Here is a 221,283-nt window from a genome sequence, read left to right as displayed (position 1 = left end):
GGGCCTATACTCAGTGCAGTGACTGTCGCAATGTTGGAGCTGAAGTTGATGACCAGAGAACACTGGTTTTACCTCTCAGCTTCCGGAGGAGCTGGAGATGCCTGGGAAGCAATCGCTGAAGCCTACTGTAGCTCCCCAGAGCTGGGCTGTCTTCAGGAGACCCATTTTCTGTCTCCCATTTTATATCCCATGAGGCTCCCCGGTTTGGGAGGACAGCATGGAGACAGCACCCCAGGTGGGGTCTGGAGTCCTGCTCCTAGCTCTTCTTCAGACACGCAGCAATCTTGCAGCGCAGCAGGAAGCCAGGAACCTTTGTTCTGCTCTTGAGGCTTCCTACATAGGAATGGGATTGGGGTCTGTCCATCTGCAATTACTCGTCCCTCAGATCCCTTAGGTGGGCCCATCCTGTGGTGTCTGTATTTCCTTAAGCCTCCTGCACAAGCCTTATCTAGAACGATAATCAGGCTGTGGGCTGTATGCCTCACTGTCCCTGTAGGAGTACTGATAGATGAGGTGCAGTCAGTCAGCCCTTCACACACGTGGTGCTTCTGATGGGATCCTCTATGCATCACATACTGTGCAGGTGAACTTCTCGCTCTTCAGAGAGGTCATCAGTAATTTGGTCATCAGTAATTTGAATTGAAATTTGGGCTCTTTCCTGCCTTGTGATGGATTCTGTGGTGAGGGCTAAAGCTGTCACTCTCATTTATGGGCAGCGTTCCTATTGATTAGCGGACCTAAGAGCCAAGTAGGAAAAGACAACATGCTATGCGATACAAGCTGGAGATGCTATAGTGTCACCATCACATGTGTGGCGTCTCGTCAATGCATCTGGCACCAGGCTGGAATTTCCCAAGGCACTGGCCCATAGAGCCACAACTGCTCCTTTTGATTTTAGGTCAGTTGTGCGGGCTATCTTTTGGCTTGCAGACTGGGCTGGTCACTCTTTTGTAAATAAAATTTTGTTGGGACATGGCCACCCTCGATTGTGTATGTATTGTCTCTGGCCACTTTCTAGCAGAATCGAGTATCTGCAACCGAGACCGTATGGCCCACAAAAGTTTGCTGACCCCTGCTTGAGAAAATAATCCTTTTTCAGGAACAAATCTTCCCTGATTCATCTTCTCCTTTCTTCTGTCTCTTCCTCTCTGTGCTCCTCTTTTCTTCTCCTTCTTCCTTATCTTACCTCAGTTTTGTGCTTCCTGTTACATTTCTTTATTTCTGCTTGCTAGAAAAGAGACACATTGGATTGCTCTAGCACATCGAATACCGTCTCCTGAAAGAGGAGCTACCTTAGCCTCACATCCTCCTTCTAGAATCACCCAAGTCATTTGGCTGTGATCAACAGCCAAAATGAGGCCACCTTGGGTACTTTGAGGAGAGTGTCCTTGCTCCTGCTTTTGCCCTAGAATTGAGCCAAAGCTGATCAGTTCCTTCCATTATGTCCTCTCAGTCCGATCTTCCTTTTCCCAGAGCCCACATGGCTTCCGCTCAGTGCTCAGGAAGCATCCTTTGCTCTGTCCTTCAGAGAGGGGCCATTATGCAGTTATGCTCATCTGGTGAGCACAGTGACACACAGGCTTTCTCACCTGCCCGGGACCATTCCACTTAACATAAGGTGCTCAGTAGGCAAGCCACATGGAAGTATAAACTGCCCATTAAAAAATAAAATTGGTGCTCAGAGTTTTATAATGTGCCAGAGGTTGGAGGAATGCATTTTACCTTTTTTTTAAAAGGATTATGTTCATATATATATATATATATATATATATATAAAACAGAAACCATATGTGGCTCACACAGCCTAAAATAAAAAATATTTACTACCTGGCCCTTTACAGAAAAGGTTTATGGACCCTTGCAATATGTCATTCAAGATCAAATTGTATGGACAGTTAGGCACAAACATATTTTTTCAGGTAGTCCAGAATTGCAACATTTCTTTCCTTTTAGATTTTAGGGAATCGTCCCTGTTCGTCTCAGCACACAGCTGCTGTTGCACCTTATTTGTGAGTAATGCTTGTGCATTAAAGAAAAAGAAAATATCCCTCCTTTGTTGATTGAATATTTGTTGAATCATGGACATACAATCTCACATAACTACTTATCCTATTAGGATAAGTAGTTAAAACTAAAAGTAGTAGTCTTCTTCATCTTTATGAATTAGAGTAAACTTGACTCTTGTGGAGAGACGGTCCTCTATGGCAGTGCTCAAGCTAAATGGATGTACTGATGACCCCAGTGCCTCTCCCGGCAAGCACAGGGCGGGTGCTTTTACCCCTTGAGCCCCTTTACGTTTTCAAGTACAGTATATTTGCAAGTTTGTCACTCCCCACGCTTCATTCATTACTTGTGAACGTAAGTGGCTGGTCTTTGCCTGTTTGAACCTCCAAGCCAGACCACCTATTCTCAGCTCTTTTAAAAATACCAGCACGTCGCTGGCACCCCGTCAGCACACCAGCAGCTTTAGACTGAGGAAGTTCAGAGCGCTCTTGCCTGGCCCGGGAAGCTCGGCCCTGGTCAGGCCTCACTGACCTCATTTGGAGGAGCCACCCTTGGCACTTTGCCTCTTCCCGCTTCGGCTTCTGCCACCAGCTCCCTGGCGGCATCCTCTCTGGAAGAGTCCTGCCTCCCAAGTGCTTCACTGAACACACATATGTCAGAAGCATTTCTCTTTTCACCACTCTTTAGTTTTCTTCTAGTATTTAGCCATTGGGTCCAAATGATACTCGATTTATCAACTTTTTCACCCGAATTGCTTTCTGTAATCTGTGCCTCATGTTGTCTTATAGCTGAAGCTGTAGCATTTGGGAGCTAGTTTGTGGAAAAGATGCTATACAAACAAGATTTGCATAATTTTGTATCTTTATACGACAGGTAGGGGTTAGTTTTAGAGCCACTGTAGCTTAAGGTTGTTAGTTTCACTGGTGGTTTCTGCATTCTCTGTCGCTCCAGGGAACTGGTTTCAAATACATATATATAATACATATTTATACACACCACTGTGGAATTTATTTCACTGTGTAAGTAATATTTTCCTCTTCAATTGTTCAAATGCTTCCACAGAAAGTATTTATTTTAACAAAAAAATTAATTGTCAAAGGGCTTTCCAAAAAAGTGTTCTTTCTAGCCACTCTTCTCCTCAACTACCATGCTCAGCCATTGAACCCCCAAACACCACAGTGAAGGCAGAAGGGCGAGGCCTGGAAACCCTCACTGTATTTGGGCAGATGCAATGTGGATTGGGAACCTGAGCACATCCCACCACTGTCACCCCATCCCAGAACAAAGTGGGTCTCCCATAGTCGGTATGGCTGTGCCAGGCATGACATGGGGACCTGCCTCACGCAGCCCGCTTTTTGCATGCACAGTTGGTACATTCAACTGTATACTTCAACAGGCTGTGCAGGGAAATGAGCCTTAGTTGTAACCCCAAGGAAATCCAAACCCATGCCTGTGGGAGATGGAGAAACCGCTGGTTGCCTAAAGAAAGCATTAAGATTATGTTAGTCTTTCTCATGTTTGTGAAAGACACTAGTCTCACTGTCATTAACCATGGGAGATAAGCATGTTTCCTTCTGCACCTTGACCATACTCCTGAGCACCTCAGCTCACCTCCCCCCACCCCGTCTCAGCAAGCATCTGTGCAGGTGGGGGCCAGCCCCCCAACCGAAGGTTACAGAAGGAGACCATCTGTTCTAAGATGTGTGCAGCTTTACTTCTCAGGAGTCCTGGTCGGCAGTTCAGAGCACCCCTAGATGTAACAGAACTGATGCTTTATGGTCATGTTCCTCTTCCCTGTGCCCCATTCCTGGGCACCCCTGTCCAAGTCATGACTCTCATTCTGCCCAGCTGGCTGGACTGAGAACTGCAGCTCCAGGACTGCAGCGAGCTGGCACCCGACACACAGGGATTTTGTCATCCGTTGAACCATAATTTGCATATTTACTTATGGCCTCCCTTTGTCTTTTCTGAACAAGTGAGGAGGACACTTGAACAGTAATGCTGGAGAATGTTTTTTCTAAGATACTATTTGTAAGCAAATCTGATTTTAAGATGAAATGTGAATGGGTAACTAGGTGCCAGGGAATTTAGCACTGAACTAGACAGTCAAAACTTTTTTAACCTTTGCAGGAAGAAATAAATTTTGCTCTCATCTAAGTGTTCACAAGAAGTAATGTTGTAAATAGTTTTTAAAAATATTTATTACATGTGCTGTATACAGATTCATGTTCTGAGTGATGTTGGTTCGCATTGTAGTATTGTAGAGGAATATATTTTGAGCAGTGGACTTCCTTTCATGACACAGTTCACACATGGAGAAAACAAAAACCAGCAGGTTGAGAGCTGTTTGGGGCCTTTGATCTGTAAAGTTACATCAAATCCAAGCTTTAATTGCCCCTCTTCTCATCTGGTTATGTTATATATTATATATATACGTATGTATGATAAACTGGTCAGTGGTCAGTCCCCAGATCTGCAGAGCAGATTTCCAGGTGTTCTCTCTGAAGTGTTGCCCATAAGCAATAAGATCCTAGGTAATAACCTTTATTCCGGGCTCCGTGTTGGCCCTTGTCTCAGAGGATAGGGTGGGGGTAGAGCAGCTCTTGCTAAGACCTCTTGCCTTTGCTGGAGAGGTTGCTGTACTTGAATTTTTGCTTCTGTTTGTCTGCACGCTCTTTCATGTAATCCAACTCTAACAATGGATGAGAAATCTGCCAGCCCCAGACACATCAAAAATTGGGCATAGAGATTGAAAAATTATCAATTTTCTATAGATTTGTAGGGTTTTCAGAATCTAGTTGAGGCAAAGCTCATTTGGCTGTAAAGTAAATGTAAGAAGTTTTTACATTAGAAATTTAAATGGCCAATTAAAAGTCCTTTGACTATATCTGACCTGCATTTGAAAGCTAGCCCATTTCCTGTAATCCGTCTCTGTGCCTGGGTTTGAAATGTCTGAAGCCCCCTTCATGTCTGGGATTAAACCATTGAGGTCAGTGCAAAGAGGGCAGTTGCCCCTCCGAGTCTCCCAGCGTGTCCAGTTCAACAGGTTTCTAAGCTGTTTAGCAGCCTCTCCTTGTGACCGTCCTAAACTTTATGAAAAATACCCCACACCCAAATAACCATGAATAGAATAATGTAGTTTTTTAGACTTTTGGACTATGTCTTCTCTTTTGTATTTATGATGGTGTTTGGAATTTTTCACTAGTGTTTTTTTAGATTGAAGTGGATGCATTAGGATAAAACTTTCCATTGCTGAGCCTGAAAGCAAGCAAGAGGAAAGAAACTAACCTATATTGTGTCATTGGGAAGGTGACTACTTCTTGTGGTGGTGGGAGGGCGGGGAGGGGGCGTCATAGGTTATGTGGGGGTAAAATAGAATTCTGGCCTGAGGCTCCCCAAGTCTTATTACCTTGTAATAAATAATCCCCTTATTAGCCTCACTTAATCTCAATAGAAGCCTGCTGTTTACCCTCAGGGAACAAGTAGTTTTCAAAATTGAGCTCCTCCAAGGTCATTGGCCAGTGCCTGTCTGCAGACATTGGTCATCTTTGTGAACTCATGGCATTATTTTCCCGTATGCATTATGATATTAAGAAATTCAACCCTAACCTGTATGAAAAGCACAGCCCAGGGTCCTACTTCAGGCTAGAGTTAATGCCTTTGAGGGGCCAGGGGGTCGTAGGAGGCCCATGCAATTTAACTGAAGCTCAGGTGCCGTGTTGGATTTTTATTCTTTTTAGGCCACCACCTTTCAGAATGAGTTTAGGGGCTGCTGATCCGGCTGTGGATCCAGGGAGCTCTAAGATGAATCTCTACCGTTCCTTTAAAGGTCTTTCTGGTTCCTCCCAGTGTTGTCCTTGCCGAGGTCAATCTCGTAGTTGTTCAGATGTGCTCCTTTTTACTGTCTTGTGAGTCTTAGCCAGTGATCCAGATGCCCAAGGAGACAGTCTCTGGAGGGCCTAGCCCCTTCCAGGTGCCAAGATGTGCTCCTGGCCTGTGTGAAGGTGGTCTTTCCAAAAGCAGGGAAATGAGAAATTCTGCAAATGGTAATCCAGATGATCAGCGTGTCTCTCTTGGGCCTGGATTTCCACTGTGTTAGTGAGTGTAGGAAAATACTGTGTCTTTAATGGATGAAAATTCAATGTATGCTGTGAATTTGTTGGTTTGAAACATTGAAAGTTTTTCATTAGACAATGTTTACATACCTCACCTGAAGAACCTTTGAGAGTGTATATATGAAATTTAAAAATATATTAAGTTGCTTTAAAACCATATGTATAGCTATAAAAGTTGGAGTTATTTTAACTTTGAATATGTACCAAGTCTCTTAAATATTGAAATCTTGTGGACTTTTTGTGCTCCTGTGTTTTACTTTCCTATTAGGCCATGTAGGAAACTGTGTTCTTGTTCTTGGTGAAGGGGCCCTCGCTGAAATCCAAGCTTGGAAGGATTTCCTCTGCTGTTCTGGATTTTCTTGTTTGGTTTTGAGGGATGGGGGATGGAGCTAGAGGATGTGTGGGAGGGATTTCTCTAACATTGACATCTATTCCATGAGCTTTTTCTAGGCGCTTATTTTATTGCAGCGTATTAAACTTCTTTGATATGAAAGTGTGTTTGTGTAGTTACTGGAGAGGGTACAGAATGCATTGAAGCCCAGCATTCCACTTGTAGCCTATGACAAAGTCGGTAAGTTGCCAGAAGGAACCAAAAAGCAATACTTCTTAATACTTCTGCCTCTGCCACCATGTCAAGACTTAAAGGAACATTGCCTGCTATATCTGTGGCCGTTTTGTGAGATGTGTCTAACTTCAGGGAAAAGAAACAGGATGGATCCTGGGAAAGTCCCATGGCAGAGTTGGAGAGGTGCCCGTGCTTCATCCTGAGGGGCATGGAGCTATTGAATTCATGCTCCTGATCTCAGGTGAGCCACTGTTCAATAAGGGGGCAATGTGCACAGCCACCCGGGAGGGCTGCCCCAGCTCTCTTTGGCCTATGTTGGGGTATGGCAGAAAGTTGGCAGGAAATCCTTCCATTTACTAGCCTCATGACCTGTTTCATTGTATTCTTTCAACTCTGCTTGAGATAGGTCTATTTAAGGATCCAGTGGGCCAGTGATTGCTGTGGAACCAGCCCTGATTTCATTAACAAGTTCATCTGGCAGTGGCCATTGACATGCAGAACTACACCCAGTGACAGGAACCCCTCAGCTGGCAGATGGGCCACCCCTTCTTAATTTGAATTTGGAGAATTATCTTGTTCCAGATTAGGACTTTTCATTGTTAAAACAGACCTCTTTGCCTCTAGTGTTTATTAGACAGTACCTAGAATATGACCTGAGAGGTGCAGACTGACTGGCTTGGGGTGAGGGGACATCTCTGAAGTCAACTCTGAGGCCTCAGGGTGTAGGGATAATAAAGATGCGTTATCCCCAATGTCAAGAAAACACGGCCCCTCTGGTTGGACACCTGGACGATCCTTGCCTTGCCTTGCCTCCACCCCACAGCCAAGCCCTGCTGTGCCCATTCCCTTGGCTGGGGGTTTCCTTTTAACTGTGAAGTTTGCTACTTACTTTACTTTAACTCAGAGTTTGCAAACTGGTGGCTCACAGTTGTGTTGTATTTCGCCTAGTGTTTAAAAAAAATAAGATATTTAAAAACTATGAGTGTTTACATAAAAATTGATTTCTGGCTTCTCTTAAAAAAAAAAGATAATGAAGATCTGACAAAACTAGTACCTGGGAAGAATCAGCTGTTGCTTAGAAGATTGGAAAATGTGTACTTCAGGTCACCACAGTTCCTGTCAGTTCCATTTTTCCCTTTTTCTCTATGGTAGGAAGATAGGTCTCTGTACCTCTGCTTTGTCAGGAGTGGCACTACAGATGATGGGCTGGAAGGGGGCGTGCCCACATGACTTTCCTAGGTAACCTACTGGCCACCCCAGACACTTGAGCTTACAGCCCTATTTTAACCCATTTTCTCTGCTTTACCTGGTTCATTACATTTCCTCCAAAATCCTAATTGCTCTGAAGGCATTGCAGTTACCATCACTGCCCACTTTCAAGGTGACCACGTGCTGTTTGTTAAGATGTGGTTTGTGCGACCATCACTATGACTTCGTCCTCTAGTGGGAAATTAGTCTATGGTGCGGGCATCAGGGGAGGACCAGCCAGATGCCCTTGGTGTTGGGAACCTTGTCCAGCCTGACTGCCAGGGTCTGGCCTCACCTAGTTGCTCAGGTCATGCATCCTACAAAACTCCTGAGTGCAGTTTTATAGTCTGAAATCATAGTAGAACCAACGTAGAAGTATGTTTGCCCCCTTTCTCCACTGATCCCTAAGAACCGCTGTTCTGGAAACGGGCAGGTTAACCTTACAGGACAGTTTGAGAAGCCCCACTGCTTTCTAATCTCTTGCCCTGACACTCTGAAACCTTCAGAGCCAGGTTAAATGTGGGTATGGCTCTGTGCACAAGCTTACAAATTATGGGTGTGACAGCAGACACTTGGAGGGAAATGAGGATGAGCAGCCTCCCCAGGTCGTGTGTGCTGTGCTGTGCCAGCCTTTGCCCTCAGACTGACATCCCCAGGGAGCCATGACTGAGCTGTCCCCCAGACCTCCCCTTCCCTCTTCAGGAGGAGCCGACCTCCTTTGCCACTTCAGGAAGACCAGAGAGTACCGAGGGCAGACATCCTACATGTGCTGCACCTAGAGCTGTCCCTGATTGTGGCTGCTGTGTGGGCACCCTGGGAGGATGTGTCAGCAGCCCCAGGCTCATCCTTGATACAGAAAAAGAGATCAACAAGGCAGAACCTGAGTGAATCAATGTCATGTTCACATGGAAGACAACAGACAATATCCAACATGTTCTAAAACAACACTTACAGGAAAAGGGCAGGCGTGGCTCCCTCACGGGCCTGTTCTAAGCAGTCTCTCTAAGAGTGATCCAAACAATACTACAGGAACCCCCAAACAAAGTCTCACAACCACATAATCAAACGAGACATTGGATGTTGACTTTAACATATAAAAATACTATAACAAAATGAAATACAAATATATATTAGAATCTGTTAAGTATTCTGTATAAAGAGATACTTTCGTGGTTAGGCTAACAGCAGGCAAAGAGGAGACGAAGTCCGGCCTTTTCCTTTTCCTGACACCTTCACAGGGTCCCCAGGCCACTCACCAGCCATGCTGCCAAAGCACAGCAACCTGGGGACTTGCCCTGCTTGTGTCTGTTCAGTGCGGAAATGGCCAATGGCGACGTCAAAGCAAACTGAAGGTCTTTACCAAAGGGGTGGCAAGGTGTGGAGATGATTTCTCAGAGAGATGAGGTCGTGGTAGCCGCCTGGGACTCAGCGGGCCCACATGTGAACAAACAAGATGAGCGGTGATCCAATTCCTTAGCAACTTGCAGAGTGGTGGCTAAGTTGGAGGAAAAGTTGATCCTGGGGTACACGGCTCTCTCGGCCCCTTGCTGCCCTCACCCTTGTGGTGGATCCCAGTTTTCCAGCTCGACCGAGGGTGAGTGTGGAGCAGGCAGGGGGCATGGGGCATTGTGGAGGGGCAGGTGGGGGCAGCGACAAGCTCACAGGGTGTTCCCTGTGAACAAACTTCATCCTCTGCCCTCCCAGCCCCATGGCACTGGGAGTGCAGGACTCCTGGCAGCCATTGCATGTCTGCAGGTGCCCTTTCCACTTTCTGCAGAGTGAAGAGGCTCCTGCCAGTCCTTGCCCCTCGAGCCTGGGAGCTGCTTCTCCAGGGCAGTGGGGAATGGTGGTGGCCAGGGGAAGGTACGTGGCTCAGGGTTGGTGGGTCCCAGAACACCTCTCTTCCATGGGAGGGGCAAGCTAGCTGCACTTGAGCTTTCCTGCCTATCCAGCCTGGTGTTAGCTGCTCTCCGGGCTCCCACCGTGGCCCAGAAACTCCAGGTAAAAGAGAGATGCCGTGTACCCCTAGGAGAAGCCCTGCAAGGCCCAGGCTGTGGTCCACAGTGGAGAGAGACCCTGTGGCCTTGCTCAGAGCTACAAGAAAATAGAGTCCGGCCCCTGGTGCAGGGCAGATCCAGCCATGAGGACACCTCCTGAGTTGGGCAGGGCAGGATCCTCTTCCCATTTCAGAGGTCTCAAGACTGAAACTCGCTGGCCTGAGTCCCAGTGTAGTGTGTGCCAGCCTCCCACAGCCACAGGAGGCCCCAGCCCCCTACTATTCAGCATCAGGAGCTCCCCAACGCTGCCCACAGTGGCTGAGGACACAGGCACAACGCCACCTCAACCTCACGGCAACACACTCCCCCAATCTGGCCTTCTGCTTGCAGACAGAAAGAGCCAGGAAAGGGACATGCTCACCACCCCCCCTTGCCCACAACCCCAGGGGTGCACTCTCCTGGGGAGACATCTGGGACAGAAGAGCATGACCTATCTTCCTTCCAGCCAGCTCACTATTTAGGCTCAAAGATAGTCTTTCTACACTTTCATTCTGCATGGAAGAGAAGCATTTGTAGTCGCAGGGTCAGGTATTCAGTGACTTCAAACACTGAGTGCTTCCTTGCAAACACCTCTGGTGAGCAGTTCCAGCCTGAGCCAGGTCTGTTTTTGGGGTGCTCAGCGGCTCAGCTCTCTTCCCAAGGCCTCCTGGTTGCTCCTATGACGCTCTGTGATTAGTTCACATCTGTCCATGAGCACCCACAGTACCCAGCCTGTTAGGCACATAAATACTTGATGATGGGATGAATGAAAATGGATCTTCTAACTCTTCCAGCCTCCCTCCAGGAGCCCTAGTAGGGAGGGTCCACATTGCTCATTCAGTTATCCCACCTTCCCATTTGATAGCTGAGGAAACCGAGGCCCATGGAGAAGTTTGCCCAGAGTGACAGAGCCGGGTTTCCTGCTGCCTGGACCACTGCTCCCTACTGGTCTGCATGTGAGGGGATCTGAACCCAGTCTCCACTGGAGGAGATGCCCCCCCCGCCCCCCCCCCCCACCAGGCCAAGCAGCCGAGCCCAAGCCCCTTACACCCCGTCCTTCTGCCAGTGGCTCGCCAGCAACTGTGGCTGGCTAGTGGCTGAGGAATCCTGGGACCAATGCCCCTTTCGTGGCTAGTGACTGGAGGTGGTGATGTTTATTCAACTGAAACCAAGAATCCCCTGTCCTTTTGATGGGTCCCCACCCCCTGCAGCCCCAGTAGCCGTTTCCCCCACATGAGCCTCCTCCTTGAAGTTACAATGGTCATCCCATAACTTTAGGATTCAGAGGTCTGGTTCTAAGACCCACCTCCACCCCCAGCCGCCTTCCGGAGCGGAGCGAGCAGTGGCTGCAGCGCTGCCAGTCAGCTCAGGGAGCAAGGGTCACTCCCTCCCTGACCAGCAAGAGGGGGCCCTTCCCCCCTCAGCCTGGCCCACTGTCATTAGACGCTGCAGCAGCAGAAGGAGCTGAGAGCCAGGCTGGCTGCCCCAGGGCGGGCTGAGGGTACTTCAAGGTTATCTGCAGGGGGCAAGGGGCTTCTGGGGCCAGCCTAGGCCAGGTGAGAGGGACAGGCTGCTTTGGGAGGAGCCAGTCCCTTCTTCAGACCCAGGTAGCAGGCAAGGACGGGTGTGTCAATATCTGCACTTCTTGGCCTGACCTCACGCACACATTCATTCAACAAATATTTATTAAGCGCCTATTTGTGCAAGGCACTTCCGGAGAGGGCGGTCCTCAGCCCGAGCCACGCCCACCCGCTCCACCCCAACCTACGCGCCTTTTGCTGTAGGAAGGCGGCGTGGCCCGGGTGAGGCCGGCCCCGCCGCCCAGGAGCGTCCTGCTGATGGCCCCACCCAGGCCCAGCGGCTGCTGCTCAGGCTCCGCTGCGGCCGTGCCCCTCGCTCGCCCTCGCCCTCCCCGTCCACGCCAGGCGCTACGCGCAGAGGGCACAGCCACACTTGGTGGGCTTCTCCACCTCCTCAGCAAAAGAGGTCCCGTCGCTGCACTCAAAGGTGAACTTCCTCCGCTTCAGCCGCAGGCCCTGGCAGCAGCCCTGGCCTGGGCAGGAGCCCCGGCACTCCACCCACGACAGCGGGCGCGTGGTCTGGCAGATGGCATAGCCCCTCTGGACCTGGTGAAAGTCCCGGACAGGGTCCCCCCGGCACTCGGACTCTGGATGGGACAGACACCAAGAGAAAGCCTCAGGGCACACCCATGGGCCAGCGCTGCCCCCGGGGGAGGCAGGAGGAGGAGAAGGAGGGCAGCATCCTTGGACGGGTCCTCTAGCTCTCAGACCCGCCTCTGTCCCCGGCATCCTCCCTGCCCGACATGCACATGCACTCGCTTCCTCCTGGGCCCACAGTGGTGGGGTCGGTGGGAAAGAAGAACTTTCTAGCTGCCAGGGCCCTCCAGGACAGATTGGGTGGCCAGGCTAAGGTAAGCTCCCGGTTGCTAGAGAAGTGCAAGAGGTGGCTGGAGGCCTGGGAGGGAACAATGTTAGAGAAGAAATTCGTGCCCAGAGGGTGTGGCCTAGGGGACCCTGAAGGTGGCTGAGGCCTGGATTTCTCAGGGTCCCCCTGCCCTCCTCAGCAGTCTTGATTCCAGCAAAAGCATCTTGGTCACGCGGGCCATGGAGGGCCTGGGAAAATTTCCCCAACCCTCAGACTTCCTGCTGCTCCCCTGGTCCCAAGGTGATGGGGCCAAGATGTAGAGGCTCGGGCAGGAGTTGTTAACCCTGGGTGGTCTCTTCTATAAAGAGAGACCCCAGCCAGAAGGAGCACTTACCCAGGATAAGGGGGCTGCAGGGCAAACAGGGCCAGGGAGAAAGGGGCATCTGTCTGGGGGTGGGGCTCAGAGCCCAGAGGCTGGAGGGCACTAAAGCCCAGTAGCAGCCCACAGTGCAGGAGTGGGGAGGGGCACAGAGGGGTCGCTGGGGTTGGAAGGAAGAAAAGTCAAGTCACTACAGAAAGTTGTGGGGAGGGGCCCTGGAGGGGGCATGTCAGGAGGGGGGCCCCTGACCTTGCTCACACAGCTCGCCCGAAAAGCCAGGGTCACACACACAGTGTGCCCCCTTGGTGGCCGAGGCCTGGCAGTGGCCGTGCAGGCACTGCAGGCCCCCGCAGGAGTCCGCGGGTGCCCCAGCTTGGTTGCACAGGGCCCCTGAGTACCCATCCTGGCACTGGCAGCTGTAAGAAAGAGCATCAAGAGGCACACATTTCCCGTGGACACACCTGGAGGGGACAGAGAAAAGGCACTGTGAGGACAGACTGGAGCCAATCCAAGGCCCACCTAAGGGTGCCCCACACCCCCAGCCTTGGCTTCATGGGATGTTATCCTCTTCTCACGATTAAGGGGAAAGGAGCAAAATGTGAGTCTGTGACTAACCCTAGGGACCTTTTCCTCAATAAAAACTGAAAACCAGAAAAAACTAATAAAACCCTGTGTTAGGCCACATGTTCCAATTTGGGGGCTTATAGTACAGTCTTTCCTCACCAGGGGAAAGTGGCACTTGCAAGGAAGGGAACCTGCAGGTGGGCAGGGGCGAGGGCTCACTTGTGGCCATGACAGGGGCCATCAGCTGGCTGGTCGCAGTGCAGGCCTCCCCAGCCGGCCTCACAGTGGCACACGGGCCCCGGGGTGGCGTTGGGCTGGCAGATGCCATGCAGGCAGTAGAGCTTTCGACAGGGCTCGCAGCCTGGAACCACGCCTGGCTTCATCCGCGTCTTGGTGAAGTCCTGAAGCTCATTGTTGATGTACAAGTTTCGGATGCAACCATGGAAGCTGGTGCCGTTGAGGATCTGCCACAGGCGGAAGGAGGCCGAGTTCACGTCCACGGGCATCCCTGGGATGGGGGAGGGGGGCAGAGCTGAGCTGAGTCAGGCTCAGACCGTGCCTGGCACCCACCTCTGAGGTCTGCTGGCATCTCCACAGTGTTCCCTCTTGCCCTCGGCCTCTGTCCTTCTGTCTCTGCAACCCTGAGCCAAGGTCCTTTGCCACCTTAGAGGGTCCAGACTCCTTTCCCAGAAGAAATGGAAAAGCTGCTTCCTCTGTGATCAGAGCCCAAGGGTGCCAGGCCTGGCAGCAGCCAGCTGATAAGTGAGGCTCTGGGTGCCTGACGTCTGGCTGCCCTCGCCCAGGGCTCCTTCCTTCCCTCTGGGACACCAGCCTTTACCTCCCAGAGACCCCAAAGCAGCAAAGGACCTGGGCCTAGAGCTCATGTGGATGGATGGCACTTTGTCACCCACTTTTATAGTCATCACTTCACAGCAACCCTGTGAGGTAGACATCGCCAAACCCCATTTGACAATTGGTGCTCAGTGACTTGCCCGAAGTTGCACAACTAATAAGCAGCTGGGGTGGAACCCAGGGGTCCAAAGTCTCAGCAAGGCCCTCTGCAGCGCTGAGATGGCCCCACTGCCTCTGGAAACCTGCCTCGTCTGGACCTAGAAATATTCTAGATCGTGGACTGTGTCGTTTAGCCACAAAGCCTGTAAGCTTGCAGCAGCTCCAGGCCTCTAAGGCCCCGAGACTGGGAATGGACCCTGAACAAGTGACAAGCCCCTTCTGGCCTAAAGCCAAGAGGAAAGGTGCCCACAAGGCAGAAGACAGCTGGGAAAGTCCCAGGCCCCCACACCTGCTGTCTTCCAGGCCAGGCCTCAGACCCAACCCAGGCACCCATCCCTCCTGGTCAGTCTGGACTGGGCAGAGAGCAGCATGGGCTCTGGGCAGGGGAGGACAATCCATCAGCAGCTTGGCCATTGACTAGGGCCCTCCCTCACCATCCTGGACTGCCCCCCATAGTCCAGTGCACTGGACACCAGCTCTCTTGGAAAGCCTCAGACCAGAGAGCAACAGAGGCCCCACCTGGAATGACTGTCACATCTCCTGATGGAGAGGCCTAGGGGGGCCAGCTGCAGCTCCACCCAGGCCAGGTCCTCACCTCCCACATAGAGGGGGGCCTCGCTGTTTAGCGTGTAGTGTTTGCCGAAGTTGTCCATGGTCATGGGACTGCCGCCATCAATGGAGAGATTCACCATCTGGTCAAGAGTGACCAGCTCGACTGTGTGGAACTGCCCATCATTAATCGTCTCGGCACTGGAAAAAAACGGGGTGCCCCACCCCAGGGAATGAGCTTCAGTTTGGCCCATCCCTTCCAGGGCACTTCCCCAGAAAGGCCACTGGACCAGCAGCTTCTTCCCAAAGGACCAAATCTCTAAGGGAGGGGACCTGGGGACTCAGTGACCTATGGCCTGGTCCCTGCTGCTTCCCTCTGGGGACTCTCTGGGGAAAGTGAGAAGTTTGGGGCAGGGGTTTCCAAGTTATCAGTCTCCGCTTCCCCACTAAGGAGCCCCCTGAGAGGTGGTGGTGGGATGGGGAAGGGTGGGACCACTGCTCAGGCCCCAGAAAGCCTCAGACCCAAGCAGGGGCTGGACTAAATGGTTTGAATGCCATTTCCGCTCAAGCAGCCCAGGTTTCTGGTGGTGCCAGGAACCACCTGCTCTTGGCCCAGGAGATGCCTGAGGGCTGCTGGTGGGCACGAGGAAGCCCTACCTGTAGATGGCAGAGCTGGGGTAGCTGCCTGGGTCGTAGCTGACACGCACATGGCCCTGGTACAGCTCCACTGCGATGTGGTCGTTGTCCCCGTTGTACAGCAGGATCCCATTGTCCTCTGCCGTGGAGACCTGATGGGCAATGGCACTTTCCTTTTACCCAACCCCACACAGCAGAGACACAGGCTGGTAGGTGGGGCAGTTGGGGGACCCACAATTGGAAGAGAGATGCTGTGTGCAGAACTGTCCTCCCCTGGCTGCCCAGCCAGCCCAGGTGACACATCAAGGGGGTGCTGACAGAGGCTGGCAGCCCCTGGTTCATAGCCCATCCACTGCCAGTCTGGCCAGGGTTGGGACAGGCACAGCAGATGGGCCAGCTGAGGCCCAGAAACTAAGTGCTAGGAGGAGTAGGTAAGAGACCTTGGGACCATCTGCCCAGAGAGGAAAGTTAGACTCGATGTGCCGTAGCTGTTCTGTGGGCCTCAGGGAGCTGCCCTGGGGCCAGAGTGGGACCTGCAGAGGAGATCCAGGAAGACTCTCTAACCACCTGAGCCACCAAACCTGGAAGGAGCCCCTCAGGACAAAGTGCCTGTCACTGTAGCCATGCAAGCAAAAGCTGGAGTAGTGCCTTGGGAGGGAGATCCCTCTAGGATGCTGTAGGAGCCATGATCTTTCTTCCTGTCTTGTCCCCTTTCCCCGCTTTCTCCCTGTAAAGAACTGACTCCCTGGTCTGTAGAGCTGGCACATGGCCCAGGCTGGACCAATCATGGCACCCCATCTCGCTGGACTCAGTGGTTGGTCCAGGGATGGTCATGTGACTGAAGGCAGGCCAATGAGAGGTCTTCCCTGAGGTTGTTGACGGTTGTCCAATGAGAGCTGGCAGGGAAGAGGCAGCCATGGGGCCAGCAGGATAAACTGAGTCTACCTAAGATTGTGCCAGAGGCAACAGCTGCGTAGGGTTTGGGCAAGTTTTACTTTATGGAGCAGTTAGGCTGGCTGTGGTCTTGCTGTGTGGGCAGTGTGAGCGGATAGGATTCTGGGGAGCTGATAAAGGGAAGGAGAGCAGAGTGAGCATGTTTGAGAGGCTGAAGGGTTCTGAGAAAAAAAGAGAGGAGGACAAAAAAAGGAGAGAGGAGAGATGTGGCATTTGGGATAGGGAATGGAATTTTGGGAAAAGAGAGAGATGACTAAAGAGGAGTTTTAAATTTTTTATCATGTGATGTACGATATAATCTACTCTCCTCTCCCTCCCCAAGAAATATTTAGCAAACAATCTGTTGAAGTGGGATTTGCTTTTTTTGAGGGCAACATAGTGATGTTCTGAGGTGGAATTCAAGACAGGAAATGGCAAAATAAGGGACCCCAGGGACATTTGGTTAAAGATATAAACCCAGAGCTAACTCTGGCTGTGTTCGAGCCACGTGGAGAAACGCCATCTGCAACATTAGGAGCTGAAGCTGAGGAGCAGTTGAGACAAGGGAGGGTGGGAGAGGATCCTGGTCAGTTTGGTTTTCTGCATCCAGTCACCCATGAAACCACGTCCACCTCCGCCCTTCTCTGAGGTTGGTTGTGTGACCCCATAACCTCTCCAACTGTGCTTTAACTAGTTCAAGCTCAGATCCTGACACCCACATCCAAAGAGCTTTGACTGATACCTGGGCAGGGATGCATCTTGATGCTCTGACCCGGGGGGGTCCCCTGCTGCCCGGCTCCCCCCTGTGACCAGGCGCCAGGGCACGCACCTGCAGTGTGATGTTGGCCCGCGGCCAGTTCTGCAGGTCGGTGAACTGCAGGTAAGTGTCCCGATCCACGAAGTTGACACTGAGCAACTTCTCACATTCGGGGCCACCAAAGCCTGGGAGACACTGACACACCGGCCGGCTGCCCTGGTCCACACAGTCGGCCCCGTTCTGGCACTCGGTCCCCTCACAGGGGTTCCTGGGGGCAGGCGGGCGGGGAGGGGTCTCACAGAGCTGCCCACTGAGAGGAAAAGGACACAGGTCAGAGGGAGCAAGGCAAAGGAGCAAGCGGGCGTCTTCCTCTCCCACAGTCCTGGAGAGACACTCACTGAACATCTCGGGAAACTGGATCCTTAAAGCAACCGAAGATGCTCCCAATGAACAGTTCTCCTGAGAGAATTACGAGCCAGAAGGATACTAGGAAACCAGATGAGAAACAAGTGTGGTCCCTGAACCAGCAGCAGCTATATCACCTGGGCACTTGTCAGAAATGGAAAACCTCCTGCGTCTGCACTTTAACAAGATTCCAGGTGACTCGTGTGCATATTAAAGTTTAAGAAGCACTCACTCCTCGTGTTGCTAGACTGCTAGCAAGTTTTACTATACCCATTTTACAGAAAAGAAAACTGAGACTAAAGACACAAGCAAAAGAGAAAAGGCTCATATTACTAAAGAAATAAGAGGGGACATTACTACCAACAGGTGGTTCCAGTACAGGCTACAGCACTCTGGCAGCAAGTATTCACAGTAGCCAAAAAGTGGAAACGACCCAAACATCTATCAATGGATGAATGGATAAACAAATGTGGTCTAGTCAAACAATGGACTGTTACTCAGTTGTACAAAGGAACAAAGTTCCAATACATGCTACCACATGGATGAACCTCGAAAACATGATGCTAAGTGAAAGCCAGTCACAAAGGACCACAGATTATATGATCCCATTTATATGAAATATCCAGAATAAGCAAATCTATAGACATAGATGTTAGTAGATTAGTGGTTGCCTAAAGCTGGGAGGGAGCGGGGTTGGGGTGACAGATAAGAGGTGTGGAGTTTCTTTCTGGGGTAATGAAAACATTCTAAGATTGATTGTGGTAATGGATGCACAACTCTGGGAATATACTAAAAACCATTGGGTTGTACACTTTAACTGGGTGAAGTATATGGTATGTGCATCGTATCTCAATAAAACTGTTAAAAAAAAAAAGATCCTGGAAGGTGGGGGGCAGAAGGAGGGCAGGTGCCCTCCCCTCCCAACCTCCCAGAGGAACCAAGATGCAAAGGTAAATGTCCTTAACGGCAGGACATATCATCAGAGGTTCTCTGGGCAGGTAAGTGATGGCGCACTGCCCAGTAATCTGTGCCCACCCGCTCCTCCCTCCACCAAACAGGTTAGGGACCCTCTGCCTATGCTCTGAGCAGCTAAGCAACGCTCCCAAGACCACACAGCTGGTGACTGGCATAGCCATGGTTAAAACCCCAGGACCCAACTCCCAGGCTAGCCATGCCTGGGGGCTCCTGCCAGCCCGGGGCTGATGGCTAGGAGGAGTTGGTTACTCATGGTGCGTCCAGAGGCCACTCACCTGTAGCCCTCAGCACAGACGCAGGAGTAGCTGTTGACTTCGTCCAAGCACTGGGCCCCATTTTGGCAGCCATGATCCCTGCAGTCATCCTGGTTCTCACTGCAGTTGTCACCTGTGTAGCCTGGGGCACACTCACACCTAGGGGGCAGGGGGCAGTGGTGGGCAGTCAGCCCCACACTCAGCCCAGAGCTCAGCCAGGAGCCTGTGGGGCCCAGGGGCTGGGTGTGTGTGTGTGACAGAGAACCTCAAGGCCCTGTAGGTCTATGGGGTCCCCCAGGAGGTGAAACAGAGCCCTAGATATAAAGATGCCCCAGCCCATCCTGGGACCCTTTTCTAGTAAAATGAGAGAGCTTGTGTGGGCTTGGCAGGGGCGAGAGGCCAGGGGGCGGGCTCCGGGCTGGGAGGGTGGACACCAGGGGCTGGAGGAGATGGGACTCTTGTCATGGAGGACCCACCCTCACCAGCAACAGCACACCAAAGCCAAACTCCAGCCCCTTCTCAATCTGCGCGGCTGCTCCCCCTGCGCATGGCCCTGCGTCACACGGGGCCCACCATCCCTTTTCCCTGCCCTCCCCAACTCCAGTGGGCAGGCCTCTTGGCTCTCAGAAGGGCCAGTGCCTGCCTCTCTGTGAGCTCCTGACTCCAGGCCGGCTCCTGCTGGGCCTCACTGCTTGCCTGAGTCTGTCCAGCTCTGCCAACCATCTGCCTATCAAAGAAAGAGCACGTCCCTCCACCCCCTTTTCAGTGACCCTCTTTTATTTTGCCAGATTCTCCCCATCCTGCTCCCCCTACAGCAGGCCCACCCCAGCGGCTCTCTGCCTTCACCCCTGTTGATTCTGGAATACCCTCTTCTCTCTCCCAGCCGCAGTGCAGCCAAGCCAACACCTCACCTCCTCCAGGAAGCCTCTGGTGAACACCCCAGCTGTCACTGAGCAATCCCTTGCCGGAAACCCTTCCAAACTGCAAACTCCAAGGGTCCACCACAGAACCTTGCAGGTACGCGCTCCTGCCTGGACTTTTCACTCATTCCCAGTGTTTTTCAAGCTGTAAGAAATACCTTTCTACCCAGTACACACACACGCACGCACACACCCCCCCCCCATGAACCAGTTTCCTGCCGCCATACTTGTCCTTACTGTATAAAATGGCGTGATGCTCGTTGATATTGTCTGTTTTATTTTTTCACATTCATCTTGACCCACCTGACTGATCACAATCCACTAGTGGGGCCCGGGCTGCAGTCTGAAAAATGTCACAGTAGCTAAGCCACCACCCACTCACTCGTTTACACTCATTCTTTCATTCATTCAGTGAATGTGTGCTGAATACTCGCTGGCTCTCAGGTGCAATGCTAGGCGCAGCTGAGTGTCTGTTAGTTCCATCTTCCCGCCGAGACAGGAAGCTGAGAGAACACGCACTATAATCCACGGTGTGCTCGTCTTCTTGTGGGGCGAGGGCCTATCCCAGTACCTCCAAACTGGACGACGTGCAGTCCTGCTTTATTCCCCTCTGAGGCCCAGCCCCTCTGAAGAGCGGGTATGCCACTTGATGTGCCACTGCCTCTTGGTCTCCCGCACCAAAGCCACCCAGCAGCTCACCCAGAAGTGCAGTGTCTGTCCACCACGTGGACGGAGGCCCCTGTGCAGCCCCTCGACCTCAGATCCGGGCCTCGATAATCCCCCAGCTCTTGCTTCATGCCCCTGGGCCTTGGGCGGCTCCTGTGCACCATGGGCTCCCTGGGGGACTCCACCCCCCGCCCTGGCCAGCTTCCTCAGCCACAGACCCTAAGAAGCCCTGCCCTGACCACCTGTGCTGCCCTGACCAGTGGATGCAACGCTGCAGATGAGAGCAACATTTTTAAAACCCATTTAAAACCAAAAACTTTCAAACAGCCGTCTTCAGGTGACAAAGCACTTCCACATATGCCAGTAATAATAATGGTGACAACAGTCAATGACCCCTTACCCAAACCTGCTGGGGCCAGATAGGTTGGGAAATTCAGAATTTTTTGGATTTTGGAAAGGTAAGAGTTCCTACAACTGTGTACTAGGTACCATGCCAGTGGGATCTGGGGCGGCCCCTTGATCAAACATGGCCACATTTCTGCAGCGAAATCTCTGTACATTCACATACGTGGGATGAATAATGGCTGAGTAATCTCCATCAGTGCAGCTCAGCTTTTATTCCAGATCTGTTCAGTTCAGGTTAGATTTTACTATCAAATGGGGTTTTGGTTTTCAGAGTTTTGTAAACTTTGTAACTGGAGATGAGGAACTGTGGATCTGGAATGATAACAGCTATTTGTGGAGCACTTATCAGATGTCGGACCTGGAGCCAAGTACTCTCCATGCATTTGCTCATGCGATCCTCACAGCCACCCCAGGAGGAAGCTCCTGGTACGCCCAGTTTGCAGATGAGAAAAACGAGGCACAGAGCGATCAAGGCATCCATTCAGGGTCATGCTATAACCCAGGCGTGTCTGGCCGCAAAGCTGTGCCCACCACCACCTCCTGCACTGACTGGCAGGAACCTGCACAGCCGAGACCTCGACAGGTGAGGAGTTAGCATGGGGATGGGGAGGTGGTGGAGGGGAGGGAGCTTGCTGTCCATGACCTTCCCTGGCCCTGGAAACGGGCACCACTGACCTGGGCCCATCTGGGGTGCCCACACACTGGGCCTCATGCTGACACGGGTTCAAATCCGGGGAGCAGAAGTCCACCAGCTGCTCACAGGCCCTTCCTGGGGGAAGAAGGAGGGAGAAGCAGGGGAGAAGCTGTTCTCTGTGCTGTTCCAGGCAGCCGGCCCAGCAGAAACCTCCTGCAGACACTGAGGCAGGTCCCCGGGTGTTCCGCCCACGGGAACGGGGTGTGCGTGGGCCCTGGCCTCCCCGCAGACGCTCAAACCCTGCCAGGCTTACCCGAGTACAGCAGGGGGCACTGGCAGGTGTAGTTGCCCACGCCGTCTACACAGATGCCCCCGTTGGCACATGCGTGCTCCACGCAGTCATCTGTGTTCACCCCGCAGGTCGGTCCTTCAAAGCCGGTAGGACAGGAGCACCTGGGCGGGGCAGGGGAGGAGGGTGAGGTGGGTGGGCCCACACCCAGCTAGGCAGCCTTCCTGAGGCAGTGGTGGAAGCCTGGGGCCACCGGTCAATACGATTATCCCTGAGCTTTGGTCCCTACTCCAGGCCAGGCCCTTGCTAGGTGCTAGGGGTTAGAGGTGAACCAGACTGGCCCTACACTCGTGGGACTCACTCACAGTCTAGGGGGGGAGACAATGAGGAGACAGGTGACCAGAGGAGAGGTGGTGGGTATCAGGATAGTGCAACAGTGAGGCTGGGGAAGGTGGACAAAAGAGCAGAGGACACCTAACTCCTTCTTCAGGGGGAACGGTCAAGGCAGGCTTCCTGGAGGAGCTGATGCATTAGCCAAGGACCCCAACAGGAGAGAGCAGGAAGAGGAGGGAAGGCCTTGGGGGCAGAGGCATATGCAAAAGCCTGGAGGAGAGAGCCTTTCACCGTCCTATTGGAGGGGACCTACTCATCCAAATAGTTCAGGATTTGGGGAGCACACACTTCCGGGATGGGGTGAGAACGGGGCTGCAGAGTGAGCAGGAGTCAGGTGGTGGAGGGCCCTGGAGATCAGTGATCCTCAAACCGGGGTACACTGTCCCCTGGGGCACCCATTCCAAGGGGTATGTGGGTCACAGAGGTCTGAGAAATTAATTTACAGATCTTCAAGTTCTGCACAAACTCCTCCCTAAATCGATCATCCCCAGAGCTCCAGAAAGGCGTGCGTGCCTCTCCCCGCCCGAGTCCAAGGAGGGACAGGCCTGGGGCTAAAATCCTCAGGTGCCAAATAAGGGGACAGCTAGAAATATCGATGTTCCCCAAGTGAATGAACAAATGCTTTTGCAACTCAAAAGGTCTCCAGTTCCGTGCATTAAAAATCACTAAGGAAGACCTCACGGAACTGTCAGCTGATAGAGCATTAAAAATAATTTTTGATGACAGATCACTCTGGGATTTTGGCATATAAACTCGGAAGGATTTCAAAATAATTAAATGACGTGGCTACAATAAAACTTCTGATCCCATTGATTTATATATGTGAACCAACTTTCCCAGCATTTACAGCTATGTATATACATATTAAAAAGGAACTGATTGGCTGCTGAGCCCTCTTTCATTCTGTAATATTCACTCCTGGAAACAGGAACTGATGAGGAGAAAAGAACACCAAAAAGAAGCTCCATCTATCTTAGTAAGAGATACGGTCTAACAAAATTTTACTTTTGGGTGAAATGATTATCAATCAAGTTTTGTAGTACAGTTATGTTGCTTTGATCAAGTGTACAGTAGACTATTGATACAAAAAGGTTTGAAGCCCACTGTTGCAAGGCACGTCCTAAAGCTGAATTTTTTTTCCCCAAGAAGGCTTGGGGGGTTTTAAGCGGGGACTATGGGATCAGCCTTGCATTTCAGAAGGTTCCCCCTGCTGGGGGTTGGGTGCAGGGCAGTGGGCGTGGTGGGCACAGATGGAGAGTAACCCAGGAGGCCCTTGTAAGCCTCAGGGTTCAGGGACAGCTCAAGGGGGCACCCCCTTCTACCTAAAGGGCCCACCCTGACGGCCCCCCACTCTGTAGGGCTGCTAGATGTGAGGGGAGCTTCCACAACCCCCCAGCTGCACCCTCTCTCTGCCCAGCAGGGGGAGTTCATTGGGGGTGTCCTCTCAGGCCCCCACTCTCCATAGACTCCCCCCAGGAATCTAGCGAAGGAGTAGGGGGCTTTGACGGAGCCGCTGTCAAAGCCCAGAGGAGGACCAAGCCTATGGGAAGGACGCTGTTTCCAAGGCGATGACGGGAAGAGAGGCCTTTGAGTGCTTTCTTTTTTACATCTGCTAATATGGGTTTGCAGAGACAGGTTTGGCCATTTCTGCCAGTAGACTCAACCTCATTTTCTGAAGAGCCAATTTGTTCGACTGGCAATTTATTTTCAGCAACTAAATACTATGTATTCCTCCAGAAAGTTCTGGGTCCGGGAGCCTCTGGGAAGGTGGGGGGGCGTGTTGAGGGGTCCAGGGGAAGCAGGGTCTGTGGAGGGGCTTGCATGGCGATAGCAGAGAAGAGTCATGAGGGCCGGCCCCTCACGGAGCGGTGGGAAATGAGCTGCCCATGTGCAACCAGTGTGACTGTGAGTTGTTGGGGGGAGGCCCCACCTCAGGCAGGCTCAGGGTGGTGGCTGGATAGGAAGGAGCTGGCTGGGCACCCCACCTTCAGGCAAATTGGCCCAACAAGTAGACATTTCACTTTGATTGGAGGCCTTATGGGTTAGTGGAGATTATAGGGGTTTCAAACACCCCCAAACTGCTCCTTGGCACTGCCACTGCATATGCCCTTGGCCATGGTTCCCAGTACCATCAAAAGACCCTCCTGGCACCTGGCAAGAGCAGGAAGAGGCCTGGAGCAGAAGTGGGCAGCGCAGCTCCAAGCCCCAGCCTGCTGTGTGCCTGGGGCAGACCCTAATCTCTCTGGGCTTCCACTGCCTCTGGGCAACAGGGTCTTGGCCTGGGTGGGCATGGAGAGACCTCTAGTGAGGGCCTGCTCCCCCTGAGCCTGCCCTCCATCTCCTCCCAGAGCACAGGGGGACCTGGGCCATCCCATTAGGAGGAGGAGGGCACCGAGGCTTAGGTGCTGGACCTCATCAGCACCCTGCGTATCAGGTTCCAGCCCCTCCAGGCAACTCACGTGAAGCCGGCCTCCTCACCCTCTTGTGGGTGGCAGGTCCCACCGTTTCCACAGGGGCCGCTGGAACAGCTGTCCAGGGACACCTCACAGTCTCGACCCTGGGGAGAAAAGTCAGTGATGGGATCCCAGGGAGACCCAGGGGCCAGAGTGAGCCAACAGAGACAGCCACCCCCTCAGCAGCTTGGCCTGCCTGTCCGGGGAGTTACTTGTTCGTTCATTCATTCATTCATATGTGCGGTCATTAATTAAACATCCCCTCAAGCCTGCTCTGGGCCAGGCACTGCTCTGGGCACTGGGGACAGAGTAGCAAACAAGACAGACCCAGCCTTGCCCACCCTGCACACGAGCAGCCCTCCTCCTCCCGGCGCAGCCTCCACTCACCTTATAGCCGCTGGGGCAGGCACACCTGTACACCTCCAGGGGGTCGTCATGGCAGGTGCCCTGGTTCTGGCATGGGCTGGACAAGCAGGGATCACACTTGGCCTGGACAGCCAAGGTGGGGGGACCTGCGGCCAGGGGGAGGGCGTCAGTGCAGGCGGAAGGCAGGGCTGGCATAGAGCCCCTGATGCCGAGCACCCCAGCCCTGCAGGGACCTGCCAGAAGCCCTCTCCCCAAGGAGATTTTTGCCCCTCGCTGTATTTTCTCTGGGTTGTGCTCATACTCTCCTTTCTCAGTCCACCTCCGGGGCCTCTGGACCCGCCTCTGTAAAAGGGGGTTAATAACAGCCCCTGCCTCCGGGGCTGTAAGAACTAAGGAGCCAATCCACAAAAAGTGCTAATGGGCGCTGGACACCTAAGGAGGTCCCCAGCTGACGGGCACGGCAGGGCCATCGGCGTGCGAGTGTCACAGTCACTATTATTGACGTTGGCTCCCCATCCCCTCACACCCCTTCGAGGCAGCCTCCCCAGCCCTGTCACCCGCCGACCAGGATAACGAGGGGTCCTCCTCAGCAGGCTGGAGACGCAGCTTTGCGAGGAGGCCGTGCTTAAGGGGAAAAAGGTCCCTTTGCCTTGAAGTTATTTCTCTCCCAGGCTGATGCGGGAAGGACCTTTCCCATCACCTCTCCAGCTCTGGGCAAGACCTTCTCCGGCCCTTTGAGGACTCCCTGGTCGCTCTTCCCTGAACTTGGAGGTGGATGAGCTGGCAGCCAGGCTGCTTAGGGCATCACCAATAAGGGACATGAAGACCTTACAAGAATACATAGTAAGACCAGCCAGTGAACTCCGGTTTCCACTTAAGACTCCTTCTAGAAGTGGAGAAATCTCGGCTCTGCTGCAAAGGCATGAGTATGAAAAAACAACACTTTTCAGTGACAAGTGAGGGAAGCGTCAGGGGCCTTCTTGGTACAGGCAGGGGCTGGCTCTGTTCCGTGATCCGGGTGCTGGTTACTCCGTGCATTCAGTTTGTGAAAATTCAGAGAGCCATTTACTTAGGATCTGTGTCCTTTTCTGTTATACGTGTTATATTTCAATAAAAAGTTAAAAAAAAAATAACGAAAAACTTCTCACCAGTTCCACCCCACTCCGTTAAATAAATACTGAGCAAATGTTTCAATGTAAATTGGCCTGCTCCCAACAGCCAACAGCCGAGCCACAGATGGAGCCCCTCTGAACTGTGTCGCCTGTGACAGCATCCTGCACACAGGGTGGCCCGGGGCCTCCTCATTAACCTATGGCTGTCAGTTTCATTTCCGATGATGGTCCTCGAGCTCGCAGAGGGCAGAGGCTGTGCCCCATGGCCTCCAGTGCCCTCCCCCAGCTGTCCCCCTGCACACAAAGCTGGGCCTGAGGCAGGCACTTGGCTACCTCCCTCTGCTCAGCAGGGCTCCTGGCACTTGGGCCGTCGGTCCATCAGTCAATCCATCCCTGAAGGGGCATTTACAGAAGCCCAGGGTGAGGTGCCTGCAATCACACTCAGGCCCTGTGTTTCTGCAAATGTCAGGAGAGTGGCAGCTGGGTCCGGTGCTCAGGGCTTTAAGCTAATTGCTGAGCACAATTCCTACCAAAGGGAGGCCTGAGTGCTCGCACTGCTGAGAGGCTTGGGGCTTCCAGAAACACTGCTGCTATTTTTATGTTCCTTACATAACCCCCGGGAGGGATTAAAGCCCTCACAGCCTGAGATTTTCTGCCTGGCTTTTTCGTTCCTTGGACATCAGGACTAGAGGGCAGCCATGCTAACAGGCAGCAGGTGACTCGCTCCTGCCACCTGACCCCACCCAGCTGGTCCCTGCAGAGACATGGGAGTGTCTGGAAGGCCCTGCCAGGGTTGGGCAGGTCCTGGACCCCCAGCAGCAGGAAGGGGGGATGCAACCCACTAGCCACCAACGTTTCTCGCACTCCCGGGCTCACCTTGGCATTCAAACTTCTTGGCAGGCGTGGTGAGGAGCAGCTTGCCCTCCATGTCTGGGGGCCCGGCACAGCGGGCAATGCCCGGCTCCTTGTAGCCTGTCTTCACCCAGCTGGACAGCCAGCGGAGGTGGCAGTCACAGTACAGAGGGTTGGCACCAATGGCCCTGGGTCAGAGAGCAGAGAGAAGCAGGCATTACAGCTTCATGGGGTCCTTCATCCACTGGGCACCTAGGGTGCTGGGCACTATGCCAGTACCCCCACTTCAAATCCAGTAGCCCCACTTCATGAGCATTTACTGTGTAACAAGCTCTGTTCTACGCACTTCATATGTCCTATCTTACTTAGTTCTCACCACAACCTACTATCCCCATTTTACATGTTGAAACCAAGGCTCAAAATAGTGGAGGCACTTGCCTAAGATTTCACAGAGAAAGAGGGGAGGCGGGATTTGAACCTGTGCCATCGAGGCCAGAGCCTACAGATGCTGTGCCTCCAGAGTGACCCAGGGAGAAAGGAACCACCATTTACCACTGCGATGAACCAGCTGCTTTTCCCACGATAGTATATCTAACCTCTCAGCCCCACAGTGTTAGTGTGCTTTTCTCCATCTCAAAGACGTGGGAACTGAGCCTCATGTGGAACAAGTAATTTCCCCGGGGTCACACAACTAGTGAAGGGCAGCCCCTGGACCCAGACCCAGAACTGTCTGACTCTGAAGCCTATACTCTTTTTCTTTTCATTTTTAATTAAATAAGGAGCACATGAATGTGTTGTCACCATAAATCATTTTCAGACATTGCAGACAAAAGTCTTCACCTCACGCAACAACATGAAGGTACAAAGTACCACTGAATCGTATGCATTAAAATGGTTGATTTTATATTACGTGAATTTCACCTTGATTTTTTAAAAAAGTCACATTCCTGGGGCTGGCCCAGTGGCACAGCAGTTAAGTTCACACATTCCACTTTGGTGGCCCAGGATTTGCCAGTTCAGATCCCAGGTGCCAGACCTACGCACCGCTTGGCAAGCCATGCTGTGGCAGGTGTCCCACATAAAATAGAGGAAGATGGGCACAGATGTTAGCTCAGGGCCAGTCTTCCTCAGCAAAAAGAGGAGGATTGGCAGCAGATGTTAGCTCAGAGCTAATCTTCCTCAAAAAAAAAAAAAAGGCACATTCCTGTGTTACTGACAGGAGTGCAAAATGGTACAACTCCTAGGGAGGGGAATTTTGTGCTCTCTATCAAGTCAACAGTGCAGTTGCCTTTGATTCAACAATTCTGTTTCTGGGAGTTTCTCTCACAGCTGTACCTGCACAAGTGTGTAAAGACATGTGTGTGATGGTATTGATTGCAGCATTGTTTGTAATAGAAAGCCTGGAAACCCCCATGTTCATGAATGAGGGAGTGAGTAAATAAACGACAATATACCCATATTACCGAAAAAAAGTCTACACCCACTGTTGCTGCCAACCACAGGACACATGGCCACATGGCCACCATGCTCAGGCATGCAGCCTTCCAGTCCTTTCCCATATTTACACATAAATTAAATCCATCCACCACACATCATTACTGAGCAGCTTGCTTGTTGCTAAACAGCATGTCTTGGAGATTTTTCCAGGCAGCATATCTGGATCCCCCTCATTTTATCATACTGCTTCACAGCATCCTAAATAATGGATATCTCATAGCTTACTGAGGCAGTTCCCTGTTGTCAGACATCTGGTCCACAACGGCAGTGGACACTCTTGTACGTGCCGCTTTGTGATGTTTGAGCATTTCCCTAGAGCAGATGCCTAGAGGTAGGATTCAGCTCACAGAGGAAGTACATGTAAACAAATGTTAACAGCTGCCCTTCAAAAAAGGTTGTATCAGCTTACACTCGCGGGCAGTGTGAGGCCACGCCTGCTTCTTCACATCCTCAACCAACACCGTATACGGCCAGCCTCTTAACGTTTTACCAGTGCGGTGTGCAAGCTCATAATCTTCTCACTAAACCACAGTGAGAGATTTAGAGATGAACAAGGCACGGATTTGGGGGCATGGAGGAGCCAGAGCTCTTAGACCCAGCAAACAGGAAAATCAGAGCATCCTGTCTGAAGCACATTTATATCAACCTTATTTCGAAAATATAAGGCTGTATAATGTTAATGAGAACGGGTAGATTTATTAAGCAACCCAGGGATGCACTGCCATTTTCCACCTGTTTTAACTGGGCAACAGAGAGGAGGTGGTTCCCCCTGAGACGCATGCGGTGTGATGAGAGCAGCATCGACTCTGAGCAGGAATTCCCCGAAATAGCACAGCTGATGACTGTGCGATCTTATAAAGCAGGCTGAACATGACTTGGACTCTGGCCCCGGCGCAGCTGCTCACTGCCCGGGTGACCTTGAGCAGCTCGCTTAACATCTCTGGGGCTCACTTTATGATTCGATAAAGAGCCTGCAATCTGGAGAGGGGAGAAAGAGAAGCACATATAACCTAAAATGAGCGCCAAGGGAATAATACAGCTTGGAAAAGAAAGCCAGTTGAACCTCGACATGTATTTAATTTTTTTCTGTCCTGATTTGCTGCCAGCATCCATCCTGGCTAATGGGACGGGGCAGACACCTCCCTCCTTCCACTAAGCAGGGCCAGCGCTTGTCAGAGGCAGAGGACGCTCAGAGGCTTTGATTTTTTGAAGCTTCAGTGTGTTAACACACAAAGACTTTTTTTTTTTTAAATAACAGGAATACAAAAATGATGGTATATTTAAAATGTTTACATTCACCAGATTAATATTTTTAACATAAAAAGTGCCAGGAAACGTAATTATGTTATTCAAAAGATAAATACAGAATTTATTTTAAAATATTTTTTAGAGTATACTGCAGGAGTGTGGTCTGGCAATAAGCCACAAGTTTAAAGTTTATTATGAATGGCGTCTTCTTTCAGCCCTGTAGCTTTTTCATAGAAAATGACAAAAAGACTAACTTGAGGCCATTATGAATGTGGAGGCCTTTGACATCTCTTAGGACCTCCCCAATTTCAATTCCCCCTTGAATGGTAGCAAAGTTGCACCTCGAATGTAAGTGTCCCTTTCTGACTCTTAATATAAAAATAATAATAAAAAAGAAGAAAAACTACCAAAGTCAATATAAAGCTATTCAAAACTTTAAATTCTGGCTTGACCAATACATGCTTTCCTTGTTTCTGTGCAGTGCAGACTGAGCTGCTCCTGAATTCAACATTTCAAGCTTTACTTTATCCAAAGTCCAGTTTTCTGTGGCTGCTTCAGTAGCACTAGTCATTCACTTTCACCTGGGGACTGTTTTCCCAGCTCCTGTGAACTCAGTGGGGAGTGGAGACGCACAGGCCCAGCTGAGACGCAGGGGTGGGGATGGCAGCCAGGCCACTCATCCGTCCAAAAGGACTGCGGATTCAGGTTCATACTCCAACACAAGTATAAATAGCCCTGCGTTGTTGGTCGTTGGGATAACTTGGAAATAGTTGAAACAGTAGATATTCGGTGTGTTCCTGCCAAGGCCCCACTGGGCTTCTATTAATGTAACCAGGACCAAAATAGCTTTCCTGCAGCTGCTTCACAGAGGCGCCGACTATAGAGTTTAGCAAATACTAAAACTTCAAAATCCCCTTCACCTGATCTCTACCTCCTCTGCCTATCCTCCTCCCAGGGAATTTATGTGTGTGCATCAGTCTCCTTCTACTCGACCAAAGCTTCTTGAGAGCAGGAACCATAAATCCCCCACTGTGCCTGACACCAGCAGGCATCCTGTAAACATTTGATGAATGAACTCCTGCTTAAAAGCATGAGAAATGCACAAGCCTCAGTATGAAAGCAAAGGAAACCCAAAAAAGAAAAGAATCACCTATCATCCCATAAATGTAACTAATTTAACTTTCATGTATTCCCTTCCAGTGCTTATGTTCATACGTGTACATCAATGAAATCAGAGTGTACTATCTTCTTTATTCTGTGTTTTCAACAAGTAATAAATTACCGTGCCATAATTATCATAATTAACTCCTGACTATTCTGTCATATGGGCATACCATGATTTACTTAATCATTCCATCCTCACTTTTCACACTAAATCCTTAATGAATTCGTAAATCTAACCTTCCAGTGTGACAGATTAGAGGCAACAAAATGCTAGATTATAGAAATGAAGGATGACATTGGGGAACCTTGGCACAGGATCTGGCACATAGTAAATATGTGCTGATGGATGGATGGATGGATGGATGAATGGACAGAGAAATGGCAAAAGATGAACTAACAATATAAAAGCAAACAGCAGCAGAGAGATGTGCAGGGTATTGAAGCCCAGGGCAGTGATGAGCACTCACAATTATTATGGCATGTTCGAACCATAGCAGACCTTAGAAATAACCTTTCTACAGGTGAGGAAAGAGGCCTAAAGAGATGAATGAATTGTGTGAGATCCCACTGCAAGTTGACGGCAGAACAAGGACGTAACACCAGTTCAAGGGGTTAAAACATGGCAGACCTCACCCTCCACCACACCCTTGGCTCCCCCACCCACTCTTCTGCACACTGCTGGTGAAGAGGAGAGGCCCAGGCCAGAGTCACAGTAGGAACAGAGGGCACCTCCAGGGGCCAGGAACACTGGGTGCTAATTCTTGGGAAACCCCTGACTTGTTAACGGAGCCATGGGCGCATCCCTCCCTTCAGATTGCATGTGGCCTTTGTGAAGGCCAGAGTGAATGTGGTGAGTGTCTGTCACCCTTTTCTATTCCTTGACTCCCTGTAAGTACTCAAGAAATCCTTATGGAATAGTGGCAGCTCTTCTGTGCAGAGGAGATAATGGATACACGTGTGCACATGCACGTATGTTCCATCAGCATTGCATGTGCACACACCTGAATACATCATATGCACATCTCCCACACTACTGCCTAGTTCCATTTGAAACCCTGGGTATAAAGGGCAGAGTTTATTCACAAGGCTGTTTCATAATAATGGAAGATTTCTTTCACATAGATGCTGTCTTGTAGAGAAATGGGGCTTCAGAAATGCAATTAACAAATACATCTAATCAGTAATACTGATGCCCTCTTCTACAGTTACTGCTTAATTGATCTTTACTTATTGGTTTATTGCTTACAAATTGGATCTGACTTCTGGGCTGATGTCACTGATCTCCCAAAGAAAGTCTGAATTTATAGATAGGCATGGGCTCAAAATTTGTTTTTGCAGCTTTGGTTTTTTGGTTGTATAAAACATATGTTGTTTGTTCATCTCCCATTTGAAACTCAAAACCTTTCAATTTTGAGCTGGAGACAAGGTCAGAATGTATATGGGTATTGTTCAGTTTTCACAGGGAAGGAGGAAAGGTAGCCAACTGTACATTTAAACCCCAAGCATAAGAGATACACAAAGCGGGAATCCTAAGGCAGGAAAGGTGGACCAGATGCTTGCAAAGGCCTTGCCTGCCAGGTAGAGAGCTGAAGCAGATGCTCGGCACAGCCCAGGGTAAGCCAAGGAAGCTGCATGGGCCCAGAGCAGCACCAAACCTGGTGCCCAGCAAAGACGAGTGCAAATACTCTCTGGGGAGAAGTATCTCCAATTTTGGTCCTCAGAATTACCAACGTCAGCAAAAAAATGAGCTCAAAACCAAAAATTATCAAACACAGATGGCAAGAAGCCCCTGGAATGAGTGTCATTAAGAGCAATGAACAACACTGTCCCTGCCTGAGGAACTATCTCCAGCCAGGCTCCCTCCTGCCTCATCCCATCCCATCCAGCCTTCACGTGTCACCATGGCTTTCCACCCGTTTCTACAACTTAATTCTTCCACGATTCCCTTCTGTCTATAGAATAAAGTCCAAACTCCTTAGCATGGCACAAGAGGCCTTCACAATGGAATTCCAATGTCCCTTTCCAGATTCATCTCTTCCCACCTCACACTCCTCACCCAACCAAACCTCCTATATCCTATGCTAGACAACATGGCATCCCTGAATACGTCATTTACTTTCTTGCCTCCACGCCCTTACACATGCTGTTCCTTCTTCCTAGAATGTCTTTCCCTATCTTCTCCAAATGGCAAACACCTAGTGCCTTTCCAATGGCAGCATAAATGGCATCTCCTCTGTGAAGCTCCTCAGACTTCCCCAGAGTTAGTCACTGCTGCCTTTGAATTCATTTTATAATATCTCAGAATATCACAGAGGGCAGAAACCTTGTGTTAGTAAATTCTTCAGCACTTGACTCACTCTGGTTACTCAGGACATATTTATTGAGGCAATAAAGAATAAACAAAGAGCTTTGGAATCAGACACACCTAAGTTGAAATCCTGTCTCTGTCATTTCCTAGCTTTATGACCTAGAGAAGCTGCTTAACTTTTCAGAATCTGGGATTGTAAAACAGAAATAATAAATCTTACCACCTAGGACAGCGCCTCTTACCCAATCCACTCCCCTGGCAGACATCGTTAATCAATCACTGCACTCTTCCCAGCGAGTCCAGACTGGCCCTGGAATCTTCATTGCAGGCTCATGGCAGTCTCTGTCAAGTTCGTGGAGCCAGTGCATAGCACAAAACCTACTTCCCATTTTGGTCATGAAGTAAACATGACACCACAGATAAAGCATTCACACATAGTAACGTATTTGTCCCAAGCAGACCCTCAAGAAGTGGCTCCTATTACTTTTCTATTTCTTCAAGACTAAGATTGTTAGATGTACTACTGATTTAACATGCTTTGGGAAGGATAGAAAGATATTATCATATTAAATATACAGATCATTTGTAAGATACATTCTGATTTTAGAGATTAAAAATGTGGAAAAGGTGAGTCTTAGAACTGAGAAAATTCAGTGAAATTGTTGAGTGAAGGACCTTAAAGTAGAGGTGCTTGGACCCCAAAAGACTCTCTGATCTGGGTGGGCCAGCCCTCTCAGGCCCTGGGCCCTGGGCTGTGGGGCAGAGAGAAGGAGGATGCAGTAATACCCAGAGGCCCAACTGCAGTCCACCAGGCCCGAACACTGCCTGAATGTGTCCTCTGTGTCCGGCCCAACCTCCAGAATTAGGATGGCCCTGCCATGGCCCATTGCTTTTTCATTTTATTGAGGTCATAATAGTTTATAACATTGTGAAATTTCAGTTGTACGTTACTATTTGTCAGTGACCAGATATATGTGCCCCTTTACCCCTTATGCTCACCCCCCAACCCCCTTCCCCTCTGGTAACCACTAATCTGTTGTCTTTGTTCATGTGCTTGTTTATCTTCCACATATGAGTGAAAGTATGCAGTGTTTGTCTTCCTCTGTCTGACTTATTTTGCTCAACATAATACCCTCAAGTTCCATCCATGTTGTTGCAAATGGGACGATTTTGTCTTTCTTATGGCTGAGGAGTATTCCATTGTATATATAGACCATATCTTCTGTATCCCATCATCAGTCGATGGGCACTTGGATTGCTTCCACATCTTGGCTACTGTGAATAATGCTGCAGTGAACATAGGGGTGCATATATCTCTTTGAATTGTTGATTTCAAGTTCTTTGGATAAATACCGAGTAGTGGAATGGCTGGGTCATAAGGTATTTCTATTTTTAACTTTTTGAGGAATCTCCATACTGTTTTCCATAGTGGCTGCACCAGTTTGCATTCCTACCAGCAGTGTATGAGCGTTCCCTTTTCTCCACATCCTCTCCAACATGTTATTTTTTTGTCTTGGTAATTAAAGCCATTCTAATGGCTGTTAAGATGATATCTCATTGTAGTTTTGATTTTCATTTCCCTAAGGATTAGTGATGTTGAACATCTTTTCATGTGCCTGTTGGCCATCTGTATATCTTCTTTGGAAAAAATGTCTGTTCATGTCCTCTGCCCATTTTTTGATCGGGCAGTTTGTTTTTTTGTTGTTGAGTTGTGTGAATTCTTTATATATTTTGTCAGATATATGATTTGCAAATATTTTCTCCCAGTTGGAGGGTTGTCTTTTCATTTTATTCCTGGTTTCCTTTGCCTTGCAGAAGCTCTTTAGTCTGATGAAGTCCCACTTGCTTATTTTTTCTTTTGTTTCCCTTGCCCGAGTAGACATGGTATTCAAAAAGATCCTTCTAAGATCCATGTCAAAGAGTGTACTGTCTATATTTTTCTCTAGGAGTTTAATGGTTTCACATCTTACCTTCAAGTCTTCAATCCATTTTGAGTTCATTTTTGTGTATGGCGAAAGGTAATGGTCTACTTTCATTCTTTTGCATGTGGCTGTCCAGTTCTCCCAAGACTATTTATTGAAGAGACTTTCCTTTCTCCATTCTCTGTTCTCAGCTCCTTTGTTGAAGATTAGCTGTCCATAGATGTGCGGTTTTATTTCTGGGCTTTCAATTCTGTTCCTTTGATCTGTGCACCTGATTTTGTACCAGCACCATGCTGTTTTGATTACTGTAGCTTTGTAGTATATTCTGAAGTCAGGGATTGTGATGCCTCCAGCTTTGTTCTTTTTTCTCAGGATTGCTTTAGCTATTTGCGGTCTTTTGTTGCCCCATATGAATTTTAGGTTCTTTGCTTTATTTCCATGAGAATGTCATTGGGATTCTGATTGGGACTGCACTGAATCTGTAGATTGCTTTAGGTAGTATGGACATTTTTACTATGTTTGTTCTTCCAATCCCTGTGCATGGAATATCTTCCCATTTCTTTATGTCATCATTGATTTCTTACTGTAATGTCTTATACTTTTCATTGTCTAGGTCTTTCACCTCCTTGGTTAAATTTATTCCTAGATATTTAATTCTTTTTGTTGTGATTGTAAATGGGATTGTATTCCTGAGTTCTCTTTCTGTTAGCTCATTATTAGCATATAGAAATGCAATTGATTTTTGTAAGTTGATTTTGTACCCTGCAACTTTGCTGTAGTTGTTGATTATTTCTAACAGTTTTCCAATGGATTCTTTAGTGTTTTCTAGATATAAAATCATGTCATCTGTGAACAGCGAGAATTTCACTTCTTCACTGCCTAATTGGATTCCTTTTATTTCTTTTTCTTGCCTAACTTCTCTGGCCAAAACCTCTAGTACTATGTTGAATATGAGTGGTGAGAGTGGGCACCCTTGTCTTGTTCCTGTTCTCAGATGGATGGCTTTCAGTTTATCCTGGTTGAGTATGATGTTGGCTGTGGGTTTGTCACATATGGCCTTTATCATGTTGAAGTATTTCCTTCTATACCCATTTTATTGACAGTTTTTATCATAAGTGGATGTTGGATCTTGTCAAATGCTTTCTCTGCATCTATAGAGATGATCATGTGGTTTTTATTCCTCATTTTGTTAATGTGGTGTATCACATTGATTGATTTGTGGATGTTGAACCATCCCTGTGTCCCTGGTATAAATCTCACTTAATCGTGGTGTATGATCCTTTTCATGTATTGCTGTATTTGATTTGCCAGTATTTTATTGAGGACTTTTGCGTCTATGTTCATCAGCAATATTGGCCTGTAATTTTCCTTCTTTGTGTTTCCTTTGTCTGGCTTTAGTATCAGGGTGATGTTGACCTCGTAGAATGTCTTAGGAAGTGTTCCAACTTCCTCAATTTTTTGGAATAGTTTGAGAAGGATAGGTATTAAATCTTTGAATGTTTGGTAGAATTCTCCAGAGAAGCCATCTGGTACTGGACTTTTATTTTTTAGGAGATTTTTGATTACTGTTTCAATCTCTTGTGATTGGTCTACTCAGATTCTCTATTTCACCTTGATTCAGTTTTGGGAAGTTGTATGAGTCTAAGAATTTATCCATTTCTTCTAGATTGTCCAATTTGTTGGCATATAATTGTTCATAGTATTCTCTTATAATCCTTTGTATTTCTGTGGTATCCATTATAATTTCTCCTCTTTCATTTCTAATTTTATTTATCTGAGCCTTTGTTTTTTCTTAGTGAATCTGGCTGAGGGCTTGTCAATTTTTTGTATCTTCTCAAAGAACCAACTCTTTCATCGATCCTTTCTACTGTTTTTTTGGGTTTCAGTTTCATTTATTTCTGCCATAATTTTTATTATTTCCCTCCCTTGCTGACTTTGGGCTTTGTTTGTTCTTCTTTTCCTAGTTCTGTTAGGAGTAGTTTGATTGCTGATTTGAGTTTTTTCTTGTTTGTTAAGGTGGGGTTGTATTGCTATGAATTTCCCTGTTAGGACTGCTTTTGCTGCATCCCATATGAGTTGGTATGGTGTATTTTCATTTTCAGTTGTCTCTAGATTTTTTTTATTTCTCCTTTAACTTCTTCAATGATCTATTTGTTGTTCAGTACCCTGTTGTTTAGTCTCCACATGTTTGTCATTTTCCCAGCATTTTCTTTACTTGATTTCTAGTTTCATAGCATTATGGTTGGAAAAGATGCTTGATATGATTTCAGTCTTCTTACATTTCTTGAGGCTTGCCTTGTTTCCCAACATATGGTCTATCTTTGAAACTGTTCCATGTGTGCTTGAGAAGAATGTGTATTCTGCTGACTTCGGGTGGAGTGTTCTATATATATATATATTAAGTCCATCTGGTCTAGTTTTTCATTTAGTTCCACTATTTCCTTGTTGACTTTCAGTCTGGATGATCTATCCATTGATGAAAGTGGGGTGTTAAGGTCCCCTAATATTATTGTGTTGCTGTTAATAACTCCTTTTAGGTCAATTAATAGTTGCTTTATGTACTTTGATGCTCCTGTGTTGGGTGCACGTATATTTATAAGTGTTATGTCCTCTTGGTGGAGTGTCCCTTTTATCATTATATACTGCCCCTCTTTGTCTCTCATTGTCTTTTTTATCTTGAAGTCTACTTTGTCTGATACAAGTATGGCAACACCTGCTTTCTTTTGTTTTCCATTAGCTTGGGGTATCATCCTCTATCTCTTCACTCTAAGCCTGTATTTGTCTTTAGAGCTGAGATGGGTTTCCTGGAGGCAGAATATTGTTGGGTCTTGTTTTTTAATCCAGCCAGCAACTCTGTGTCTTTTGATTGGAGATTCAATCCATTTACATTTAGAGTGACTACTGAGGGCTTAATACTGCCATTTTATCTCTTGTCTTCTGGGTGTTCTATATTTCCATTGTTTCTTTTCTCTTGTATTTCTGACTGATATGTCAATTTGGTGGTTTTCTGTGATGGTTTTCTCAGATTTCTCTTTACTTAAGATTTGTGGCTCTGTTCTGATTTTTTGTTTGGTGGTTACCACAAGGTTTGTTTAAAAGATCTCATAGGGGCTGGCCTGGCTGCATAGTGGTTTAGTTTGCATGCTCTGCTTCAGCAGCCCAAGGTTCTCCAGTTCAGATCCCAGGCATGGACCTACAAACCACTTAGCAAGCCTTACTGTGGCGGGCATCTCACATATAAAGTCAAGAAAGATGGGCATGGATGTTAGTTCAAGGCCAATCTTCCTCAGCAAAAAGAGGAGGATTGGTGGCAGATGTTAGCTCAGGGCTAATCTTCCTCAAAATAAAAAGATCTCATAGATGAGACAGTCCATTTTCTGATAGCCTCTTATTTCCATCAGTGATTACTGATATATGAGGGCTTAATGCTGCCATGTTATCACTTGTTTTCCAGTTGTTCCATATTTCCCTTGTTTCTTGTTCTGTGTATTTCAGACTGACAATTCAGTTTGGTGGCTCTCTATGATGGTTTTCTCATTTTTCTCTTTATTTATCATTTATTTCTCTGTTCTGATTTTTTAATTAGTGGTTACTGTGAGGTTTGTATGAAAGATCTCACGAATGAGATAGTCCATTTCCTGATAGCTCCTTATTCCCTTAGTCTAAGCAGATCCCATCCTTTTCCTCTTCCTCTTCTAAGGTACTATTGTCACAACTTATTCTATTTTGTGTTGTGAGTTTGTGCTTAAAATGAAGTGATTATATTTATTCTTGATGCTTTCCTTCCCTCTGTCTCTAATGTCATAATTGTTTGCTAATCTGTTCTGATAGAGAGTTGTAATTTTCTGATTGTGTCTGCCTATTTATCTCCTTGCTCAAGGCTTTGTAAACCCTTTCTTTTCTTTCAGGTGTGAGGGCTTGCTTGATTATATCTTGCAGGGGGGATCTTGTGGCAAGGAACTCCCTCAGCTTTTGTTTATCTGGGAAAGTTTTTATTTCTCCATCATATCTGAAGGATATTTTTGCTGGATAGAGTATTCTTGGCTGAAAGTTTTTGTCTTTCAGAATTTTGAATATATCATTCCACCCTCTCCCAGCCTGGAAGGTTTCTGCTGAGAAATCCACTGAAAGCCTAATGGGGTGCCTTTGTATTTTCTTCTGCCTTGCTGCCCTTAGTATTTTTCTTTGTCATTTATTTTTGCCAGTTTCACTAATATATGTCTTGGAGAAGGTTTTTTCACATTGATATAATTAAGAGTTCTATTAGCTTCTTTTACTTGTAATTCCAGCTCCTTCCCCATGTTTGGGAAGGTCTCAGCTATTATTTCTTTGAAGAAGCTCTCTCCTCCTTTCTCCCTGTCGTCTCCCTTTGGAATACCTATAATCCTTATGTTGCATTTCTTAATTGAGTCAGATATTTCTTGGAGAATTTATCTCTTTTTAGTCTTAGTTCTCTCTCCTCCTCCATCTAAAGCATTTCTATATTCCTATCCTCTAAATTGCTGATTCTAACCTCCATAATATCAGCTCTGTTATTTAAGGACTCCAAATTTTTCTTTATCTCATTCATTATTTTTTCCACCTCCAACGTTTCTGATTGGTTTTTCTTTATAGTTTTAATCTCTTTTGTGACGAACTCCTTCTGTTCATTAATTTTGATCCTGATTTCATTGAACTGTCTTTCTGACAGTTCTTTCTGACTCTCTTGTAACTCGCTGAGTCTTTTATGACAGCTATTTTGAATTCTCTGTCATTTAGATTACAGATTTCTGTGCCTTCAGGGTTGATTTCTGGGTGCTTGTCATTTTCCTTCTTGTATGGAGATTTAATATTATTTTTTCATACTGTTTGATTGCATGGATTTGTGCCTCTGCATAGTGATAGTATCTGGTTGCAGCTTCCACCTGCTGTCACTGGGTGGGGGTCAAAAGCTGTGTGATCTGAGCCTGCTATGATCCTTGTCAGCTATGCCTGCCCAAGCCTGGGCCACTCCTTGGGACCACAGTGGCCCTGTGGGCAATCCCCTTGGATGAGAAAGCAATCATGCGGAGGCTCAGGGCTGCTGCCACCTGCTCCCACAGTGCTGCCGAGATGTGCTCCCCACTTTGGGGCCACAGCAGTACTAAAGGTGTTCACAGAAGCTGGAAACTTGTTCCCCTGGGCACGCAGATCTGCCACCTCTTTCTAGGTCACACTAGCCGTTGTGTTTGGTGGGCTGGGCCTCCCCACTGGGTCCAAGCCTGGCCCACTCCCTAGAGACTGTGGCAACACTGTGGGCCCTCTCACCAGATGGGAAAGTGATCATGTGGTGTCTCAGGGCTGCCATCAACTGTTCCCACAGTCATGCCGAGGTGCACTCCCACCCTTGGGGTCGCAGCAGCGCTATGAGCACTCCAGCTGGGAGAGCAGTCGCACACATGTACAGGGCTGCCAGGGGGCTGGAGAGTGCTCACCTATCTCCACCACCTCCCTCTGGGTAGTCCATCCCCCTTCATTTTCTTTTCTTTTCTTTTTTTTTTTTTTTTTTGAGGAAGATTAGCCCTGAGCTAACTACCACAAATCCTCCTCTTTTTGCTGAGGAAGACTGGCCCTGAGCTAACATCCATGCCCATCTTCCTCTACTTTATATGCGGGATGCCTACCACAGCATGGCTTGCCATGCGGTGCCATGTCCACACCCAGGATCCAAACTGGCAAACCCTGGGCTGCCAAAGTGGAATGTGCAAACTTAACCACTGCACCACCGGCCTGGCCCCTCCATCCCCCTTCAGATGTATAGCTGCATGGGTCTCTCAGGCGTCCTGATGTGCTGTGTGTGTATCCTCCACTGATCAATGAAGGTCCATTTAGTTTTAGTTGGAAGGGTGAGAGACAAAGGGAACAACTCATTCTGCCATGTTGTTGACATCACTCTTCTCATTGCTTTTTTCTTTTTTTTATTGTAGTAAAAAATGTATAACACAAAGTTTGCCATTTTGACCCTTTTAAGTGTACAATTCAGTGGCCTCAATTATATTCACAGCATTGTGCAACCATTACCACTATCTCTTTCCAAACTCTTTCATGACCCCAAACAGAAACTCTGTATGCATTAAACAAAAATTCTCCACTTTCCCCTGCTCCCAGCCCCTGGAAACCACCATTCTCCTTTCTGTAGCTATGATTTTGACTATTCTGGGTATCTCATATCAGTGGAACCAGACGATATTTGTCCTTTTATGTCTGGATTATTTCACTTAGCATGTTTTCAAGGTTTCTCCATGCTGTAGCACATATCAGAACTGCATTCCTTTTTATGGCTGAATAATATCCCATTGTATGTATACACCTTATTTTGTTTATCCATTCATCGGTCAATGGACACTTGGGTTGTTTCCAGTTTTTGGCTATAGTGTAAATAATGCTATGAACATTGGTATACAAGTTTCTATTTGAGTCCCTGCTTTCAATTATTTTGGGCATATACCTAGGAATGGAAATGCTGGGTCATATGGGAATTCTACTTTTAGCTTTTAGAGGAATTGAGCTTACTATTTTTTAAGAATCCTCATGATGCTGTCAGCTAAATGGTTTTGGAAGCAATTCTATATCCAATTATACCACTTCTTGGGGTCAGGAAATTTCTGGAGCTTATCCCCCACCATGTGATGTCAGAGGCACAATACTGGTGTCATGCTTATGAGCACGGGCTTTTGAGACAGAGACAGAAGACTCCAGCCCTACCAGCTACACAACTTTGGGTGAGCTTCTCACATTTTCTGGTCCTGTGTCCTCACGTGTAAAATGGGAATAGCACTACCTAGGTTGTAGGATTGCTGTGAGGATTAAATTAGGTGATGCAGGTGGAGTGCTTGGCAATCAATAAATGGTCATTACTACTTTTATTACTGCTTGTGAAGAACTGTTCTCAAATTCCGTTGTTGCGACTGATGAAAGACAGAATGTGTAAGAGCCTGAGATGGGGAGCACGTGAAGTTCACAACCTTTATTAGTTTCAGGTAAAAGCAACAAACTCTGACAGTCTCAGGAGGTGAGGTCTTTCCTGGAATCCAAGTTCTGTTTAAATCCAAAGAGGCCCTGAGAATTGGGCCAGAGTTACTTACAGGTGAGACAAGGAGGTCACGTCTGCGAAGATGCCCTCTCGGAGGGTAGAGATGTCATTGCCATGCAGGGATCTGAGGAGAGAAGAGGCCGTCAGTGCCTCACCTAGAGAGAGACACGTGAGCACTGATGGAGGGATGGGCGTGGCCCTCTGCTGAGAGGGACTTGGCGTCTTACCCCTCAGATGTCTCAGTCTATGGGGGAGATGGCCCCCAGCTCAGAGACCCTGTCCTCTTGGCCACCAGCAAGTGAGTGGGAGCCCCTAATAATCCACATAGACCACCCTGCCCCTTGGCCCTTCTGGATGACTCTGTTTTTGCCATCATAAATAACTCAAGCACCATTTCTGTTTATATAACACATGGAACGTGTGCAACCGTGTGCCCTCCCTCACTTGGGCCAGGAACGTGAGGGAGTAGGCATCTTTTTGGTAAGGAAGTTACTCTGGGAAGCCATAGGCTGGGGGTGAAGAATGTCACCTTGCCCCAGGAGGGGCTGCCAGACCACTCTCATGCATAGATACATGAGAGGCCATCACAACAGGCGTGACAGAGGGCTTTGATCACAGGGCAAAAACCTCACAGTGGGAACTCTTAGAAAAGGTTCACGAATCTCTTGCAAACAAGCATTCTCCATCTGAACAGGAGACTCACAAATGAAGGGCTAGATTATCTTGGATGCTGCCCCATAACATCCTCCCCCAACACTCACCCCTAACACGACTTGGGGCCAGACAGCAACCCCCATTTCTCAGATAGTGTCCCATTCATTCCTCAGTCTCTGTCAGAGGCTTGAATAAGAGCGGACTGGCCTCCCACCTTTGGACATAGTTGGCCTCACTGGGGCCCCAGATGTGGGGATCTTACTGCCCACTGGGTGGGTGGCAGGGCCCTCAGTGGGGCAGATTTCCCTGGAGGAATGAAGAGCGGGGAGACTTACAGTAGGCGCAGGGAGCGCAGGCCCTGGAAGGCCAGAGGAGGGATGCACTGGAGGGCGTTGTAGCTGAGGATCCTGTGGAAGGGAGGGAGGGAGAGAGGAGGGAGGGAGGAAAAGGGGAGAGGTGGAGGAAGGGAGAGAGGAGGAAGTGGGGGAGAGGGGAAGAATGAGGCGGGAGGCACCACAGTGCCGCCCAGGCCCCTGCAGGCCCAGGGAAGTGCTCAGGACATAGGGGCAGTTTTGCTCAGCAGCTCTGTGGGGGAGGCCAAGCAGTGGATGAGAGCGTGGGCTGAGGCTCTGGCCTAGTAAACCAGTGATCTCCAGCATGTCCCCTCGCCCCTTTATGCCTTAATCAGCTCCCTCGGCAATAGAATAGGGACAAAAACAATGCCAACTTGATAGGCTCTTCTGCGGGTTAAAGGAGACCCCCCAGGGGAAGCTCCCAGCTCCGTGCCTGGCTCCCAATAACGGCTCAGTAACGGGGAGCCACTATTAGGAGGACTGAGGACATCCCCTCGTGGAGGCTGCACCAGCAAGGGGCACAGGTGCAGGCCCTGTGAAGTTGACCCTGACAAGCACCTGCCCCGGGAGCATACCATCTCAGTGCATCACCTCCAGAGGGGACAGGGGCAGGCTGGGCATGTATCGTAATTTACCATTAGGAAGCTGTGATGATGAGGGAGGGGCCATCACGAGCCCCGTCATACAGACGAGGAAACAGGCTCTGTGAGGTGAAAGAACTTGCCCAGGGCCATGTTATTAAGTTGGTAGACTGGGTTTTCATCAGTTTTTCAGTCTCCAGAGCCCACAGGCTAAACCACTCTCCCCAAATGCTTCCAAATAAATGAACCCATCAAGGGCAGACAGGCAGCCTGACAATAAGGGAAACGATACTTGTAGTAGCCCCAAGTGGAAAGAGCCCAAATGTCCATCAATGGACGAATGGATAAACAAAACTGCGGGGCATCCGTACAATGGAATACCTCTCATGGATGAAAAGGAAGGAACGACCAGAACATGCAACAACCTGGAAGAATGTCAAAATAATTATGCTGGCTGAAAGAAGCCAAACCAAAAAGGGGTGCTATTGTATGATTCCGTTTACGTAAAACTCTAGAAAATGTGAACTCATCTATAGAAAGCAGCTTGGTGTTTGCCTGAGGCTGGGTGCTGGGAGGGGCGGGGTGGGGTTGATTATCAAGGGGCACGAGGAGACTTCCGCCGGGTGATGGAAGTGGTCACTATCTTGATCGCGGTGATGGTTCCATGGGTGTGAACACAAGTCAAAATGTATCAAATTGTGCATGTTAAGTATGTGTAGTTTATCATATGTTAATTACACCTCGGTAAAGCTATTGCTAAAGTAATAAGAGAAAGAAGACGTTCCTGTCACAGGAAAAGGCTCTGTTTCCCTCGCAGCTGCAGGGTCGCTTAGACCAGGATGTCTCAGCCTCAGCACTACTGACAATTCTTTCTTAAGGGGCTGCCTCGTGCCTCGCAGGATGTTGAGCAGCATCCCTGGCCTCTACGCATGAGATGCCAGTAGCTAGCCCCGCCCTCTTCCAGCTGTGACATTGCCAAATGTCCCCTGGAGGGCAGAATGGTCCCTGGTTGAGAACCACTGCCCTAGACCACGGCAGGTTCACACCAGGCTCCTGAAGACTTTGGAACAGGAACCAGCTGACTAGCAGAGCCTGGGGCAGACAAGTGCAGGTGAGAAACTGGAACCCGCACTTCGTGGCCTCGGGCCGGCATGCTGCTCCTGCAGGCCTGGCTGGGTCAGGACCCCGTCCTGGCTCTAGTGTTGGACTACAGCAGAACCTAATGGAAAATTTTAAGTTCTTGGCACATTTTCTGTAAAATGAAGTGTGGAGAAGGTGAATGAGATACACTCTTAAGCTCCAGACATATATAAGCCATGTTTGTTAATACTTTCCAGCCAGTCACTTGGAAAATAATTAAAGCAGTCACTAAAATATCTTAGAATACGGGCATAAAAGTGTTCAGAGGGTCACTGTCCACAATAGTCCAAACTGGAAACAACCCAAATATCCATGGAGAGTAGAACGGATAAGGAAGGTATGGCCTGTTCCTAGAAGGAATAGTATGTGGCAGTGAGTATCAACAGACCACAGCTTCACACAAGACGGGTGGATCTCACACACATAATGGCAAATAAAAGAATATATGCTGTATGATTCAATTTATATAAGGTTCAAAGATGGGCACAATTACACATCATTGTGCAGAAATGCATATGGAGATGGCAACACTACAAACAAGATCTCATCTTACAAGTCAGGGTGGGGACTGCCTCAGGGTGGGGGAGGGAGGAATAATACCGAGGAAGGGATAGGGGGACTTTTGGGGTGCTAGCTGTGTTCTATTTTTTGCCTTAGGTGTTTACACATGTGCTAGCTTTATGATTATTTATTAAACTGGACATTTATATTTTTTGCACTTTTCCGTACATGTGCTGTATTTCACAATAAAAAATGTTTTTACAAGTCTCTTCAGCTGGCAGCCCTGCCACACTCCCTGGAGGGTGAGGGAGTCTGCAGGCTGCGAGCAACCGCCAGGCTTGGGGAAAGTCTCTGTGGCAGCGGCCGCGTGCCTCCCCCACCTCCCCCGCCCTGGGACTCACAGAGTGGTCAGCTGGCTCATGTTCGTGAAGGAGGAATTGCTTAAGGAACTGATCTTGTTGTTACTCAGGTCCCTGGAAAAGACAAAAGCATCATCGTTTAGAAAGAAAGAACTCAACCCTGGCTCTCTTATGGCTCCTTGCCCTCCCCCTCTCTGCCCACGGCCACCCCCCAGCCAGGTGGGCCAGCGGCTCCAGCTGCCACTCCAAGGGTGTGGGGAGGGGTGGAGAGAGGCACGTGATTCACAATTAGCTACAGCCCTCCACCCTGCTCCCTGAACTCGCTAGGTCCCCCAGGCTTCATATCTCCATTTCCTCACCCCCTGCCCCAGGCAAGTATAGCCTGGTTCCCGCCCCCTTCCAACATGGACATGCTCCCACCAAGGGCACGGGCCGCCTCAACTGCCAGATCTAGTGGGTGCTCTCCTTTCTCTCTTGCTAGCACTCTATGCAGGCTGGTTCACTAGACCTCCCTACAATCCTTTGGGATTCTTGAGGGGCTGCCTCGCACCTTGCAGGATGTTTAGCAGCATCCCAGCCCTCTACTCTATCCTGCCCTCTTCTCAAACCTTTCACCTCCCCATCTTTCCTCAGACCCCTGACGTCTTCCCGCTCTCCCCTCCTCCCTAGCTGAGCCTCCTCCGTCTCTGGGCAAGTGCTTCTTTCTCACCCACCCTCAGGCATGGGGATCGCTAAGGCCCTACCTCTCTCTTCCTCTTCCTTTAGTCCACTCTGGGTGCTCTCGGGGATGCTCCTGCTTCCGTCACCATCGTGTGCTGACGGTGCCCTCCTCTGTGGCCCCAGCTGGCCCTCTCTCATGAATTTCCCCCAGGCCTGATGTCCCACAGACACTGAAACTTGCCTCCAGATCTTGTGCTTTCTCCCACCCCCGTGCCCCGTGCTGCACCTCGCATCCTGGTCAACAACTCCGACAACCTAGAAACCCTGCCCTATCCACTCATATCCACCTCCACATACCCTCTCCATCCCTCGTCTTATCCATCACTGGCTTGTACCTCTGTTCATCTGTCACATCTGTCCCCTCCCCCTAAGCTTCTGCTTATGTCAAGCCACTGTCATCTCTGTCCTCACACTGTGCCTCCAACCCTCACCTCATCTCTCACCCACAGCTTGGCCCCATTTCGATCCATCTTCCACAGGGGTGGGCACCTGGGCAATCTCTCTATGACACAGATCTGACCAGGTCACTTCCCCACCAAAAACCCAAAGCACCAACTCCAGACCCTTTAGCCCGGTCACCTGCCAGGGCCTCCAGGGTCTGGCCTCACCTCTCCCTCATTACTCCCCACACATCTTGCATGGATTTGCCCCTGGATATCCTGTTCCCTCCGCCCATGTGGTGAACTCTGGCTCTCCCCGAGCCCCGCACCCTGAGTTCATCACTTGCCCACCTTTGAGCCACAGCCCTGATCTGCATTTTCCTCTGCTGGAGCACTCACACTCCACACGACGTCACATGCTCCCGCTTCTCCCTTCTGCCTGTCCCCCAGACCATGACATTCGGGAGGAGGAACCAGGGCTTATGGGCATTCACATCTGCTCGCTTCATGCAGCTCTTGGCTCAGCAAATGTTCGTAAAAGGAAACCACGTGTCCTGCCTTCATTTTCTCTTAGTAAACCTTCCTCCAACCAGTCTCACTCAGAATCATTCATTGTTCCTAGATACACATGTGAGTGCTTCACGAACAGTCCGTACACTGTGTGGTCCCTCCTCATGATGAGGAGGGGGTGGTATCCTGACCCCTGACAGGCTGTTTCCAGTAAGAACTGGCCCGACATTAGCCCTCTTTCCCTCCTTTCCTCCTCAAGTTTATCCGAGCTGCCTCAGATTAGACCAAAGAAGGGTTGTCTCTCTCTTTGGCACTCGGCCACCAGCCACCAAATCACTACGCAGCCCCTCGCTGGCACAGTCGAAACACATTCGCTAGGTCATCAGCAAAGACAGAAAGCTGGAGCTTCAAAATTCTGTAAGCCAATGCGACTCAAAATATCCAGTCCTTGAACTGGATGTCCGAACAAGGAACCTGAGCCTAAATGCAGTCACCTATGACACGAAACACACAGCTAGCTTAGCTAACGTTTTTGTCACAGCAAGACGTTCTCAATGAAGGAAGCAGTAGGATGATTTACATTCTGGCGCAAGTTCCTTATCTAATTGCCGACCCACTACCGACGGTTCTCGGGCTGCCACTGGTCCACAGACCAAATTGTGAGTAGCACTGCTTCAAGCAAAACTAAGATGGAATGTTCTCGGGACTTCTTTTTGTTAGAATCTGGCCAATGAGCAGATAAAGACAATTGAAGTGAGGTGTTAATTAGGCTGGAAGGCTCAGAGGAGCTGAACTTATTCTCAGGCTTGTCTATTTTCATGGGGTGGAAAGAGTGAAAGGTGGAAATAACAAAAAAGCAGACGTTAGCCTAAAGAAAAACTTAGTTATAGATGTACATTGTAGCTGCCGTATTTCATATTTGGCTTGGGGGCCAAGGGCGGACTGTTTTCCATCACCCTGTACTTCTGCTCTGGCTCCCACCTTTGCAAGGATGACCCACATTAACAATAATCACCAGCCAAGAGGGAGGCTTGGGGAGATGGCTGGGCAGAAGCAGACAGGGTCCAACCCAAGGGAGCCTGGAACAATGCAATTCCCAAGCATGGCCACTAGGTGGCAAAACAGCTCTATGCACGGATGCTCCCAGAGGGAAGGGGTGAGATTAAAAAAACAAAGTCAGCCAGAAGTGGGGTCTGTAGGGACCCTCCACATTTAGATGCTGATGGCCCTCCTGTCCTCGGAGGCAGGTCTGGGATCCTCAAGTGGCCTGGATACTCACACAAGCTGCAGGTACTTGAAGGTGGACAGCTGTCCTGGAACCAGTGTGAACTGATTGCCATCCAGGTAGCTACAGGAGAGAACACAAGCAGTTAGTGCCACCATCTCGGCCTCTGGCAGTGCCTGGCGCTGGGTACATGTAGACCACACAGCCAGCCCGGAATCACTTATGGGAGGAGAAAATACGTAAATTTCTTAGGCTGTTTGGGTAGATGCCATACAAAGAACTTGGTAAAAGCCACTGAGACATGAAGCCTCTCTTGGCTTCCTTCCCGCCCCCCAGTCTCGCCCTCTCGGCCTCCTCTCTGTCTGTGGGCACTACTCAGGGCTCAATCCCGGGCCCCCTGCCCTTCCCCCTCTGCTCTGCACTTCTGGCCAAACAGATCGCTCTGCATGTTCACAGCTCCCAGGCACCCCTGCCAGGCCCCTCACCAGCTACTAGGGCCCCTCTCTACCCGCGGGAAAGGTGCATGAGGCCAGTCCTGTGGAAGCCCCAGATCCAAACATCTCCAAACCTGAGTTTGGTGTTTTCCCACGCAAACCGGCTTCCTCCAACTCTATCAGCATCACAGTCCATGTTCCTAACCACCCAGGCTCAGGACGCTGATGTGATTCTCCACCTCCCTCGGCAGCCAGTCCCACAGCTGCTGGCTTCTCCTGCCCACTGGTCTGTCCCCATTTGCTTCTGTTCTGCTCTCGCATCACCCCTGACTGGGCACCATCACCCGTGCCTGGGCTCCCGCAGCAGCCTCCTTCTCCCCACCTTGGCCTCCCTTCTGAGACCCACTACGTACACTGCCACCCTAGTCATTGTCCTTCAAGCCAAGCCCAGCAAGAATCTCTCCAAAGAGTCTCAAGTTTCCCCATGTCTACAGGGTAGAGCTTGGGCTTCAAGATGCGACCTGCCCGCCCCTCCCCCCACCGCCACCAGCCATCCATCCTTGCTAAGCAGCGACCCAAGCGCCGGGAACTGAAGCCCCTGCTGCGCTCCCTGCACAGGACCCACCGACGGCGGCCTCCCCCTCCCCTCAAGGGTCCAGAGAGCAGCAACCTCAGGCTTGACTCCCCCTGACCATCAACCTATGTCATTCAAAGGGGCTGCCCGCCCTTCGCATTTGATCCTCTCAGTGGCCCTTGTCAATATGCCCAAGTAGCCCCATTTTACAGCCGAGGAAACTGAGGCTCAGAAAAGTCAAGTGGTTTTCCCAGCCTCTGCACTTCAGCCTCTTCAGTCCAAGAAGGCAGGCTGTCCCACCCGTCCCGTGACCCCCAGGGTTGCGAGGAGGCACCAAGGAGGAAACGGGGACACTAACACTGCGACAGAAAACTATGCAAGGGACGGGGAAGGTGAGTCACAGGACAAGGACTGCAGTGGTTGATGTGCTTGTGAAGAAATGGCCAGGCTTGCAGGTAACGAAAGAAACACAAACGAAAACCTCGTGCACTCCTCACAGGGAGAAGAAAGGCTCCAGTACGGAGGCCGGGAGGGACCAATCCAGGGACAGGAGGAAGGACAAGCCTTCCCTCTGAAGGTGTCCGTCAAAGAAGGCCAGCTCTCCACCCGTCTGTCTGCCGAACACGTTGACGTCCAGCCCCCCCCCCCCCCCCCCCCACGAGCTCAGATACCAAAGCCAAATCAACAAAGATTTTAGCTGCACGACGCCCAGTGTTGAAGGGCGGGGGTGGGGGCAAGAAGGCCATCTCACACGCGGCCGTGGGAGCACAAAGGAAAAGCTTTTTTGGAAGTCATCAGGCGAAAGGCCGCAGGAGTCCTAACTACCCCTGCTCTTTGACCAGCGGTGTCACCAGAGGGATGTCCACCTTGATGCTATTTACCATAGTGAAAAATTGGAAACAAGTTAAACAGCCAACAAAGAAGGATTTGTCATACAGATCACAGTCGATTATGTCATGGGATATTATGCAACCAGTAAAAATAGCTTTAGTGAGAGAGTTTTTGACAGAGGGGAATGCCCGTGAGATGATGTGAGGTGGAAAAAGTAATGTTATTTCTTATTTTAAGGGCAGAGCTTAGTTCAAAGGGATAAAGTGCCCGCCATGGGTGACAGTGCCATTGGGTGACCGCAGACGGAGGTCAAGGAGAAGCTCACAGCCTCTCAGACCAGCGTCCCCTGCGAAGCCCCAGCTCCAAGCCCCTAGTCAGCTAATGTCTGCTCTCGGTCACCTCCTCCCGACACCAGGCTGCGGGGTACTCACAGTTCGGTGACATTCTTGGGGATGCCCTTGGGCAGGGCCTGGAGGTGCTTATTGCTGCATCGGACCACGGTGTCCAGGCAGGCACATTCCTGGGGGCACTGTGGGCGGGGCAGGCAGCCCCCCTCCTCTCGGCCTGGGGAGGAAGGAGGAAGCCACGTCCATGAGGGGACATGCCTTCTTAGGGCCTCCTAAGCCAGCGCCCCGCTCTGGGACGCCTTAGAACAGAAGCCCCTCTCTGACCCTACCTCATGCCCCAGTCAGTCTCTTCCTGGCTGCACCCCTCCCCACCAGGGGCAAAGCCCCCTGGACCCATTTTGAGGTTTTCTTCTGCCTCAGATCCAAGGTGGACCCAGGCACAGCAGGGAAGGGGGACGGCAGCCATACCATTTCTTGAGGACCCACTATGTGCCGGACACCGTATCTCCCATAATCTCCCTGACAATGCAGTGAGGGGTGCCACTATCACCCCTAGAATGCAAGCACCACGAGGACAGAGACTTGTGTCTTCCTCTTCTTTGTTCACTCCAGGAGCCCAGCCCCTAGTGCAGGGCCTGGCACGCAGGAGCCCTCAAAATAGATCCCCTGAATGAATGAATGCCTGGATTCCTATTTCACTGAGATCTGGAGAAGTTAATAATTTGCTCAGGTCAGAAGGCTGGTCAGAGGCAACACAGGGTCTACACCCAGGTCTGGCAGAATCTGAGTTCATCTATCACAATATCCTTCATTGATTCACTCATTTATTCAATAAATATTACTGAGCACTGGCTGTGTGCCTTCCTTTCTTCTGAGTGGGTGTAGGAGGGACAATAAGAACATCATGGTCACAGTTGCTGAGAGCCCCAGGAAGCTGGTGACAGTGACTATCGGTTATGGAGGGCAGTCACATGCAGGCCTGCGTGATAAGGATGAACTGAGTCCTCAAAATCTCTCTCTGGGGGACGTGCTATCAGCCCGCTCTAGAGACGAGGAAGCTAAGGGTGGAGTGGTTAAGCAACCTGCCCGAGGTCCCCCAGCTGGAAGAGGTGGCACCAGGACTGGAATCCAAGCCAGCTGCCATGGGCACCTGCCGTCTTGACCACTACACTCTCCTGCCTCTTGGCAGCAACATCTCTAAAACATTCACATCCTTTCACTTCTACGAAGTCATTCTGAGGAGAAAACCACATAGATGCGTGGACAGTTATCTTCCAGGATGTTCCTGATGGCCTGAGTCATGACACCAGAACTTTGGAAGTCCCTAAACGCCAAGCGGGAGACCGCGGGTTGTGTCCGTCGTGGTGTCCTCCAGACAACAGACCATCAGCTTAAAAAGGTTTGCACAGGCGATGCTGCAAGGTCCACGTGTGTCACCCACATGCACAGAGACGCACAGCAAAGATGGGGAAGGTCACACAGCGGAATGTTGACCGGAGTCACCCAGGGTTGGGAAGCGGGAGGGGCTTCACATGGTGACCTTTTTATTCTCCTTCTGGATTGTCTGTTGTGATGGTTGTTTTTAAAGAAATGATGATGCGTCACTTCATAATAAGAAAAATAAAAAGAAACTGTGCCTTGGAAAAAATAATGCTTTAGAAGGATACTTAATGGCATACGACTATGCCCAAAATATATAGTTAGGTTAAAAAAACAGAATTTTTTTAAAAGACTAGCAAGTTACTATTATATAAAATGATATAAAAATATATATGTGAATAGTATGGAGTTTTTCTTTTTCTTTTTTCTTTTTTTTTTAAAGATTGGCACCTGAGCTAATATCTGTTACCAATCTTCTTTTTTCCTTCTTCTTCTTCTTCTTCCCCCCAAATCCCCCCAGTACATAGTTGTATATTCTAGTTGTGAGTGCCTCTGGTTGTAGCATGTGGGACACCACCTCAGCATGGCCTGATGAGCGGTGCCATGTCCGCACCCAGGATCCGAACCGGCGAAACCCTGGGCCGCTGAAGCAGAGTGCGTGAACTTGGCCACGGGGCTGGCCCCATGGAATTTTTCTTTTTAAATTGAAAGCAAAATTGTTCTTAGAAAATCCGTTGATTTTGTTTAGAAAAATACCCTGACAGTCTTATCTGGGGACCTGAAGGTCCCCACCCAGTCCCACCCTCCCCTGGCCTGGATGGGCCAGCCTGAGAGCTGAACTGGCCCTGGAAGCAGACTGGAGAGGGCAGGAGGGGGCCGAGGTAGGAGGAGCCCAGGGAGCAGGGATGGGGGCTGGAAGCCGTAGGCAGTGGGGAGAAATCCCCTGTAGCATGGTTCAGATCAAGGCCGGCTGGGCCGAGATGCAGCTTTGCTCGATCACCTTCAGTAAAAATCTGCTTCAACCGCTGCCTTGTGTGGGTCATGCTCTGAGGGAAAATGAGAGATGGGGCGACCTTCTGCACGTGTAGGGAAAGAAGGGAGTGGCCACAGGAGAGAGATTGAGAATTCAGAGGAAACAGGAACATTGGCACAAGAAGTGACCAAGCTTTCCCCCATGGAGGATGGGGGCCCAAGAGGGTCCCATTACATATGATGCACAGGGTGACTCCAGGAGTCTGGAGCACTTAGGAACAGCCAGGAGGCGGATCTCTGGGTTAAATGTACATATATGAAGAAAACACACTACAACGTGAACTATGATTTTCTCTGAGCGATGGGCTAATAGGTAATGTTTATTTCCTTCTTTTATCCATATTTTCCCTTTTTTTTTCTTAATAACAAGCACAGTATTGCTCTTCTAAAACACAAAGACACCACTATGGAGGGGTAGGCGGAGGACTAAGAGGGGTCTCCCTGCTCCTTGCCCCTCCCCTCTACAGCGCCTCCCCTCCCCACGGGACCCCTCCAAAGGGCAGGTCAAGAGGCGCTGCCCGCCCCCTCCCCACCCCGCGGACCTGGCCCGCCTGCCCTCTCCCCCACCGCCCAGGGGCTCATGAGTTACCTTCCTCACACCTGAAGTCAGGGAAGGCCACGTCCTGCAGGGGAATCTGCCGCAGGAAGTCTGGTTGCTGGCACCGCGGGTTCCCCGTCACGATCTTCCTCTTCCGCAGCCAGTCGCCCAACCAGGCCAGCTGGCAGTTGCAGTTGAAAGGGTTGGCCAGAAGGTTTCTGGAAGAGGCAGGCTGCATGACCACGAATTGTCTGGGTTGTCCCCACAAAGCCCTGTCCCGCCCGCCACGTACTGGCCACACAACCACCCAACACTCTTTCTCAGACACCCAACAGCTACCAAGAGGCAGCATTCTAAGATGGCAGGACCCACGTCTCAGCAAACCATGATGCCCCAGACATCCCCAAGTGAGTCCTTTTAAGTAGCCACTCAACAAGACTGTACCCTTGGGATGGCGAGGGGTGGGGGGGTTCCCAGAGTTCAGATGGCTGATGTCGGGGCCCGGGCCTGCCTGTCCTCCGAGGGCTGGACTTACAGTGTGGAGAGGGCCTGGAGGGTGTCGAAGGCTCCAGGGGAGATGGTGGCGATCTGGTTGTCATAGAGCGAGAGGAGTCGGACGTTGCGCAGGCCCGTGAAGCTGTCGTTGTGGATGCAGCTGATGCGATTGTTCCTCAGCATCCTGGGGAGGGCGGGCAGAGGAGGGGAGAGCCATGCTGTGCCCTGCAGCCATCTGCCCGCGCTGTGCCCGTGGCCTTGAGCCACAGGGAGGGGAGCCACAGCACCAGACTTGTACACACCTGTGCCCCCCTCCAGGCCCTCCTGCCTCTGAGACGCCCTCCTCTCCATTCTGCCTGCCCGGCCCCCACGCCAACCATCACCTTCACTCCTCGGATGCCCAGCGCCTCCCCCATCTCCAGGCCATGCTCCACATCAATGCCCGACAGACTTTCCTAAAACCTAAACCCGGTCATGTCCCTCTCCCATGTAAAGCCCACAGCAGCCTCCACATTGCCCACAGAATCACGTTTAAACTTTTTACTGTGACTTACGGGAGCCAACTCAGCCCCAGCCCAGCACCTGCCCCCTCCCCACAGGGCAACACACCCTCAACATCCCTGTCCTTCAGGCAGGCTGCACAGCCACATCGCCATGGCCTTCCCCACCCATGACTTCCTTCTAGAATGACCTTCTTCCTCTTTTATATCTGCAAAGTCTCTGTTCACCCTCAAAAATCTGGCTCAATTCCCCTCCCCAACCAAAAACAAAAACCAAGCCTGACACAGAATAGGCAGTTTGTGAAAGAAATTAAAGTGGTTTATGAACGTTCATGAAAAATGTGCAAACTTACTAGGAATCAAGGACATTTAAGCAATATTGAATCTTTGCCTGCCAAACAATTAAAAATATAATAATAGGGGCCGGTCTGGTGGCACAGCAGTTAAGTTTGCACGTGCCACTTCGGTGGCCTGAGGTTCACAGTTTCGGATCCCAGGTGCGGACATGGCACCACTTGGCAAGCCATGCTGTGGTGGGCATCCCACATATAAAGTAGAGGAAGATGGGCATGGATGTTAGCTAAGGGCCAGTCTCCCTCAGCAAAAAGAGGAGGATTGGCAGCAGATGTTAGCTCAGGGCTAATCTTCCTCAAAAGATAAATAAAGAAATAAAGAAATAAATATAATAATAACAATAACAATAATAATAATGCCCAAGCTCAGCAAGAGTGGGAGTGAATGGGCACTTCCACATGGGCTGGCAGGAGGACAATTTGGGACCCACCCAGAAGTGTGTTTGGTAACATCCTTTCCAGCACTTTATGCTTCCACCCAGCAAGTCTACTCTTAGGAATTTATCAGAAGGGAACAATCCTGGACAGGCACAGGATTTCACGATAATGATATTAATCACAGTATTGTTTAAAAAATTAGAAATAGCCTAAATTTCCAATAATTATGTAATATATAGTCATTCAAAATGACGTCATCAAAGAAATTTTAATAATACGTAAAAGTGCTCACATTGTGTTAAAAGAAAAAGCAGGTTACTAAATAAAATGTATTACAGGATTCCATTCAAAAATATCTGTATGGATGCAAGCATATGTTATGTGTGTGCCAGTCTCTATATATATATGAGAGACTGGAAGGATAGTTGTTTCGATCAACAATTAACACAGTTGTTTCTGCATGGTGGAAGGGTGACGGGCATTTCTCTTCCTGTGCCTGCACCATCACTCGTGCCCTCTTGCTGGCTCTGACCAGCACCAGCCCCTCCCCTCTCTGCCCCTGTCCAAGTCTTCCTCAGAAAGGACCTAAGTGGATGAATAGCTCACAGTAATCCTAGGCAGGTGTAAAGAAGAAGGAGGCAGCCCTATATGAACAGCCTGGAAAGATGGCCACGCTGTATTCGCAAATGAAAAAAGGCAAGCTGCAAAACACAGCGAATAACAAAATCCCCTTTCCGTAAAACAAACAAAAATCCCCAGGGAATCCCTCCACCCATTCATTGACCTTACACAGATTCCACGATACGTGCTCGGAAGACAAATGTGCAGCCCAGGACAGGGCTGGGATCTAAACCCAAGCAGGTGGCTTCTAGAGCCGTGTTGCCAGCAGAGTAGCCGCTAGCCATGTGTAGCTGTTTAGATTTAAATTAATTAAAATGAATTCTACAATTTAGTGCCTCAGTAGCACTAGCCACAGGTCAAGTACACCATAGCCACGTGAGGCTATCGGATTGGACAGTGCAGATATGGGACATTTCTGTCACCGTGGGAAGTCTGACTGGACAGCACTGGCTCTTGGACACCCTAAGGGTCTACATGCCCATCTGAAGAGCTGGTGCTGCCCGAGCAGAGAGGGGGTTCCCTGCAGCCTTCGCAGGGGTGGGGGTGGGGTGGATGACCCCAGGGTCCTACTGAGTCCCAAAGTCTGGTTAGCTATGGCTGGGCTCTGGGGCATGGGATCCCAGAATCCCAGGGATGGTGGGCTATCCCTGCTCCCCCATCTACACCCACTTGAGTCACCTCTGCAATGTCCCCTCCATGAGGCCATCCAGCCCCTCCTGCCTGCAGCAGTGCTGGCCACTCCTGAACTGAACACACGTGTGGTGCTGCTGCAGCCTGACCCCAGGGCAATGAAAGGGAACCTCCCTCCACCCCTTCACCAGGCGTCAGCCTCACATCCCGGGGACCAAGAAAGCAGGCCTCACCACAGTCACTAACACCTGATACTTGGCCCACTGCAGTTAGGGTCCTCAGCTGTACCCACCCTGCCAGCTGGAACTGGGGGAGGGGGTCTCTCACCCTCTCTCCTCCTTTCCCTTTAATGCGGACACCCACATCTGCCTTGGCTTTTGCCTACCGCAGTCTGGCCGCCCATTCTGCTCCCCGGCCCGTACACTCACAGGGTCCTCAAGCCATCCAGGCCCCGGAACATGCCACTCCGGATGGACTCCAGCTGGTTGGCGGTCAGGTGCAGCTCGCTCACGGACGCCGCCCCCTCAAAGGCCCCGTCTTCGATTTCCGACACCTTGTTGTTGCTCAGATTGCTGGGAGACGAGGCATGGGAGGAGGATGGAACTCAGGAGCCCTCTTCTGCACCCCACCCCATGCACAGGGGCCCTGCCTCCCCAGGCGAGCTCCCCCACATCCGGTAGTTTCTTTCTCCTTCCCGGGCCAGCGTCCTAACTGCAACCTTCCCACCAATGGTAACTCACATTTTCTTCAGATGATTGAGTTTTTTAAACATCCCAGTGGCCTCCAGAATGGAAATCTCATTGTTGTTTAATCGTCTGTAAGAGGCAATGAAGAGAACGTACACAGCCATCAATGACAAACATCAAAGCGTCTTCCAACCTGAGAATATTTGGGACTGAAACAAAGGGTGCTCCCAGAAGAATTTAACTGGAAGGGTAAATTGATCCTACTTCAAAGGAAGGCTAGGGGGTGAGTGGGGATACTTTTAACACTAAAAATGCCATGAAAATTGACATACATAAGTGACAGATATGTGTAGGTATTTACACACGTGCATTTATATGTGCGCAAATTTATATTTTTAGGGAAAGAAAAGTAATAGTTAAAGGATGGCTTAAGCCCCAACTTGATCTAATGGAACCACGTCATCCTGGTGACCTGCCCGGGGGCCAGAGACTGCTCCAAGGGCGTGTAGGGCTGTGAGTCAGAAGCAGAGGGGCTGCAGGGGTGGGGAGCTGCTTCCTGCCAAAGCCAGCAGCTGCCATGCTGGTGTCTCCCATGGTCCCTAAATGGAGCAAGACCAGAGGGAAACCCAGAGAAGGCCCAGGAAGGTTAGTGGGAACTGGGGGCAGGCGAGGGGCATGGAGGGGCAGTGGCCCTCACAGCTCGGCTGTGGACTGGGGGACACGCTCCGGGAGCTTGGTGAGCTTCAGGCTGGAGCACTCCACCATGCTGGCCTCGCAGCGGCACTTGTGGGGACACACCACATCGCTGTTGCATTCGCTGTTCAGCTGGTAATCCTCCGTGCCTGCGGTGGGAGGGAAGGGTGGGGGAGCTGAGGGGTCCTGGGAAGGCTCCAAGCAGCCTTGAGTCTCCCAGGCCCCTGCAGCCCGCCGCCCCAGCCCCCTGCCCACCCACTGCCACCATCCCACTGAGGCTGGCCTTGGTCCCCTCTCCTACCTGGAATGAAGTATTGCTCTTTGGCTGGGGAAAGAAGCAGAAACGCATGATGCCGAGACTGCCCAGGACCTGTGGGAAGAGCCCAGGCCCCCGCCCCACTGCTGGGGTGAAAGCACCTCAGGGACAACGCTGGGGTCCCAGATCAGGGCCCCAGAGCCCATCCACCCAGCCCCTGAGTGGAGAAGGCCTTGCTACAAGCACAGATGTTCCCTGCCTGGGACGATCATCAGTTAAACCTCTCAGGAAGCACAAAACCCTGGGCACTCTCACTTGCAAAGGCACAGGATGCGGACAGGGCAGGGAGGCTGCAGGCTCCTGACCAGGATCCGGGCTCAGAAGCTGACCCACACTGTCCCCATCCAGATGCTGTTTCTGCTGCCCCAGAGCCCAGAGGAGGCTATCTCCCTGAGGAGGGTCCTCAGGCCCCATGAATGTCCTGGAAGGCTTGAAAGCAGCAGCAAGAAAGAGAACTGGCCTGGGCGTAGAGGGACCTGGGTCCCAGTCTAGGACCTCCCTGGGGACCCTCAGCAAGCCCTACTCATCCCTCAGTCTCGGGAAAACGAGATTGGGACAAAACAACTGCTCAGACCCAAGTCTAGAACTGGGGCCGACTCCCTCCAGGTGGGTCCAGAGTGGCCTAAGACACCCTGGTTGGAGTCATCCAGGAAACATCACGGGGTCCCTGAGCAGACTGAAGACAGACAGGCAGGTGGACAGACAGACAGGCGGGGGAGCAGCTACCTGAGCACCGAAACTTCTTGCTCTTGATCTGCCCGATGCGCTTGTTGGCGAGGCGCCGGGGGCTGGCACAGCGGGCCCCGCTCGTCTCGATGGGGTTGGTGCGCAGGAAGTCTGCCAGCCACTTGAGGTTACAGTCGCAGATGAAAGGGTTCTGGGCCAGGTGCCTGTCCAAACAGGGCAGGATGGCGGATCAGAGACAAGGGCTGCAACCCTGCACTGACCTCCACCTGGATGGGGCCTCGCTGCTTGCTCGTGGCCTGAAACCTGCGTTGTCCCTGGGGAGATGTGCACCACCTGGGGGCAGCCACCAACCACACAGGAGTGCTGCCAGAGCATTGCAGCAGGGAGGGTCTGTGCACGGCTCTGGAGCTTCCAGCTGTCCCTGCCACAAGCCCCCTTCAGGCCTCACTGTGTCCCCTGTCCTTCTACTCACCTGTCCCTCCCTCTGCCCTGGGACACTTCACAAGCATGAGTGAATGCAGGGCGATCTGGGGACTGGTCAGAGCACCCTTGTCCTCCCACAGGTGCGGGGACAGAACAGGCACTAGAACCCAGGACCATCAATGCTCAGAGGTCCTTAGACACCACAGCGCCACAAGTCATGGGTTGTCCCCTCCCTGTGGCCTCGAGCAGCAGCAGTCTCTCTCTCACGGCCTCAGTCAGGATGGGGATGGGGCCAGGGGTGGCAAGGCTGGGCCTGCAGCTGGGTGGGAGGGTCTCAAATCTCCTGCTGCAGAACCTCAGCTTTACCTGTAAGCTCCATTCCCATCCCAGCCATAGCGGCTACCTCCCCTTGACCATTTTACAGGCAGTCTCTCTTTTTTGGGTGAGGAAGATTGGCCCTGAGATAACATCTGTTGCCAATCCTCTTCTTTTTGCTTGAGGAACATTGTACCTGAGCCAATCTTCCTCTATTTTGTATGTGGGACTCTGCCACAGCATGGCCTGATAAGCAGGGTGTAGGTCCGTGTCCAGGATCTGAACCTATAAACTCTGGGCCACCAAAGTGAAGCACGTAAACTTAACCACTGCACCACTGGGCTGGCCCCTACAGGCTGTCTCTTGATACACGGGAAACTCAAAAAACATCACTGAGTAGCTACTCATTGGGGAACCACTCATATTCTCTTCCTGGGGTGGCTGTGCTATCAGCAGGAAAAATACAGGGCAGGGGCAGCTGACAGGCGACACCAACTGATGCAACCTGGGTTGCCGTGAGAGACCACATGGGTGGCTTTCCCACTCTTGGGTCCTGACTGCCCCAGCAGGCTCAGACCAGCCACACCTGAACCGCCCCAGCAGCCAGCTTACCCACCTGCGTCTGGGCCACCACAGCACAGGGCATACCCTGTGTTCCAAACCAAGACAGCCAGGGAAGAATATTCCGGCACCTGTCCTGGCTACGTACCTGAGAGCCAATGCTTCAGCACAGAAATACAGGGAGACAGAACAGGGGCCAGCTCAGAGCATTTGCCATGCCTCGGCCATGTTTGCTTTGTCTAATGTCATCAGTTCAGACCATCTACTGGCCTCCGCCCAGCCCCTCTGCTGGGGCTGCAGAGCTCTCCCAGCAGAGGCAAGAAGCCTGCCAGGGTCTGCGCCCAGCTCAGTGCAGACCTTGGCCGCTCTCTCTCCTGTCCATCACCTCCTGGGCTCTGCCCTCTGGCTCCTGATGGGGGTGCTTGCTCAGAACCATTCCTGCCCAGCCGTCTCTGCCACTCCCCTTTGCAGCGCCCCCCGCTTCCCCCTGAGTCTCAGTTCCTCTGAGCCTCACCAGGTAGGCTGGGCACCTCCCACCCCTTCTGCATCCAGTCTGACATTTGTTTGCCAATTTAAACTGTCAATTTGCACAGCGAAAGAACGTGTTTGCTGACTCCCCAGGGCAGAGTTTGTAGCGAATTTAAAATACACTAGGATTCAGGGACTGCTCTGGGATCCTCCCAGCCGCCCATCCACATCTGTCTGTGCCTTAGTGCCTGGCCTCTGCCTGAACTAACTGCTTCCCTTTGTCACAATCTTAGTAGAAAACTCTGTTTAAAATCAATTCAATTATATCGTTTAGAAATGTATTAAAATGTTCAAGGGGTGTGGAGTAGAAAACATCTTTTTTAGGAACAGGCTATTTCTGTCTAAACCAACCTATGAAAACTTGAACCACCCACATAGAGTCAGGTGGCTTCTGTACAAACTTAAGTATTTGATACAAATTAGAATGTTTAACAGTTGCAAAGGGCAAGGAGCTGGGGAGGGAAAATGCTCAGGAGGAAGGAAAAAAAATCTGTTGGGGAAAAGATAATCATGTTAGAGGCACAGCCAGAAACGTGCCACCCATGTGGCCATGCAGTTATCTCCACGAACAGTTCCAGTCGTGGAAGGCAGAAACAAGACTGATCCTCGTGTCTTTCTTGGAATAGACATTAACAAGTCACACAAAAAATCTTTGGGGGCAGATGCTCAACATCATTAGTCAAATTAAACCCACAATGAAGACACCACTTCACCCCTGCTAGGATGGCTATAATCAAAAAGACAAATGACGCCAAGTTTTGGCAAGGAAGTAGAGAAATTGGAACCCTCTTAATACATGGCTGGGAGGAATGCAAAATGGGGCAGTCACTTTGGAAAACAGTGGCAGTTTCTTAAAACGTTAAACATAAATTTCCCATGCTACCCAGAAGTTCCAAGAGAAATGAAAACATTTGTCCACACAAAGATTTGTAAGTGAATATTCATAGCATCATTTATTCATGATGGTCCCAAAGTGAAAATCCAAATGTCCATCAACTAAAACGGATAAACAAAATGTGGTCTATCCATACCATGGAAAATCATTTGGCAATAAAAAGGAATGAAGTACTCTTACATCCTGCAATGTGGATGGACCTCTGAAACATTATGCTAAGTGAAAGAAGTCAGTCACGAAAGATGATATATGGTATGATTCCGTTTTTATGAAATGTCCAGAAGAAGCAAATCTATAGGGACAGAAATTAGATAAGTGGTCGCCTGGGGATGGGCTGGAAACAAGCATTGATTGTAAATGGGCACAAGGGATTTTTGAGGGGTGATGGAAATGTTCCAAAATTGGATTGTGGTGATAGTTGAACAACTATAAATTTACTAGAAATCATTGAATTGTACACTTAGAATAGGTGAATTCCATGGTATGGAAGTTATACCTCATGAAAGCTGTTTTAAAAAAGATTTCTTAATCTCTTGGGCCAAATTAAACTGCAGCAAAATCAATACTATGACCCAGGGCCCTCAGCCACAGATGGTGGAGCTGTAGACAAATCAGACAAGAGCTGGTGAGTTTAAACCTGCTGGGGTCTCACACAGACCCAGTCAAGGGGTTTAACCACCTGAGGCTGGAATAAGAATATCTGACCACACTTTGGATTTGCATTTCTTTTATTCTTGCTCCAACTTGTACTTCAGTTGTTAATATATAATAGTTGTTCGTGAAAGTTCACTTTTGCTTTACAGCCTTAAATAACGAGGTCCATTCTTACGGAAAAAGCACAATTGAGGAGGAAGCTAACTGATTTCTCAGTGATGGTGAAGAGATGCCTGAGACCAGATCCTTGCTCTACTAGATGCTGGGTGACCTTGGGTGAGTGACGTAACTTCCCTCTGCCTCAGCTTCCTTATAAGTAAAGTCAAGGATGATAGGCTCTACCTCCACAAGCCAGTGTAAGTATTAACTAAGATAATACACACAAAGAACAGGGGTGGGCATTCAGGAAGAGCTCGATAGACATGATGGCTGTCACTGTTCTCAGTATTACTACCACGACTATCTCACCTTTCTGTTCTAACATTCTGCTCCACTATCACCCTGGTGGCAGTGGCCAAGATCCCAGGGACAGTACTTGGTGGGCAGAAGCACTGTCTGAAATCACGCCAGGTAAATGGACACAGACAGAGGCCACCCGCAGCGAGCACGATCTGTTTGATTTATTCACTCTCCTTCCACCTCAAGAGGGAGACGGCTCCTTGCATGAGACCCTCAGTCCCATTCCCCATCCCCAAGGCTTTCCCATGTGTGGGTCCCTATGAAATCTCGTTAGTGTGTTTCTCTTGGACGCTCTGCCAGCTGCATAAAATAATCCACCTTGCCAATGTCTTCCTATAATCTCTGCTTTCACATATGTGTTTGGCAAGATGTCCCTGTGGTGCTCCCCTTCCCCGGCTATAAGTAAATTAATTAGCAGGAGTGGGCTGCAGGCAAGTGCGTGGGCCTTAGTGAGTTTCCTGGCTGACGTCCCTGCTGACGTGCAGGTTCCCCAGGGAGCAGGAGCTGTGCCTTCTACTGGACCTTTTTGCACCTGTCCCGGTACTCCCTGAAAATATTATCTGACGGAGAGCACTGCCCAGCAGATACGGTGGCAGGGATGGCAACAACAGCGATGACCACAACAATATTAATAATAAAGGCCCATTAAGCATGCATCACAGGACCCATGGGTCAGTGCATCGAGTCAAACTCCAGGCTCAGAGCTAAAGACGCAGAATGGAGGAGACCACGCAAGTGCCAGAGTTTAACCAAACAGCAGAGGAGAAGTTTCCCTATGCAGAAGCATTCCAGCTACAAGACAAGGACTTTTTTTTGAAAGCATAACCACAACAGCATTATCAAATGAAGAAGGAATGTTGGGATTCAAATATCACCATTTCAGGGTTCCTAATGTATGAATGGGTCCAGGCACTGAAATCAATGGCTGTGTTTATTACAAAAAGAGAGACAACCAGCCATCGTGTGTCTCCTGATGGAAGCACACAATCCTACCCGTGAAGTCATCTTGCCAAAAAAAAGGAAAAAAATCTGATCCTGCCCAAGCTCCTAGATGACATTTCCTGTGCAGGACACAGGACACAGGACGGTGTGGGACTACTCCACGGGGAAGGCAGTCAGCAAAGTCCAGCTGAGGGGATCTCCACAGATCCAGTAATGCAGTGTCCTCAACAGATAAATTGCAAGGAAGACGAGATGGAGAGGACCCCTATGGATTTAAAACAGCTCAAGTGATGCATCAACCCACGGCAGCCAGTAGTATGCACAGGCCTTCTTTAAATCATGACTCAAACAAATTGTTTCAAAAACTGTGTAACACGCATGAGACGCTCGGGAATTTGAACACTAATTAGATACTTGATGATATTAAAGAATTGTTAAGTTTTTAGATGTACTAATAGTGTTGCGGTTGTGTTTTTAAAGAATGCTTGCCTTTTATAAATATGTACGAAGTCCGTGTAGATGATAAGTGATTATCTGGGATTTACTTAAAGTAGTTTGGGAGGCATCGAGGAGGGGAAGACTGGCCAGGAGCTACAGCTGGGGGATGAACCCTGGAAAGTTCACTGTGCGACTTCTCATATGCTTATAATTTTCTATAAGAGATTAAAACAAATTCCTAGAGCTGTTGCTCTCTAATTTTTACTTTATAATCATCATTGCTGTTACTATATTTCATGTGATTTAAGACATTATCAGTTGCAAGATGTACTATTATCTCATGTATTATGAAGAAAGAAAACAATGCTGCCAATTAAATACTTCGTCGATTGTAATATGCAGCCCAATTTCAGAGCTGTTAATGTAAAAATAATGTGTGTTTTAGAATCAATGGGCCATAATAATATTATTATTAACTGTAGCCAGCACTTAAGAAGCAGTTACAATGAGCTAAGCTCTGTGCAAACATCCCCTTTAGTCTCAGAACAACCCTATGAAGATGATACCCTCAATTTATGAATGAGTAAACTGAGGCCCAGAGAAGCGAATTAACTTGCCCAGCGTCACACAGCCAATAAGAGGTGTAGCTGGGATTCGAACCCAGGATTGTCTTACCCAGAGTCTCTGCTCTTTCCTGTAAAAAAGGCCACTCTGGTGAGCAGGTACAGCAAGACAGTTGCCTGTACCTGCAGGCTGTTTCCTCCCCCTGGGTTTGCTGCTGGGGTGGAGGGGAGGAGCACAAGAGGACACTCACAGGGTCTGGATGGCCCGCAGGGAGGTGAAGGTGCCCTTGGCGAGACTCTGGATCTTGTTGTCGTACAGGGAGAGAAGAGAGAGGTTCTGCAAGTCCTGGAAGGCATCGGGCCGGATGCAGTTGATCTTGTTGGCGTTCAAGAGCCTGTGGGCAGAGCCAGGCCAGGCGGGAGGAGAGAGGCACAGAATGGGACTCATCAAGACGCCCGGGGCACCTTCCTCGGCACCAGGCATGCATCATCTCAGGGAGAAGTCCCCGGGAGCGAGCCCAGAGCATCTGGCCCTCTGGATGCCCACTCCATGCAGAGGAGCCGAGAACTCTGACTGCCTCTTCGTGCACAGGGACCATCTTAGTCCACCCAGTCTTCCCTCCTTCCAGGAGCCACTAGAGGTGCCCCAGGATTCTGGGGAAGCAGGGGGCACAGCATAAGGCCGTCTCCCAAAGGCATTCCAGGGCTCTTCTTCCCTCTCGGAGTTCTCCTGGGTCCCCCAGGCAGCCCAGAGGTAGCCTTTGGGTTCTGTGCCTCTTGGATCCCGGGAAAGAACTCTTGCGTGAACTCTCAGGGCTCTAGGAGGCTGAGCTGGGCCTGGTTGTCCCCGTGCAGCAAACAACTCTGTCCCCAGCCAGGCTGAGCTCCTCAGGAATGCAGGCTGCTCTCAGGAGCCTCTCAGCTCAGGCGATCAGCTCTGAGTGTCCCTCTCCCTCCCTCTCTGGCCTCTGCAGGACCCCACAGCCTCTCACAGCCTTGCCAGGTCTGCCTTCCTCCCAGCTCATTGCTTCGAGTAAGTCCCACACCCCAAAGAGACGGAAAAGGCCAGTCTGAGAGGCCAGAGGAAGACTGGCCCCCTCCTTGGGCCCCGCAAAGGACACCCACGGACAGGTCCTTACAGGAGCTGCAGGGTGTACAGGCCTCCAAACACACCCCGGGGGAGGTCTGTGATCTTGTTCCCATAGAGGACTCTGGAGAGAAGCAGAAAGAGAGAGTGAGAGGGCAGCCCTCCGGATGGGGCATCGCTCTGTAACTCCTGCACACACAATGACACCACCTCTAAGCCGCCCATGCCCCACATTGTACCGGTGTAGGTGAGTTGTAACAAGTTGCCAGCAGAGGGCAGTAAAGAGCACTAGGAAAGGGTGGCCTCTTTCCAGCTTGCACAAAGGTACCCAGTGGCTAGTGGCGCCGGGACCCCCACTCCTGCAGGAGCACTCTCCCAACGCTGCCCTCACGCACGGATCCCACAGCAGCTGCAAAGCGGCCCTTCAGGAAACCTCATGGGAAGTTAACCTGGATCCAAAAGGAAACTGTTCAAAGAGGGGAAAATCCCACCAGCAGGGATAATTAACATATTTTCAAAGAATTACAGCAAAACACTTGAAGGCCAGACGGCACGAGCGAGCGGTATGAGCTCCAGCACGCCAAGCAAGTCTTTCTAGAAACACCAGAAGGAAACAGACCCAAGAGCTAGCCATGCTGAGACCTGGGTGGTGGGATTGCAAGTGGGGTTTTGATCCTGTAGTATTTTCAGTTTTCTACAGTGAGCATGAATTCTGCATATAATTAGAAAAAAGGCAAAGGTTTGCCAAAGGCATGCAGGCAGGGATGGTTCAGGCAGACGGTGACAGCATCAAGGGTTCGGGGGGTGTATTCCATTCCCGATATCACCAATAGCCCCTACATGCCACCCCGGTCAACATTCGGTCTGAGTAAAACAGACCGAGAGCTGTCTCTTCAAATGCAGCTTCAAGATCTTTCCTGAAGGGGAGCACAGGAGCGGAGGCCCTGCAGGGGGGTCAGGCCAGCCCGCATGGGGAGCTCCGGGTGGCTTGAGTGGAGGCAACCATGGGACCACAGCTTGGATTGTACCCAGTCAGTGCCAGGAAGCCTCTGAGACGTGATCAGATCTGCCTTTGGAAAGATCCCTCAGTGGGCTGCGTGGAGAGCGGGTAGGAGGGGGCAGGAGATGCAGCAGTGAGGCAAGATCAGGACCTGCGAGATGAACGCTGTCAATGAGATCTGTGTGCCTGACATCGGTGGAGAGGTGGCTTCGACCAGGTACCCAGGAGCATCAGGAACCCACTGAAATGGGTTATTGTCATGTTCCCATTTAGGAGGAGTTTCATTCACTTCTCAGAGGAAGAGCCCTGCATTTTGGCAGGCCACCTCCAGGGTCTGATCGCCTTGGTCAACGATGGTGACCCATCTCCAGCCTGTTAGGTACAGCTGTGTAGGTTGTACACTGCACAACTTAAAGGGTGCCAGTCACAATTGGCCCCACCCACTACCTCAGACTCTACTCCCAGAGAAGAGAGTGCACACAGAAGGCACTGAGCTGGCAGTCTCCTGCACTCCCCAAGGGGGAGTTCCATTCTGTTCCACTTCCCAAGGCCCTAATCTCTGCGAGGCATGTGTCCAGTGCTGCTGAGGGACAGGTAAAAACACTCATTCTTAAGAGTAACAAATGGCCCCTACTGTCGGGGAGCTTGCCCGACCACAGGGTGCCCTGAGTGCACTCCCTGTAGAGACAAAGTGCCTCGGGACTGCAGAGAGTGAAGGGCTTGGTGACCCTGGGGGTACAAGGAAGGGTTCTTGGAAAAAGAGAGATGAAGTAACAGTTCTGAGATGAATTTTTGATGCTGCACAACATTTCATAGATTGACAGGCCCCCCAATAAACCCTTGAAGGAAAGAGAAGGGAAGTACTGGAGACAGGTGAAGAAAAACACAAACTTCACATCACCCACCACAACTTGGGATCAGAGCACGTTTGGGATAAAAGATACAAGGTGTGGCAAATGTCACAACTGGAGCTGGTGGCCGCTGCCCTTGTGGGTGACCTGGGAAAAGCTCCTCTGTGGGGAGACAAGGCCAACATGAAGGCTGGGCCAAATCAGATGACTGCTGCAAAGAATGCTGGGAAAATCCCCATGGCTGGGAGAGCACCACAGTTGCCAGGGGCAACCGCTCTGCCTAGCTTTCCCATGCACTCGGCCCTTGATTCCCTCTAGCCCTTCCAGCTGCAGAGGGTCCACCAGTGAGGAAGAGGGAGCTGGGCACAGCAACCCTGGACTTTGCGGCCAGAAGGAGACCCACTGAGGCCAGGGTGGGCAAGGGCTGTGGTCCCCCTCCAGCACCCATCAGAGGGACCCTGGGCCCTGCTGGCCTCCCTGGGGACGCCCTGGACCCCTGTGGGAGCCCTGGTGCTGCTACTCACAGCGAGTTCAGGGAGCGGAGGCCCTGGAAGGCATCGGGGGCGATCTCTGCGATCTGGTTGTTGCTCAGGTCTCTGCAAGGTGAGCAGAAGGAGAGAGGGTGGCTGAATCCCTCAGGGGCCACCAGGCCCTGACTGGCCCCCTCTAACTCCCAGAGGCCATGGGAGGGCAGAGCTTTCTTTGAAATTAGAAATAAGGGACCAGTTCTCCCGTCCATCTGAAAAACCCACGGCCACTAATTTCCCCGTGCAGTCAGGCAGGGCAGGGAGCTCCAGCCTCGGTCCATTCCTGACAAGGCTTCACCCTGCATCCCAGCTGTTGCCTAGAACCTCTCTCGCATCCACAATTGCTCCTATTGGTGCCTGAGCTGAAATGAGAGGATGACAGTCAGCTCTGGTCATGTGCCAGATCGGGCTCAGCACCCCATTTAGGCCTCACAACAGCCCTGTGAGGAGGCCACATGGCCACCATCCACACATCACAGATGAGCCTGGCGGAGGCTTGCCCAGGGCCACTCAGCAGTAGGAATCAGAGAGAGACCTGCCCGGGGCTGTGGCATGGTTGGTCTAGGCCCGTTCTCCTGCCCCAGGCTGACTCCCAGGGAGCAGCGGGAGGCACTCACATCCTACGAAGCTTTCTGTAGGGAGAGAAGGCTCCTGGGGGGATGGACTTGATCCCGTTGAGCTCCAGGCGGCTGCAGAGAGAGAACACAGAGGAAGCCCAGGGTCAGGTCGCCCCAGCCCCAGCTGTTGCCTGCTGGGCTCGCCCACCCAAACCAGGCCCTTTGCCCCTGCTGCGCCCGCTCCCACCTCCATGTGGAGTAGATGGGCTGGTACAGGCAGAGAAAGGGGCTACTGTGAGTCAGGATCCATCATCCCAGGCTGCTGTGGCTGACAGTGGCTACGACTGATGCTAATGCTGACTGATTCTAGCAGATTCACCCAGCTAGGCTGGACAGATGGACCACAGAGGGACACCCTTCCCTAACCCTCCAGAGTCGCCCAGGCTTAGGCAGAGAGCTCAGCCCAGCCAAGGCAAATTGTGTCTTCTCCATTTGCTGAGGGGCCTCAGCAAGCCCTGGGGTGGTGCCTGCTCCGGCCCTTCACAGGACCAGCAGGGCCTGGCCTAGCCCGGGGGCCTGTGTCCCAGCACCTGCCCCACCCTGTACTCACATCTCCGTCATGGTCTCGGGCAGGTTGGCAGGGATGGCGGTGAGGCCTTTGCCACGACAGTCCACGATGCCATTGCTGCAGGTGCACATGGCCGGGCAGGAGCCCGAGGAGAGGGTGCAGGAGGGCACGCGCCCCGCCTCCCCCTGGCCTGCGGAAACAGCAGGCTGTGACCTGGGTGTCCTGTGTCAGCACCTCCGTCCCCAGCTGCACACTGATGGGTGGGGACAGGGGACACGGTGCTTCTCTTGATGAGGATGAACCAGCTGAGGTCACCAAGAACCACGCTGTAACTGTGGGTGCCCAGCACTTCGCCGGTACTTGTTTGAAGTTTGCTGATCTTGAATCTGAACCTAACAGGGCTGCAAGACACTGTGAGTCACACGCTAGGAACTCCTGTCTAGATTCTGGAGCTCCGGGTCCTAGTCCAAGTCACTCAACACTTCTGAGCCTGAGTCTCCTTGTCTGTCACCAGGGATGACAAGGACTATGTTTTTTGAGCGCTCACTCTGTGCCACATGCTGGGATAAGTGTTGTACATGCAGCATCTCATTTAATCCCCCTGCTCAGCTCATGAGGAGCATGACGTTATTGGGGCCATTTTAAAGGTGAGAAAACTGAGTCCTTGATATTCGTTCATTTGCATATAAACATTTTAATTGAAGTATAAATTATATAAAGTGCACTATCCTAAGTGTATAACTGGCTGAATTTCTACTTACAGATACACTCACGGAACCGTGCCCCAGACACGGAACATTTCCGTCACCAAAGAAGGCTCCCCCGCCCCTTCCCCAAGGTCACCACTATTCTGAGATCTATCACCAAGATTTGTTCTGCTTGTTTGTGGGCTTCACATAAACGAGATCAGACAGCAGCTTCTCTGGGGTCTGGCTTCTTCTGCTCAACATTAGCTCGTAGAGTCGCTTGTGGTGGTGTGTGTTTCAGTGGTTTGTTCTTTGTCATTGCTGAGTAGTAGTCTAGTGTATGGACGATTAGTGGATCCGTTCTCTTGTCGGTGGACATGTGGGTTGTCTCCAGCCCTGGGCTGTTAGGAGAAGCCCAGGATATTCCTGGAGGCATTTTTGCAAAGCATGTGCATGTACCCAGCAGTGGAGTCACAGGGTCATGGGGTAGACAAATATCAAGCTTTTGAAGCTTCTGTCAGACACTTCTGCAAGGTGCAATCCCATTTACACTCCCACCAGCATTGTCACCTTGAATCCTTCCCTTGGCTACCCTGAAGGTGGGTGCCCAGATCAAAGGAGACAAAGCTACGAGAACTTCTGGCAGACTGTGAAAGTGCCCTTTGAAGGAAAGGGGATGCCAGGGTGAACAGACTCCGAGGAGAAAAGATGCCTGAAGCTAGAGACCGAGGCCCTCCAGATGCAAAGCGAAAGGCTCCATTTCAAAATGAAAATTGTCCAACCCCCAAACCTGCAGCAGCTGTGATCGCTCAGAGGGGCAGCCTCAGCCCCAGCTCTCCTCACACGCGAGTACCTACCCATGTGTGCTCACACTCAGACACTCACACGCTTGCACACCCGCCTTCACACACTCGTTCTCTCAATACACATTCACACAGACTCACTCTCACACACACACTTTCTCACACACTCTCATACACACTCACACAGACATACTCACACACTCATATACTCTTGTACACACTCACACACACACTCACAGAAGCCCAGAACACTGCAGTGTTCAAGCACAGTCTCGGGCGCTGCCAGTGCTGTGGAGGAGGTGACAGCCGCCCCCTCCCCAGAGCCTCACATTGAGGAGAGGAGGCCGAGCCCAGTAGGTGCTTCCCCTTCAGCTGCACGTGGCTGGCAGGCTCAGAGTCCACAGACTTGGGAAAAATGGGCAGCCCCTCATCCTCTGTTGTGAATCTGAAAACCATTCATTTGGGGTCGGCCCGGTGGTGCAGCGGTTAAGTGTGCACGTTCTGCTTCGGCGGCCCCGGGTTCGCCAGTTCGGATCCCGGGTGTGGACATGGGACTGCATGGCAAGCCATGCTGTGGTAGGCGTCCCACATATAAAGTAGAGGAAGATGGACATGGATGTTAGCTCAGGGCTAATCTTCCTCAAAAAACAAAAACAAAAACAAAAACAAAACCCATTCATTCACTCAGCAAAGATTCCTTGAGCATTTCTGTGCCAAGCATGGGCCAAGTGCTGAGGAGATCGCCGGAAACCCCAACACGCGTACTCCACGTGCTCATGGAGCTTCCAGTCTATCGGGGACCTCCCCCAGGTCAGAGAAGGCTCCCTGGGCTCTGGAGGGTAAAGAGGAGTTGGCGGGCAACAAGGTGGGAAGGGAGTGCCCAACAGGGGCACAGCCTGTGAGAAGGCCAGGATGGGAGGCACCTGCTCCAGGAAGGGCAGAGGCGGGCATGGCCAGGATGCAGGGAGTGAGGAGGCACCGGGTAGGGGGAGGCCGAGATGAGCTGGCCCCAGCCTTGCAGAGCTGGAGGGCAGTTTGGACTCTCCAAGCACGGGGCCCCGAGTATAAAGCAGCAGTGACCTGTGCAGACTTGTAGGTCCTTTTAGGTCTTTCTGGTGCAGCATGGAGATCGAGGGAGCGGGAGAGGAAGTGGGGTGGCCAGTGGGGAGGCTCTCACGGGCCCCCAGGTGGGAGATGGAGGGCACAAACTCTGGAGTCCACCTTACCTCGAACCGAGGCTAGAAGGCCCAACTCAATGACTCTTCCAGGTAGCAGGTGAGGCAATGGGAGGAGGGGAGAGGTGGGAATGGGAGGGGCAAGGAGGGGGGAGGTGAAAGGGTGGAGGAGGGTGGGAGGAGATGGGAGGAAGCATTGGATGGCAGCAAACAAACTAAAGTGTGGGGCAGAGGGGACGATGGTGGAGGAGGCAATGGGTGGGGGCCAGGAGAGGTAGAGGGGCAGGAGGGATAAAAGAGTGGAGGCAAGAAGTGATACATAGGGACAAAGGTGATAGATGAGAACAGGAGATAATGGAAAGGGCAGGATTGGGAGATGGGAGGGGACAGGAGGTGATGAGTAGGGACAGGAGGTGATAGATGGGGACCAGAGGTGGTGGGTGGTCCAGAAAGTGATAGATAAGGACAGGAGGTGATGGGTGGAAAAAGGAGGTGAAGGGTGAAGACAGGAGGTCAGGGGTGGGCCAGATTTAATGTATGGTGACAGGAGGTAATGGGAAGGAACAAGAGGGGTGGAGGGAGGTGACAGGAGGCAGTTGACAGGCAGCCAAGAGCCCCAGCTGGGCCTACACCCACCTGAGCAGCTGAACTCGCTCTTCTGGACCTCGGCCACGTTGAGGCCGCGCAGGCTGGCGGGGCCTGAGCACTGGGTGAAGAGCCCGACAGTCGGCCGCTGCCTGAGCCACTGCGAGAGCCAGGCCAGGTGGCAGTCACAGAATAGGTGGTTGGAGTGCAGGCGGCTGCAGGGGGACAGGGCGGCTCACAACCCACCTGGGTCCCCAGCCCCCAGCCAAATAGTGGGAACTCCTCCACCTGGGCAAGGGCTGAGCTGCACTGGGCCCAGGCCCGGTCTACACCGTCAGCTGCACAGCTCAGCCCCAACTTGGGGATTATCTGAGCAGCGGGAGGCTTCCCGGCAGCTGCCCCCTCCCTGCCAGCACGCTCGGGGGTACCCCTGGGCTGGAGTGTGCCCAGAGGATATCGGTTCATCTCACTGAGCTCACCCAGACCCATGCCCCAAATCACACAACTCTTTTCCAAACACAAAGACAAATCATTTGTCTCCCAAAGAAAAGTCAAATATAAATGACATTCAACGGCCTTGTATTTTAGATCACCCCCTCCCCTCCGACTCCAGTCAGCCCCCACCCTGGGCGGGCCGCTGAGGGTGCAGAGGAGAACGAGCTCCCCCACTGCCAGCGGAAGCCTTTGCCCCCTCTCCCCACCACCCCGGCACGGGTGCCCCCAGGCTGACTCACAAGGTCCGTAGCTTGGGCATGTGGTTGAAGCTGGACACAGGGATGGTGCTGATGTTATTGTTGTTCAGGGTCCTGAATGGGAACCAGAGTCATTTCGAGTCTGCCCCACAGGAAGTTACGTGGGAAGGGACAGCGCTTCACTCTGACAAACGGGCAGACTCTCAAACCGTGTTCCATGGTCCGCCCTTGAGGGGGACCAGCACTGGGCTGGACACGGGGGCTATGCCGGAGACCAGCAGACACCAAGCCACCCTCAGGGAAAACCCCGACCTGAGACAGTGATTATGGGGCAGCTGCATCACAGGCTCTGAGTCAGGCAGGACAGGGGAGATGGAGCAAGGAGAGGGAGGGGATGCGTGCAGGCTTGGGCTGACTTGGGAGAAAGGTTGGGGGGTTTAGACAGACAGAGGGAGAAGGGGGAGGCATTCCTGCCTCAGGTGTCAGAAACTCCTTGAAGACACAGCCACTCGCCCTGGGCCACATCAAGAGCGGGGAAGGCCTGGGTCACGCTGCTGTGGCAGTGACCCCAGGAGCGTGTGTCCTCCCATCCTTGGTGGCACGTCTGGGAGAGCAGAGAGCATGGCCTCCACCCTGGGCCTGGAACCCGCCTCCCCGGTCTCCTGCCTCCTGCACTGCTCCCAGGCCCCGACTCCAGCCGCCTGGGCCTTGGCCCCCGCGTTAGGGGGCCTCTCCATGCTTCTTCCTCCCTTCCCAGACTTTACTTACAGCACCTCCAGCCCCCGCAGAGCTCGGAAGGCCCCTTCCTCGATGCAGCTGATCTGGTTCTTGTCCAGCTGTCTGTGAAGCAAAGGAAAGTTGTAGAGCGGAGGGCACGTGGCCCAGGGCAGGCATGTCTGCACGTTTTGATCACACATTCCATTAGTTTAAAAAACGAGAGGCCTGACCCCAGTCATTTGTGCAGCACATGCGTGTCTATCCAAATAGCGAACGATAAAAGCTTAAACTATTTCTTATTTTTAGTTAAAACAATAAATATAAAGAAAAGTTACATTATATTCCTCTACCCAACCTTGCATATCTCCTGGGGAGCAGGAACCACCCCTCAACTTCCCATTTTGGAGACCACCTACAAGGGTGCTGGCAGCTGAAAAATGAGGCTGTCACAGGAGTGGGGGCAGCCAGAGCTGGCAAACTGATTTCAGCCTGAGCGCCAAGGGCGACTGACGAGCGCGGCTACCTGGAGTAAACCGCAGCTGCGATGGGGGCCCCCTGGGAAGGAAGGCAGTGATTCATCACCAAGGTCTACTACAGGCTCTGGGGGGCGGAGGGGAGGGGTGAAAAACATGCCAGGCATTTGTCATCTCTGCGGCAGCTAGACTTCGGGAAGGTGGGAAGCCTGGACCAGAATAAATTTGAATATGAGAAATAAACCATTACATTTAAATAGCATTTGGCAAAGTGTATTTATTTCCATATCTCATTTAAACCTCAGAACAAGCCTGTGAGGTAACTATGATATCCCCATTTTACAGAACAACATATCAAGGGCCAGTGAAGTTAACTGACTTGCAGCAGCTTATACCACATGTACCTGGAAGAAGAGATTCAAACCCAGCCCTCCCAAACCACTGGAGAGCAAGGGCACAGAGACTATCCATTTAAACGGACTGAGAACATCACCCAAGCACCCCACAGTTCATGACACTTCCAGTCCCCAAAGGTTGCCTGTTTCCTCGGACCCCGGAATGTTCCAGAAGACTTTGCTGGCACCAGCCATCTCAGAACTCAGACCAGCTCCTTGGCTGCCTGGACCACAGAGCGCAGGGAGACCCTCAAGGACAATGCCAGGGGCGGCCCTGCAGCCCCCAAGCCCCTCTCCCTCCCAGGCCTGTACTCACAAATTTTTGAGATCTGTAGCTCCGCGAAAAGCTTTCCTGGGGATGGCCTGGATGGTGTTCTCACTCAGGTCCCTGGGAGGATAAAGCCAGAGGAAGAGAAAACACTGGTCAGAAAAGATTTCTCCAGAGTGCCCTGCTGAGTCAGAGAGCTTGGTGGGCCACACAGCACCCAGACCAGTCTCAGCTGCATCCCAGTACATGGGCCAGGGCTGGACACACCTGGTAAGCATGGGCTGAATGAATGAATGAGCTGCAGCTCGTCCCAGTCACTCCCCTTCTCTAGGCAGAAGGGTTGCAGCTGGAGGGAGAAGCCTGGGACACTGGTGACCCCAACCCTGCCTGCCAGACCCACAGAGGTCAGCTCGTCCCTGGGGCATCATCCAGAGATGCAGAGGGGCAAGCAAAGGAGGGGCTTCTTGACGGCCCGCAGCCACCCTGGGACCTGGGGCGGGTGTACCGGCATCTCACTCTGTGTTTTACTGATCAGGAACGGAGTCTCCAGAAGAAGGCATGACTGGATCCCAGGTAACCCAGCCAGAAGGTGGCCAACCCAGGTCTGAACTCCAGGCTAGTCTGACTCCAGATCCTGTGCTCCCGGGGACTGCAGGGAGCAGAGCCACCACTGAGAGCCTGGGCCCACAGCGGGGTCTAGAGTAGGCTGGCCCAGGGGCTCAGTGCAGCACCCCTGCCCTGCGGCTTCATCACCTCCCCATTATTAACGTCCTCATGTGAGGGAGGATGCATTGCAGGGACTCTGCATATTCCGGGCCTCTGCGAGCCCCAGGCCAGCTTCCGCTCCCAGGCAGGATTGGGCCTCTGGCACCTGTCCCCCTGTCTGTCCCTCCCTCTCTCAAAACCCTCCCTACAGACTTTAACAAACGCCCCTTTCCGGGGGAGCTTTTCCTTCCAACAGAGGACGTAGCGACTGCTGCCGTGTTCCGAGCACAGCTCCCCAGCTGCATAGCCTAGCACTTCACATGCGTGAGAACTTGACCCTCACACTAACTGTGGGGCAAATACTGTTCCCATGCCCAGTTCACAAAGGAGGAAAGGGAGGCTCAGAGAAGTTAAGCAGCTTCTTCGAGGGAACACAGCTGGTGTTCCCAGCTGGTGGGTGGTGACCCCAGAATTTGAACCCAGGCAGTCAGGTCCCAGAGCCTCCCCTTGCACGGCAGCCCCGGGAGTGGGAGGTGGAGTGGGAACTGTTACCTCGCCCATTTTGCAGAGGAGGGAACTGACCTCAGGAAGTTAAGTAACTTACCCAAGGTTAGACCAGGATGGGGCCCAGGCAGTCTGCTGGAGAGCCCTGCATCGGACACATCCGGCAGCCAGGGGCTGACTGTCCTGACGTGAGACGTGAGACCCAATGCCGGGCAGTTTGGAGGAGCCCCAGCCCCTTCTCCTGGGCCTGGCCCATGGGGGTCTAGTCATCCCTTTCAGCCATTCACCCCACGGGTCCCAGGGTTCACTCTGAGCCACGAGAACACGGCCCCCAAGGTCCCCAAGCGCACCGTCCCTGAGCTGTGGGAGCTGTTCCCCCTCTGTCTGGGTTTTCCTGCTGAGACAACAAAACAGAAGCGCCACAGCAGAGCGCAGGGGGCCCTGAACTCAGAAAGGCCACTTCGAATCCCGGCTGCCCCACCTCCTGGCTGTGTGTCTGTAGGGCAGCCCTTTTCCCTCCTGAGCCTATTTCCTCATATGCCAAGCAGGGGAATACAAGCCCGGCAACGACTGGCCCCAGGCCCCCAGCCCTTCACAGAGCAGGAACCAACGTCTGTTGGTTCCTCCTCTCCACACCCCAGCCTTCCTGTCCCCTAGTCGCCCACCTGACCCCAGGCACCTGTGGTCCAAAGGGGCTTTGTCGCCATCAACACCCCCCGTTCCCTGTCCTCTCTCTCTCTGAAGGAAGGCGTCCCAAGCCTGTGATACAGATACCTCTCTCTGCTCCCAAACTGAACAGTCTTCCATTCCAGCCTGTGTCCTCCTCCACTCTCACCGGCCTGTCTGCGCCCCTTAGTGCAACCACGTTAATGCAACAGAAGCACCAGGCTCCCGCAGGTGAACTGCTGCCTCCTCCTCCCAGCAGGCAGCTTTTGGTGGTTTTAAAACATGTCCACACATTCTCTGACATTCCTCCCTTCCAAAGACGGAGCCTAACTCTCCTCCCCTTGAGTGTGGAAGGGACTTAGTAACTCAATTCCAAAGAACAGAATATGACGGAATAACTTCTGAGACTAGATCGTGAGACACGCAGCTTCGTCCTTACTCTCTCTCATATCACTCCCTCTGGGGGAAGCCAGCTGCCATGTCACAAGGACACTCAAGCAGCTCTCTGGAGAGGCCCACAGGGAGAGGAACTGAGGCCTCCTGCTGAGCCAGCACCGTTTGCCAGCCATGTGAGGGAGCCGTCAGGGAAGCAGGTGCTCCAGCCCCAGTCCAGCCTTAAGATGATGCTGCCTGCTATTATGGGAATGTCTGTGTTCCCCCAAAATTCAGGTGTTGAAATCCTAATGCCCAACATGATGGTACTAGGAAGTGGGGCATTGGGGGGGTGCTTTGGTCATGAAGGGGGAACCCTCGTGAATGGGATTAGTACCCCATAAAAGAGGTCTGAGAGAGCCCCCTTGTCTTTCTGCCACATGAGGACACGGCTACGAGCCAGGAAGCAGGCCCTCACCAAACACCGAACCTGCCAGCACCATGATCCTGGACTTCCCAGCCTCCAGGACTGCGAAAAATAAGTATTTCTTGTCTATAAGCTACCCAATTTATGTTTTTTTCTTTTTTTTTTTTTCAGGAAGACTGGCCCTGAGCTAACATCCGTGCCCATCTTCCTCTACTTTATATGTGAGACGCCTGCCACAGCATGGCTTGACCACAGCATAAGTCCGCATCCAGGATCCAAACCGGCAAACCCTGGGCCACCTCAGCAGAACATGCGAACCTAACCGCTGCGCCCCCAATTTATGGTATTTTTGTTATAGCAGCCTGAACAGACTAAGGCACAGCCACAGCCAACATCTTGGCAGCAATCTCATGAAAGACCGCCAGCCAGAACCACCCAGCGGCCTAAGAAACTGTGAGATAATAAATATTTACTGTTCTTTTAGGCACTACATTTCGAGGTAATTGGCTACAGAACAATCAATGACAAAAACAGTGGTGTTGGGGGGAATGGTCGGGGAGAGCAGAGGCTTGGAAGTTGTGCTGGAAAGCATAGTGCTGCCCCAGGGCATGAGGACCCCTGAGAGCCTTTGAGGACGGCAGGGCCATGCTTAGACCGGATGTGAATGAACTGAAATATGTTGGAGACTTGGCTCCATCATTTCCCTCTTTGGGCCTCAGTTTCCTCATTTGTCAAATGCGTAGGCCAGACCAGATGATCTTGAGCACGTGGGCCCACCACATGCAGAGGACTCCAAGACATAACAAGTGAGGCAGTCGCTTCTCAGGGCATCTGAGGTCCCGGGGGAGGGGAGGGGGAGGGGAGGGAGAGGGGAGCCCGTTGCTAATGAGGAGTGGGATGAGAGAGGATGGACCCGGCCACCTGCCTTCTCCTACCTGCAGGGAGTCAGGGAGAATGGGGCATGTATGGTGAGGGCAAGAGGAGGGCAGGGAGGGGCAGTGGACTGGAGACTTCTGCCAAGTCAGGAAGATGAACACACAGAGGGTGGGGACCTCCAGCAGGACCCTCATCCGGTCCCCAGCCGGCAGTCTGCCCTTCTGCCATGCCTGGGAGGGAACGCTGCACCAGCAACTCACATCCATTATTCCGTTTAATCCTCACCACAACCCTGCAAGGAAAGTTTTTTATTTGCATTGATTAGTTTATTGATTGAGGCCAACCTTGTTCCAGAAAGGCTTTAAGGCAGCTTATAGGGATTTATAAAACAGCAAGAGAGCAGGAGTGAAAAGTAGGGCAAAGAGAAGAAGAAAAATCAATAGCAGATACCAAGAAGGCAGCACCACGTGACCCACACCCCTGCTAGGTCCGGGCAGAGTGTGGGCTCTGGGCTTTCTGAAAGCTGAGGTGGAAAGGGGGAAATGGCCAGTTAACAGCGTCCTCAATATCCGTAAATATGTAAATGGACCAGTTTCTCAGGAGTATAGCGGATTTGGGCGCGAAGATGAGACAAGAATTTCTCCAGTGGTTTTCATAAAAAAATGACAGTGTGGCCTAATCACTAACACTAGAGCCTTATAACAAAAGGGTTCCAAGTGTCTGTTTGTTATAACAGCATTGCATCAAGGTATCATGCAGGAGAAGCAATTTTATAAGGACTCACATAGGGGCTAAGTGGGGAAGGGAGGGGAAGGGACAGTCTGTGCGAGGGCAGGAGCCCTCACAGAGGGCACGATCCAGGAGAAGTCACTCAGGTTTGCCTGGAGCGAAAGAGGATGTGGGCAGGAAAAGGCTTTGCAGGCCAGAGAAGGTGACAGCTTATACCAGAGAGGGGTGTGATCCGAAGGCCTTTTAGACTTGACTCTGGGGCACCAGCGCTTACAGAGGAAAGATACTGCCCCCAGCCAGGCAGGTGATGGGACACCAAGACCCAACCCATGAGGTGAGGGTCCAGGGGTGTGTGTGGACCCACCCAGGTCCAGCCCACAGCAGTGAGCAGCTCACACTGTTAAAATGAGTAAAGGAAAGTGAATTGGAGACACCGGAAGAGGCCGGCCTCTGGACCAGACAGGTGCACCTTGGAAGTCTGGGGAAAATGTGGCATGCTGGCCACAGAGAGGGTGTGGAGAGAGCCTGAACTCCCCATTGAGAAGGATCCAGATTCGATTCCTGCTTCTACCATTTATCAGCCATGGGGCCCGGAAGGAACACACCAGGGGGCTTCAGTTTCCCTATTTGTAAAATGACGATAGAAAAACCTACCGCACAGGGGTTTGGAGAAGATTAAATGAGTTCGTGTATTAAGCTTCTGTCCTAGTACCTCCATCTGGCAATATTTAAGAAATGCTGGCTTTCCTCCCGCCTTAAATGCCAGCCAAACCCTTTCCTAAGGTCTTGCCTGCTGTTTCCAGTTTGCTCACTAGGCTGCGCCAGAAGCCTTCCCTGGACTCGATGTCTTCCAGCCACATCCCAAAGGAAAGAAAGCTATTCTTACTGGTTTTGCTCCAGCTGACCTCCTACGTGATCAACAATTGTCTTGTCTTCCCAAACCTCTCTGAAATAAAGTTTCTCATCTCCATTTCCACCAGGTTGACGTGCAAACCCAAAAGGCACCACCTCCATCCTTCCTCATCGCATTTTCCCGGGTCCTGAGCCTCCTTTACCTCCCTCAAACTTGTTCATTTTTGCCCCATCCTCCTCCACTGTGACCTTGTCACAGGCCCCGAGGTGAGGAGCATGACCTGGGGGGTGTCGGGGAGAATGAGATACACGGAGAGAGGCCATCCCAGAAGAAGGAGGATTCTGGAACTGGAAGGACAAACCAAAACCGGGAATAGCTGGTGGACTGATCCTAGCCCCAGGGGGAAGCAGAGGCGCAGAGCCATGGGGCAGACAGGGGCGCAGAAGGAAGTCCCGGGCAGACAGCGAAAAGCAGGTTCCCAGGACAAGGACACAGCAGCCAGCCCATGGACAGGACTGGGGAGATAAACACAGGCCTGGGGACAGATTCTAAGCGTGAGGATGAGGTCCTGGATTTCTGACAAGCTCCCAGGGGATACGGATGCTGCAGGTGCAGGAAGTACACACTGGGAGGCCAGGGCGTACAGGAGAAAGCCCACAGCTGAGTGACACAACAGTGACTTGGGTTCACAAGCCCTGGCTCGCGCACTGAAATCATGTGGCCTTGGGCAAGTCACTTAACCTCTCTGACCTCAGTTTTCTCATCTGTAAAATGAAGGTGAGAAGTGGCATCCACCTTGCAGGATCTTATGTAACAAGTGCTGTGTTCTCACCTTTGCCTGCTATTCCACTTGTACTGATTTCCCCAGTTCTTCAAATCCCTCCTGCCTAAGGACCTTTGCACTTGCTGTCCCTCTGCCTAGAATATTCTTCCTCCACTCTTCACCCAGTAAACTCCTATTCATCCTTCACACCTCAATCTATAGACACTTCCCCTGATGATCCCTCTGCTCCGGGCTCCCAGGACCCACGTGCTTTTCCTTCTCAGCACTAATTCAGGGTTAGAATGAAATAAGGAGTTTCGGTTAACATCCCTCTCCCCCTCCAGACCATAATCTCCCCAGGGCACTGTGTCTTTTCTCCCCTAATGCAACCCTGGACCTGGCACACTGCACAGGCTCAGTAAATCTTAGCTGAATTGAAGTGGAGTAGCTCCTTATGTGACTGTCTTGCTCCAATCCTTCTGCATTTTCCTGAACAAAACAAGGAATTAGGACAGGCTGTGTGGCTGAGATGGGGAGGCGGGGGCTTGGAGCGGGACAGGCTGGCTTGGCGTCATCACCGTGAGAGGACACTGGCACCTGCTCTGCCTGATGGGCACGGACCCAGCGGGATGTGGGCTCTGAGACGAGGGCGGTGCTGGAGAAAGCAGCACTGGTCGTCGATGCCGTTCAGTCCACTCAGGCTCCCCTCCCCCGTCCTCAGGGCATATGACTAACCCACCTCGGTTTATTATGAGCATGAGCAGGCGCTTTGGGTGGCCTCTAAGGAAGGTGAGCAACTATCCCAGGACCCCACAGGAAGAGAGGGAGCTGGGGCCCCTGAGAGTCCACCCTTGGGGGTTCAAGGTTAGGGTCCTGCCGGCAAAGGTCCCCCATCCTGAAGCCCAAGCTCAAGGGCCCCGAGCGGCAGCCCCTGGGCCTGGGAGCGTCCCACTGACCCCAGCTGGGTCCGAAGAGGGCAGCCAGGCCCATGCCCGACTCAGGCACCGTCCCAGGGCCCTGCTCCTGCCGCGCCGCCTCCAGCACACTTGTCAAGCCCTCCAGCCTCTGCCAGGGCTGCTGAAGCACGGCTGGGAAGCCGGGGTCGGGACCCCATGTTCTCGCGGCTAATCCCCCTTCACGCTCTAACCAGATTGGGCCCTGCTGGCAGACCAGCCTCCCATGGGATCAGTGAGGGGCCCTGCTGGGGAGCGCTGGGGACCAGCCAAAGCCCCACTCGGCACAGGGTTCCTGCCGCCTGCTGGCTCACCCACTCCCACTGCAGAGCTCAGAGCCTGCCCAGCTGCCTCAAGCCACACGGAGGATCTGGGCCACCTGGCCTGTCCCCTTGTCCCTCTGCAGCCTGCCTGGTTACCCTGAGCCCACCAAACAAGAGGCCTGACTGGCAGGGAACTGGGCCACCTCACCTCACTGTTGGATTAAAGACTCAGCCCCAGAGCAAACAAAACCAGCTGTGTCCCCACCAAGGGGCCTCATGCAAGTTTCATACCCCCTGAGCCTCAGTCTCCTCCTCTGTCCGGTGGGAATAATCTAGGGGTGGTGGGGCCTAACCGAGGCTATGTGTGGCGCTCTGGGTCAGGGCTGGCAGAGTCGGTTGCCATTGCTTGTACTTTATAATTGTCCTTATGGGGCTCTGTGTTTGGGTGGGTGGGGGGCGGCCAGGCTTGAAAAATCCAGGACTGGGAATCAGGAGGGTGAGGCTTGAGGTCGGCTCCGCCACCAGCCGCTGCATGACCTCAGTCTCGCCTTCCAACAGCACTGACTCCCAGCGAGGTCGGGAGGATTGAATTGCACACTGTGGGGGTCACGCACTCCACACCCAGCACGGGCAGCCTCACACTGCTGCTGGTGGGCACACCAGGAGCCCCACAGCGGGTGACTCAGCACCCATGCCTCAGGCACCTGGACCAGCGTTGGCGGAGCCACCTGGGAGTTTGTTAGAAATATGAACTTTCTGGCCCCACTAACTGAATCAGAATCTGCAGTTTAGCAAGACCCCTGGGCGATTCATATGCATATTAAAGTTTGGAAAGTGCAGCATCTGACAGAAGGAAGTCTAAAAATGTTTTCTGTCCCCAGATAGGGGAAGAGCACACTGGGCTGCAGCCCCTGTACCCGACCAGCATTTCAAAGCAAGAGGCACAGGCACCACCTTCTCTTCTTTGGAGCAGGGTCGGGGGGCCTTGAACACAGACACCCCCCGTGGGCAGAGAGAGGGAAAAGCAGCCTGTGACCCATCCCCTGTGGCGTGCCACTGCCCACCTTCATGGGGAATGGAGGAGGGGGCAGCAATGATGGCCACTGCATTGGCACACCGCCCCCCCATGCATTCCTGCTGGGGCTGGGGCAGGTGGACGCTGTCTGAGAGCATTGGTGAGAACCAGGCTGTGGTACTCAGCTCCTCTGAGGAGCTCAGGAGTCACCGCTCCAGCTCCGGGCCCCAGGCCTGGGCTGGGAGACAGAGCCCCCTGGGCTGCTCTGCACCCAGGTCCCCGCTGCAGGATGAGCTCCCAGGGCAGAAGTTGGTGGCGCCCCCTAGTGGGATGCCGAGGGGCTCCTGGGATCTGGTGGGAGCGTCCCTCCCCTGTCTCTGCCTGTCCTTCCAGCCCTCCCTCAAATCCCACTCTTCCCACCCAGGAGGGAAACAAATTCTGCGATTTCCCCTCCCCGCCCTGCTCTCCCCAGCCCATGGGGGGACGTTCAGGTGCCCCAGATCCACGTTGTGTGGGTGTATTACATGTGTGTGCACAGGTCCCCAGGTGCCCTTCAAGGTAGGTTGTTGAGAGGCATTTGGTGATAAGGACCTGAACCTGCCACCTCAGGCTGCGACCTCAGGGCAGGGACCAGGGCTTTGTCACTCCCACATCTCAGGTCCTCCCAGGAGATGCAGACTCACAGCTTCTCCATGGCTGGTTCTCTGTGTGAATGAGTTTGTTTCGTCACCTCCAGAAGTCAAGTTTGGGTAGGGGACAGGGGAGGGTGCTGAAGAGACCAGGGAGCAGTGTCAAAGGGACACACGGGTGAGGTGAAGGAGGAACTGGTCCCCTGGCCAAAGACCTACTTTCCTTTGGTCTTGGGCCCTGCCCCCCCCCCCGCCATGGTTCAAACAAAGGAAAGACCCTGGGGAGCTGCCCCTCCCTCTTCCTCTGAAGTGGCCGGTCCCCAGTTCCCCTTGCTCATCCTTGTGTGCTCTCCCGACCCCTCTCCTCTGCTCCCCTGACGCCAGAGTCAGGCCAGCTGGAGTAAGCGGCTGAGAAGCCAGTGTCCCTAAAGGAAGCCTCAGTGAGGGTGAGGCTCTGATCAGCCAGTAGCTGGTCTGGGAGGGCAGCCAGGTGACCTGGGTTCAAAAGGAAGCTCAGGGGCCAGCCCGGTGGCACAGCGGTTAAGTGCACACGTTCTGCTTCAGCGGCCCGGGGTTGGCTGGTTCGGATCCTGGGTGGGAACACGGGACCGCTAGGCAAGCCATGCTGTGGCAGGCATCCCACATATAAAGCAGAGGAAGATGGGCATGGATGTTAGCTCAGGGCCAGTCTTCCTCAGCAAAAAGAGGAGGATTGGCAGCAGTTAGCTCAGGGCTAATCTTCCTCAAAAAAAAAAAAAGGAAGCTCAACCCCAACTGGCTGCCTCTTTGTGCCTCAGTTTCCTCTTCTGTAACATGAGCTTACAAGAGGAGTAAATAAGGGAAGGTATGTGAAAAAATCCAGAAGACCGTCTGGCACTCTGTAAGTGACAATCAGTTGTACTTTGGTAAGGCTTCCAACTACCTCAACTCGTTGCTGGGCGGTCCAGCTCCGTCCCCTCTCCTCCTCCCTCCTGAGGCAGCTACAAGATTCACGGAATCGAAGCACACGTATGCTCTGTGAGGTCTTCAGATTTTAAAGAATGTTGAACACCCCCTTCCCCCAGGGAGCTCCTGCAGGTGGTTTTGGAGGCTGACACCATGGATGGTGGGGTTGGAGGTTTGAGGAGAAAAGGGCTGGTCTGAGTACCCAGTGCGTGCCAGGCGCTGTTGGCTGGAGAGGTGCCCTCCCTTCCCCACCCACCATACCGCCGGAAGCCCGCACATCCTCCGGGGGCCGGCCCCCTCCCTCCAGCCCCGCAGAGTTAATGTTGCAGAAACCTCGTTAGGAAGAGACATTAAGCAGCCCCGGATCCCTGTGCCATAAAACCAGCCTGGGGAGCGTTTCCTTGAACCGGGCTGTTTGCTATGCAGCCACTGAGCATCACTGCCAGTCAATTCCCACAATAGAGTCATCAGAGGAGATGCACGCAGCCCACAAAGACCACGGAGCCTTGCCAAGGAAAAGCTGCTCAGAGTCCCAGTCAGGAGCGAGCTGCTCGGGGAAAAACAGGAAACAGAACCAGCAGGCCCAGGTCTCAGCCACCATGGCAAGAACAGAGTGATGGCAAAAGGTCGGCTGAAGCAGGTAGGGGGAATGCAGGCCCCTCTGCATTTGAGTGCCAGGCAAGGAGGCCGTCACTGTACTCAATCACCACGGACTGAGCCCCAGGAAGCCCCAGGTGCTCTGCTGAGTCCTAAGCGGGGGGTGGGGGGGAGACAAGGCTCTTGTCCTAGACACCTACAAGTTGTTAGGACCAATAACTTCAGAGAGTCCCAGCCTAGAGGCACAATGATGAGGGTGCAGCAGGAGACAGAATCAAAATAAAGAGGAAAGAACATGAGCCAGACAACCCTGGGTTTGATTCCAAGCTCCACCATTTACAGCCTGTGTGACCTTGGGCAAGTTACTCAACCTCTCTGAATCTGAATCATGTGTAAAGAGAGTTAATCTCAGCTCCCTTTTGCTGGGTTGTGGTGAGGATTAAATACCACACGTGCATTTACATAAAGCAAAAAAACAAGCAAAAAGAATCTATGCTGTTAGAAGTCAGGATGGGGATTAACGACTGGAAGGAGGTACACGGGGCTTCCAGGCGCCCATGATGTTTTCCTTCCTGATCTGGGGCTGGTTACATGAGGGTGTTCACTTTGTGAAAATTCAGCGAGTTATAGATATGAAGATACATAACACAGAGAGAGAAAAGTTGCACTTTTCTGTAGGTATGTTATACTTCAATGAAAAGTTTTCTAAAATAACATGTAAAGCAGTAATTCTGTGTGCGGCGCTTTGCAAGAATTCAACAAATGCCAGTGCCCCGCCTCCCTGATCCCCCCTGGAGGAGACAAATGGGGAAAAAATCTTCCGAGGTGACAAACACTCGAAGAACTGGGGCTCACAATTGTAGGTGGTGGGGAAATTCCAGGCTGAGGGGAAACTGCCCAATGGACACTTCAGGGGAAACAACGCCCACCCCAAAGTGATGAGGGGCTGGGGACCAACTTCCAACAGCCACGGAGGGAGAGAGTGGGCACCGGGGTGCATGTGCATGCTGACTGCCGGGGGAGGATGCTGCATCCCAAGGACGAGGCGTCTAGACCTCAGGATCAAGCCAGGCGGGGGGGGGGGGGGGGGGGGGGCGGGCTGAGATGCCGGCACTGGAGAGGCGAGGACTTGGGGGAAACCAGGGCAGAAGTAGGGAAAACGAACCAACAGAAGGGCCTTCTGAGCAGGTCTGGATTCCTTTTCCGCCTTGTTTCAGGTAGGGGTTAAGGCAGTTTTAAGAATACATTATAAAATGGAGCAAGATAACAGGAACCAGAGGAAGAGTAAAAAAAAAAAAAAGAAAAGAAAGAAAGAAATGAGTAGAAATACCAAATGAGAAAGAGAAGCACGCCCTACAAAAGCCTTTGCATCTGCTACAAATGGGCGCTGGGCTTCTCCCAGCCTAGGGGACGTCAAGACTGATGAGCAATTTACCAAGTCCGTACATGAAAACAAGCTTGGGAGAGGCGTGACCTTTCCTGGTTCTAAAACCAAGCATGGAGGCCTCCCACGGGTCCCTATGAAGAGGCAGCCATAGTATGGAAAGGCAAGACCCTCACCAGCATCTCCAGAGAAGGCTCAAGGACGCTAGGTCACCTCCTTCTGAGTCACCTCCCCAGAAGCCCAGTCACAGATCAGCCAGTTCTCCAAAGGGTTAATTTGCCAAATTTCTTTGTTTCCTTTACCAATTTGGTTTTAATTGGGTTGCTTTCCGTTTGTCTTCACAACGACCTGTTAGGGGCAGTTGGGTTACCCCTGCCCCAGCTCCCCGCAGTTACAGGAAGAGACCAGGACAGGGACTTCACTAATTTACACACCAGGGCAGAGACAAATGGGACAGTCCTTAAAATGGCTATGATAAAGACAAAATGCAAACCAGTTGACTCACACCAAATAGTTAAAGGAAGTAAGTCAATTTGATGAATTGGTCATTTGACAAATGGGCCATTCAGTGAATTGACTTTTGGCAAATTGGCTTTTAGCAAAATGACACTTGGTAAATTGGTCTGCTTCTGACACAGCAATGTGTTTCACAGGGCAATTACTCACACACTCCCAGTCCAGACTCACGGCCTGGTACCAGAGCTCAGAGAAGTCATTCTGCAGACGGGTCAACCCCACACCATCTAGGACACTGCTCTCCACTGGACTGGCTTAAGCCAGGGTTGATTTCAGAATATTTTGAGGGATGCATGCCCTGCACAGCATGCAGGCCATCCTTCATCTGTCTCGTTTTGTTAAGCTCATCTAGACTCTGCGGGCAGACTCTGTGTGTTCTCCCTGATAAGGATGTGGGAGTAGGATGGGCAGGATTCAATGTGGTTTGGGAAGATAGAGAACCAAGGAGAGGGGCAACAAGGCTGGGCAAGTAGAATCCAGGCTGTGCTGGGGAAGGGGCCTCCACTCAGGGCAAGTGACCAAGTTCCCAGTGTGAGCTTCCCCAGGGAAAATTCGGGGGCCCTGGCAGGGCAGCCCATGCCAGAACAGATGTCTGATTGAAGCCTGTGGCAGGAGCAATCCACCAAGGAGGCCAATAGAGTACCACTGAGCCCCGGGGGCATTCCCAACCCTCTCTTCCCTGGCCCCCAAGGGAAACTGCGGCCCATTTCTTTACCAAAGACCTTGCCATTGTCTCTAGTCCAAAAGACCCCAACTCTCTCCCAGGTAGGCAGAAAGACAAAGCCCTGCCATGTTATGGGGCAAGGAAGGTTTCTAGGCCAGCTGAGTGTGACCTGCAGGTGGTCACAGCCAGGAGAGCTCAGAGGAGCCAGGAGGAGAAGCTGTCTGAGGAGCTGTCCGTGGTCCTGAACCCTCTCAGCAGCTGTTCCTCTGGGAACGACTAAAGACACACCTTGGAGCCTAGCCACCTCCAACCTTACCCATCTAGCCCCCACTCCAGACCTTGTCTACTCAGCTTTTCTGTTTTCACAAGCCCACAGGGAGTCTAGCTCATAACATACACACAGAGGGTTTGGAGAGCAGTATTATGAGCCTCAAGAGACCCATGCTTAGACTCTTAGGAGAGGCATGTGCTGAGTACCATCCATGTCACTGAGCTACTTCTAGATGGAGGTGAAGCTTGACCTTCATCCACTTCTTCAGAAGTCCGACCTCCCACTGCCTGGACACAGACCCAAGCACAGAGAGGCGCTGAGAAGCAGTCTGGCCATGCCCCAAAAAACTACCCCCAGATCCTCACACAAAAGCCACCCACTTTAAACCTGAAGACTTAATGATCATCACTGACTCTAGTAGAAGACACAACTATTATTAATGAGGATGATAGCTACAAAAATTGAGTATTATGTGCCTAGCACTGTGGTAGGTATTTTATATGTTTTGTATATGTTATCTCATTTAATCCTTAAAACAACCTTCTGAGATAAATAGTCCCATCACTCTGGTGTGGATGTGAACAGTGGGAGAGGTTAGGCATGTCCCCCATGGGGCGGGGCGTGGGGTGGGGGTAAACAGCATATGGGAACACTCCACGCTTTCCAGTCAATCACTCAATTTTGCTGTGAACCTAAAACTGCTCTAAAAAATAAAGTCTATTAAAAAAAATACTCTCACCATACCTGTTTTCCAGATAACGTAATTGAGGCATAGTAACTTTCCCAGGCTGTCTGACTGCAGAGCCCACAAGCTAACCCACCATGCTACACTGGCTCACACACTAGAATCATCAAAGTGATGGACAGGTGGGTGGGGAGGCATCTAGAAGCATACACATGTCAGCAGTGACACTTGATAGATGAACCTGGAGGGAGGAGGTGAAAGCCTAAAAAGCACAGTATGATAATGAACATTCATAATGTTGACACTGAGTCATCAAGAAAAGGTGAAACTCTGTTCAGGACTCTCTGTTTTAGAACTTACATAATTGTATAATAAATTTTAGACATATCTCATCAAAAATGGCATGAGCTTCGCACGTTTTCCCTGAGCAGCCGTGCCGTGGGAGAGCAGAATGCCAGCCCCTGCCTGGGATGAACACTACCCGGGGACTTCTGCTTGCACCTGGATTCCCATAGGTATCTCAGAAACTGTCACTCCTTCCAAACCCCTGCAGGTTTGAAAGACAAAGAGGCGAGCTTTGGAGTCCCGTGGTGAGAGGCTTCAATCACAAGTCAGTACAGACAGGTGGCATCCCCTCCGCCTCTGAGAATGAAGGGGTCCTGGTGAGGGGAGCCTGGAGGGAGGACCCAAGACCATCAGCCACTGGCTTCTCACAGAGCCTCTGGCACAGCCCCTGGGCCACCACACAAGAGCCCCCAGCAGAATGAATGATCCTCAGGGCCCCTGCCCTCAGTCTTCACCGAGGTGTGGAAATGAGACTAACTCTGCAAAACCTGGAACACAGAGGGCGCCCAGACCTCCTGGCGTAGTGGCTGAGACCAGCTTCCGGGAGAGACAGATAGAGGATGGGGGAGTCTCTGACCACCGGTGTGAACAGCAGAAACTGATGTTCAGGCTCAGGAGCCTTCACCTCAGCATCCAAGTCGGTCCAATTCCTGATTCTCTAGAAGGGACAGAAACACCCTCCAACTTCCAGGAGGCTGGCCCCAGCAGCCCTGCCCATCCCAGGGAATGGCTGGCACTGCCAGGCACCTTGCTGTCCTGCCTCATCCCCTCCGCACCCCAGACCACAGGCCCCCAGCCAGGGGCTACAGAGACTCAAGGGGCATACAGCGGTTGCAACACCTGGGCATCCTCATGCACCCCTAGCATTGTCTGCAGACTGAATGAGAGATACGTAGAACCTTGGGCTTCACCCCTCTGAGCCTTATTGTCCATGTCTGTAAAATGGGGACAGACAGTCATGGTCTCAGAGAGGTGCCACGAGGATCAGGTAGGTGGGTGGGCAGTTCAAGGCCCAAGGATGAGAGCTATTGCCGTTGCTGGTCTTCCTAGTCCTCCCACACAGGTCTGGATGCTGTTGTGATAGCTAAGACACAGATTCAATTAGAAGTGCTGCTGGATTCATAAGGTCTTCCTCAAACACGCCATGTGTTTTCTCAGGCACCACAGAACTGGGCCCATGCTGTTTTCTTCTGAGCACTTACCATAGCTTTACTCAATCGATTATCCATGGAATTATTTAATTAATGTTTATCCCCTCAATTAAAGTACGCCTTCCATGAGGCAAGGGCCATGTCTGTTCACTGTAGGCCTGGCAAAGAGGTGAGATTCAGTAAATATTGGATGATTATTTTCGCTACTCAGAAGGTCAAACTAGCATTCGGGAGGGGGTCTGTGATGTGTTGACATTAAAAACAGGTCGCCCTTGGGGACTGTCAGGTATACGAGGTCCCCTGCCTGTGACCCCCCCGCCACACACACACACACACAGCTTTTGTTCCTCTCAGGGCTCAGTTGTTCTGCAAAAGACAATGGATCCGAACTGGATCCAGACTGCCTTTGTGACCGCGTTGGCTGGGGAGGGCCACAGCCCCTGGGAAGAAAAGCTGAGCATCCGCTTAGACTGCCCTCTTGCTGTGCTCCCGGCCCACCTCGCTGTTCCGCCCTCTCCTCGCACGTCCCCCTCCTCCGTGTCTCACAGTAGCCTCTGCCGTCTCCGTCGCTGCACCCGTCACATCGCACGTCTGTGTGTCTCTTGCCTTCCAATAATAACGACAGCACAGGTGTGAGAAGGACTCATCTGCCCCCTGCCTGCCTCCTGGAGGAAGGCACACCAACGAGAATGAGGGGACAGGCCATCACCTGAGCCACACCTAAAGTGGGCACAGCCACGCCTCGATGGCGCGGCAGGCACACAAACACACCCTCTCCTCGCTCCCCGAACGCCTGCCTGAAGCCGCTGTCCACTGCTCGCCGCGGTTCCTGTACCGAGCATCCAGCCAGAGGCACTAACACCGCGGATCTGATTCCTCCAGTCTAACCTCGTGCTCCAACTCAGGATCACCAGAGCTCGGCCCTGGGTGGACTGCGTGCCGATAGGCCCAGTCAGTATTTCCCAGTTTTCGTCTTTCATTGTTGGAGAACAAAGCCAGGTTGGAGAACAAGAGGTGGAAACTAGAGCCTTGCTACTCAAAGTGTGATCAGAAGATGTGCAGAACTGACCTCCAGAGAAATAGGGCCTCTCGGGCCTATCCCAGACTGCAGAATCAGAATTTGCATTTCATAAGGGGACTCGTGTGCACAGTAAAGTTGTGAAGCACTGGAGAGAGCAGAGGTTCTCAAACTTGGCTGCACATTGCAACCACCTGGGGAGGTTTAAAAATACTGATGCCTGGACTCCACCCCAGAGATTCTGGTTTCATTGGTCAGGGGTGGAGCCTGGACAGTGAGATTTTTCAAAGCTCCTCAGGGGATTCCCAAGTGCAGCCAGGATAGAGAATCCTTTCTATGCAGGTGAACTTTAACACTGTCATCTCTGCCCCTCAGGCTCATCTTGTCGTCCACCACCCAGTGCCCCACTTGCAGTGATACTTCCTTCTCCAACCCTTTCTCTCTCAGTATTTCCAATCCCCCAAGATGACTGGCGCCAATCAGGTGTTAAGGAAAGTGGGCCCAGTGGAGTAGTTCATACTAGAGGGTGAATGACTGATAGCCCCAACTTCCACAAAGTATATGCATTTTAAAAAGAGAAGGATTCCTGACTCAGCCTTCATCATTGGTGACATCTGATCAGTCTGAGGAATGTAAAGGAAACATTTTGAGCAGCGAGGGCCTTCCTGGTAGCCTTGAAATTCACCTTTTCTATTCAGCCAAACTTACTATTCAGGAAAAGAGGTTTTTATAGCACAGTGGAAAGTTTGCTACTAAAATAAGATGGTTGAGCAAAGACACTTCTGTGCTTATCTGTGCATATTTGCCCAATTTTCTGCCTCCTACTGAGCTGTCCCAGGACATTTTTGGTAGGAGGGAGAGAGAAGAAACGGGACCTCAGAAGCCAGGAGTAGGGGCTGGAGGCCAACCCTGCAGGTGCAGGATCAGAAGGTGAGTGCCTCCACGAAAGGAACGAAGCACCACAGCTGCCACGCCTTCGTGGTGACTCTGGCGTCAATGTCCCTGCACAAAGACGCTCCCCTCATCCTCACAGGCTGCCATGGGGAGAGGCCAGAGATCAGACCAGGCTTGTTTATCAGATGAGCAGCAGAGGCCTGGACAGCAGCCAGAATCTCAGGTCACATGCTCCCAGCCCCCCAGGGCACCCTTGGCTTGTACCCCGGAGGGAGAAACTGCAGGAAAGCACTGGGCTGTGGCCCTGGGGGAGCAGCAGCCAACAGTCAGGCTCAGGCTATCCAGCAAAGCCATCAGTGGACAGGCAAGGGAGCCAGAGACAGAAAGCTGGGGATGAGAGCCCAACACAGAGACACAAGCAGAGAGAGAAGGAAGAGAGACGCTAAATGAGGAAAAAGACAAAGGAAGCAGACAAAAAGAGAGGAGAAACAGAGGCCAAGACCCCCATGGGGGGGACGAGGCGCTGAAGCGGGAGATGGGGCACTGGCTTCACAGCAGCGGGAGGCGGCAGCGAGTCCACACCGCGCCTGACAACCAGCTAAGGTGCAAATGGAAAGCACGCAGCGTGGAGCCTGCTGGGCCCCTGCCTCTCTCAGGCCGGCCGGCCACCACAGTTGGAGGTGTCAGGCTCTGATGATGAGTGTGAAGCCTGCAGGTGACCTGCCTGTGAGGACACACCCTGTGTGTCTAATCACTGGGCAGAGGTGGCAATGGAGTTCCGGCCACGGCAGCCCCTTCCAGGCAGAATCAAATCCCTGGGTGTGTGTGTGTGGTGGGGGGGTGCTTCTTGTCTGCACTGTGGCTGGGAAGGGAAGGTTTCTGGAGCAAGAAGGACCTGCAGCTCAGATGGCTGCAGGCTGGGGGACAAGGCCAGTAGGGGAAGGCTGCCATCATGGAGTGGTGGGGGCACTGGGGAACAGTGTGCCCTGGGTGCACAGTTCATGTTCTCTCTCACCCGCCTCCATTCCAACAAATACTTTACATGGAAGTTACGAGACTGTCTGGGTTTGAATCCTGGCTCTGCCTCTTACTAGCTGGGTGACTCTGAGCTTGTTGCCCACCCTCTCTGTGCCTCCCTTTCTTCTGTAGAATGGGAATAAATAATAACTATACAGTCATGCGCCACATAAGGACGTTTTGGTCAACAACGGACTGCATGTATGACAGTGGTCCCGTAAGATTAGTACCATACAGCCCAGGTGTGTAGTCTAGGTTCATGTAAGTGTACTCCATGATGTTCACACAACGACGAAATCGCCTAACGGTGTATTTCTCAAAGCGTGTCCCCATCATTAAGCAATGCGTGACTGTCTCTGGCTCACAGGCTGTTTCGAGGATTCAGCGAGTGAATAGGTGTGAAGCACCTTCAGACCAGTCCCCGCTGGCTCGTGGTGAGTGCCGGGTGCGTTAGCTGTCTCCATCCTTGCTGCTGTTGTCCACGCAGCCCCCTGTAAACGGGCACTGAGGCTGGGGCTCAGGCACAGCAGTGACCAAGACAGATGAGGTCCATGCTTCCCTAGGTGAGGCGGAGAGAGTCAATAAAAAGCACAACCAAAAAAACCAGGAAGCTGATGTCAGAGACAGATGAGTGCCGTGAAGGACCCCGAGCAGGGCACCACGCTGGAGAGTGACCAGGAGGAGGGGCTTCTGTGGCCAAGGAGGTCAGGGAGGGCGGCCCTGTCTGCCTAAGCGGAAGCCAAACGGTGAGAAGGAGGGAGCCACGCAGAGTCCTGGGGAAGAGCGGTGGAGGCAGAGGAAGCAGCAGGGGAGAGACTGTGAAGTGGGAATGAGCTTGAAGTGTCAGGGGACAGAAAGGAGGCCAGCGTGGCCAGGGTGCCATGAGGGAGGGAGGAGACGCGGCTGGGAAGGTAGGCAGGGACCCAGCAGAGAGGGCCTCATGGGCTGGACTCGGCATGAGGTAGAGGGTGTCAAGCAGGAGAGGCAGGATCTGATCGGGATTTTTCAAGAAGAGCTGGCTGCTGGGAGGGGGCTGAATTACGGAGGCGTTGGGCAGGGGACAGGGAAAGCAAGAGCCCAGCCCTCTTGACATCCTTGGGAGGTGGGGTTTTTGAAGAGGAGGAAACTGAGGCTCAGACAGGTGCTGCAGGATGAAAGGGGTACAAAGAAGGGCCACATGGCCACCATTTCCTGAGCGCTTACATCTCCCCAGGCTCGCGCTTCGGTACCTTCACCGTCGCCATTTACAGAAGAGGTTAAATTGGGAACCTGAGGCCGTCCAGCCAGTGCTGGAGCGTGGCTAGGCCCCAGGTCCAGCTGACCCCAAAGCCCGCGCCCTTGCACACTGAGGCTGGCGCTCTGTGGGTGCTGAGGGGTGGAGAAGACCCCTGAGGGGCCCTGGGTCTGAACGTGTGCAGGGCTCTGTCCAGCTCCAATCACAGCCCCTCTGCCTACTGCACAGGTGGCAGCTCTCCGCCCTGAGGGGAGGAGGTCCGTCCAAGGGCGGAGGTGGTGGTGGAGGCAAACCCTTTATCATGTGCTGAGATCATTTACCTACATCGAGAGGATACCTCCTTGTGCTATCAAACTGTGGCCCTACCAAAGGTTCACTCTGGTTTGATATAATTCTATCACTTATCCCCAGAACTCAGAATCTGTCTTTTACAGAAGGCAAGTGCTAGAGATTCAAATCACAGGTTTAGAGTCAGCCCTGATGGCCTAGTGGTTAAAGTTCTGTGCTCTCACCACTTCAGTGGCCCAAGGTTGTTCCCAGTCATGGAACCACACCACCTGTCTGTCAGTAGCCATGCCGTGGTGGCAGCTCAAATAGAAGAACTAGAAGGACTTGCAACTAGGATACACAACTATGCATGGGGGCTTTGAGGAGAAAAAAAGAGGAAGATTGGCAACAGATATTAGCTCAGGGTAAATCTTCCCCAGCAAAAAAAAAAAAAAAAAAGTGTCTCAAAGCACGGATTTGTTTTGATTTTTTTTTCACTTAACATTCACTTTGCAACTGCATCAGAAAACCCATTGGTGTAGGCCTGTTCAGACATGTTTCGTGCATTCTTTCTACCATCTTCTCCACGGAAAGGAGCTTCTCCTGATGTCTTTCCATGAAGCTAGCCAGGTTCCCCAGGGAACTTCCTTTTTCATTCTACTAGCGATCAGGGCCTCTATTCTGTGAAGTGACACGTGAACTTGTAGATTTTCATGTGGGAGAGTAGCAGATTATTACTGTCTGGTAGAAGAGATAACCTCAAGGGTTAGAGATCCCCCTGTAGGACATTAAGCAGCTTTGTATCTAACTGTAATTTTATTTCAACATTCTCTGTCTGTCATTGATTATAAGCTCTCAGCGCCTCAAATTCGCCTTGAAACCACTGTACCATCCTGCTGGTTTTCTCATTAAGGAGTTAAATAAACCTTTGGCACATGATCACTCGAGATTGGTACGAGAATAGTGTTTCTAACTTTTTACAATTATGCCGTGGCAGTGGTATTATCTGCATCTTGCAGACGAGACCACTGGGGCTAAGCGAAGCCGGTGGACCAGCTGAAGGGCGTGGAGCCAGCAGGTGCCAAGGCAGGATCGGACGCCCCTCGGGCTGAGGCCAAAGCCCACGGTCTAACTGCGCCAGCAGGTCTCACAGGTCGTCTGAGGTGACAGGGGCCTAAAAGATCTGATCAGACTGCTGTGTTTCACAGGAGAGGTCCTGAGACCAAGAGGGGCGAGGAGTCTTGCTCACAATCACGCACAGGGAAGGGGCTGAGGGCAATTTCAGCTGAAAAGACGTCTCTCCTTTTACGACTGCCTCGTCTCATGCACTTGGCTCAGGTCTCTGCTCAACCCAGGACCCCCACCGGGAGCAAGGGCACCTGCCGCACGGCGATCTCCCCTGCCTGCTGGAGCAGGGGCACCTCTCCTCAGTGTCAAGCAGGACTCTGACCCAGAGCCCATGGAGGCCCTGGGGGACCACAGAGGGGCTGTCCGAAGTCTGTGCATCCCCTGGAACTGCGTGCAAATTGTGCCCACATGCACGTGCATCAGATTCTCAAAGGGATCTGACTCCGTAAGACAGCGCACCCTCCTCTCAGAGACTGTCTGCAGAAGGCCCTGCTGGGAGCACGAGAGCCGCCTGAGAAGGAGAACACGTGACTCCCCAAGCGCTGGCAAGCGGCCTGCTGAGACGGGCCCCGGGGTGCTGGACGATGAGATCGAGGGCATTTCTGAATGGGGGCACTTCATCGTTGAGGCACCTGCGAGGCTCTGGAGCTGTAAGATTGCATGTGAGAGGCTGGGGCCTAGAGACACAGACACCCACACGGATGCCACCGCTGGTGGCACCAGAGCAGCCAAGGGCCAGAGGGTCTCCCCCAGCACGACGGGACGTCAGATCCTTCAGGGATGGATTCTTGTCTGTTTTGTTGGCCAATTATCCCCAGACCTAGAAGAGAGCTGAGTATATCGCAGACGCTCGATAAGTATCCGTGGACTGAAGGAGAAATGTCCAGGAGGTAAGAGACACATCCCTGACTGATGATACCTCTGAAAGCCAGGCCAAGGGCAGCACCCAAATGATAATAAGATGAACAGCAACTAACATGCCCTGAGCTTTTCCTGTGCACCAGGCTCTGGGCTCAGGGCCTTCCCTGGCCCCCTCTCCATTCCTCACAGCAGCTCCCCAGGGTCGTTCACTACTGTCAGCTCCATTTCACATGCGAGAAAAGAGAGGTTCAAAGAGGTTCAAGGACATGCCCAAGGGCACAGAGCTGGGGAGCCCAATCCCCAACCTGGATCAGGTCTGTCTTAACCCAAATCTGAACCATTGCACAAACCCTGCCCTCCCTGGATTCCTGGGAGAAGGGGCAGAGGAAGGAGCCAGCGCAGAGAGACAGAAAACATGAAGTGGGGGAGGAGAGGGCTGCAGTCAGAAGATGGGACCCAGGCTGCACAGCTCCGCTGGGACAGCACTGACGAGACCCTGGGAGGGGACAGGAAAGGCGAAGGGAGAAGCAGCAAGATGCAGCAGAGGCTGCCAGCTGTCCCCAGCCAAAATCCAGTCTCCTCTTTTTCCTTCTACTAGAACTGTGGCTTTTATTTTGCCCCATGTGCCCAGATAAAAATTTACATTTTCTACTTCCTTCCCATATAGGAGTAGCAACAAGAGGTATGTGGCAGTTGATGAATGAAAAAGCTTCCAGAAAATCTGTGTTAAAGAGGCTGACTTAGTTGATAGAGGTGCCCTTTTATCCATCCTTCCCCTCTTTCCTCCTTTTTCCTGCCTAGAACTCATATGAGATGACTGGAGCTCCAGCAGCCATCTTGAACCATGAGGTGACTTTAAAGATGGAAGACAAAGAAAGTTGGAGCAAAAGATAGAAAGATCCTGGGACCCTGGCTCCTAGCTGACTCTGGAGCTGTCATACTTTTATGTGAAAGAGAAAATCCTATATCTAGTTTCAGTGACCCTTTAATTTTTTTTTTTTTTTTTTAGCTTTCTATTATATAGGGCCAAACTCAATCCTCCCAACTGGCACAGAAATCAACTTGGAGGAGGAGAGCAGCAGAGCTGTGGAGCACCCAGCACCACATCTGCAGAAACAGCAGACGGAGGAGCTGCAGGCCTTGACACTGGGTCTGACTGCAGCAGAGAAGCAAAGTCCTGAGATGAGGGGGACAGGCCTCCTTCACCAGAGGCTGTCTCTTGGGGCAGGTAACAAGGGAAGGCAGGGGGCCACAACAAAAGTGAAGCTAAATGACAGAATGCCAGAGAAGCTGAGGACCGTAAAGATGGGGATTTTCAGAAGGTGACACAAAAACCACCTGGGAGAAGACTGTTCTAGTGCTGAGACTGTCACTCGCTTTGCAGAAAGGCAGCTGGGTTCAGCACCCCAGAGGTCCTCTTCATCCCATCCAGAAGAAAGGCCACGGCCCCCAAAGCATGTGGATCTGTGGGAATATTCTAGGCAGCAAGTTCCTGGGCTAATGCTGGAGCCAGAACCTCCAGGACCACTGCCAGGCCACGGGGAACCCTTGTGGAAACTAGAAAAAGCTGCCCCTTCTTCAAGACACTTTCATTTACTTGGAAATTGTCAAAATAAATATACAAATCTACATCTATGATGTGTGAATGGTGTTCCTTAGAGATGGCGCCCTTGGACAGTGCACAGCCTGCACAACTGTACACAATGACTTTGCATATCTATCTGGTCCCACCACACCTGCATCGACTGCCTGGCTCCAAAACTGGCTGAATGCTATGCTCCTAAGGATGTCCTAGCCTTATTGAGTGACAATTATGTGAGGACATGTAGTCCCTGGTTAAGAAGACAGGAGAGATTTCTACCCTAAAAAAAGATGCAATGTCGAGTTTGGGCACCTGGGTTAAACGTCACTTATAAGGAAAATGCAGCTGTGTGGAGCAGGCAACAACTATACTAAGACCAGAAGTTACTGTATCTCTTGTCCACGAGTGTGATAAGGACCCAGCACAGTGCCCAGGGAGAAATCCGTCTAATAGGAATTCATGGACTGCATCAATGTATGACAAAAGGAATGGGAGCATGATAGCTCTGAATTTTATTATAATTAATTAAAGCTACTTTATGTCATTTTAGTGTGTTTTCTTCCCCCTTGGAAAGAAGAAAGAACGTTTACAATTTATGGAATTATTTTAAATAACTAAATGCAAATGAGTATACCTCAATAAATAAATTATTCCAACCTTAATTCCCCACCCTGCCCCAACTGCCCCCAAAACCCACCCTAATTAAACTTCACGCCTGCTTTCCAGCCAGGGTCCAGCTGCTGATGTCACCACATCTTAACGCCGTTCTTGCAGACCACCCACTGTTTCCTGTGTAAGGTCCCCCTGCTTGGGGCCCTCCACGCCCTCCACAAGCCCGTTGCCCTTCACACCTTCAGACAACAGCTCAGGGACAAGAGAGGGGAAATTAGCATGTCCCACATGAAGGAAGGGGTGGGGCTGAGTCAAGCGCCAGTGAGATTCTTAATGAGAAGAAGTGGAGTCCGCCTACAATGCCCGTGGGTTCCTGAAACCAGTCCCCGGGGCAGAGGCGAGCCACCGCGCCTTGGCAGGAAGAGAAGTGACGCGGTACTTGTTGAACTTGCATTTGTACTGGGCACCATAATGGATGTGACGCTGATGGGGAAGAATGCTCCGGACTCTGATTCAGAGGCCGAGGCCTTTGTTTTCTGCACTAGCTGGGTGACCTTGGGGGAGTCCCTCTGCCACTCTGGGCCTCAGTGTCCCCACCTGCAAAAAAAAGGTCCTGCCGATCACCTCTAAGGCAGTGCCTCTCAAGCTGTAATGTGCACACCATCCCCTGGAGACTTGTTCCCATGAAGATTCTGACTTGGAGAGTCTGGGGTGGGTCTGGATTTCCGACAAGCCCAGAGGTCCCTCCTGGACCCGGCCTGGTGCTTTGGCACCTCCCCAACAATCAAGCAGAGAGAATCCCTCGCCCGGAGTGCGGCTGGCAGCTGGCCCCTCCTGCTCCACTCTGGCACCCGTTAGCATTTCAGCCCAGCAGACAAAACAGCCAGCTGCGGACAGAGCCCAGGGACCCAGCCAGCTGTCTTCTGCTTTTCCCTTTCCAAACAAAATTTGAGATGTCACTTTTTTTAAAATCACAGAACAGCTGAGAAAAGAAAACAAGTATTTCCTCCACATCCATCTCTGCTTCCCACCCCAACTCACCACTTGCCAGAAACCAGCCTTGATATCTTGCCGTCATCGGTCCCAGCCCCCACACCATCACCCTCGTCTCACAGGGTCCCCCCACTCCTCCGGCCCTCCCCACTGCTCTCTGGGCTCACCTCTGGCAGAGCTGGCTTGCCAAGCTTATTTTTAACAGCTCTGATTGAAACTAGGATCCCGCTGACATTTACACTCCCTCATCATTATCAGTTTGAAGCTTCCAGCAGCCAAGCTAAAAAGGCTTCGCGGAGCAGGAGGGGCTGGGAAGGAAATGTCAGCGGCTCGGGGCTCCTGCCTCTTTCGGAGCTGTCTCATCACCTGCCTGGGCACAGCCCACCAGCCGCAGCCTGACCGGGAGACGGGGGAGGCGCAGAGCCCCCACCCCCACAGCCCGGCCCCCAGCAGCCAGCGGCTTCTTGTTCTCACCACCACATTTTCTCCCCCAAGAATCAGGACACGTGGTGTGATTTAGAAAGGCACGGATGTGAAAAGACTTACAGAGGCAGAAAAATTAAATCCCATTTAGTTGCGTATTTAATGAGAGCCACCAACAGGCCGCTCCTGGGCAGCCTTCTCATTTAGACAAACAGAAACCGCCCAACCATGGCTCTGCTGAGCTTACAGCTTCCTGTCCTCTCTTGAGTTCTGGAAGATCCAGAGCTCCCGCTTTCTCATCTCTAACACAGGGGTGACCCTCCCCGTCCTCAGACGCTTCCTGGGAGGACGAGATGAGAAGAGGCAGCACCAGGCCCCCAGCAGAGGCAGGTGCTGGCCCCCTGCTCACGCCAGCGCCCCGCCGGCCGTGTCCACAGCCGGTCGTCTCCCCCAGGACCTCCCTCCTCCTGCCCATCAGACGTCAAATGCTGCCACCGCTTCTCATCCTTCAAGCTACGGAACTGCTGCGCCTCGGCAAGAAAAGAGGGGAGAGCACGGAGCGCCTGACGCTGCTCTGCCTCCGAAGAAATTCGTGGTGGTGTTTTATGTCTGCTCAGCAGGGTCAGAGTTCACGAGAACGTGTCTGATTCGTTTTGAAACTCCAGTTGTAGAAGGTCTCGGGGACCACCAAATAATGTACTCCTGGGTCAAAGAGGCAATAATTTTTACAGAGAAAGCATTTCCAACTCAATACACGAAAATGTCAGTTCATTAAGATGGTGGAGGCGGGGTGGGGTTTAGAGGTAAGAATCAGGGTGACATAACGCTTCCGTTGGGAGGAGAAATTAGCTATTAAAGCACAGAAAGAACACCCACCGTCTAGATTTCTTGTTGGTTTCTTTATCACAGATGTCTTGCCTTGACTAGATGGATACTAACACGAAAGCAAACAATCTAAAATTTTTGAAAGAGATCTTAAAATAATAAAAAGCCCCATCCATCTCAAGGAGCCCCCTCCAGGAAGTCTTCCCTGATTCACCCCACTCTGATCATTTACGATTACTTTGCAATCTTGCAGCACTTGGCTATACGGTCTGGTCTGCAATCCACTGCACTTTAGGCAAATCACTACACTTCTCTTGTTTCCAGCATCCAGGAAAGGCCTTTGCCAGCCATGTACCCTGTCCATGGGCAGCCACTCGCCTCGTCCTTCGCTGCCATTTCCTATGGAGAGAGGTAGCAGGCCGCGGTTGGCTTGTTCAGTGCACTGACTGCCCTCCACTTCCACACACACAGCTGTGATCACCAGCCTAATGACTTGGTTAATGTCACCGTTCTGATACGAACATGCCAAGAGAATCAGGAGCCCAGCTGATGGCTCGGTTTGCAAAATTCCGATCACGCTGCCAGCTATCAAGCGTCGGCAAAACCAACAGCCTTGAACTGTCACAGCTGGGACAACGACTCCCCAGGGCCTTCCACATAAAAAACAGCGGCCAGACAGTGTGAGGGGCGCAGCGTGCATGCAGCCACGGGCCAGGCCCTCAGGGAGCTCACAGCCTGGCACTGAGAAACAGTAACAGTGACAATACCAATGGCTAAGAGTTCCAGAACTCTCTCTGTGCTACACATCATCACATGTCACCTTCACAGAAGCCCTACAGCTCAGTGCTACTGCGGCCCCAGGTCAGAGCTGGGGAGGGAGGCTTAGATGGTGGCCGCTTGGACCACAGGTGGTCGCACGGCTAGGAGGCAGGGGCCAGGTTTCCAATCCGATATTCTGAGTCTAGAACCTAAGTCTTAACAATGAGGCCAACTCTACCACCTCAGACCCGGAGAGAGACAGGACCGGAGGGAGACAGGACCTGAGAGAGACAGACTCTGAGAGACACAGGACCTGAGAGAGACAGGACCTGAGAGAGACAGGACCTGAGAGAGACTGACCCTGAGAGACACAGGACCTGAGAGAGACAGGACCTGAGAGAGACAGGACTTGAGAGAGACAGACCCTGAGAGAGACAGTACCTGAAAAAGACAGACCCTCAGAGACAGAGCCTGAGAGACACAGGACCTGAGAGAGACAGGACCTGAGAGAGACATTCTCTGAGAGAGACAGTCCCTGAGTGAGAGACAGACCATGAGTGAGTGAGTAGGTCAAGCACTTAACAGCCTCTCAGCACTCACTGATAGGGCTACCCAAATGACCCGATGATTGAGGGGACATCAGAGAGAAGAACACCCCTGGGCTGAGAGCCTGGGAGCTCATCAGGATGCGAGGTGAGGGCCTCTAGAGGAGAGGGCAGATTCAGAAAGACAGTCCTGAGCATGTGGTGGGGCTGAAAAGCCTGGCTGCCCTCATGGCATGTGGGGAGAAGCCAGCTTGGAAGGAGCCTGGTGCCAAGGGGCCCTTGAAAGCCACCGTGAGGAAGGCGGACTTGAGCCAACAGCATGAGGACCCCTGCAGAGTTTTGAAAATGAAACCGACCAGATCCATGATGCCTTAGGAAGATGATGCCTGGTGCCCCAAAAGGATGGCTGGAAGGGGGAAAGGGCAAAGGAGGGAGGTGGGACCACTTGGGAAGCCACACCACTCCTTAAAGCGCTAGTGATGGGGATCCCAACTTGGAGGAACTGGCTTCTCCCAGATGTGAAAAGTATCCGGAGAGGTAGATCAACGTGGCCCGTGAGCATGAGCTCTGTAGGCAGTCTGGCCGAGGGGGCCTGGGCAAGACACTTAGCCCCTCTTGTCCCCAGTTCCCGGGCGATGAAACAGGAATAATACTAGATGCCCAGGTGGCTCTGCTGAAGGGCTGCACAAGCCCATGTGCATGAAGTGCTCAGCCCAGTGCCTGGCTCACAGTCCCACCCGCCATCAGCTGTCATAACTAACATTAAAGAAACACGGAGCTGGCGGGAGGTCCTGGGAGGCGCTGTGACTGCATCTCCATGAGGCTACCTGGGAGTGAGAGATAGGGCTAAGGAGAGGAGTCGGGGCCAGCAGCCTGGATTTGGGAGTCTCAGCGGAGAGCGAAGGCTTGAGTCACAGGAGGGCGTGAGATGTCCCCACAGGGCTTGGGAGCGAGCACGGCACACGGGCCCCCCAGAGCAGCAGGTTCAAGAACAGCCGATGGGGCCACTGCCACCTGGGAGTTCCCAAAAGCAAAAGTTGCACAAAGGGAATGAGATTCTCCAGGGGTAGGGGCCAGAAGTTACTGGATCTGTTGTGCGTCTGGTCAGGTGTCCATCTGTCTGTCTCTGGCTGCCGCTGGCTCACCCATTTCCACCTCTGCCTGTGGCCGGGCCCTGGCCCTCTGTCTGCGCACACATGGACACAGGTGTTAGGTATTTGGGGGTAGGGTCGCTTCCAATCTTTTCCTTCACTTTTCCTTTTAAGCAAGTCCAGTTTGATGGTCCCTGGGCAGCTGCCCTGACCCAGGTGTGGGGACAGGCGGTCCCGGAAGGAGAGGGGAACCACGGCAACTTCCCGCCTGGGGGAGGCAGTAGACCCCGAGGGGGCCCTGCAGTGTCTGGTTGCCATGAAATGGAATTTATTTGTGGAAATCAGGAGAGAAGCGGCCGGGGCACCCTAGTCAGAGCTCTGACGGAACTGACAGCTAATTAGACAGCTCCATTTGAGCCTTGCATTGAAAAGCCACTTAATAATTAAACGTCTTATCTGTATTTAAATTCCTCTGACAATATATACTTAGAGTGTGGCCAGAGAACCCATTTTCTCACTTCCATCATTCTATAAGACACAGTATTTGAATCCAGGCATCCTCCCCAAGTGACATCATGTCGCTCGGTTTGTATCGGGAGCGCTCCAGCGTCGGGGAGCTCTTCCTCCCGGCTCTCGGATTGAGGCAGCACAGAGACTCTGGCTCAGAAACAAGCTCGACACAAATATGTCCCTTCACAAGCCACTGAGCTGCGACCGGACAGGCAAGGGGTGGGTGAGGGGACCCTCAGCCTAGTGGGGCACAGGGAGGGGCAGTGGGGTCAGCTCGGCTGAGCGTAGCCAAAAGGAGCGCATTGTCTGTAAAGCAAGAATAGAATCTTTAAAATAACAAAATAAATAACACAGTATTCATTTATGAAAATAAGAAGAAAAGTCAGTCCACTTTTCATTACCACTATGCAGAGGCAGTTCTAAACAGTGTCAGTGAGAAACTACTGCTGCGCGCTAACAAGGAGGCTCCCCCTACCCCTCTCTGGGCCACTGCCACAGCGGGGAAGCCACAGGGCCCGTTGGGGAGGGAGGAGGAGGCCGAAGCGGAAAATCTGCTTAGAGGGAGGAAAAGAAAGGTGTGCCACATGTTTAAAGGGACAGACAGACACAGGCTGGTTTGGGCCCCCGGGCATGCTCTGCCCAACCTGCAGGAGCAGGAGATGACGAGGGAGGGGACCTCTGTGTGGTCCAAGGAACCTGCACTCCACCCTGCCAGCAGTAGGGGCCGTAATGTCGCCAGTGCCCCCATGAGGGCTGTGGCGGCTGTGCAGAGCTATGGGGGATGGGTAAACACAAAAGGAACATGAGGAAGCCTCAAAAAGCAAACCAGCTTCAGGCGGGAGAGAGTGATGGAGATTCCAGTTTGGGACCCAGATGGAGCAGCTGGAGAAAATAAGAGAGGGAGGCTTCCCGCATCCTCCGCTGTTTGATTGGCGCTCTCCTCCCAGGACACCCCAAGCACTGCTTCTCCCCTTCTCCGGGACAGCCTCTCTGAGAGCACAAGGCTGTACTTCCATCTCCCCTTCTGGAAGTTTCTCTCACCATCCAAAGGAGCCAGTGAAATCCCTGAGAGTACACATTCAAAGGAATAAGATCTGGAAGAGAATTTAAACATGACCTAGTTCAACTCTCTCTTCTGACAGATGTAAAAAGCCCAGAGAGGTCAAGTGACTTCTCTAGAGTCACCCAGCTGGTTAGCTGGTGCTCCTTCCATCCCCTCTGCCCGCCATGCTGTTGGGAAGCACTACAGCATCACAGGGCTTTGCAGGCAGTAAGCTGTGGGTTCAGACCCTGCTCTCCTCTTATAGCCATGCAACATGGGGACACACCACACAGGCTTCCTGGCCTCGGACAACAGCCTGGGCTGGCGGCTAGACTGACCACGAGCCGCCGAACAGCGCCCAGCACCACGCAGCACCAGCCCTGCTCTGGGGGTGGCTATGACTTTGCATTTCTGGGGTGCTTGAGTCACAACACCCCTTGAGTCACAGCCAGTAAGACTAAGTCTATCTGGGACTCAGTCTGATGACCGTTAAAACTGGCCTGGACTATCATTAAATTCTGGAGCATCGAGGATCTCGGCAAACACTCACTGCGCCTGCCTGAGTTGTGAGCCTGCCCTCAAGGTGTTCTGGTTCCAGTGGGTTCAACCTGTGCCTCTCACCGCATGGGCTGTGGACCAGCAGCGTCCACCTCACTGGGGGCTTGTCGGAAAAGCAGAATCTCAAGCCCCTCCTGGACCTGCTGGATCAGGAGCTGCAGTGACACAAGACCCACGGGTGATTCCGATGCACATTCAAGCTTGGGAGGCACTGGTCTAGGACACTGTGGGGACACCCAAAGCTGATGACCTTGGAGAGAGGCCAATGCTCTGTACATCATCAGAGACCATCCCAGACTGTCCATCTCAGGGTAGGTGTGACATGGTGCCACCATTGCTCTGCTCTCACACAGGAGAGGATGGGAACAGCTGGGCTCAGACACAGCACAGGGGGAGAGGTTCTGAGTTTCAGAGGATGGCAAGCTTGTCGCGCTCCAGGGTGAGACGTCATGATGCAGCCAGCCACCAAGTTAGGAAGCTGCTCTACATAGTGTCTGGGGAGTCCAGACCTGGGTCTGCATGCCTGCTCTTCATTTGCTAGCTCTGGGATCTGCCGCAAGTCCGCTAAGGTCTCCAGGATGCATTTCCGCAACGCACTGCGATGTCAGGACGCGAGGAGATCCTGGGTGTAAACAGTGGGCACTGGCTGGGTCCCTGGCAGGTGCTGTTAGCAGTAACAGCTGGGACTGTGAACTGGGGGAGTGAGGAGACTGACTGTTCCTCCCAATATCCTCAGGGGGCAGACCCGGGCCGGGTGAGCAGTGGTTGCACATCCCAGGACAGCGGCTTGGCCTTAGTACATGGAAGGACCGTGGGCAAGGAGCTCCCAAACGGTCACTGCTCAGCAAGGGTGGGCACAAGCGCTGCATCGGCTGGAGGAAGGAGGAGATGGAGAGTGAGATCCTCTCCTCGTTTCTGCTGCTGTAAGGTGGGGGTTCCGGCCTCTCCCAAGATCCAAACAGGCATCTGCCGCTTCCTCTCTCCCTGCAGCAGGACAGACGAAGCTGCACCGGAGTGGACGCCAAGGACCCGCCAAAAGCCCCCCACACTCTTGTTCCCAGCAGCAGCTTCCAAGCAACCCCCACCAGGTAACCAAAAAGGAAGGCGCCACTGGTCTCCTTAGTAACCACTTCCAAGGCCCCTCGGTAACGATTTTCACAAGCCTCCAGCTCTCTCCCCAAACTGCTTAATTTTTATAACAATCATACTCTTCTCTTCTAAACATCCATTTTAGCACATTTGAACAGAACACAATGTGATTTCCAAACCAAGCCAGACAGTGATTTATTCACAAAGTGCAACGCCCTCGATTAATGAACCCTCTGGGACTGAAGTTCTTTCTGACAAAGACACCATTAAAAATAAAGCCGGAAAAAACCTCACACAACCCCTAAACGTTTGTCACCCAGTCACAACCGACAGGGGGTGTGCACAGTGGGGGCTACATGGACGGCTCACATTCAAGCAGGCTCCAGCCATTCTTGGCTACTAAAGGAAGGAGGGAGCAAGCCATGTGGGTATCTGGAAGAAAGAGTATTCTAGGCAGAGGGGATGACCAGTGCAAAGGTCCTGAGGCAGGAGCATGCACGGTGGTTCCAGGAAGAGCAAAGACATCAGGGTGACTGGAGTGGGAAGGGAGAGAGAGGTAGGAGGGTATGGATTTTGGATGCCACACTGAAGGAAGCAGGAAGCCATCAGAGGGATCTGAACAGAACAGCAACTTGGATTTAGAAGACGATGCACTTAAGGCACTACGGACAGTACTTTCCACAGAGTAAGTGCTCATTTAACATTAGCCGTTGTTATACACCACCCCCTGGACTTCTATCTGGTCACCCCGCATATGCAAATGCACACACCACTCAAAGCCCTCAGCAACACCCCTCTACCTACTGAGGGGCCCCAGATCATTCCGTCTGAGATTCAAGCCCCTCTATAACAAGGTCCAATGCACCCTTCTAGTCACCACCCCAACACACGTGCCCCCTCCAGACTCGTTCTCCCTAAACCTGCATATCTTCCCTCTTCTTCACTTTCGCCTGTGCAATTCCCTTCCTCCTAGAGGCCCTCTTCTTTCAGCACCTCCTATCATCCTACCCAAAGTCACACCCATCTCAAAGGCCACCTCCTCCATGAAGGCTTCCATCATGCACCCCCAGATGGATGTCATATGTCCACTCTTAGCCAAGCACACCGTGCCACTCATGGACTTTCTCATCCTTGTTGTTGGTCTCATCCCCTACCGAACCCCACCTCTGGCCCCCATTGCCACCTGTGAGGAAGTGACTTATGAAGCTCCTCTGCAGGGCCTGGCCAAGGCACCAAATAAGCCGTTATGAAAATGAGCGGAATAACACAATAAACGCACAGTCCCTATTTGCCCCCATCCACTTGGCAGAGACCCAGCTAAGACTCAGCCAAGCTGTGAGGGGGCAGTGTTGGTCTCTCCCAGCCTGTCCACGGGGCCCGTGCAATTATAAATGGAAGGGGTGGCATTCCTCTTCTTTCACATCGAGAAACTCAACAGACGAATCTAATGACTGCTCAGTTCCGTCCAGGTTAAGCCCAAAGGCTTGAGCCCCTCTGTGAGCATAGATGCAGGTATCTCACAAGATAAAAACAGCCACGACAAAGAGGAGGAGGAGACGCCCAACACCACACACACACAAAAGCCCAGCGTGGCGGCGCGGCCACATTCACATCCTCACATCTGGAGAAAGGGCATCCTTCACACACCGGGAGGTCCTGGAGCAGCCACCAGGCACGAACCAGACGAGAAGGCACTGAGGCTGTCCTTGCAAAGTCAGCAGCGGGGAGCCCTTTACCCACCTCACAGAGGCCTCCAGGGACCGAGGTGGGAGGAGGGTGGGGGATGTAACTCACCACCCCGTCTTCACAGAAGACACATTAAAGAGCACTGAACCCCATGTGGTTTTCTGAAGCAGGCAGAAGAGATGCCAGATCGAACGGGGGTCAGAATCTTCTAGATGACTGCTTAGCCTGATGCAGACAAATCACAGGATCACAGAGCAGCCTCCGGAGGGTCTGAATTAAGGAGCTCATGGTGCAAATGGGGCCAGGACTTATGAACTGCTGTTCCCCTGGCCTCTTGGGGACGCTCTGGCTCCTCTCTCTCAAGCCATTTCACCAGGCTAGTCCCTGCTCAGGGCCAAGAACCCAGCAGACAGGCAGCCAGCCAGAGAGGCGGCCGGCAGCCAGGCCTTTGCCAGAGGCACACTCAGTTGGGTCCCAGGTCCCACAGTGGCACCTTCCATGGACTTCCAGTGGTGGCGCTTCTGTCTTCTTGCTGTCTGCAGCAGCTGCTCACCCTAGTTCCCAGCGATAACCTCAGTTGTTTTGTTTTGTTGACCACTCTGTTCTTGTGGTCAGGTGGACAGGACTCCACTCCCAGCTCTGGGGCCACCCCATTATTTCCCTGGTCATGATGATCAGTTGGAAATGGCCACAGAACCCATCAAAGTCAATATGATGGTATGAGACTTTGGGGACAGAGGCTAACATTCTTTCCTGGTGGACTTGGAGCTAAAGGCTGGCGCCTCTGTAGCCACTGTGGAACATGAATGGAGAAAGTGCTGAGAATGGGGTTGAGATGGAAGAGATTAAGGGAAGGAGGCAGAGAGAGAATGAATGGATGGATGGATGAATGAATGAATCCGGCCCTGGTATCATCATTCGAGCCCCTGCTCAGGCGTCATCTGTTTCAAACTCAGGTCTGCCTGACCCCAAAGGAGGGTATTGAGTGTTTATTGCTGGGCACGGTGCACCTGCCATTGCATTTAATCCCCACGAGAACCCTGTGAGGCAGGTTTACTTCCCCCTTGATTTGTAAACAAGGAAACCGAGGTTAAAGAGGCAGATTCACAAGAAGTGAAACCGCAACCAGGGGTCACCCCCAGGCTCTGACCTTTGAGCTGTGTGGCTCCACCCCTGGGCGAAGAGGCCAGAGCTCCAGAGAGGGCCGGGGCCCGGGAGTTCACCTTTTGATAATGGAGCCAGAGGAGGGCTGCCCGCGGAACGGAACGGCTGCCGAGGGACTAACAGACAGAATATTCTTGGGGAGAGAAATGCCACGTCTGCTGGGATATGCGTCAGAAAGATCTCTCAGGGCCACAGAAACCTGCAGAAGAGCAGCTGATAAATGTCAGCGCACACAGTCATCCTGGGGAATCCATACGAGCGGGGAACAGCCTGAACTTTTTGAACAGCAGCGACTCTGAGCCATCAGCTATAACGCCAGAGGCAGCCCCGAGAGTCCTCCAGGGGGATTGCCAAGGACACAGGCCGAAGCCAGAAAAGGTACAAGGCAGTGACACCATCAGGAAGGTGTCAGAAACAAAGAACAGCAAGGGACATCAGGGGGAAAGTGCTCGCTGCTACTGGAGATGCTCATCCCTGCCCTCAGGCCACGCTGCTGCTCTGAGGGTGAATGAAATGCCAGTGGCCGTGTGTTTCAAAATGCGAAGCTGTCGCATTATGTTAACTCTACTTGGTCTGGGCCTCCTCTGTTAAAATGAAACCCTGGTCTTTCCCCAGGGAGGGCAAGGCAGCTCGGGTCTCCCTTCCCTCTGGGCACCTCACATCCTAACTGGACCACACAGGACCCAAAGTCTGCTGATTCCCTTGCCTTTGAAGCCCATTTGGTCATGGATCAGTGCCCGCTCTCCAGACATGGCTCTTCACTGCCCAGAGAGGAGGATGCAAGGATGGCAGGAAATACTAATGAAGAAAATTAAGGAAATAGCCAGGACACGGACAGGGAGCCTCCTCCAAGGCTTGGCTGGGGAAGCTCAGGCCCCCAACCTGCTGGGCTCCCCCAAAGTCTGGGAGACCTCGCCCGCCCATGTGCTGCCAGCCCGGCTAAGAGTGGGTGGGCTGGTGGAGGCGGGGAGCCCCCTGGGAGGGATAAAGCAGAGCCAGGGCTGAGGGCAGCAAGGTGCCAGCCCACTCAGAGGGGGCCCTGTGCACCCTCCCACATTCCCTGCCCATTTCACCCACAGGGAAGAGGAGGAGAAAGGCCCCCTGCCTGAGGGTCACTAGTATGAGGACAGGGCAGAGGTCGCTGCGTGAAGAGAGGGCAAAGCTGAGGCTCTGGTCTGGGAGGAAACAAGGAGTCTAACTGAGGCACCCTGTGCCAGATCCTTCCTGCCTCCAGGCACTGCCCTCCTCCCCCATCTGCCCGGGAGACGCCTCCTTGGGGAAGTCCTCCTGACTCCCACCCTCCTCCTCTTCTCTCCACCCACCCCGCCCCTCCACAACAGTCCCCTGGGGGGATGTATCAGCTCCCGGCAGGTGCCTGCGTGAAGCACTTTCTGGAAGGGAGAAAGCAGCGGTAAGAGCGTGGGCTCTCCTTGGCTGCCTGGGTTTACATCCCACCTCTGCCACTTTGTCACTTTAACCAAATCATTTAACCTCCCTGTGCCTCAGTTTCCTCATCTGTAAACCTGAGATAAAAATGACAACCTCACAGTGTTGTTGCAAGGAGTAAATGAGAGGATGTTTCTAAGGAGTTTAGCACAGTACCCGGCACACGGTAAATCTCAATAAACACAACAGGTTCTGTCATTTTAGTAATAATAATGCTGGCATTACTATCAATAATAAACAGTGAGCACCCTGAGGCCATTTGCAGTCACAGCCACTCTCTCAAGAGTGACTTAAAGGAAGAAAGCAGAATGGAAGGAGGATCACCTCTGAGATGCTGGGGGAGAAGTGCCTTCCCACTCAGGGCCCTGATCAGAAGAAGGTTCTGGAAACATCCTGGCAGGGACCCTTCCCAGTGAGAAGCTGTGGGCCCCTGCTGCTCCCTGCATCTCCTCTCCAACTCGGCCGTCTTCCCGCCTCACACGTCAGCCTTGTCACACAGAGAGGGAGGCATGAAAGGATGGAGTGTGGAAATTAACATTTCAAAGTCAATATTGGACGGGCGCTGCCATGAGCTCCCTGAGTGGCACGTGCGGGAGCCCCAGCACAGAGGAGGGTTTCGGGGCGGATCTGGCATGTGCGATCCCCACAGCTTTTGTGCTTGATCAGTCGTCTCTCATTTTCCTTCTGTAGCACATTAAAGAGAAACATCGCCAACAAACCTGCCGCAGACAACCTGTGCCGGCGTTCAGACACAGCCCGGCCCTCCCTGCTCGGGAAGAGATGGAGAAACCTTTGGCCTCCTCTCCTCTTGCAGATCCCCATGAGCCCAGATGGGCCAGAATTTGAGGGGAGAGAACATTGTGCTCAGCCCGGTTAACTCAGATACCCATCCAAGCAGGATTAGTTCAGACAGCTACTGACCTCCCAGACTGGCCCAAATGAAGCACAGAAAAGCGTCCATCACTTATCCATTGACCCACAGTCCATCCAACAACCACTGAAACCGGCTTTTCCTTGTGAAATATTTGTTGGCTCATTCTCTGCCTGACAGGGGGTCACGCCCATGGAGAAGGCACAGACAATTCCATGGCCCATAACCATACACAGGACCAGTCAGCCCTCACTCAGGGCATGGTCGAAACAGTCATGGTGACAGACTCTCCTGAGAGCCTTGAGAAGGGCACGGGGGAAAAGGGATGCACAAACTGGTACAACCATTTTGTAAAACAGTTTGTAAGAGCCAGTAAAGTTGACGATGCACGTGCCCATTACCTGGCAAGCCCACTCCCAGGTATTCACCTAAGAAACGCTCCCAAACGGGCACCCGGAAGCACGCCTCAGGATGTTCCCAGCAGCATCGTTTGCAGCCAAAAAACCTGGAAACAATCCAAATGTGCACTGGCAAGAAAATGGATACATTGTGAGAACTCTATACCATGGTGATAATGCACAAGCCACAGCCACCCACATCATCACGGACGAATTTCAGGAACATAAGGCTGAGTTATAAAAACAAACCATATTGCCGAAGAATGTACACAGTTTGGTTCCTTTTATAAAAGTTAGAGAATAAGCAAAACTTAAACAAATGCTTACATATACATGTAATTATACTACAAAGGAAATAACAAACATGAAAATAAGTCTGGTAGTTCCCTCTGTTGCTGTGGTTGGGGTGGGGAGGGGACCAGGGAGGGGCAGGGGCCATCCAGCAGCCCTGTGACGCTCTTTTGCTTGAATTAGGTGGTAAATTCATGGATACTCATCTCATTATTCTGCTCCGCCACTAACATATACCTTACTTATAACACATTATAAATATCCTTTCGTGTTATCAAGAATTCACTTAAAAAAGTATTTTCAAAAAGAGGGCTGGCAATAATACCGGTAGGGGCATCTGAAGGCAAAAAGGGGCTGGAATTCTGAGGAGCCACAATTCTGCTGAAGCCAAACCGGATGACCACTAACGTCCTGCCTGCTGAGAGTTCTGGTTATTGAAAACCACAGAGACAAATAACAGTAATAACTGAGGGCCCATCGTGTCATCAGCACAGGCTAGACTCCTCATATAGATTATTCTAATTCTCATCTGTGCAAGACAGGTGTCATTACTGCCATGGAAAGTACGGTGAAGGGACAAGGCCAGGGTCACCAAGCTGGTCCTGCCACTCAGTGGGAAACCAAATGCACCCTGTGTGTCCACGCCAGCAAAGACTGCGTCTTTCCACAATGCCAAGCAGCCGCTCAAATATTTATAGACATAAATGGTGAATGAACCAAAGCGCAATTCAATCCAACATATATTTATAAATATTTATAAGCAAATGCTTTGCTTTGATAAGGCCTATTCTCTGAAGTGCCTGGCGTCAGACAAACAGGGCTTTTTCTGCGGGAGTAGGCTGTGGCTCACCTGGGAACGTTCGCTCGTTTCCATGAACACACACACATCTGCGCTCACATCCGTATCCAGATGGCCCACCACCCCTCACTCATCGTCATTAATTTAACACACCGTGAAAATAAGACTTGGGCGCTCAGGGACCACAGGATGCTATGTTTGTGAGGGAACTCGTGCTTCTCTGCCAGAGGCTCCCCATCACTTTCAGGATGAAATCCAAACCCCTCAGCAGAGTGACACGTCCTGGCCGAACTCCCCAAGCTCCCATCTTCCCACTCGCAGCTCACACCCACATCCTGACCCGAAGGCTCAGTTCTGCCCGCAGGTTCTCGGATGCATCGTGCTCCTTCTCGCTGCCTGCCCTTGCACAGGCCGTTCCCTCTGCCCTTCCTCTCTTCACCTCTCTCCTGCCCTGGCTAATGCCTCCTGGATGCTCAGAGCCCAGAGTGGTGCCTCCTCCTCCAGGGAGCTTCGCCGAGCATCACCGCCAGGCCCCCTGGTACCCAGCGCTCCACACCAGCTCTCTCCGTTTTCTGCTCTGTTCTCCCTACAGACCTCGAGCTCCCCTTTCTGCATCCCCAGCCTGTAGGCTGGATAGACATGAACTCAGAGCTCGCTATAAATAAATGCGTGTTGTCACTAGCATCTCAAATCCCAGGGCCACATCAAACAACAGTGGGCCAGGATAGACGATCCACGTTCACGCGTATGTGCCAGCCTGTGCTGAGCCTCCACAGCATTATCTGACTTAATCCTCAGAACCACACGGTGAGGCACTGTGCCCCCCCTTTCACAGAGGAGGAACTGAGCTCTAGGAAAGCCAGCGACAGGAACAGAATCACGCCAGCCGTCCCCCATGCCTGTCTGACTCCAAAGTCCACGACCTGTGATTAACTTTTTGAATAAACCATTGAATATTCTCAGAATCTGGAAATCAGAGGACATTAGACCTGAAAAGCATCTTGGGAAGCAACAACAACTTTCAGAGGTCATTTTTGTGTCCCTGAGAGTTTTTTTTTTAAACCATCTGCAAAGATGCACTAATGACAACATCTTAGATTTTGTACAGCCCCTTGCAATTTCAAAGGATTTTCCATCTAAATCGATTTTTCTGAAAATTTCCCTTTTAGGATTTTTAAGGTGGGTTTCATGGGTTGTCCCCAGGGTGGCCTGACCTGGTCCAAAGACTTTCCCACAGATGTGTGAAGAGTCTCACTGGCCCCAGGTAGGGCAGGGGAGTCGGGGGGAGGCCAGGAGGAGGACAGCCCCCACCCCCCCACCCCCCCACCTGCTGGACCCTTGGTGCTGCCCGTGGCCACTCCCACCTCTCCCAGGCCTTCAGGACACAGCACCTCCCCAGCAGGGCAGGAAGTGGAGATGAGTGACCCAGCAAAGGAGCATCGTCTGCCCAGTTTCTGACCACTTCACCGGGCGACTGTCCACAGCGGCCGTGTTATAAGCCAGGAGACCAAAGGGATGAGTGAGAACAACAATTCACCCCAACCCTCAGGGCCAACGTGGGGCAGCCAAGGAGGCCCCGAGTCCCCCCCAGAATAAACGGGGCTGGGCATAGGGTACATTAGGGCTGGGAGCTGGGGGGTGTCTACCTCAGAAGCACCAACTCTGGGGTCTGCCCAAGGGGGACAACTCAGCCTACAGGGGGCCTGAGTGAGCCCAGAAACAGAGGGAGAATCATGATTGCCCACTCCCAAGTCTTCCCAAGAAGGACCTCAAAGGCCCGGGACACCTGGAGCCACAGGAAGAGTCCCAAGGCAGCTCGTCTTCCCAGCCTCCTCTGAGCCCTCCTGAGCTGTGGGATCTTACGCCAACCCTTGGCTTCTCTGACTCTCAGTTTTCTCCTCTGTAAAATGGAGAAAATAATTCCAACCTCATAAGGTTGTTGAGAGGATTAAATAAGACCAAGTATATAAACCCCTCAGCACATAGGAGGCACCTGATAAATGGCATCTCCTGTTTGAAGGTTCTGCTGCTACATGCGAGAGCCTTAGCCACATGCTGCCTGAGAACGGGGACCCTGTCCGTGTCGTCACCATCGGATACCCGGTCACAGAGCAGGTGCTCAGCAAACAGCTGAGGCCATTTGGCCTGGGAGGAAATGCATGGATGACAGAATGTGGGGCTGGCCCAGCTCAGGAGCCCCTTCCTGGCTTCCCTGCGAGGCTGGTTTATGGGCTGCCCACCCACGTGCTGCTTGCACATGCCCAGGGCCAAGGTGCTCACTACCACCAGAGGGCTGGCATCCACTCTCAGGCCCTTCTGCTTTAGAAGTGACCTGAAGTCTGCCCAGTGCGGGTCCCACTTCTGGAGAACGTGGAGTGAGCCACTCCCTCCCGTACTTGACCCCTTTCTTCAGAGCTCGCAGCAGCTCCGGGGACCACCCCCAGCCTTCTCTTCATTGGCTCAAACCCGTCCAGTCTCTTCACTGACCCCTCACAGGTCGATGCTGTGTGCTCGTGCATTTGGCAAACTTTCTCTGCAGGTGAGGTGTGTGGAGCCCAGCCCATCACTGGGCACCTGGGTGTGCTGGGTCCTTCTCTAGAAATCCAGTTCCCACTGATGAACCATCCCGACCTCCCAGGGCACTAGAGAAACAGTATTTCTCTGCCCTTCCTTCCAGGCTCAGAGAGGAAGCCTGTGTCAGATTCCAAGTCTTCTGCAAACTAAGGAAACATATACTCCTCCCACAAGGACTAAGGGGCAGCTGGGGAAAAGGAAGCCTTGCCGTAAGGTCGAGGGCTCCGTCCTTGTCAGGCAGAGTACAGGGGACATGGCGGAGTGGACCAAGGGTAGGCTCTGGAGTCACACCTGCATACAAGCCTTGACTGTGTCAACTCACCTGCTGTGTGCCCTTGGGCAAACTGCCTGACCTCTCTGAGCTTTAATGTGAAAAAAGAATCAACAAAACATACCTCACAGGGCTCTTGCAAGAATACAATGAAATAACGTATAGAGAGAGACATTAGCTGGCCTGGGTCAGGGCAGGTACTGAGTAATAGTCTTCTATGATGATGATGATGATGGTGATGAACAAGAAGGAGGAGGAGAAATAATGGTTAATCACCACACCACACCACTTCCTCTTCCTCACTGGAGAGGACGGCCTTCCTGAACTGTTGGAAGCCCACTGCAAGCGCATTCCAGGGTCCTCCTCCCTATCTGTGCTGAGGCCTCGGATCAGCACCCCTTTCCCACCTTACAGAGGCAGGAAGAGTGGAGGCCCCTGACAAGGGGGTGCCCACCTTCCACAGGCCTGGCCAGGCCTCCTGGACTCTCTCTGCAGTCTGCTGAGCAGGAGCATGTCCTAGCTCCTTGACGCATGGCAGGCAATGAGGCTTGTCTCCTTGGCCTCGTTCATTTCTGGAGACAGTGGGGCCAGGGGCTGGGCGCCCTGCCCAATTAACACTTTGAAGAATGCCAGGGGAGCAGCTGCGGTAGCAGTCGGGCTCCCCAGGGGGACGGGCCCAGGTGTTCCTGCCTCCTCTCCTGTGCAGGCCAGGGGAGGGCCCAGGAGCTGCAAAGGGGTGGGGGAGGCAGGGTGCCTGCCGAGAGCCTGCCACCAGGCCCAGCCCACCCTAGGACATCTGGGCTTCCTTGGTAAAGGTGGGGGAGCATCTGGCAGCCCACGTCCCCTCCATGACCCGCACACCATGGAGACAAGAGGATGGGTGGGCTCCAGAACTAGAAAGACCTGCGATTCACTGCTGGCCTCCCGCTGATTACTTGTCTGTAAAATGACACCACGCTCTGCTTCACTTGGTCGGAAGCTGACATGAAAGCGCCTGGCTTGGAACTTAGTCTCCAGTCAGTCCCCAGTCACATGCTGGTTTTCTCTCTTCCCCTCCCATCCGTGTTTAGCGTGGGTGGTAGAAACACCTGATACCTCACTTCACAGAGGGAGAAGATGGAATCGGTAACACACACACAAATGCAATTTTATCTCTGTGCTTCTGAGAGATAGACTTGAAAGAAAAACGCTTGACATGGAAAAAGGTTACAGAGGCTCTGACATCAAGGAACGCTACCCTGGAAGGTCTGAGAACGAGCGCATGAAGGGGACGTGCAAAAACTTAAGTAGGTAAAAAAGGAACCAAATACAGAGAAGAGAAGGACGAGAAATAACATCTATTAAAAAATCATAAGGAAAGATGGCTTCTTGCCTCTAATAATTTATTTGCTTATAAAATTTGCTCTAAACATACTCTACTTCAATATTTATGCTTGCTTGCATTTAGCTAGCTTAATAAAGCTATTTATCTTTGTGTTAAAAAAAAGAAGAATGTGACTATTCAAGGTGTAAACCCATGAGGGTGTGGATTTCCAGGAACTTAACCCTCAAGGGGCTATAGGACATCACTGCCACCTGGTGACGGTGTGCCCAAATTGGAGGGATAGAATTTGAGAAGTACTTATACAAGTTTCTGGTTGCTGAAGCTGAAAAACGCCATGAGGCTTTGGCCACATCACCCTCATGCAGGTCGCTCCTCAGTTACCAGCAACTATTTTGAAAAATCAGTGAACTAAGGTCTATTCCCAACCCTACTTGAAGGCAACTCATTTCTGAATTGCAATCTAACCTTTTCGTTCCCTATGAAATGAAGGGAAGGGGCCTAAAAGATCTCTGAGCTCGCTGCTGGCTTGACATTTGAAAGTTCTATGAACGTATTTCAGAACCCCCAGGGGTGTCTGTCAAAATGCAGATTTCTGGGGCCGGCCCCACAGCCAAGTGGTTAAGTTTGCTGCTCTGCTTCAGCAGCCTGGGGTTCACCAGTTTGGATCCTGGGCGTAGACCTACACACCACTCATGAAGCCATGCTGTGGCGGAGTCCCACACGGAAGAACTAGAAGGACTTACAACCAGGATATACAACTATGTACTGGGGCTTTGGGGAGAAAAATAATAATAATAATAATAATAATTAGGTACCTTGAGTTTCTCAACCTCTGTAAGCAGAAAAGGGACCTTGTGGGCTGGCCCCTGGGCCTAGTGGTTGAGTTCACATGCTCCGCTTTGGAGGCCTGGGGTTTGCCGATTCGCATCCTGGACACAGACCTGCACACCACTCATCAATCCATGCTGTAGCAGCATCCCACATACAAAATAGAGGAAGATTGGCATGGATGTTAACTTAGCAACAATCTTCCTCAAGCCAAATAAATAAATAAACAAAAGAGGAAGATTGGCAACAGATATTTGCTCAGGGCCAATCTTGCTCACCAAAAAAAAAAAAAAAAAAAAGGGCAGATTTCTGGCTCCAGTCTCAGATTCTGAATTAGAATGTCTCAGGAAGGGCTCTGAATCCACATTTTTAACAAGCAGGTTCTTATCTTTCTAATGGTTGAGAATGGCCATCCCAAGGCCTTGAATGTCATATCTAAGATGCTGCTTTATTAGACCCAGAAGTGTTGAGGCATCTGGCCCATCAGGGCACCCGAACATTTCCTGAGGGCCTGCATATCACACAACACCCAGCGTAGCTTCACAAGGACCCAGGGTGTAAGGAGGTTTTAGGCCCATTTTGATGATGGGGAAACTGAGGCTTAAAACAGTGACATGAACAGCCCAAGATCACAGGCTGAGTAAACTGTGGCTGCGTCTGAACCCTCATTTTCGGAATGCCCATCAACTCCCCAAAGATCCAGAGCCTTCTTGACTCCACCCTCCACTTCTCGGTGCGGTGGGGCTGGGCTTCCCACCGAGCCACGGAGTTCAGGTCCCGCTTCCCGCTGTCGAGGGCCTTCTTCAGCCTTGCAGGACGTACTTCCAACTCCAGCCACACTAACAGGCGATCAGCACCCCGTGTCATCCCGTGTCACCCGTCAAAGCGCTCCTCCAGCTCTAAAATGGTCATTGTGGGCTTTGACGTTCAACCAAGAAAGGCGAAGCTAGAACCAAAACCTGTGCTCGTCTCATCTGCCAGGAGCACACACGTTTCTTCAGGAGGAAGAAAAGGCGGCCAGTCTCTCCTGCAACCGCTACTTCCACCTAACAGACAAGAGCAACACGCTGAATGATTCAAACCTCAGCTCTGTCACACACCAGCTGTGTAACCTTGGGTAAGTTACTTTACCTCTCTGAGCTAGCATTTCCTCCTTGGAAAAGTGGGGATAAAAAGTCCTCACCTTACAGGGTTGCTGTAAGGATTAAATGAGATAATACATGTAAGGTGTTAACCACCATGACTGGGATATTTTAAGCACTCGATAATGGTAGCTTTTAAAAAATGTATTCACACACTTTCACAACATATGGCTTAGAAAGAAATGGAAGTAACTCTCTGCTCTGAGCTGTCCATCTCACCCAGACATGCACAGGATCACCCAGAAGCTGGAAGGGGCCATGCACCCACCACTGATGCTCACTGGGGACCGTTGGGGGCAGGCACCATGCTAGACTCACATCTGTTCTCCCAGAGGACCAGCTTCCTAGACTGGGGAGAGCGCCCCTTCCCCACCGCCCCTCCCACCCTCTTGTAAACCCACAGGGACTTCTCTGGGGAAGCCCGCCCTCACCATGAAGGTCAGGAGGTCGGCTCATCACCATCTTTATCATCACACAAGATGGCAGGCAAATCCCCTTTCCGTGATCCTCTGAGGCGGGGTCGGTCTGTCCATCTCTAATGGAAAGGGGAGGGGGAGTGAGCCGCTCCTGGCCAGCCGAACCGCCGCCTCTGTGTTCTTCAATTACTGGTACAAAATGATTTGATGAGAGGAACCAAGCCGACATCTGGGTTTCAGTTAGCATCTGACATGGGGCCTCGCTAATTAATCTGGAGACGTGAATTGACAAAGGCTCAAATCTGAGCGCAGTCAGGGGGAAAGCCGGCTGATGGGCCGTGAACAGACGGTGGTGTGCGGCGGGCGGCGCGTGGAGGTCACTGGGAGTGTCCGGGAGGACTCGGAGACGGCGCCTTGGGTTCACCCATCCTCCCTGGCTTTGTCATCTGACCCCCAGAGGACAAGTGGGAGGTGGCCCAGCAGCGGCTGGGAGGGGCAGGGCTGACGCCTGGTCTGAGTCAGCAGCCAGCTACGAAAAGACAAAAGGGCCCAAACATTTCAGCCCCATCAGCCAGATGGGTCGTTTTGTTCCCACCTGGCCCAATGCTGGCACATCTTCCTGGCTTCAAATTCTTCCTCATATCATCTTGAAAGTAAAAAAAAAATTATATATATATATATATATATACATACATACATACAAAAGAACAAAAAATTTATATACATATACAAAAGGACCTATCCATTTAACAATTACTTATCAATAAGTCACCTTTATAGTTGATCCCTTACTAGGCACTGTGCATGGAACTAAGACTTTACATACGTTACATTTAATCCTTATGCTAACCCAATGAAGTTTTATCTCCATCTTATAGTTGAGCCAGACGAGGCCCAGAGAGGTTAAACTAGTTGCCTACGATTGCACAGCTAGCAAGTGCAGAGCCAGACTCCTGCCCAGGATTGAGCAAATGAGGATAGTGTACCAGGCCCCCGGTTAGCACAGGTAGCTCTCCACACCCTCCCCTCCTGCCCCCCACTCCCTATAACCATTTCAGTGTGACTGTTTGGGGCAGGAGTGCTGGAGTCACAGAATCTCTGATGATTAGGGCCAAGGAAGCCCTGAGATGATCATCGGCTGTCAAAGTACATCCCCGCTGGCTCTGGAAGCAGCCTGAGGCCGAGGGGCAGTGAGTGAGTAGACAGGCACCCTCTCTGCCCTGTGTCCATTTACAGCACCGGGTTTGCTGTGAGACTTATTGTGAATAAACAGACTGCTGCCTGTAAAATCTGTGCCCTGCTGACTCAAATCCACCACTCACATCTTAGAGCTAAAGAAACAAAACTCCAGGCAGGTGCAGTAACTGGTCCGGAGGACGGAGCTGAAACCCAGCTTTCCCGACCCCAGTCCTCACGCTTCACACTGTGTCCAGCGGGCAGCTCGGAATGAGGCGTGGTCATTCCCGGGCACCATGTTCTCTCAGGCTTTGCATCCGCTAAGAGCACGGGGCAAGTGCCTCCCGGCTGGGATGTCGTAATTCTAAGTGGCCAACACCCAGGCGTGCTCGGCAGCGTGCCTGGTACACGCACACGCTCCATCAACAGTACCTATTGTTACCGCTTCGCCTCACTGCTCCACAGTGCCGAGATGAAGGCTCCCAGCCGTCCCTGGACTCTGGTCCTCTCTCTCCTCCTCCCATCCCCGCCCAAGGGGGAAGCTGCCTATCTGAAATGAGAGCCGATCCAAAAAACACGAACACAGTCCCTGGCATGAGAAGAGCTCAGTCAAGGTCGGCCAATATTGTCGTGACTGTTAGGATATTCCCCGGAAGCCTTCTCCGCTCCCGCCCCTCGGTGACTACGAGACATCCAGAGCCGTCCGTCTCGGCGGCCTGGAAGTGCCAGCATCTCACGCCTTTCTCCCGGCTGACAGTTGGCACTCCTCGGCATTCTCTCCTTCTGTAGACCTAGTCATGGCTCCCCGGTTTCCTCTGGCTTTTGAAAATTAATTATCAGTGATTTGTTAAGTTCATTAGCTCTGCCTCTCAACAGCACGGAAGGCCTGCCATCTGGACCCGTCGTCTCATTTCTATGCAAGTTGTTCCATAATTACACAATAAGCGGGGTCACCCTGTGAAGCCACGCTGCACACATTCGGCATCCCCATCATTTCTTCAGATGGGCACAGTCCCTTACCAGGACCAGAGGATCTGTCCGCTGCTCTCGGAGCCGCCATCCCTTCAGACACGTGCAGAACCCCCACCATCCTTCTCTTCTTAAGCACTTACTGAACCATACTATGCGCCAGGTCCAGTGTAGGTGCGGTTTATACATCCTTGTATTTGCCCCACAGTAATTCTGGGAGGTTATCATCATTAACCCATCTGCAGATGAGGAAACTGAGCTTCAGACAGAGGAAGCAGCTTGCCCAAAATAATGCATAATTTTCAAGGAGTGGAGCCCAAGTCCTCAGCTGACACCACAAAAACCTCAGGCTGAGTGCAGCATGATCCGACAAGGCCACCCCCAGCCTTTTCGCTGATTCGCCCCTGCCTCCGCTACAGGCCCCGTCAGAGGGGTCATCCTTCGCTGAGCTCCATTTCATCCACCCGTTCCTGCCCGATCCGTTACAGGCCAGCTCAGGCCCGGGGCTTTACAGGCGCCAGGTTCTTCACAGGGTGGACTCAGGTGAAATGATATGAAGGACGGATTATACTTACTGAGCACTCACTATGTGATAACTGCTAAATGCCTAGATTTTCTCAGTGAACCCACACAACCCTCTTATAAGGAAGGGAACTACGGGAATTGTCATACCCATTTTATAGAAGGGAGACCAAGGGACAGAGAGATTGAGCCCTTGGTCACCCAGTGAGTAACTTACAGAAGCAAGATTTGAACCCAGGCACCCTGACTCCAGAGTCTACTGAGCCATCCTCCCTCACAGGGAAAGAGCCAACTACGTCCCAGAGAGGCCGCCACACAGGTAAGGACACCAACCACAAGGACGATGGGTCTAGCACATCAGGAGGCGAGTGTAGACAGATGCCCACAGCTCCATTTTAGGCAAGTGAAACCCTGTTTTCAAGAGAACAATAACCTGTAGGGAAGATGATTCTTAGAACATTCATGCAAGAAACATTTACTGAACACCTGCTAGGTCGCAAGGGCCGTGCCAGGTACTGGGGACACTGAGAGCACCACAGATGTGTACCCCAGTCTTCAGGAGCCAGACTCTGAACAGATCATTACAAGAACCCAGAGGCCTGATGCATGTTACGAAGAGGTGACTCAAGGGAGCACATGGCAGAGAAACCCCATCCAGCCCACGAGGAGAAGGGAAGGCTTCGCAGAGGAAGCAGCGTCTCAGCTGAGATCCGGAGGATGACAGAAACTGTCCAGATGATGTGTATGTGTGTGTGTGTGTGCCCGTGTGTATGTGAGTGCCCACACACGCGTGTGCATCTCCCCAGGGAGATGTTTGTCCTGGGCTGAGAGAACAGCATGTGCAAGCCCAGAGGTGAGCAGGGGGATGGCACAGCGGAGGAACTCAGAGAGGCTGGTACCACCTGGGAAGCAGCAGGTGACTCATTTGTTGAACAAATGTTTACTGAGTGCCTGTGACGCTCCCTGGGATTTCCTTATCTGCAGCTGCTCTGCGAGGCCAGCAAACCTGCCCTGCTCTGGAAGTCAGTCCTGCAGCTGCCTCGTTTTCTGGGCTCCTCGGACAGTCTCCGAGTCCACGCCTCACCCGCTCCCCAGCTCTCCCGGAAGTTTGTTTCATCCGCCTCGATCTCAGGGCTCGCCCCCTCCAGCCCTCCTAACATTTCAGCTCTGGTCCCCGTCAACGATGCAACAGCCCACCTAATCGGGGAAGGGAAAGGAGCCAAGGTTTGTTGAAGCCAGCCCTGCCCCAGGTGCCTTCACACACCCTCCAATGAACCCAAACAACACCTCTATAAGTTCTGCTATTATCCCCATTTTACAGACAAAGAAACTGAGGCTCAGGGAACTGCGTGACATGTGTCCCACATCACAGAGCTGGTCATGCTCTTCCCAGCATTCCTTGCTCCTTTCTTCCCCAAGAAATGATCTTCCAAAGTCAGCATTCTGTCCTCCCCGAAGGATTGTCAGAAAGTCACAAACGTTGAGCAGCTTCTCCCTAAAAACCTGACATCTTTTATCAGCATGCCACACTTCAGCAAAGCGAACAGATTCCTTCCAAACTTCCGTGAGGTGGAAAAGTGTGAGCCACCCAGCAGAGGGGAAATGGAGAGACTGCCCTTCACTCAGCAAAGAACATAACGATCCATGGCGAGCCCAGACAATCAGACTTCTCCAGACCGTCTGGACTATGCCTGGACCATTCAGAACAAGCACCTACTATGTGCCAAGCTCAGCTCCAGGCACATTTGGAGACAAAGAAAAAACCAAGTGTAGGGTCCCTGTTCACGAGGAGTTAACACTTAGTAACTGAGCCACAAGAAATATTGACATGCCAAAGCAAAGTCCTAAAGCCTCAGTTCTCCGCCAGGTTCGCCAGCCCCCAGGCGGCACAGGAGGTATCCCATGGGGTCCTCAGCATTGCTCCATTCAGCGCTGTCGCCTGAATAAACAGCGGGCCTTTGGCGTGTCTGTAGACTCAGGGGGATGAGTCAAAAACAAACTCCCTTAAAAGCATTCCTGCAGTGGAAGCCTCGGGGGAGACCGCACCGGAGTTCGCTTTCTACAGGATACAGTTCTGGGATGTTTGCATTTTTATAACGAGTATGTATAACCTCTATAAATTCGTAAATAATGTAAGTGAAAGTGGTCTTAAGTTCGTGGTATCTCGTCCCTGTGCGTTTTCTCAAATGAGACACTCTCAAAGTCCAGATACGACCCCAGGACAGTGGAGCCAGGTCTATGATTCTTTTGACATTCAGAAGGGACCACCGGCCTTGGGAAAGTTGGGCCCTCGGGATGGGGGCCTTCCAGCCTTGTGCTCCCGCTCAGCATGGTGCTGCCCTCCCTCGGGCCCTGCTGTTCCAAGGCTGAGGCCATTTTATGCCTTATTAATAATTCACGGGTACAAACAATATTGCTAGCTGGATAGCCTCTGTCGGGGGGAGGGGCCTCTGAGGAGGCTGGTGGGAGAAACCTCTGACCTTCTAGAAGCAAACATCCACCATGTGCCCACCCAGCCTACCAGAAAGAGACAGGACCTGGAAGCACTTTAAGAGTCAAGTTCCAGGGGCCGGCCCAGTGGCGCAGTGGTTAAGTTCACATGTTCCGCTTTGGCGGCCTGGGGATCACTGGTTCAGATCCCAGGTGCAGACATGGCACCGCTTATCAAGCCATGCTGTGGTAGGCGTCCCACATATAAAGTAGAGGAAGACGGGCACAGATGTTAGCTCAGAGCCAGTCTTCCTCAGCAAAAGGAGGAGGATTGGCGGGGGATGTTAGCTCAGGGCTAATCTTCCCCCCATCTCCAAAAAAAAGAGTCAAGTTCCAGCCTGAGAGGGCTTAGCTTTGGAAACACTCTTAAAGGCCCCCCACATTCTTCTCAGGGCAATGGGATTCCCAGGAATACCCAGCATGAGGTCCATTCACCCCCCAGGAGCACTAGGTAAGGACAGTCCAGCCCTTGTATAAGGAGGCAGCCTGGGCACTAACAGGACCACTAAACTAGGAATCTAAAAACTGGGTCCCAGCTCTGCCATGTGCCCGCTGTGTGACCTAAGATAACTGGCCTCACTTCTTTGAGCTTCAGAATACTCCTATATAAAATGGAGATGGAATAGAAAAAATGGGGGAAGGACTCAGACAGATAGTTTAACAAAAAAAGGAACACAAAAAAGCCTTACAAACATTAAAAAGAGATGCTCAGGGGCTGGCCCCGTGGCGGAGTGGTTAGGTTCGCGCGCTTCGCTGCAGGCAGCCCAGGGTTTCGCTGGTTTGAATCCTGGGTGCGGACATGGCACTGCTCATCAAACCACGCTGAGGCAGCATCCCACATGCCACAACTAGAAGGACCCACAACTAAGAATATACAACTATGTAAAAGGGGGCTTCGGGAAGAAAAAGGGAAAAAAAATAATAATAATAAAAAAAAGAGATACTCAACCAGACTCATAATTAAAGAAATACAAGTTAAAACAAGATGCTTTTTTTAGCCCATCAAATTGGGAAAAATGAAAAACATTAATAATGCCCAATACTGAAAAAAGTATGGAAAAACAGAGATTCTCGTGTGCTGTGAGGATGGTACAGCCCTTCTGGATGGCAACAGCCATCATAAAATAAAACATATTCTGACTTAGCACTTCCACTTCCAGGAGTTTGTCCTATAGACCTCTCAATATAAGTGCAAGAGTCAGATGGACAAAGATATTATTTTGTAGTAACGTTTTTCAAAGCAAAAAATACTAAAAACAATTGAATGACCCTCGATGAAACATACAATGAGAGCCTGGTGCTGAGAAAATGAACGGGCAGCTCTAAATGTGCTGATACGGAGGGAGAAGAACAGGACATGCTCCCACTTAGGGGAGAGAGAAGAGAGAGAAGTGGAGACGAGCACAGCTATGTTTTTTGTGCAGAGAATATTTCTGGAAGTCTCCCCAGGAAGCTGTCTCGGTAGCTGCATCTGAAGGGGACCAGGAGATCTGGGGCGGGACAGACATTTCTCTTCATTCTGTATGCTTTTGTGCTAATTAATTTTTAAACCAGGCATTAAATTTTCAATAACTTTAAGACACTAGGGTTTTGTTTTGTTTAGACGGAGAACATCCTGCCTGTGTGAAAATTACATGCAGTCGATGCGAGAGCGTTTTGGAAACTACAAAGGACCACACACGTGCAAAGCGTTGCTAGTCTGCACACACGTACGAATTCCCACATGCAACGCAGGTGCTTCTTGAAGGTCCGGGTGAGCGATGGATCGGGATGGGGTGCTCCCTGCTTCCTAGCGGTCACACCACATTGGCCTTGACCCAAGAAGTTCAGGGTGGGGCTGGGGAACAAACACCGCTTCAGGGATATATTTTATCTGATGAACCCACTTCAAGGCCAGAGGCTGGCTCTCAAAAAGTAGGGCTAAAGGAGGCCTGAGAGTTTTGTCTTGCCGACTGACAGATGCCAACACCAGGCTGTCTGCGAGAGCCACCTTACAGCTGCAGCAGGCATCATTCCTGTCTCCCTAACACCCCGCCTGCTACCAGGCCCACAGGACCCACTCAGCAAACGTCTGTGGAATAGATGAATGAGTGGCCGTGAATGGGCACCCTGCCCAGGAGCTCACAGACTGTCAGATCTAGAACAACTTTCTGGAAGCCCCTGAACCCCACCTACAGATGTGACTTGCTCAAGGCCCACGGCCAGAAGGGACAGAGGCAAGACTCAAACGCAAGACCTGTGACTCTCGCCTCGTGCTTCCTGCCCTGCATGTTTCTCGAGCGTGCACAGAAGTGACATTGTTCCATATCCCTCTGTCTACACCATTCTCAGCCTTTAAAGCATCTTTAAGTTGGTCTCCAGTCTGACATTTTTGTAAAGCATCCAGACCCACCAGCACCATCAACCCAGCCTTGTAATTTAAAACAGAAAAGGAAAGAAAAGGCCTCTCACTGCCATGTGCTGTACATTCGTCAGGCCGATGTCTATCCAGTCCCTGCAAGATGCCACGAGGGTGCAGCTCACCGTCTCCTTAGGAGGGGACTCAAGCTGTCTCCCCCGCAGGGTCAGATGTACAGAAGCAACCCTAGAGGCCTCACCAGAAACCATGTCCTCAGCACAAACCTGAGGCCCAGGGGCCCCATCGGCTCACTTCCATGTATAAAGTTCCACTTCACCAAGAACCACGCCCTGTCGTGGAAACGAGGGGCCAGGCTGCGGCTCCCAGCCCTGCTCCCACAGCTGGGAGACTCCGGGTAACTCCTGCCACCTCTCCAGGCCTCAGTGTCCTCATCTGTAAAGTCGAGATGTGTTTTAGAGCCTCTCTCAGATTCTTTCCAGTTCATATAACACTAAAGCAATGATTCCTCGGGGACGAGAAGTGGAAACCCCAAAGGCAAAGATTTTCAAGGAAGTGACAGGCAACAGCCCCGGACAGAGCGGCTCCCACACCAGCCTTCTAAGCCAGCCAAACAAAGAAGCCCCCTGGAACCCACCATACGGTGTCAGGAAGAGCCACACGCTGGACCACTCTGCTCCGGGCCTCCCAGTCAACACCTGCTTCCCGCCCTTCCTGAGTCAGCTCCTCTGCCCCACCACCTCTCATGGGTAAAGCTGGCCTCAGCCCTGGCTCTTTCTTTCAGTTCTCGATCCACGCTGCCCTCTCTTACTGGACCTCCGTAGTCTCGGCCCCGTCCCTCCCCTTCCACCAAAAGCCTGAGCCAGAGAGTCCCAGGGGGCTCTTCATTGCATTTGAGAAACAAGCCTTTTGAACAAACATGTGTAATCTAAAGATGGGCCCAGCAGGATAACCAGGAGTGCTCATCTCTCACCTGGCACAATGCCTGCCTCAGGCAGCCCGGGTCCATCATAGCTAAACACACACACACACACAGACACACTCCCCAAATCCCGCTCCTCTTCAGCAAAGAGTGTGCTCCTCTCCCAAAGCTCTTCGTCCTAACTTACAGAGAGGGCCCCCCCACCGCGACTCTGGGAGTTCGGGGTTAACATGCCCCTCCTCCCCAATGCCCACAACCTGCATTGTGTGTGTAGGATCCACAGAGAGTATTGCAGCAAAGAAAGGCACGCCTGGAGCCCAGAGCCCAAAGCCTGGGGCTGATGGCGGTTGCTAAGAGACAGAGGATGCCCAGCTGGAATCGTGACTGAGGTTTCTTGTTTGTGCAAGAGCAAGATGAAGAGAGAAGGAGAGGACGTGTTTGCTGTGATCACTTTCAGCCTCCACCAGACCCTGCTGGATGGAGAAAAGATCTCACTTACAAATATACCCAATGATGTCCAGTCTCTCCAGCCTTCTGGCAGCAGAGAAAGCTGTAAGTTCCAGTCTTTCTCTATTCCTTAAATATATGCCCTGAAAAACTAAGCCAAAAAAAAATCCTAGGAGAGGATAAAAGTCATTCTATTCTGTAAGGTGCCCTGCTGTCAAGGAGCAGTTTCAAGTCCCATCTGTGGGCTCAGATGGTCTCCCTTCAATCCTAGCTTCTCTGCTTACTGCTGTGTGTCTTTGGGCAAATCGCTTAAGCCATCTGTGCCTCAGTTTTCACATAAGTAGGATGAAGCTAATCTAAGTTTCTTATAGGGTGTTGTGAAGGTGGAGCCCTGTAAGCCACGTAAGGTACTCAGCACAGTGCCTGGTTCTCAGTTAGGACCCACAGATGTTTCCTTTAACTAAATGTGGATTGTCAGAGCTAGATCATCCAGGGCTCCTTATTCCACGACGAGGAATCTGAGCTCCTAGTCCAAACCAGGAGTCCTGTGACTGACGCAAATTGGGTGAGAGAAGAGGGGGTCATTTCCATGCCTCTCCACCATCCCGTCTCTCCCCTCCCATCTCCCCGGCCTCCCAAGAAGGTAACCCTGAGCCACTGTCACCGCAGCCTGCTCTGCTCTCTTCATTCCTTCATCCAGGGCAAAGGTCTTGAGCCCCTCCGCCTGGCTGGCACCACACCAGGCCGTGGGCATGGCACAAGAACAACGTGACACAGTCCTGTTCCCACCCCCAGCTTACCGCTAACGAAGCCCACACATGTCCCTTCACAGCCAAATGCAGACTCAGCCCCTTCCAGCGCCCCCAGTCAGACCCTCGGCCAGGACTAAGGCCACCTCTCTCCTCACCCAGGCCCTGTGGCCTGGCCCTGGCGTGGCCCCTAGATCCTAAAGAGGGTGAAGGCAACGAGAAGAGGAAAATCAGAAGGAAACAAACTCTCCCGGCCGAGCAGGAGGCCGGTCCAGGGAAAGGGGACATCAGAGGAAAAGGAGACATTTTGGACAGCACCCCCCGCGGGTGGGTGAGCGGAACTTCTAAATCCTAGATCGGGCATGTGCTCTGATGCACGGATCTATTTGTGCAAAAAGTCTGGCACAGTATGGTGGTCCCTCAAGAAAACCCCACAGAATTACCATTTGATCCAGCAATTCCACTTCTGAGTAGATATCCAGAGGAACTGAAAGCAGAGACTCAAACAGATCTGTCCACCCATGTTCACAGCAGCATTCTTCACAATAGCCAAAAGGCAGAAGCAACCCAAGTGTCCATCGGTAGATGAATGGATAAGCAAAATGCGGTACTGACGCACAAGGGAACGCGATTCAGCCTTAGACGGCAAGGAAATCTCGTCACGTGCTGCAGTATGGATGAACCGTGAAGACATTACGCTCAGTGAAATAAGCCAGTCAGAAAAGTACAAACACTGTGCGATGCCACCGCCATGAGGCACCTGAAGTAGCCAAATTCACAGAGGCAGAAGATAGAACACTGGTTGCCGGGCGAGGGGATGGGGGATGTAGGGAGTTACTGTCTAATGGGTACTCAGTTTCTGTTGGGGAAGATGAAAAAGTTCTAGAGATGGATGGTGGTGACCATTGCACAATGTGAAAATACTTCATGCTACCGAACTTTACACTTAAAATGGTTAAAATGGTTAAGTTTTATATCATATATATACCACACACAAAAAAAGTCTGGCAAAAGTTTCCGACACGAGGACGTTTAGCTACACACGTAGCACAGGACCCTCCTTGAAAAGATTGAATAACAAGATATTTGGAGCAGCATGGAAAATCTAGGAGGCTGAGTTGCCACCCGCGAAATGGGAACTTCCAGGAAACATCCTTTGAATTAAGCTCACAGGGGGCCCACCCTCAAGTCCCACGTGCCCCAGAGCGGCTGAGCCAGGAAGCACGCATCCTCGGCTGCTGATGGGGAGACAGGAAGCAGGGGGAGACCACAGATCATTCTCTGAGGGAGCGGTGTGGGTGCGGGGGCACCGGGGCCACCAGGAGGTCTGGTGCAGACAGCGCTCTGAGTGTCTGCAGAAAGAGCCCATGCTGGGGCTCCAATACCCCCAGCTGCATGACCTCACAGATCAGTTACTCTGTGGCTTAGCGTTCTCATCAGAAACACCAGCGATAATAATCCCAACTCTGTGGAAGTGTTAAGAAGATTAAAGAAATGAGAGAACACATAATGTAATGGTAAAGAGCACAAACTCTGGAGCCGGACTGCCTGAGTTCAAACACCGACTCTTCACTTTCCAGCTATATGACCTTGGGCAAGTTCTTAATCTGTCTGTGTCTCAGTTTCCCCACCCGTAGAATAAGGATAATTGCACTCACTTCCGAGGGTGACTGGGAGGACTAAGTCAGTTGAGATAGATCAAGCATTTGGAACAACATGGGGCACATGGAAACACGGCACCAGCACTGCTAGTATCAGTGGTGCTGAGGGTGGTGTCCTGGCTATTCTCTCTGGAGTCTGGATTTCTAAGGACATTTCTGTCTTCCTTCTTACCTAGATTTGCTCAGGGAACATGCGCTGTGGTCTGGACCCATCAAGGAGCCCAAGTTCCCTGTAAGGATGGCACCTTGGCCACGTGGACAAAACTCATTCTTGGTCATCAGATGCTGGGCGGCCGGGACATTGAATTGATCTGTGAAGCCCAGGCAGACCCTGACGGGTGAGGACCACAGCACAGAACAGGCCAAGTGAGGGCAGTGTGGGTGACCGTGACCTTCCCCATCGGTCAGCACCAAAGCAGCGCACTTCCTTCTGCCCCAAAGGGCTGCTCAGCCAGAAACAGCCTTGCGTTTTCTGTGCAGCTGTCCATCCGGGGTCCACGAGGCACCACCTAACACCCTTTTCAAATTCTGCCAACACCTCTCACACACACGCTCTCGTCACAAACAGGCCCATTCGAGCAGCTAATTCAAATAAATTCCGCCCGGCGCTGACCGCTCCTGGTGGACAGGACAATGCAAACAAGGCCTCTTTTCAGGCCACGCCCACCCAGCGCCGGCCGGGGCAGGAGGGCTGAGCAGCGGTCCTCAAAGCGTGCAGGCCCACATAGGGCCAATGACACCCTGCCCACCTTCAGCAAGCATTTCTGGCCCCCATCTATGAGCCAGGCACTGGAGACCCCCTGCGAGCAGCAGGTGCGAGTTCTGTCCTCCGGAGACTGTGCCATTTCCCAAACGGCTCCACAGAGGTCCCCAAGGCAGCACTTCCTGCGGGTCTCTTGTTTTATCTTACACATCCTGGTCCATTTTGCATTCTCCTTAACATCCCATTTTTCGTTTTATCAATAGTCCTGATAATAACAGCCACCGATATATAGTGAGAACTTGCCTTGTTTCAGGCACTGTCTGAGCTCTTCGAATATATCACTCCACTTGCTGTGACAAGCCTCTGAGTAGGTACTATTAGAGCTCTTACGTTACAGATGAGGAAACTGAGGCAAAGAGAGGTTAAGCAACACGCCCAAGGTTACATATCTTGCAAATGGCAGACCTGGGGTCAGGAGCCCAGCCTGGCCCCCAAGCGCACTCCATCAACTGCTATCTAAATGTAATACGGAAACCCTCTAATCACATAAATGCCCATCCCCCCACCTCAGTTTTTAAGTAAAACTGAAGCTCCAGGATGAGTGCCTCGTTTAGCCCCGTGGCCGCATGCCCAGATTGGCTCACTGACCTGGCCCGCAGGGCATCCAAACTCTTTGAAGTTCAGGTTCTAGGCACTGTGACCTGAGGGGCCCCTCTGCCAACCCCCTCCTCTGGCTTCCCAGACCCCTCCCTCTGCAGGCTCCACTCTGGCCCCTCTGCAGGCTCAGGTAAACCCAGTTCCCCAAGAAAGGTGACTTGAGGTACCCCTGCCATCTCAGTCCCGCTCTCCCCACCGCCGTGGCGAGAGAAGTTAGGACTGTAGCATGCCTTGTTTGCTTGCCCTCTTAGAGGTCCCACAGCTGACCCTTACATTTCCTAGGATACCCAGCCTAGACTCCTGTGACCCCCTTGGTTCCCTGAGTCTCAGGCCACCTCCAGAGTTGCCCCCATATAACAGGTGCGCGTGTCACAGTCCCATGGCCATACCTGAACTGCCCATCTGAGCTCCACCTTGGCTCCCACCCCAGACTACAAATCCAGTTACTAGGCCTTCCCCCCTTCCTTGTCTGAGCTCCAAGTCCTATCCTTAAACTCCATACTATGATTCGGCACGACCTAAAAGGCCAAATGCGCCCTCACTGTATTTCCAAGGGTCACACGTCCCAATTTTTCACTGTGCACTCCTATACCTAGTGGGGGCCAAGCCACCACTGGGCTCTCCAGGACCTGCCAGAACATGCTGGAGACTCCTGTGCCTCTGAGACCCTGCGCCTTATCGACCTGCCTACATCCCCAGCATCAGTTGGGCCAGCCCTCCCGGCTCCCAGCCCACCCCTTTCCCTGCCTGAATTAAGACCTGCCTCACAAGAGAGAATGGCCATGCTGTCAAGCAGGAGGAACCAGCCAGATGAGCACCTTTGGTGGGCACGGAAGGAATCACTGGCAGTCCCACTTCCAGGAGGCCTTGAGTGTTTGGATAAGGAACAAGGACAACAGTCACCAGCTCATGTCCCCAGGTCATAGAGGAAATCAGAGTGAGCCTCAAAGAGGGGAGAGGCACGTTCACAGCAGCATCATTCGCATTAGCCGAGAGGTGGAGCAACCCACCGGCAGCTGAATGGACAAACAAAATGCAGTGTACACACAACGGAATATTAATCCACCTGAAAGGGGAGGACATTCTGACACATGCTCCAACGTGGGGGAACCTTGAGGACATTTGCTAAGTGAAATAAGCCGGTCACAAAAAGACAAATATTGAATGATTCCCCTCACATGAGGTACTGGGAGTAGTTAAATTCATAGAGACAGAAAATAGAATGGTCGTTGCCAGGGGCTGGGGACAGGGGAGAATAGAGAATTTTGACTTAATGGTAAGGAGTTTCAGTTTTGCAAGATGAAAAAATTCTGGAGACTAGGTGCAAAATAAGGTGACTATACCTAACATTACTGAACTGTATGCTTGAAAACGGTTAAGATGATAATCTTTACGTTGTATGTATTTTGCCATAATTAAAAATCTAAAAAAAGAAAAGAAAAGTGGAGAGAGCTATTTTGAGTAGATTACACATAATCTATTTCCTCTCCATTCACTCTAAATCGCATTTATGAGAAGCTGTGCTTAAGGGTTTGGGGAAGGAAGGATCTGGATATCAAGGGCCCATAAAAGGGTGCCCCTGCTCTATCCCCAGGCATCCTGCCCCCTCTGCTCTCTGCAGGGTCCCCTGAGTCACTCAGATTTGCCATCATTTTTGGACAGCCTAGTGTCCTTGCTATTTTAGATCTGGACAGTCTCTTTGCTCAAACGGTGCCTCTGAGCTATCTGGCCTGCGAGCAGATATCCCATTAAGCTGCCGAGTATTTCCTGGAGCATTATCAATCCCGAGGCCTGGTGGGCCCCCAGCTCCCAGCAGGTGGTCCTGAACCTTGGTCAGACCCCTCACAGGCCTTCTGAAGTCCCCAAGAGGCCAAGGTGGCCTCACTTCCTCTCCCCAAAGGGGTGTGTTTGCTCTGCTTTGGTGGGGGGATCGTTAGCTTGGCCCATCTCGTGCCCCTCGCCCCATCCTGCCCCCGCCCACCTCCTCTCCCGAGCCCCCATGTCTCCACTGTCGTTGGGAACCGCAGTTGCGTGACAAATGACTGAGGAGGTCCTGGGGACGCCATTTCATTCTGCAGGCATTATTGTGCCTGACCTAAACCCAAATACCCAGGCCCCAGTCTCCCGGGTGACACCTGAAGGCCCCAGTTTCCTGGCAACCAGGAACAATGGCCCCTGGGAAAAGCACACACAGTTTGGGAAAGGGCAGCCTTTTTTCTCTGTGCCCCTGGGTAGGATGGGGAACGCTCTACTTCTGCAGAATCTGGAGGGAAATTCAAGCCATGAGGGTATTCGGACCTCCTGTGCCCACCTCCCCACCCTAATCCTGAGCTGCAGGAAGTCTCCCAGGCGAGCTGGAGCTCACCCACCTGGGGCTTTCTTAGCTGCCTCCTAGCGGGACAAAAGCCCCTTTGAGCAGACTCACTGCCCTCCTTCCCCTCCGCACCCCTTCTCTTCAAGTCTAAGTTGTACTTCCTTCCCGAGCCAACTCGAGGCATTCAGACTTCTGTTGTGGTGACGCCCAGTGTCACCTTTTGCCTGCAGAAGTGACACTCTCCTTCCCCTTTGAACACCCTCAAAGGGTGTTGGGAGGATTAACAAGAGCTCACGTGCACAGCAGGTGCTCACTACACAGCAGCCGTCACCAAGACCACTTTCTGGGTTCTGGCCCATCACCTCTTTCCCAATGGAAGCAGAGAACCACAGTGACCTGAAAGAGACTGAGGAGGCCCCAGGCTGACCTGTGCCTTTCACCGTACACCCCTCACACTGCAGGCATCCAGGAGGGCTGAACTGCATGGGTGCAGAGTCACAGCCCCCAGGGTCCCCATTTGTGAAGTAACTCCTGCCTACATGCTAGGAAAAGGGGATCACATTTGTTTTTTTTTAAATTCACTCAAGTCTTGTTCATCTAAAAAATTCCTTCTGATTGAAACCCACATGGCAACTCCTGCAACACCAGCTAACTGAATTTTGAGGAATGTTCTTCGTCTGTGGCCTTTTTGTTTTAGCTGTTGGGACTCCATGTTGCCACCCATCCCCAGGGGGACAGGAAGGGAGGAAGGGTGTGGCTCCTACTTTACGGGATGGGATACCTGAATAGAAGAGACTCAAGGCCAGCAGAGTCAAGGAGGGGTAATGTCACAGCTGGGACCAGGAGGCGACCGTGCACACACAGCTTGGCCATCCCATTGGCAAAGGACGCCAGGAGCAGAGGCAGGAGCCCAGAGCACAGGTTAGAGGGGCCAGCAGGCACCTGGTCCAGAGGAGCAAGCCTAAGTCCAAATGACAGACACGGGAGAAGATGTGCAGCGAAAGCACAATAGTTCGAAGACGCCAAGGATGGAGTGAAGCCAGAGGGCTAACTGAGGTACTGGTGAAGGGGGGACAAGACCTCAGGGTCACGAGGGACAGGGACAAGACCACCAGCTCCCAAGGCTGGATGGGCAGGCACAGAGTCAGACGGAGCAGCTCCAGTGAACAGAAGGGCAGAGGGCAGGGCTCAGGCACTCCCGCCCCAGGAGGCCCCCTGGAACCTCCCTCCAGCCCTGCCCCACCCAGCGCCAGTGCCTCTGGTATGGCTCCCAGAGACCCCCAGTCCTTCCCTTCATGGCCCTCATCACTGCTTCATTACTGATTAGAGCGCTGGAACCTCTCTTTCTGTCTCTGCCCCTCGTGACGCAGTTAAGTCCTGCTTCATCGGCCATCAGAAGTTCTGAATAAAACTCTTTTTCGCCAGCTCACGTTGACTCCCATCCCCAACAGGACCTATCAGCTCTGGAAAGCAGAGACCACATCCTTTTCTTCTCACCACCGTACTCCCCAGAGACTGGAATGACGCAGGCACAGAAATATTTGTGGATTGCACTACAAATAAAAGATTACAGATCAGACCCAAGAAAAGCCAGAGGAGGACAGCCAGCCTGAGGCGGATGCCTGTGCCCCCAGACTCATAGGCAAGAACTTCATGAACGGCATCCATGGCAGATGGCCAAGCAGCCTGGGGAGCACATTGTTTACGGAACTGGCTTGAGATTTTGTTCCCTTCCCCATCCCTTAAGTGTGTGCCTATGTCTTCATCTGACGGTAGCAGGTCAGTCAGCTAACATGCGGTTCCAAAATACTGAGGCCCAATGTCCAGGTGCTGTATGACCCCATCAGCTTCTCCCCAGGAGAGAATGGAAGAGACTGCACAGTTCCATCCTCCTCCCTAGAGGGGAAGACCCTTAAAGCCAGCGATGGGCGTGAAGGGCCAAGGCAACAACAGACCCGACGCAGACAAGACGCGGGCACTGCAGAGTGCGCCCGTGCACCGCAGCCCCTAACCCTCACTGCAGCCCCATGATGGAGGTCTGTTATTACCCCCATTTTACAGACAAGGAAATAGGCTCTGGGGATGCATCGCTGGTCCACGGTCGTGTAGCCAGAGTGGCAGCCGCAGAATGTGAATCCAAAGCCGTCTCTCACAACCCCAGTGCACTGGGCTTCAACACAGGACTCCCTAAGGAGGCAGAGAGGGAGAAGCAGAACTCTCGTGACAAACTGGAATCCCCAAGGGTGACAGAGCGAGTTGGATGCCTCAGGAACTGGAGAGACAGTGAAGATGCCCAGGTGGCAGCGACTTCTTGCCGGGCAGCAGTGAGGCCTTGGGAGGAAAAAGGCCTCGAACCGGAAACCTGAGCAGATGTAAATCCAGGTGGGACGTAGTCAGCACCCTAGCTCGGAGCTCCTTCAGCCCCTCGGCAGCTCTCCCTGGATGCCGTGCTCAGGGCCTCGCACCACTGGGCTCCCTCCCCAGAGGGGCAGCTCGTCCAAGAGCAGGGAGGGCTCCAGAAGCACACTTAAACACCATTGATGCTTCCTCCCTTCCGTCCCAAAACAGCAACGACTAGGACCAGGTCGGGGTGGGTCTTCAGTTACAAATCTTTCCCCTAGGCATGGTTAACCGAATCCTACTGTGCCCGCCCTTAAAAAAAACAGCCCATGACCTGACCTGCCACACCCTGGGGAGGCGTAAAGAAGGAGTGGTGGCTGGCAAGGCACTCCAGACCCCCGGGCGTGCTCCTGAACTTCCGGGGTCCTTGAGGTGATCACGGAATTTAACATTGGCCGGGACCCTAGGGCTGACTAGCCGAGGCGTCAGCATCTGCATTTGGCATTGACGATAAGTAAAGAATGGAGACACGCTAATGAAACCATCCTCTGAAAAACCAACCGTCTCCTTCCTCAACGAAAATGAAAAGCCAACTATCTCTGCCGGACGTTTTCCAGAGGGCTGACGGGCATGATCTGCTCACCCTGAAGCACCGCTACAGCCGTGAAACGAGCAGAAAGGAGTGATGCTCCCGTGTTAACAAAGCGCCTAATTTCAAGCTTGCAAGATTTGGAGGCACGTTCTTGGTCTATAACACCGCATCCTTGGGGCACGATGTGACATGCCTGGGGGCAGTGGCCGAGTCACATGGCATCCCCTCAGGGTGTGAGCTGATATTCACAATGGGGACAGGGATTGGAACAGACTGAACAGGGCCAAGTCGTCCCTGTTAGAGTCAAAACGCATAACTGTCAAGGCCCACACCTCAACAAAGGCTGATGCTGATGCTCTCCCAGTTAAATGAGCTGTAGAGACGAGCATCCTTCCAAGCTGGGCTGAGCCGATGCCCCAAGAAGTCAACAAAGAGGGAAAGGAAACTTTTTGCTGATTAAGCTCCAGTCCCTTTGGTCAGCATTAAAAACAAATGCATTTTTACTTTATTTCTTTAAAAAGAATATTTTCCTCCTCCTAAATAACAAACGAAACTCTTTACAGAGCCTCTACAGACAGGAAATATGAGGTATTAACTGAAACGCTTTGGAGAGGCATTGTGTTTACGGCTCACTTCTTTCTTGCTGGAAAGAGAAAATTTCCAGAATCTCAGACCAAATTCCCAGAATCTCAGCCACATTTGGTTGCCTTTTTATCTTTGTTTGAAACAAACAAATCAAACAACAAATCATCAAAAAACCACCTCTGAAAAATTTTGCTGCAACATATTCTAAGTATAGAACGAGCATGAGATGCCGGTTTTTTGGAAATGGAAATAGAACTGGTTTCTTTTGTTCCCTGCATTTCCTACTGTTAGAGGACTTAGCTATCAAGAGAAAGATAAGCTTTGCTTCCTTGATGGTTGACCACACGAAAAACTCGGGCCAGAATCCCAAGCCCCATCACTGGTGTCATCTTATTTAATCTCTGCTCAGCTGTTTGAGATAGGTCTTCATTATGCCCTTTTCCCAGATGAGAAAACTCAGTCTCAGCAAGATTTAGCCACTTGCCCAGGTCAACTAGTACGTAGCAGAGCTGTGAATTCCAGAGTCCAAACCCGTAACTTCCATGTTATGCCTGATCCCCAGCTCTGGTTATTTTGGCAGCATCAGAGGATAGGGAGAAAGTCCAAATGGAAGCTGTACAATGGCCTCCCCACATAAGGGCCTCCGGGTCACCTCTGCCTTCAGAAATGCACAAGTGACACCTGCCTGCACCTCCACCATCAACAGATGGCACTTATCAGCAGGATGCACTTCTGCAGGGATCCCAGGGGACAGAGCCATTAGCAGTCTGTGGTCAATGCTCAAATGCCCTCAGCCTTCTCCTAGAGACAACTGAGGGCTCATGCCATGTCCAGCTGGCTGTGAAAGATGCTATTAAAAATCATCAATTAATGAGTTCTGGCCTTTGTTCACAACAGCTTTCTGTAAGGACCTGCCAAAAATGATTTCTTGTCCTTTGTTTCCTATCAGTGGAGTTGATGACTTGCAAGAAACTGGTTTGTTTTTTCCACTTGCCTTTAGAGGAATAAGACATTCAAATGCCCAGGTGTAGTGACCACATTTCAATATCTGAGACAGAAGATGAATGGCATGGGGAAGCTTATGTTTGAACAGCTATGTAACTTATATATGTGCATTTGTCCCTGTGAAATACGATTTTTCACTTCTATTCGTTTTCTTTCACATTCCATTTTTTTTTTTTTTTGATTTCATGGGCACTGGGAGGGAAGATGTCAGGCTACATATCAGCCGTCAACTTCTCACAGCTTACCCCCGCCACCCACTTGAGAAATCAGCCCTCGCAGAACCACCAGCGAACGCTCCAGCCGGGGCCCTAGACCACATCTAATTCATCCCAATGTTCCTCAGCCAGACAAATCACGGCACACGGCAGGCTTGTAATGAATGGTTGAGTGAATGACTCATCCATCCATCCAGTGGGGCAAGCGGGGCCCAGGGTACCCACCACCAGCTGGGGAAGGCAGGGCTGCCTCTCAGCCAGGCGGCAAGGCAAGGGGCATCCCCAAAATTCCCATCTCCTTCAGGGAAACCGCAAGAACCCAGGAGCCTAAGAACAGCTGCTGCTTCGCAAACATCAACCAGGAATTGCATTAAGGATTCCCGCCCACAGTAGAAGCCTAGGAGGAGAGGCTCCCAACGTGCCCCCATCCAATGTGGCGCCCCTTTAATAATGCTCTAGACCCGCACCTGGGGGCAGATGCCCCGGCTCTTCTCTTCTTCTTTCCTAAATGTTTCCTAAAGCTTACAAAGAAGAGAGTTGGTCACACATAAATAAATAGATAAATGTCATTTTGCTGTTTTGTTTTGTAAGGAAAGAATATTAATGTGATCAAAAATGGCTGGTCTGTGACAGAGAACTAAAACCTCCACCGACAAGCCACTATTCTGGATGCGAGGATGCGCCTGGTTGTTTTGGGAAGCTCATGGAAGCCATAAAAGTCCAAATACCAACTGCTAAATGGCTTTCTCCAAAAGCCCCAGGCAATAAATATGGCCCCCTTTGAGAGCTGACATGTTCAAAGCATTCTCCGAAAAATGTGGGCAGAGTTCCGGGGTGTGAACAGGCAGCCTTGGCCCCGGGGCTGGTCTCCAAGCACACACGGTGCCTCAGGCCCTGGGCTCCCACTGGCCGGGTGGGGACTCTGGAAATTTGGCGGAGGGTGCAAAGCCTCTCATAGGTGAGTGCCCTGGGGTGGTACCAACCACAAGGTCTGGGCACCAGGCGCATCACCCCACCAAATGCACACGCAGCGCCAGCGGTGGAAACCAGTTCTTTGCACTGATTGCTGGCACTCAGCCTGCGGCTCTGGCTTCTGAAGAGAAAGGCTCTCCGCTTCCTCTCCGTCCTTTCCCGGGCCCTGCAGGGTGAGGAAACCCCAACACGGCTTTTCCCCTTCCAGCCATCCCTCACCCTGGCCTCAGCCCTGGGAGCGGGAACATCTCCGGCTTAGCTTTGGGGCGGGTGAAAGAGTGGCCCCTGTCTCGTGGCCAAGGGGAATGTCACGCCACCAGAATTTATGTGCCAACTTTCCTTGTACCAGCTTTTCCCAGGTTACCTCCCTACCCATTACTACCCCATTAGTAGCCATGTGCATTCCCCTAACTGTCACCAGCCCACACTGCCTCTTTGTTACCCCGCAGCTCTGGGGCCGGCCCCTCCCCAGCAAGGGGCTGAGCTTAAACTCCACATTGTGAAGTATTTCCTCCCTCTGTCCTGTCCCCTCTTCCCGCCGCCTCCTCTGGGCCTCAGAGTCTTTAGCAAAACAAACCCGCCAAAGGGCATTCTCTGCTGTTTGCACAGCACGAGTGGGCCCCCAGCCACCCGGTGCCCCTCGTCCTCCATGAACACACTTCCCCTCCTTATTGGTATTCAGTCAATACCTTTTCTGACCCTTCCCTGCTTGGTCTCCGAGATCTGCCGACAGAAGGGCCCTTGTTGAAGGAGCCGAGGGTACAAACACCAGGGCTCCGAAGACAACGAATGGACTTCAAAAGGGAAAGGAGTCCTTGCTGGGGGACCCGGGGACAGCAGCTCCTCTGGGCACCTCTAGGACCAGACTCTTCCTGAGGACAAACCTTCCGTGTCTTTTTACAGATAAGACCCCATTTCTGGAGCTATTCGTTGATTTTTATTGTTCTAAATTTGACTCCAAAACATGAGCCAGAATTCAAGATCTGGTAAATATTTTGTTACACAGCTCGCTGGAAGCACTTTGCTGTGAAGGATAACTTCCAACAGGGAGGCTCAGATGAGGGGCCTCCAGGCTCCCACCGGCTGCCAGTTTCCTGTGTCTGCCAGCAGACGAACCATCCCAAACACCATTTGGACCAGCCTATCCCCTGCTCACATATCCTCCGTGTGTCCCTGGTTTACCGGCTCTGCATCTCAAAGGGCCCCCGAGGCCGTCAAACCCAGGCTCCCCCAGCATCCTGGGTGCGCAGTCCTGACAGATGTGGATTCAGTCCCTCCTTGAACTCTCCCAGGGATGAGGCGACAGCAGGGCAGCCCACCCCTCGGCAGCCAGTACTTCAGGAAGCCTGCCTCGTGCAGAACAAAATCCACTTCCCCACACCTTCCTGCTCTTCCCAGTTCTGCTTCTAGAATAAATCGACTCCCTTGTCCTCACGACAGCCCTTTACATAGATTTGAAAACTACTCTCAGAGTTCCTCTACAGTTGTTTTCATCACGCCACACAGCCCCAGGCCCCTTGACAATCTCTCATGCGAGATGGTTTCCAGATGGCTCCCGATGTTAGCCACCCTCCTCTGAGGATGTTTTGTGTTCTCCCCACTGCCACCCACAATAAAACACAAATCCTAGTACTGAACACTGTGCTCTGGATGTGCTCAGATGAGCACAGACTAGAACAGCCTATCCCCTCCCCTGGAGAGGACACCCTGCCTCTATTAATTCAGCTTAACACCATATTCTTTCAGTCACCTTACTGCATTCTTGACTCATCCTCAGCTTGAAGTCACAGGGCCTTTTTCATAACAAGTGCTGCCAAACTAGGACTCTCCCATTCGGCGCTTTCACAGTCATCTTCATATTTATCAGTGTTTAATTTCTCCTCATTGATTCCAGCCTCGTTCGTGGAGATCTTTTTCACTCTTGCTTCTGTCAGCTTGGGTATAATGGCCATCTTTGGCAGTTTTATGCTACCTGCAAAGCTGTTGAGCATCCTTTCTGTGTGCTCATCCAACTCATTAATGAAAATGATAAAGCAGGGTCCAGAAACACTAATGACTTGTCTAAGGTGTCACAGCCAGATGAGGACAGAGCCAGATCCAGAATTCAAATGTCCTGACTCCTAGTCCAGTGCTCATATCTATCGCACTGTGTCAAAAAGTCCCCAGGACCCCTCAGACAGCTGGCTCTCCAGCCCTCTACCACCCCCATCTCCCTACTGGTCCATCCCAAGTGGCCCTGATCATAGGCAGGAAAGTCTGGTATGGGCTGGCTTCCTGGGAAGAAGATGGGGAAACTATCCCCTGGCTGAAGGATCCTGGTTGGTTAAATTGTACCAGCTTTCTGCAGCTACGGCTCTGTGCTTCTCAAGGGAGCCTCTGGAGCTGCCCACCCAACAGACCAGGACAAGCAGGGCTGGGAGGGCGAGAAGGTCCTGGAGTACTCCTTCATAAAGCTGCCTGGGATAAATGAGATAGAACAAGGGGCTTAGAGAGATTCTGGGGATAGCTCTGAACCTTGGAAAGAATCTATACTATGACAGTCACTTACAGATAGCTTCAGCCCTCTTACAAACAATTCTCACAGATCTGTCCTAGAAACATGTAGGGTCTCTTGAAGAATCTGCCAAAGATAATGGCCAGTTAAAAGGTTGACCCGCAGCACATATCCTTGCTCTGAGTATAACTCTAGAGAGCAACACTAAGATCACTGGATGAACATGCCTAGAAAACAGGTCAAGGTTAGTACGAGGATTCCTAATAATCAGAGATACTAACCAATAAGACCAGATGTCTTGTGAAGTAGTGAGCTCCCCACCACCGATGTGTTTAAGCAGAGGCTGGAGTAGATGACTTTTGTCCCATTTGATTCCAGAGATCTAAGTTCCTGTACCCTCTTTCTGCTGTGACAGGTCCCTTGTGATTCAAAGTAAAAAGCCATCATTGGACCCCAAATAGTCAAAACAATTTTTAAAAAGTAGAACAAAGTTGGAGGACTCACACTTCCGGATTTCAAAACATAAAGATACAGTAATCAAAACAGTGTGATACTGCCATAAAGACAAACAAGTGGACCAACGGAATAGACTAGAAAGCCCAGAAATACACCCTCACCTATACAGTCAAATGATCTTTGACAAGGGTGCCAAGACCGTTCAACAGTGAAAGGACAGTCTCTCCAACAACTGGTGTGCAGAAAACTGGATGTCCATATGCAAAAGAAGGAACTTGGACCTTATCTTACACCATATTTGAAAATTAACTCAAAATAGATCAAAGAACTAAACATAAGACACAAAACTATAAAACTCCTAGAAGAAAACACAAGGGAAAAGCTTCATGAGACTGGACTTGGATATAACACAGGCAACAAAAGCAAAAATAGACAAATAGGACTACATCAAACTTAAAATATTCTGACCATCAAAGGACACAATCAACAGAATAAAAAGGCAACCTAAGGAATAGGAGAAAATATTTGCAAGTCATATATCTGATAAGGGGTTAATATCCAGAATATTTAAGGAACTCCTACAACTCAACAATAAAAAATTAAATAACCTGATTAAAAAATGGACAAAGTAACCCTGATGAACACAGATTCAAAAATCCTTAACAAAATATTAGCAAACTAAATTCAGCAATACATTAAAAGGATCATACACCACAATCAAATGGGATTTATTCCAGGGATGCCAGGATAGTTCAACATCCACAAATCAGTCAACGCAATACCTCACATTAACAAAATGAAGAATAAAAATGATACGATCAGCTCAACAGATCAGAAAAAGCATTTGACAAAATTCAACATCCATTTGTGATAAAAACTCTCAATAAAGCAGGTATAGAGGGAACAAACCTCAACATAATAAAGCCCATATATGACAAGCCCACAGCTAACATCATACTCAACAGTGAACAGTTGAAAGCTTTTCCTCTAAGATCAGAAACAAGACAAGGAGGCCCACTCTCACCACTTTTATTCAACATACTATTAGAAGTCCTAGCCAGAGCGATTAGGCAAGAAAAGGAAATAAAAGGCATCTAAATTGGAAAAGAAGAAGTAAAACTGTCACCATTGCAGACGACATTAGGTTATATAGAGAAAACCCTGAAGACTCCACCAAAAAACTGTAAGAACTAATAGACAAATTCAGTAAAGTTGCAGGATACAAAATCAATATACAAAAATCTGTCACATCTCTATACACTAATAATGAGCAATCAGAAAGAGAAATAAAGAAAGTAATGCCACTTATAACTGCATCAAAAAGAATAAAATATGTAGGGATAAATTTAACCAAGGAAGTGAAAGACCTGTATACTGAAAATTATAAGACATTATTGAAAGAAATTGAAGAAGATGCAAATAAATGGAAATATATTCTGTGCTCATGAATTGGAAGAATCAATATTATTAAAATGTCAATACTACCCAAAGCAATCTATAGATTCAATGCAATCTCTATCAAAATTCCAATGGCATTTTTCAAAGAAATAGAACAAATAATCCTAAAATTTATATGGAACCACAAAAAGCCGTGAATAGCCAAAGCAATTTTGAGAAAGAAAAACAAAGCTGGGGCATCATGCTCCCTGCTTTCAAACTACATTACAAAGCCATAGTAATTGAAACAGTATAGCATTGGCATAAAAACAGACATATAGGTGCCAGCTCAACGGCATAGTGGTTAATTTTGCACACTCTGCTTGGGCAGCCGGGGGTCCATGGGTTCGGATCCCCAGCACAAACATACACACTGGTCATCAAGCCATGCTGTGGCAGTGTCTCATATACAAAATAGAGGAAGACTGGCACAGATATTATCTCAGAGACAATCTTCCTCAAGTGAAAAGAGGAAGATTGACAACAGAAGTTGGCTCAGGGCCAATCTTCCTCACCAAAACAAATAAACTAACAGAAAAACACATAGATCAATGGAAGACAATAGAGAGCTCAGAAATAAACCCATGCATATATGGTCAATTAATTTATGACAAAGGAGCCAAAAATAGACAATGGGGAAAAGAAAGTCTCTTCAGTAAGTGGTGCCAGGAGCCAGCCCTGATGACCTAGAAGTTAAAATTTGGCACACTCCACTTTGGTGGCCTGGGTTCGGTTCCCAGGCACAGAATCACACTACTTGTCTGTCAGTAGCCATACTGTGGTAGTGGCTCACATAGAAGAACTAGAAGGACTTACAACTAAAATATACAACTATGTACTGGGGCTTTGGGGAGAAAAATAAATAAATGGTGCTGGGGAAAACGGACAGCCACATGCAAAAGAATGAAACTCAACCACTGTCTTACACCATATACAAAAATTAACTCAAAATGGATTAGACTTGAACATAAGACCTGAAACCATAAAACTCCTAGAAGAGTTTTATAGGTGGTAAGCTCCTTAACATAGGTCTTGGTCATGAGTTTTTTAATCTGACACCAAAAACAAAAGCAATAAAAGCAAAAATAAATAAGTAGGACTACCTCATTCTGAAAAGCTTCTGCACAGCAAAGGAAATCATCAACAAAATGAAAAGCAACCTATTGAATAGGAGAAAACATTTGCAGACCATATATCTGATAAGAGTCTAATATGCAAAATATATAAAGAACTCATACAATTCAATGGCAAAAAAAAATGATTAAAAAATGGGCAGAAGATCTGAATAGACACTTTTCCGAACAAGACATACAGAGGACCAACAGGTACATGTAAAGATGCTTAACATCACTAATCATCAGGGAAATGCAAATCAAAACCACAATGAGTTGTCACCTCACACCCGTCAGAATGGCCATTATCAAAAAGATAAGAAATAACAAGTGTTTGCAAGGATGCGGAGAAAAGGGAACGCTTGTGCACTGTCGTGGGAATGTAGTTTGGTGCAGCCACTGTGGAAAACGGTATGGAAGTTCCCCCAAAATTAAAACTACAACTACCATATGATCCAGCAATTCCACATCTGGGTATTTATCTGAAGAAAATGAAAATACCAACTCAAAAAGATATATGCACCCTCATGTTCACTGCAGCATTATTTACAACAGCCAAGACGTAGAAGTGGCCTAAGTGTCCTTCAATGGATGAATGGATAAAGAAATTGTGGTATATCTATATGTAATGAAATATTATTCAGCCATAAAAAAGAATGAAATCTTGCCATTTGTGACAAGATGGATGGACCCCGAGGGCATTAAGCTAAGTGAAATAAGTCAGAGAAAGACAAATACCATATGATGTCTCTTATATGCGGAACCTAAAAGAAAAAAAAATCAAGTTCATAGATACAGAAAATAGACTGGTGGTTGCCAGGGTAGCAGGGTGGAGACAGGAGAAACAAAATACTTTTTTTAAAGTTGGTGAAAATCAGTAAAAAAAAAAAAAAAAAATGTGATGAACTCAGGCTGCAGAACAGAAGGAAAGATATATGTACTAAGAGAAGTGCTTTCAGCCTTTGGCTTACAATTAAGTTTACTGAGATTCCTGTAATTTGCAGCCTTTTAGGCTTGAGAAAGCTAAAGGCTTCTGTACTCCAAAGGAAGCCACTGACAGTGGTGAGAACAAAGCTGCAGCCTTAGCAGGAAATAAGATTGATGCTTTGTTGGAAAAATTCTCTGGTCAAATTAATAGTGTTTTCCTCTTGACAAAGCTGATTGTTTCAAATGTCCTGAAGGTGGTGGCCATTAAGTTAAAGGAGAAGAGGAGAACGGATAGAGTGCAAAGAAAAGCAGCTAAAAGCCCAAAATTCTCAGGTTTGGAAAGTTTGTCTGAACCAGTGGTACTCAAAGTGTGGTCCACTGATTGGCTGTTGGTTCATGAATTTTTGGCACTGGTCTGAGAAGAGATGCTTGAGCTAAAATGTGAATCAACTTTGACACTAAGATCACCATTTAGTTCAGCTGATTTTTTTATGTCAAGACTTTTCCAGTGAAGGAAATAGTATGTTCATTTGCATTCTGGTGCAAACATCTTGTCTTGTCACAGTCTGGAACTCTAAGTAGAATTGGTCTAGAAAAGATCCTTGGCTGAGGCTACTCACACATGGACTGATTAGAAAGAAATATGTTAAAAACCTACTAAATTTTGAGGCAATATATTGCCAAAAATATCCCAAGCCTGACTGGAACAGTCTGTGACTGTTAAACTCAACAATCCTGCATCAAAAAGAAGCAAGTTGCCCAAAGCTATGTGGCTTCCAGAAAGGACATCCTAGACAAAGCTGAGCTCAGATGTAACCAGGAGGATAATGGACAAGGAAGAACTATGCGAAAGCAGAATCAGGTAAAACAGAGAGCAGTGGACAAGGGAAGTCCTCCCAGACGATTTCAAAGATTTCAAGGGCTGCCAGATGGGCTAAGCAAGGAATTTACTCTACAGCCAAGGCAAGGAAGCTTCACTCTTCCTGTTCAGAATGGTTAGGATGTGGAATTTAGCATTCTCCTGTTTCTGAATGGGAACTTTTACTTTGGTATCCTCTGCCACATCCAAACCCGAGGGAGAGGACTTCACATCACCCAACAGGGTAAAAAGGGACAAAGGACTTGAATGGGCATTTCTCCAAAGATGATATGCAAATGGCCAACAAGCATATGAAAAGATGTTCAACATCACTAATTATCAGAGAAATGCAAGTCAAATACACAGTGACATGTCACCTCACACCCATTAGGATGGCTACCACCAAAAAACAACAAACGATGGTGAAAGGATGCAACCACTATGGAAAACAGTATGATGATTCCTCAAAAAACTATAAACAGAACTACCATATGATCCAGCAGTCCCACTCCAGGGGATATGTCCAAAAGAACAGTCTTGAACAGATATTTGCACATCCATGTTCAGAGCAGCATTATTCAGAATAGCCAAGAAGTGGAAGCAACCCAAGTGTCCATCAACATATAAATGGATAAACCAAATGTGGTATACACACACCATATATGCATACACATGGAATATTATTCAGCCTTAAAAAGGAAGGAAATTCTGACAGATGCTACAACATAGATGAACCTTGAGGACATTATGCTAAGTGAAATAAGCCAGTGACAAAAAGACAGATACTGTATGATTCCACTTATGAGGTACCTATAGTAGTCAAATTCATAGAGACAGAAAGTAGAAAGGAAAGGTGGTTACCAGGGACTGGGGGGAAGGGAGAATGGAGAGTTGTTCACCATGTAGAGAGTTTCAGATCTGCAAGATGAAAGTGTCTGGAGATCTGTTTCACGACAATGTAAATACACTTCACACTACTGAACTGCACACTTAAATGGTTAATACAGTAAATTTTATGTTACGTGTTTTTAATCACAATTTTTTTTTTAAAAGCCATCAACGACGAGCAGCAGGACAGCGTTAAACTGGGAAGGACAAATAGAAACTTGGGTTTCAAAGAAGCAGAACTGAGCTACAGGTACATTAGTGAAAGCCAAGGAGCCTTTTAGAATATTAATACCTACCCTTTATTTACATGTGACAACCTCCGCTGCCCCTGTGGACTTTTGATGCCAAAGCAATAAAGTCCCAAAGTAACCAAACCCATGTGTATGTTCTAGGAAGGACTTTTGATGCTAAGAGGCTCAACATTAAAGTGAAGATTAGATTAAGCAAAGGTCAATACCAGTCAAGAATTAATGAAAAAGGTAATGCACCGTATCCAGGTGTTTATTTCTTTAAATCTTGGACTATTATAGATCACAAATTTAAATGTAATGAGTGGCAATATGTGTGAATATTCCCACCAAGTTAATCTAATAGAGAGCTCTACATTATAGTCAGCTCCTGGGGAAAGCATTCAAGAAAGAGCTGTAGAAATTCTTCTTCCATTTGTCTGAAGTCACTGTCTCATTTCCAGTCTATAAAACCAAAGAGGAAGAGACCGCATGAGTAAAACTCTCAGGCAGCAGCTAAGCTGCCGAATCCAGAGTGAGCTGAGGCAAGATGCACCGGGAGGTAAGAAGCTCTGTCCCCCACAGAGAAGATGGGCGGTGGAACAGGGCAGGCCCTGCTCGAGACAAGGAGGCGATCACCTGGGGCTAACCTGGGACCTCCTGCTGAGACCATGATGACAGAGGAGCCAGACAAGCCCACCAGCCTGGGGCGGCCCATGAAGACTTCCAAGGTAGCAGATTGTCCTCTATGTCCAAAAGCAGCTGGATGGGGCGTGCCCACCCACCTCCCTCCCTCACTTCCAGAATGATGGTTTGGGTGATAATGGTACCCAGAGCACCTGTACCGGTCCATACAAATCACCCCTAATCCTCACAACATCCCCTCATTTTTTGTTGTTAGTGCCATCAAGTCCATTCTGACTCCTAGCGACTCTGTGTGCAGAAGAGCAGAACCCTGCCCGGTCTTTTTGTGCCATCCTCTCACCTTTCGGATCACTACATCAGACAACGCTCTGCTACTTTTCATAGGGTTTTCAGGGCCAATTTTTTCAGAAGTGGGTGGCCAGGTCCTTCTTCCTAGTCTGTCTTAATCTGGAAGCTCCACTGAAATCTGTCCACCATAGGTGACCCTCCTGGTATTTGAAACAACAATGGCATAGCTTTCAGCATCACAGCAACACGCAGCTGCCACAGTATAACACCCGACAGACAGGTGGTGTGGTTCCCTCACCAGGAAATGAACCTGGGCCACAGTGGTGAAAGCACCAATGAACCACTGGGCCAGCAGGGCTAGTTCCCTGCCCCTCATTTTACAGACAAAGAAAGAGATATAGAGGGGTTAAGTAACTTGCCCAGAGTCCCACAGCTAATCAGCCCCCATGATCAGTGGAGGAAAAGAGAGGACTCAATTCTGAGAAGCTTAACTACAACATGGAAGAGCCAGGAGAGCAGCCCAGAGGGGCTCTTCCTGGGTGGGCTCCTGGAGCTAGGATGGTGTGTGTACATAACTCCATAACCCCAACCGGGGAGGGGCTGGGCTGGGCTGCTGGTCACTGAGGGTTGCTGTCCTCCACAGGGAAGACATAATGTGGCAGACAGAATAAGGTCCCCCAAAGACATCCACATCCTAACCCCTGGAACCTATGAATGTTACCTTACATGGCAAAGGAGTTTTACAGACGTGATTACATTGACAATCTTGAGATGAGGAGGTTAACCTAGATTATTTAGGTGAGCACAACATAATCACAAGGTGCCCTTATCAGGGAAAGAAGGAGGCATGAGACACAGAGTCAGAGAAGCAGATGTAGCCGCTGAAGTAGAAGTTGGCGTGAGTGATGCGGCCACAGGCCAAGGAATGCGGGCAGCCCCTAGAAGCTGGAAAAGGGAAGGCACAGATTTAAGGAACCTTGATTTAAGCCCTGTGAGACCTATTTCAGACTTCTGCTCTCCAGAACTGTCGGAAAACATATTTATGTGGTTTTAAGCCACCAAGTTTGTGACAGTTTCTCACTGCATCAATAGGAAACGAATACAGTCAGCAAGGACAACCCTGACGGCAGCCACGCCCATGGCCCAGCATGGGATCCCGGCCAGAGGAGGAAAATCAGTGAGTCAGCATCCTTGAAGGCAAAAATGGTTCCTGGTCCGTTAAACTGTGACAAGGCAGTGTGGAAAAATGGGGTACATGTTCTCCATCAGCTCAGGGGAGACAGCAGACATTAGCAAATCTTAAGTTGCCTCATTAAAATGTGAAAAAATACACCATATACCAAACTCCAAGAGTTTTTCGCAGAAGTTTTTTGCAAACTTTTAAGTCGTCTAAGGATGTGCAGTATTATTTTTATGCTGCCCTTTTTCCCTAAAAGACAAGAACTTCCTTTCAGGTTAGTGCCCACCTCAGCAAGCTCTGGTCAGCCCCAATTCTGGATGTGAGAAGCCCGACCTCTCTTGGCTGGGCAGGAGATCTCTCATCCAGGACCTGCATGAGAATCAGCTCACACATGGCCACTTGTCGGCACCAACACCAGATGGAGGCCTGCATCTCCTCAGCAAAGGTCTGGACCCCACAGAATTATGGGGAAAAGAGCTAGAGATTTGGGAAAGACTTAGGGACAGGTTTATCAGCTCCTTACCTCTCCTTCACCCACCCCACTCCAAGGACCTCCGCAGGAGCAGGAGACCCAGCGCAGACTCCCCACATTCACACTGGGAGCAAAGCCAGACTACCATGGAGGCAAACAGCCAGAGCTTCTTGCCCTACAGCACAGGGGGGAGGGGTGGGACGCAGGAACACGTCCAAACGCACAAGGCAACGGTTCCCGGCCATTTCACCAAAAAGATGCATTTTGATATCTCCCCGATGATACCCCCCAAACCTAACATTTGAAAGATCTGAGCCATTAACACACCTCTATTAGTAATATATCTTTCCACATTTTTACTATTAAAGAGTCAATGAATCAACTGCCAGGTGGAGCTTCTCATTCGCATCAGAAAGCCAGTGTTGCACCACCAAACTGATGGATGATTCCACCCAAAAAAACAAAGAAAACACAGTTGAGTTAGCACGTTTGGCCTTTACCACACACACTGCAAAGGGCTTGAGGAGAACCATCATATCTTCTTTGAGCTTCTCAAGACCTATGGACACCTAGCTGGGAATCCCAAGTAGAAAATAGAAAAACCTGCGCCATAGTGTTCAGCCTGAGGGGAAGGTCTGACTAGGAGAGACGGCATCCTGGCCCACCCTAAGCAAAAACAGAGTCAGTCAAACCTCACTGTATGCAAGTCACCATCGCATCACCTGAGTCAGCCTCTCGCCTACTCACATCCATTTCCACCAACTAAAGGTCCGTGTCTCCTCCTTGATTCTCTCCTCCCTTCACTCCCAGCTCAAGCTCTTCTGGCCTCCCAGGAAGCAGGGACTCCCTGTAACCACCCTCCACACCCCAGGGGACCCTGCCCACCTCTCCAGAGACTCCAGCTAACCCACCCCTAACAGATTTTACTTGTCCTATGAAGCAGCACTGAGCTCTTGAACAACTGGCTTCATGTTTCCAGGCCACGAGTCAAGGCCAACCACAGGTCAAGTAGAATAGGGGCAGCCAGCAAGTACTGAGTCCACCAACTCCGTGAAGCCGAGGCCCGACACAGACCTGCAAAGCCCCGAAATCAGAGACAGGAGGGAGGAACTGGGGAGCCCCATATGAACAGCAGAAGGTTTACCCTCCTCCCTCAGCCTTCGGAACAATCTCTGCCACCAGAAAGACACAGCTTACCGACTAAACCCACTCATGCTGGGGAAACAAGAATGGGCAGCCCTGGGTCCCTGCGCAGTCTGGTAGGGGAAGCAGGGAAAAGGTGATGAGGAATGCTGTGGGGGCTCTGACAGACATGTGAGCAACCACTGAGAGGCAGAAACAACCCAAGCATCCATCCCAGCTGAATGGGTAGGAAAAAATGTGGTATATCGATATAATGGAATATTACTCAGTCATAAAAGAGAGTGAAACTTTGATATATACTGCAACACAGATGGACCTGGAAAATACTGAGTGAAATGAGCCAGTCACAGAATGGCAAATATTGTATGATTCCATGTATATGAGGCACTTAGAATAGGCAAATTCATAGAGACAGAATGATTACCGGGGCTGGGGGAGAGGGAGAGATGGGGAGTTGGTGTTTAATGGGTACAGAGTTTCTGCTGGGACGATGAGAAAGTTTTGGGCATAAGATGGTGCTGATGGTGACCCAACACTGTGAATGGAGCTAACGCCTCTGAATTGTACACTTACGAATGGTTAAAATGAGAAATAGTAGGCTATGTATATTTTACCACAATAAAAAATAGTTATAAAGAAAAGAGGGCACTGAGGCGGCAACAGTTAATTCTGCCTGTTAGGGAGGAACTGAGGAGCTGTGACGAGGAGGAAGCGTTTCTGGCAACCAAGGGAGACATGTGGGGCCATCTGTCCCTGCTGCTCACATCTCAGGTACAGAGAGCGGGAGGAAGGAGAGGAGGTCTTGGGGGGAGCAGGGGTTGGGGAAGGACGGCTTTCACCCCTGCTCAGTCACTCTGCTCTTCAAGAACCCTCTGTCACTGGCCCCCTCTGCCTATCACCCATTCCAGGATCCCCTTTCTAAAAGACAGAGCCAGTCTTTACCTCCCTCTGGGCCGGGATCCACTCAATACTCTAGAACTGTGGGACCCTGCTCATGGGGCAACCACATCCTCTCCATCCACCTGTGTCTCCCACATCCTTCAACACCTAACTTGGAACCCACTTCCCTGGAAGACTCCTGGGCAATTGCCTTCTTCTTCCAAGTTTCTCTATTTTCTATAACAAAAGGCCCTACAGCATGGTGGGCAAGCATACGTCCTGCATTCAAAGCCTGGATCTGCCAACAACTAGCTATGTGACCAATTTACTTAACTCCTCTGTGCCTCAATTCTCCCAACTGTAAAATGGGGATAATAATAGCACTCATTGCATAGGACTGTAACAAAATGAGAAAACGCACATAAAATATGTGGCATATAAGTGCTTAACAAAGGTAATTATTATTGTAACAATTACATATCACTTTGGTATTAAACTTTATTTTATTTATTTTTTTGCTGAGGAAGATTCACCCTGAGCTAGCATCTGTGTCAACCTTCCTCTATTTTGTATGTGGGTTGCCGCCACAGCATGGCCACCACTAAGTGGTGTGGGTCCATGCCTGGAAACTGACCCTTGGCCGCCAAAGTGGAGTGCGCCAAACTTAACTGCTAGGCCACAGGGATAGCCCTAACCTTTATTTAAAAAGAAAATATTTGAATGATAGCTCAAGCATTTTTAAATACCTTATTTAATTGGAAAAAAACTAAACCCCTTATCTCTTGTCTTTCTTTGCTTTTCTCTATTTTCCAAATGTTTGATATCATAGCAAAATTATTTATATAATTTTGAAATGGTTTAAAAAAAATCCTCACCCCCTTAAAAGTTATTCACAACAGCCCCCTCCTGTGTGCACTCCTCTCTTTTCAGAATCTTCTTGATGCTTAGAAACTCAGTTTGTTCCATGCTGATTTTTGTAATGCTGTAGGAGAGGACCAGCGGCTTTTCATTCCTTTGAGCCCCTGGAAAACGTCCCCAGCAGGTGACCCAGAGACTGCTCTTCCTCCAGCCCTCCTCCAGCCCTGGGTTCCCTCGGCTGTTCGCATTTGTGAAGGCCTGTGTGGTTCTGAGACAGTGAGGGCAGAGCCAGGGGCCGGGGCTGTGTTTAGGACACTAATCCATGCTGGGCATGTCAGCCCACCCTGGCACGTGGCTGTCAATCTCGGGCTGGCTGCCCTCTCCGGCAGAGGCTCCTGGGCCCAGTGGGACACTGGCCTTTCCACTTGAGCCCTGACAGCAGGCAGATTTAATGACTGGAAGGCACTTTGAGAATCCAGAGTGCTCCATAATTGCCAACTCATAATCCCCAAATTGTTCCCTGCTCAGCCGTGGGAGGTGAGGCGTCTGCCCTTGGGAGGGTCCTTGTTAGTGTGGCTCTCACACCAGAAGCAGGCCGGGCAGAGACAAACAGGGGCTCTGACCAGAGAGGAGCACCCATGTAAGACTCAGCAAGCGTGCTGGGGAGCAAGGCTTCCCAAAATGTGGCCCAGGCCAAGAGGGGCTTGACAAGAATGCAGATGCTTAGGAGCTCTGATGACAGTGCCCCGGGAATCTGCACTGTAATGAACTCCCCTAGCCGACTCTCACGCACACTAATTTGAATGCTGATGGTTTAGAGGTAGGTGCTGGGTTTGAGGTCCAGGGGACCTGGCTTCCAGTCTCAGCTCTGATCCTTATTGTCTGAGACATTAGCAAGTTACCCAACATTGGACCCAAAAGATCCAGGTATTCCCTAAAAAGAAATTTTCAAGAGTTTCCGTCAAATCAGTTTGGAGGATGCCTCACCCTACGTGTCCCCTGGGGGCTTTATTATGCACATGAGCAGATTAAAGGGGCTAAAAAGCCCTCCACAAAGAACCCTGCTTGACCCAGCACTTCCCTGAACCATCTAACAAGGAAGCTGCTGTCTATCATTAATGCCAAAACCTCTCACAGACTTAATATCTCTCAAAGCTCGTGAAATTCTTTCCTGGGAAGAGGGAAGTCTAGGGAGTGAGGGACGGCATCTTAAAGCCGCTCGAGGTTGTTCTGGCGGGAAGGAGGCCCTAGCCCCCATCTGGGAGAGGGGCGGCCACGGGAGCCCCATTCCCCGTGCTCGGGGGCCTCGGTGACGGCAAGGCTGGTTCAGTTCCGCAGATCTGCTGCCTGGAGTGGACGCGTCACAAAAGCGAGGTCACCTTCCAACTTCGGATAATTTCCCTTAGAGGCAAGACAGATGCATTTTTAACAGCTCTTCATTTCAGCAGAGAACGCCCTCCTGCCTCTGATGGGGGCTGGGGACTAGGACAGCAAGGGGGGCTTTGTTCTTCTGACCAGTGCTGACAGTTTAATTAAACTCAGCTCGAGACGGGGTCGGCAGGGTGAGGCATTCTCCAACAGGGCTCCTGCAGAACATCACATCCCAGCCTATGGCCACCACGGCCCTGGTAATGAGTTATCCTGGTCCTTACAGCAGGAATATAAATGAGGGGAAATAAACGCCCTGGGCTGCCCTTAATCCCCCACCCCCACCCCTCCCACGCCCAACAGAGACACAAAAGGTCGATCTTGTCAGGACACATATTGGTTTCAAGGCTAAAAAGCAGCCCAGAGGAACTAGGTATCAGAAGCGGCTTTCGGATGAGGAAGGAAAGGCAACCAGTAAGAGGATGGATTGAAGGCAGCAGGAGAGACCTCTCCCCAGACCCGGGCGGACAGAGACGAGGGGAGCTGACACTCACTATGCTCCCCACCCGAACGTGGGTGAAGACTGGGTTTTGCTGCTGTAAGAGAAGCAAGCAGGTTCAAACATGTGTGATCCCTGTGTGCATCCATGGGGCAACATCTCCACAGCCTCTGGTGGCTGACTGTCAGTGATGGAGCTGACCCCAAATCCAGGTAAGCTGCCACTAGGTTATAACTGCCCCTGGCAGGGGACAAGGGCTAGCCAGTGAAGCATCTCCCCCTCCCACTCCAACCTGCTGGTCCATCAGAGGAGGGCAGACTGCTCTCTGAAAGCACAAATGGTAACCCCCTTCACCTCCTGGGGAGACAGTGCCCCGCTTGTCTGCCACTCCCAGTCTTCTCAGCACCTAGAACAGTACCTGCCCACAGGAGGCCCTCAGTAACTGTTGGATAAATGGGTGGGAGGGTGGATGGGAAGGCAGACAGAAGGTGAGGGGGTGGTTGGATGTGGGGAAGGGATAGGGGACGGGAAGATGGGTAAGGAGTCGGGGAAAAGATGGGTACATGGATAGGTTTATAGGGGGTTAGTAGATGGGAAAGTGGAGGGTGAAAGGATGGAGACTGGATGGGGGGTTGGTGGGTAAATGAGTGCAAGAGTGGACAGGTGGGCACAAGGACAGGTGGGTGGGAGGGTGTTAGGTGGGAGAACGGGTGGGAAGAGATGAAGGATGGAAGGATGGGTAAGGAGTGGGAGATAGACGGGTGGATGGATGGATTGACTGGTGGGTTGGTAGACGGGTAACTAGGAGCACAGATGAGTGGGAGGCTGGCTGGGTGGTAGCTAGGTGATAGAGGGGTGGATGGGGAGGGGGAGACAGGTAGGTGGGTAGGAAGATGAGTGTAGAATGTGGATGGGTGGTGGGTAGAGGACGAATGGGTGAGGCAGGTGGATGGACGATATGTCAGGATGAGCTTTAGCATCAGACAGACCAGGGTTCAAATTGGGCTCAGCCCCTTGGGCATGTCACAAACCCCCTGAGCTTGCAAATCTTCATCTGTAAAATGGGGAAAATGCTGACCTCAGAAAGACATTCTGATGATGAAATCAGATCATTTTTCAGGTTGTTCAGCATGAGCCTGGGGCAGAATAACCTTCCGTTCATCCTAACCAGTACCCTAACAACTACAGTTCCCGAGACCTTACACAACGGTCCTGGGAGACTGAGGCACTGAGAGGATGTCTCAGGACAGGGACGTTTCTGCAGAGGCTCTGACTCCCTCTCACTGTAAACAAGGAGTGGTGGGTGCTATCTTCTAAAGAGATGGGGGTGGGTACTGAGCAGGAACTCCAGGCCTACCCAAAACGGGGGCATCCCCAAGGAGGCAGAGAACACACTGGAACTTCAGGGCACTCAGAAACACTTCCAGGGGCAGCCTCACCTTCTTGCTCCAGGTACTCAGGAAAGTACCCCAGAGTACAAAAGGCAGATTCCCTTTGTCAACTTCCTGAACCTACGCAACCATTGTCCCAAACCCAACTCCAGCTGCTGCCTGCAGGGCCCCTTCTGCAGGACAGCACACCAGCCTTTCTCCGCGGCCAGCCAGTCAGATGCCTGATAGAGGAAGTCCCTGAAAGGCAGGGGCTGATTCTGAATTAAGAGAGGTGAGGCCGAATCACCACAGGGGTGGGGGACCAATGACAGCAGTGCACAAAGGCTCAAGGGCAGCGTCAACTTGGGGACTGTGGTGCCTCTGAAGCAATTCGCATGTGGAGTCACCTAGTGTTCCCTGAGCACCTACTATGTGCCATGAAGTTTATACCTGACGCAAGAGTGGTTACACCTCTCTTTAATCCCCACCACAGCCTGTGAGGTAGATGTTAGCATCCTTATCTGACAGAAGAGCAAACAAGGCCCAGGAGGGTTGAAGGAAGGGCTCCAACGTCACCTATCCAGCATTCATTTCAACTCCTACTATAGAGGCTTTTCATTGCTTTTAAACACTGGAAGGTTTCCTACCATGAAATTAATACAAGCTTCTTATACATCTGGGAAACACAGAACAGGAAAAGGTCACCCAAGACAAACCCTGTTGGCATTTGGCAGTCATTTTTTCTGTGCCTTATCTAAAGTTATTTATTTAGTGATCATGTTATCAATACAAGTTTGCATCCTGGCTTTTTATATCACAAACATGTGTCTGTATTACTTTATGTCTTTCATAAAGGCCACCTTTTTTTTTTTTTTTTTTTTGGTGAGGAAGATTGGCCCTGAGCTAACATCCATGCCAGTCTTCTTCTATTTTGTATGTGAGATGCCACCACAGCATGGCTTAATGAGCAGTGTGTATGTCCATGCTCAGGATCCAAATCCATGAACCTGGGGCCACCAAAGCAGAGTATGTGAACTTAGCCACTATGCCACTGGGACACAAAGGCCGCTTTTGATGACAACAAATATTCCATTGAGTAAACATACCATAATTTACTTAACCATTCACCCAATGTTGATTATTTCTATATTCTTTTTAATATTTGATACTTCAATATTCTAAGTAATGCTGCAATGAACATGTTTGTGCTCATGTGTTTACTTCAAGGAGATTTTTGTGTGTGTTTTTGGTGAGGAAGATTGGCCCTGAGCTCACATCTGTTACCAACCTTCCTCCTTTTGCTTAAGGAAGACTGTTGCAGTGGTAACATTTATGCCAATTCTCCTCTATTTTGTATGTGGGATGCTGCCACAGTGTGGCTTGATAAGTGGTGTGTAAGTCGGTGCTCAGGATCCAAACCCCTGAACCCTGGGCCACCAAAGCAGAGCACATGAACTTAAGCACTATATCACAAGCCAGGCCCCGCACTCATGTTTTATTATTTCCTTAGGGTAGATCCCCAAACACGTAATTTCTAGGTCAAGGTTTAAGCCTATTTTCAGGCTCTTCATGGCCCCTTGAAGCCCTGGTGTCTAATTCCAGCCCTATCACCAAACTGCTCTGTGGTCCAAGGCAAATCACCTCTCTGGGCCACAGTCCCCACATGTGGAAAGAAATGGACGGAGTACTCCAACACCGGTGGACAGATTAGCAAAGAATAACCAATAACAGGATTTAACTCCTGGAAGCTACACAGACAAAATAGACCGAAAGGCACCGCCTGACGCGCTGTGTGCCCGCACATTGCCCGGCACATGCGGTCTCTCTCAAACTCGTTTTCATGCTGATTTAGCATAACGGCCACTGCATGAAAGTCCGTGATCTGCTCCAGATGAAAAGAATTAGTAACGGATCCCTCAAAGCTGAGGGGAGGTCAACAGGTGAGAGACCAGAATGCCAGCCTCTGCCTCCCCTCTCACCCGTCTCCTGGGGGAATGTGGCCCCGCTCCGGCTGCTGGAGGAGGGCGGGCTCCCGAGTATGACGGTACCAGGGGACCCCACAAAGCCCCCAAGAAAGCCCCGAGGCCCAGGGGTGATCTCCTGAACTAAATGGGCCAATCAGGTCGTTTCCCCAGACATCTGGAGTTGGGATCCGAGACACTGGGGAGATCTGAGCTCCAGAGGTGCAGGAAGTAGCAGGGAGTCAGCACTGCGGCTAGCCAAAGTCGTGGTGGAACTGAGACGTCGCCGAGGAGCCCGGGACACTGGTTTGCAAGGAGGAGCAGGACAATAAGGTAGATATTTAGAAAGAACTAGAAATGCCCTTCACATCTCAGTCTTGGTCCTAGCTGTGCCTCACTTCCTGCCTTGGGGAGCCCCGGAGTCTGCTGGTTGTGCCCTTACAATACCCCACCCTGTGCTTCCCGTCACCTGCCTGTGGGGGTTTCTGTTCCTGGAACCAAGAGTGCCCAAGTACTCCTTGGCCAGGTCAACTGGGAGAGTTAACAGAGATGTTCTGGAATGACAGATGCTCAGGTCAATCGATTGGGGGTGGAGGTGGGGCAAAGGATATTAGCAAATAAGTCTTTAAGCACTTGCTCTTGTATCTCTCCCTAAAATCATCACCAAGATGAAAAACTCAGTGAGCCCAGACACCAGGCACAAACAACCAGGTGAATAAAAAGCCCTGTTTAATCATCTCCCCCAGAATGGGTCCTTTTCGAATGGCCTGAATTGGAAGGACACCAGGTTGCACTGGCCCCAGTCATGAACTCAAGTCCTAGGCTGACCTAAGCAGGGGCACGCTGCACGGGAGTCCTCCTCAAAGTCCTGCCAGCTTGCCCATCTGTGCTTATAGATGAGCTTAGGAGATATCAAGAGGAGAACTAAAGAAAAGAACCTCCCTTCACCCGGGTGCGGCCACACTCCTGGATGAGAAACCTCTCCTGCCCAGTTAGGGACCCAATGCCTGGAAAGAAAAGACAGTAAGTGTTCGGGAAAGGTTCTGGCTCTAGAGCCTGGAAAATTCCCCAAAGGGCTACAAGCCTTCCATCAGGAGGGGCCTTCTTCTGGAAGCCACTCTGTTGACTGCTGACTGCTCCCCTCCCCAAGGCAGCCAGCCCAAGGTCGCTGGGGTGAGAACATCCAATGTTTCTGGAGGCCACTGTCCCCCCAAGGCTCCCCACCCCACAGGGCGCCAAGAGCAGGCGTCAGGCAGACTCCTGTCTTCTTCAATGGCTCTGCCACTCCTTGAATGGAGTTCCGTGTGCCAGCCTTTGGCTATAGATCCCAGTTATTTAATATTCCTTAAAGCATAGAAGTCCTTTTCTCCAGGACTCCTGTTAAATTATGAGCCATGAAGAGCGCTGGGTGGGGAGTCCAAAGGGGCATCAGTACCTACCCTGAGGAGGTCACTTCACCCCTCCAACCTTGACTTTCATCTTAACTCCCATCAGCAGTAAAATCGGGAGACACCGCCTGCCTCACAGGGTCACAGACATCAGACGAGACAGCGCACACAGGAGCACCAGCCCCACTGCAGGGCCGTTCAGTCACCCACGTTGTCATGGACACAACGAACATCTGTTGCGGGCCAACTGCGGGCCTGGATGCTTTATGTGCACAATCTCATTTCAGCCTCATGATAGCCCAACAGCGTACAGGGAAGAAAAAGAGGCTCCGAGAAGTTAGACCAGCCAGAGTGGGACCGTGAAAAACCCAGGTCCACCTGACTCTTGATTTTCTACTCCTCCAGGCTACTTCCCATTGCACTAGGGATCCAAGCTCCTCAGACACAGGCCAGGAAGGCAGCCAAGCTGGCGCCACACTGTCACTGCTCTCAAGAGGGAGCCCAGGGACATGGGGGCACCAGTGCTGCTGGCGGAAGGTACACTTAAGTGCTGGAGGGAGACAGAGACCCTTGTAGAGCTGATCTCTCCCCTTCAGGCCCCAGAGCTGGTGGAAGGCTATGGCAAAAGATGTCAGCCCCCAAAAAAGCGAACAGGGCTGGAGGTGACCTCAAGCAAAAGGCTGGAGTTTGTGCATTTAGATTCACATGAGGGTCTTGGACATTTTAAAATAAATGACAGATGGAAACAACCAAAGTGTCCATCCATAGATAAAGAAGATAAAGAATGGAGTACTACTCAGCCATGACAGAGAAGGAAATCCCGCCATTTGTGAAAACATGGATGGATCTAGAGGGCATTAAGCTAAGTGAAGTAAGCCAAACAAAGAAAGACAAACGCTGCATGGTATCACTTGTACGTGTAATCTAAAGAAAAAATCAAACTCATAGAAACAGAGAGTAGAAAAGTGGCTGCCAAGAACTGGGGGCTGGGGGAAAGGCTGGTAAAGGGCACAAACTTTCAGCTATAAGATGAGTAAGGTCTGAGGATCTGATGTATAACATGCTGACCGAAGTTGATAAGACTGTATTGTATAATGGAAATTTGCTAAGAGAGTAGAACTTAAATGTTCTCACCAAGAAAAAAGATAAATATACAAGGTGATGGATGTGTTAATTACCCCGATAGAGGGATCCATTCACAATGTATATGTTTATCAGTTCACCACAATGCACACTTTAAATATCTTCCAATTTTATTTGTCAATTATACCTCAATAAAACTGAAATTTAAAAATAAACACATAAATTTTAATAACATAAAATAAATGAGGGAGGGTCAAAGCGGGCCTCCAGAGCTTGAAGGCAGCCGTCCACTGCACCCACACTCTGAGCCCTGGGTAGTGGAGGGCAGAGGATCAACACAGCCAAGGGGAAGGGAACTCGCGCAGGTCAATACTGCAGGGAGAGGGAGGGCAAGAGCTTGAAAGGCTCAGAGGGCTTAGGAGAAGGAAAAGAAAAGCACAGAAGGAAACCAAGAGAGATGTTCAGGATGAATTTGCACCTGGCACCAAATGACGGGTGGGTTACAGGGGACTGAAGGAGAAGGCCCAGCTCCAGCCCAAGGTGGCAAAGGCCAGCAGGAGGGAACGTCACTGAGAGTCACTGCAGAGAGGCCTCCAGGCCAGGAGGAGGACAGACTAAAAATTAGAGTTCCACCTTAAAGACAAAAACTTGACGGCAGGATCCACACAAATCCTGGAGCGGCCTGGGACCCCTGGGCTAACCAAGAGGTCTGGAAATCACGGCAGAGGTGGAAAGAACTGGCCCTGTTTAATCAGAGGGGAAGAGATCAAGCTCCAGACGCCAGGAGGCTGCAGGCATGCCCCTCAGCACTCAGGCAGCCCCGGGTGCTGTCTCCCTCCGTGCCCCCACCCCTCTGTCTTACCCGCACCTCCACCTAGGTGCTGTCCTCTAAGTTTCTTTAGGGGAGAACCAGCCCCAGAGGCTCACACAGCGCTTTGCTGGGCCCGCAGAAGGTCCCAACCAACGGTTTTCAGGTTGTTAATGACAACCAAACCTCCCTCCCAACTCAAAATTCAAAAACCAGACAGCCCTTCAAAAATCTAACAAGAGGACATGGTTCTTCTAGGGCCTTACGGAAAGCAGAGCTAGAAAATCATAAATCATTAAAAAGCAGACTTAGAGCTCAAAGTTAAGAAAATGTTTCTAATATGCAGATCTGTCCAATAATGGAGCTGATTAGCCGGGGAGGTGGTGAACTCCCCACCACTAGAGGTAGCCAAGCAAAGACTGAAGGACCATATGCCAAGGAGATGCAGAAGAGATTCCTTAGATAATCTCTAAGGTCCTGTCCAACCCAAGATCCCACAAGATGAAATATATGGTGGAACAATTACAGACACATTTGGTAAATCGCTGAGCAGCAGAATTGGCCACTACCCTTTAAACATGAAAGAAGTACATTTACAGCAAATCAAATGCCACGGTGAATAAGCTTACAGACCTCGTTACTCCAAACTGAAAATAGTTCGAGAAGGGCTTAGCTGAATGAGTAAATACTCGACCCCAGATGAGTTCCCAAAGGCAGCGAGAGAGGCCTCAGAACAGTCCTCCCCTAAAGTCCGGCAACATGGTAACAAGCACCCCCCCCCAACCCCAGAACATCCTCACACCAGGACTGTCAGAGGCAGCGCAGGGAGCTGGATGAACTGTGGATTCTGTCAAGCGCTTGCCATGGAGAAACGCCCCACACAGCTCCTTCCTACAGAAAGGGCCTGGCCTTTGACCTCCTGAACGATTCCTGCCAGGCGAGCAGCATGGGGGTCACGGTCACAGGAAAGTCCAGGCCCCAGTGACCAAACACACCCCTCCCACAGGGTGAGGATAGGACCACAGGGAGCTTCCTGGGCAGGGAGCATCACTCACAGCCTCGACAGAGCCTGGTTATTCTGGAACAGCAGCTCTGGTAACGTGTGCAGCAGGTTCCGGTTCAGTCGTCTGAAAAAGAGAAGAGAGGAAGAGTTGGAAATCGCCCAGCTATCCAGGAGATCAACAGACTTTTTAGAAAGCACTGGATTCAGCGTCAGAGGGCCCGGGGTTCAAATCCTAACAGGGTCACTCTGTAACCCCAGGGAAATCACCTTCTCTGGGCCTCAGTTTCTTCATCTATAAAGTGGGAATTTTGCCATCTAACGCTTGGGAAGGATAAGAACAGAATATCTGTGAAAGCCCCTCCCTGAGGACCTGATGTGCACTGGGCAGTCAGTAAACAGAGGGTCTTTCCTTCCCTCATCTCCTCCCACACCCATTGTCATCAGCACTTTACATGTGCAGACCCTTAATAATATATAAGGCACTGATTCAAATGTCTCAGTTTGTGAAACATACTCCATCGCTGTAAGTTCTGATTCTTCACTGCTTTCATACACATTTGGCTCAGTGGCAACTTACTTTTTTTATTGTTTGCTTTAGGTCTTTTTTCAAAATGAAAATAGTTCTATTGATTTTTTTTTATTATTGATGAAAATGCACGCTTAGTAAAAAAAAAAAAAAGCCTCAAATAATAGAAGAAAATGTATTCAGCTACCTGCATTGTTCTCAGTCAACAATTTGTGGATGTCCTTCCATGCCAAACAAGAGAGAACGACCCTTTTATTTTTAATGACTGAATAGTACATGTGTCTTTTGTTTTGTTTTGTTTTGTTTTGTTTTGTTTTTGCTGAGGAAGATTCATCCTGAGCTAACATCTGTTGCCAATCTTCTTCTTATTGCTTGAGGAAGATTCACCCTGAGCTAACATCCATGCCAATCCTTCTCTATTTTGTATGTGGGTTACCACCACAGCATGGCCACCAACAAGTGGCATAGGTCCTCACCTGGGAACTGAAACTGGGCCACCAAAGCAGAGCACACTGAACTTAACCACCTGGCCACAGGGCCGGCCTCTGTCATTTTTAATTCCTCTACTGATGGACAGATAACGTTTCAGTATTATAAACACAGGCAGGAGTGGGAAGTCTGGTTCTGGAATGTGGCCCGACGAGGAGACAACGCGGGAAGGACTTGGACTTGTCCTAGGAAGGCAGCGAAGTGTAACCAGACTCAGCTTGCCACCTGAGGCCACCAACTCTCTGACACTGGAGTGTAGGGCTCCAGCCCATCAGGGGATGTGAACTAACAAAGTGTGGAAGCTTGGTACCCACATGGTGTCCGTGACCACCTGCAGGGGCATCACCTGGAAGTTGGTAAGAGCTGCAATATTGCAGGCTCTACCCCAGACCTGGCACAGAATCTGCGCTTCAACAAGGGTCCCCGGAGGACCTGTGCACGTCAAGGTGGGAGAAGCACCGGTGTAAAATGCAGCCCCTGGCCTCCGGTCCACGGCACAGTTTGAGCTTCACACAAGGATCTCCTTTAATGGTTCTAGACAACGATAAACCAGCTCGGCAAATGCTTTCCTTTGCAGGGGAAGGGAGGAAACATAATTCTATGTGGCCAGCAGTAACCGGCCTGTGGTTCCCTCCTGGAGGTCGCCTTTGCTGATATGTGAGAAAGGTTCCCTTCTCTAGCACGGTGCAGACAGTCAGAGCTGCAACTCTAGACCAGCTGGGAGAAGTTCACTCTAAAGGGCGGGCTCTGGGGCAATGCACTGTTGCCTCCGAATAACAGGGGCCACCAATACAATCCTTCAAGCCACAGGAGTGGACGCAAGATCGCTCCAAGTCCCTAACCTCATCCAGTACCTCAAGGCTGTATTCACACTGCCTGGTAATCATTGGTTTGGGTTCTGTTTTGTTTTCCCCCCCAGACTTTCTCAATTTTCCAGCTTCAACTTCTGAAAAACTCTTAAGAGTAGCAATTTTAAAGTGGAAAACCACAGGACAGCGAAGGAGGGACCCAGCACGGTGAGGGACCTGCAGGCGGTTAGGAGGAGGAGCAGTAGCGGCTAGCAGTCCCTGTTAGCCTTACCAGGGGCCAGGCGCCAGGATACCTCACCATCGGAGGGAAGCAGAAGGAAAAGGCTAGTTTCTTTCTCTTGGGTCTGACAACAAGGCCTTGCATCCACGCACACCCCCTCCCATCTCCTCCTGGCAACAAGCCCACAGGGAAGCTTTACCACCACCATCCTGCACACGGCTTGGCTCGGGATACGTGTGTTGACTTTGTGGGGTTGTCGCTTTGATAGTTGAGGGAACTGGGATGCCTACAGGTGAGCAACTCACCCAAGTCACTGCCAGGTGATAGAGGCGGGGTTGGGAAGCCTGCCTTGCCCGACTCCCCATCCTGGCTGCCTCCACGCGACACATCGACCCCCACTCCACCAGCCCAGGGTGACTGAGTGCTCCACTCCCTCCCGATATTAGACCGACTGACGCCCAGGGCACGCCAGTCCTCACAGCCGGCACGACCGCACATTTCTGCTTCTGCCCTCGTTTGTAACTGCTTACAAGAACCAGTTAAGTCTGTTCCCAAACCGGTTTATGCCAGAGGTACTTATAATTATAATTATATAATGTAATTAACTATTACAGAAATGAACGAAACATGTGTGAAAAGAGAGAGTCGTCTCTTTGAAAACTAAGCTGAATGTTTTGGAAAGGGTCCATTAAAAAAAACTGGTGGAGGGGCCGGCCCCGTGGCTGAGCGGTTAAGTTCACCCACTCTGCTTCGGCGGCCCAGGGTTTCACTGGTTCGGATCCTGGGCGTGGACATGGCACCACTCGTCAGGCCACGTTGAGATGGCCTCCCACATGCCACAACTAGAAGGACCCACAACTAAAATATACAACTATATACCGGAGGGCTTTGGGGGAGAAAGGCAGAAAAAAAAAAAGATTGGCAACAGTTGTTAGCTTAGGTGCCAATCTTAAAAAACAAATTTTAAAAAATTTAAAAATTTTTCAAAAGCTGGTAAGTAAAGGGCCATTGGATTAAATAAGACTGGAGTACAGGAGGGTCATGAAAGAAATTCAGAATTCTCCACCCAGATTGCTTCCAAGGGCCTTTCAAAATCTCCCTCCACCCTACAGAAAACAAAACCAAGAATCATAGACAAAGTATGCGTGCAGTTTAGGCAAGGACAAAAAACAGGACTCCAAGCAGCATCTCATACCAAAAAGCTAGCCCTTGGCAAAAAAAAAAGGGATGGGGAGGGGAGAGAGAAGATCAACAAACACATGTTTATATATTTTAACTTAAGATGAAATGTTTAGGGTACATATGGTGTTTATGACTCCCCACTTAATCCAACTTTTACGATTAACTGATCCACCCCTGGGCTCTGACCAGCCAGAGGAGAGTGTGCTGGCCATCCACAGCGAGCAGCAGACGCCCCCAGGGACAGAGCAGTCCCACGCCCCAAAAATAACTGCCCCCTGTGAAGTTGCTGGTGACCCACCCCAGAAGAAAGAAACTGGAAAAGAGACAGACTGGAGAAGGGACAAAGTCTGCAGGGACAAGGAGTGACTCAAAACAGAGGGCCCTGCCCCGCCTTGGCTGGCAGCAGCAGGTGTGACGGGGGCCACCTGGGTCTGGGTGGTGTCTAGACCCCCACCCAGCTCTTCTCTTCCCCCAGGGCATGGCAGCACCAGAGCAGGAGTGGGAATGGGTTGGATCCACATTGGCCTCTCAAAGCCAGGTCGTGAATATGTATTTTGTTCTGAGCCTTTTAAAGAAAACAAACAAGACTAACGGGGCCCCTCATCGCTCCATTTTAGGCCTGGATGGGGAATGCCAAAGAAAGAGCACCTTGATTTTCCTCCAGGCTGCAGGAAGGCAATGAGACAACCACATTCTTTCCCTTTTATTTAATACCTTATTTTCTTTGATATAACAGAGCAACGTGAAGTATTAAGTCATAGTCATTAAAAGCTCAGGCTGTGGAGGCAAAATGATTCAGGCTCTAATCCCCTCTTCTGCACTTAATCACTTAATAATCACTTAACAAGGCAAGTGCCTTAACTTCTGTCCACCTCCGCTTCTCCTCTGGAAGATATCACTGACCATAGTGTTGCTTTAAGGAGTAAATGAGATATTGGGGGGCAGAGAGCTTATCTCGGTGCCCGGCAGAGTAAGGCAGTCAATAGAAACTATAATCATAATTACAAACTCGCTGTAAGAAAATCTACAAAAATGAAAAGCACAAAGAATAAAATTAAAGTTACCTGTTATCCCACCACTCAATGTAATGAGAGTTAGTATTCTCAGTTATTTTTCTCCCCCTGTATTCTGTACACATATCAGTCAACTTTATTTACACAAATGTCACTTCCTGCCTTTTCCACTTATTATATTATGAGCACATTCCCATGGCCTTAATTGGTCATCAAAAATGTGATTTTATATCTTATGTCTCCATCAGAATGGCTGTTTCCAACTTTATTGTATTTAAATAATGTGCAATGAATATCCTGATATATAAATTTTTAGCCATGTCTCTGATTACTTCCTTAAAATAAAACGGACTTTCTGGTTCGAAGGGCATGAACTTTAGGAGTCTTGACACCTACAGCCAAACCAAAGCAGAGAAATGAGATTAGTGACCACGGTGAATGTGAGTGTCCAGCCCCACCTCATTTATACCTCATTCCTCTTTTTTACATTATTGCCAATCTGTAATGCAAAAATTGACCAAGATCTATTTTCAAACTCGAAAGCCCTATAAGGAACAAACCATACAAACCATGCAAATCAGAAACATGCCACCACTTTAAGGCCTGGATGTGCTGTGGCCCCGGCCACCCAAGACAGGCCTCTGCTGGGGCGTCCCTGACGGTCCCCTCGGAACGCCAGTGCTTCTTTTGAGGCCACACAAATCGATGCATAGTGGTTATGCCTGGGGTATGAGATTATAGGAGGAAATTTCATTTCCTCTGTTCTGTGTGGATTTTTTGCCATAACGTATTTTCAGGGGAAAACAACAAAGACAGCTGCATTTAGAATGTGGGGGGAGGACACTCTCCAGCTTCCTCTTCGCCATCATCCCACGATGACTCTGTGACCGATTCCAGGGCCACAGCTGCCCCTGGCTCCCATCAGTGGGCAGGAGGCAGGCTGGGCATGCAGGCCTGTCCCTGAGCAGCCCCTCCTTGATGTCCCCTCAGCATGAGCCCCCACCGCCCTCCTGAGCCTGCACCTATGGATACTCACAGCCGCTCCAGCTCCTTCATGTCGTCGAAAGCCCCTCGTTCCACCACTCCAATCTGGTTCTCCATCAGCTGCCTGGGGAAGCAAAGAGACGAGGACAGCTACAGGATGTTGGACAAGGACTCGTAGAAACAGCTGGCACGGGGGAGTGAAACAGGAGCAGTGCCAGAGATGCACACAGACCCACGTCCTGGCCTGAGCCAACAAAATTTTCTTGCAACTTTGCAAATTTCCTGGCATGGACTCCACAGCACACCCAGCCCAACAGTAAGATGCGCTTCTGGCCCCAGCCCCATGCTGACCCGTCTGAAGCCGCCTGCATGGCAGAAGGCCAGGGGGCACCAGAGTACCAGATCATCGCTCCAGAGGCATGCTCGGGGAAGCCCAGACCCAGGCAGCAGGCAGCAGGGGCTGGCTGTGGGCTGCTGGCGCACATGCCCTGCTTTGACCTGGAGGGCAGGTGTCCAAGGGGCAGAGCAAGGGGAGTTGGCCAGTAGTTGGGGGAGGGGAGCCGGTGCCAACTGGGCAAAGCCCACACATGCAGCAAACCCATGCTGCAGTTGGCAGACAACACCACCCCGCCTGCACCCCACTCCACCTGCCCCCATCTGCTGCCCACAGAACCACCTGGCTCCGTGGAACTCTGCACCTCCTCACCACCAACATGCCCCGAAACCCAGGGTGTCCGGCGGGCAGGCAGCACTGTTCACCGACAGATCACTTTTTGCATGCTAAGTTTTGAGATCATCAAGTATGTTTTTCTCCCTGCGTTTTCCCCTCTCCCCGCTGAAGCTAGTGGCTTATGTGCTCCCGCAAGGGCCTCAGATGAGGTTGCGGGCAGGGCAGGGGGCAGAAGCTGCCACTAGACACTTCCTCTGCTTTGTTTCCAAAAGTCTGCACTGTTGAAGATCTCCCGCTGGAGGCCTGGGGGCGGGGTGGGGGCAAGGAATGCCAGGAGGGAGGGCTTCCCCAGACTCAGAAGAGGTTCCTAGAGCCTGGGAAGGGGTCAGAGGTCAGTGAGTTCTGGAGCAGCAGAGACCTCTGCCCAGCAGTTGACAGTTATGACCAGAGAAAAGAGCAGCCACAAGCTCCCCCAGATCCCTCAAAGACTTTCAGAGCTACAAAGTCAGTAGTTCTGAAAGAACTGAGGCCCCAAGACCCTTGCACTACCCTGGGAATCCTATGATTGTCTGATGTTGAATTTCCTGCCAGCCAGGTGGGATGCGGGCTCAGAGTCAAAAGTGAGTAGATACCCGGAGAGTAGGAGGGGATGAAGGGATCTACCCTGCCCCTCACTCCTCACCCCTGCCCAGCCTCATGGGTACTTCTGACAATGGCTCCTTTGCTAGCTAGTGGCCAAGCCCAACAGAGCCACACCCAGCACTTCCAATATCGCATCTGTCAGGCACCCAAGAGGAGTCACTTCCGTCCTCAACTGCCCAGACTCTCCTCCCTCTCAAGTCAGGGGGGCTGGGGCCTTGCTGGGGAGTCTTTCAGGTTCAAAAGAACTGTGGAGGCTGTTATGGACTGACTTGTGTCCCCCCAGAATTCATCTGTTGAAGCTCTACCCCTCATTGTGACTGTATTTGGAGAGGGGGCCTTTAGGGAGGTGATTAAGGTGAAATGAGGTCATAAGGTTGAGGCCCTAATCTGACAGAATTGGTGTCTTTATAAGAGACAGGGACCCCAGAGATCTCTCCCTGTGCACACAGAGAAAAGGCCACATGAGGACACATGCAAGGTGGCGGCCATCTGCAAGCCAGGAAGAGAGGCCTCGCCAAAACCTGCCCTGCCAGCACCTTGATTTTGGACTTCCAGTCTCCAGAACTGGGAGAAATAAATTTCTGTTGTTTGAGCCATTCAGTCTGTGGTCTTTGGTTACAGCAGCCTGAGCAGACCCGGGTTTCCCTCACCCCAGGAGAGAGCCAATGGACAAGACAGCCCCATGTGCCCAGCCCAGGCCGTGCAAGGCAGCGACAACTGGTGCCCACGCCATGCCCAATTCTTCATCCAATTCTCCAGCCATGCAGGAAGCAGTGGCCACTCCAGGTCAGAACTCACCATCACTTCCACCCTACCCCACTCAGGGCATCCCAAACTGACTCCATAGGGGAGGGGCCCAGCTGGCCTACAACCATACACACCACAGCCTGGGCTCTGCCTGGGACCCACAAAGCCGTTGCTGAGGGTGGGGGCAGGAGGGAGGTTATGAGGAGGCAGAATCCCATACTCACAGCACTCGTAGCTGCTTGAGCCCCGCAAAGTCATTCTTATGGATCCGAGTGATGTTGTTGCCATTGAGCTCCCTGGTGGAGGAAAGCAGAGAAGGAGATGGTGAGAGGCCCGGGGTGGGCCCCCAGGCCAGCGGCTCAGCTCCAGCCTCCCTCTCCACCTGGCTCAAGCCAGCCATCTCACCAACGGGGCTGCAAGCCTCCCAGCCAAGCCCTGGACCCCCAAGTCTGTGTCAAGGCCCAATAAGCTGAGGCGTCTTTGCAGCAGATGTCCACCAGCAAGAACTCACAGGGCATGGATTCACTGCTGGGAAAGCTGTGGAAACCTGAAATACGGCTTTGCCCTAAAAGAGCTCAGTCTTGTTGGAGAGATAAGACATTCACACAGGAAAGAATTTGGAAACTAGCCAATTGGAGAGGCTATTCAGGTGGAATCCTCACTGAGCCTCAGTTTCCTCATCTATATAATGGGAGTAATAACTGTGTCTACTTCATACGGTTAGTATGAGGCATCAACAAGTAAGGAGCAGGGCCTGCGCTTGGAAAAGCCCCCCTTGGAGTTACACATGCTATCATCTGGTGCCACTGGTGCCAACGAGCTGTCCGTATCCTGAGCAGGAGAGAACAGGGAGGGCCATGCCATTTCAGGGAACTGAGGAAGTGGGACTCAAGCTGAGGCCCAAAAGACAAGGCAGATCTGCAGCAAGTGGCATGGAGCAGACGATCCAGGGAAGGAGAACCCCCCGGAGGATGGGGTCGGGGGAGACAAGCTGACCGTCAGAAGTCATGGTAAACAGGGTTGGGGAAGGTGGGTCCAGATCACAGAGGGCCTGAGAAAGCAAGCGAGGAGAGGCAGGGAGCCAGTGAGGCCTCCGGCAGGAGCCTGCCATGAGGTCAGTCCTGCAGGGGGCAGCAGGGCAGAGCCGAGGAGGGGAGGCCGAGCCCACTGTCCACATCCAACCCAGGGCCAGGCCTACAACTACGGTGGCTCCTCCCCTCACACCACCCCAGCCTCTGGCCCTTCCTCCCTTCCAAGGCCACATGTGCTTCTCCCTCAGCCCTCCCAATCATCCCTGGGCACCGTAGACGTGGACACCACCTTAGAAAGACACCATCCTAGAGGGCGTCTGGCCCCCGCTCCCTGCCTAGCCTCTCAGGCAAGCTCCCTCAGCCTCTACAGGGCAGCTCCTCCTCACAGGGGGCCAGTGCAGCCTCAGAAAGGCGGGCCACACCAGGAGGCAGGCACTCCATCCCCAGAAAGTTTCTCCGTTGAGCCACACATGGCAGAATCTCACTCGGGCCCAGCTCCAAACTCAGCTGTCACCACCGCATCCAACCTGTCTCCATGTAGCAGCTCCGCATTCACAGCCACACGGCCTCCTCCTCTTTCTCACCACTGTCACAGTCACCCGAGTGTTTGGCAACAACCTAAGTGCTCCCATCCCAACACACACACACACACACACACACACACCATGTTCAACTGCAGCCCAGTCTCCTCACTGACCAACTTGGGTCAAAGGTTCCAGGTACAGGCACCAGCCAGACCCAAGTCCAAGTTACTTTGAAAAACAGCAAGTTCCCTTTCCTAAAAGTGTTTCAGAAGCGTGTTTGGCCTGATGATGCTCTTGAGTTGCTTCCACCAAGAACAACTTGTTGTCAGTTTTCACACACTCTGGGAACTGGGCTTTGCGTCCGTCCTCGAGAGACGCTGGAAAGTAGTTACTGTGCCCACCTTATAGACGAGGAAAGAGTGGTTGGACAAGGTTAGACGCCTTCCTGGGGTCACCAGTCGGTAAATGACAGAGCAGGGATCTGGACCGTGGCCGTCTGATCCCTCTTCCACCAGGCCAGGCTGTCTCCCCAAGTTGACAATAATCCATTCAACTCTCTCTCTTCCCTTCCCCTGGGCCTGGCTTCTGATCCTCAGAGCAGCTGGGAAAACTCACTCCCTGCTCCCCATCTCTTTCCTAACAGGATCTCTCAGAGGGGCCTGAGGTCGCCCCAAGGTAACAGGGCATTGGTGACAGCCCCAGACTGAACCACTTCCCGGTCTAAACGCTGTGAGGATGCCTTCCCCGCGTAGACAGGCCCCTTTCAAGTAAAGGTCTTTTTTTGTTGAATTATTCTTCCCTGCAGCAGCCACCTTTGAGCCTCGCTCGTGTTGCACCCCAATGTGCTCCTTGTGCAACACGACCGCTCTTCAAACACTGAGAACGTCAACACGAAGCCCCTAAAACTGGTTCCTCCGCGAGCAGGGCTGGTTTCCCTTGGGCTATCCTACTGAAATTTTCATCCCAAAACTAAAGCCCCAAGGAAACTTCGGTTGTCTTATTTTTTCATTACTGTCATGTATTGCTTAATGACGGGGACACATTCTGATAAACATATCGTTAGGCGATTTCCTCACTGTGCGAACGTCATAGGGGGCACTAACACAAACCCGGATGGCACAGCCTGCTACACACTTACGCTATATGGCACTCATCTGAAGAGACCACCATCCTATATGCGGTCCATTGTTGACCAAAACGTTGTTATGCAGCATATGACTGTATAAAGATACGTCAGCACTGATTATAAGAGCAAAAACGTTAAATGGACATCAACAGAGCATTGACTTTCAGCACATCCGTGAAACTGAACACATGCAGCCATTTGAAATCATCAGTTTGTCTTGACAAGGAAAGCTGTTCAAGACACAGGATGTGGGAAAAGGGTCGACAGACAGCTCGTATTCTATGAGCCCGCTTATGTGAAAACTCACACGCACATCCACACAGGTACATGAGCAGAAAGAGCTCACTACGGCTGTTCGATGAATGTTAATGCCTGTAACTGCTGAGTGGTGGGACTTGAAGTGATTTTAGTTTCTTTTTGATACTTTTCTGCATTGTTTGAATTTTTGTGTATGAGTGAGGAAGATTCACCCTGAGCTAACATTCACTGCCAATCTTCCTCTTTTTTTTTGTTTGTTTGAGGAAGATTAGCCCTGAGCTAACATCTGTGCCAGTCTTCTTCCACGTTGTATGTGAGTTGCTGCCTCAGCATGGTTGATGAGTGGGATAGGTCCTGCCTAGGATCTGAAGCCGTGAGCCCCAGCCACTGAAGCAGAGAGCGCCAAACTTCACTACGCCACAGGGCCGGCCCTTGTTTGAATTTGTTTTTTTATGGACATCTATATTTTTATAAGCCAACATAATATTCAAGTTATTGATTTAGAAATAAAAGTAATATATGTACATTATTGAATTTTCTCAGTTTCCCGAAGAATAAAGAAAAAAAAAATCACACATAAACTCATGACCAGAAGGAACCCTCGTTAATATTCTGGAATACTTTCTCTCAAGCCTGTTTCCTTTAGATACAATTTTTATATAGTTGGGATAATTCAACAAATATTTATTGAAGACTTACTATTTGCAAAGCATTTTGCAAGGTTCTGAAGATCCGAGGCTGAATGAGACATAAATGGCATGCTCTCCTTCTAGAATGTGACAGCCTGTTTGCTCTCCACCCAGGATTCTGACTGGCCAGCTACGGGGGCAGTCCCCAGTTCCCTGCTGCTGGAAGAGCTGGGCTGTTTTGATACTGTTCATTTATAAACAGTACTCCATAAAGCTTGGTGGGCATGCGGGGGGCATACATTCCTAGAAACGGAATGACTCAGTCAGAGGTCACAAAAAATCTGATGAATTTTACAATCGTTCACTCATGCCTTCTCATGGTAAACATGGTTTACAAGGCAATTGACTCCAATTATCCATTTCACAGACAGCAAAACTGAGGCAAAGACAAACATGAAGACTTGTCTGGACAAGGCAGGGTCCAATGTGGAAGTCGGGAATCCCTTAGGATGGAATTCCCACAGGGTGGGGAGGGGTGGGTGGAGGGCTCACATTTACCTGCCTCTCTTCTTACCCTTGTGCAGCAGGCTCCACTGTGCAGGCTCCACTCTGCAGACTCCAGGACATTCCTTAGCCCATCCTCAGTCGATTCCAAGCCCTCCTCCTCGATTCCCACACCCCACCCCACCCCTGCTCAAGACAAGACCCGGGACAGGCAGGTAGAAGAGGACGATGGTGCAGGCACTGGAGCATCCAGAGGCCCTGCTGGTGGCTTCCAGGCAAGAATGTCCATGGAGGCCCAAGCCCCACCAGCCCCCAGCCTCCCCCATCAGCCCTGCTCTCTAAGCCCGGAGCTAAGTGCCTCCTCTGGGGGAGAGCCCTCAAGAAGGCAGCCTGGGAGGCAGAGGCAGTACTCATCAGACACCTGGGTCTGAGGCTGCAGTTTAAGGAGGCATTATCGCCACTCAGGCCGAGAGAATGACCTCCTGTGGGTAGCTGGCCCCCTCCCCCTCAGCAGGGCGGCCCACTAGGATGGAGTGTCCAACCTGGCCCAGCCACTTCCCTCCAAACCCTCACCGGAGGCTGCTGGAACGAGGCACGGAGGTCATTTTTCTCCAGCACCTGTTTCCTCCAACAGGTAGTCCCCGAGTGTTGCCCTGGAGACCCCCCTGCCCAGCAAGCCACCTGGGATAAATGGCAGAAGCTGCTTCCACCTTAAGACCCTTGCAGCCGGAGCAGCCAAGCGGGGTGGGCCTTCTGGGGCAGTTCCCAGCCTCCGTTTCTCAGGAAGAACCCAGGATACAGAGCTACCCTGGCCTCCCTGAGGCTCTTGCCACCAAAGCCCACATCCACCACTTCTCCTTATTGAGCACCTACTGTGTGCAGGCTCCAAGCCTAACTCCCAGCATGCTTCATCTCATTTCACCCTCCCAGCAACCTATGAAGTGAGTCACATTCTCCCCACCTTGCTGATGAGGAAACCAAGGCACAGACTGGTGAAGCAATTTGTCCAATGCCACACAGCTAATAAGTGGTGGGGGGGGCGGGGGTGGGACGAGACATCACAAAGCCTCATGTCGCTGGACCCTGTCGAGTGCACCCCTCACCCTGAGGGTCATGCCTTGGACAGAGCTGAGGAACAACCTGGATGCTCTGGATAGGACACAGTGGGGCACCGAGAGCAGTGCTTGGCACACATAAGTGCTCTCTATTTCAGCATTATCTGCCACGATTATTTTTACTACTACTGTTGCTGTTGTTGTTGTTGTTTTCCTCAAAAACCATGGCTCCACCAGGAAGGTGGTGTCCCAGGCTCAGCTCAGGCTGGTGCTGGACTGGCTGGGCCACGCTGAGCGACAGGAGTCAGCTACTCACGCCCTGCAGGTCCCAGGATGCTAAGGCCCAGGGAAGACACCCTGAGACCGTTCTCTCTCTTCCAAAGCGATGAGTCTGCACCACCCTTCTCCTGCAGGAGGAAACACAGGCCAGCGGCAAATGGCCCTGATTTCCATCCGTTCCTGTGTGGTCCTAACCTGAAAGGAAAACCTTGGTGGTAAAAGACCTTGGAGAAAATCCTCTGAAGCAAAGTTACCAAGGAAAAAACAAAAACACACCAGGATTTCTTGAATCCTCTCAGGAAACAAGAATCTGATCCTCAGCATCTAAGTGTTTGTGATAAACCGAAAGAAACCCTCGATTTCCTAGAGCTTCAGGAATAAACAGCCTGGGCCCCTCAAGGGGTGTTCTGGGGGCTCCACGCGCTCTGCAAGCATTTCTCAGCCAGAGCTCCAGTCGCTCCTGGTGCTGGTTCCCAGAGGGCCCGGACATTCCCACGGCGCCCCAAGCCTGCAGCGGCGATGCAGAGACCCGGGCTGCCCTCCGAACCCTTTCCTGCCCGGTCTCCAAAAAGTACACACGCCCACTCTGACTGTGGCTGAGCCAGGCCTCCGGCTGGGGAGCTGCACGCCTCCGTGCTGGCCTTTGAAATCCTCCCCTCGCCAAACCCACAGCGCTGAGCGTCTGCAGAGGCAGACGGGGAGCTGCATAAGGGAAGAATTGCTCTGCCCGGCCGCCACCCAACAGCAGTAGAGAAGCTCCCATGCTGAACCCCACGACTCTCCGCCAGGGCGGCCCGCAGAGCCACCTAACCAGGCACCCCACGTTCACTCTGGCTCCCCTCCAATCTGCTCTCCAAGTCACAGCCAGAGTGATCTTTTCAAGATGCAAATCTGATCATGTTGCTCCCCACTTAAGCCCTTCCATGAATCCCCATCGCCCTTGGAATCAACACAAAACTCTGCTTAACAGGAGCTACAAGGCCCGCTGGCCTGCCCCCTCCTCCCTGTTCTCATTCGCTCCCTCCTGCCGTGGGGCCTTTGAACGCACCCTCCCTCCTCTTTGCCTAATAATTTCAACTTTTCCTTCCAGTGATCAAACCTCCCCACCACCCCAGGCCTCTCCTCAGCAGCACAGAGCAGGGGGCAGTTTTATATGCATGTGGGGGCTTCCTTGACAGATGTCTCAGCCCCTTACCCAACGTGAGATTATAAACTCCTTGAGGGCATGGAAAGGGGCAGTTTTTCTCATTATTGTAGCCCCGGAGCCTAACACCGTACATGGCACCTGATAGATGTTTCAGGAAGCATTTCCTGAATGCATGAATAAATTTCTATTAAACCCGACACATTCCAAATAGCATTGGGTTGAGGGTTTTCCATGCTTCCCGGCTCCCCAACTCAAAAAAATAAAAAAATTTTAAAAACACCTACACTCATTAAGAAATGCTCTCCCCCAATGGACATCAGCCAAGAGAAGCTCCACACACAGAGGACGCTGCTGCTGTATGGACAACCCCTTCGCAGCGCGCGGGTTAAAAGACTAATTTCTCCTCAGCTCCTTTCGTAGGAAAATACCAGCCCCCAGGGCTTCAGCGGCTCTGCTCCTCCACTTCCACTGCCTCAGGGCCTTTGCCCCTGTTGCTCCCTCAGCCCCGAACAGCCTCTCCTCCTCACCTGCCCACCAACACATGCAGCTGGCTCACTCCTAGCATCCTTCAGGCCTCAATGTAAATGTCCCCCACCCTCTAAACCAGCCTCCCCAAGCAGATGTCCACTTAGCTCTCCTCCAGAGCCAGGATTTTGATTCGGAGTTGTGTGAGGTCCTTTGTTAAAGGCCAGTCTCCCCTGCCAGGCTGGGAGGGGCAGAGGCCTCATCTAGTTCCCTCACTGCTGGATGCCCGGCACGTGGGAGGGGGCCTGGCACACACTAGGTGCTCACTAAATAGAAGCCGAATGAGCAGTCCTGCCCGCTGAGCCGGGCTGCTGCAGGCACATGCTCCCGTCAGCCAACCAAGGCTTTCCCACGGTCTTCATGCCTCCGCGGGTGCTGATCCAAAGGCTCCTCCAGCCCCGCAGCGGAGCCCACAGGCCTGGCGCCAACCCCAGTGCTGGGACCACCCTCCATGTGACAAGTCAAGAAGCCCCAGGGCTGAGTAGTCAGGGGCCCGCGTCAGGGCAGATTTGCTCCGGATCCCACTCTGTCCCGCCTCCCAGGGACCCATCTTGTCTCCTTGGCTTGAGTAACAGCAATATCCATACAAACTGTCACAACCAAACCAGCTCATTTCAGCCTCATGGCTGAAGCACCTGTAGCACCTGGCTCAAAGGTTCATTATCAGTCTCCACTTACAGAGGAGGAAACTGAGGCACAAAGAATTTCAGTAACTTATTCAAGACCAACCAGCTGGTAAGTACGTTGAGGAGGTTAAGACTTGAACCCTAGCCAGTCTGACTCCAAGGCCCAGCTCTTTTTTTTTTAATTTTAATTCTTAATTGCGCTAAAATATACAAATATAAAATTTACCATTTTAATCATTTTTAAGTGCACAGTTCAGCAGTGTTAAGTATATTCATATTGTTGTACAACAGATCTCCAGAACTTTTACATCTTGCAAAACTGAAACTCTGTACCCATTAAACAATGACTCCCCTTTCCTCCTTCCCCCTTGACCCGGGCAACCAGCATTCTGCTTTCTGTCTCTATGATCTTGATTACCCCAGGTACCTCACATAGCAGAATTATACAGTATTCGTCCTTTTGTGACTGGCTTATTTTTATTTAGCATAATGTCCTCAAGTTTCACTCATGCTGTAGCATGTGTCAGAATTCTCCTCCTTTTTAAGGGTGAATAATATTCCATTGTACGTATGTACCATATTTGTTTATCCATTCATCCATCGACGGACACTTGGGTTGCTTCCACCCTTTAGCTATTGTGAATAATGTCGTGAACATGCTTGTACAAATATTGACACTGGCTCAACACAAGGTTGACATAAGGGAAGCCATATTGTAGAAAAGAGACCATATTGTAACTTTGAATGACCTCTGATTAACTAGCACAGCTGGACGTGCACCCTCCAGGAGATGTGCATGCTCTGTAGATTTAATGGCCCCTCCTAGCTGCCAGAAGTTGATAACGTTGCTCGTTTGAGTCTCTAGGAATGTGACGACCCTTAGATGGAGGGGTCATCATGGATATGCTGATATCCATGACAACTGAAAGATCTAGCATGGCAACTCACAGTCTGTAACACCAGAGGGTCAACATTCCTAATCCCTCCCCTGTAACGCACGGGTCTGGGTTCAAGACTAACGGCTTCAAGATTTGCGGCTCCTTAAGACGGTTCTTTAGGATGCTAATTGACCATCTTCCAATTTGCCAGCTTATGGCTTAACAAAACGCCCTTTCTCTGCCACCATCTTGCCTATTGACGGATTGACTTTTGTCTAGCAGTAAGCAGATTGTGCCCTTGGCACGGTAACAATATCTTTGAGACCCTGCTTTCACTTCTTTTGGGCACATACCTAGAAGTGGAATTGCTGGATCATATGGTAATTCTATGTTTAATTTTTTAAGGAATCATCATACTGTTTTCCATAGTGGCTGCACCATCTTACATTCCCAGAAACAGTGCACAGGGGTTCCAATTTCTCCACATCCTCGCCTACACTTGTCATTTCCCATTTTTTTTACAGTAGCCATCCTAATGGGTGTAAGGTGGTCAGACCCCAGCTCTTAACCCCAACTTGATGGTGGATTCTGTTCTGAGGCCCAGACTGCACCCCAGTCCCTTCATTACTGAGGCCCAGCTTTGCCCGTGCCAATCCCCTTCCCAGGTCTTGGGCCCACCCCAAAACCACAACCCTGCAGCCAGGACCCCACTGCCAGCCACCAGGCCTCCATGTCCATTGCCTGCCAGCAATCCACTCACTGCCCACCCCAGGCCCCTGAGAGGCCGCCCGGAAGCCAGCTCCCTGACACTGACCACTGACCTCCACCTGCACCACCACCTCCCTGCATCCCCTCATTGCTGCTCACCACCCCACCCTCAGGCTGGACACCCCTCCCTATGCCAGCCTGCAACTGGGGTCCACCCTGTAAAAACGTGCAAGCGGGAATCAGTTGTGGCCAGTTTGCCTTTATGGCCCCAGTGCTAAGCCTGACAGGGGTTTTGTAGATGCTCAATGAATGTCTGATGAATGAATGAATGAATGAATGAGTAAATGAATGAATGAGTGAAAGAAGTCAGGCCTTATTAAGATGTGTGGAGTGGTCGTCAAGTTTAAGAACTAAACACAAACACATCTCAGAGCCTCAAGATTCAAGGACCCTCAGCGCACCACTTACTAGCCTGCTGTTTGACCTAGAGCAGATGACTCCCCCTCTCTGAACTTTCTCCTCATCTGCAAAGTAGCAGTAAGCAATACCTTCATCCCAAGATGAAGGAGGAGGAAAAGGGCGGACGTGGGTAAAGCATCCCACTCCGGGCCTGGCACAGGGTTGGGGGGCTCTAAATGGTGACCACCAACACCATCAAAACTCCCCCTTCACTGCTGTTCTCCTCAGTTCTTCTCTGACCTGTCACAGGACATCTTCTCTGTCTCTCCCTATCCCCAAGGGCTCTGGCTCCTCCCTTCCACAATCGCCCTCGACTCCCTCTGCCCCAAAGGGGTCTCCAGTTCACCGGCCCCGGCCCCTACGCTGCAAACAACTCGGTCCCGAGCCCACCCGCCTCTGAGCACCTGTGCTTGTTCTCTCCTCCCCAAAACTTCCTCACCACCTACTCACTCCCCGACCATCTGCCTTCCGCCTGCCATTCTCCCAGGAAACCGTTCTGCCCTGCTTCACCAGTGACCCCCATCACAGTTCCAGAAGCTTTCCTTGGCCCTCAGCCTCAGACAGACTGGCTGCCCTCCACACTGTCGGCCTTCCTCCCCAACTCGAGACTCCTCCTTTGGCTTCGGCAGTAACTACTCGCCCAGGTTCCAATCCACAAATGTTCAGCCGGTGCTCCCCTGTGCAAAACAGGGCAGGAGCCCCTCTCGCCTCTCCACCATCTCCTCCCGTGTCACCTTCCCTTCCTCCTGCCCTCTTACTGTGGGCGGGAGCTGAAGGCAATCCTCAGGAGTCTTGGAAGGATGTGTTTGCCTCACCAGGAAACCCCAGCACCAAGCAGTGTCTCTCAGATTGTGTCCTGGGCACCTGCCACATCCGACTCACCTCAATTGTCTTTGCCAAAAACCAGCTGACTCAGCATCTCTCAGACAGGCCTGGAAATCTGCATTTCATAGCAACTTCCCAGGAGATTCTTATTCCCATTGAAGCGTCTGTTCCACTGTCCTCAACCATTTCCCCAGGAGGCCCCCACAACCGTCTCTCCAACTGTCTCTCCAGCCTGAACACTCTACAGAGTAACCATCCCCCATTCCTACCTCGAGGGTCATCTTTTCCACGTAGCTGTTTACTGGCGATTCAAATAAGACAGGCAAAACCCAAGTTCATGGCTTCTCCTCCAGCATCAGTCTCCCTCCCAGCTTCGCTCCATTTACAAGCTCGTTCTCCCAGGCTCGAGCCAGAGGGTCCCCCATGACCTTGCGCCCTCTGCGCCCTCTGCCTTGCTCCAGGTCTGCTTCCCCTCATGCTGTGGCCTCTGCAGCAGCCTCCTAATTCTACAAGGACTGTAGCATTTCCTGCTGCTGCTATAACATATTGCTACACGCTCAGTGGCTTAAAACAACACAGACTTATGATCTCATAGTTCCAGAGATGAAATACCCAAAATCAGTCTCACAAGGTTCAAGTCAAGGTATGGGCAGGGTTGAATTCCTTTCCGGAGGCTCCAGGAGAGAACCCATCTCTTGCCTTTCCAGCTTCCAGAGGTCGCCTGCATTCTTTGGCTTGTGGCCCCTTCTCTGCATCACTGCAACCTCTTGCTTCTGTCCTCACGTATTTCCTACTACTGACACTGACCTCCTGCCTATAGGGACCCTGTGACGACATTGGGCCCACCCAGATAATCCAGGATCATCTCCCACCTCAAGAGCCTTAATTCAATCACATCTGCAAAGTCCTTTTCACCCTGTGAGGTAACATATTGTTCCAGGGATTATGATGTGGACATCTTTGGGGACCATTATTCAGACTACTACAATGACCCTATTTTCTAAAGCAAAGATCAGAACTATGAAACATCTTACCAAAAGTTAAAAAAAAAAAAAAACTCATCAAACACATCTTTTGCGCACCTACTAAAGACCAGGAGGACACAGTCCCTGCCCTCAGGAAACTCAAAACCCAAGGTGCCCATCAAACAAACTACCTGCTTAAAAAGGATTAAAAGTCTCTTCCCTCCAGAAGAATTCCAATTAATGAATGTAGAAGAAATGAGGGAAACAGAAAGTCAAAATTGGATAATAATGGTTGCAGGCAAGATCCATTAATGGATGCTAAAATTAGTAGGTGAGAATTTGAGGACAAAAAGGACCTTACACAGTCTCAAAGTCTCTCCCTCCAAATACTGCAATTGCAATTTGCAATTCCAAAGGCAAATGGAAGGACAGTAACGTTACAGTGGAGAAACCCGCCAAACACCACCTTAACCAAGAGATCAAGGTTAACATCACCAGCAATGAGACGTGTCGACGTCATCGACCCCCCGATAGGATGTTCTGAGAAGGACACATTGCCTCTGTGTCATTCTTGTCAAAAATGCGTAACCTCAATCCAATCATGAAAAACAGCAGACAAAGCCAAACTGAAGAACATTCTACAAAATAACTGACCAGTCCTTTTCAAAAGTGTCGAGGTTGTAAAAGACAAAGGAAGACGAAGAAACTGTCACAGATTGAAGGAGACTGAGGAGAAATGACAACTAAACACAATGCGGAATCCTGGATTGGATCCTGGAACACAGAAAGGACATGAGTGGAAAAACTGGTGAAATTCGAATAAAGGCTGTAGCCTGGCTAATAGAAAACTAGGTTTCTTAGTTTTGATCATTGTCTATGGTTAAGTAAGATGTTAACACGAGGGGAAGCTAGGTGAAGAGTGTATGGGAACTCTCTCTCTACTCTTTTTACAACTTTTCTGTAAGCCTAAAATTATTTTAAAATAGAAGTTTTAAATTTTTTTAAAAAGGATAAAAATAAAGCAAGGACAGCAAAACCACTGTCACAGAAAAGCCAGAAACCAGTCACCATAACCAACTGGTCTCCTCACCGCCAGTTGGTCTCTCCCTCCATTCATTCTCCACACCAAAGCCAGGCGACAGAATGTCTTAAACACCATCTTGCACTTGTCACTCTCCACTCAGAACCCCAGGGGGCATGTGCTTGAATGGTCTTGTCAAAAGGACACAGGAGCAGCTTGAAGGGGCTCCCACTGGCCAAATGCGGGATGCTCTGAACATCTTAATAAATAACGATAGTAACAAATTATAACCCAAAGAACACAATAATAATCCGCGAGTCCATGCTGTAATAAACAGATAAACAGATGGAGGAGAACGGAAAGATCTTTCTTAAGGTAGAATGCCAACTAATAAATAGAGAAGAGATAATGGAGTTAAAAATTTCCCATCAGTGGGCACTAAAACTAGTGGGTGACAGTTCGATGAGGAATAGGATATTCACGGAGCCTCAAAACATCTCCCTACAAATTACTTATTAATAACAAAGGGGAAAACAGTAACTTTTCAGCAAAGAAGCCTGGCAGACACCAACTTAGCAAGTAATCAAAGCTAAAATCACCAATATTGGGACAAGTTGACGTCCCGTGTCTTCTGACATGACCCACTGAGAGGCCACAACATCATCTATTAGCATTCCTGCCCAAATGCATAACCTGAATGGAGTCATGAGGAGCGAGCAGATGGAGCCAAATTGAGGGAGATTCTACAAATTACCTGGTCTGTATTCTCTACAAATGTTAAGGTCAAGAAAAACAAAGAAATGCCAAGGAACTAGTCCAAATTAAGGGAGAATAAGAGCCATGACAAGTAGATGCCATGTGTGATCCTGGACAGGCTTCTGGACCTGGAAAAAAGATAGCCACAAAAGACATTATTGGGACAATTGATGAAATTTCACTATGAACCACGGAGGAGATAATAGTGTTGTATCAATGTTAAATTTTCTGATTTTGATAGCCTTATTGTTCTTAAAAGTACACACCAAGGGCTGGCCCCGTGGCCGAGGGGTTAAGTTTGCGCGCTTCGCTGTTTCATTGGTTCGAATCCTGGGCGCGGACACAGCACTGCTCATCAAACCACGCTGAGGCAGCGTCCCACATGCCACAACTAGAAGGACCCACAACGAAGAATATACAACTATGTACTGGGGGGCTTTGGGGAGAAAAAGGAAAAAATTTAAAAATCTTTAAAAAAAAAAAGTACACACCAAAGCATTTAGGGAGAAAAAGTGATAATGTCTCCATCTTATTCTTAAATGGTTCGGAAAAAGAGTGTGTGTGCACGTGTGTGTATGTGTGTAATATATGAGAAAGCAAATGGAGCAAAATATAAACAATTAAATCTGGATAACAGATATACAGGAGTTCCTTATATTTTTGTTGCAACTTTCCTGTAAGTTTGAAATTACAACAAAACAAAAAGTTATAATAAGCACAAGAGATCTTTTTGGATGACGAAAATATTCTAAAATTGGATTGTGGCGATGTTTGCACAACTCTGTAGATTTAGTAAACATCATTGAATAATAATAAAAAGTTTTACACACACCCCCTCTGATGGCTCCCCATTTCCCAGCCCCATGGCCCAGTGTCCAGCCATTTCTGCAATCGCCTCTCAGAACTCAGCAACACAGATGTTCACCCCTCAGCTGGGTCTACTCCTCACTCTTTTTCCCAAACATACGGCACCCCCTTCTGAAGGCCCTCAGGTCCCCTTACCCTCGCTTCGCCTCTCTCCTTACCTAAGCCACGCACAACGTCAAGGCCCCATGTAAACCCACCTCCCCAGTCACCGCAGGGATCCGACTCCTGATCTTTACTCCCATCTCCTCCTCTCTAAGGACAATGGGGCACTTCCTACCTGCCAGACATTAGTCCAGGCACTTGGAATATGTATTACAAATGGAATACGCGTTACACTTACATATGTACACACTGCGTTACACGGAATACAGCAGTCCCCCCTCATCCAAGGGATGTGTTCCAAGACCCCCCAGTGGAGGCCTGAAACTGAAGACAGTACCAAATCCTAAATTCACTACGTTTTTTTCCTATACATACATATTTGAGATGCAACAGCAAAACTAGCACGAATTTCTTTTTCCTTCAAATTTCACAGACAGGAGATTTGTTCTTACCGTACATCTTAGTAAACTCAGCATATGATTTTTTTTCTCTTCTTGTTAAGTCAAAAACTTCCAACTTTTCAACTTAAAGGAAGCACTCTAAGGCTTCTCTTTGGTTTATGAGAATTGCCAGCATCACTGCTCTTGCACTTTGGGGCCATTAGTAAGTAAAATAAGGGTGACTTGAACACAAGCACTGCGATATCGTGACCGTCGATCTGATAATGGAGCGGGCAGAGGGACTAATGGGCAGATAGCGAATACAGCGTGGATACGCTGGACAAAGGGATGACTCACGTCCAGGGCAGGACAGAGTGAGACAGCAGGAGATTTCTTCATGCTGCTCAGAATGGCAAGCAATTTAAAACGTAGGAATTGTTTATTTCTGGAATTTTCTATTTAATATTTTCAGACTGGTTGATTACCACTGAAACCGAGGAAAGCGAAACCGCGGATAAGGCGCAAACTTCTGTATTTCATTTGCACTCACAGCCCTCCGAGGTAGGTGCAGGTAAGTCCTATCGGTGGCCCCATTTGACAGACAAGGAAATCGAGTCACAAGTGAGCCGGCCCAGATCTCTCAGGTGGGAGTGGATGGAGCCAGGATTCAAACCGCGCCGTTCTCACACCAAAGCCTGCGCCGGCTGCCGGGGTGTCTCCGGCCCCACAGACGTCCTCACACATCTGTTCCTTTGCAGGCGGACCTTTCTCTCCGACCAGGCCGCGAGCTCCCCGAGGACCTTTCTCGACACTCCGCCCGCGGCAGGTGCCCAACAGCTGTTTGTCCGCCACAGGCTGGCTTCCAGAGGGAGGAGGAGGGGGGCTCGAGCGCCATCGAAAAGAGAGCCAATTCCGCCCCCGCCCACCACAGCCCAGCTCCCTGGCTGCCGCCCAAGGCCCGGCCGTCATCTGCTCCGGGTAATAAGTATTTGTATGGCGATAATTACAGCATTTGGGAAGAAAATCCCATTAAGCGAGAGCCCCGCCGAGCTGCTAAGCCGGCACAGAACTGGAGGCGGCAACTCCGCCAAGCTCCCGTCTGCTCCCAGCAAGGCAGGAGCTGCCTGGCCCCGCCGCCCCTCTCCCGGCCCCAAAGGAGCACGGCGCCCCTGCCGGCAGCCTCGCGCAGCCTGGGCCGCCACAGCCCCCCACCCCCACCCCGCCCCCCGCCCCCGGCCCGGCGAGGGGGCACCCGGAAGGGGCAGCCCCAACTCCGCGGGCTCCAGGGTGCCCAGGGGATGCGGAGCACCGGTGGCTGCCGGTGATGGAGGAGAGAGCAGGGCCACCCTGGGATCCAGCACTGAGTGGTGCCCAAGCTCCTTTCACATCCCTGCAATTCTGTCACCTTAATAACCATAATAACACTACCATTTCTTGGTCACTTGCTGTGTGCCAGGCCCAGAGTGCCTCTCCCAGCATTACCGCATTTAATCTTCACCACCACACTTGGAAGCAGGTCCTGTCATCATCCCCACTTTACAGGCAAAGAAATGGGGTCCGAAAAGTCACACTTGCCTCCAGAGCACTTATCCCAGTTGCAATTATGCGTTTACGTTCATATTGTCATTCATTGCTATCTCCCCTGCTGGACTAACACTCAGGGAGGGGGTTTCAGGTTCCGTCTGGCACTATTCATTCCACACGATGCAGATGTTCAATAGATAGCTATCTGTTGAATGAGTGAATGAAACCCCAGAACTGGCCCCAGGTCCTCCCAGCTGCTGAGTGGCAGAACAGGACGCAAAACCCAGGCCATCTGGTTCCAGAGCCATGCCATCACGCGGTCCCCCCTGCAGAAAGACCCTGCACAGCACCGCCCTGCTCCGTCTCCAAACTCCAGGATGTGGTGCCAAGATGCCCAGGTACAGGGATGGAGCCCCCCTGAGCAGCCAGACCCAGGAGAGCAGCCTGCATTGTGGCCACCACTCAAATGCTTACTCTCCTGTCCCGCTTGAACCCCTAAACCCTTAACTCCATCTCCTCAAATAATAAAAATAATAACATCATCTAATTGAATTAGAAAGCATAGCGTTTTCACATACATAGCGTGAGTGAATCCTGGCAAAGGCCCTATACAGTAGTAAGTGTGACTATCCCCAGAGGCCGTGGGACAGGAGAACACCAGCCATGCACCAAGCATGCCACCAGACCCTCTACACGCATTCACTCACTTAATCCTTGCCATCAACCTGCAAAGCTGTCATTGTGCCCTTTTATCCATGGGGACACGGTCTCAGAGCAGATGGAGTGACAGCGCTGGGGCCCTACCACCAGTCATTCAGAGCCCAGCAATAAGCCCCGTGCACCTGATACTGGAGACCCAGCCCCGCCAGGGGGCAATGCTCCCTGCAGCGTGCAGGTCTCCGCTGTAGGTGACCACAGTGCCCTGCTCAGAGAGCTCAGGCTGGCCAAGCCCCGCTGGCAGACATGGCTTCGGTCTGGCCCCCTGACCCTTCTCACCACAGCCACCATCTAATTGTTATTTGGAATTCCAAACAGGCTCCCAATCAGCCCAGGGTGCCCTGGGCAGTCTTCCTTGGGCACGACCACCCAGCCCTGTGGAATGCAGCCTCCAGACTCAGAGGGCCAAGCCAGGAGAAGACACAGGCCCTTCAGGCCCCTGCAGGGGCCAGGGAGGTAGGGCAGTGGGCAAACTGGCCAGGAGACAAGGGGACATATCGAGGAACACAAGAGAGCGGAACCCCATGGCCTGATGAGCAGCAGAACGTGCTAGGTGGGCCTGGGGGCAAACGGAAGCCATGGGCCTTCTCAGGGCCCTTCCCCGCCTCTCCCCTCTCTGCACCTGTACCCAAAGGGGAATCTGCAGCAGGCCTAGAATACAAGTGCCCAGGGCGGAGGGCAGAAGCAGTGTCCCCACATCCCGCACTGTGTCATCACTCTCTCCTGGACACTCTAGTCCAAAAGATTTTTTTAATTAAAAAAAAAATCCAACTGAAAGTCAATGTCCTTGAGTGGGAGAAAAGCCAATTAATAGTGGCCATGGCCGGATCCCTCTGAGCCTGGCCCTACGAAGAGAGGAAGCTTCCAGAGGCCTTCCATTGCCGTGAATTATTCAGCATCCCTTCCCCACCTGGCCCACCAGCCCCACAGCCCGTCTGGCTGAACCAATTTCCTCACCAGCTCTGGGGCCTGCACAGCCCGTTCCCAGAAGGTCCGTAGCAAACCAATGACAATTTCTTCCCACTTGAGGGGACAGGGCTGGACCCAGAGTTATGGAACACATGATCATAAAGTTGCCGGGGCTCATGGGCTGCCGCAGAAACTGCCCAGAGGACAAAAGGCGGCTGCACAGCTGCAGTCCATAAAAATTTCACAGCCTCAGAAGGAGCCGCCGGTCCAGGCTCTGATGCTGCACGACACCCATATTGATTAGAGAGAGCGTTTGCCACCGTTATTCTGACCCCGCCCGGCTCTCACCAAGGCCGCTTTTCAGGATGTTCTTTTCGTCTTCAAATGGCTCTTTCGAGGCCTGCCTGCTGAAAAGGCAGGCTCCCTCGTCTCTACATCATTGCCAATCCGAGAAGTTGTGCACACAGCAAAGATCGGACGTCCTCCCGCTCTGCCCGTAATAACTCCCCCCTGGAGTCCAACCCTGAAACCCCCAAAGGAAGAATCAGAGAGAGAGAAAGGGCTTCCTGACCCTTCCCACCTTCCCAGCCTCGCGTCCCGTCACCTCCCACCGGACCAGCATGTTCCAGCCTGGGGCCAAGCTGGGCCAGCTGCCCATGAGGACAGGCATGCTCATACCCACAGGCCTTTTGCTCCTGCGTCCCCTCTGTCTGGGCTGCCTGCCCTCTCTGCTTGGCAAAATCCGACCCAACCACTGTCGGGTCCCAAAGTGCCTGATACAATGGTCCATCCTCTGAGAAGCCCCTCTACTCCAGAAAAGGGCTTCTTAGCCCAATGTGCCCCCCACAGCCCCATCACACTGCCGGCCTGGCCCTCTCCTAAGAGCTTACGGTTAGGTATCCCCTGCCGGTCCTCTCAACTGTACATCCCTGAGCGCAGGCACTCGCTCACTCCCGGCTGGAGCATCAGCACCCAGGGCAGTTCCAGGCTCTGTAATATTTGCAATAAAGAGAATCTTCTCCTGATCGTATCACAACAATAGCTCTCATTTAGCAAGCATCATAATGTACCAGACATTTCCTTTCTGTTATCTTCGGTCCTCACAAGAACCAGAGAACTGACCTATCAACAGCCCCTGATGGAAAGCAACTAAGGCTCAGAGAAGTTAAGTAACTTACCCAAAGTCACACAGCAAATAACTAACTGAGCTGAGGCTCCAATCTAGGCAACCGGAGCCCTAACTCTTTCCTCTGCAGTAGGAAATTATACTCCCACCTCACCGTGATTGCAAAAGAGCTCAAGAGTTCACGAAAGTCAGACAGACACTGTTCTCAAAACTAAAGGTGGAGAGAGAACAAGGAACAACGTGACTTCAAGATTCAGATCCAAAAGCAAAGGAGAGGGGCTAATGCGTCTCAGACCCAGGCTGCTCCTAGGGCAGCAGCTGCAGGAGAAATGCCCAGTGCACAGGCAAAGGAACAGAGAGGAGGAACAGGTGTGGAGGGTGACCTGCAACAGGGGCTCTCTGGATGGATCCTGACACTCAGACCCTCTCCAGGGCCACACAGGATAATGCACAGGCTGCCCCAAGGAAACAGGGTGCCGTCCGACCTGTCCCCATGCCAGCATCTTTCCCCAGCCCCACAACACACACGCACTCACACACGCTCACACACACACACCGATTGCCATCTAGATTGCGTCTAGATTGCAAATTCTCTGAAACCTCCATGGGAATTTTTCCAGACTCAGCCAAGAATAGTCTGGGGCAAATGTGTGCTCACTAATTGCCGACCTTGGTACAGAGTTTGATCCAGGAGACAGCTCTCCCCAGGGTCAGATTTCTGCCTCTGACCAGCTGGGAGCCATGGAAATGTACTCAAAAGTTATCAAAATATGTACACCTTTCCCGAGAGCCACTGCAGTGGCCCAGGAGTGTGGGGAGGAGGAGGCAGGTTTCAAAGGAACGAGCAGCCTTTTCCAAAGTCCAGTTCAAAAATCTCCGGAGGCAGCCACCTCTGCAAGCAGCACAAAGGGCCTGCATGTGACCAAAAATCTACACGCTCTGCCCATGCACAGGGACTCACGGCCTCGCACTGCTGAGGTGACACCACAGATACTAGAAATTCACAGACACACATTCTGCAGGAGAATCTCGGAAAACAAATTATATAGGTCTATAAACACACGCTAACCACCCCCACACACACCCTCCAAAGCTCAGCGGGTCTAGAAAGGGCCAAGTTTCCTTATCCAATTTAGAAGTGAGAGAGAACAGGGGAAGAGAAATGATGTTTTTTAAGACTTTTCATGGTCAATATCTTTAACTTACTGTCTCCCACTCCAAGCTCCTGACCTCTTGGCATTATTCCTGGAGCTCCGGGTCCAGGTCACACCTACCCCTCTCTGGACACTGATTGTAACATACCCCAAGCCCCAAACCCAACTCCCTCAGGTCCCATTGTCTGCCTGGGTTGGGGATGGCTGGATGTGAGGCAGAGGACCAATGCGTGGCATCCGCAGGGGAAGAATTCTTAAGGCTCTGGGGCAAACAAAGGGGAGGAAGCAGGAGACTAGAAACTTCAACTCCATCCCATCCTGCTGCCCATCACCAGCCTGCAAGCCCTCAGAGCCAAATCCACACCTCCCACGCAGAACACAGCCCCAGCCTCGTGGGCTCAGAAGGAGACAGCGCCTGGCGAGTGCGAGGAGCTTCCCCCTCGGGTGCCAGGAAGGCTTGCTGGCACCAATTCACAGGCACCCTGGAGGAATAAAGTGCTGGCGCAGTGGGAAGGGCCTGCCGGTGCTGAGCGCAGGGTGCAGGTGTGAGGATGGGAGCTGACAGCCCCATCGAGGGCCCTTTGAATCCCGGGAAAGGGAAACAGTCGCGCTCCTGGCTCCTGGCTCGACAAGGACCCTGGCAGGCACTGACGCGTCTCTTGGCTGCCGAGCCCGGACCCCACGGTCCTGCCCCCTCCACCCCCAGCCCTGAATTGCGTCGGGGTGGGAGGGCAACCTGGGGCCCCCTGTGGGCCGAGGTTGGGGGCCATACTCACAGGCGCTCGGTGTTCCGTGGGATGTTCTTGGGGATGGCCTGCAGCCCCGTGCCGTGGCAATCCACCGTGGTGCCAGTGCAGGTGCAGAGGGCGGGGCACGCCGTGGCACCCAGGCGCCACGCGGCTGCCCACAGCAGCAGCCAGAGCTCGGGCCAAGCCAGCCCCGCCGAGGGCCCCCTCCGGGGCGTCAGAGCCATGGTGCCCTCACCGCGTCCCGCTCGCGTGCCAGACGGCGGCAGCCGCTTACCATCCCCGTCCGGGGAGGCCTCCAGGTGCGGTCCCGGGGCAGAGCCACCGAAGAGACCGCGGGCTTGCGCGCTGCGCCCTTGCGGGCTGGGAGGCATCTTGCTCCTCCAAGCGACGGCGCCTGTGCGCGGACGCAGGGAGGGCGCCTTAGGCTGAGGGCGCTCGGCTCCTCTCCGGTTTCTCTCCGGCTGCGTCTCCCTCCCTCCCTCCAGCTCCCAACTGACTGCTGCGAGGAGGAAAATGGGCAGGCCCCGCGCACGCACGCACCCCGCGCGCACACACACACGTACAATCACACACTCTCACACCCGCACGCTCACTCCCACCCGGCAGTCATCCATCAATCGAAAAGCACACATCCAGGGCCAGACTCCTCCCCGCCCTCCTCCCCACACACACCCCTCCGCCCCCGCCCCCGCCCCCGCCCCCGCCTCCCGACCACCACTCGGCGGCTGCTGGGAGCAGAGTACAGTTTCAAAGGTGGAACCTCCGAGGAGCAGGGGGCTGCGGTCAGGGGGCTGCCGCAGGGGGGAGGAGGGGCAAGGTTCGGCCTGCCGTGTCCCAGCGAGACACACACACACACACACACACACACACACACACACACACACGGCGAGGATGCGCACACTTAGACGCACGCACCCGGCACCCGCAGCCTCAGCTGCTGGTCCAGAAGGGGGACGGCATCTTATTTTGCCGCTTGCACCGCTGGTCACAGACAGGCTCTCTCCGACGGCAGTACCAGCTACCAAGCCCCATCAGACTTGCTTTGTCAATTCTTGATGAAAGGAAGCTCCGTGCCCCGGGCGGCTGTCTCCAAGCCACCTACCTTACTTAGCTTGGGACCTCGAGGTTGGAGCCAGGGGTGGCGGGGTGGGGAACATGAAAGCCCTAGGCCAAGTATTTCTCCTCCCCTCCCTCAACACAGTCTCCGCCAAGATGGCAGCAACCCCACTCCTCCGAGGGGAACGACGAAGCTAGCTGCACCCAGAATGAGAATGGCCCTGATTTGGCCATTTGCACAGTGGGAGATGTTATTTCTAACCGTTGGGCTCTGCTGGCTTCCCAGGTGGTGGGGAGCAGGGTATCAGTGGAAGTTGCAAACACAGCCACTCTTCCCCCTCTCTCGCCAGCAGTCTTCCATTTCTGACAGGTCCAAACAGAAGAAAACGACTATTCCGTCCTGTTATCAAAGGACTGCAGAGAGGGCTGCAAAAGGGCTGGGTGGCCCGCTGGGGAGAGAAGCACCCCAGGTCCCCACATCAGACCCTGAACTTACACTCGTTTGGGCAGGGACTTTTCTCACACGAAGGCAGGTGTGGCCATGAGAGTGAATGGGAAATCCAGGGCTGGGAAGAATTATCCTCAACCCAGAAAAGATAAGGACCTCCTCCAGATCGAGGACAGCGGTGGCCTGCTGTGCTCCGGACAACCCAGACATCCTTTGTCCATCAGCCGGGGCCCTGATTCCAGGCTTCCGACAGCCTGGTGAGAAGAAACAGTTGAGCCCCTCAAGAAGCACCTCCCCTCAGAGGAGCTGACAGCCCGGGTTTCCCCTAGGGAGAAACCAGAGAGAAAGGCAGCTGGTCCACAAGGTGCCAGGGTGGGCACAGCAGGACCCAGTTTGTGGGAAGCGATGGTGCGGCATTGACAGGCTCCACAAGGTTAGAGCCTTGTCACCCACCAGGTACCAAAACGCTCAGGGTTTTTCTTTGTTTTTATTTTCCATCTTGATGAAAATTTTACGGTGTCTCCGCTGTCATAGCACAGATAGAACTGCGGCCAGGATGTCACAACTAATGTGCCTGGTGTTATGAGCTTTTGATGGCTCTTTTGAAAGTCTTCATACACTCCTGTCCATGACCTCCTTCCAGGGCCTCAGGTCCTTCAGCATCAATTCAGTGACGATCCAGGGAGAAGCAGCTTTCTCAGGGGTCCCCAGATGTCATCTTAGAGAATTTTTCCACAGACCAGCCAGAGGTCTGTGGTCTGCAGGAGCCTGCTTACCCCTCTCCCTCAAATTCCCTATCCTCCTCCCTGGGTGCTCAGCCCCCCTTTCTCCCCACTCCCCCAACCCCAGCTGCCTTGGGTAGAGTTAAGCCCTCCTGCCTCGGAGCGGCCCCGGCGCTTTGTTTACCCCTCTTAGCTGGAGCTCTGTTTACGCATGTGGCTCCTTCTCTGACTCTCCTCCTGAGGCAGAGCCTGCCACCCCCAACCCATGGCTTCCTCACTTCCTCCCTTTGGCACTTAACCCAGCACCTGGCGCTTAGTAGGCCTGCCACAGGCGGCACTCAGACTGTCGAAGATGTCTGTTCTCCAACCTTCTGCTCCAGCGGTGCCTCCCTGGCCCCATGACCTCGGAGGCTCCTCGGAAGCCAGGACCCATGTGGGGAAGAAGGGGTGTTGATTAACTGGGCGACATGCCCTGGGGGCTTCAGAGTAGTGTGGAGAAGGGGTGGGAGCAGGCAGGGGGCTGCAAGATCACCGCTGCCTGTGGCTCCTGAGAGCCAGCCGCGGCCCTAGAAGCTTCCAGACTATCCAGGATGGTGAATCCCAAGAAGGCCTTGAGCCAAATTGTCACCCCTGGCAAGGCCTGGCCTTTCCTTTAAAGGGGGGAAGGAAGGAGGGCCCCCTCAGACCCAGGACAGAGACCCCCCCCCGCCAGCCCGTCATGGGAGGCCCTACCCCAGCAGCCAGGCAGCTCCCCAACTTGGTTCCCATCCCCAGTTCCTCCAGCCCAGAGCCTGGGCGGCTCCCCAATTCGGGAAGCAGCTCGCCGTGAATGAACGCAGCTCATTAGCGTTCCCAGCACATTTACTCCTTAAACAACTGCCAGGCCAGCCACACACCCCCAGCCCCCACTCTGCTTTTTCAGTTTCCTCTCCCATGCCCCTCCCACTGTTGGATCTCCCTACCCCCTCCCTACAGCCGGGCCACCTGCTCCCCCAGCACGGGTTGGGAGGAGGCAGGCCTGTCACCCTGCTTCTGCCAGAAATGCTCTGCCAAGCCCGGCTCTGCCCACCGGCCACCGGCAGGGCAAGCTGCCAAAAAGAAACTTAGGGCTGGGTCTCCCCATCCCAGCGATGTGAGCGTCCTCTGAGTCCCCTCAGCCGTGCATGCTCAGGAGTCGAGGGCCACCTCCTGCCTGTGACTCTGGGAGAGAGTGTCCTCTCTCTGGCCTTCCACACAGAGTCCTCTCCTCCGCCTCCACCAGCCCCTTCTGGAGCACAAGAAGGTGGAGAGGCTCACTGTGGTTTGGATTTCTAAAATGAAAAGGGCAAGAATGAGCCAGAATGCCTGCTGTCTAGGTATCCATTAACCACCATTTACTGAGCATCTATGTACTATGTATGCTGTACTGGGACTCAGCAACTCAAGAGGGAACAAGAAGGCCCCTAGCAGCACAGCGAGCTGACAGTCCAGTGAAGGAAGAGAAAGAGGAAAGCCCACTCAGCATGACCCGTTTGGTAACAGGGAGTGTGGAATCGCCGAGAAGCCAGAGTGTGGGGCACAGGGTACAGCTAGAAGCCTCCCTGGAAGAAGAGGCACTTGAGCTGAGTCTTGAAGGATAAATAGGCATTGGCCAGGCAGCAAAACAGGAAGAAAGACTTTCTGGGCAGAGAACCACATGAGGTCATGCACATTGACGGCGGCAGCAGCATCCGCAGCGGCTGAGCCGTGGCAAGTTCAGCAAGGCTGCAGCGGGGCAGGGGCTTCAAGTGAGGGTGCTGGCAGAGGTCGGAGAGGTGATCGGGCACATCCCAGAGGCCCTGGTGCAGCGTTCTCTGGCTTTACTGGGCTTGCAGGACGCCCTGGCCTGTCCCTGTGCTCAAGAGCTTGCCTCTGTACATATGTGCTCTGAATGCACTCTCTCTGGACCCAGTGACTGTGGTTGCTTCCAGGGAGGGGCCTGAGTGGTGGCAGGGGGACAATTTCAGCACACGGGTTTTTTTCTACTGTTTGGATCTGTTTACCCATGTAGTATGACCTAACCCTCCATCACCACCAATACATTTTTGTTTAATCCCCTGGGGTGCTTATTATAGAGGCCAATTCCTAGGACCCCTCCCAGACCTTCTTAATCAGAGTTTTCCCTGTTAGCATGTCGGGGAGGCAGTGCGGTTCTAATGCTGGTGGTTCCAGAGACCGTGCTCTGAGAATCAAGGCCGGGTGTGCTGAGTTAATGAGTTTGAACTTGGACCTGAAAACTCTGGGGAGCCATTGAAGGAAGGGGCCTGGCAGGGACAAAGGGTCTGGGGCCTGCCTGCCTCCCTCCTCTACAGTTTCCACACACGCAAGGAGGAGATGCATCAAAGAGAAAGACAGCCACAGGGGGAGTGAAGGGGAGCCTGGAGCGGAGGGGACAGAAGCCGTGTGACTCTGGTGCATAGTCACTTCAAACACAAGATGTCAGAGCTGGGAAGGGGTTAGGAAATGATCAAAATCCAAACACCACTGTACAGCTGGTGGCCCAGAGAAGTGAAGCAACCAGCCTAACCTCACAAGGCAAAGCAGTTGCAGAGGTGAGCCATGAATGAGGCTGGCTCTTGCTCTGCCACATGCCTGGGTGGAACACAGCATCCAATCCATCCTGGGCCCACCACGCCCGCAGGGACTGAGAAAGCAGCAACCCCTGGGAGGTTGTGCCAGCAGGGCTCAGGAGATTTTAGCTTTAATTTCTAAACCACTAGATGGACTCAAATTTGAAGGAGGCTGGACTGCTTGAGGCTCTCAGCGACAAAGCCAGAGGCAGAGCCAAGCTCCTAGACTTGAGATCAGTGGCTTTTATGGAGCCCACATGCATCCAGGACAACTCTGGCAGATGAGAAGCCCTGGGAGCAAGAGAGAAGCAAAGAGAGGAGGGGGAGAAAGAGGAAGAGATGATAGGGAAAGAGCAGGGCAAGGGAGCCTGTGCAGGAGCAAGGTGCTCATTCATTTATCAAACATTGATCATGTCAACTGCGAGCCAGGCAGTGGGAATATAACAGATTTTTGCTTGGGGTTCATTGGGCTTCTTGTATCTTGTTCATAGTTTTCATCAAGTTTGAAAAGTTTTCAACCATTATTTCTTCAAATGTTTTTTATGGCCCCTCCTCTCTTTCTTGTCTTTGAGGACCCCACTTACACGTACCTTAGGTCATTTGAAGTTGCCCCATAGCTCGCTGATGCTCTGTTCAGTTTCTTAGTCTTGTTTCTCTCTCCAGTTCATCTTGGTGAGTTTCTATTGCTGCATCTTCACGTTCATTATCTTTTCTGCAGTGATTAATCTGCTGTTAATCCTGTCTGGTGCAATTTTTATCTCAGACATCATGGTCCTCATTGCTGGAAGATCTGTTTGGGTCTTTTTAAATCTTCCATGTAGCTTCTTAACATGGTTATGATTCCCTCTACCTTCTCACACATATGGCATGTAGTTGTAATGACTATATCAACAAATTCTATTATCTGTATCATTTCTGGGTCAGTTTTGATTGATTGCTTTTTCTCTTCATCATGGGTCGTATTTTCCCACCACTTTGTATCCTAGTAATTGTACACTGGATGCCAGACATTGTGGATTTTACCTTGTTGGGTGCTGGATATTCTTGCATTTTGTAAAAATAATCTTGGGCTTTGTTCTGGAACAGAGTCAAGTTTCCTGGAAACAATTTGATCCTTCTGAGGCTTGCTTCAACTTTCTTAGAATAGCCTGTGGTCTAGGGCTGAATTCCCCGCTACTGAGGGAACATACTCTACCCAATGCCCTGTGAATTCGGAGGCTTTCGACTCTGGCTGGTGTGAACACCAACTCTCCCCAGCTCTTGAAGGATTGAAGCTTGAAGGATTGCTCTGTTGCTCCATTGGCTGGAACTTCCACTGGATTCAGACAGTTTACAGCATGCCCCAATTGGCGTGCAGCTGAAGCCTGGGGATGGGATGGGGCACCGCATGGAGGAACCATCTGCGGAACCCTGACTACTCTGTCTGTGCAAGTTTCCTCTCCCGTCTCCCCTGAGGACTCTCGCCCCTTGGCCTCCTGAACTCTCAGCTTCGACTCTGCAACTCAGCTTCATGCAGGGCTCCACCTGGGTGCCCCTCTCGCTCTATGGCCTGGAAACTCCCTCCAGGCTGTAGCCGGGCAATTACAGTGCTCCCCACACAGGCTTTCCCCCTGGAGGGAATCAACGTCCCACGTTACCAGTTTCCAAAGTCTGAAAACAGTTGTTTCATATATTTGTTTCTGGCTTTTTAGATGTTGAAGGAGGGAGGGTAAATTCAGCCCATTACTCTGTCTTGGACAGAAACAGAAGTCTGTAAGAGGTTTTTAACAATACTCTGTACTCTAACCTGCCCAGGGTGCTGGGCAGAGAGGAGTGAACAGTGACCAGATTCTGACAAGTGCCCCAAAACTGGCCAGAGAAGAAGGGGCCCCAGCCACACTTTATGGGGCTTCTCTCCTTGACTAAGCACCTCACACTCTTTGTGTGGGACAGTCCCTGTGCTCAGACGCCCTGCCCCGGGTCTCAGTCTGGCTTAGTCCTCCTCACCCTGGTTTAGACCTCCCCATCCCAGGCAGCACCTCCTCCAGGAAGCCTTCCCTGCCCCGGGTTAGGTCAGCCCCGCCCTGTCATGTGATCTCCTGGTTCCCCGCCTCCTCTCAGAGCACCATCTGGTCATTTGTCATCACTTGTTTATCCATGTCTCTCCTCCCTCCTGGGCTGCAGAGCCGTGCAGACAGGTTCACGGCCATCTTGTTCCCTGTGCCTGCTCGAGGGCCTGGCACAGGGAAAATGCTGAATAACTATTTCTCGCTGAAGTGTAGGGAGGTCGTTCAGGGGCAGAGGGGTCTCAAGAATAGAGGTGCGGAGAAGGCAGATCTCCTGCCAGAGTCGGGGCAGTGAAGAGTCACATGGCCCCAGGGAGCAGTGAGGTGGGGTGGCAGGGAGACAGCTGGATGCTGAGGGACCTGGAGGCCAGGTGGAGCCCCTTGCGTGTTATCCTAGGAGCATTAATGAGACGGCCAGGAGCAGTCAGCACAGGCCCAGGCTGGGTTCCCTGGGAAGAGCATCCGGCTGGAGAGCGTTTACCAGGAAATGCTCTCGGGATGCTGCAGGAGGGAGGGGATGGGCGGGGCTGGGCCGAGCCCGGTCGCGTCGGTGGGATCCTCGGTCAGTGCTATGGGAACTTCGGAAGACAGATGGCCCTTCAGAGCTGTCCCAGATTGTGGCAAGTGTGCTGGGCCTTTATCCCATGACACTGACCAGACACTGGACTAGGCTGCCCCTGGAAGGGGCGTGACCGTGGGTGAGGCAGTCTTCTTCAGCTAAGGGCAACCCCCTATGAGGACTGACAGCTGAGGGCCGGCCTTGGTCAGTTCTTCTAGCAGCTGGAGGCTAAGTCCTTCATTCCTGGAGGTGGATGTGGAGACCACATCACATCCTCCACCACACCACGTGTACAAATATCATCGATGGGCAGAATGGGGGCCAGGGGAGCCCCCGGCAGGGGCAGCTAAACTAAGGGACCAACGAAGGCTTCCAGTAGTGAGTAGAAGCTAAGACCTAGAGGAGCATTAGGAGTTAGCCTGTGGACAGGAGCGAGGGAAGAGTGTTCCTGACAGAGAGAACAGAGTAGGAGAAGGCCCAGAGGCAGGAACAGGGTCAGGGTCTTTTGGCATGACCAGAAGCAGATTTTCAGGGGGGAGATGAGACTGGGGTGGTGGTCAGGGAGGGGCAGATCCTGAAGGGCTGAGTAAATCTGTTAAGGAGTTGAGCTGAATCATGAGGGGAACTGGAAGCTGTCTGGGGAGCTTAAGCTGAGGATTGAGATGAGATTGGTTCTCTCCCCTCTACATGTCCTCTGATTCAGCCTCTTCTGCCTCCTGTGGCAGGTGGGAGAGAGAGGGCCCTGTCTGGAGGCGCATCATATACCCAAAACCCACCTGAGCGAAGGAGGAGGCAGCCTTCTCTATCTGAGCCAGGCTGCAGTCCTCCAAAGTTCAAGAACATGACAAAGATTGGCATGAGCGAGCTCATTAATCCCCTCGATCCTTGCAGCCCTCATCTGTAAAGAATAATCCTAGCAACTAACAAATTCTAAGGGCTTACACTATCCTAAGAGCTTTACATATTAAATCATTTAATCTTCCCAACAAAATTATGTGGTAGGTACCATTTTTACAAATGAGAAGCCGAATGCACAGAAAGGTTTAGTAATTACCCAAGGTCACACAGCACATGGATAGCAGAGCCAGGATGTAAAATGGGAATAAGATCGACCTCCTGGGGAGGGTGTGGGATTGAATGGATAGCACATATGAAAGTGCCTTATGCTGACCTGGCACGTGGTGTGTTCATTTAAAAGAAAAGCCAAAACTGGTAAGAAAGAGTTTTAGGTTAGAGAAAAGTTCTGTCTAGAGAAAGTTCCTTTTGACAAACATTATATGATTAATTTTGAAGGATTCCCTCCTCTCATTTTTCCTCAGCTCCTTCTGCAAATAAATGCTTTCTGGGTCTACTTGGCAATGGAATTGACACGAAGTCCAGATGTTCTTGGACTTTTCCTCACCTTCTTAGACCGCACATGGGGTCTTCTCATCTCAAACGGGGTGGTCCTTCTCAAACTGACCTAAACCTCAGTTCAGCAGCTCAGGGCCTAAAAACAGAAAGGGAATTTAATTGTAAATCTAATTTCTTAAAAAACACACCAAAATGGCAACAACAATTGGAATTATAGGCGATTTTTAACCTCTCCCTTTATACTCTTCTGTATTTCCCATATTTTCTACAATAAACAGGCTATCACAAAAAAATTTAAAGATTATTTTAGAAATAAAAATGTAACTACTAAATCTATCATGATTGCTTGAATAAAATTACCATTAAATTTAATATACCAAATATAACAATTTTATGAGCCAACTAAATGTTAAATAATACATTTTACATTCCTGCCCTGACAGAGCTGCTATAGATCTGCAGAGGCTGCTTAAAAACGAAAGCGGGCTTGTATGAAATACCTAGAGCAGGCAAATTGCCAGAGACAGAGAGTAGGTTAGAGGGCTCTGGGGCCGGAGGGAGGGCGGGTGGGGACTTATTGCTTAAGGAACAGAGTTTCTGTTTGGAGGGACCCAAAGTTTTGGAAACAGTGGTGATTGTCGCGCAGCACTGTGAATGTAATTAATGCCACTGAATTGTACACTCAAAAATGGTCAAAACAGCAAATTGATTTTTCTATACATATATTTACCACAATAAAAAATATTAAGTGATGTGGGCCAGCCCTGGTTGCCTAGTGGTTAAGTTTCCTGGGCTCCACTTCGGCGGTTCGGTTCTCCCTACACCACTTGTCTGTGGGTGGCCACGGTGTGGCAAAGGTTCACATACAAAACGACTAAGACTGATGGTGGATGTTAGCTCAGGGCAAATCTTCCTCAGAAAAAATAAATAAATATATATATATATATATATATATATATATATATTAAGTGATGGCTCAGTTAAGAGAGAGGATATAGTCCAGAATGCCCTGTCCTCCCACTGGTCCTCATTTCCTGCTGCCCAGGATGGGCCCAATAAATGAGGAAAACAATAACGATCACTCACGACAAGCGACTGCCACCCAGAGGTTAAATAACTTATCTTCGCCCACCCACAGGGCCAGGGGACTTGAACCCAGGCAGTCTGACTCCAGATGTTACACTTTAACCATGTCACTGCACTCCACAATGACAAAGCTGCTGTGGATTTCCTATGTGGCAAGAGTCATCTGTGGGAAACCCTGCGAGGGAGGCGCTGTTATCCCCACTCGCAGACAGAAACCTGAGGCTCGGAGCGGACTGCAGGCTGGGTGACCCGGCTGGTGGCGGCCAGAGCGCCATTCCCAGACCCTGGCCGCGTCTGCAAAGGCCAGATGACGGTGCAAGCGATGGATTGCAGATTTGAAAGACCCGGCGCGATGTTTCAGCTGAGGGGGGGAACCAGGACAGGCTTGAGCGTGTAGGGGGGAAGGGGTGTTGAGGCTGCTTCCGGCTTCCGCCAAGCTAGTTTGGGTCCTCGGAGGGTCTCCTCCTCTTCAGCGAACATCTATCACTGGCCCTGGGCGGGCCGGGGCAGCGGCCCGGAACCCAGGGCCCCCAGCGGGTTCGTAGCCATTTGCCCTGCGGGCTCTGCCTGGCGGGTGCCCGGAGGCGGAGGGCCGGCCCAGGGCAGTGCGGACGCGGAGGGTGGGCGGGGCCCGGGGGACCCGGAGCCTGGGGCTGGGGGCGTCTGCTAAGAGGGGTGCCCAGCAAACGGAAACCACGCGCTGTTGTTGGATCAATCAGGACAGCGCCCCTGGAACAGCGGTCGTGGGCGCGGCTCCGAGGCCCTCTGGGAGGTTTCAGGCGCCGTCTGCGACGGCCTGAGGGTAGACTTGCACCCAGGGAAGCTCCGAGTTGGTCCAGCTCTGCGACCAGTCCAGTTGTCCAGCCACCCTGTCCTCAGTTTCCCTCGGTGAGGACAGATGCAAGCGCCCCAGCATAGCGCGGCTGAATGCTTCTCCGGAGATGAGCCTTGCAATCCCTCCATTCTACCAACAAGGAAATGGAGCTCCTAGAGAGGTAACTGACCCAGGCCGCAGAGCTGACTGCTGGCTGTCCGCTTCTCTGCTGCTCACGTCTGCAGTCTGGCACCCAGCCCAGCACCTGGAACCTAGTAGGTGCTCAATAAATGTTTGTGAAACCAAAACGAACTGAGATGGGAGCAGAAAACCCAGGTTCTCAATCTTTGAGGGAAGACAGAATTTAGGAATCTAGGAATAATAACAGTCATTCAGAGCCACAGCAGCTACAGTCTGGATAAATAGAGCCCCAGCATCCCGGGGGGGGGGGGGGGGGGGCGGGGGACAGGACCCCAGATGGCTGCCACGCAGCTCCACCCTCTGCGGTGAAAACGAGAACTGCTTACTCCCTTCTCCAGCTGCCCACCCCAGGGGCTCCGTGAGGAAATCACCTGGGGCTTTGCCTGAAAATCTTAGAGCTGGAAGGAACCTTTCACGGCCTCTAGGTACAGTCTATGTAATGTTTTCTTAAATGATTTTCATTAAGCTCATTCAATAAATATTTACTGTGCCTCCACCATGACCAAGGCCCTGTATGGCTGAAGCAGGAAGTGTGATCCCTGTTAAAATTAGAAGTGAGTTTATACGTCTGGAGTGTTCTACAGGCAGAAGTATTTCATGAGCAAACATAAGAATTCAATGCTAAGTGTACATACAGCAGCTATTATTTCACAAAGCACAAAGCTAAGGTTAAAAGAGATCATTTTTTGGAGAAATTATTCCTCTCTGGTTGGGAAAAAAACAACAATTTCTAGGCGTGTAGAACTGATGGTGGATGGGAGAGGTCTTCCAACCCTTTGTCCAGCAGACAAGATCCACTCTAGGACAACTAAAGACAGCTGAAGACTTGACCTCAAGCCAGACAAGCCTGGACAAGCCCCTGGAAAGTCAAGAAAGAATTAGAGGGAATTCAAGATTTATTCAAGCCTGCAGAAAACCAAAGTTCAATTAAGCAATTGAAAAAAATGAAACAATGCAAAAATATGAAAATAGTGAAAGGTTGGAAAAGGAGCGGCCTGGTTGCAGAGGGGTTTGCTTTTCTTTAAGTCTCGGGCTAAGTTGCTATCCTATCTCAGAGTTGGAGTCTGAGTGCAACAGCACCATGTGGACCTGGAACCAGCTCCATGTTTGAACAGAGACTCTGTTCCTATTTGATGCAGTTTGGTGCGTTGTGAGCAGAAATCCAACTAAGCATTCACCTACCCAGCGACCCAGCAAGTCCTCTCCTGGATAGATATATGTTACTCTCTAGTTGCAGCTCAGCCTGCTGGAACAAAATACCGTAGACTGGGTGGCTTGAGCAACAAGCATTTATTTCTCACAGATCTGGAGGCTGGAAGCCCGAGATCAAGGTGACAGCAGGTCGGGTTCCTGGTGACGTCCGTCTTCCTGCTGGGAGTTGCTGCCTCCCTGCTCTATCCTCCGATGACAAAGAGAGGAAGCTCCGTGTCTCCACCTCTTCTTAAAAGGACACTAATCCCATCGTGAGGGCTCTCCCCTCACGCCCTCGTCTAAACCTAATCTCCTCCCAAAGGCCCCACCTCCCAACGCCATCACATGGGGGCTTTGGGGCTTCATCGTGTGGATTTGGGGGCACACAAACATTCAGTCCATCACAATATCCAACAGGATTCACAGACTTGATCCACCAAAAGACATGTCCAAGAATATTTATAGCAGCCTCATTCATAATAGCACAAACTCGGGAATCACTCAAATGTTCACCAACAGGAGAATGGATAAACGAGTCGTGGTAGATCCACACAACGGAGGAATGAGCAAGCACAAACTGCCCAGCAACGTGGAAGAATCGCACAGGCATCACGCCAAGGGAAAGAAGCTAGACACAAGCGCAGATTGCTCAGTTCAATTTATATGAAGTAAAATACAAGCAAGACTTGTCGATGGTGATAGAAGTCGAACTACTGGCTGCCTTTGAGAGAGTAGTGACTGGAGAGGGGCATTAGGAAGTCTCTGGGCTTCTGGAAATATTCTGTATTTTGATCTAGGTGGTGGGAGTGTGTGTGTGTGTGTGTGTAAAAATACCCCAAGTTGTACATGTAAAATTAGTGTATGTCATGAAGGTATACCCCAGTGAAAACCATCTCTATCAGGGATGACAAGTACATGGTGGACATGCTAGTGCTTTCCTCCCTTTCGTATGGCAGACATTGCTAATGAATCACCATTCTCCTTTTCACTGAGCTCAGCTGCAGAACGCTTCTCAATCCAGCACTCCAGCCAGTTTGCTCTGAGAGAAAAAAATATTCGCTTTCCCTCATGTATACACAAGTATCTTAATTAAGATGCTTAATTAAGAGAGAAGGTATGCCGTCATCTTTGACTTGTTTAGCCGTGCTTTGGGGAAGCCTGGCTTCTGCTCTCTGACTGGTGGCAGCTTCCTTGAATTCCGGGTTCAGTTCCCAGGAGGAAGTGCCTTCAGAAGAGCAGACCCGGAAGCTGGACAGTGAGAGCATGAGGGGCACACAGCTGGGAGGAAGCCCCCTGACGGAGAGCTGAGGGTGACTCAGCACCCTGGGCAACAGTGGGGCCCAGCCAAGGCTGGAGGGTGACTGGGCCCACTTTCTATCACAGAGAACAAGCTGGTTTTTCTGTCCTAGCAAGGAATGAAGAAGGAAGAGGAGGGAAGTAAAGGCTGGACTGCAGGAGGTGACACCCTCTGGACTTGCCCAAGGTCCTCTGGCAGCTGGAAACACAGCCTCCCTGTCAGCCATCTCCCAGGCTCCTCTGCGTCTCACCAGGGAGGCTGACACTTCTGTGCATTCACTCTTCACAGCTTACAGAATCTTCTACATCCTCTCTCACACAACCGTGTCATCTGGACAGAGTGGGAATACCACCACCGCCTGTTCTAAACAAGAACACTGAGGTTCAGAGATGCTGTGTGACTCACAAACACTGTGAACCCAGTAAGGGATTCAGGATTCAAACCCAGGTCTGCCTGACTCCTACGCCCAGGCGGCTTCTCTGTCTTTTCCTTTAATTTTAGTTTTTATTTTTACATCAAAGGTGTACTTGCACAGAAATGGTCAAATCGTTCAAAAGATTTGTTATGAAAGGGGCTGGCCCCGTGGCCGAGTGGTTAAGTTCACAAGCTCCGCTGCAGGCGGCCCAGTGTTTCGTTGGTTCGAATCCTGGGCGCGGACATGGCACTGCTCATCAAACCATGCTGAGGCAGCGTCCCACATGCCACAACCAGAAGGACCCACAACGAAGAATATACAACTATGTGCTGGGGGGCTTTGGGGAGAAAAAGGAAAAATAAAATCTTTAAAAAAAAAAAAAAGATTTGTTATGAAAATGGCAGTCCCCACCCCACCCACTACTGCTCTTCCCTGGAGCCAACAACTTTCACCTCTGTAAACTGATTGTTTTGGTATTTATCTCCACAATGTATGAAAACAGATCCATGGGGCCGGCCCAGTGGCGCAGCAGTTAAGTTCGCACGCTCTGCTTCAGCAGCCCGGGGTTCATTGGTTCAGATCCTAGGTGCAGATTTATGCACCGCTTATCAAGCCATGATATGGCAGGCGTCCCACATATAAAGCAGAGGAAGATGTGCATGGATGTTAGCTCAGGGCCAGTCTTCCTCAGCAAGAAAAAAAAAAGAGGAGGATTGGCAGCAGATGTTAGCTCAGGGCTAATCTTCCTCAAAAAGAGAAAGAAAAAAAAAGAAAATAGATCCACACCAAGTTGAGTCACTGTGGAATTTCAGCATTCTGAGGGCACAGAGAAGATCCCACAAGCTTCCAGAAAGAGCAAACATCACCAGAAAAGAGTAAAAATCACCTATAAAAAAAGTCACCTACAAAGAGCTAGGACTTAGAACCATCTTGGTCTTCTCAACAGTAACACTGGAACACAGTAGGCATCGGAACAATACCTTCAAAATCCTGGAGGAAAATGATCCCCAACTTAGAATTCTATATGCAGTCAAACTGTCAATCAAATGTGAGAGTAAAATAAAGACATCTTCAGATATTACAGGTCTCAAAATATTGACCTTCATGTATCCTCTCTCAAGAAGCAGTTAGAGGATGCCAAATCCTTTACAACTTACCCAAAATGTTGCTCTTGGCCCTCTTCTGTTTTCCCTATCCTTGCAAGTGTTATACCTTCAAAAAAGTCCTTTTTCTGCCAATTCAGTAGGATTTTGACAGAGTAAAGGTGATGGATTCATTTATCATTACCTAGAAGTTCTCTGCTCTTTTATTCATTTTTATAAGCAATGGACCCTTTCTTCAAGCAAAATCTTACACAAAAGACAAATATCGAAGGCACTCAGAAGCCGTGTTGCTCTGGCTGCAGTCTTGTTTCTCTCCGTTGGCTAAGTGCAAAGGAAGTTGCTGCCGCTAATTAACGCAAAAGGAATGATCGAATTAGAACAACACCGTTTCGTACCCATACGTTAATTAATGGATCTAGGCATTGCGTACCAACAGCTGCTAACATCACCCCCCACACGTATACACACAAAACGGTAGCACAACATGACATGAGCCTTTTGATGAAAGAATGCAGCATCGCCTATAGCTGCCAAAAAAACAAAATCCAAATTGCTCAAGGCTCTGGATCCAGCTACCAATTTACTGGAAATCCAGAGGACAGAAGGACGTGCTGAACTGCACACAGTCAGCAAAATCCAGATGGCAAGTTCTGCTGGTCGAATGCCCTGGGTTCTTCAACATATAAATTAAAGAGGAAACAAAGGGATGGAGGCAGAGTCTTTGGATTAAAGGGACTTAAAAGACGTATCAAATAAAAAACTGGGTAAGTGTACACCTGGGTCAATAGCAGCATTATTCACAATAGCAAAAAGGTGGAAGCAACCCAAATGTCCATCGACAGAGGAGTGGATAAACAAAGTGTGGTAAATACATGCAACGGAACATTTTCAGCCTTAAAAGGAAGGCAGTACTGACACACGCTGCAGTGTGGATGAACCTTAAGGACATGATGCTAAGTGAAATAAGCCAGTCACAAAAGGACAAGTACTGTATATGAGGTACTCAGAGCAGTCAGATTCACAGAAACAGAAGGTGGAATGGAGGTTGCTGGGTGGGGGGGAGGGAGATGAGGAGCTGTTTAATGGGTTCAGAGTTTCAGTTTTGCAAGATGAGGAGTTCTAGAGATGTGCTGCACAACAATGTGAAGCTACTTAACACTACTGAATTGTGCACTTAAAAATGGTTAAGATGGTGAATTTTATGCCACATAACTTTTACCACAACTAAAAAGTTTTAGTTAATTTTAAAAAGGGGGGTCAGGTCTGGTGGTATAGTGGTCAAGTTCACATGCTCCACTTTGGTGGCCTGGGGTTTGCAGGCTCAGATCTTGGGCATGGACCTACACTCTGCTCATCAAGCCATGCTGTGGTGGCAACCCACACACAAAATAGAGGAAGATTGACACAGATGTTAGCTCAGCAACAATCTTCCTCACACACACAAAAAAAGTGGGTAAGACTAAATCGTGGAATTTGAGAAGGCTGTCTCAGGTGACAAAATCATGAAGAAATGCAAGGAAGTGATTACCGTGAAAGTCGGGATGCAAGCTAATTTTGGGGAGAGGAAAGGAGCTGCATTTGGGACAGGACATGGAGAGGCTTCTGGAGCTCCTTTTCTTGATCTAGGTGCTAATTTACCAGAGTGCACCTTATAGCAATCCATTATGTTAGACATTTGTCTTCTACAGTTTTCTGTTTTAAATACAAGCAAAAAGTAAGAAAAAAAAAAACTTGAAAAAAAGCTGCTGCAATCCTGTCAGTCAACACATTCCAGTAAAAGGACATTCCATCTGAATTAACAGAGGAGGACTTGCCCCCCCGACATGGTACCCTGTCTCCCCCCTGCATTTGACCCCCAGAGCCTGCGCACGGCCCGCCTCCACCCCTAGAGACATTCTCACAGACCTGAAAGAGCTGAGCTCTGCCTGGGGTCGCCGAGGAAAACAGGACTCGCAGCCTGACACCCCGGGGTCTCACCCACATGAAGTGCAGAAAATAAGATTCGGACGCCTTTGTTGTCGGCTGTCAAATTTCATTTTCTGGTTCCCAAATTCCCTAATGTGAATCCTGCTGAAATCTTTGTGCCACCGTAATGTGCTGTCACAGGGTCAGGATTGCAGGAGCTTTCTGTCAGTCTCCTGGGACGAGTGTCCCAGCACAGAGTCCCTGACGCTTGCACAAATGGCCCCCAGCAGCCCGGGAGGCTGCCGTGGAGTGGTGGTTGAGAACACAGCTCTGGTTCAGGCTACCTGGGTGCAGATCCCGGCTCTGCCACCCAACCTGGGGCAACAGCCTGCTGACGGTTTCTGGGCCTCTCTTCCCACACGTATAGTGGGGGTTGTAACAGTGTTTATTCCATGGGGCTGTCATGGGGCCTCAATAAGCTGAAATATGTCAAGTCTTTAAAAAGAGAGCCTGGCTCAGGATAAGCAATCAGTACTTATTATTATTATTCCATTTGAAGTCACAGCCCCAGGCTCACAATGACCAGAGAAGAGAAACAGGGGGTCGGGGAAGGTCTCCATCCATCTTCCCTTTGTCCTGGGGATGGCAGAGCTGGAGAAGTCTGGCTGCTTCCAGAGGTGTTCGTCCAGCTGCCTGCTTGATACCTCAAACTGGACGCGACTAAAACTCCATTCACATGCTTCCCCTCCCCCGCCCTCCAACCCTGACCCTCTTCCAGTGTTTTCCATCTCTTGGAAGGGCACTGCTGTCTATCCAGTCAGATGAACCAGAAACCTAGGCGGCACCCTTCGCTCCTCTCTCTTCCCACCTCACTGCCCACCCATCATCATGACGCTCGGACTTCACCTCCTAATGCCATCGTGAAGTCACCCGTCTCCACCTCCCGGCCACCTTCCCCCTGGATTGCTGTGGGAATGGCGCTCCCTGGGGCTGTCCCACGTGTCTCCCCTCCTCGTCACTACCAGAGTCACAATTTAAATTTACCTCTGTGATTGTTTGGTTACTATCTGCCCCCTCCGCTAGACTGTAAGCCCCCAGAGGGCCGGGGCCGGGCCCGTGTTCCTGACCACTGTACCTCCTGGTTTTAGCACAGGCCTGGCCCATGGCGGGTGCTCAGTGAAGACGCACCAGATGAACTAAATATTAGGTTGAAGAAGGAGCGTGGTTCCCCCATTTACATGCTATGGCCCAAGGGAGCCTGCCACCTTCTGCAGCCTGTAGGGCCCTCCCCGTAGGAGCCACATCGCCTCTCTTCACCTGCTCTGCTCCCCTTCGCCCTCCTTGTCTGCTTCTCAGAACCCCCAGGCCAACCGGGGTAGACCCGGCCCAGGATTGTTTCCTGGAACTGAGGTAGCTATGGAAACCTGGCTCCTCTGGTCCCACTGAGCCCACACCTCCACTGCGGGTCCCTGCCCCATTCCCAATAAGCCTGTGAGTTTGGGTACTTCCCCCAGGGCTGGAAAAATTCTTTTTTATTCTTTTTTTGAGGAAGATTAGCCCTGAGCTAAGATCTGCTGCCAATCCTCCTCTTTTCGCTGAGGGAGATTGGTCCTGAGCTAACATCTGTGACCATCTTCCTCTATTTTATATGTGGGACACCTGCCACAGTGTGGCTTGATAAGCAGTACTAGGTCCACGCCCGGGATCTGAACCAGCGAACCCCGGGCCACCAAAGCAGCGTGCGTGAACTTAACCGCTACGCCACCGGGCTGGCCCCAAGGAGAAATTCTTAAAGACATGTGGCCGCAGTCATCTGCAGAACCTCCTCCCCACCCTGCTCTGGGACTAGTGCCGAGGGCTCCCTGTGCACGGCCACTCGTTCAGTGAGGACTGACGGAGCATCCACTGTGGACCAGGACCGTGGAAGACGGTTGGCGCACCTCAGTGACCAAGCGTGGTAGACACAGCCCAACTGCTGTTCCCCCCACTCCTCCTTGCTAGCAAACCTGATTCTGTTTTAGACCCCTCGGAGTCTTTCTTAATCACTCTAAACCAATCACGGTACTTTATTTCCCTTATAAACACTCGGTTTAACCATGGCATATGACGATTCTAGGGGAATTCTACCGGGAAGGTCTTCCTCACTATCACAGGGAAGATAAGGAAGAAACACCTCCTCCTGAGGCCTCCATTGGGTGATGCCTGGAGCTGGGGCAGACATCTCGTGACCTTGAGGGAATGGATGACACTCTGAGAATGGCAGAGCTGAAAGATAGAAAGAACCTAGATTCTTTTTTTTTTTTTAAAGATTGGCACCTGAGCTAACAACTGTTGCCAATCTTCCTTTTTGGTTTGTTTGTTTTTTCTGCTTTATCTCCCCAAACCCCCCTGTACACAGTTGTATATCCTAGTTGCAGGTCCTTCTAGCTGTGGGATGTGGGACACCACCTCAACGTGGCCTGATGAGCGGTGCCATGTCCGCGCCCAGGATCCGAACCCTGGGCCGCCGCAGAAGAGCGCACGAACTTAACCACTCAGCCACGGAGCCGGCCCCAAACCTAGATTCTTGAGGATACCATTGAGCTTCTGAATTCACCACCTGGAACTGCCCTGCCCCTGATCTTCTTGTGGTGTGCAATGAGAAAAGCCCTCATTGTTTGAGCTGATCCTAGGTGAGTTTTCCATTCCTTGTAGCCGAAACCCACCTACGTGGGCAGAGAAGGCAGCGAACACTGCCCAAGCAATTGCTGGATACCAGGCGCTGAGCTCAAACCTTACTGCTCTCTCAGTCCTCTCCACTCCCACCCTAAGAGTTGGAAATGATTGTGCGCATTTTACAGCTGAGGAAGCTGAGACCCAGAGTCGAGAGGAACTTTGTCACACACTGAGTGCCTGGAGGAGTTGAGACTGAAACCCAGGTCTTTGGCTTGCTTTCTACTACGACAGTGGGAATGAGGTTTGATCACTGTGTTCACTGGAACTCTCCGTTACAAGTACAAAGGATGTGAGCCAGGCCAGTCTGAGCTTAAGAGGCATGCATTGGCTCTCATTTCCAACTGCAGAGGGGGTGAAGGGATGGCTGTGTCCAGAGCCCAAAATCAATCTCTCTGTCTCTCATCTTTGCTTCTCTCTGACGCCACACCGTCAGACCCGCTGCCCCGCTGGGCTAGAATCACAGCCACCAGCAGCCCTCGTCTCACATCCCAACAGCCAAGAGCCAAAAAGGTCAGGGGTCTCGCTTTCCACAGCTTGAGTTTTATTGGCCAAGCTCGGGCCATATGCCCGCTCCTTGGGCTGCTCGCTCTAAGTCTGAATCCTGGGGGCCACCTGCTGGCTCTGTGGTCAGGTGATCCAACCTGTCTATGCCTCAGTTTTCCCAACCTGAAACAAGGGAACTAATAGTACCTGCCTCTCTGGGCTGCTGTGAGGATCATTCATCTATTCTACAAGGACTTGGCACCTGCCAACTCCGTGCCAGGCGGTACGAGATGCTGGAGCTACAGTCGAGGGCAGAGAGGCCCAATCCCTGCCCTCAGGGAGTTTACAGTCTAGCAGGAAGACAGACACCAAACAAACACGGGAATCAGCATCTCTATTACAACTCTGATAAGTCTCATAAAGGACAAGCACAGGGCCCTGTGGGGGAGAAGAAAGGAGACCTGGCTCAGAATAAATGAGGAACAGTTACAGAGCCTGACACTGGGCGGGACACAGAGTAAGCCTTCAGTCTATGCTTACTACGGTTACGGTTACTGTTACAGAGGTTTCTGCTCAGCATCTTCCCAGCCACCTCGCCTCCTGGTGACTTAGGTGCCCTGCTCTCTATCTCTGCGACCAATGACAAGCCTCCTAGGGGACGGAGAGAGAGCGTGACGTGTGCGCTGGGACGGTAGAAGTGCAGCAGGTCCCAGGGCGGCCTGTTCCTGGTGGACGGCACACATCCAACTCTCATCACCTCCACTTATGCAGAGGGGCAGCCCCTTCCGGCTCCAGCTGAGGCCCAACCAGGAGGCCTGCAGAGGCCCTAGTGGCTTCTCGGGCCCCAGGGTCTCCCAAGTGCCTTCCCCTGGCTCCGAGTCAAGCCCTAAATGAAGGAGTTCTAGAGAGAGATTTACTGCAGAACAAACCAACTTTCCATTCACCATTGCCAGGCTCTGCTACCACACAGCTCCTGGCCACAGGGACGAGGGCCCTGCCCCTGCCCCAAGCCGTTTCCTGGTGACCTCCTCTGGAGGGACCATTTGCAAAACTCTTTGTGATCAAAGGATGTGTCTTGGAACACACTCTGTCCCCACCAGGTCCTCTGAGGCTCCCCTCCCATCTCTCTTGTGCAGACGTGCTGTTTGTTCCGGGAAGAAGGGCCGAGAGCCGCTGGGTTGGATTAATTGCCACAAACGCTGTATTCCTGTCACCACGGCCCTGACCTCAGTTCCAGCCCTCATGACCCTAATCAGGACTCTGGTGGCAGCCCATCAAGTCTCTGGGCCCCCAGGCTCTCCCTTCCCACCGTGGGGCAGCCAAAGGGGCCGCCTGGAGTACTGTCGCTCCCCCATTTACCATCTTTCCCACTGCGTGTCCCCAGCAACTCAAGGACATCATGCAGGGTTTGCCCAGAACAGTAGACACTGTTTTCATCCAAGCCTTTTCCAACATGTGCCTTCCTCGTGCCTTAACTTATTCATTAAAGAACGGATGCCTACTATGTGCCGGCCTCTGTGCTGGCTCTGAGATGCATTGGTCAGCCACACAGCCACTCCTTCTGGAGTTTGTGGTCTAGCATGGGAGCCAAATATCAATGAAAAACAAAGAATCGCCAGAGTTTATAATCACCAAGAGTAGGGAGAGCTGTGAAGGAAGCCTGTAGGATGCTGAGTGTATTAACAGAGAGCAGTGACTCTGCTGGGGGCTTGAGAAGGCATCCCTGAGATGATGCTCAGCCTGACATCTGATGAAGAGAGGGTGCCATCTGGGCTTGGGGGTGCGGGAGAGCTTCCAGACAAAGGCCCTGAGGCCGGAGGGCACCTACCAGCTCTGGATCTGAAAGCCTGGGTGGTGGGTAGGCAGGGCACAGAAATGGGCTGGAGAAGGAAGTGGGGATAGCCCAGCAGGCCATGTTAGAACACTGGCCTTGACCTGGAGGACCTGGGGGCGCCCTGAGGGCATTGAGGGACATGAGCCCTCTGGACTTGGATGGGGTAAGAATGAACACAAGGAAGGCTATTGAGATGTGACGGGGCTGGACCAACGTCAGTCACCATGGTAGAAACGCTGGGTCAAAGGGGACTTTATTTTTTAACTCCACACTATGGAAATTTTGAAAAATATATAAACGTAGAGAGAAGAGTATAATGAACCTGCCCGAATTCTCACCCAACAGCCTCAACGACAGTCAACTCAGAGCCAAGCTGACGTCAGCCCCGCCACCCACGCCCCGCACCCACAGGACCACATTGAAGCAAATCCCAGATGCCGCGTATTTCATCCATAAATATGTCAATATGTTTCTCTGCAACAAAAGGACTCTTTTTTAAACATCACCACATCATCACACCTAATAAAATTAAGTGATAATGCAAATTTCAAACCTTGATACTTATTGCCAAACGACCATTTAGAAAAAGCCCCCAATCCACCCCAGAGTTCCCACTCCTACACCCTCATCAACACTGGGCATGATGGGAAATCGATTTCCCAAGCGACTCCTCCGAAAACCCGAGAGCGAAACCTCAAACTCCAGGTTCATTTAAGGAAAGGAGGCAGCCAGGGAAGTAAGTCTGTGGAAGTCTCATGCACACACCCAACCGACACCCGTACGTGGCCAGCAACTGGGGCTTCTAGAGACAGGAGGCGGTGAGCCCTCTCAGCCCTCGCTGGCTTCCTGGGGCAGGCTCAGTGTGGGCCAAGGGAGCATAGCACCCTCTCGCATCCTTCATCTCCCACACTTGCCCGTGTGGCCCTGAGCCAATGGGGCAGATTGAGAAAGGGCTTCCTTAGGACAAGAGATTCCAGAAACAACCTCATAGAACAGAGAGGGAAGGATCATCAGGCGCTCCCTTCCGTGGTCAGGTCTGTCTGCCAACACATCCATGCCTAGGCCTACAACGGTTTCCTATTAGAGCTGCAACCCAGGGACTCACTGCCTTGCCTCTCTCATGACTGTTCCCCCTCCGCACAGTGAATCAGGGCCTCACATTCACTCAAGGACTTGGAACATACCATATGCAATATACAAACCATACAGATGGGTTTCCAGGTTCAGAGAGCAGTTCCATCTTATGTAGTACGATGGCAGCATCCACACTTCCAGAACTCTGCCCAGTTCCTGACTTCCCTGAGCCCTGGCCTTTATCCCATCGGTTTGACCTGCTAGCACAGCCTTATATCCTCAGCCCCAGATAGAGGCAGCACTCCATCTTCCACATCCTCCCCATTTACAGAGCCCTCACTGTGCTCTAGGCTCTGTGCCAAGCCCAGGAGATGCAAAGGTGAGTGAGACCCAGGCCCCTCATGGAAGTTGCTCACCATGTGCGAGAGAAACAGTCACATAAACTCAGTGCAACATGGTCAGGGCTCCAGGAGAGACGTCTCCGAGCTGCTGTGGGAGTCCAGCCAGTAAGGCCAAGAGCTCTGCCTGGCAGACAGAAGGCTTCTTGGGGGAGGTATCTTTTGAGCTGTGTCTTGAGTGACACTGGGGAAAGTCAAGGTTGGAGAAATTGTCCCATGGATCCCACATGAATTAATACTCTTGGGACACAAACAGCACAACTAAAATTACGAACATAGGCAGAAAAGGAGGACTTTGTATTTCTTTGATCCTGCAATTCTGATTCTACAATTTAACTTAAAGGTTTCCTCCTGCATATGTGAAATGACATGTGTTCAAGGGTCTTTACTACAGCACTGTTTGCAAAGCAAAAGATTAGAAGGAATCTAAGTATCCATCAGTGTGAGATGGTTATATTAGTTTCCGGTGGCTGCTGTAACAAATTGCTACAAACTTGGTGCCTTAACACAACAGAAATTTATCCTCTCCCAGTTCTGGAGTCCAGAAGTCTGAAACCAGAATCGCTGGACTGAAATCAAGCTATCAGCAGGGCCATGATCCCCTCCGAGGCTCTGAGAGAGAATCCTGTCCTCGCCCCTTCCAGCTTCTGGTGGCTGCCTGCATTCCTTGGCTTGTGGCCACATCACTCCAGTCTCTGCCTCTATGGTTACATTGCCTCCTCCTCTTCTGTGTCAAAGCTTCTGCCTCTCTCTTACAAGGACACATGTGATTGCATCTAGGGTCCACATGGATAATCCAGGACCATCTCCCCATCTCGAGATCCTTAATTTAACCACATCTGCAAAGTCCTTTTGTGCCATAAAGGTAAGATTCACAGGCTCCAGGAATTAGGATGTGGATGTCTTTTAGGGGCTGTGATTCAGCCAACCACACAATGCAACCACACAATGGAATATCATGCAGACGTTAAAAAGAATGAAGAATCTCTCGTGCACTAATAGGAAATGTATTCCAAGATATATCAAAAATTTTAATAAAGTTTATATAGTTTATGTAATTAAAATATATAAAATTTAAATAATTTTACAGTTTTTAAGCGAGAAAAGGAATAAATTCAAAGGATAGTGAGTAGCTCACAGAATCAAGAGGAGAGAAGCAAGTACAGAATAGTTTGTACGCTGTGCTACCACTTACATAAAAACTACGTGTATGTGTGTGTGTACATCCTGGAAGCATACATAAGAAATTGAAAATAGTGGTTACTGCTGGGGAAGGGAAAGGGGAACTGAGGGGGCAGAGGTGGGGAGGAGATTTTTCACTGAATATATATATATATATATATATATATATATATATATATATACATTTCTTTTTTTTTTGAGGAAGATCAGCCCTGAGCTAACATCTGCTGCCAATCCTCCTCTTTTTGCTGAGGAAGACTGGCCCTGAGCTCACATCCATGGCATCTTCCTCTGTATCTGGGATGCCTGCCACAGCACGGCTTGCCAAGCGGTGTGATGTCTGCACCCAGGATCCAAACTGGTGAAGCCCGGGCCACCGAAGCGGAACGTGCACACTTAACTGCTGCACCACCGGGCCAGCCCCTGAATATATTTTTTTAAACCAGCTTTATTGAGATATAATTTATATACCAGACAATCCACCTATTTAAAGTGTATGATTCAATGGTTTTTAGTATATTTGAGGAGTTATGCAACCATCACCACAATCAATTTTAGGACATTTTCTTCACCCTCAGAAGAAACCCTTGACCCATGACCTTCCTCCTCATTTCCCTCAACTTCCCTGCCCCCAGCCCTCACAACCACTAACCCACTGTCTGTAGAGTCCCTAGACTGTAGATTTGTCTCTTCCAGACATTTCCTATTAATTGAATCATACAACATGTGGCCTTTTGCGTCCGGCTTCTTTAATGTAGCGTGGTTTAAGGTTCATCCATGTTGTAGCATGTGTCAGTACTTCAGTGCTTTTTATGGCTGAATAATATTCCACCGCAAGAATGTGTCACATTTTGTTTATCAGCTGATGCCCATTTGGGTTGTTTACACTCTGGCTTTATGAATAAGGCTGCTGTGAACATTCGTGTGCGAGTTTCTGTGTGGACGTGTTTTCATCCTCTTGGGTATATACCCAGGACTGGAATTGTTGGATCATACTGTAACTCTACGCTTAACTTTCTGAGAAACAACCAGGTTGTTTCCCAAAGTAACTGCCCCATTTCACAGTTCTGTCAGGAGTGGAGGAGGGTTCCAGTCTCTCCACATTCTTCCTAACGCTTGTTACTATCTGTCTCTTTTGGCTATAAGTTCTAGGGGGTATAAAGTGGCATCTCATCATGGTTCTGATTCACATTTCTCTGATGGCTAATGATGTGGAGCGTCTTTTCATGAGCTTATTGGCCATCTGTATCTCTTCTTTGAAGAAATATCTATTCAGATCCTTTGCCTATTTTTTAAATTGGGTTATTTTCTTATTGTTGAGTTGTAAGAGTTCTTTATATGTTCCAGATATGAGTCCCTTACCTGATATATGATTTGCAAATATTTTCTCCCATACTGTGGGTCTGAATATCCTTTTATGCCTTTTGAATCTGGTACCATATGCATATACTACTTATTAAAGTTAAATAACTTAAAATTTTTTAAGAAAGAAAAGCAATGAATTCTGAGGATAGTGGGTGGCTCACAGAATCAAGAGGAGGAAAGCTGGAGGACCAGGCCTGGCCCAAGGCAGTGCTGGGGTGTCGAGGAAGCAGGAACCACTGTTCTCTTGGTCAGGGCCCACTCCTGAGATGAACACACTCCGCTTCCCCTCCTGTCTTCACCATGCTCCATTCACAGCTCAAAGTCCTGGGGGAGAGGCCAGCTAGTTAGTGAAACCTGGGCTAGGCACCCACTCCTTGACACGGGGAAAGAAGACAGAGCACCATGATTGACAGCCAAGACTTGACATGGTGGGACAGAGGTAAGTCCCCCAAGGGAAAGGGGATGGAAGTCCACTCTGGATGCTGAAGAGCAGGTAGCCTGGTCCCCCTACAGCTGCCCCTACTTAGGCAAATAAACTATCTAGACCAGCACCGTCCAACAGAAATCCGGTGAGAATCACACAGGTCATTTAAAGTTTTCTGACAGGTACAATGAGTAAAAAGAAATAGGTGAAATTAATTTTAGTAATACATTTTGTTTAAGCTAATATATTCAAAATATTATCATTTCAACATGTTATCAATATACAAATATTAACGAGATATTTAACATTCTTTTTGTACTAACTCTTCAAAATCCGGCGTGTAAGCAATTACAGCCCACCTCAGCGTCCAGACACGCTCTTATAGACGGCTTTGAACTTCCATTCGACACAATACAACACAAGATGCAACTGTCCTTGGTACACGGTTGCTCTTGCCTCTTCCCCAAAAAGAAGATACACAAAGTCCCCAGAGTCGTGGCGTCCACACCTGGCCAACGATCACAACATCCATCTCTGAAAACTTTCCATTACTCCTCAAAGTCAGTCACAGACCCACTTGAATAAATTTGTAAAGTTAACTTGTAACAATAATCCATATATGAAATAAGAAGAAAAGAGAAAAAAAAGAAATTAGTTAATACACTAGCACACGCACAACACAGCAAGCAAGGGAGAAAACACACAGAGCTGCTACAGAGGCCCTGGTTCTGCGGATGGTCACAAGTCCATCGCTGATGGTCCTAACTTCCTTCTTCCTTTACTCATTCCATGTTCCCTTCGCCCTCCAGCAGTACGTCAGCTGGCCAGGGTCCTTTACTTGGTGGAGCGACCAAACCTTCATTGCTGAATAGTCTGCGTTGATTCTCAGTGGCCCTACCTTTTGTTGGTTGCTATAGTTTTCCATTAACTTTCACTGTTTACATGGAAGTACTAAGAGGTGCCCCAAAGTTGCAGGTATAGTTCTTCTGCTCCCTTGCGTAGCAGCAACCCAATTTCCCCCTGGTTCAGAGACATGAAGAGCCCAACACGGCCAGGTGGCAGTCTCAATTCAACGGGATCATTATGGTGCCCCTGATGGAAGCATTTCTCCACCAGAACTAAGGCCGTCAAACCAGTAGAGCTGAAAGTTGCACAGACAGGGGAAACAACTCTGCAGGTGGGTTGTACGACCTAATAGTGAGAGGAGCCCCTCCCATTTCCACCCTTGATTCCTATGGGAGAAACAGTCACAGAGTGAAAGCATGTAGTGCATCCTGTAAGACAGAACGCCAACCTTTCAGGCCAACTCGTACCATAACCAAGTCTTCAGGAGGCCGCCCCATAGTTCCATCAGGCCAACTGCTTCTGGGTTATGTGGTGTGTGGTAAGACTAGTGAATTGCCATGAGCACCAACCTGTTGCTGCGCTTACCTTGCTCTGAAATGAGTTCCCCGATCAGAGCAATATTATGTAGAACACCAGGACAGTGAAAGAGGAACTGTGTGCACACAGATGGTTGGGCTGGCAGAAGTATTTCAGGAAGGAGTGGCAAACTATATCCAGAATAAGGGTCTGTTCCAATGAGGACCAAATTGACGCCCCTCCACGATGGAAGGGGTCCAGTGTAGTCAATCTGCCACCAGATGGCTGACTGGTCCTTCCACCTCCAAGAATGGTAAGCTTTTAAAATGTCCAGAGGGCATTTCTTTCCTTCCTTTCCTCCTTCACTCAAGAATTTTCTGAGGCCCCCTGTGCCCAGCCCTCTGCTCAGCCTGTAGGTGGCACAGCAGGGCCTGGGCTCTTGGCCACGATGTCAGTCTCGGGGTTTTTGTCCACAGAGGCATGAGAAACCAGACAGCTGCAGCTGCCACCACTTTCAAGCAGAATGTCACAGTCAACAGAGCACCGGACAGGGAGTCCAGAGACCTGACTTCTAGTTCTAGGTCAGCCATCAGCACCTGTGTGATGTGAATGAAGGCAGAGGGCCCAGGCTAGCAGGTACCCGTGATGGACCAAGGGTGGGGAGGTTGGACCCGTTCTCCTTGGGGACAGGCACAAGGGAGTCAGCTGTCCATGGAGAATTTTGAAATAATCAACTAATAGTTGTTCTGCTTTTTATTATCACTACATACCCGCAATTGTAAAGAACGTCACTGAGAAAATACTCCTCACCAAAAAAGCCTTTTGTTTGCCCAAATTCTAAACAATTGCTACCGTTACTATTAGGTTTTAATAATGTATGTGTAAGCGTTAAACTGGCACATTTTTCCTATTTATTTTTTAATAAACATTGTATTTTATGTGGATGTTAATTTGGAGACCTCTCAGCTATTCTTACCCCAGGCACACACGGGTTTATTTCTACATGCGTTTATTTCTAGGCTAAGCTTATAAGAGTTTGGAATCTTTCCAGCTCATTTCCGGCTAAAATTTAAACAAATTAAAGACAGGGACATGGAGGAGAGGTCCAAACCCATCCAGCTCCAACTCCTCAGGCGTTAACTGGGGAAGATCAGCTCCGCCACCTAGTGGCAGAAAAGGGGATTACATGCACAAGCGCCCAGATGACCCCATCCCAAAGAAGGCTCTGTCTAATAAGGCAGTGATGTGTGGTATTGGACCTTTGAAATATGGCTTGTCCAAACTGAGATGTGCTGTTGGTGTAAAACACATACTGGATCTTGAAGACAATATGGAAAAAATGTAAAATATCTCACTAACGATTGTTTATC

At 51.0% G+C, this 221,283-nt stretch overlaps 1 protein-coding gene and 1 long non-coding RNA gene across 2 annotated transcripts; both read right to left on the bottom strand.

Moving 5' to 3' along the window:
* Nucleotides 1-8,814: 8,814 nt before the first annotated feature.
* SLIT1 (slit guidance ligand 1) lies at nt 8,815-192,820 on the bottom strand. Its single transcript, XM_014868493.3, has 37 exons — nt 192,321-192,820; nt 171,674-171,745; nt 169,443-169,514; nt 164,220-164,291; nt 75,225-75,296; nt 74,092-74,163; nt 73,366-73,437; nt 72,683-72,846; nt 69,425-69,572; nt 68,875-68,946; nt 68,255-68,326; nt 65,932-66,003; nt 65,044-65,187; nt 59,054-59,217; nt 58,313-58,336; nt 58,016-58,160; nt 57,373-57,447; nt 57,061-57,204; nt 54,191-54,334; nt 53,707-53,873; nt 50,790-50,922; nt 48,574-48,642; nt 45,727-45,798; nt 43,086-43,157; nt 42,149-42,220; nt 26,931-27,094; nt 24,964-25,088; nt 24,583-24,680; nt 21,755-21,894; nt 21,483-21,576; nt 18,838-18,975; nt 17,255-17,492; nt 15,514-15,644; nt 14,903-15,057; nt 13,516-13,804; nt 12,982-13,193; nt 8,815-12,135 (listed from the first exon to the last, which is right to left on the bottom strand). The coding sequence occupies exons 1-37, from the start codon at nt 192,662-192,664 to the stop codon at nt 11,897-11,899; spliced, it is 4,752 nt and encodes a 1,583-aa protein (XP_014723979.3). The 5' UTR covers nt 192,665-192,820; the 3' UTR covers nt 8,815-11,896.
* Nucleotides 117,561-121,651, bottom strand: LOC139044592 (uncharacterized). Its single transcript, XR_011501659.1, has 3 exons — nt 121,470-121,651; nt 120,163-120,793; nt 117,561-119,635 (listed from the first exon to the last, which is right to left on the bottom strand). It is a non-coding gene; the product is annotated as an uncharacterized lncRNA (long non-coding RNA).
* Nucleotides 192,821-221,283: the final 28,463 nt, after the last annotated feature.

This window comes from Equus asinus, chromosome 2 (assembly GCF_041296235.1).
Source record: "Equus asinus isolate D_3611 breed Donkey chromosome 2, EquAss-T2T_v2, whole genome shotgun sequence".
NCBI classification, from domain to species: domain Eukaryota; kingdom Metazoa; phylum Chordata; class Mammalia; order Perissodactyla; family Equidae; genus Equus; species Equus asinus.
The sequence above is the reverse complement of the archived record's forward strand: the minus strand, read 5'-3'. Positions and strand labels throughout refer to the sequence as shown.

What these genes read in the sequence shown, in the direction of transcription:
- SLIT1 (XM_014868493.3), bottom strand. Translation starts at nt 192,664, where the DNA reads ATGCCTCCCAGCCCGCAAGGGCGCAGCGCGCAAGCCCGCGGTCTCTTC. An exon ending in AGAGCAATACTTCATTCCAG is followed by an intron (nt 58,161 to 58,312) that starts GTAGGAGAGGGG and finishes CTCCCACCGCAG; the next exon opens with GCACGGAGGATTACCAGCTG. An exon ending in GTCTGTGCTGAGGGCTACAG is followed by an intron (nt 17,493 to 18,837) that starts GTGAGTGGCCTC and finishes TTTTCCTCTCAG; the next exon opens with TGGGCAGCTCTGTGAGACCC.